The following is a 288,358-nucleotide window of genomic DNA, read 5'->3' as shown; positions in this document are numbered from 1 at the left end:
TTCCCCGCAATGTGAACCCAGGACATTTGGTGACTAAAGTGAGAGCATATGACGGAGATGTAGGATATAACGGCTGGTTGTTATTTTCACTGCAGGAAGTTAGTGACCACAGTCTCTTTTCTCTGGACCGCTACACAGGACAGATAAGGACATTTCGGTCCTTCACAGAGACAGACGAGGCTGAACATAAACTGGTCATACTGGTCAAAGACAATGGGAACGTTTCACTATCAGCAACAGCTACTGTGATCATCAACGCTGTGGAGCCCAAAGAGGCTTTTGCTGCTTCTGATGTTAAAAGCTCAGTCAGAGATGAGGAAGACAACAGTGTAACATTTTATTTGATCATCACTTTGGGATCAGTGTCCACTCTTTTCCTGGTCAGCATCATCATGTTGATTGTAATGCAGTGTTCCAAAAGCCCAGACTATTCTCCCAAGTATTTACAAGACACGAACTATGACGGGACACTTTGCCACAGCATCCAGTACAGATCCGGAGACAAACGGTACATGTTAGTTGGACCCAGAATGAGTATAGGTTCTACTATAGTCCCGGGCAGCAATGGGAATACTCTGGTGGTTCCCGATCACAGGAGGCGTGCGTCTGGAGAGGTAAGAGCTGAATTGCAAATTTGAAAGTATCTATTTTTGTTTCAATTCATGTTTGTCATTCCATCATTTTTTATTTAGGTTAAGTCCAATTCATCTATTGAACTGAATAAATCAATTCAATTTTACGCTTTATTGTGGACGTCAAGGGAGGGTATTTTGGACAGGAGCTGTCCACTCAATGGTGCTGAAATGAATGATTACCTCCATGTCTGCGTGTTTCCGCTTGGTCACAAGGGTATAATATTGCGGTCCCCATTCTTTATTCCAAGAATATTCAGCATTCTGTCTAACGAACTCAGAGTTTATTTTATTTTACTATCGCTTATATACTTGCCTTGTACCAGCTACCATGTTGCTTTTTAACGTGTTATGTAGTCTTAACCACATGGTGTCAGTGTTATGTTGCTGGTTCGTGTAAGCTAGGGTACATCATTAGCCCTGCCCCAAGAAGATATATTTTGTTTCACACAGACCGGGTCCACATTAGATACGGTCGTAGTACATTGGGCGGAATATTTGATCCAACCTTAAAACGGTTAAACGACAATAAGGACATAGTATGGGAGGACGTACCCACATAATATATACCTTTAAATTTCAAGCATTGTTGGATTAATATTGTGAACATGGGAGACGGAGGACAAAGACGCAGAAGGGAGTACTGTTGTGTCGCTCTACGTTTCTTTTTGCTGCTGTGCTTCGGAGAGCAGGTTTCGTCTCAGATCAGATATTCTATTCCTGAGGAGGTAAAAGTTGGTTCCGTTGTGGGAAATGTTGCCAAGGATTTGGGTCTGGACATCACTACCTTGACAGATAGACAATTTCGTATCGTGTCTGGATCAAATGACGATCTTTTCAAGGTAAACCAGAACAATGGCGTCTTGTATGTCCATAAGGAAATAGACAGGGAGGCTCTCTGTGATGGTCATGGAGCGTGCCTAATCAATTTGAAAATGGTGATTGAGCATCCTTTAGAAGTGCACTATGTTGGAGTTGAAATTACAGATGTAAACGATAATATGCCCAGTTTTACAGAAAAGGATAAACTATTGGACATTCCTGAATCTACTCCTCCAGGGAGGCGTTTCCAGTTGCCAGCCGCTCGAGATCCAGATGTTGGTATCAATACAGTTAGAGTCTATAAATTAAACCACAATGAACATTTTGACCTGCAAATAAGAGAAATAGGAGATGATAAAATTCCGTTCTTAGTTTTGCAGAAACCCTTGGACCGAGAAAAACAATTTGAGCATAGACTGTTATTAACGGCAATCGATGGGGGGAATCCATCAAGGTCAGGGAATTTAAACGTTACAATTACTGTTCTTGATTCAAATGACAACCACCCAGTATTTAGTCAAGAGTTGTACTCCGTAACACTACTTGAAAATGTGGAGGTTGGAACTGTTGTAGTAAAAGTTAACGCTACTGATTTGGACGAGGGTGTAAACGGTGAAGTTGAATATTCGTTTGGCGGTGAACTTGAACCAAAGGTATACGATGTGTTTAACTTGGATAAAGCTACAGGCATAATTCGAATGAAAGGGCAAGTTAATTTCGAGGACGTTGATGTATACAAACTAGACATCCATGCAACGGATAAGGGACAGCCACCGATGAGTACAGACTGTAGAATCCTAATCAAGATTCTAGACTTAAATGACAACAAACCAGAAATAGAGGTGACATCTCTCTCAAACATGTTGTCTGAAGATTCCAAACCTGGGACGGTTGTCTCGCTCATCAGTGTGTCAGATAAAGACTCGGGGATCAATGGAAAAGTTGTCTGTACTCTGTCTGGCGACGTGCCCTTTGAGTTAAAGCCATCATACCAAGATAATATGTTCTCTTTAGTGACCAAGCACAAATTGGATAGAGAGCTCGTGTCTTACTATGACATCACAATAACAGCCACTGACTGTGGTCAGCCTCCTCTGTCCTCGTTCAAAACTCTGAGCGTCCAGATATCAGATGTGAACGATAACAGACCAGAATTTTCTAAAAATCCTCTTGAACTTTATATGTTGGAAAACAACGCTCCTGGTGCGTCAATATTCTCTGTAAGCGCCTCTGATAAAGACACGAATGAAAATGCAGCAATCTACTATCACATAGTTAGAGGAGAGAGCAAGCCGAATGATATGGCATCTTTCCTCAATATCAATTCTGATAATGGCCACATTTCCGCGCTAAAAACCTTTGACTTTGAAACTCTGAAGACGTTCAAATTCCAAGTTGTAGCAACAGACTCTGGAACTCCATTGCTAAGCAGCAACGTCACCGTGAATGTGTTCATTCTGGATCAGAACGACAACGCTCCAGTGATCTTGTATCCAGTCAGCGCTAACGGTTCTGCTGAAGGTGTGGAGGAGATTCCCCGTAATGTGAACGCAGGACATTTGGTGACTAAAGTGAGAGCCTATGACGCAGATATAGGATATAACGGCTGGTTGTTGTTTTCACTGCAGGAAGTTAGTGACCACAGTCTCTTTTCTCTGGACCGCTACACAGGACAAATAAGGACACTTCGGTCCTTCACAGAGACAGACGAGGCTGAACATAAACTGGTCATACTGGTCAAAGACAATGGGAACGTTTCACTCTCAGCAACAGCTACTGTGATCATCAACGCAGTGGAGCCCAAAGAGGCTTTTGCTGCTTCTGATGTTAAAAGCTCAGTCAAAGAGGAAGATGAGAACAATGTTACATTCTATTTGATCATCACTTTGGGGTCGGTTTCCACTCTTTTCCTGGTCAGCATCATCGTGTTGATTGTAATGCAGTGTTCTAAAAGCCCAGACTATTCCTCCAAATATTTACAAGATGCGAACTATGACGGGACACTTTGCCACAGCATCCAGTACAGATCTGGAGACAAACGGTACATGTTAGTTGGACCCAGAATGAGTATAGGTTCTACTATAGTCCCAGGCAGCAATGGGAATACTCTGGTGGTTCCCGATCACAGGAGGCGTGCGTCTGGAGAGGTAAGAGCTGAATTGCATATTTGAAAGTATCTATTTTTGTGTATCCCTTGATGGGACCTGCCACTCCGAAATTTTATTTTATTAAAGTAAAATGTATGTATTGAGTAGTTGTCGAATAAATAAACGTAATTTCTTGCTTTCTTCGGGCTTCCAGGGAGCGTATTTTTGCACAGGAGCTGTCCATTGCATGGTGCTGAAATTAATCATCACTTCAATGTCTGCCTATTTCCCCTTGGTCACAAGGGTATAATATGTCAGTCCCCATTCTTTATTCCGACAAGATGTAGCATTCTAATGTCTAATGCACTACGAGTTTGTTTCACTGCCAATTGTAGTTCGTTAAAGTATTTGCTATGCATGTGTAATAGCATCCATGTTGCTTTCAACGTGTTATGTGCTCTTAACCACATGGTGTCAGTGTTATGTTGCTGGTTCGTGTAAAATAGTGTACATCATTAGCCCAGCCCCTAGAAGAGAGATTTTGTCTCACACAGACAGGCCTCGCTTTAGAAACGGTCGTTTCACATTGGGATGAATTTTCTATCTAACGTTTAGATGGTTGAACAACAATCAATTTCCCCAGTAGATCATAGTATGGGAGGACGTTCCCATTGGAATATATACCTTTACATTTCAAGCATTGTTGGATTAAGATCGTAAAGATGGGAGACGGAGGACAAAAGCGCAGACGGGAGTACTGGTGTGTCGCTCTACGTTTCATTTTGCTGCTGTGCTTCGGAGAGCAGGTTTCGGCTCAGATAAGATATTCTATTCCTGAGGAGGTAAAAGTTGGTTCTGTTGTGGGAAATGTTGCCAAGGATTTGGGTCTGGACATCACTACCTTGACAGATAGACAATTTCGTATTGTGTCTGGATCTAATGACGATCTTTTCAACGTAAACCAGAACAATGGCGCTTTGTATGTCCATGAAAATATAGACAGAGAGGTTCTCTGTGATGGTCATGGAGCGTGCTTAGTAAATTTGAAAATGGTATTAGAGAATCCTTTAGAGATACACTATGTTGGAGTTGAAATTTCAGATGTAAACGATAATTTACCCAGATTTGTAGAAAAAGAGAAAACATTTGAAATATACGAATCTACTCCACCAGGGAAGCGTTTTCAGTTACCAGCTGCGCTGGATCCCGATGTTGGTATTAATACTGTTAGAAGTTATAAAATTAACCACAACGAACATTTTGACATGCAAATGAGAGAAATTGGAAATGCTAAAATTCCTTTTCTAGTTTTGCAAAAACCCTTGGATAGAGAGAAACAACCTGAACACTGTTTCATTTTAACAGCTGTTGATGGGGGGAGTCCAGCAAGATCAGGGACTTTAAATATTACAATCACTGTTCTTGATTCAAATGACAACCCTCCTATATTTAACCAGGAGATGTACTCGGTAACATTACCTGAAAATGTGGAGGTAGGAACTGTTGTAGTAAAAGTTAAAGCTACTGATTTAGACGAGGGTGTAAACGGAGAAGTTGAATATTCTTTCGGTAGTGAACTTGATCATAAGGTATACGATGTGTTTAACTTGGATAAAGCTACAGGCATAATTCGAATGAAAGGGCAAGTTAATTTCGAGGACGTTGATGTATACAATCTAGACGTCCATGCAACGGATAAGGGACAGCCCCCGATGAGTACAGACTGTAGAATCCTAATCAGGATTCTAGACTTAAATGACAACAAACCAGAAATAGAGGTGACATCTCTCTCAAACATGTTATCTGAAGATTCGAAACCTGGGACGGTTGTCTCGCTCATCAGTGTGTCAGATAAAGACTCGGGGATCAATGGCAAAGTTGTCTGTACTCTGTCTGGCGACGTGCCCTTCGAGTTAAAGCCATCATACCAGGATAATATTTTCTCTTTAGTGACTAAACATAAACTGGATAGGGAGCTCGTGTCTTACTATGACATAACGATAACAGCCACTGACTGTGGTCAGCCTCCTCTGTCCTCGTTCAAAACTCTGAGCGTCCAGATATCAGATGTGAACGATAACAGACCAGAATTTTCTCAAAATCCTCTTGAACTTTATATGTTGGAAAACAATGCTCCTGGTGCGTCAATATTCTCTGTAAGCGCTTCTGATAAAGACATGAATGAAAACGCAGCAATCTCCTATCACATAGTTAGAGGAGAGAGCAAGCCGAATGATATGGCATCTTTCCTGAATGTAAATTCTGATAATGGACACATTTCCGCGCTTAAAAGTTTTGACTTTGAAACTTTGAAAACATTCCAATTCCAAGTTGTAGCAACAGACTCTGGAACTCCATTGCTAAGCAGCAACGTCACCGTGAATGTGTTCATTCTGGATCAGAACGACAACGCTCCAGTGATCTTGTATCCAGTCAGCGCTAACGGTTCTGCTGAAGGTGTGGAGGAGATTCCCCGTAATGTGAACGCAGGACATTTGGTGACTAAAGTGAGAGCCTATGACGCAGATATAGGATATAACGGCTGGTTGTTGTTTTCACTGCAGGAAGTTAGTGACCACAGTCTCTTTTCTCTGGACCGCTACACAGGACAAATAAGGACACTTCGGTCCTTCACAGAGACAGACGAGGCTGAACATAAACTGGTCATACTGGTCAAAGACAATGGGAACGTTTCACTCTCAGCTACAGCTACTGTGATCATCAACGCAGTGGAGCCCAAAGAGGCTTTTGCCGCCTCTGATGTTAAAAGCTCAGTCAAAGAAGATGATGAGAACAATGTTACATTCTATTTGATAATCACTTTGGGATCAGTGTCCACTCTTTTCCTGGTCAGCATCATCGTGTTGATTGTAATGCAGTGTTCTAAAACTCCAGACTATTCCCCCAAGTATTTACAAGACACGAACTATGACGGGACACTTTGCCACAGCATCCAGTACAGATCTGGAGACAAACGGTACATGTTAGTTGGACCCAGAATGAGTATAGGTTCTACTATAGTCCCGGGCAGCAATGGGAATACTCTGGTGGTCCCCGATCACAGGAGGCGTGCGTCTGGAGAGGTAAGAGCTGGTTAAGAATTTTGAAAATTGTGAAATATTTGCATGTCGTTATTAAAGGATACAATTCAGATTTCTGTTTATTTGTTACTTTCAATTGAAAGACCACTCCATCGACTGAACATGTTGAGTAGTTTTACTTGAAATAAGAACATTAAATGGTTATGCATGGTCACTTATTGAATGATCTCTTGCGTGTGTTCTGATATGCATATAGGAACAAGGTGTGTGATTGGTGTGATTGGGTGATAACCATATCCATGTCGTCGTGATAGCAGATCATGGGTTTCGGTTTGTTTTCCTCCCGAACCTCAGTTATAACGAACTCAATCTGATATAATTGAGCTGTTGAAAATTAATGTCTTCTATCACATCATCTGCTTATTTAAACCGCACATAGAAAACTGACAGGAACATGCGCTGTCCACTAATGCAGTGTTGAAATGCTTGTTCGTTTAAGTCGTGGATTCGCCTAGTATTTTCTTTTATACCTACCTGCACTTCCTGGCGCCTTTTGGAAATAGCTTGGTGGGAGTATTTTACATATTGCTTTCTATATTTTACCTCAACCAGTCATAGCAATCATAGTAGCTGGTTGCCTTTACTACAATTCGCCTAAATCTTACACAGACTATACGTTGCCTTTCAGCTCCGCTAGATGTGCTGTTATGCGTTTTGTGCCACAGGGTGTCAGTGTTATGTTGTTGAATTTCAAAGCCCTGCCCCTTGAAGAAAAGGTTTTGTGACATTCTAACGTTGCCGACTGTAGTCTAGGGTGGTGACATTTTTTGCGGAGGCATTCATCTGAGCCGTAAACGTATTTCTTCAAAACAACCATCTAATTAAAACTAGCATGGAAGGACAAATCCATTGGAACATTTTATTTTGATTTCAAAGCCTTGTTGGAATATAATTTTAAAAGGATGGGAGACGGAGGACAAAGGCGCAGACGGGAGTACTGGTGGGTCACTCTGCGTTTCTCTTTGCTACTGTGCTTCGGAGAGCAGATTTCAGCACAGATAAGATACTCTATTCCCGAGGAGGTTAAAGTTGGATCCGTCGTCGGAAATATTGCTAAAGACCTCGGTCTTGATGTCAGCGCATTGGCGAAAAGAAGATTTCGTATTGTGTCTGGATCAAATGACGGTCTGTTTAATGTGAACGAGAATAATGGAATACTGTTTGTCCATGAGAATATCGATAGAGAGGAGCTTTGCGACGCAGGTGGCGCTTGTGTGATAGATCTTAAAATAGTTGTTGAAAACCCACTTGAAGTCCATTATGTTAGCGTGGAGGTAATGGACGTAAATGACAATGCACCAATCTTTTTTGAGAAAAATATCTCTATTAATTTAGCAGAAAACAAACCACCGGGTGCACGTTTTGAACTGCAGGCAGCACGCGATTTAGACTATGGTACTAATTCTGTCCGAACGTATACATTAAATCAAAACGAACATTTTGACTTGGAGCTCCGAGATAGTGGAGAGGGAGATAAAACTCCTTTTTTGGTTTTACAGAAAGCATTGGACAGGGAGAAAAACAACACTCATTATTTATTGCTGACTGCTTTTGATGGGGGTAACCCACCAAAGTCAGGTACTCTTAACATTAAGGTGACTGTACTAGACGTAAACGATAATCAACCAGTTTGCAGCCAAGATGTTTACTCAGTTACATTACAAGAAAATATGGACATTGGGAAGGTTGTCGCAACGATAAAGGCGTCGGATCCAGATTTTGGAACAAATGGCGAAATTGAATATTCACTTGGTAGAAATTCAAAGAAAAGCGTAACTGAAATGTTTCTTTTGGATGAAAATACTGGGGTCATTCGAGTTAAAGGCCCAATAGATTTTGAGGAAGTTGACATTTTTAGGTTCAATATTCAAGCATCTGATAGAGGTCAACCTCCCCTATCTACTGATTGTAGAGTTATATTTAAAATTATTGACGTAAACGACAATAAACCAGAAATAGAGGTGACATCTTTATCGAATACAGTATCTGAACATTCCGAACCAGGTTCGGTTATTTCCCTAATCAGTGTGACGGATAAAGATTTTGGCATTAATGGGAAAGTGATTTCCACCATATCTGAAAACGTTCCATTTGAGTTAAAGCCATCATATAAGGAAAACGTTTATTCAATTGTCACAAAAGGGCATTTGGATCGTGAAATTGTATCACATTATGACATCACAATAACAGCCACTGACTGTGGTCAACCTCCTCTGTCCTCGTTCAAAACTCTGAGCATCCAGATATCAGATGTGAATGATAACAGACCAGAATTCTCTCAAAATCCTCTTGAACTTTATATGTTGGAAAACAACGCCCCTGGTGCGTCAATATTCTCTGTAAGCGCTTCTGATAAAGACATGAATGAAAATGCTGCTATCTCCTATAGTATCGTTAGAGGAGAGGGGAAACTAAATGATATGGCATCTTTCCTCAATATCAATTCTGATAATGGACACATTTCTGCGCTTAAAAGTTTTGACTTTGAAAGGTTGAAAACATTCCAGTTCCAAGTTGTAGCAACAGACTCTGGAACTCCGTCGCTAAGCAACAACGTCACAGTGAATGTGTTCATTCTGGATCAGAACGACAACACTCCAGTGATCTTGTATCCAGTCAGCGCTAACGGTTCTGCTGAAGGTGTGGAGGAGATTCCTCGCAATGTGAACGCAGGACATTTGGTGACTAAAGTGAGAGCCTATGACGCAGACATAGGATATAATGGCTGGTTGTTATTTTCGCTGCATGAAGTTAGTGACCACAGTCTCTTTTCTCTGGACCGCTACACAGGACAGATAAGGACACTTCGGTCCTTCACAGAGACAGACGAGGCTGAACATAAACTGGTCATACTGGTCAAAGACAATGGGAACGTTTCACTCTCAGCAACAGCTACTGTGATCATCAACGCTGTGGAGCCCAAAGAGGCTTTTGCTGCTTCTGATGTTAAAAGCTCCCTTAGAGATGAGGAAGACAACAGTGTAACATTTTATTTGATCATCACTTTGGGATCAGTATCCACTCTTTTCCTGGTCAGCATCATCGTGTTGATTGTAATGCAGTGTTCTAAAACTCCAGATTATTCCTCCAAGTATTTACAAGACACGAACTATGACGGGACACTTTGCCACAGCATCCAGTACAGATCCGGAGACAAACGGTACATGTTAGTTGGACCCAGAATGAGTATAGGTTCTACTATAGTTCCGGGCAGCAATGGGAATACTCTGGTGGTTCCCGATCACAGGAGGCGTGCGTCTGGAGAGGTAAGAGGTGGTTATGTGTTTTAACGATTATATGTTTTTGATTTGGTGATTTAGATTTTATACTCTATCTAACTCACTGGTTGAGTGCAGTTACTTAAACATTTGGAATGGAGACGTGTCTGTTGCTGTCCATACATGTGGTTTTGAAATTTAAGCAGCGTCAATGTATTATTACCTTTTTGTTTGCATCCCTTTTTATTTTACCATTGTAACCCTAACCCTCGACAGTTAATTTCCAGTTGGCCATACCCGTTTCTTGTTAATATATACACATTGAAATCTTAGTACATAACTCATGGAGCCCCAAACCTCCGGGTGTCAGTGTAACACAAGCAGACTGATTCTATAAAGAACAGGCCCTGCCCTCTTTTGGGGCTGATTCATTCTTCAAATCAAGCGGTGTGCACACAGCTATTTACCCTAATGTCTTTGGTGGAAAGGAATACCTGTTCTTACAGCTTGGATATATGAGATGTACTTTTTATCTGTCCTGGCGGGAACTGTAATTTGACAAAACATATATGTGTTTATTGGGACCCGAACATTTCCAGTAGACTAATGATGAGAGACGAAGGACAAAGGCGCAGACTGGAGTACTGGTGGGTCGCTCTGCGTTTCTCTTTGCTACTGTGCTTCGGAGAGCAGGTTGCGGCTCAGATAAGATATTCTATTCCCGAAGAGGTAAAAGAAGGTACTGTTGTTGGAAATGTTGCTAAGGATTTGGGTCTTGACATAAGTGCATTGACGGATAGGCGCTTTCGTATTGTTTCGGGATCTAATGATGCTCTTTTCCAGATAAACCAAGACAATGGCGCCTTGTATATTGATAGGAATATAGACAGAGAGAGCCTCTGTGAAGGCAATAATCCGTGCATGATGGACCTCAAAATCGTTGTTGAAAATCCCTTAGAAATACATTATGTAGGTGTGGAAATTACCGACGTGAACGATCATTCTCCAGTCTTCCCAGAAAAAGAGCAGCGGTTTGAAATCGCTGAGCACACTGTGCCTGGAACACGATTTCAACTTCATGCAGCCCTTGACCGAGATGTAGGGATGAATTCGGTCCATACATACAAACTAACATCAAACGAGCATTTTGAAATTGATGTTCGTCAAAGCGATGACGAAAAAATTCCATTTTTAGTGTTGAGAAAATCACTGGATAGAGAACAAAACCATGTACTTAAATTAGTAGTAACGGCGATAGATGGAGGGAAACCTAAAAAATCAGGTGCTCTTAATGTCACCATAATTGTTATTGATGTTAATGATAATCGGCCAGTTTTTAGTCAAGATACATATCAAACTAGAATACAGGAAAACGTACCAGTTGGCACAGCTGTGGTTCAAGTGAACGCAACAGATCTTGATGAGGGAAGCAATGGTGACATTGAATACAGCTTAGGTAAAACTTTACGGCGAAAGGTTTACGATATTTTTGAGCTTGATAGTTTAAGCGGTGAAATTCGAGTGAAAGGTGAAGTGGACTTTGAAGATACAGAGGTATATAAACTTGACGTGCAAGCTTCAGACAAAGGAACGCCTCCATTAACTGCTGAATGTAGAGTAATAATTAAGATTATTGACGTCAATGATAATAAGCCAGAGATAGACGTCACATCGCTCTTGAACACTGTGTCTGAAGAATCAAAACCGGGAACAGCCATTTCCCTCATTAGTGTAACTGATAAAGACTCGGGAATCAATGGCAAAGTAATATCGACAATATCAGAGAACGTACCCTTTGAGTTAAAGACATCATATAAAGAAAACGTTTATTCAATTGTCACAAAGGGGCAATTAGATAGAGAGCTCATATCATATTATGACATCACAATAACAGCCACTGACTGTGGTCAGCCTCCTCTGTCCTCCTTCAAAACTCTGAGCGTCCAGATATCAGATGTGAACGATAACAGACCAGAATTCTCTCAAAATCCTCTTGAACTTTATATGTTGGAAAACAACGCTCCTGGTGCGTCAATATTCTCTGTAAGCGCTGCTGATAAAGACATGAATGAAAATGCTGCTGTCTCCTATCACATTATTAGAGGCGAAGGGAAAATGAATGATATGGCATCTTTCCTGAATGTCAATCCTGACAATGGACACATTTCCGCGCTAAAAAGCTTTGACTTTGAATCTTTGAAAACGTTCCAATTCCAAGTTGTAGCAACTGACTCTGGAACTCCGTCACTAAGCAGCAACGTCACAGTGAATGTGTTCCTTCTGGATCGGAACGACAACGCTCCAGTTATCTTGTATCCAGTCAGCGCTAACGGTTCTGCTGAAGGCGTGGAGGAGATTCCCCGCAATGTGAACTCAGGACATTTGGTGACTAAAGTGAGAGCCTATGACGCAGATGTAGGATATAACGGATGGTTGCTGTTTTCAATGCAGGAAGTTAGTGACCACAGTCTCTTTTCTCTGGACCGCTACACAGGACAGATAAGGACACTTCGGTCCTTCACAGAGACAGACGAGGCTGAACATAAACTGGTCATACTGGTCAAAGACAATGGGAACGTTTCACTCTCAGCAACAGCTACTGTGATCATCAACGCTGTGGAGCCCAAAGAGGCTTTTGCTGCATCTGATGTTAAAAGCTCAGTCAAAGATGATGATGAGAACAATGTTACATTCTATTTGATCATCACTTTGGGGTCAGTTTCAACTCTTTTCCTGGTCAGCATCATCGTGTTGATTGTAATGCAGTGTTCTAAAACACCAGATTATTCATCCAAGTATTTACAAGAAACGAACTATGACGGGACACTGTGCCACAGCATCCAGTACAGATCTGGAGACAAACGGTACATGTTAGTTGGACCCAGAATGAGTATAGGTTCTACTATCGTCCCGGGAAGCAATGGGAATACTCTGGTGGTCCCCGATCACAGGAGTCGTGCGTCTGGAGAGGTAAGAGCTATTTGTATTGATCGTTTTTTAAGCATTCTTTTTTCTGTATCATAATTGCTTGCTCAACCCGAAAAAAGCTTACGATGTTTAACATTAGTACCGAGAGCGTTAACAGTTGGCACATCGCTTAGTGTGCTCTGTCCGTGGTGATGAAGTTAAAATATTGTCGTTTTTCCTTCCACTTTACGAATCGTTAATATTCTTTGAATAGATCGGAGTTTAGTTAGTCCAGCGTGTAGTCCTCATGGTGTCAGCATTCCACTACATAACGGTATCTAGTGGAAGCCCTGCCCATTTCTGTGCTGTTTGTATTACTGTAACTGATAGGAGAGCGCACAGTCGATGTATTGTCAAGATAGACAATACCTTCAGTAAAGCTGGAAGTAGACATGAAATATCAGCGTTCCAGGCGACTTTTTGTTTATTAGACCATTGGAGATATTGGTTTATCATATCGTGTTGGATTTTTATTCTGTTCTGACTATGCAAGACGGAGGACAAAGGCGCAGATGGGAGTACTGGTGGGTCGCTCTGCGTTTCTCTTTGCTTCTGTGCTTCGGAGAGCAGGTTTCGGCTCAGATAAGATACTCGGTTCCAGAGGAGGTTAAAGAGGGAACTGTTGTTGGGCATATTGCTAAAGATTTAGGCATCGACATCAGTACTTTGTCTGACAGGCGTTTTCGTATCGTTTCTGGATCTAAAGATGCTCTTTTCCAGGTAAATCAGAACAATGGCGTGTTGTTTGTCAATACGCACATCGACAGAGAGCAGCAATGTGATGGAAATACTGCCTGTTTGATCAATCTAAAAATCGCAGTTGAAAATCCTCTCGAAATTCACTATGTCGGTATAGAAATAACAGATGTTAATGACAACCCCCCTAGTTTTGCTGAAAAATATCTTATTTTGGAGATAGCAGAAAACACCCTTACGGGAACGCGCTTTGAACTCCAGACAGCACGAGATCTAGACGTTGGAATAAATAATGTGCGCATGTACGGGTTAACTAGCAATGCTCATTTTGAATTGGAAGTTATTGATAATGGAGACGAAGACAAAGTTCCTTTTCTGATTTTGAAGAAGTCCATTGACCGAGAACAAAATAGCAACCATTCACTAACGTTGACAGCTACAGATGGGGGGAATCCACCAAGATCAGGCACTCTAAACATAACAATAATAGTTCTCGATACAAATGATAACCGTCCTATTTGCGGTAAAGATGTTTACTCCGCAACAATTCAGGAGAATACACCAATTGGGACATCTGTAATAACCATTATTGCCAACGACACGGATTATGGTCATAATGGCGAAGTGGAATATTCAATGGGTAGAAACATGAAACGTAAAGTGCATGATACATTTCAGTTAGATAGTAAAACAGGGGCAATACAAGTAATAGGATTGGTTAACTTTGAAGAAAATGAGGTACACAAATTAACCATACAAGCTTCTGATAAAGGGAGCCCGCCATTATCAACTGATTGCAGAGTTGTTATTAAGATTACTGACATTAATGACAATAAACCAGAGATTGAGGTGACGTCACTCTTAAATATAATTCCCGAAGATTCAAAGCCTGGGACTGTAATTTCACTCATAAGTGTGACGGACAAAGACTCTGGTATGAACGGTAAAGTTATATTAACAATAGCACACAGCGTCCCCTTTGAATTAAAACCGTCATATCAAGAACATGTTTATTCGGTTGTTACTAAAGTTAACTTGGACCGAGAGGTTGTTTCCCATTACGACATCACAATAACAGCCACTGACTGTGGTCAGCCTCCTCTGTCCTCAATCAAAACTCTGAGCGTCCAGATATCAGATGTGAACGATAACAGACCAGAATTCTCTCAGAATCCTGTTGAGCTTTACTTACTTGAAAATAACGCTGCTGGTTCGTCAATATTCTCTGTAAGCGCGTCGGACAAAGACTTGCATGAAAATGCTGGAATATCCTATAACATCGTTAGAGGAGAGAGCAAACAGAATGATTTGGCGTCCTTCCTGAATGTCAATTCTGATAATGGACAGATTTCCGCACTAAAAACCTTTGACTTTGAAACTTTGAAAACGTTCCAATTCCAAGTTGTAGCAACAGACTCTGGAACTCCGTCGCTAAGCAGCAACGTCACAGTGAATGTGTTCCTTCTGGATCAGAATGACAACGCTCCAGTGATCTTGTATCCAGTCAGCACTAACGGTTCTGCTGAAGGTGTGGAGGAGATTCCACGCAATGTCAACGCAGGACATTTGGTAACTAAAGTGAGAGCCTATGACGCTGATATAGGATATAACGGCTGGTTGTTGTTTTCACTGCAGGAAGTTAGTGACCACAGTCTCTTTTCTCTGGACCGCTACACAGGACAGATAAGGACACTTAGGTCCTTCACAGAGACAGACGAGGCTGAACATAAACTGGTCATACTGGTCAAAGACAATGGGAACGTTTCACTCTCAGCAACAGCTACTGTGATCATCAACGCAGTGGAGCCCAAAGAGGCTTTTGCAGCTTCTGATGTTAAAAGTTCAGTCAAAGATGACGATGAGGACAATGTTACATTCTATTTGATCATCACTTTGGGATCAGTGTCCACTCTTTTCCTGGTCAGCATCATCGTGTTGATTGTAATGCAGTGTTCTAAAACTCCAGATTATTCCTCCAAGTATTTACAAGACACGAACTATGACGGGACACTGTGCCACAGCATCCAGTACAGATCCGGAGACAAACGGTACATGTTAGTTGGACCCAGAATGAGTATAGGTTCTACTATAGTCCCGGGCAGCAATGGGAATACTCTAGTGGTCCCCGATCACAGGAGGGGAGCATCTGGAGAGGTAAGTTTTATTTGTATTTATTTTCTTCGGCGAACCATGGCTGTGTTTGATGTTTGTGCATGTGTTTTTTTTTACGTTTTGTTTTACCATTAATTGTCAACATTTGTAATTTATTCAGCTTTGCGATACTGAAATGATTTCATGAAATCATGTTTCTTCTCGGACCAGGGCGTTTGCCGTATAGCTGCCATACACGTGTCGCTGTCCAGAGCCTAGGTGCTGAAATGGTTGTCTTAATTCTTGACTACCCAGAATTTTTAACTGTAGTCTGCGGTTTATATATCAAACAGGTTCATGCCATGTGTGGATATTTACTTTCATTTGTATTGCTTGTATTGAAGATTGTGAAACGTTGTCATGATTAGTAAAGTATGTCTGCCACTTCGAGTATATATAATTTTTGACGCCCTTGATATCCAATTGGTTTAGTTACTTCTTATTGCACCTTAAAGTTTGTAGGGAGGTATACCAAAATGAACATTAGAATAATGCAGTTTTTCCTAGAATCACAGGGTGTCAGTGCTTTACCGTAAAACGCTTCACATGTCCTCATCATTCTTGAGAGACAGCCCCCTTTTTTCGGGATCGGATTCAGTCACTAGAAGAGGGCAGTTGTGCGTTTCTGTTACCGGTGGAAGAAAAGAAATGCATGCTATGAGTCGTAACCATCAGACATACTAATAATCGTATTGTTGCGAGCAGAATGAATTAATGGATGTCTGAAAATTAGCTGTGGTGAATGTTTTCCGGATATACCTTCAAATCATGGAACAAAGAGGACGCCGAGAACAGAAGGGACGACGGCAATGGGTCGCATTTATGGTTGCTTTGGTTCTGTTGTGGAGTGAATCTTCGGCGCAGATACGATACTCAATTTCTGAGGAGCTGAAGGAAGGAACTGTCGTGGGGAATATAGCGAAAGATCTGGGATTAGATCTGACCACCTTGAAACAGAGAGGATTTCGAATCGTAGCTGGCTCGACAGAGCCTCTTTTCCAGGTGAATCAGAACGACGGAAAATTGTATGTGAAACGTATAGTAGACAGAGAGGATGTGTGTGAGCGGAGCAGTGACTGCTTAATCAACCTGAAAACAGTGCTAGAAAACCCACTGGAAATCCATTACGTTGCGGTGGAGGTGCTTGATGTGAACGATCACACGCCAAGCTTCCCTGAGAAAGAGAAACGTTTAGAGATTTCTGAATCAACCTTACCAGGTGCCCGGTTCCAGCTTCAAGCTGCCCGTGACTTAGATGTTGGAATGTATTCGGTTAAACAGTACAAACTCAGTCACAACGATCATTTTCGTCTGGAAGTTAAAGACCGAGGCGAGGATCGTAAAACACCAATTCTAATTTTACAGAAACCTCTGGATAGAGAGGCCATTAAAATACACGAATTACTTCTTACAGCCATTGATGGAGGTAAACCACCCTTGTCGGGTGAGATGCGAATTTCTGTAGAAGTATTAGATATAAACGACAACCCACCCATTTTCATAAAAGATGTTTACTCGGTTTTACTGAATGAAAACGCTCCCATAGGAACGACAGTCATGCAGGTAAATGCCACGGACTTGGACGAGGGGTCTAACAGTGAAGTAATCTATTCTTTCGGATCTGACGTAGACATAAAGGTGCGTGAAAGTTTTGATCTAAATTCGAAAACGGGTGAGATAATTGTAACAGGACAGATAGATTTCGAAGAAATTAGGAAATATGATATCGATATACAGGCATCAGACAAGGGGGCTGCTCCTATGACAACAGACAAAAGTATTATTATAAAAATTGTTGACGTAAACGATAACGCGCCTGAGATTGAGGTGACATCATTTTCCCGAGCAATCCCAGAGGATTCCAGGCCAGGCACTACAGTAGCTTTAATCAGTGTCAATGATTTGGATTCTGGTCTCAATGGGAAAATTATCTGTTCCATCAGTGAGGATGTCCCTTTCACGTTAACATCATCTTTACAGGATAACATGTACTCTGTAGTTACCAAGTCACCTCTGGATAGGGAGAAACAATCTCAGTATGATGTAACGATAGTCGCCAAAGACGCAGGACAACCATCTTTGTCATCTGTAAAGACTATCAGCGTCACGGTATCAGATGTGAATGATAACCGTCCAGAGTTTTCACTGAGCCCCTATACTTTCTATATCACAGAAAATAACGAGGCAGGTGTAAAGTTGTTTTCTGTTAGTGCATCTGATAGAGATGAGAATGAAAACGCACATGTTTCCTATCAAATAGTCAGAGATGGAGTGGAGAATACATTTGCATCGTTTCTCAATGTTAACTCTGAAAACGGAGAAATATTGGCACTAAAAAGTTTTGACTTTGAAACGATCAAAATATTCCAGTTTCAAGTTGTGGCCACAGACTCTGGAACTCCGTCGCTAAGCAGCAACGTCACAGTGAATGTGTTCCTTCTGGATCAGAACGACAACGCTCCAGTGATCTTGTATCCAGGCAGCGCTAACGGTTCTGCTGAAGGTGTGGAGGAGATTCCCCACAATGTGAACGCAGGACATTTGGTGACTAAAGTGAGAGCCTATGACGCAGATGTAGGATACAACGGCTGGTTGTTGTTTTCAATGCAGGAAGTTAGTGACCACAGTCTCTTTGCTCTGGACCGCTACACAGGACAGATAAGGACACTTCGATCCTTCACAGAGACAGACGAGGCTGAACATAAACTGGTCATACTGGTCAAAGACAATGGGAACGTTTCACTCTCAGCAACAGCTACTGTGATCATCAACGCAGTGGAGCCCAAAGAGGCTTTTGCTGCTTCTGATGTTAAAAGCTCAGTCAAAGATGACGATGAGGGCAATGTTACATTCTATTTGATCATCACATTGGGGTCAGTTTCAACTCTTTTCCTGGTCAGCATCATCGTGTTGATTGTAATGCAATGTTCTAAAACACCAGATTATTCATCCAAGTATTTACAAGATGCGAACTATGACGGGACACTTTGCCACAGCATCCAGTACAGATCCGGAGAAAAACGGTACATGTTAGTTGGACCTAGAATGAGTATAGGTTCTACTATAGTCCCGGGCAGCAATGGGAATACTCTGGTGGTCCCCGATCACAGGAGGCGTGCGTCTGGAGAGGTAAGCGTTGCTTTCTTAAAATGTTACCGTTATGTGGAATATGATCTGCATTTCATATGTACTATGACACTTCACCTTATCATGTTTTGAATTTGTTTAAAATGGTTGTTTTGGGTTAGAGGGACGTTGATTTTGAATGAAGTGTGGTGTGAAGTAGCCTATGGTTCTTGAATTCATTCTTTGGTGTTTCATTTAACACGTAGGAGGGCCTACTTAGATTTTGCATTCAGACAAGATCGTTGTTAATGCCTACATTTGCCAGAAGGAAAGGCCACTATGGCTGGATCAGACTGGGGTTAGGTCTTGTTTAGGGCTCACGGTGTGATGAAGAAAGTGTTTTGTCCGTCTCTTCATAAACGGAGTGACTAAGTTCAGTTGAGTCCTGGATTTTAATAAGTATTTATCAATCTGCAGATTGGGAGAGAAAACCAGTCTTCTGACCATAAATGACAACACAACACCAAGCTTAGGTCTCAACCAGGTCTCTCTCCGCTCCGAAAGCCGGAGGACCATCTTTTATAGGGCACAAGAATGTAAACATAGATTGTGACAGTCAGGCAGTAATGACGTTTCAACAGTCTCAGAGAAAAAGATTCACTGCTCCCAACACATGACAACTCTCAGACTAGAGAGTTCATAGTTGGAGCTCTCCTTGTAGTCATGACAAGGAACGTTTAGCCAGTACTTTCTCCTGACCCCGAACATCTATTAACCCTGACACATAGACACAATATACTCTTATTAATAGCAAGCTTACATGAGAACGTACTAACTAGTATCCAATGACTAGTTCTATAAATTAGTGAATAATGTAAGCACACAGGAAATCCCAATTTCTTCCACAGGTGTCGCTGCTCTACAGCGTGATATTCTATCTTTCATAGCTTAATCCATCCCCCTTTACGTGGCCATTCTTGGTGCCTATTGATATTCATGGAGTGGACACTGAATGTCACAGAGAAAAAATCTACGATGTTAATGGATGCTTGTTGGGATACGCTTTTGGAATACCTTTTTTGTCGCGCTTGGAAGCAGTCGACTGTGGTGACAGGAACATAGGCGTAGCCTTTTTGTTAAAATGTTTGACAGAAAGAGAACGGCGCTTTGTCTTGGAATTCTACGTTCTTGGCTTTTGTTGATCTTCTGCCGTGCGGCGTATTGTCAGATTCGCTATTCTGTTCCCGAGGAATCTAAACAAGGCACTCACGTCGGATACGTTGCAAAGGATTTGGGGTTTGCGTTGGATAAACTGGCAGAGCGAAAGTTTCGCATTGTGTCAGGTTCTAATGAAGGTATTTTGCGGATAAACCAAGACAATGGCGAGCTGTATGTGAACAGAAACATTGACAGGGAGGAGCTTTGTGATAAAAGCAGTGTGTGTTTAATAAACCTGAAAACGGTCGCAGAAAATCCACTTGAGATACATTATGTTGAGGTAGAAATCACGGACATCAACGACCATACTCCTGTTTTCCCAGGAACGACTAAACGTCTTGAAATTTCAGAGGGTCTTATGTTACAGGGAACGCGCTTTCCTCTTGACGCTGCGCGCGATACAGATGCTGGAGTGAACAGTCTCCGTAAGTACACTCTTAGTCAAAATGACCACTTTGAATTAGAAGTTAAAACTCGAGGAGATGAGAAAATTCCTTTTTTAATATTAAAAAAACCCTTGGATAGGGAGCAGAAACCTGAAATTGACTTAGTGTTGACTGCACACGATGGGGGTAAGCCCGCAAGATCTGGCTTTGTTAATATAACAATAACTGTCATTGATATCAATGATAACGTGCCCGTGTTCGATCAGCAGGTGTACACAGTAACGTTAGATGAAAATACCCCCACAGGCACCTCCGTTATACGGTTGCACGCAACCGATTTAGATGATGGGGCGAACGGCCAGGTTGTATACACATTTGACAAGAGCCTAAAAAACAAAGCATTTGATTTATTCGAAATAGATGGAGTAACAGGAGATATCAAAGTGAAAGGATTATTAGACTTTGAAGAGCAGAACGTTTACGAGATAGACGTACAAGCCTCAGATAAGGGTCAAGTGAGCTTGACTGGTCACTGCAGCGTAGTTATCAATGTCAATGATGTAAATGATAACGCTCCGGAGATGGACGTGACGTCACTGTCCAGTCAAGTTCCCGAGGACGCTCGCCCTGGGACAGCGGTAGCTCTCCTCAGTGTATCAGACTTGGATTCCACAGAAAATGGGTTAGTGATTTGCACACTATCAGACAGCGTCCCCTTCGAACTAAAACCATCATTCCAGAAAAATGTGTATTCTTTGATAACGAAAGCTCGATTGGACAGGGAGACAGAGCCCACGTATATAGTTGAATTAACTGCTACGGATAAAGGAGAACCGGCACTGTCCTCTCATAAATATATAACGGTTCATATATCAGACGTTAACGACAACAGTCCTGTATTTTCAGAGAGTCCATATGTTTTTTATGTCATGGAAAACAACGCTCCAGGTTCGGCGGTTTTCTCATTGACAGCATCAGACAAGGACCGGGATGATAACGCACGTATCTCTTACCATATTTGTAAAAGTGAACATATTGATGCCCCTATTGTGTCCTATCTAAATATCAATGCCGACAATGGACATATTTATGCACTTAAGATCTTTGACTTTGAAACAACCAAAACATTCCAGTTCCAAGTTGGAGCTACAGACTCTGGAACTCCATCATTAACCAGTAACGTCACAGTGACTGTTTTCATTCTGGATCAGAACGACAACGCTCCAGTGATCTTGTATCCAGTCAGCGCTAACGGTTCTGCTGAAGGTGTGGAGGAGATTCCACGCAATGTGAACGCAGGACATTTGGTGACTAAAGTGAGAGCCTATGACGCAGATATAGGATATAACGGCTGGTTGTTGTTTTCACTGCAGGAAGTTAGTGACCACAGTCTCTTTTCTCTGGACCGCTACACAGGACAGATAAGGACACTTCGGTCCTTTACAGAGACAGACGAGGCTGCGCTTAAACTGGTCATACTGGTCAAAGACAATGGGAACGTTTCACTCTCAGCAACAGCTACTGTGACCATCAACGCTGTGGAGCCCAAAGAGGCTTTTGCCGCCTCTGATGTTAAAAGCTCAGTCAAAGAGGAGGATGAGAACAATGTGACATTCTATTTGATAATCACTTTGGGATCAGTGTCCACTCTTTTCCTGGTCAGCATCATCGTGTTGATTGTAATGCAGTGTTCCAAAAGCCCAGACTATTCCCCCAAGTATTTACAAGACACGAACTATGACGGGACACTTTGCCACAGCATCCAGTACAGATCCGGAGACAAACGGTACATGTTAGTTGGACCCAGAATGAGTATAGGTTCTACTATAGTCCCGGGCAGCAATGGGAATACTCTGGTGGTCCCCGATCACAGGAGGCGTGCGTCTGGAGAGGTAAGATAGTAAAACGTAATAACCTTCTCGTGTCTGCAATCGACTTTTGTCTACTATAGATTTGTGTAATTTAAAACATCCATATAGTACAACACTAAAGGCAATCGTGTAACGCTTGCCTCACACCGTAGCTGCTTAAGTCACAGTTATTGTGAGCATTACAAGCTTTTAACTTCTATTTGCTATGTTTGACTGGTAGGCCTCATTAACCTGAACTCATTCAACTCGGGTTTGAGTAAAAAAGCATACTGTATGGTTTATTTTGACTGCAACAAATGCTCAGATGAAACATACTCCTGCATGCATGAACATGCATGTTGGGGTTCGGGGGAAGAAGTGTGTGTAACTGGTGAATGGGCATATCCTTGATTTCAATTTTATTTCGGCTACTAATTGTGGTCTCACCCATTCATTTCTAATGAGCTACCATTTTTGAAGGAAAACACAAGTGTAAAAAAGTCACGGAACCTTACGACAATCAGATCAAATGAATTGCATTTTTCAGAGAGACTTGTATATCGGCATTATTCTACAGGTCCACAACAGAGAAAGGCAATCGTCCAGAAATATCATGTAACATTGACACATTTGTGGCCAAAATATAGATTTCCCCCGAATTATACAATAACACTGCAATTTCATATGTAGTCTGCAGTAAATATATTAAAACATCGTGCCTTTGTAATTTATATCAATGAGATAAACCATTAGTTTAACTAAGTATGCTTTCTGACACTTCCACATTCACAGAGAAACGTATTTTTTATTTTTTTTTGTTAAACATTTCATTTCACGTATCATTGTTTCACTCTATAATCTTCTTAACGTGTTTTATGTAACAGTAACGTTCAATTTGTATTACCCAGTGTATGGTATAACACTGTAACACATTGCAATGTGTGCTGAAATCGCACGGTGTCAGTGCGTAACTGGAATAACGGGTTCAGAGAAAAGTCTCGTCATATTTCTGAGTCCATCCCCTTTTGCTCGCATTGTGCGGACTGCACACCAGTATCTGACGTAGAGGATACATTCGATCTAAATACCCTGTGTTAATGTGGATGAGCCTTGACCATATTTTATAATGTGATGCATAACGTGTACTTGGTCAGAATAGTGTTTTTTTCGTAGCCTGCGGTGGATTATTTGTCGTTTTACCAACCATGAAACAAAGAGGCAGCGGGGAACAGAGGGAGCGACGGCATTTGGCAACATTTATGCTTGCTTTGTTTCTGTTGTGGAGCGGGGCTTCGGCGCAGATAAGGTACTCCATCTCTGAGGAGTTGACGGAAGGAACTGTCGTGGGGAACATAGCGAAGGATTTGGGTCTAGATCTGAACTCCTTGAAACAGAGAGGATTTAGAATCGTTTCTGGATCGAATGAGCCTCTCTTTCAGGTAAATCAGAATAACGGCATATTGTACGTGAAACGTAAAATTGACCGAGAAGAGATGTGCGAGCAAAGCAACGTTTGTCTGATAAATCTGAAAACCGTGTTAGAAAATCCTCTTGAAATCCATTATGTGGCAGTGGAGGTGCTGGATGTGAACGACCACTCTCCCGGTTTCCCAGAGAAAGAAAAACTATTGGAGATTTTTGAGTCAGTTTTACCCGGCGTAAGATATCAGCTGAAAGCTGCACACGATTTAGACGGTGGCGTCTTTGCTGTTCAGCGCTATAAACTGAGTCACAATGATTATTTCCGTTTGGAAGTGAAAGACAAAGGTGAAGATGGAAAAAGTCCCATATTAGTTTTACAGAAGCCTTTAGACAGAGAGGCTATACAGAGCCATACATTGGTGCTGACAGCAATTGATGGGGGAAAACCACCCAAATCGGGGACCATGGAAATACAAGTAAAAGTATTAGATGTAAATGATAACCCTCCTATCTTCTCAAAGGATGTTTACTCGGTATTGCTTAATGAAAATGCAGATTTAGGTACAACAGTCATGCAGGTAAACGCAACTGACTTGGATGACGGTCTAAACGGAGATGTAATGTATTCGTTTGGAAATAGTGTCAACGACAGGTTATTCAAATTATTTAATATAAATGCCATAACAGGTGAAATAACTGTAAAAGGGCCAATAGATTTTGAAGTGAAAGACAGATATGAAATCGAAATACAAGCATCTGACAAAGGACTTGCACCTCTCTCAACAGACAAAAGCGTAATTATACAAATTGGTGATTTGAATGACAATGCACCGGAGATTGAGGTGACATCATTTTCAAGTGCAGTTCCCGAAGATTGCAAGATCGGAACTACAGTAGCTTTGATCAGTGTTAGTGATTTAGACTCTGGTCTCAATGGGAAAGTTGTCTGTTCCATCAATGAGGATGTCCCTTTCACGTTAACGCCATCTTTACAAGATAACATGTACTCTGTAGTTACCAAGTCACCTTTGGATAGGGAAAAACAATCTCAGTATGACGTAACAATAGTTGCTAAAGACGCAGGACAACCATCCTTGTCGTCTGTAAAGACTATCAGCGTTACTGTATCAGATGTGAATGATAACAGTCCAAAGTTTTTAATGAGCCCCTACACTTGTTATATTACTGAAAATAACGAGCCAGGTGCTAGAATGTTTACCGTTAGTGCATCTGATCTTGATGAGAAAGAAAATGCTCTTGTCTCCTATCATATTGTCAGAGATAGAGAAGACAACCAATTTGCATCTTTGCTAAATGTTAACTCTGAAAATGGAGACATTTTGGCACTAAAAAGTTTTGACTTTGAAACTTTGAAAACATTTAAATTCCAAGTTGTTGCAACAGACTCTGGAACTCCGGCGCTAAGCAGCAACGTCACAGTGAATGTGTTCCTTCTGGATCAGAACGACAACGCTCCAGTGATCTTGTATCCAGTCAGCGCTAACGGTTCTGCTGAAGGTGTGGAGGAGATTCCCCGCAATGTGAACGCAGGACATTTGGTGACTAAAGTGAGAGCCTATGACGCAGATATAGGATATAACGGCTGGTTGTTGTTTTCACTGCAGAAAGTTAGTGACCACACACTCTTTTCTCTGGACCGCTACACAGGACAGATAAGGACACTTCGGTCCTTCACAGAGACAGACGAGGCTGAACATAAACTGGTCATACTTGTCAAAGACAATGGAAACGTTTCCCTCTCAGCAACAGCTACTGTGATCATCAACGCTGTGGAGCCCAAAGAGGCTTTTGCAGCTTCTGATGTTAAAAGCTCAGTCAAAGAGGAAGATGAGAACAATGTTACATTCTATTTGATCATCACTTTGGGGTCGGTTTCAACTCTTTTCCTGGTCAGTATCATCGTGTTGTTTGTAATGCAGTGTTCTAAAACCCCAGATTATTCCTCCAATTATTTACAAGAGACGAACTATGACGGGACACTTTGCCACAGCATCCAGTACAGATCCGGAGAAAAACGGTACATGTTAGTTGGACCCAGAATGAGTATAGGTTCTACTATAGTCCCGGGCAGCAATGGGAATACTCTGGTGGTCCCCGATCACAGAAGGAGTGCGTCTGGAGAGGTAAGCTGACCGCAATATTTCAAAATGCTTGAAATTCCACTCAGCTTTTTGTTCAGCTACTTTAAAACGAAATGTTTTGATTAAGTTTGTTTTGATCAAAAAGTGAACATCTTATGTTGTTGACTCAATATTTTGTTGATATCCGTCGTGCTTTGATGCAAGAGGTTTCAGATATGGCAAACTGGAGAGAATGTCGTCTCCATTTGTTACCTTATATGCTAATTTTGTAATGTAGCAATATTGCTGATGGGTGTGCTAAGCTAATTAAAAACCGACACAAGACTTCATAGAGTAATCAGCAATGTCAGTATTTACATGTATACACGTTTTTAAAGGAAATGAGCTTTAATGATCATTCATACAAATATGTTCACTTTGTCATAATACTGTATGCTTTCATTTGTTCGTTTTCACAACCTTTGATTAGTGTTTAAATTATTTCAGGAAGCCAACCACTTTTAATTCAAAGGAATATCATCCTGCAATGTTAGATATAATCGCATGGTGTCACTGAAAACAGAATAACACATCAGAGAGAAGCGTTTTGTCATATTTAGAGTCCACCTCTTTGCCCGAATGATTTCGTCAGCATACGATCATTGTGGGCTTGTACCATACACCTAGAAGAACATGATGTAGGTGTTTCTGCGGATAACGTCTTTATCCTTTTTTGGAATGTAATGGATATTATTTCTCGTGTCATGCGTCCTTTATTTGCTTATACCATGTTGGATTATTGATAGTTTTTACAAACAAATATGGAACAAAGAGGATGCAGGGGACGGCGATGGAACGCCTTTATGGTTGCTTTGGTTCTGCTGTGGAGCAGCGCGTCAGCGCAAATAAGGTACTCAATTTCTGAAGAGCTGAAGGAAGGAACTGTAGTTGGGAATATAGCGAAGGACTTGGGACTAGATATGAGCACCTTGAAACAGAGAGGATTTAGAATTGTAGCGGGCTCGACTCAGCCTCTGTTTCAGGTAAATCAAAATGACGGTATATTGTACTTGAACCGAAAAATAGACAGGGAGGAGGTATGCGAGCACAGCAGCGTTTGTTTGATGAACCTAAAAACAGTGCTAGAAAACCCACTAGAAATCCATTATGTTGCTGTTGAGGTCTCAGACGAAAATGACCACTCTCCCAGTTTTCCTGGGAGAAAATTACGATTAGAGATTCCAGAATCTGCTTTACCCGGGGCAAGATACCAGCTGCAAGCTGCGCGCGACCCCGATGGTGGACCTTTCTCCATTCAACAGTATAAACTGAGCAACAATGAGCATTTTCGTTTAGAAATTAAAGATAGAGGTAGGGATGGGAAAATACCCATCCTTAATCTTCTTAGACCACTAGATAGAGAGGAAAAAAGTAATCATACATTACTAATCACAGCCATTGATGGAGGAAAGCCTCCTAGGTCGGGAACTACGGAAATAATTATTGATGTATTAGATATTAATGATAATATGCCTATTTTCACAAAAGATTCATATTCTGTATTTCTAAATGAAAACTCTCCCTCTGGCACAACAGTTATACAGGTAAATGCCACAGATTTGGACGAGGGTTCAAATGGCGAAGTGGTTTACTCATTCGGCAATTTGGTCACCGATAAATTACGCACACTTTTCGATGTAAACACAAATACAGGTGAAATAATTGTCAAAGGAAAGGTTGATTTTGAGGTACAGGATAGTTACGAGATTGATATACAGGCATCTGATAAAGGCACTGCTCCATTGACAACAGACAAAAGCGTTATAGTTAAAGTTGTTGATCTAAACGACAATGCACCTGAGATTGAATTGACGTCTTTCTCAAGTGCCGTTGCAGAGGACTCCAGACCAGGGACTACAGTGGCATTGATCAGTGTTAATGATTTAGACTCTGGTCTCAATGGGAAAGTTATCTGTTCTATCAGTGAGGATGTCCCATTCACGTTAACGCCATCTTTACAGAATAACATGTACTCTGTAGTTACAAAGTCACCTCTGGATAGGGAGAAACAATCTCAGTATGACGTAACAATAGTCGCCAAAGACGCAGGACATCCAGCTTTGTCGTCTGTAAAGACTATCAGCGTTACTGTATCAGATGTGAATGATAACCGTCCAGAGTTTTCACTGAGCCCCTATACTTTCTATATAACAGAAAATAACAATCCAGGAGACAAGCTGTTTACTGTGAGTGCTTCTGATCGTGATGAGAATGAAAATGCACAGGTTTCCTATCAAATAGTCAGAGATGGAGAGGATAATAAAATGACATCGTTTCTCAACGTGAACTCGGAAAACGGAGACATATTGGGGCTTAAAACTTTTGACTTTGAAACCTGCAAAACATTCCAGTTCCAAGTTGTGGCTACAGACTCTGGAACTCCGTCCCTAAGCAGCAACGTCACAGTGAATGTGTTCATTCTGGATCAGAACGACAACGCTCCAGTGATCTTGTATCCAGTCAGCGCCAACGGTTCTGCTGAAGGTGTGGAGGAGATTCCCCGTAATGTGAACGCAGGACATTTGGTGACTAAAGTGAGAGCCTATGACGCAGATATAGGATATAACGGCTGGTTGTTGTTTTCACTGCAGGAATTTAGTGACCACAGTCTCTTTTCTCTGGACCGCTACACAGGACAGATAAGGACACTTCGGTCCTTCACAGAGACAGACGAGGCTGATCATAAACTGGTCATACTGGTCAAAGACAATGGGAACGTTTCACTCTCAGCAACAGCTACTGTGATCATCAACGCTGTGGAGCCCAAAGAGGCTTTTGCAGCTTCTGATGTTAAGAGCTCAGTCAAAGACGAGGATGAGAACAATGTCACATTCTATTTGATCATCACCTTGGGGTCAGTTTCAACTCTTTTCCTGTTCAGCATCATCGTGTTGATTGTAATGCAGTGTTCTAAACGCCCAGACTATTCCCCCAGGTATTTACAAGACACAAACTATGACGGGACACTTTGCCACAGCATCCAGTACAGATCTGGAGACAAACGGTACATGTTAGTTGGACCCAGAATGAGTATAGGTTCTACTATAGTCCCGGGCAGCAATGGGAATACTCTGGTGGTCCCCGATCACAGGAGGCGTGCGTCTGGAGAGGTAAGATAACCTAACGTATACGGCCTATAACTTGCATTATTTGTATGTGGTTTTAGGTAAAGCTTTAGATAAATCAACAAAATGCAATTCGTTCATGTACAGGTAATACGTGTACGTAATCAATTCACTTATTGTGCTATATTTTTTTTGTTTGTTAGGGGCTTGAATCTCGTTGTTTAATTACAATGTAGACCTATACTCGATTGATGAGCTATGAACTGTTGCAAGAAGCGTTTTTTTCTCACTAACAATCATTTTCCCTCCGTTATGGTCATACGGGTTGCAAGAAATTATCGCTGTCCATTGTGCTGAAATTGAGCTCATTCGTAAATAGGTGTTCATTGAAATGTAGCATTTTATTTAGACGCAAGATAAATAGCACCATTTGTTTAGCTACATGAGTATTTTCTAAGTATGTAGGTGGTCCTTCTGGTTATTGTCTAGTAGGAAAGTATCTGGAGTAAAGCCCAGATTATTAAATATAGCAAACAGTTTTATCTGTGCTTTCTGAGACACATTATATACTTTGAGTTATTCTGTGTATTTGTTGTAATTTTTTTTCAAGGGAAAGTTAGTTCTGGTCAGTAGAATATTATGTTAGAAGGAACAGCTTCCTGCAATGTGGTTAGGGATCGCGTGGTGTCAGTGCATGAAAACAATGACGCTTTCAAGAAAAAATCTTTCGTCATGCATTTGAGTACAACCCTTAGCTAGCTTTTAGTCGTCTGTAGATGGTCAGTGAATCTGGAGGATATCACAATCGTATTTACAATTATTGCGGATAAGAATCAGTTGTCCTGTTTTAGATGATGGTGGATAAAGTGTCCATGGTCAAACCAGACGATATTTTATAGTAGCCTAAGGACTATTCCTATTTCTATCATTTAGACATGGAACAAAGAGGATGCGGTGAACGGAGGGAGCGACGGCAGTGGGTCGCCTTCATAGTTGCTTTGGTTCTGTTGTGGAGCGGGGCTTCGGCGCAAATACGATACTCCATTTCCGAGGAGCTGAAAGAAGGAACTGTCGTGGGGAATATAGCGAAGGATTTGGGACTAGATCTGAGCACCTTGAAACAGAGGGGATTTAGAATAGTTTATGGGTCAACAGAGCCCCTGTTTCAAGTGAATCAGAACGATGGCATGCTGCACGTGAATCGAAAAATAGACAGAGAAGAGGTTTGCAAGGAAAGCAACGTCTGTTTGCTTAACCTAAAAACTGTGCTTGAAAATCCACTGGAGATCCACTATGTTACTGTGGAGGTGCTTGATGTGAACGACCACTCGCCCAGCTTCCCTGAGAAGGAGAAACGTTTAGAGATTTCAGAGTCAGCTTCACCCGGAGCGCGGTTTCAGCTTCAAGCTGCGCGCGACGCAGACGGTGGCATTTATTCTATTCAACAATACAAACTCAGCCATAACGATCATTTTCGTTTAGAAGTTAAAGATCGAGGTGAGGATGGTAAAATTCCGTTTTTACTTTTACAGAAGCCACTAGATAAGGAAACCAGGAAAAGCCATAGGTTGCTGCTTACAGCCATTGATGGAGGAAAACCTGCACGGTCTGGGACAGCCAACATACTTGTGGACGTTTTAGACATAAATGATAACGTGCCTGTTTTCACTCAAGATTCCTATTCAGTTATGCTTAATGAAAATTCTCCAGTTGGCACAACAGTTATACAAGTAAATGCAACCGATTTAGACGATGGTGTAAATGGTGAGGTAATTTATTCTTTTGGCAGCGAGGTAAATGATAATCTACGTATGCTTTTTGATTTAGACGTCAACACAGGTGAAATTATTGTCAAAGGGCTAATAGACTTTGAGTTGAAAGATCGTTATGCAATAGATATCCAGGCATCTGACAAGGGATGGGCTCCATTGACTGCTGATAAAAGTGTCATTATAAAGATAGTTGATCTTAATGACAACGCACCTGAGATAGAGGTAACATCATTTTCAAGCATAGTTGCCGAGAATTCCCGTCCAGGAACTACAGTAGCTTTAATCAGTGTCAGTGATTTAGACTCTGGTCTCAATGGGAAAGTTATCTGTTCTATCATTGAGGATGTCCCTTTTACATTAACGCCATCTTTGCAGGATAACATGTACTCTGTAATTACAAAGTCACCTCTGGATAGGGAGAAACAATCTCAGTATGACGTAACAATAGTTGCTAAAGACGCAGGACAACCATCTTTGTCATCTGTAAAGACTATCACTGTTACTGTGTCAGATGTGAATGACAACAGGCCAGAGTTTTCTATGAGCCCCTATACTTTCTATATTACAGAAAATAACGAGCCAGCAGACAGGTTGTTTAGCGTGAGTGCCACTGACGGCGATGAGAATGAAAACGCACAGGTTTCCTATAATATAATCAGAGATGGAGAGGAGAACAAATTAGCATCATTTCTCAACGTGAACTCTGAAAACGGAGAAATATTGGCGTTAAAAAGTTTTGACTTTGAAACAATCAAAACATTCCAGTTCCAAGTTGTGGCTAGAGACTCTGGAACTCCGTCGCTAAACAGCAACGTCACAGTGAATGTGTTCCTTCTGGATCAGAACGATAACGCTCCAGTGATCTTGTATCCAGTCAGCGCTAACGGTTCTGCTGAAGGTGTGGAGGAGATTCCCCGCAATGTGAACGCAGGACATTTGGTGACTAAAGTGAGAGCCTATGACGCAGACGTAGGATATAACGGCTGGTTGTTGTTTTCACTGCAGGAAGTTAGTGACCATAGTCTCTTTTCTCTGGACCGCTACACAGGACAGATAAGGACACTTCGGTCGTTCACAGAGACAGACGAGGCTGAACATAAACTCGTCATACTGGTCAAAGATAATGGAAACGTTTCCCTTTCAGCAACAGCTACTGTGATCATCAACGCAGTGGAGCCAAAAGAGGCTTTTGCTGTTTCTGATGTTAAAAGCTCAGTCAAAGACGAGGATGAGAACAATGTTACATTCTATTTGATCATCACTTTGGGGTCAGTTTCAACTCTTTTCCTGTTCAGTATCATCGTGTTGGTTGTGATGCAGTGTTCTAAAACCCCAGACTATTCCCCCAAGTATTTACAAGACACGAACTATGACGGGACACTTTGCCATAGCATCCAGTACAGATCTGGAGACAAACGGTACATGTTAGTTGGACCCAGAATGAGTATAGGTTCTACTATAGTCCCGGGAAGCAATGGGAATACTCTGGTGGTCCCCGATCACAGGAGGCGTGCGTCTGGAGAGGTAAGCTGATACAACGTATACAGTCTATAACTCGCATTATTTTATGTTGGTTTAGATTATGCTTGATAAATAAACAAAATACCATACATTCATAATACATCTATATAAATGTAATCAATACACTTACTCTAGTTATTGTTATTAGGGTTTTGAAAGTCGTTGTTTAATTACAAGATAGACATACACTTTTTTGATGAGTTATGAACAGTAGGGTGAAGTGCCTTGCCCAAGGACACAACGTCATTTTGCACGGCCGGGAATCGAACCAGCGACCTTGGGATTACTAGCCCGGTTCTCTAACCGCTCAGCCACCTGACTCCTGACTATACAGTACGTAGGTGGTCGTTCTGTCTATTGTCTAGTAGGAAACACCTCAATTTCTGGAGTACAGCCCAGATTAATAAATATAGCCAACTACTTTGAGTTGTTTTGTTTTTGGATTTGTAACTTTCCTTCAAGGGAAAGTTAGTTCTGCTCAGTAGAATATTATGTTAGAAGGAACAGCTTCCTGCAATGTGGTTAGGAATCGCGTGGTGTCAGTGCATGAAAACAATAACGATTTAAGGGAAGAAATCTTTCGTCATACATGAGTCCAACCCTTCGCTAGCATCTAGTCGTCTGTAGATGGACAGTGAATCTGGAGGATATCACGATCGTATTTCACATTCCTGCGGATAAAAGTCAGTCGTCCTGTTTTAGATGATGCTGGATAAAGTGGCCATGGTAAAACCAGAAGATATTTTATAGTAGCATATGGACTATTCCTATTTCTATCATTTGACATGGAACAAAGAGGATGCGGTGAACGGAGGGAGCGACGGCAGTGGGTCGCCTTCATAGTTGCTTTGATTCTGTTGTGGAGCGGGGCTTCGGCGCAAATACGATACTCCATTTCTGAGGAGCTGAAAGAAGGAACTGTCGTGGGGAATATAGCGAAGGATTTGGGACTAGATCTGAGCACCTTGAAACAGAGGGGATTTAGAATAGTTTCTGGGTCGACAGAGCCCCTGTTTCAAGTGAATCAGAACGATGGAATTTTGCAAGTGAATCGAAAAATTGACAGAGAAGAGGTTTGCAAGGAAAGCAACGTCTGTTTGATTAACCTAAAAACCGTGCTTGAAAATCCACTGGAGATCCACTATGTTACTGTGGAGGTGCTTGATGTGAACGACCACTCACCCAGCTTCCCTGAGAAGGAGAAACGTTTAGAGATTTCAGAATCAGCTTCACCCGGAGCGCGGTTTCAGCTTCAAGCTGCGCGCGACCCAGACAGTGGCATGTATTCCATTCAACAGTACAAACTCAGCCATAACGATCATTTTCGTTTAGAAGTTAAAGATCGAGGTGAATACGGTAAAATTCCGTTTTTGCATTTACAGAAGCCACTAGATAAGGAAACCAAGAGAAGCCATAGGTTGCTTCTTACAGCCATTGATGGAGGAAAACCTGCACGGTCTGGGACAGCCAACATAATTGTGGAGGTTATAGACGTAAATGATAACATGCCTGTTTTCACTCAAGATTCATATTCGGTCATGCTTAATGAAAATTCTCCCATTGGCACAACAGTCATACGAGTAAATGCAACCGATTTAGACGATGGTGTAAATGGTGAGGTAATTTATTCTTTTGGCAGCGATGTAAATGATAATTTACGTAGGCTTTTTGATGTAGACGCCAACACAGGTGAAATAGTTGTCAAAGGGCTAATAGACTTTGAGTTGAAAGATCATTATGCAATAGATATACAGGCATCTGATAAAGGACCAGTTCCATTAAACGTTGAGAAAAGCGTTATCATAAAAGTAGTTGATCTCAACGATAATGCCCCTGAGATTGAAGTGACGTCATTTTCAAATACAGTGCCCGAAGATTCAAGACCCGGAACTACAGTAGCCTTAATTAGTGTCAATGATTTAGATTCTGGTCTCAACGGGAACATTATCTGTTCTATCAGTGAGGATGTCCCTTTCACGTTAACGCCATCTTTACAAGATAACATGTACTCTGTAGTTACCAAGTCACCTCTGGATAGGGAAAAACAATCTCAGTATGACGTAACAATAGTTGCAAAAGACGCAGGACAACCAGCCTTGTCATCTGTAAAGACTATCAGTGTCACTGTATCAGATGTGAATGATAACAGTCCAGTGTTTTCACTGAGCCCCTATACTTTCTATATTACAGAAAATAACGAGCCAGGTGTAAAGTTGTTTTCTGTTAGTGCATCTGATAGGGACGAGAATGAAAATGCACATGTTTCTTATCACATTCTGAGAGATGGTGGGGCAGATAACACAATAGCTTCTTTTCTGAACATCAACTCAGAAAACGGAGAAATATTGGCGTTAAAAAGTTTTGACTTTGAAACAATCAAAACATTCCAATTCCAAGTTGTAGTAACTGACTCTGGCACTCCGTCACTAAGTAGCAACGTCTCAGTGAATGTATTCCTGCTGGATCGGAACGACAACGCTCCAGTGATCTTGTATCCAGTCAGCGCTAACGGTTCTGCTGAAGGTATGGAGGAGATTCCCCGCAATGTAAACGCAGGACATTTGGTGACTAAAGTGAGAGCCTATGACGCAGATATAGGATATAACGGCTGGTTGTTATTTTCACTGCAGGAAGTTAGTGACCACAGTCTCTTTTCTTTGGACCGCTATACAGGACAGATAAGGACACTTCGGTCCTTCACAGAGACAGACGAGGCTGAACATAAACTGGTCATACTGGTCAAAGACAATGGGAACGTTTCACTCTCAGCAACAGCTACTGTGATCATCAACGCAGTGGAGCCAAAGGAGGCTTTTGCAGCTTCTGATGTTAAAAGCTCAGTCAGAGATGAAGATGAGAACAATGTTACATTTTATTTGATCATCACTTTGGGGTCGGTTTCCACACTTTTCCTGTTCAGCATCATCGTGTTGATTGTAATGCAGTGTTCTAAAACCCCAGCCTATTCCCCCAAGTATTTACAAGACACGAACTATGACGGGACACTTTGCCATAGCATCCAGTACAGATCTGGAGACAAACGGTACATGTTAGTTGGACCCAGAATGAGTATAGGTTCTACTATAGTCCCGGGCAGCAATGGGAATACTCTGGTGGTCCCCGATCATAGGAGGAGTGCGTCTGAAGAGGTAAGCTTGCTACTTTGAGATTTTTGACTGTTTCTTCAGGGATCAGAAATCCTTATTTTAGTGGATAGGATATTGAATATGCTTACACATTTAGTTTGTGTTGAACCGTGAAATTGGGTCTGTTCACATCGCTCTTTTCAACGGGGGCCTGTGTAACAGAAATGTTCCAGGAGTCGTCGCTGTCCAGCTCTGTGGTGCTGATTTTATAAAGGAATTTCTTATGAATTGTTAAGCTTTGAATTGGTTGGATGCAATAAGATCAAATTTTGCGTCACGATGACATTTTTGACAAATGAATATTGTAAGACACATTTTGCTTTCTGCAAGGATACCCATTGTTTCTATTAGAACATGTCAGTGTGTTGTACTCCAAATGAGGTTGTGTGATGTATTTTGGCCAGCTCATAAGACATATTTCAGTCCTCTAATGGGATATGCCACTCGAATGTAGCTGAACTCCTGCAATGTGAGAAGGGATCGCGTGGTGTCAGTGCACTAGTAAAACAACGCCTTCTTTGACCAGCTTTTCGTCAGCAGTATGACGGCACTTCATTGCTGGTGTGATACTCCAACACTGAAAGGATTCGTAGCGAGCATTGAAGAGCAATTTCTTCTGTAAACTAACAGCAAAAACAATTTTTGCGTCATGATTATTTCATATGTATTGGAATGTTATTAGTAAAGTGTCCTCGATTAAGGTATAGCCTGGACAACTTTCTGTGGATTATTCTTTTCCCCATCAAATATGGAACAAAGAGGATGCGTTTCATGGCGGGAGCGACGACAGTGGGTCCCATTCCTGGTAGCTCTGGTTCTGTCTTGGAGCGGCGCTTCGGCTCAGATAAGATACTCAATCTCTGAGGAGGTGAAGGAAGGAACTGTCGTGGGAAATATAGCGAAGGATTTGGGTCTAGATCTGAGCACCTTGCATCAGAGGGGATTTAGAATCGTAGCTGGATCGACTGAGCCCCTCTTCCAGGTTAATCAGAACGATGGCATTCTCTATGTAAACCAACAAATAGATCGAGAGGAGGTATGTGAGGAAATCAGCGTTTGTCTGATTAACCTTAAAACAGTGTTAGAAAACCCACTTGAGATCCATTATGTTTCTGTTGAAGTGCTTGACGTGAATGACCATTCTCCAAGATTCTCTGAAAAGGAGATACGGTTGGAAATTTCTGAATCTGCATTACCCGGAGCCGTGTTCCAGCTTCAAGCCGCGCGCGATCCTGACGGTGGCATTAATTCTATTCAACAGTACAAACTCAGTCATAATGACCATTTTCGTTTAGAGGTTCAGGATAGAGGTGAGAATGGTAAACTCCCTATCTTACGTTTACAAAAACCACTAGATAAAGAAACTAAGAAGACTCATAAATTACTGATCACAGCCATTGATGGCGGAAAACCGACTCGGTCAGGGACCGTCGACATAATAGTGGAGGTATTAGATGTGAATGATAACATGCCAGTGTTCACCCAGGATTCATATATAGTGACGCTCTATGAAAATGCTCATATTGGGACAACAGTCGTGCAAGTCAACGCCACTGATTTGGATGACGGTTCAAACGGCGAAGTCATATACTCATTTGGCAACAATGTGAATAGTAAGTTACGTCAACTTTTTGACATTAATACAAATACAGGAGAAATAGTTGTTAAAGGGCTGATAGATTTTGAAGTAAAAGATCGTTACGCAATAGATATCCAGGCATCCGACAAGGGATCAGCTCCATTGACTGCTGATAAAAGTGTCATTATAAAGATAGTTGATCTTAATGACAACGCACCTGAGATAGAGGTAACATCATTTTCCAGCATAGTTGCCGAGAATTCCCGACCAGGAACTACAGTAGCGTTAATCAGTGTTAACGATTTAGACTCTGGCCTCAATGGGAAAGTTATCTGTTCTATTAGTGAGAATGTCCCTTTTACGTTAACGCCATCTTTACAGGATAACATGTATTCTGTAGTTACCAAGTCACCTCTGGATAGGGAGAAACAATCCCAGTATGACGTAACAATAGTTGCGAAAGACGCAGGACAACCATCCTTGTCATCTGTAAAGACTATCAGTGTCACTGTATCAGATGTGAATGATAACAGTCCAAAGTTTTCAATGAGCCCCTATACTTTCTATATAACAGAAAATAACGAACCAGCAGCCAGGTTGTTTAGCGTGAGTGCCACTGACTGTGATGAGAATGAAAACGCACAGGTTTCCTATAATATAGTCAGAGGAGAGGAGAATAAATTAGCATCGTTTCTCAACGTAAACTCTGAAAACGGAGACATATTGGCGTTAAAAAGTTTTGATTTTGAAACAATGAAAACATTCCAGTTCCAAGTTGTGGCTAAAGACTCTGGAACTCCGTCTCTAAGCAGCAACGTCACAGTGAATGTGTTTCTTCTGGATCAGAACGACAACGCTCCAGTGATCTTGTATCCAGTCAGCGCTAACGGTTCTGCTGAAGGTGTGGAGGAGATTCCCCGCAATGTGAACGCAGGACATTTGGTGACTAAAGTGAGAGCCTATGACGCAGATATAGGATATAACGGCTGGTTGTTGTTTTCACTGCAGGAAGTTAGTGACCACAGTCTCTTTTCTCTGGACCGCTACACAGGACAGATAAGGACACTTCGGTCCTTCACAGAGACAGACGAGGCTGAACATAAACTGGTCATACTGGTCAAAGACAATGGCAACGTTTCACTCTCAGCAACAGCTACTGTGATCATCATCGCAGTTGAGCCCAAAGAGGCTTTTGCAGCTTCTGATGTTAAAAGCTCAGTCAAAGATGACGATGAGAACAATGTTACATTCTATTTGATCATCACTTTGGGGTCAGTTTCAACTCTTTTCCTGGTCAGCATCATCGTGTTGGTTGTGATGCAGTGTTCTAAAACCCCAGACTATTCCTCCAAGTATTTACAAGACACAAACTACGACGGGACACTTTGCCACAGCATCCAGTACAGATCCGGAGACAAACGGTACATGTTAGTTGGACCCAGAATGAGTATAGGTTCTACTATAGTCCCAGGCAGCAATGGGAATACTCTGGTGGTCCCCGATCATAGGAGGAGTGCGTCTGGAGAGGTAAGAAGGAGCTGAGCAGGGTGTAAAACTGTGAACAAAACATTGTTACTACCTGTTTAATCTATTTTCTATATTGTGGGATGAAATGTAATTACATTTACATTTAGTCATTTAGCAGACGCTCTTATCCTGAGCGACTTACAGTAAGTACAGGGACATTCCCCTGAGGCAAGTACAGTGCAGTGCCTTGCCCAAGGACACAACGTCATTTGACACTGCCGGGAATCGAACTGGAAACCTTCAGATTACTATCCCGATTCCCTAACCGCTCAGCCACCTGACTCTACTTCATTAAGTCTCTAATAAATCTGCTGCCAAAAGTTTTCTTGCCTGCTGTCTGAAGACCTTGCCCCATTAAACAGTGACAACATATTTAGGGATAATATTAGTGGCCTAGTACAAATGTTTGTCTCAATAAGCAACTCGTTGGCATGCAGAAGTTAAAATGGTGTGTTTTTATAACTCATGGGACAAGGATGAGGTGTTCCTGTTTGTCTCACTTGGTTGAGCCTGGCCTTTCAATCAAGTAATAGTAGTAGTTCAGTTTCAAAGGTGAATGCATATCTACTTAGAATTTCCTGGGCCAACATGAGTAGGCCTATGCTCTCACAGAAATACATTAGGACAAAACTTTATAATCCATTAGCATTTGCCTGAATCCTATTTGTTAAATTGGATATTTGAATCCCAAATATTCAGGTATTTCTTTCTCCCCAATAAAGCCCTGGCAGAATGTTAACTGGCATAGTTATTTCTGCTGATGTCTAAACCCAGTTGGTCTCATGCCATGGCTACCAGCGTTGAAATATTCAGGTTAGAGGACAAACAAGACATTGTAGGCCTGTAGTTGAGACTAGCATGCACAGGGATGGTGTGTGAATGGCAGGATGGAGGGTAGTAGTCTCTGTGTCTGATGGAGAGACCTACATGTATGTGATGGTGCAGGCCTGCATACGCTCCCACTTAAGTCCTGGAGAGAGAGGTGTTGGTGCATGGTGACTCACATCCCTTCGCTGTTGCTAGGGTTGGTGGGGTGCACATCTCGATTGCCATTCATTATTTACTATGAAGGGGTTGGGGACGCTACACTAGCGACGAAAATCAAGCATCTTTCACCAAACGATTGAGCGTTATGTAAACTAGTTTCCATTGATGAAATGGCGATTTTGGCAAACTGGTCTTTTATAAAATATCACCGAGTAGACTACCTTGTGTTTCACGCCCATTCCATGTATGACATGGTGCGGGACTGAGTCTCTAAGCGACGATGTGTTGCCCATAGCAACGCAGTAGCAGAATGGCTGCATCTCAACCGCATGTCGGTGAGCCTCGCGTGCTTGCATTGGTCTCAGTAACGGGGAGAGAGTGAAAGATGTAGACGGAAGGGAGGGGGAGGGGAGGGGACGTGCCTTTTTGTGGACTGCAATCTTTTAAACAGTATGTAAAGAAAACGGGTTTACCTTTTATAATCGAATACACATAGATAATGTCAGTAGCTCATTTTAATTCGTACAGCCGATCGTGTAAACACAGAAGGTGCAGGAAATGCCCTAAAATTATGAATTCGTAATTAGATAAGTCACATGAGAGAAATATGTATTTATTTACACAACTGGGTCACGTCACGTTGCTCTGCTACAGTACAGCATGCGTTTGCGACAGTTTACGAGCGTAAAATACGATATGGTGAAACAATTCTGCCTATAACTTCCTCATGAAAGGACGGCTGAAGGAGGAGGCGAGCACTCATAGGCAACCGAGAGAATGTGAACAAGTGTAAAGAAGGAAAGGGGGGTGGGGTCGCAGTCTTCAGCGGACTAAGAGGAAGGAATAGGCTACTGTCAAGTGTAGACTGTGGCAAATGTATTAGTGCAGTGGAATAATAAGATGGATGCCCTAAAATGGATTGAGCTGTGTTCGAAGATTGTGTAGAATTGGAGATACATTATACCCCACAGTTTTGTGTGTTTGTATGTGTGTGCATGTAAATGTGCGTGTTTGAGAGAGAGAGAGAGAGAGAGAGAGAGAGAGAGAGAGAGAGAGAGAGAGAGATGTGCTTGTACAGTTGCAGTAACATGCAGCAGATGCCTGTTAACTACTAGATTTGCTGCCCTGATTAAAAAGAGTGCGTCTCATTAAAAACAACAAGTGTTGTTTTTAAGTGTTGTGACTTCAGTGGGTCACAGTATTCCTATTGGCTCTTAGCTCTACTTGCACACACACAAACACACACACACACACACACTACACTTCATGTTGTGTATCAGCCTACGTGTGTGTGTGAGGTTCTTAATTTCAGTAGAGCCCATTTGCCTATTGGTGATGCTGGCCCACAGTCAGGACAGATGCTCCAGCAGCACCAAGCCATTTCTGGTTTCTGACAGTGTGATTACCTTTTCAGCCATGTGTGCATTACACCATAATTACCCTCCATTGTCATTGAAGTTATATGTCTGTTTCTATATCTGTTCTATGAGAGGGGTGGGCGGGAAGGGGGGGATGCAGAATACCTCTGCTTCAGTGGTTTTTGTCTGTGTGCTTTTTGTGTAATTGCGTTAGCATGCAGACTGTCTGCGTTCAGAACTGCTTCCACTGTAATGCACCTTCGGAGTGTGTGTATGAGTGTGTTGTTTATGGAAATGGAATGTGTTGGGTTGTCTTTTGTAATTTGGGAGAGTGTTTAAACAATGTTGTGTGTAGCAGAGACACTGTGATGTGGAAGGCTGGGAGTGTCATCGAAAGCCTCTAATGCTCTTTAGCAGCGTTGTATGTATGTACTGCCAGCAGGCTCAGACTGTTGGCCTTATTTTTACATGGCTGCACACAGATACTCGTACCCCAGCCACTGTCTTTTTCTATTTCTCTCTCTCTCTCTCTCTCTCTCTCTCTCTCTCTCTCTCTCTCTCTCTCTCTCTCTCTCTCTCTCTCTCTCTCTCTCTCTCTCTCTCTCTCTCTCCTCTCTCTCTCTCTCTCTCTCTCTCTCTCTCTCTCTCTCTCTCTCTCTCTCTCTCTCTCTCTCTCACACTCACTCACTCACTCACTCACTCACTCTCACACTCACTCTCTCTTGTATCTATTAATCTCCTTGTCTTTCTTGCAGACTCCCTTTGAACATCTCTATCTCTTACCTTATCTCTCTCTCATGCTATCTCTCTCCTGACTCTCTCCCTCTGTCTGGCTCTCTCTCTGTAAATGTCTACCCCTCTTCTCCCTCTCATTTATGTTCAGTTCAATTAGTACTCATCTCTACATGTCTTTCTTCTCTCTGCTTCCCTTCCTATACTACTGCTCACACCTTATCTTCATGCCTCCTTTTACTGGAAAATCCTTAGGTTTTCACTACAAGTCTTGATCTATTCTCTTTTCAGCCCTCATCTTCTTGCTGTAGTTTTCCTGCCTTTTACATCCTTCATATTGTTGCTGCTCTTTTTTCTGTCTCCTCCTCCTCCCCATCCCTTGCTCTCTTTCCACCCTTCCTCATACATGCCCCCTCATGCTTCTTTCCCCCCTCTCTCCCAGTCTTTCATTTCAGCCCCAGCGCTCTCTTTCCCCTCCCCCATCCGTATCCTCAGTTATTTCTCTGCTGCTTTCTCTCTTACTCTCCCCCTTCATTCTCTGCCACAACCCTACCTCTGTATTGATCTTTCTCATCCTTCCCCCTTCCGTCCCTCCCTCCCTCCGTCCCTCTGTCCCTCTGTCCCTCCCTTTATTCCTCTTCCTCTCTGTCTCTCTGTCTCTCTGTCTCACTCTGTCCCCCTCCCTCCTCCCTCTCTCTCTGCCATGCCTGTAGGGCTGTGGGGTTGTGGCCGGGGCTGCAGTGTGTACTGTAAGCTGTTGTGTGTCAGTGGGCCACACGCTCTATGCTGCCTCTGCTTTGTTAGGACACCCAGCGTCACTCACATCCAGGTCAGGTCTGTGATGCTAATCTAATTTACACAAACACACACACTCGCACACAGCAAAATACCACCGGCCTATGGTCACAGAAGGACACACACCAAACACACGCATGGAAATGCATGTACAATAGTTTGAGTAATCCAATTTATGGACAGCCTCTCACACCAAGCTCAAAGAGGAATGGATGGCACACACATACACACACACACAAACACACACACACACACACTCATCAGGGTCACTCTCTCAGCTGTTCACTAATTTCAGTGGCACCAGAAAACCCATCAAACTAATGACAGGGACTTTGAGATGACACACACACACACATACACACACACACACACTGGGAGACAGAGGGCATGTTACGCAACATGCTTCAGTGCCAAGCTAGCACACATTCAGAGCACAGAAACATGGACTCCCCCGAGCCTCCCCTCCTTCACCCTCTGGAAGGTTCTGGGAGGAGGTCTGGCCTCACTGTGCAGCTTCCCAGAACTGGAACTAGAATGCCTTTGTCCACTCTAACTCCCCTTACACTTGTCAGCACAGGTCTCCACAAGATGCTCATTCATCTCCTCTGCCGAGCATGGCAGCACTCTCCTTCCTCTCCCCTCACTGGCCAGACAGCCTCTACCAGCATCTACCGCTCTCTACCGCTCTCTGTCTCTCTCTGTCTCTCTCTCTCTTTCTATCTCTGTATTCCGATCTTAATACCATAGTGTAACACTGTAAATATCCCATGAGAAATGTGGTTATTAGTCAGCAGAGAAACTAACAGTTGCACACAAGCATATAACCACTAGTTGTCATTCACAGCTAATAAAGCGTTTTCTAACTAGTATTTAGCTAGTATTTGCATGCTGTTCTTTATACAACTGCTCATACCGAAGGTGTGGCTAGGCTGTGGGGTTTAGGCATTGTGTGTGTGTGTGAACGCTTGTGCATGTGGGTGTGTCAACAGACCTACGTACATTGTGGTTTCCTGGCGTGGGTCCAGAACCAGGGAACACACTGTACCGAATGTTTCTGCGAACAGTGTGAGTGTCAGCACTTAGCCAGTCTACCAGGTTATACTACTGTGGATCTCAGTGTGAGGAGGAACGGGGGGTTGTGACGACGTCAGCAGAACCGAACACTGCGGCAGACTCAAAGTGTCTGCCCGACTGACCCGTCCTGTGGTTCTCTGCTGTAGACACAGAGAGGGGGATGAGATGGCACAATCACAGTTATTATTCATGTTGTGGAGCAGACGTTAACTACTGACTGGAGAATACTAGAGAAGAGGGCCTCACAAACTCCAGCATCCATGACTTAAAGAGTCCAACAGTAGAGTTAATCTAGAGTAGTATTAGTGGAGCGCTCTATTAATCCCCCAGGGGAAATAACACAACTACAACTGCAGAAAGAACACCGTCCAGATAGATCAGAAAAGATACAATCTACAGAAAATGTAAGAACAGATCAGCTATGACCCAATTAGAAGAAAGAGTCGTCACGTCAGTTCTTTTCTTGGCCTGTTCCAGAAGGTCTGACCTGTAAAGTTGTCTATCTGCGGTTGGACCTATATATCTATGGCATCTATGGTATCTATCTATCTCTCCATCTCCCTCATTCCCATCTCGGAGTCTCAAAGTCGTCGTCCGTCCCCCCCGCGCTCCTCACTTCACCCCTCCACCCCTCTCTCGTTCTCTTACATAACCCACGGTTTGATTAGATCTCAGTCCAGCGAGTGCATGGTAAAGTGGTAGAGTTCTGTGCCCCCCCCCTCATAGTACAGCCCAGCAGAATTAGGGTCAGGCTCACAGTCACACTGGATCATTCTTCTCAGGACCTGGGTGTTCCATTCATGCACATAAATTATAGCCCAGCTGTACGCTAATGAATGTGCGTGAACACATCTCACATGTGCATAATGTACATGATGTTGTATGTGCAGTGTTGTACGGGTGCCTTGAACATTGTAGATGAACCTTTCTGTAATTAGGTGGTGTAAAGGACGTATTTTATTATATTCAAATGACTGACTTTCGCAAAACTTAACTCAACATCACAACACTTGATCAATGTATTTATTGGGGTAAGCTGTTGTGCATCCTTGCTTCTCTGAAATGGTAATGAGGCATGAAAAAAGCATAATGAGGAGGTCAGACCGTGTTGTCTTTAATGCTGAATCAACAGCCTACGCTGCAGAGCTCATGTGTGGCCGTGGATAGAAGACGTAGGCCGGCTCCCCTGACTGCGTGTCACTGTGTCCTGATGACACTGTTGGCACACACACACACTGGACTGAAGGTCTGGATGCATCTCACTGACCTTCCTAGTTATAGTGTGGGATAAAACAAATAGTCCTTTCAACATCATATTGTGTGTTATGTCATTACAGAATGGTTGTGCAATGTGACAAAATGTTGCGTTCCTGATCGTCACAACCGCAAAGCCAGTATTGTTAAGGTGATTGTTCACATCCTGTGAAATAAAAGACTGAACCACTGCTGCGGGCTTAGCCAACTGAGGCCAGTACTTGAATGGGACTGCAGTTGTTGCACACTTGACTGATCGTGTAGTAGAGAGCGGGAGGGGTTTGAGAGAGTCCCAGCTGCAGGCTTCGTATCCCCCCATGGCTGTTTGCCCCCTCCTGGTGTTCTCGCTCTGCATTCTGGGAAAACGCACAGCAAGTCTGTGGTCATTTGAGTTGCCTGTAGAACCTCCCAAGCGATGTAAATATTTTTGTATGAGATCAACATGAACACACACACACACCTACACACAGCTATATTTATATACCAAGGGAAACATACATGGCAGACGGGCTGCGTTTTTGCGTGTGAGTCATACATGGCAGATTGACCCCTGTTCTGTGAATACTTCCAGCTTCTCACATGGACGCTTGGTCCAGGTCTCTAAAAGTCAACTCTCAAAAACTCCTCTCCCCTACCACCACGCTACCCCCCCCCCCATCCCTTTCTCCTGCGTTGTACTCTCTGTTTATTCCCTTTAGAGTGCAATCTTTGTTTAGCAACATATATTAAAAAAAGAATCCCTTCCTAGAAGTATCTGTCTGCCCACGACTGGGGAGAGTTTTAGGCCGGGACAGGGAGGGAGTGAATGAGTGAGTCATTTAGCCCACGTGTGGCTGTGCTCTCTCCAGTATGGGCTATGGTTATTTTGGGGTGAACCATCTGCCGGAGAAAGGGAGGGAATTAGAGATTTTGTGCATTTTCATTAATACAGAGTATTACTGTAGCTTAACGTTAGTGAGACCATGAGCTTAAATAAGGGGAGCAGACCTGCTTCTCCAATCCAGTTGTCTCAGTCTTTATTGGTCTGTCTGTGTACATACATATTTCAATGTAGGATTTCTGTGCACGCGGGTGTGTGTGAGTGTATCTTTGTGCATGTGCCTGGATCATTTGCTCAGGTCTATGTTATCCTATCTTTCCCGCCATCTTATCTTGTGGGCATAGTGTGGGATTTAATCAACCAGATGTGGGTGTAGAGGATGAGTATTACGCTGAGAGACTGAATGAATCAGACAGCTCTTTCTTCCTTCTGTCCCCCTCTCCATCTCCCTCCATCTCCCTCCATCTCCCTCCATCTCCTCCCTCCCTCCATCTCCCTCCATCTCCCTCCATCTCCCTCCATCTCCTCCCTCCCTCCTCTCTGTCTGTTGCCTCTTGTTTTTTCATCCTTTTGCTTCCTCTTGCTTTCACCCCTGTGGCCACTCTTCCTCTCTTTCAATCAGCATTCCCTTCATTCTATCCTTCTGTCCCTGCCTTTCCGTTCACCAACCTCTCTCTCACACTCAAACAAAGGATCTCTTTCACTCTCCTCGCCTCCCACACGTTTCTGTTTATCTTATTGGTGAAGGTCTCTCTGATGCCCCCCTCTGTCTCGCTGGGCTACTGCACCCTGATATAAAATGGCTGACACCTTCCTACTGCCTGTGCCAGCTCAGCTGTACCAGCTAGCCCCTCTCATCCTCTAAAACTCCCTATTTCATTCTGTCCCTCATGGGTCCTCTCCTCTATTCTTATTTATTCTGTCCCTTCTCTTCCCTTCCCTTCTCCTCTCCTCTCCTCCTCACTCCTCTCCTCTCCTCTCCTCTCCACTCCCCTCCCCTCCCCTCCCCTCCCCTCCCCTCCCCTCCCCTCCCCTCCCCTCCTTTACTCTCCTCTCCTCCTCACTCCTCTCCTCTCCCCTCCTTTCCTCTCCTCTCCTCCTCACTCCTCTACTCTCCTCTCCACTCCACTCCACTCCCCTCCTTTCCTCTCCTCTCCTTTCCTTTCCTTTCATTTCCTCTCCTCTCCTCTCCTCTCCTCTCCTCTCCTCTCCTCTCCTTTCCTATATGCTATCCTACATCATATCCTCTGACTGCTACATAGGAACCATCCTCTCCTCTCTCTCTCTGTGGCCCAGGCCTGTCAGCAGTGTTGAATATTTCAGCGTGTCAGTCCTACTTACCTGAATCTGTGGGCGACTAGAACAGCAATAGTCTGTCTCTTTTCCCTTAGGGCCTGAAGCATTCACATCCATAGCAGTTGTCAGTGCACTCGGAATGTCAGACTGAACTAGACTTTTTGTATTAGGGGATAAGACATCAGGATTGAAACGCCATGTGGCTTTGTGAGTGGGTCATTTAGATTATGAGATACGGTTCACTGACAGGGCTGTTGTGGTGTTTCATGTGTGTCTTGTCAAGGTGTATTGATGACTACTTTGTTATTGACTGTGAGTGCAGATGACATTTACTCTGACATTCCCCTTCTTGTGGTGACAGTGTAGCTGTGAGAAAATGCATGCACGTGTGTGTGTGTGTCTGTTTGTACACATTTATGGCTAAAGGTCAACCCCCTGACCAAAGACAATATTCTTACATAGACAACAAAGCTGTGTCAAACACACAGGCTCATTGTCCATTTGCCTGTCTGTCCATCTGTATCTCTGCCCGTCTCTCTGTATGTCTGCCAACCTGTCTGTCTATTTGGGAAGACCCCTCAGAGGGCCTTCAAGACTCCAGGCACTGTGTCATCCGCTCTTCTAATGAGGTCCATTTGAGATCTCCAGTGTGTCACAGACCATAATGAGAACAAGGTTCTCTGTGTTTCTGCTTAGACCGTCCTATGCGTCATTCAAGACACTAAACACTAGGGCCTAGATAATGAGATTCATTAACCACTTCATGGTAGATAATGTTGTAGAAAAGAGATGGCTCTCTTCAGAAGGATTCTCAAAAATAGAGTCGGAGACAGAATATCTTTCAAAGTCAAGATGGCTTGGTGGTTTATTCAGCGAGGCAGATGTAGCATACACGGAAGGTTGAAAAGGCACTCACATTTCCTTGGACATCTTATTATATAGACAGATATGAGGATCAGACCCCCGCCCTGTCTCTCAATATTTCCCAATCCTAGAACCTTCTGGAAGGTTCTTTAACCCGTTCCTATCGACCCCAAAACTGTGTGCGCATCCCCTGGCTCTTAAAGTTTTGATCAACTTTTCTCTCTTCCAAAGCCCCCAGAAAGCCCCCACTCTCAATGCCCTCGTTTCATTTCAACTCCAGTTCACCCCAACTCTGTCTCCATCCTCTCATGCTGACTCACCCTGGCCCCCCTTTCTCCTTACTGTTCTAGGGGGCCTTGCCTGTCACTTTTGAGACATGACTTCCGCCAGTCCTTGCTTTATGACCCTTCACAGCTGTAAGCTATCTGGACCCCCTCCTCTCTCGGACAGGACCATCCTGTTGATTCGTCTAGCAACCCATTGTTATGTAAGTTCTTCTCATAACAGGCCATACTACTCAAGATATACACTCTTTTCCCATCCTAAGATTGTCAAACCAATTCCTCATCTTCCCTGTTCTGGTTTGATCCTGTTACTGAGTGTAATTCTTAACTGCGTAGGCCTCAGTCCGCCATCTTAGGCCCCAAAATCTGACCCCTGTCTCTCTCACCGGTTGCCACCCTGCCCAATAATCAATTTCCCACCACAATAATGAACTCAGCACAGAGGTCAAATAGGAGTTGCGTGCTGAAGACTTGTTAAGAAGAAACACACATGACGGGGGCAGGCCCCAGCTACCCCATCCTGTGTTTGGGTTTCTGTGACGAAACGCAACACTTTCTTGTTGTCGGTTAGTTAAGCCCCTGTTTACTGTGTCCTACTCTACTAGTCTAATCCCCCTTCACTTTCTTGTGTCCTCTGTTCAGTTCCTGAGGAGAGTGTTTGTGCCCCGTGTGTGCTCTGTGACCTTCTCAAATGTAACAAGACACGCACACACTGACACACACAAACAAGCAATCCTCCACATTCCTCCAGGTGTTTTGGTCCAACTAAATCCCAGACGTTGGGGGAATATTCCCATTCTGTGGATGTTGTCAGTATTCCCAGTTCTCCTGGATTAGGCTGCTAACCCGTTCACCGTGTGTAAGTAATAATTCCACTTTGGTGCTTCTTCTAATACGATTATAGGGGAATCATCTTAATGGTGCCATGAAGAGGAGCTTTTATACAAGTAGAGAGAGGGAGAGAGAGAGAGTAACTGGGACACTACTCAATCTTATCCTCATAGGAGCGTCTGGCTTCTTCATCTTCCTCCTCCTCCTCCTCTGCTTTTGATGCGCTCACTGTCAACATTTGGGCTATGGTTCTCTCTCCTTCTCTCTGTTTGTCAAGTCCAATTTTTGTTTTTCATAGTGCCCTTTCTTTCTGGCTGTCATGACTACTGATATCTCTCTCTCTCCCCTCCTCATCTTATTTCCCTCCTTCCATCCTCATAATGTTAAGGCTTAAATCCTTTATAGCTCATTATGTTTCACAATGACCAATATAAAGGTATGCAAGTTCATTTCAGCATCTGAACCACATGCATGCACACACATACACACACAGCACAGGCTCATGTAAGGTAGAGAGCTTGTCCTCGTGGGATCTTTTCCAAAAATGTGGCAGAACTCTGTCCATGTACATGATTAAGTTTTGATGCAGTGAGTGAAGTGTGTGTGTGGGTCGGGGGGCTTTTAGGACTTGAGCAGTAGAGCCTAGGGTTGGGGAGAGGCGAGGAAGTATTTCATGATTACTTTATTTTATGTCAAGGAAAGTGGAGCAGAGACTTAGAAACCCCTTTAGAACCTGCTTCCAAAGCCAGCCTCTCCGCAGACCGAGATTCTCCTCCATTATTCAGTCTCTTATCTAAGGAAGTGGGCCAAGGCCTCATGCACCCGTGGCTGGACCTGCACTGCATGCAGTACGCAGCATCATACACACTGCATACTGCATATGGCCCCTCAATTTGGGACCAAAATAGCTATGACACAATGCTCGAAGGTCTTTGCTGCCTTTTTAATGCAGCAAAGAGAGAGGCAAACATAGAGAGAAAGAGAGAGAGTGTGAGGGGGGAGAGAAAGAATGAAAGAAAATATATAAAATGAAAGAAAGAAATAAAGTGAGACAGAGAGAGATTTAGATAGCATTGATAAACTGAGAAGGATGCTGTGTACCAGAGCTAGATTGTGGGAGTCATGTTTCGAGTCTCTGTGTGTCGCAAGTGATTGTGCTGATGTGTATCTGGCAGTGAGAGAGGTTGCTGTTATTAGACAGGCTCACAGCTGTGCCGCCTCGCTTTATCTCCCATTTGTTCCAGCACCAGAGTTCGCTTTTTTAAATTTCCGCAGGGAAGACAAGCGATGCATGGCAGAGTCCCAGACACATGTAATGCTACCTGTAGCACCGATACTGTCTGCGGCTTGTCTGTGTGTGCGTATGTACTGTCGAGAGATGTATTCAAAAGGCACAGGGCTTGGTTGGCTGAAGAACAAAAGAACAAATGCTAAATCTCCCTCTCCTGGTCAAATAGAAGAACTACCTCCCACCTCACCAGCCCCCATTTACGCATGAGAGACTGCATCTGTGTCAAGCCGTTCAATTATTTACATTATTTCCCACTGTGTGAGTGTATACACGTTTGACAGGGATATTGACGGGTATCGTTAATGTGTTCCTGTGTGTGTATTGATCCAGATTTAGTGGGTCCTAACCCATATTCTCCTCACAACCAACACCGGTTTTCACTCTTTACTCCACCACTGATCCATTTGACAGATTATTTGACAAATCTAGGTTGGCTTAGTCATGCTCGCAATTCTAGATTTGTTTTTAATCTTTCAGCTAACAAGGTGGCAATATTCCAGACCACCGGTATACTATTTGGACTGTATGTGTGATGAGATATTGAAAAGTAATTCTGGTTTCTATGTGCGACAGTTTAGCATCACTATATATGTGTGTGGTTGTGTGTTTGCAAGTGTGTGTGTGTGTGTGTGTGTGTGTGAGAAAGAGAAAGACCTGATACATTTTCTGTCTGTCTCTATGAGTCCCCCTGCCCTTGGAACAGGCTATGTGTGCTCATCAGGAGAGGGTGTGTGGTTGTGTGTGACTGGGAGGGGCAGCAAGAGGTGGGGGCAGCACATGCGTCACCAGGGATGAAAGACAGGAGGACTGGAGGGGGGAGGGTGAGAGGGAGGAGAGGTAGTGAATACATGTTACAGTAATATGGAGCTCCTGCCCTTCTGGAGGTGGTCCCAAGGGGAGAGTCAATCTATTGGACAACGCCTTTGTCGCTAGGCACATTATGAAAGCCAATCAGAGCGTTGGTTGTAATCATATTCATTTCCTGTAACCTATCAGAGAGACTGTTGCTGCCTTTTGTTGTTGTTACCGTATTGAACAGCCAATTATAAACTGAGTTATGAGAGAATGGTTGGTATCCTGTAATGTGAGTCTGCTGCAGTTTTTTTAGCTATTGCCTTGACAATCCACTTACTGGATTAAAAGGGGCTCTCTATGCAATGACTCATAAACAACACCCTCTTATAGTTTTATTAGAAACACTTCATACACAAACACATACATTTCACCTTTTTCGAGCACTCCCCTTGTGTGTGTGAGAGTGAAAAACAGATTTTTGGAGGTTTGTTTGTGTGTCAAATCCTCTCTATGCCTTTTCCCTGCAGATAAACCACTAAACCAGACACTGGCATGCCGTATGACTTCTAATTATATTCACTAGCGAGGCCACTGAAGCACACTCCCCTCTGTTGACTTAAGTAATCATAGTATGCTTGATCTTTTTTGTTTGCTTAATGACAGTGTGCCTGCTTTCTCTATGTAGGCAACAAAGCTATACTTGTTTTCTTTTTGGCTTTGTAAGGTACAATATGATCTTATTGCATACTACATGTTTGCATTATGATTACATGCTTGTATGTGTACTTACAGATTAAGAGCTGTTCTTCTAATAATTTCGCTCACGAACACAGAATAAAAAATGCATTGATTGCCAGTTATCACCGCATTGCTTCACAAGGCAGTAGCTAAGTCTATGGTTTTTAGGCACTGTGGCCTTTTCCATGCGAGTGAGCGTTGGGTTGCAGCCATCTCTGGTGATATCTCTGGGGGGTGTTTGTGTGTTTGTTTGAGTGAGCTTTATTGCTGTGTCCTGGTTTTCGTCTTGTTCCTGTTCATCTGCCTCTGGTCCCGCCCCTGTCCTGCTTACTCCAGGAATGGGAGAGGCGAGGAATGGAGAGGGGCACAGATTTGGAAATAAATGATTAAGTGTTAGTTGGATTAAATACTACTGAGCGCTTCATCTCTCATAGATTATCTATGTGTGTGTGTGTGTGTGTGTGTGTGTGTTCATGTATGCTCATTTATGGAAATTGTCTTCAGAATGAAAGATACATTTGAGGAATATATAATCAGCTCACTAAATTTGTTAAAACTCTTGACTAAGCTTGCCTGATTTTGCATCATCCGAGCAGTTAATCAGATCACACTTTTCTTTGTGCTTGAATTTCAAACTTTTTTCTTCACTTCCACCATTCTTTTAACTTTTTCTTTCTTTCTACATTATACTGGTTCAGTTCCAAGCAGTTTGATCCAGGCTGCTTTAAATGGTTTATGTCGGACTTATGTGTAAACCTTCAACAGTCTCTAATGAAACTAAGTGCCTATTGGTTTACTGTGTATGAGCATGTACATTATTTCCCATAAATAAACAGTGAGTTGGTGGAGGGGTTGTACCTATCCTCAGGTTTTTCTAACATCCTTTTCCACACCTCTGAGCTCAAGCCTCTGGGTGTCTGTCTACAGTTCATGTCGGCCTCTTTGTAGTCCTTGCCAGGAGCGCTGAACTTCCTGGATTCAAAGAGTGTGGATTGAACAGTCCATGTGTCCTCTCCCCTTCCTCAAAATGATTCCCAACAGGGTCCACAACTACATGGAATACAACACCTCTGGCTTGTGTCTCGTAACCTTTTCCTCTGACTTAAAACCTCTAAATATCTTCAACAATCTGACAATATAAGTCATAGTAATAACTATAAATATTGAAATATATTTTTTCAATCTTTTGACGTGATTGTGTGTTTTGATAGATATAGAATAAAAAATAGGGATAAAAATCTCCATCTGTCTCCCTTGTTCTCCTCATGTGATCGTTAGCAGAATGCTGCGGAAGGGTGGGGTTCTATTTAGTCCTGCTTCTCTGTCCTGCCTGGTCTCTGTTAGAGAGCTGTAATGTGAACCAGAGTTGAACGGCTTATCTCTGGCCCAGTTAGGATGGGGATCGATCACACTATTCCTAAACTATTCCTGTTTTTTTGCGTGATGTGTTAGCTAGTCTCTTTTGGATTTGACATGTAACCTTCAAACTCCATTAAAGGTGTAGTCAGTAAAGGAGACTGGTTACTAGGTGTATTGTTGAGAAGGGACAGGTTGTGGCTCATGCACACGGTCTATGCTGCCCCCTCATGCTTTAAATAACACACCTCAATGCACTGCCAAGATGGGGTGTATCTGTATCAGTGTAGTTCCTCAAGTGGGGATGTGGTTTATGTTATTATAGAATGGTGGAAGAGGGGGGGGGGGGGGTCTCTAGGGCCCCTGCCCAGAGAAGATGCAAGGGGGGCTGGGCTGGCTGACTGGGAAGGTCAGCTTCTATGTGGGGGAGGAGCAGTGAAGAGAGCTGCTGCCACTAAAGTGGATCTGTCACAGAGAATATGCTGCTGTGGAGCTACATTACCAATGGATGAGGGGGCCAACTGCAGAATTTGGTGTGAGTGTGTGTGTGTGTGTTAAGGTTTGTGTTTTAATAGGGTGTGTGCATACATTCTGTATCTGTAAGGGTTTGTATAATCCAAATAATGTGTGTGTGTGTGTCGTTACAGTGTGACTGGCTGCTGCTACTACATGGCGAGGCTGCTTTGTGCGGTGGGATGACAGGGCAGCGTGAAGCAGAGCAGAGGCAGATAGGGATCACACTCTGAATCGAGAGACTAGAAGGGAGGAGTAAATCCAACAGGAATTGTGTTATCATTTATCCTTTCCTGCTGCCTAAAAAAAAAGGCCATGGTTCGTGTGTGTGTTGTGTGTGTGCATGCGTGCGCGCATGCACACGCGCATCCTCAGCCCCATTCCCTCATGATGAGATGTGGTTGCCATGGCGATGGGAGTACTGTGCAGAAGGATAGAGGAGTCAGGGATGGAAAGAACAGGAGGGAGGTAAGGAAGGAAGGAGGGGTGCGGGGACTCGCCTGTGAGCATGTTCCACCAACACCCTTCCCCCCACCTCCTTCATGCCATCATGCGGATGCACACTAACACACTAACATGATTACATAGACACACATACACAGACACACACACTTAGCATGTACAACAGTACACATCCTCACAACAAGGTACAAGTGAAATACAGACAGTGACTTAAAAAAAACCTGCCCCCACCCCCACCAACACGAGCACCACAGAACGCCCTCGCACACCTTGTGAACCTTTCAAATAAACGTAGCATTTCTTGCTACAATACCGGTTTCAGTGCTCTTTGTGTTCCTACGTGTCATGTGGATGTGTCTCCAAACATCGATATATGTGTGTTTGTGTGTCACTCTGTCTAAAGTTCAGTGTATTCGAATATTTAATAGTTCATTTGTGTAGTTTTGTGTGTATAGATCTCTGTCAGGGTTAAAGTAAGTATATTCATCTGTGTCAACTTTTTGTGTGTGTTTGTGCATACTGTTTGTATGTATGTATGTGTGTGTGTGTGTGTGTGTGTGTGTGTGTGTGTGTCATGGATTCATTGATCCCTCTGCAGATGCACTGTCCTGGTCCAGCACCGGGGGAAGTGATGCTGTTGTCCTTTGACATCAGCACATTTCACACCTCCCTGCTGGGATTGATTCCTTCACCATGTGGCCCTGTGAGCATGCTCAGTGTGAAGGCCTGACTCAGGATAGCGTACTGGGTGGGCTTGTCCCAGGGACCAAGAACATTAGAGTATGTGGGTCAACCAGCATTAAGTGAAGGCCTCCACAGTTGATCGATATATCACTTGTTGACTTGTTTCTCAGAAGTGTTGTCTTCTGATAAATACTTTTACTCACAGAATGCACCGTATAAAACCACCTGTGTGTATGGTTACAGAAATAATTTAAGTGAATCGTTAATTTGGATATTACTTAACCAGAGATAACAAAATCCTCCAAGTGAAGGGTGTACTCTTTGTGTGGATCAGATTATGGAGTATGAGCTAAGCGGTCCTCCTGTGCAATGTTTGTTTGTTTTGTGCTCCTCATCATCTCTGTGTGTGCAGCTCAGATTGAGCAGGTCAAGGGGTCAGGGTACTGGAAAGTAGACTGTTACCTACAAATAAGTCACAAATGAGTAAATCCACTGCTGTCTAGGTCTGGGACACCAGGTGTTGTTCTCTGTGTGTGTGCATTAGACTGTCTATGGATACATAGTTGTGTGTGTGTACGTGTGTGCTCTGAGGTGTGTGCATGTTTTTGCTAATATAATTCACCCACTGTATGTGTGTGAATGCTTTATTTCCGATTTGCGAGAGTGTTTGTATTCCCAGTTTGCTCCACCACTCATTGTGACCTAGAAATACTTGGCCCAGGTCAAAGCTTGATGGCAAGCTATTACTGTTATTGGTTGAGGCGGGGAAGATGATTATAGTTGTCAGTGTGATGATTATTAATATTTCAAATCATGTTACCCACTGAATAGAAATAGGACAGGAGCCCTTGCATCCAGGGTCTAATCCTGGGATTACAAATGATGGAACGTCCGTAAGCTCATAACTGCTGTCTCCGTGGAAATACAGGGAAACACAAAGGAAATATGCCAAAATACCCAGAACCGCATGGGAGAGTGCCACAGCCCAGCAACAAAACCTAGTCCAATAAGATCCAGTGATGCCCCTCAGTGGTGGATCTGTATCTGGGCTATACAGATATCTGTATAGCATCACAGTATACTTTGTGTGTGTGTGTTTGGGGGGTGGGGGGGGGGGGTGGGGGTAGAGTGATCACTTTTCCATCAGTGTTAGGCCCTTCTTTATCCCTAGACTGAAGAATCTGAATAGTCACAAAAGTCACTGTTAATATGGAATCAAGTCCAGTAATTAACTGACTGTGGTAGCGAAGATTTAGTTTTGACAGAGTAAGATAGAGAGACAGAGAGAAACGGGGAGGGAGAGAGACAGAGAGTGAAACAAAGAAATAGAGACAAATAGAAAAACAAAACAAGCCAAGTTTGTGCACATACATCCTGTTTTCAGAGAGAGACAGAGGGGAGGGGGGGGGGGTGAGCATGTAGAGTAGGGGTGGACAATCCTGGTCCTCGAGAGCCGCTGTCCTGCATGTTTTAGATGTTTTCCTGCTCCAGCACACCTGATTCAAAGCTTGATAACAACCCATTCATTTGAAACAGGTGCGCATGCAGGGTAACATCTAAAACATGCAGGACAGCGGCTCTTGAGGACCAGGATTGTCCACCCCTGATATAGAGAGAGACCCAGAGAGAGAGACACAGAGAGAGAGAGACAGAGAGAGAGACACAGAGAGAGAGACACAGAGAGAGAGAGACAGAGAGACAGAGAGAGATAGAGGTGGTGGGGAGCAGCAAATCAACATATTTTTTATATATTCAACTTGTAGTTAAAATTACAATCATTGCTAACCAATGCAACACCCTAAATGACAGAAACGGCATCAATTGACCAAGTAAAATTTTTATGTTGTTGCTGCGGTTTCCTTTGTATCTAACCTCATATGATGCTGTCCATGGTGCTGAAAAGGTTTCCTAAATCAGCAAATTCGATACAAAATCATGAGCATTGCCTTCACATATTATTATTTATTTTTTTACGACCTACTTAGCATATTCATAATTATGTGTTGATATGTTACATCGTGTGGTGTGCCTTGAATGAAGGAAGTTCATATAATTGCTTATATTTTCAGCAGTACATCCCTGATTTAGCCACGTGGAGCCACTGTTGACTTGATATACTGTAGTGAGTTGGACTATCTGTTGTATGTAGGCCCCTCCCGTTTTCAAAGGATGAAGATGCATCTTGGTGCTTTGTTAAAAAGAGACGAAGGACGACAGAGAGGGAGGAAGAGAGAGATAGTCTGGAAAACCGTCTCGAAATGGCGTTGAATTTGACAAATACCTGGAATAGTTGACGGAAATCTATAGATGTGGATCTATGCTGGATTCAGGTTGGATGGAATTATGTCTCTACTGCACAGAAGGAACCGTTTTGTGGCATATGTGGTGCTCGTGCTGCTGGAGTGTTACTGGGAAGCGGTGTGCGGACAGCTCTCCTACTCCGTCTCGGAGGAGGTAAACCCGGGGACTGCCGTTGGAAATATCGCTAAGGATTTAAATCTCAATGTTCAAGACTTGGAATCTCGTGGTTTTCAGATTGTTACCGGCTCCAAGAGAAAATATTTCGAGGTAAATCTAAAGACTGGTGTTCTTTATGTGAATGACATGATAGATAGGGAGGAACTCTGCGGAAAGACAACTAAATGCTTTGTTAGTGTGGAGGCCGTCATAAATGAGCCATTGAAACTTTACCGTGTAGAAATCAACATTTTAGATGTGAATGATAACGCTCCGTTTTTTAGTGAACAAGTACAGTCCCTTAACATTTCAGAAAGTACTCTGCCAGGAGTTAAATTCGCTCTATTAGAAGCATCTGACCTGGATTTGGGAAAAAATACTGTTCTTTCGTATAAGCTTAGTAACAGTGAACATTTTTCTTTAGCGGTACACAAAGGGCAAAGTGTGTCTGCTGAGTTAGTGCTGCAAAAAGCTTTAGACAGAGAGAAACAGCCGGTGATCCGGCTCACTCTCACAGCTGTAGACGGAGGAAGTCCACCAAAGTCTGGCACATCAGAAATAATAATACATGTGTTGGACATAAATGATAATACTCCAGTATTCAGTAGTTCTTTGTGTAAGACTAAAATATTTGAGAACCTGCCTATAGGAACGTCGGTAATAACTATCAATGCCACAGACGCGGATGACGGCATAAATAGTGCAATAGTATACTCTCTCAGAAGCAAAGGTCAGAATACAATATTAGACACTTTTCAAATTGATCCCAAAACAGGCACAATTACCATTAAAGGTAATGTTGACTTTGAGGAAAACCCAGCTTTTGAGATCCACGCTCAAGCGAGCGACAAAGGACAACCCCCGATGGCAGCGCATTGTAAAGTCCTGGTAGAAGTAGTGGATCTCAACGACAATGCCCCCGAGATCATTGTGACGTCACTATTAGACACAGTGAAGGAGGACGCCAAGTTAGGCAGTGCCATAGCGCTGGTGTCTGTCTTCGATAAAGATGGAGGCAAAAACGGTATAGTGCATTGTAATATTACCAATAAAGTTCCATTAAAACTGGAAACAAACTATAAGAACTATTATTCTTTAGTGGTAGACGGACGTCTGGACAGAGAGAGTGTTTCTCAGTATAACGTCATCATCACAGCTTCAGATGAAGGGAGCCCGCCTCTCTCCAGCACCAGCATTATTACTGTACAGGTTTCTGATGTCAATGACAACGCGCCACGCTTCTTAGAACCCGTTATCAATATATATGTAAAAGAGAACAGCCCTGTTGGCACGGTAATTAAAACAGTGTCGAGTATAGATGATGACGTTAATGAAAATGGACAGGTGAGCTATTCATTTGTGGACAATAAGAGCAGTTCGTTACCGTTGTCTACGATGGTGAATATAAACGCAGAGACTGGAGACATTGTCAGCCTGCAATCGTTTAATCATGAAGAGTTAAAAACGTTCCAGTTTAAAGTTCAGGCGACAGACTCTGGTGTCCCTCCGCTCAGCAGCAACGTCACTGTGAACGTTTATATCCTGGACGAAAATGACAACAGTCCCGGGATTCTCGCGCCCTACTCTGAGCACGGCTCTGTTAACTCTGAGAACATTCCCTACTCTGCTGAAGCGGGCTACTTTGTGGCCAAGATCAGGGCTGTAGACGCAGACTCTGGCTACAATGCATTGCTGTCTTATCACATCTCCGAACCCAAGGGAACCAATCTCTTCCGAATCGGAACAAGCACAGGAGAGATACGGACTAAGAGGAGAATGAGTGACAATGACCTGAAAACTCACCTGTTGGTGATGTTGGTTTCTGACAACGGAGAGCCCTCACTGTCAGCGACGGTGTCTATTGATGTAGTGGTGGTTGAAAGCACAGGTGAAATCAAGACTCAATTCAGACATGTGCCGTTAAAAGAGGAGAGCTTCTCTGATTTAAACCTGTATTTGCTGATCGCCATTGCCTCAGTATCAGTTGTCTTTCTATTGAGCCTCATCAGTCTAATAGCTGTAAAATGCCACAGGACGGAAGGCAGTTTCAATAGATACAGCCCCCCAATGATCACTACACACCCTGACGGGACCTGGTCGTACTCTAAATCTACTCAGCAGTATGACGTGTGTTTCAGTTCAGACACATTGAAGAGTGACGTAGTGGTGTTCCCTGCACCGCTTCCACCTGTAGATGCGGAGTTGATCAGTATTAACGGAGGAGACACATTTAACCGGACCCAAACATTACCCAACAAAGAAAAGGTAAGATTTATTGAGTTGTTAAAATGAGTTTTCCTCAGATACTTTATCATTAGTAATGATATACGCTTCCACGAACAATAATGTGTACTCTTTTATTTTAAACTTCTATTCATCATACTCCTTGTAGGACGATGTAGACTATGTATATGTATCAGCCCAGATAACAGCAAAAGTTGTCTTGCAACGTTGCTTCAATTTCATTTTCAACATTTGATGACGATCGCTGTCCATGGTACTGAAACACAACTGTAGGTCTAGTTGTTGAAATGATCAATGTCTTTCACACAGCATATTTACCTACATCATTTATGTGGCCTCTTGTACAGCCATATTGTATTGAAGTGCAACATAAAAACGGAAACATGTATTAAATTAAATTAGTTTGCTTGTTTGATCGGAAGTACGCCTCAATTAAAAAGCCTTGTTGTGCGTCTTACAACAGTCTGAATATTCTTTACTGTTTTTGGTATAGCAGACAAAAATCGTCTTGTTACTTTTTAAGTCAAATTATTTTTTTCTGTGTTGCATAATCAAATCCCCACAAGGTGACAGTGTTGACTGTAGCATTGAGATATTCGCACTAGGATCTCGAGGCCCCTCCCAGCTTTAGACGATGACGATGTGTTTCAGGGCTTTGTCACAGAGAAACGCAGGACGAAAGAGGGACAGTCGTACTCCGATCAGAAGTAATGTCGTAATTTGTTTTTGAATTGGACATATTTTTCTCCGCATATTTTTGTAAAGCCTATATGAGGACTAATTTTCTCACTGTATCTATGCGTTTTTCATATTGGATTGCATTATGTCTTTATTGGATAATAGGAGCTCTACTGTGACGTATTTTTTGCTCGTGCTGCTGGAGTGTTACTGGGAAACGGTGTGCGGACAGCTCTCCTACTCCGTCTTGGAGGAGGTAAACCCGGGGACTGCTGTTGGAAATATCGCTAAGGATTTAAACCTAAACGTTCAAGAATTGGAATCGCGTGGGTTTCAGATTATTACTAGGTCCAAGAGAAAATATTTCGAGGTTAATCTAAAGACTGGTGTTCTCTTTGTGAACGAGAGAATAGACAGAGAGGAGCTTTGTGCGAAGGCACCTACATGTGAAGTCAGTGTAGAGGCAGTTATTAATAACCCTTTAAAACTGTATCGTCTAGAAATAAATATTGTAGATGTAAACGATAATGCTCCGTCATTTAGTACACAATCACAATCTGTAGATATCCCAGAAAACACATTACCTTCAGCAAGATTTCCTTTACTGTTGGCTTATGACAAAGATGTAGGTAAAAATACGGTCAATGCATATAAACTTAGTCCGAATGATTTTTTCTCTCTCGATACACATAAAGGAAGAGACAGTGTATCCGCAGAGTTAGTGCTTAAAAAAGCTTTAGACCGAGAGAAACACCCGGTTATCAGTCTCACTTTATCGGCTGTAGATGGTGGAAGTCCTTCTAAGTCTGGTTCATCACAAATACAGATTAATGTTTTGGACAGCAACGATAACGCGCCTGTGTTCAGCTCAACTTTGTACAAGAGTCGACTTAATGAAAACGTGCCATTGGGTACCATCGTAATCACCCTTAATGCCACAGACGTTGACGAAGGCACAAACCATGAAATTGTGTTTTCTTTTAGTCAAAAGGACCAAGATCATGTATTAGACATATTTAATATAGATCCATCTACGGGTGATATTACAGTTATAGGTATAGTAGACTTTGAGGAAAACCCAGCTTTTGAGATCCGTGCTCAGGCCACTGACAAAGGCCAGCCCCCGATGGCAGCGCATTGTAAAGTCCTGATCGAAATAGTGGATCTCAACGACAATGCCCCCGAGATCACTGTGACGTCACTATTAGACACAGTGAAGGAAGACGCCAAGCTAGGCACTGCCATAGCACTCGTGTCTGTTCTCGATAAAGATGGAGGGGAAAACGGTATAGTGCATTGTCATATTGTCAATAACGTTCCATTTAAACTGGAAACAAACTACAAAAACTATTATTCTTTAGTGGTAGACGGACCTCTTGACAGGGAGAGTGTTTCTCAGTATAACGTCATCATCACAGTTACAGATAAAGGAACACCGCCTCTCTCCAGCACCAGCATTATTAATGTACATGTTTCTGATGTCAATGACAACGCGCCACGCTTCTTAGAACCCGTTATCAATATATATGTAAAAGAGAACAGCCCTATTGACACGGTAATTAAAACAGTGTCAAGTATAGATGATGACGTTAATGAAAATGGACAGGTGAGCTATTCATTTGTGGACAATAGGAGCAGCTCGTTACCGTTGTCTACGATGGTGAATATAAACTCAGAGACTGGAGACATTGTCAGCCTGCAATCGTTTAATTATGAAGAGTTAAAAACGTTCCAGTTTAAAGTTCAGGCCACAGACTCTGGTGTCCCTCCGCTCAGCAGCAACGTCACTGTGAACGTTTATATCCTGGATGAAAATGACAACAGTCCCGGGATTCTCGCGCCCTATTCCGAGCACGGCTCTGTTAACTCTGAGAACATTCCCTACTCTGCTGAAGCGGGCTACTTTGTGGCCAAGATCAGGGCTGTAGACGCAGACTCTGGCTACAATGCGCTACTTTCTTATCACATCTCTGAGCCCAAGGGAACCAACCTCTTCCGCATCGGAACCAGCACAGGAGAGATACGGACTAAGAGGAGAATGAGTGACAATGACCTGAAAACTCACCCGATGGTGGTGTTGGTTTCTGATAACGGAGAGCCTTCACTGTCAGCCACAGTGTCTATTGATGTAGTGGTGGTTGAATCCACAGGCGAAATCCAGACTCAATTCAGACATGTACCTCTAAAGGAGGAGAGCTTCTCTGATTTAAACCTGTATTTGCTGATCGCCATTGCCTCAGTATCAGTTGTCTTTCTACTGAGCCTCATCAGTCTAATAGCTGTAAAATGCCACAGGACAGAAGCCAGTTTCAACAGATACAGCCCCCCAATGATCACCACACACCCTGACGGGACCTGGTCGTACTCTAAATCTACTCAGCAGTATGACGTGTGTTTCAGTTCAGACACATTGAAGAGTGACGTAGTGGTGTTCCCTGCACCGCTTCCGCCCGTAGATGCAGAGTTGATCAGTATTAACGGAGGAGAGACATTTGACCGGACCCAGACATTACCCAACACAGAAAAGGTAAGACTGATTGTTAGGTTAAAATACTTTTTCTTCAAATATAGCTAACTTTGGTATTAGTAACGCTATACACTTCCACCACCCATAATCTTTCCTCTTTTATTTTACGCTTTAATATTTATATTCTTAGTAGGGTGATGTATTACAGTATATGAAACAGCTCAGATTTAGAGGCAAAGTTACTTGCAACGATGTTTCAATTTCACCGACACCAAACGATACCGGCGCGCTCGCTGTCCATGGTGCTGAAAAACATTAGACGCATTATTTGGAAAATTGTAAGCTTAAGTATAGTTGCTGACATGATCACTGTCTTCCACACAGCATATTAACCTACATCATTTATTTTGTCTCTTGTATGTGGGTCTATTGCATTAAAGTGCAAGGTCAAAACTAAAAAGTTCATGATTCATTTCGTTTACGTGTGGTATATATATTTGTTTTCTTTCTTACAGAGTAAGCCTTGTTGTGCACCCGTCAATTGGCTGACTACTTTTGACTGTTTCGGGTATAGGAGTCTAAAGTCGTGTTACTTTTTAAGTTAAATGCTTTTTTCCTGTGTCGTATGAGCAAATCACCAGAAGGCGACAGTGTTGACTGTAGTACTGAGATTTTCGCACTGTAATATAGAGGCCCCTCCCCGCTTCCCGCTGTGATTATGTGTCTCAGGGCTTTGTTACAAAGAAACGCAGGACGATACAGGGATGGCTGTTCTCCGATCAAAAGTATTGTCTAAAAATTAGATTGAACTGGACATATTTTATCCGCATTTTTGTATGTGGGCAATTTTTCTCAGTGTATCTATATGTGTTGTTCATACTGGATGGTATTATGTCTTTACTGGAAAAAAGGAGCTCTATTGTGACGTATATTTTGCTCGTGTTGCTGGTTTGTTACTGGGAAGCGGTGAGCGGACAGCTCTCCTACTCCGTCTCGGAGGAGGTAAATCCCGGGACTGCTGTTGGAAATATCGCTAAGGATTTGAATTTAAATGTGCAAGACTTGGAAACGCGCAGGTTTCAGATTGTCACCGGATCCAAGAGAAAATATTTCGAGGTAAATCTAAAGACCGGTGTTCTCTATGTGAACGAGAGAATAGACAGAGAGGAGCTTTGTGTAAACGCTCTTAAATGTGCTATAAGTGTCGAGGCCGTAATACAGGATCCTCTGAAACTATACCGTGTAGACATTTTTATTCTAGATGTAAATGACAACGCTCCGTCTTTTAATGATAAATCACAGTCTCTAGACGTGGCTGAAAGTACTTTACCTGGAGTTAAATTTGCTTTGTCAGAGGCATCTGATGCAGACGTCGGAAAGAACACAGTTAATACATATATGCTTAGTCCCAACGAATATTTTTCTCTCGCTGCACAAAAAGGGGGAGATAGCATCACTGCTGAATTGGTGCTACAGAAAGGTTTAGACCGAGAAAAACAGCATGTGATTCATATAATTCTAACTGCCATAGATGGTGGAAATCCGCCGAAGTCTGGCACTTCCATGATTCGTATAAATGTTTTGGATAATAACGACAACACTCCAGTATTTAGTAGTCCTTTATACAAGACAAGGCTTTTTGAAAATGTGCCTATAGGGACAACAGTGATAACTCTTAATGCGACTGATGTTGATGATGGACTGAATAGTGAAATTATTTATTCTCTTCGTAGTAAAGATCAGGACCATATATTAGACACATTTAAAATTGATCCAAATACTGGCATAATTACAGTGAAAGGGAACATTGACTTTGAGGAACACAAAGCGTTTGAGATCCGAGCGCAAGCCAGCGACAAAGGCCAGCCTCCGATGGCAGCCCATTGTAAAGTCCTGGTAGAAGTAGTGGATCTCAACGACAATGCCCCAGAGATCACTGTGACGTCACTATTAGACAGCGTGAAGGAGGATTCCAAGTTGGGCACGGCCATAGCGCTCGTGTCTGTCCTCGATAAAGACGGAGGGAAAAACGGTATAGTGAGGTGTGATGTAGCTAGTGTTGTTCCATTTAAACTGGAAACAAACTATAATAACTATTATTCTTTAGTGGTAGACGGACCTCTGGACAGAGAGAGTGTTTCTCAGTATAACGTCATCATCACAGCTTCAGATGAAGGGAGCCCGCCTCTCTCCAGCACCAGTATTATTACTGTACACGTTTCTGATGTCAATGACAACGTGCCACGCTTCTTAGAACCCGTAATCAACATATATGTAAAAGAGAACAGCCCTATTGGCACGATCATTAAAACAGTGTCAACAATAGATGATGACGTTAATGAAAATGGACACGTGAGCTATTCATTTATAGACAGTAACAGTAACTTGCTACCGTTGTCTACGATGGTAAATATCAACTCAGACACCGGAGAAATAGTCAACCTGCAGTCTTTTAACTATGAGGAGTTAAAAACATTCAAAATTAAAGTTCAGGCCACAGACGCTGGTGTTCCTCCACTCAGTAGCAACGTCACCGTGAACGTTTTTATCCTGGACGAAAATGACAACAATCCCGGGATTCTCGCGCCCTACTCTGAGCACGGCTCCGTTAACTCTGAGAACATTCCCTACTCTGCTGAAGCGGGCTACTTTGTGGCCAAGATCAGGGCTGTAGACGCAGACTCTGGCTACAATGCGTTGCTTTCTTATCACATCTCTGAGCCCAAGGGAACGAACCTCTTCCGCATCGGAACCAGCACAGGAGAGATACGGACTAAGAGGAGAATGAGTGACAATGACCTGAAAACTCACCCGATGGTGGTGTTGATTTCTGACAACGGAGAGCCTTCACTGTCAGCGACGGTGTCTATTGATGTAGTGGTGGTTGAAAACACAGGTGAAATCCAGACTCAATTCAGACACGTACCTCTAACGGAAGAGAGCTTCTCTGATTTAAACCTGTATTTGCTGATCGCCATTGCCTCGGTGTCAGTGATATTTCTACTGAGCCTCATCAGTCTAATAGCTGTAAAATGCCACAGGACAGAGGGCACTTTCAACAGATACAGTCCTCCAATGATCACCACACACCCTGACGGGACCTGGTCGTACTCTAAATCTACTCAGCAGTATGACGCGTGTTTCAGCTCAGACACACTCAAGAGTGACGTAGTCGTGTTCCCTGCACCGTTTCCACCTGTAGATGGGGAGTTGATCAGTATTAACGGAGGAGACACTTTTAACAGGACCCAGACATTACCCAATAAACAGAAGGTAAGCTTGATGGAGTGTTTGAATCTATTTTTTAAGTAAATAACAAACTTTTTCTTTCAGTCAAGCTCCCCCCCCCATCACTATATACCAGCTGTGTCTTCCTTATTCTCCTGTGTAAGTGTTTTGCTCATTCAGGGACTCGTGGCGTTATGTAATTTATCCAGAAACTCAGATTGTGACCAGCGGTCCTGCAAGATTGAAAGGATTTTACTGTCAAAAGTAGAAAACGACAATACGCTGTCTATGGTGCTGAAATGCAGACCCACCATTGACTGAAACTGTCGTTAAAGTTGGAAGTGGTTGGTTTGGAAAAGCAATCTCTTTAATTAGCGTTTTGATCAGAGAATACGTCCTTGCGTGTTGTTGCTCCACATTTGGCCAAAGAGTCACTGTGTTAGGTACAAAACGGAAGTCAGAACACTTCTTATCCAATGACTATGCTTGGTTTTCATACTGTTTGATCATTTCACCGCGAGGTGACAGTGTTGACCGTAGTATTGAGAAGTTCTATGTTGAAAGTCAAGGCTCCTCCCAGTTCTAGACGGTGATGATTTGTCTCGGGGCTTTGTTACAAACAGAGGCAGGACGAAGGAGGAGAGTAGGGCTCTGATCAAGACCGTATGTAATGTAGACATTTGATCAATCTGGACATACATCACTCTCATTCTTTTTAAGGCTTTTTGAGCATTCATTTTTCAGTGGATCCATGCTTTGTTCATGTTGGACGGAATGATGTCTTTACCGACGGGCCGAAGCTCTATTGTGACGTATTTTGTGCTCGTGCTGCTGGAGTGTTACTGGGAAGCGGTGTGCGGACAGCTCTCCTACTCCGTCTCGGAGGAGGTAAACCCGGGGACTGCTGTTGGAAATATCGCTAAGGATTTAAATCTCAATGTGCACGCCTTGGAATCCCGTGGTTTTCAGATTGTTACTGGGTCAAAGAAAAAATACTTTGACGTGAATCTAAAAAACGGTTTCCTCTACGTGAACGAGAGGATAGATCGAGAGGAGCTTTGTGCAAAGGTTCCCACATGTACAGTCAGTGTAGAGGCCGTTATCAACAACCCGTTAAAGCTTTACCGTTTGGAAGTTAACGTTTTAGATGTTAATGACCATAACCCGTCCTTTATTACTAAATCACAAAATATTGACATCGCTGAGAACACTTTACCTGGAATGAGATTCCCCCTGCTATCGGCCTACGACGCTGACGTAGGTAAGAATGGAATAAACACTTATACGCTCAGTTCAAATGAACATTTCTCCTTAGCTGTAAATAAAGGAGGAGATAGTGTTTCTGCTGACTTAGTGTTGCAGAAAACATTAGACCGAGAGAAACAGCCTGTATTAAAGCTAACTTTAACTGCTGAAGATGGAGGAACACCCCCTAAAAAGGGAACGTCAGAAATAATTATTAATGTTTTAGACAATAACGATAACTCACCAGTGTTTGACAAAGCCTTGTATAAGACTCACATTTTCGAAAATGTTCCGATTGGAACCACAGTCATGGTTCTGAATGCGAAAGACGCTGATGAAGGAACGAACAAAGAGATAGTGTACACTTTAAGTACAAAAGAGCAAGACCAAATCCTGGAAGCATTCGAAATAGACCCAGTAACAGGCATATTGATAGTAAAAGGCAATATTGACTTTGAGGAACATAAAGCGTTTGAGATCCGTGCTCAAGCCACTGACAAAGGCCAGCCCCCGATGGCAGCGCATTGCAAAGTCCTGGTAGAAGTAGTGGATCTCAACGACAATGCCCCAGAGATCACTGTGACGTCACTATTAGACACGGTGAAGGAGGACGCCAAGTTGGGCACTGCCATAGCGCTGGTGTCTGTCCTCGATAAAGATGGAGGCAAAAACGGCATGGTGACGTGTTTTGTAGGCAACAAAGTTCCATTTAAATTGGAGACAAACTATAAAAACTATTATTCTTTGGTCATAGACGGACCTCTGGACAGAGAGAGTGTTTCGCAGTATAACGTCACCATTACAGCTACAGATGAAGGGAGCCCGCCTCTCTCCAGCACCAGTATTATTACTGTACACGTTTCTGATGTCAATGACAACGTGCCACGCTTCTTAGAACCCGTTATCAATGTATATGTAAAAGAGAACAGCCCTGTTGGCACGGTAATTAAAACAGTGGCAACAATGGATGATGACTCTAATGAAAACGGACAGGTGAGCTATTCATTTGTGGACAATAAGAGGAGTTCGTTACCGTTATCTACGATGGTGAATATAAACGCAGAGACTGGAGAAATAGTCAGCCTGCAATCGTTTAATTATGAAGAGTTAAAAACGTTCCAGTTTAATGTTCAGGCCACAGACTCTGGTGTCCCTCCGCTCAGCAGCAACGTCACCGTGAACGTTTATATCCTGGATGAAAATGACAACAATCCTGGGATTCTCGCGCCCTACTCTGAGCACGGCTCTGTTAACTCTGAGAACATTCCCTACTCTGCTGAAGCGGGCTACTTTGTGGCCAAGATCAGGGCTGTAGACGCAGACTCTGGCTACAATGCGCTGCTTTCTTATCACATCTCTGAGCCCAAGGGAACCAACCTCTTCCGCATCGGAACCAGCACAGGAGAGATACGGACTAAGAGGAGAATGAGTGACAATGACCTGAAAACTCACCCGTTGATGGTGTTGGTTTCTGATAACGGAGAGCCCTCACTGTCAGCGACGGTTTCTATTGATGTTGTGGTGGTCGAAAGCACAGGTGAAATTCAGACGCAATTCAGAAATGTGCCACTAAAGGAGGAGAGCTTCTCTGATTTAAACCTGTATCTGCTGATCGCCACGGCCTCAGTGTCAGTGATATTTATACTGAGCCTCATCAGTTTAATAGCTGTAAAATGCCACAGGACAGAAGCCAGTTTCAACAGATACAGTACTCCAATGATCACCACACACCCTGACGGGAGCTGGTCGTACTCTAAATCTACTCAGCAGTATGACGTGTGTTTCAGCTCAGACACACTCAAGAGTGACGTAGTAGTGTTCCCTGCACCGCTTCCGCCTGTAGATGCCGAATTGATCAGTATTAACGGAGGAGACACTTTTAACCGGACTCAGACATTACCCAACAAAGAAAAGGTAAGAGTGAAACCTGTCTACTCACTTTAGTGCAGATGATTATATTGCATTGTAGGCCTATTAATTTTGATACTTTTGTCAAAGTATTTGACAACCGCACTATCCATTGTACTGAACGGAAACACGATATCAAACAGACGCAGTGTAAGATTTAATAGCACATGAACATGGGCGAATACACGTCAACTATGTTTTAATATGATGATTTAATAGTTCATAGTTTGTGCCCGGCCTCTTTTTTCATCGTATTTGGGTACAACCTCAGTCCGGTCTGAGGTTAGGTTATGCTTTAAAGGATCACCATGGAAATTAGTATGCATTTATAATATTTCATGTATCTGCACCAGTTATCCGTCTTGATTTTAATTTGTTTTATTATTATTATTTGGTATTGGGTGCAACTTCATCCGTTACGATTATTATTGGGGGAAAAATCTTTACAGCCATGCATTTATAATATTTATGTCACCAGAAGGTGACAGTGTTGACCGTAGGATTGAACATTTCTGTGAGGAAATTCTAGGCCCCTCCCAGTATCAGACGGTGATTGTGTATCTCAGGGCTTTGTTACAAAGAGAAGCAAGAAGAGGGAGGATGGTTGAGCCCCGATCAGAGTTCATGCTGTAGAAACACAACTGGTTTGGATGTAGCCTGTGTTCTTCAATTCATCGCACTTAGACGGAGGATATACAGTTTGGGTGTAAACTCGGCTAACGTTGGATGTTATTATGTCTTTACCGACTAGACGAAGCTCTATTGTAGCATATGTGGTGCTCGTGCTACTGGCGTGTTACTTGGAAGCGGTGTGCGGACAGCTCTCCTACTCCGTCTCAGAGGAGGTATACCCCGGGACTGCTGTTGGAAATATTGCCAAGGATCTGAACCTAAACGTTCAAGAATTGGAAGATCGTAGGTTTCATATTGTTACTGGGACCAAAAGAAAATATTTTGAGGTAAATCTAAAGACTGGTGTTGTCTTTGTGAACGAGAGAATGGACAGGGAAGAGCTGTGTGCGAAGGCTCCGACTTGCACTGTGAGTGTGGAGGCCGTTATAAACGATCCATTGAAGCTTTACCGCGTTGAAATAACTATTTTAGATGTAAATGACAATGGTCCGTCTTTTAGTGCAATATCTCAAGTCGTAGACATAACCGAGAACACTTTACCTGGAGCGAGATTCCCTCTTTCAGAGGCTAATGATGCGGACTATGGTAAGAATGGATTAAATACATATACACTGAGTAACAATGATTTTTTTTCTCTGGCAGTCCATAAGGGACGTGAGAGTGCGTCTGCTGAGTTAGTTCTACAGAAACCTTTAGACCGAGAGAAACAGTCTGTTATCCAGCTCACACTCACGGCTGTAGACGGAGGGAATCCTCCGAGGTCTGGCAAATCAAATATAATTATAAATGTTTTAGACATAAACGATAACGCTCCAGTCTTTAGCAATCCTTTGTACAAAACCAGTGTGTCTGAAAATGTTGCCATGGGCACGACAATAATCACGTTGAATGCAACAGACGCAGATGAAGGCATTAATGGTGAAATTACCTACTCCCTTAGACAAAAAGACCAAGATAGTCTTTTGAATCTTTTCCATGTAGACCCGATTACGGGCGTGTTAACGGTTAAAGGAATAATTGACCATGAAAAAAATAATGCTTTTGAGGTCCGTGTACAAGTACATGACGGAGCAACACCTCCGATGACCTCTCATTCAAAACTACTGATAGAAGTCTTGGATCAAAACGACAATGCCCCAGTAATTACTGTGACGTCACTTTTAGACAGAGTAAAGGAAGACGCCAAACTAGGCACTGCCATAGCACTGGTGTCTGTCCTCGACATAGATGGAGGCAAAAACGGGATTGTGAAGTGTGATATAACCAACAAAGTCCCCTTTAAATTGGAAACAAACTACAAAAACTATTATTCTTTAGTAGTAGACGGATTTCTTGACAGAGAGAGCGTCGCCAAATATAACGTCACCATCACAGCTACAGATGAAGGAACCCCTTCTCTCTCCAGCACCAGCGTAATTACTGTACACGTTTCTGATGTCAATGACAACATGCCACGCTTCTCAGAAGCCGCGATAAATGTTTACGTTAAAGAGAACAGTCCTGTTGGAAATGTCATTCAAACAGTGTCTGCTTTAGATTATGACGTCGGTGAAAATTGTCAGTTGAGCTACTCATTTACGGACATTAACTATTTACCGTTATCTACGATGGTGAAAATAAACTCAGAGACAGGAGAGATGGTGAGCCTGCAGTCTTTTAACTACGAGGAGTTAAAAACTTTCCAGTTTAAAGTTCAGGCCACAGACTCTGGTGTTCCTCCGCTCAGCAGCAACGTCACCGTGAACGTTTTTATCCTGGATGAAAATGACAACAGTCCCGGGATTCTCGCGCCCTACTCTGAGCACGGCTCTGTTAACTCTGAGAATATTCCCTACTCTGCTGAAGCAGGCTACTTTGTGGCCAAGATCAGGGCTGTAGACGCAGACTCTGGCTACAATGCGCTACTTTCTTATCACATCTCTGAGCCCAAGGGAACAAACCTCTTCCGAATCGGAACCAGCACAGGAGAGATACGGACTAAGAGGAGAATGAGTGACATTGACTTGAAAACTCACCCGTTGGTGGTGTTGGTTTCTGACAACGGAGAGCCCTCACTGTCAGCGACGGTGTCTATTGATGTAGTGGTGGTTGATTCAATAGGTGAAATCCAGACTCAATTCAGACATCCTCTAAAGGATGAGAGCTTCTCTGATTTAAACCTGTATTTGCTGATCGCCATTGCCTCAGTGTCAGTCATCCTTCTAATGAGCCTCATCAGTTTAATAGCTGTAAAATGCCACAAGACGGAAGAGAGTTTCAACAGATACAGCCCCCCAATGATCACCACACACCCTGACGGAAGCTGGTCGTACTCTAAATCTACTCAGCAGTATGACGTGTGTTTCAGTTCAGACACATTGAAGAGTGACGTAGTGGTGTTCCCTGCACCGTTTCCGCAAGTAGATGCGGAGTTGATCAGTATTAACGAAGGAGACACTTTTAACCGGACTCAGACATTACCCAACAAAGAAAAGGTAAGATAACATTGTTTTACAGGCCAACATGCTACTTGCATCGGTTCTTTGACTTATAAACTTGTCGGTTTCGTTTGGTCTTTCAGAAGTTAAAGAAGGCTGTTGGTTTACAGTATACCAACTTTACAGCTATACACACTGTGTATTGAAAAGCATTTTGCGCTGTCCAGGGTATTGATGTGGTGCTGTCCATGGTGCTGAATAGATGTTCTGTTTTCGCTTTTCAAGTCTACAGTTTGGCTTTTAAAAACGTCTTAAATTCAATACTTTTGTGACCTTTCTTTCAGACTCAAGTCTAGTAGCCTACTTTCACCATAGGTTTTAAGTAAATATACGTAAGATATAACTGACTTAACTGTTTACTCTTGTAATACACCATGTGTGTTGCCGTATCGACACAGAGGCCTACATATTTCTTGAAGTTTAACATGGCATACTTTTGAGTGAACCATCACACGATGTCGCTGAAGACCACAGGAATGAACGTGTTTGACGTTGTTTCATGACTCCTCCTTCCTGGAGGAGAAGAGAAAAGCATTATTCTGGTATGCGTCGTGTAGAGTAACACTCGTACGTTGGTTGAACGGAGATGAAGTCGCAGTTTGCAAAACTGGATCATTACATATTTTGTTCCTGAATGACACTTTTGGATACTAGCATTCATCAGGAGCAGTTATGGTTCGTCGAAGACAAAGGGAATGCATATGGATTCAGTGTGTCGCGTTGCTTTGTTTAGCTGACTGGTCTGCAGCGCAGATAACATACTCTGTATCAGAGGAGGTGGATAAAGGCACTTTTGTGGGGGATCTCACAAAGGATTTAAACCTTAACGTCCAGGAACTGGAGTCCAGGGGTCTTCGTACTGTTTCAGGATACAGCAAGGGCTATTTCGATGTAAATGTGAGAACGGGATTTCTCTATGTTGTCGAGCGGATAGACAGGGAGCAGCTTTGTCCGAATACGGTAAAGTGTTCTTTAAATATACAGGCCATATTGAGTAATCCTGTGCAGCTCCATCGTATTGAGGTAAACATTTTAGATGTAAATGATAATGCGCCGTCATTTGATGAAAAGTTGTACACGTTTAATATTTCTGAATCATCATCGCCTGGCCAGCGATATCTGCTACCGATAGCAATTGACGCAGACACGGGCAGTAACTCGGTAAAGAGCTACAAGCTGAGCCCTAATGAACATTTCTCCCTAGATGTGCAGAGTGGAGGAGAGCAGAGTGTATCTGCTGAGTTAGTGCTACAGAAAGCTTTAGACAGAGAGAAACAGTCAGTGATTAAGCTCATTTTGACCGCTGTAGATGGAGGAAAACCTCAGAGATCAGGCACATTACAGATCCATGTTAACGTAATGGATATAAATGATAATTCCCCCACATTTAGTAAACCACTGTATAAGGTCCGTGTTAATGAAAATATATCGTTTGGAACAACAGTTATTATATTGAATGCGACTGACTTGGACGAGGGAGAGAACGGTAAGATTGTATATTCCTTTATCAAACGTGGTAAAGTGAATCCCTCGGACATGTTCGATATTAATCCTGGCACTGGCGAAATTACTGTTAAAGGTAATTTGAATTATGAGGAAACTCCTGCATATGAAATTAGAGTGCAGGCGACAGACCAGGGAATCTCACCCCATAGTGCACATGGTAAAGTATTAGTAGAAATAATGGACGTCAATGACAACTCCCCAGAAATCTCAGTGACGTCATTAATTAACCAAGTGAAAGAAGATGCTGAGATAGGGACAGTGGTCGCTTTAATCACTGTTACAGACGCAGATGGAGGAAATAATGGCATAACTAACTGTAAACTTTTAGGATCTGTACCACTTAAGCTAAAATATAATTACAAAAATGATTATTCGTTAGTTATTGACGGGCCTCTTGACAGAGAGAGTGTTTCTCAGTATAACGTCACCATTACAGCTACAGATGAAGGGACTCCGCCTCTCTCCAGCACGAGCGTCATTACTGTATACATTTCTGATGTCAATGACAACGCGCCACGGTTCTTGGGTCCCGTGATTAATTGTTATGTTAAAGAAAACAGTCCAGTGGGGGCAGTTTTATACACAATGACAGCCTTAGATCCAGATATGGATAAAAATGCAAAAATAACGTATTCCTTAGTGAACACTTTCTCGAAAAGCATATCAGTAACGTCTGCTGTAAATGTGAACTCAGAGACCGGAGAAATAGTCAGCCTGCAGTCTTTTAACTATGAAGAGTTAAAAACGTTTCCGTTTAAAGTTCAGGCCACAGACTCTGGTGTCCCTCCGCTCAGCAGCAACGTCACCGTGAACGTTTATATCCTGGATGAAAATGACAACAGTCCCGGGATTCTCGCGCCCTACTCTGAGCACGGCTCTGTTAACTCTGAGAACATTCCCTACACTGCTGAAGCGGGCTACTTTGTGGCCAAGATCAGGGCTGTAGACGCAGACTCTGGCTACAATGCACTACTTTCTTATCACATCTCTGAGCCCAAGGGAACCAACCTCTTCCGCATCGGAACCAGCACAGGAGAGATACGGACTAAGAGGAGAATGAGTGACAATGACTTGAAAACTCACCCGTTGGTGGTGTTGGTTTCTGATAACGGAGAGCCCTCACTGTCAGCGACGGTGTCTATTGATGTAGTCGTGGTTGAAAGCACAGGAGAAATCAAGACTCAATTCAGACATGTACCTCTAAAAGAGGAGAGCTTCTCTGATTTAAACCTGTATTTGCTGATCGCCATTGCCTCAGTGTCAGTGATCTTTTTACTGAGTCTCATCAGTTTAATAGCTGTAAAATGCCACAGGACAGAGGTAAATTTCAACGGATACAGTCCTCCAATGATCACCACACACCCTGACGGGAGCTGGTCGTACTCTAAATCTACTCAGCAGTATGACGTGTGTTTCAGCTCAGACACACTCAAGAGTGACGTAGTGGTGTTCCCTGCACCGCTTCCGCCTGTAGATGCAGAGTTGATCAGTATTAACGGAGGAGACACATTTAACAGGACTCAGACATTACCCAACAAAGAAAAGGTAAGATAAAATTGTTTTACAGGCCAATATTAAAGTAAAGTACATGCTACTTGCATCGGTTTTTTGACTTATAAACTTGTAGTTTTCGTTTGGGCTGTCAGAAGTTAAAGAATGCTGTTGGTTTACAGTAGACCGACTGTACAGTTATACACACTGTGTATTGAAAAGCATTTTGCGCTGTCCAGGGTATTGTCTGTGGTGCTGTCCATGGTGCTGAATAGATGTTCTGTTTTCGCTTTTCAAGTCTACAGTTTGGCTTTTAAAAACGTCGTATATTCAATACTTTTGTGACCTTTCTTTCAGACTCAAGTGTAGTAGCCTACCTTCCTAATACGTTTTAAGCAAACATACGTAAAATATAACTGACTAACTGTTTACTCTTGTAATACACCATGTGTGTTGCCGTATCGACACCGAGGCCTACATATTTCTTGAAGTTTAACATATCATACTTGAGTGAACCATCACACGATGTCGCTGAAGACCACAAGAATGAACTTGTTTGACGCTGTTTCATGACTCCTCCTTCCTGGAGGAGAAGAGAAAAACATTATTCCGGTATGCTTCGTGTAGAGTAACACGTACGTTGGTTGAACGGAGATGAAGTCGCAGTTTGCAAAACTGGATAATAACACATTTTGTTCATGAATGACACTTTTGGATACTAGCATTCATCAGGAGCAGTTATGGTTCGTCGAAGACAAAGAGAATGCGTTTGGATTCAGTGTGTCGCGTTGCTTTGTTTAGCTGACTGGTCTGCAGCGCAGATATCTTACTCCGTATCAGAGGAGGTGGACAAAGGCACTTTTGTGGGGGATCTCACGAAGGATTTAAACCTCAACGTACATGAACTGGAGTCTAGGGGTCTTCGTACTGTTTCAGAATACAGCAAGAGCTATTTCGATGTAAATGTGAGAACGGGATTTCTCTATGTTGTCGAGCGGATAGACAGGGAGCAGCTTTGTCCGAATACGGTAAAGTGTTCTTTAAATATACAGGCCATATTGAGTAATCCTGTGCAGCTCCATCGCATAGAGGTAAACATTTTAGATGTAAATGATAATGCGCCATCATTTGATGAAAAGTTGTACACTTTTAATATTTCTGAATCATCAACGCCGGGCGAGCGATATCTGCTACCTATAGCAATTGACGCAGACACGGGCAGTAACTCGGTAAAGAGCTACAAGCTGAGCCCTAATGAACATTTCTCCCTAGATGTGCAGAGCGGAAGAGACCAGAGTGTGTCTGCTGAGTTAGTGCTGCAAAAACCCTTAGACAGAGAGAAACAGCCTGTTATAAGGCTAACTCTGACCGCGGTAGATGGAGGAAAACCTCCTAGATCAGGAACTTTACAGATTGTTGTTAACGTTTTAGATGTCAATGATAACACACCAACTTTTAGCAAAACACTTTATACTGTCCGTGTTAGTGAAAATATAGTATTTGGAACAACAGTTATTATATTGAATGCGACTGACTTAGACGACGGAGAGAACGGTAAGATTGTATATTCTTTTATCAAACGTGGTAAAGTGAATCCCTCTGACATGTTTGATATTAATTCTGACACTGGCGAAATTACTGTTAAAGGTAATTTGAATTATGAGGAAACTCCTGCATATGAAATTAGAGTTCAGGCGACGGACCAGGGAACCTCGCCCCGTAGTGCACATGGTAAACTGTTAGTAGAAATAATGGACGTCAATGACAACTCTCCAGAAATATCTGTGACGTCATTGATTAACCCAGTGAAAGAAGATGCTGATATAGGGACAGTGGTCGCTTTAATCACTGTTAAAGACGCAGATGGAGGAAAGAATGGCATTACTAACTGTAAACTTTTAGGATCTTTACCATTTAAGCTAAAATATAATTACAAAAATGATTATTCGATAGTTGTTGACGGGCCTCTTGACAGAGAGAGTGTTTCTCAGTATAACGTCACCATTACAGCTACAGATGAAGGGACTCCGCCTCTCTCCAGCACGAGCGTCATTACTGTATACATTTCTGATGTCAATGACAACGCTCCACGGTTCTTGGGTCCAGTGATTAATTGTTATGTTAAAGAAAACAGTCCAGTTGGAGCTGTTTTATACACAATGACAGCATTAGATCCAGATATGGATGACAATGCTAAAATAACTTATTCATTAGTTAACAGTTTATCGAAAAGCATCTCAATAACGTCTGCTGTAAATGTGAACTCAGAGACTGGAGAAATAGTCAGCCTGCAGTCTTTTAACTATGAAGAGTTAAAAACTTTCCAATTTGAAGTTCAGGCCACAGACTCTGGTGTTCCTCCGCTAAGCAACAACGTCACCGTGAACATTTATATCCTGGATGAAAATGACAACAATCCCGGGATTCTCGCGCCCTACTCTGAGCACGGCTCTGTTAACTCTGAGAACATTCCCTACTCTGCTGAAGCGGGCTACTTTGTGGCCAAGATCAGGGCTGTAGACGCAGACTCTGGCTACAATGCGCTGCTTTCTTATCACATCTCTGAGCCCAAGGGAACCAACCTCTTCCGAATCGGAACCAGCACAGGAGAGATACGGACTAAGAGGAGAATGAGTGACAATGACCTGAAAACTCACCCGATGGTGGTGTTGGTTTCTGACAACGGAGAGCCCTCACTGTCAGCGACGGTGTCTATTGATGTAGTGGTGGTTGAAAGCACAGGTGAAATCCAGACTGAATTCAAACATGTACCTCTGAAGGAGGAGAGCTTTTCTGATTTAAACCTGTATTTGCTGATCGCCATTGCCTTGGTGTCAGTGATCTTTGTTTTGAGTCTCATCAGTTTAATAGCAGTAAAATGCCACAGGACTGAGGGCAGTTTCAACAGATACAGCCCTCCAATGATCACCACACACCCTGACGGGACCTGGTCGTACTCTAAATCTACTCAGCAGTATGACGTGTGTTTCAGCTCAGACACACTGAAGAGTGACGTAGTCGTATTCCCTGCACCGTTTCCGCCTGTAGATGCGGAGTTGATCAGTATTAACGAAGGAGACCATTTTAACCGGACTCAGACATTACCCAACACAGATAAGGTAAGAATAAGTCGCTAAACTGAGTGCATGTTGCACTATCTGTAGTAGTGATGTTGGTGGTGTTTTTATATGTAAGCCTACTTTTTGGCCTATGACTAAATATTACAAATCAATTGTTGCATAATAGTGTTTACATCATTAAAGTTTCATATATATATATACACTATAACGTGATTTAAACATCTAAACTTTAGTTTTTTGTAGCCTTCTGTTTTGTGCTTTCAGCTTTGACCGTAGTTTTATTTGTATTATTATTATTTTTTAACTTGTGGGTAACAACTGTAGATTGTTCTTCCTGTCTCCTTAGGAGGTCTTCATTTTCTAATGCTGTTTCAATCTTTACAAATGTTTTCTAGAGCAAATGTTGTCTACTTGCATATGTGAAATGCCTTCTTCGGAAGGTTTCCATTATAGTGGCATTGCCTCAGTTTGGGGCCCTCAGTTCACGTGAGGAAAAAAAAAACGAAAAAAAAAACGGCCACCGTTTCATGCAACACAGAATTATAAAATAGAGCAATAAGAAAAGCATGAAAAATACAACACATGGTGTCGCAGCAGACCGCCTGAGTGAATGTGTTCACTGGTTTTCTGACTCCACCTCTTGGAAATATAAAACGTCACTGGTCACACTGCCTTTGTGACTAGGAGCCTTACAAAAAGGATAAGGAATGTCTGGTGTCTGAAAAAACGGAATGTTGTATACTGAATGGATAAATTATCCCAATCTGGATTCGTGTTGTTTTCAACAGCAATGGGTCGTCAAAGACAAAGAGCCATTGTGTTCATTCCTTGCGTCGCGCTGCTTTGTTTAGCTGACTGGTCTGCAGCGCAGATATCCTACTCCGTATCGGAGGAGGTGGACAAAGGGACATTCGTGGGGAAACTTGCAAAGGATTTAAATCTTAATTTACAGGAACTGGATTCTAGGAGTCTTAGGATCGTTTCTGGACAGGGTAAAAAATACTTTGATGCGGATTTAAAAACTGGAATAGTTTACGTCAACGAGAGGATAGACAGAGAGGAGATCTGTCCGAATACGGTAAAGTGCTCGTTAAACATTGAGGCAATATTAAACAATCCTATGCATCTCAGTCGCATTGAAGTTAATATTTTAGACATAAATGATAACACTCCATATTTCCTAGAAGAACTACACTTACTGAACATAACTGAAGCTGCATACCCTGGTGAAAGGTATCCTCTGCCGATAGCAAACGACGCAGATACTGGAACTAACGCAATAAAGAGCTACAATCTGAGCCCAAATGAACATTTCTCACTGGATATACAGAGCGGAGGAGAGCAAAGTCTGTCTGCCGAGTTAGTGTTACAGAAAGCTTTGGACAGAGAGAAACAGCCGGTGATTCAGCTCATTTTGACTGCTCTAGATGGAGGAAAACCTCCTAGAACAGGGACTTTACAGATCACTATATATGTAGAAGATGTTAATGACAATGCGCCTACGTTTAGCAAGCCGCTTTACAAGGTTAGTGTTCCTGAAAATGTTTCATTAGGAACAAAAATATTACGGCTGACCGCTACAGACCTTGACGAAGGTATAAATGGCGAGATTGTGTATTCTCTGGTAGGGCGAGGTGGTTCAAGAAATGCGGATGCATTTGCTATCCATCCAGAAACAGGCGTGATAACAGTTAAGGTTAATTTAGATCACGAAGACACGGCTGCTTATGAAATCAGAGCAGAGGCCATGGATCGCGGACATTCATCAAGGAAAACATATTGTAAAATTTTAGTTGATCTCGTTGATGTCAACGACAATGCCCCTGAAATCACGGTGACGTCACTCATGAGCCCAGTAAAAGAGGATTCTGAGATAGGCACAGTTGTCGCTTTGGTGACAGTGTCAGACAAGGACGCGAAACAGAATGGCCTCACCAAGTGTAGCTTAGTTGGGCCTGTACCTTTTAAATTGAAGTCCAATTATAAGAACTATTATTCTTTAGTTGTTGACGGGTCTCTGGACAGAGAAAGTGTCTCTCAGTATAGCGTCACAATCACAGCTACGGATGAAGGGACTCCACCTCTCTCCAGCACCAGCATTTTTACTGTACACGTGTCTGATGTCAATGACAACGCACCACGCTTCTCAGAAACGCTGATTAATGTTTATGTTAAAGAGAACAGTCCAGTTGGAGTTGTCATAAACACAATGACTGCTTTGGATCCAGATCTGCATGAAAATGCTAAAACGACATATTCATTATTGGACAGTTTTTCGAATATAATCTCAATAACGTCTGCTGTAAATGTGAACTCAGAGACTGGAGAAATAGTCACCCTGCAGTCTTTTAACTATGAGGAGTTAAAAACTTTCCAGTTTAAAGTTCAGGCCACAGACTCTGGTGTTCCTCCACTCAGCAGCAACGTCACCGTTAACGTTTTTATCCTGGATGAAAATGACAACAGTCCCGGGATTCTCGCGCCCTATTCTGAGCACGGCTCTGTTAACTCTGAGAACATTCCCTACTCTGCTGAAGCGGGCTACTTTGTGGCCAAGATCAGGGCTGTAGACGCAGACTCTGGCTATAATGCGCTGCTTTCTTATCACATATCTGAGCCCAAGGGAACCAACCTCTTCCGCATCGGAACCAGCACAGGAGAGATACGGACTAAGAGGAGAATGAGTGACAATGACCTGAAAACTCACCCGTTGGTGGTGTTGGTTTCTGACAACGGAGAGCCCTCACTGTCAGCGACGGTGTCTATTGATGTAGTGGTGGTTGAAAGCACAGGTGAAATCCAGACTCAATTCAGACATGTGCCAGTAAAGGATGAACGCTTCTCTGATTTAAACCTGTATTTGCTTATCGCCATTGCCTCGGTGTCAGTGATCTTTTTACTGAGTCTCGTCAGTTTAATAGCTGTAAAATGCCACAGGACAGAGGGCACTTTCAACAGATACAGTCCTCCAATGATCACCACACATCCTGACGGGACCTGGTCGTACTCTAAATCTACTCAGCAGTATGACGTGTGTTTCAACTCAGACACACTGAAGAGTGACGTAGCGGTGTTTCCTGCACCGTTTCCACCTGCAGATTCAGAGTTGATCAGTATTAACGAAGGAGACACTTTTAACCGGACCCAAACATTACCCAACAAGGAAAAGGTATGTAAAGCAGGCTATGTTAGCCAACATGATGTGTTCGAAGTCCTAGTGTCTTTAACATTGTGATTTATTGTTAGTTCATCAAGTAATATTGAACTCAGATGGCCTTTGTCTTTAACTGCGCGTGAAGCGGTGACGTGACGTTGTCCATGGTGCTGAAGCAGGCTGATAAGCGCTTCAGCACTGGTGTACGTTGTGATATAGCATATCTGGACCTCTGTTTCGGCTGCATATCTTTTTGTCTATGACTATTCGACTAATCTATCTCTGTTGGCCTGTATTATTTTAATATCAAACGCTACTTTGTGCACTCATCTCGAGAGTAGAAACCATGATAACGTTAACTCCTGCGTAAATGCAATGTCTTTATTTCTCTCAAAAAACGTTCTCTGACATTTTTACATGACATACTCTGAGGTCAGTCCTCCTTATGTAGGCTATTTCTTTAGCGACTGCATGTGAAATTCAAGTAGGCTTATGTGCAAACTCACGGTGTCGCTCCAGACCATGGGAAACAGTGTGGTCCCTCGCTGTTTTTCCCCCTCAGACTCCACCTCTCTGAATGAGAAACGTATTTCGTCACTGTTTTTCAATGCTGGTTTAAGACATAGGCTACTCTCGATTTTTTAGATGTAGAGAGCAGGCCACGATAAACATTCCTGTAAAATAGCATTACATACCATTTTCGAAATTCTGGCTTGATGGATCGTGGATTATATTGTCCATTATAAGCAGCGATGGCTTGTCGAAGACAAAGAAAATGCGTTTGGATTCAATGTTTCGCCGTTCTTTGTTTAGCTGACTGGTCTGCAGCGCAGATATCTTACTCCGTATCAGAGGAGGTGGACAAAGGCACGTTTGTGGGGAATCTCGCGAAGGATTTAAGGGCTTTTGACCCCGACCTCGATGAAAACGCAAAGATAATTTACTCAGTAGACAGTTCTTCTAAAAGCTTCGAAATCTCTTCAGCTGTCAACATAAACTCAGAGACCGGTGACATAGTCAGCCTGCAGTCTTTTAACTATGAAGAGTTAAAAACTTTCCAGTTTAAAGTTCAGGCCACAGACTCTGGTGTTCCTCCGCTCAGCAGCAACGTCACCGTGAACGTTTATATCCTGGATGAAAATGACAACAATCCTGGGATTCTGGCGCCCTACTCTGAGCACGGCTCTGTTAACTCTGAGAACATTCCCTACTCTGCTGAAGCGGGCTACTTTGTGGCCAAGATCAGGGCTGTAGACGCAGACTCTGGCTACAATGCGCTGCTTTCTTATCAAATATCTGAGCCCAAAGGAACCAACCTCTTCCGCATTGGAACAAGCACAGGGGAAATACGGACTAAGAGGAGAATGAGTGGCAATGATGTGAAAACTCACCCGTTGGTGGTGTTGGTTTCTGATAACGGAGAGCCCTCACTGTCAGCGACGGTGTCTATTGATGTAGTGGTGGTTGAAAGCACAGGAGAAATCCAGACTCAATTCAGGCATGTACCTCTAAAGGAGGACAGCTTCTCTGATTTAAACCTGTATTTGCTGTTCGCCATTGCCTCAGTATCAGTTATCTTTCTATTGAGCCTCATCAGTCTAATAGCTGTAAAATGCCACAGGACAGAGGGCACTTTCAACGGATACAGCCCCCCAATGATCACCACACACCCTGACGGGAGCTGGTCGTACTCTAAATCTACTCAGCAGTATGACGTGTGTTTCAGCTCAGACACACTCAAGAGTGACGTGGTAGTATTCCCTGCACCGTTTCCACCTGTAGATGGGGAGTTGATCAGTATTAATGGAGGAGACACTTTTAACCGGACCCAAACATTACCAAGTAAAGAGAAGGTAAGCTAGATCAAAAAAGGAACCGTTTGATGTCATTTCATGAAGACTTATTTTTTTAATACATGAATGTGTAGTTGTTTCTGTGTTTCTGTATGTTTGACATTATCGAGCAATTCGTCATCCTCTTCCTCACTTGTTGAAGACAATTTTGCCTCATGGTGTCGCTATTGACCCACCTTGTACGGTTTCTGACTGGCTTCGCAGCGCTCCGCCCAGTAGCGGAGCCGTGATCATAGGCAGTGCGGGCTTTGTTCATCTCCACAAGTAAATGTTCTCTGTTCAAACTTAAAGCCACGATGAGAGCGGTAACCGCCTTGATTCCCAAAATATCTGGTTAGCCGGTGATGGACAGAATGTATCGCCAAATGGATGTTAATTACCGTTGGAAATGTTTCCTCCTCCAGCTTGTTCACCTATGGAGTATCGCTTCCGCGCAGATTGTGTATTCCATCTCGGAGGAATCAAGTCCGGGCACCGTTGTGGGACCTTTGGCGAGGGATTTAAATTTGGATGTATCTGAATTAGAAAATCGCGGGTTTCAAATATCTGGGACAAATAAGAGGTTTTTCGATGTAAACGTGAAGACGGGCGTTTTATCGGTGAGGGAGAGAATAGATAGGGATGAGCTATGCTCCCGAAGTGTGAAGTGTTTTTTAGAACTGGAAGCCATTGTGAACTCGCCATTGAATCTATACCGCTTTGAGGTTAATGTTTTGGATATAAATGATAATGCACCCTCTTTTCGGACATCCAATACATATTTGAATGTATCAGAATCTGCGTTTTCAGGTGAGAGGTTTATGTTACCGAGTGCCTATGACGCAGATGTCGGTGCTAACGCAGTAAAGAGCTACAAGCTGAGCCCGAATGAACATTTCTCCCTAGATGTACAGAGCGGAGGAGACCAGAGTGTGTCTGCTGAGTTAGTGCTGCAAAAAGCCTTGGACAGAGAGAAACAGCCTGTTATCAAGCTAACTCTGACCGCGGTAGATGGAGGAAAGCCTCCGAGATCAGGAACATTACAGATAATTGTTAATGTCCAGGATGTTAATGACAATATTCCCATATTTAGCAAAACCCTTTATAAAACTAGAATACCCGAGAACACACTATACGATGCTTCTGTTATCACGGTTCAGGCTCATGATTCAGATGAAGGGCTGAACGGGGAAATTGTATACTCATTCATTAACCATGACAATGACAAAAGCTTTGACGGATTTTCCATAAATTCAGCCACCGGAGAGATCACAGTAAAAGGCCAGTTAGATCACGAACAAAACAATGCCATTGAAATTAGAGTCCAAGCTAAAGACAGAGGTCCGAACCAAAGAGCTTCTTATTGTAAAGTATTGGTAGAAATTACTGACGTTAATGACAATCCACCAGAGATATCAATAACATCTTTAGTTGACATGGTAAGAGAGAATGCATTGTTAGGGACAATGGTTGGTCTGATAACTGTCAAAGACAATGACGCTGATAAAAATGGCGCCATACAGCTGAACATAGTTGGATCTGTACCGTTTACAATTAAGAACTCTTATAAAAATCATTATTCATTAGTTGTAGACGGACCTCTTGACAGAGAGAGTGTTTCTCGGTATAATATCACCATTACAGCTACGGATGAAGGGACTCCGCCTCTCTCCAGCACCAGCATTTTTACTGTACACGTTTCTGATGTCAATGACAACGCACCACGCTTCTCAGAATCACTGATTAATATTTATGTTAAAGAGAACAGTCCAGTTGGAGATATAATTCATACCATAACTGCAATTGATCCAGATTCAGATGAAAATGCAAAGACAGTTTACACATTATTAGACGGTGGACCAAAAACAATTCCAATATCCTCAGCTATCAATATAAACTCAGAGACCGGTGATATAGTCAGCCTGCAGTCTTTTAACTATGAAGAGACAAAAACGTTTCAGTTCAAAGTTCAGGCCACAGACTCTGGTGTTCCTCCGCTCAGCAGCAACGTCACCGTGAACGTTTATATCCTGGATGAAAATGACAACAGTCCCGGGATTCTCCCACCCTACGCTGAGCACGGCTCTGTTAACTCTGAGAACATTCCCTACTCTGCTGAAGCGGGCTACTTTGTGGCCAAGATCAGGGCTGTAGACGCAGACTCTGGCTACAATGCGCTGCTTTCTTATCACATCTCTGAGCCCAAGGGAACCAACCTCTTCCGAATCGGAACCAGCACAGGAGAGATACGGACTAAGAGGAGAATGAGTGACAATGACCTGAAAACTCACCCGATGGTGGTATTGGTTTCTGATAACGGAGAGCCCTCACTGTCAGCCACGGTGTCTATTGATGTAGTGGTGGTCGAAAGCACAGGAGAAATCAAGACTCAATTCAGACATGTGCCCCTAAAGGAGGAGAGCTTTTCTGATTTAAACCTGTATTTGCTGATCGCCATTGCCTCAGTGTCAGTGATCTTTCTACTGAGCCTCATCAGTCTAATAGCTGTAAAATGCCACAGGACAGAGGATAGTTTCAACAGATACAGCCCTCCAATGATCACCACACACCCTGACGGGAGCTGGTCGTACTCTAAATCTACTCAGCAGTATGACGTGTGTTTCAGCTCAGACACATTGAAGAGTGACGTAGTGGTGTTCCCGGCACCATTTCCGCCTGTGGATGCGGAGTTGATCAGTATTAACGAAGGAGACACTTTTAACCGGACTCAGACATTACCCAACAAAGAAAAGGTATGAAAACTCGCTGCAACAGGCCTATGTCCTGGTATCATCTTAATGTAGTTAAGGCCTGCCTTTACGATATGGCTTCTACTTTATTAAGTTCAAGCCGTTCGTTATGTTACTGCTTTGAGTTGTGCGCCAGGCTTATAAAAGCGACTCGATGAAGTTGCTGTCCATGGTGCTGAACACGCGCCTATTTCAGTAGTTGTGTTGTGGTCACAATGCACATGCGCATGTTGTTACGTTCGAAACAACTATTGTGACGTGCTCTGTTGTTTTGATTCCAATAGGTAAAAAGTCAGTATTTTCAACAGTCAACTGTAAGCTACTGTTGTTATCTTATATTTTTACCTTAAGATATCTTGTGACTTTCTCACATATCTCGAAATATCATTGTGTCTCTTTTTGAATTATTGTTTTTATTTTGCGGTATCATCTACGTTAAGCTTTTATCTATTTCAAGCATCCTCATATTATATAGTCTGTTTTGTTTGTGTGTGATAATGTAGTGAATAGGAACATAGGTCTATTTGATTGTTACACTCAATTGAATGTATTGCTGCTTTCTATAATGTAGAGCTGTGATTCTATTACGTGGTGGTCTCAATCAGAGAGGATTTGTATTCATGAGTTAGCAGTAAAGAGCCTCAGCAGATGCCTCAGCTCTCAGGAGGTGCGTGTGTGTGTGTGTGCGTGTGTGTACAGTTATCAGTCTCTCTCAAACCTGTATTTTACATTTTCCTTCAAGTGGCTTAGTGTTGTATCACCCTTGGTCTCATTGCCAGGTGCACAAGTAATATTTATCTTTCTATTCTGTCTTACATTACATTCCCCTTCAATCCCTCTCTTTCCTTTCTCAGTCTTTTCCAGACCTCCATATTGATTGTGCTCTATCCTACTTCCTCTCTCCCTCACAGACTTGCTGTCTCTCTTTCCCATTCAACTATAATTAGACCTTCTCTCCCCATCCCCCTCTCTCTCTAACAACCTCCCACACACTCTCCTTCCCTCTCTGCCTGGCACTACCTTTAAAACGGAGACAGTCCTATCCCTCCATTCTCCTCTCCCTGTCTCCGTATTCCTCTGCATTCTTCCTTCCTACTATCTCTTTCTCTTCCCCTCCCCCCTTATGCCTCGCTCTCTGCCCGCCCTGCTCTCTCAGGAAGAGGGGAGCAGCTGAGGGAAAGGATTGGTGAATTAGAATTCGTCTCCGTGGACGTCGCGTGCGATCACCTAAGCATTCTGTAAACACCCTTCCACCCATTTTCATTAACACGCCAAACTTGCTTCAGGGCCACACCTGCATCCCTCTTTGTGTCTATGGTAAAAAGCAGATCTGATTGTCATGATAAGAAATAAGGTTTTTCATTCTAAAGATAACGTGCTGCTATGTGTCGTGATTCCACTTGTCAAATTAAAATGGTGGTTGGTTCAAGTGCAGCATTCAATTGGCTCTGAATGCTACATTCAATCAAGAGTAATTTTTCTTTGTTATTTGATGCTCTAGCGTCTCAGTGTTAGTCATCCAGATTTTCTGGATGACTAACTGGCCTTGTTTCAGGAGTCAACCGCTGTTGCTGTCATGGTCCCATGCTTGTTTTGCTCTGTGTCCATGACACAGACATGGTTGGGGTTCTCTGTGATCTCATTGGGGTATGAGTACACTGCAGCGACTGTGTCTGTGTGTAAGTGGGTCAGCAGTGTGTGTTTTAAAGATTGCAGGGCGCTCAAAGAACAGTCTGAATCCTAATGTGTTGAGTGTGAGTCTGTGTGTGAGATGGATTCTCTCTACATTGCCAAGCTCTCTCTCTACACTGCATTTCATTCAATATGGGTTCCTGAAACAATGCCTGGAGCTGTCCGCTATGTGTTTGAACGCATCAGTATGGGGTTTGTAAGCTACAGCTCTCCATGCTCTTGTGTGTGTGTGTGTGTGTGAGGGGGATAGAGAGAGTGACAGAGAGAGGGGAGGAGGGGGGAGGGGCTGGTAATTTTCCGCTCAACGCTGCAGCAGGGAGGCCCTGGGTGGTGGACAGAGTCTCGGGGATTTTAGCTCTGCAGCCTGGGCAGAGCTGGGGTGTTGGGGTGGGGCCGGGCAAAGGGGGGAAGGAGGGAGGAACTGGGGCTACACAGGCTACCCAGCTGTCAATCAAATGCTAAACCAATGGGGTGGGACAAAGGCTCGGGGAGGAATACGGTTGACGGGCTTAACTACAAGACTTGAGGTCACTGTGTCTGTGTTGGTGTGTGTTGTATGTGTGTGTTACTCACACAATATAAGTGGGTCTTCCTGGAATTGCATTATGTGTGTGTCTATACTATGATTGGATTGCATGTAATGTATGTGTGTAAATGTGTGAGATATCTAACAATGTGTGTTAGAGCTATTGTGCGTCAAGTCTGGGTTGGTTATAAAAGCCTGTTCCACTACTGCAACTCGCTGTTGCAAAATGCATTAAATTATTGATTCACTAAGTACATTATCCTAGGAGAGGTAACTGGCTAAGTGCTGCAATATCATTGTAACAGGATTTTGCCTCTACTGCCAAGACGGTGGCAACCACCTCAGCCTTTTAGGGTCAAGACACGCCCAGATGGGTTCAACAACTTTGACCCAAAAAACATGACCCAAAAACATTTCATCATTGTCAGCCCCAAGCTTTTTTGAAATGCATCATGGTTGATTTTACAGTGGACTGCCCACCTTAGAGTGGGGGTTCTGCGGTTGTCATTGCGCATGGTTGCTCTATTTAAAATGTCAGACATGCCACACCCCAACCTCATTACATTCAATATTTAATCACAAATGAATACACACACTAACCTACTATGAACCTGTGTGAATCTGTCATTTCCTGTTTTGCTCTGACAAGGGCGTGGCTCTGGGGAGATGCGAGAGCTCTTACAGCTGCTGTAACCATGGTGATGGTGCTCGACCATGGTAATGTCACTAGCAGCCTGTTTCTCTCTGAGAGCTGCAAGAGCACAGCCATCCCCCACCTCTTTCAGGCAGCCAATCATTATCATCTTCATCAGACAGCCTAGGATGAACAGAGAGTGAGAGATTAAGAGAACAAGACAGAGAGGAGTACAGGAAAAGAGAGAGAGATGGAGTGAAAGAGATAGAGAGGGGGATCCAGGTGTGCTAATGAGCCAGAGAGAGAAGGGGGGGCATGGTGGAAGGGTGGGGGGAGTGGTGAACAAACCCTGGGATGGGCAGCAGGAGACCGATGCAGGAAGGAAGTGCAAGCAGGGGGACACAGGGGTGTGCAAAGGAGAGAGAGTGAAACAGCAAAGCAGAGATGGAGTCTCTGATGGAGAGATGGAAGAGAAAACAAATTAAATATGTAACCAGAAACTGAGCGGAAATCTAAAGGAGCTGAGTAGAGATGGTCACAAGAGAACAGAATGTACCCCCCCCCCCCCCCCCCCGCGCAAAAATCCTCTTAGTGGTGTTAGGCTGTTATGACAGAGCTTTAGATAGAGCTTTGTCGTACTCAGGATCACAGAGTCCTTCCGCCTGATTCTAGCATGTGCAAACACAACTCGGCGTCCTTAGAGGGGCGGGATCGGGGGGCAGACGCCGCCTGCCTGCCTGTTCTCTCCGATAGCTTTGTCTACCGCCACGGCAGCTACAAATCTGTTTGATTTGTTGTTCAGGCAGCACGAGGGCAGCCCGTGTGTTGATTAACCTCTCCGAGGACCAGAGGAGGAGGGATTTGTGTCGTTTGCAGCACTGTCATGCCCTTTAGACTGAAAGGGAGGTACACAATGGGGGAAGGCAGAAGCGAAAGCATGCAGGGCAGGCTTTCTATCCCACTGCGTGCATCTAGGGGACAGGGATGAATGCAGTCAGGGAATGGAGATTTGATATGGAAAGGTTCTTAAATGTGAAGTCATTGTAATATGTATGTGTTTTTTTGCTTTTGGTGTTAGTTCTCTAGTAGTTAGGTCTGAACTCCAGTATCAGTATTTCAGTCTGTTATATTTGGTATGAAACGTGATGTTTGGCATTGTCTTTGCATGGTTTCGTTTTTTTACTTGGTCTGCCGTTTCTACTTCTCTCCTCTGGAGGGGGCCTCGATTCGTCCTTCACAGTCAGCTTTTCAGACGTTTGAGGAGAGGATGAACAGGAAGAGGGGTGTGACCTCAGGCATTCTCTCTCTCTCTCTCTCTCTCTCTCTCTCTCTCTCTCTCTCTTTCTCTCTCTCTCTCTCTCTTTCACTAATGCTTGAGATCAGGTTTCAGTGCTGACTGAGCGTACGGGGTGGAGCTGAGTTGAGTGGATTGTCTGGGACTAGATTTCAGCATCATTCTGTTCCCCTGCAGTAATTGCTTTACACCAATAGAGGGCCCAGTACATCTATATGTATCTCTTCCATACTCTCCTCTCACAGGAAACCATCTGCATTGTGCTTCTGGCAGTGAGATAGAACAACACCCACTCCCTCACCCTTCTCTCTCTCCTTTCCTGAACAACACCTTATTTTCTTAGTTATATTTACCCACTGGTTTTAACGTGACAATCTTGTGTCTAAGTTCATCGGTTTATTTGTTGATATGCAGATGTGTGGCTACCCAGAGGTCCTTTTAGAGTGTGATACATGTTCTGCTGTCTGTCATGATGGGATGTTTTCCCTCTGTCACTACTACATCTTTTTTGCTCTGCCCGTTTCTCCTGGCTGCACAGGCACTGCAATTAATGTCCTACTGAACAGCCCGAAGACATTTTTTGTGTGTGTGCGAGAGAGAGAGAGAGAGAGAGAGAGAGAGAGAGAGAGAGAGAGAGAGAGAGAGAGAGAGAGAGAGAGAGAGAGAGAGAGAGAGAGAGAGAGAGAGAGAGAGAGAGAGAGGGAGAGAGAGGGAGAGAGAATGTGTGACTGTGACAGATGGATACAGTAAGGGAAAGTATTTGGACTTGGAGAGCATCAGTGATGTCATCAGCCCTGTCCTTGAGCACACCAGACAAGATGGCAGCTCACAATTACTAAAAAAAGGCTGGTCTGGCCAGCACTCAAGCCTTAGAACGTGTGTGTGTCTGTGCGACTGACACACAGACAGACACCAGCTCTGGCCCATCTTTCCGTGGATCTCTGTGGGCCTGGACATGTGACTCACCAACAGGGGGGGACTCCACATGGCAAAGCACACGCTTAGGGGAGCAAACGAATGGCTTTTAAAGCGGCCCGATTACTGCCCATTAATGAGAGAGTGTTAGCAGAGAGCTTGTTCTTAATATGTCCGCCATCTTGCATAATGAATGGAGAGATTTTAATATTCTGGCAGTGTGTGGACCCTCTGGCGTGGAGAGGAGAGTGCTGAGAAAAATCAGACACCTACCTCTCTCCTTTACTTCCTGCTTCTTCTCTCTCTCTCCATTGTCCGTCTCTCTCATCATCTATCCTCTCTCTGCCTTTCATCTCTCTCTCTCCCCAGAGTAGGATAGCTATGGCATTAGGAGCCCCTCGGCTATCTCTCCCCAGCTGGAGCAACGGATGTCACACAGACACAGGGCACATCTGGAGAAAGAGGGAGCAGGTGGAAAGAGGAGGAGAGAGAGGGGGGTACATGAAGCATTTGATGCAGACAGTTTTTTTTTATATAAAGGTGTTATATCCATTGCAGTCACTGCTGGGGGTAAAGACCAAGAGTAGATCTGGGAGTAATTTAAGACTACAAGGACGTTTCTTTGGACGTGTCTCTGTTCTAGCGAGACAGACGTCTGTTTGTCTGTTTGGAGTAATGGAGATAACTTAATCAGTAGCCCCTTGAGTGAAAAATTAAATATTTCACAGCTCTGCGGCTCGCAATTAATGACAGAGCAGATGGGCACCATTCTAACAGGTCTAGAGAGAAAGAGAAAGACCAAAATGTTGGTTACCTGCCCCTAAGTTACATCGCTGTAGGGAGGAAGCAATTGAGAAGCTAAGGGAGGGAGGGGCAGACGGCGGGGTGAGGTGGAAATGCCAGGTGTAAATCCGGCGGCGTGTGTAATTGACGAGATAACAGTCGCCTCTTTTCATCTCTCTCAAATTGCCGTAAACACACAGAGCGCGCGTCCCACCGGGAAATCTGGTAAATGTCAGGGGTACAGCCGCGGCTCGATTGCCTACAAGACACATGAGTACGGATGGGCCGAACCCCCGTCGTTTCATCTCCAGAGTTAAATCGAGGGTGGGAAATTAGGGAAGAGGTGTACAGAAAGAAACAGTAAAAAGGTCAATCTGCATCCGTCAAAACCTGAAGAAAAAACAAAACAAACAACAACAAAAAACAGCCTTGTCCGGTAGTGTGAAGAGTCGCTCCATCCTCTCCGCAGCGTATGAGTGACTCATCGGCGTTCTCCCATCTCTCGGCCTGCCAACAACTGTCAACGCCGTGGGCGTATGGTCTATGGGGGACAGTTGGATCCGCATAGGGAGATTAACGGTTACAGCATGTATGCGGCTGGGCGGACACCGTGGCCGGGTGGCCTGGTGAATCAGGCTTCCTTTGAGGCATGGCTCCAGACGAACGCGACACTATGGGGAACATTTGCAGATTTTTACTAAATCTTTTTTTTATAACTGTTTCAACCGGATATGGTTGTTTGCCAGTTAACCTTTAAAAGAAACACACAAAAAATACAAACTTTCATGTTTTTAAGTGTTTAACACTTTCAAAACTTTCCAACACTTCCACAATATGGATGTTTGCTTTTGTGACCTCAGCTTTCTTGGACATCACCTATTCGGTCGCTTAGACTGTCCCATGGGGAAGGCTTTTCACTTCCCATTGTACAGTTAGACTCCATCAAATCAATTTAACTAGTTTGAAAGACGATTGTCTGGTTGCAGTATCCAACACGGGCCATTCCGCGCTAACAGAGATTGATATAATACCCCGGCCTTGATTCATTCTGAATGTGCCGCCACAGCTGTGTCGTCTAGAAAATAATGTGTCGAAAGATCCTCCCCATCACTTTGTTGTGCTGATCGCGTTATATGAGTAGGGGAGCCTTCCTAATTGAGTAGAATCCGATTTAAATTGGAATCTAATTGAGGTACATGGGTTCAGAATGTACTAATTAGGAGAAGGGTTTCAGCAATATGATTTGGGCATTTAACGCCACTGGCAGACCACCTGCTACCAGTCATGCGCAGTGCGTCCCCACCCAATGTGCATGTGCAGGCTTGAATGATTAAAATAGAGTAGGGAGCAGAAAAAACGGTATATCTATAGAAATCGAACGCCCTGTGGTGTCTGCTATATGAACTAAAAGGCTAGTCTATCACTGCATTTCAATAAATGGACACACGTCTCGACGATAGTGGCCGAGGTCCACTTTTTAATGGATCAATGCAGGTATATCAAACCGACAGGGGCCATGACTGTGTCTCTATTAATGTCTTTGTAGCTATTAAATTACCATTGACGACTGTGGTATTTTGTCCCAGAGAGAAATGTGAAAGTGAACAAGCCTCTCCTTATATCTCAGCTTCGGTCTAGAATAATCTTGCATGGCCTAAACAATCAAACTGCAGTCTCCAGCAAGAACACGTTGTCGATGTCCGTTTCCTAGACTACATCCTCAACATACACATGCATGAAGCAGGCCCCAACTATTTGAGCAATGTGGGTCTGACAGGACGATCCACGCTAGTGTGTTTGACAGATTTGGTGATGGGGCAAGTACCCGGCATCTAGGTGACCTGGTTTGCATCGGTCGGTCACCCCGAGTGAACGTCGTTCATATGGCAACGAACAGGAAGGATGATAACTATAGAGGACAGGAATGGGATATTAAATGAGCAGCCAAATATGCTTGTAGTTCCAGTAAATGACCACTGCAGCTGTCAGTCTCGGGGGCAAAAAAGAGAGGGGGTACTGGAGTCAATGATCTCCCGATAGCCTTTCAGCTCAGTGCTCGTGAACAGTGCCAGAGGGTGCACAGATCCTGCATTTATTTGAGAGCTAATTGTGAAAAATAAAAATAAAGACATTGAAAAATGCAACCTATATTCCTTTGATTATTTTGAAGATTTTACGTTGACGTTTTTTACCTCTTTTATCACCCATGTTTCTAATTATGTCTGGTTATTTTGAATTCGAAGGCTACTGTTTGTCATTGTTCTATCTTTTTGTGTATTTTTGAAACATGGTTATAATAATGCATTTCTGAAATGTGTGATTAGGAATCTTTATTCCTGCATAGGTGTGTTTATTAGCTATGTGTGTGTGTTTTATCGTGTATCATTTTTGTCATCTTAGCTACGTTTTGTTTGAGATTTGGTGTGATTGCAAGTTTAGATCAATAAGAACGGAGGAAAGAAATTGCCAGGGCGTACCGATAAATCCGTTAGGCACTGTATCCCAGCACACAATGAAAAGGGCGGTGGCACCCGCTCTCTCAGAAAAAAAAAAAAGAAAAAAAAAGAAAACAGTGCTCGAATGCATGTGTGTGCGCATTGAAAACCCGCGACTGACGGTTAAGAAAAAAAACCTTTATTCCTACCAATGTTGGAATAAAGGTTTATTTTATTTTTTTTGACTGTGTTAAATGGCTGAAAGGCAGCCAGCACCGCTCAAGCAAAAGGCTCCCCCTCCCCCGCAGCCCACAGACACCATCACATAGAGAGGGATAGAGAGAGGGAGGGGAAGGAAAAGGAGAGTAAGAGAGAGAGAGGCAGCACCCATGAGAGGGAAACAAGAGTCAGCCGCGCGCGGAGGACAGAGAGGAGAAAAAAAGCATCAGACAAACGAACAAAGAAAAACATGGGTGTACCGGAAAATTGTCTGTTAAAACAGGCACCTGTACCGGAGAGGATGCTTTGGTCGTCCTGCACATAGTAGGGGGTGAGTAACGGACTTCCCCCCCGGTTTTAATGTGGCGGGTGGGGACGCACAAGCTAAAAAGGCGGAAAGCTCTGTAATCCGTCTGCGGATCCTGCCTACTTGCAATGGCTGTGGCTGCGCGATGCTGTTACAGCATAAAGGAATATGTGCCTTTTTATTTTTGTTTAGTGATTTTTGTACTCAGTGGCCTTACAAATGCACAAATACGTTACACCATTCCCGAGGAGCTGGAGAACGGGGCTGTGGTCGGTGACATTGTTCGGGATTTGGGTTTGGACCTGCAAAAGCTCTCTGCCCGTCGCATCAGAATCACCTCGGACAGTGCACGGAGATATTTCAACATAAATCATAAAACAGGAAAGCTATCGGTGAGTGACCGCATAGACCGCGAGACGCTCTGTGAATTCAGTGGCACCTGTTTCCTCAATCTCGAGGTGGTTGTTGAGAACCCGCTCGAGGCGCACAACGTGGAGGTGGAGATTTTGGATGCCAATGATAATGTGCCACAGTTCCCCCGGGATGAATACCAGCTGGAGATATCAGAGTCCGCGGTCACTGGGTCCCGGTTCCCCATTGAGGGCGCGCAGGATGCGGACGACGGCTCCAACTCAGTTCGGCTCTACAGACTCAGCCCAAACGAACACCTCGCGCTGGATTCCAATAAGCCCACGGCCAATAGCAAGCACATTGAGCTCGTTCTCAAAAAGCCTTTTGACCGTGAGCAGACGCCGTCTCATCAGTTAATATTGACAGCTGTGGACGGAGGCACCCCTCCGCGCACTGGCACTGCTAAAATCAATGTGCTTGTCCAGGATTCCAACGACAACGTTCCCAAGTTCGACAGCTCTGTATATAAAGTGAAACTGTCGGAGAACTCGCCCAAAGGCGCCCTGGTGATAAAGCTAAATGCAACAGATCCAGATGAGGGCTCAAATGCGGAAGTTTCCTATTCTTTTAGTAGCTACACCCCAGAGAGGGTTAGACATATTTTCTCAATGGACACAGATACAGGAGAAATTCGTGTGAAGAACAACATTGATTTTGAAGAGACCAACTCCTATGAAATGTACATACAGGCTATGGACAGGGGCCCATCTCCAGTGGCAGTTCCCTGTAAAGTAGTGGTGGAAGTCCTAGACGTGAATGACAACATCCCTGAGATTGTTCTGTCGTCCCTCTCAAGTCCAGTCCGAGAGGACGCACGGGCCGATACCGTGGTTGCACTTATCAGCGTCAACGACCGCGACTCCGGCCAGAACAAACAGGTGACACTGGAGATCCTGCCCAACCTGCCCTTCAAGATCAAGTCCTTCCGAAACCATTACACCATTGTCACCTCAGCCTTCTTAGACAGAGAGACCATCTCCTCCTACAACGTAACGGTCATCGCAGTCGACGGCGGCACACCGGCCCTGTCGTCCCACATGACCTTCAAAGTGGACGTTGCGGACGTGAACGACAACCCGCCGCGGTTCGAGCAGACGTCCTACACAGTGTACGTGACGGAGAACAACGCCCCGGGGGCCTCGCTGTGCGTCGTGAAGGCATTGGACGCCGACGCCGGCGAGAACGCCCGCATCACCTACACGGTCCTCAACGACAACAACCACGGCATCCCCGTGGCCAGCTACGTCAGCGTGAAGCCCAACACGGGCGAAGCCTACGCCCTGCGAGCATTCGACTTTGAGAAGCTCAGAGAGTTCCACTTCCAGGTGAAAGCCCAGGATAACGGCGTGCCACCGCTCAGCCGCGTGGCCACCGTCTATGTTTACATCATGGACCAGAACGACCACATGCCCAGGATCGTGCACCCGCCGGCAAACGGCACGCGCACCACGGAGACGCTGATGAAGAACGCAGAGGCCGGGGTGCTGGTTACCAAGGTGCTGGCGTGGGATGGAGATGCGGGCCAAAACGCCTGGCTGGTTTACGCCCTAGAGCAGACCACCGCAGACTTGGACCTGTTCAAAGTACACGAGCACACAGGTGAAATCCGCACCACTCGCCGTGTCATCGAGGACAACTCCACCTCCTTCCTCCTGACGGTGCTGGTGAGCGACCACGGCCTGCCACCCCTTTCCTCCACTGCCACCATCACCGTGGCCGTCATGGAGCTGCCGCCTAAGCTGACCCCTGACCCTAAGCGCATCATCCGGCCACACAGTCCCCTTATGTTCTCGAACGTCACCCTCTACCTCATTATCGCTCTCAGTGCCACCACCTTCGTGTTCCTGGTCACGGTGGTTGTGCTCGCCATTGTCCGCTGCCATGCCTACTGCACCCAGCCGGGCTCCTGCTCCCCTTGCTGCGTCTCCCAGAAGAGCATGCCAGAGGGGGGCACCACAGCCATGGGAGGTGGGGGTGGAGGAGGTGGAGGGGGTGGAGGAGGAGGAGGAGGAGGAGGAGGTGGAGGCGGTGGAGGCGGAGGAGTACCCAATAACAATGTTGCGTTGCGACGGGACCTCAAAGTAGAGCCTCATTACATAGAGGTGCGAGGAAACGGGTCGTTGACCAAAACGTACTGCTATAAGACGTGTCTGACGGCTACCTCCGGGAGCGACACCTTCATGTTCTACAATACAGGCCGGCCTCACAGCGGCACCTGGGGCTCTGGATACGTCACCAGCCAGAGCGGCCAGAGCCAGATGTTTGTACGGCGACTCAGTATGCCAGATGCCACCTCTGCTATCCAGGTGTGTGTTTGTGTATCACAATGCTATGCGAATCGCCAGGTGTGTGTGCTTGTAGATGGATGGTGTTTGAGAGTCAGAGGGAATCTCTGGTTATAGAGGCTGCTCATTTCTGTTGGATCTGTTACATTTTAAACAAAGACTTTTGCCATGAAAACAGCTCATTGTTGTTGTAGATATTGGTGGAAGTATAAAAAGAGAACGTGTTCTCGTATTCAGTTTGCAAGAGTTATTTTTTAAACCAGAAATTGCAGTGCCACTCCTAGTTCTTCCTTTCATCCTTTGTTTTTGTCTGCTAGACAGGATTGGTAAACATGAACAAAATTCGGCAATTATTTCTGGAAAACTCTTGTTTGTGTATGTACACACTGAAAATACTTTAAGGGTACTCTATGTTCTCTACCTACCATATGGAGCCTTTAATGTAAAAAAAAAGGTTTCTTTGTCTGAGGTGTGTATTTGTTTGAGTGGGTGGTAGGTGCACCGTTCTCAAAGTGTGTGTGTGTGTGTGTGTGTGTGTGTGTGCTTAGGCTTGGTTCTTGCCAGAGAGCTGTTGTTTGTTTCTGATGATTCAGGTATCAGAGGTTTATGCACCTCTTCCCTCCATGGTCGTTTAGAGAGCTGTCATAAAAAAAATAATCAGCATTTGTATTCAGGGAAAGTATCTCTCTGTCTTTCTCTCTTTCCACACAAATACACACACACAGTTTCAGTGTGCTCAGTAGCAGCAGCCTCCACAGGAACCATCCAACGATTACATTGAGAGCTCTGCTTCTACAGCATGTACACTCTAGGCGTACTCTGTGAAAGCACCAAGTTACTGAGATTTAGAGTTCTCAAGGACTTGAGCAATTAGTCCACTAGGTCCCAACACGGCTTGCCACAATTGGACCACTGTGACGTTCCACATCCTTCTGGGCCAATGAGCACAGACGAACAGGCTACTATGCAGCCAGCTCTGGACAGGGAGACCGTCTCACCAGTTGAGTTACGCTCTCTTGGCTCAGAAAGCTGTGGGTCCCACCGCACGAAAACATCCCACCGGTCACGTGCGTTTGCGACACAGAACAATCACGCTTGGTGAGTCAGACACGGAGAGGCAGATCGAACCGAGATAGACATGCAGTTTTCATTCCCTTGCTCTTACAGAAGAGGAAAAGAAAATGGGTAGAAACATGGAAGCTTGCCTTTTGGACACGCAGCTTTTGTGCAGATTAAAATCCAAATGGGGTAAATATTTCGATTAGACTGTTTAAAAAAAACACCACACTTAAGAGAGACCATAAAACAGACCATATTTGGGAAAAATTGCACCCAAATATTGTCTTGACCCAAAATATGTATAGGCAGGCTGTTAATAGAAAATAAAAATGATTGAATAGAGAATAGAAGAGTCTGAGTAGGGGTGGGGGATGAAAAGAGATATTAAAGCAAAGGTTAGATAATAGCCCCTCTATCCCCCAGCATTTTCCTCATTAAATGCCAGTCATGTTTGTTCTCGCTGTGTAATTTAGTGGCAGGGACGTGTTTCATCCTCTCTACCTCCGGATTGGTCGGTTTGGTGCGGTTTGGGCGGGGGAAGAGAAGTGATTGGACAACGTGTTGACGGCGGAGGTGCGATCACTGTATCCATGCGAGGGGTGTCCACTTGGAGACAGAGGGAGGGAGAGTCAGAGAGAGAGAGAGAGAGAGAGGATGTGGAGGCCAAATCAAACCCAGGGCCTTGTTTAGCCATTTCTGTGCATCCTCACCGACTCAACAGAGACTAAGGACAAGTAAAAGCCATGGGCTGTTTTATTTCTCTCTTTGTCCTCTAACTTTATTCTTTCCAGATATAGAATCTGAATGCATCACTTCTCTATCATCACCATGAAACCCTTGTCTATTTGGAATGCACTGGGTGTGGCTGTAGATATAGCTCACCGATTTCCTTTGAGCCTATGCATTCCCGTGTGTCTGTATGTGTGTGTGCGTGTTATCATGGGATAGCAGGAGACTGCGGACGTGTTCAGCGTCCAGATGCTGGTCTAACCATTAGTGTATGTGTGTGTGTGTTAGCGTGTTCGTTCTCATTAAGCCAAACATCGCCATACGGTCTGGCAGACCACTCTCCCCCTCGGCCACTGTTGTACCAGCAGGGCAAACATTTACCAACGCCATTTAAAGACAATCTGCCTTCATTTGTAATGAAGTACATATATCTCATAACAGTTCAAATAATCCTGGGCTGTTGAATATATGTCTGGCGCTATAAATATGACAAGGACGGTGTAAAAATGGGCCTTTAATTGGTGTGACGTCGAATTTATTTTACATTTACATTTAGTCATTTAGCAGACGCTCTTATCCAGAGCGACTTACAGTAAATACAGGGACATTCCCCCGAGGCAAGTAGGGTGAAGTGCCTTGCTCGATTCTCTAACCGCTCAGCCACCTGACTCCCATTTTGAATTGATTGATATTTGACATCATGAGTCTTTTCTGTTTTGTTACAATTTCACCCAGTATGATATTGTAGCTGTACATGTGTTATTTTGGTTCCCCTTTGTTAGGTTATGTGGAGTGTGTGCATGTATTTGTGTCGTAGTGTAAATGACCCCCAGGAGATACTGTGGGCTTCTTATTAGGGGCAGCTACTAGATTCTAGGGTGATGGGTGTCCTTAATGGAGTTAAAAAGAGAGAGGTTGTTTCACCGTCGGTAGGAAGTGAACATCTGTCTTGCAGACAAAATATGGTCAGGTTGTTTTTAATCCAATTGTGTTTGATGGAAGGGTAATCTGACTCTGGGTCTGTGGTTAAAGGTCCATTTTCATAGGCAGGGCGGTACGAAGCTAAATCCAGACGTTAAATTGAACTACATGTCAGTGTCATCATGACGTACAACTATTAACATTTTAGTACAGAACACAAGATCACATACAACCTAAACAATATGGTTTTCAGCAGTTTTGGAAGCAAAACTGATTATTTCATAACTGCTAATGTGGATTGAGAAAAGTTTCAGCAAATGGTACTTCAGTATTCTCAAAACAGACACAACAGGCACACATCCATATGGAGCTTTTAAAAACCCATGCCTTGTATTCTGTGTTGGATGTGAAACTGTCTATTGTAGATTGGTAGCAGATGAAGTTAGAGGGATGCTAGGCTGTGTTTTGTGTCACTCGCTCCACCCGGAGCTCTCTAGTGATGTTGATTTCAGATGTCGTGTCCAGGTGCGAGCCTGCCAGGGTTAAATCTACATCACCTTAATGCTGCCCCCCCCCCCAACCTTCATCTCCTCCACCTGTGACCTTGACAGGGGAGAGATGCCGAGGCTGATGCGCGGTGTGAGAAGGGCTCCGTTGTGGTTGCCATGGTGAGGTCTGTTGGACCAACTCAAGCAAACAATGACACTTGTCATTTTGATAAGAGAATGGAGTAAAAGAAACCGTGACAGATCAAGGGGAATACAAATAGATTAAACCAAAAGAAGGAGGAGGGTAAATACTCAAGAAAACAGGAAAAGGTGTTCAGAGGCAAAAATCCATTATTCCTCTTCCAGAGAAACGTTTATCTGGTAATTTAGGGATGGGTACAGCTGATGGAGGGAGAAGGAGAGATGGAGGAAGGTGAAGAGGTGGACAGCTGCAGCCTCTAATGGAGTCCATCAACACATACAGCAATGTGAGAGTTCTGCTGGGTCTCTGTGGTAACGGAGCGTACCACCTTCAGACTCCATGGTTTGGCCCGGGGGTGTTTTGGCCTGTGGGCATGTGTCATAGAGGCAGGGTCAGTGGACCGCCTGGGCACCACTGTGAGAAAGAGCTGTATGTCTCAAAGTCATTCCTCTCTCAGAGGACAAGGGAGGGAGAAGGCAATATGGAAGGGAGGAGGAGAGGAGGGAAGCTGCTAGCTCCAACTCATCACTCATTTCTCTCCACAGGCAGAGGCAAGCTGTCACAGCTATGAAGAGTGTCTATGTGTGTGTATGTGTGTTCTTGTGTGTGTGTTCTGCTCATGCTAGCAGTTCACGGCATGACTTATTAATGAGAGGATATTGGGTTTTACCAGTGTGATCTCTTGCAGTACTTAAGACTCTCTCTTCTCCTTTCTTTCTGTCTTTCTTGCAGCCCAAGGCGCCTAATGCAGACTGGCGATACTCGGCCTCCTTACGAGCTGGGATGCAGAGGTAAGCAGTAAACACACCCTCTCATCCCATCATCCTTCATTAGTTGTTCATGTTGGGCCGAAGTTCATCACAATGTATTATTTGCTAGTGCTGCCAACATAATACATCCATTTTCTGTCTACTCAGTACTTCATCAACACCAGTACTGCAGTCTTCTCCAAGAACAAAGAATGTTTCACATGTTATATGCATGTGTGAATATACATCCTGTATGTATATTCACCTGCCATTCCTGTCTACCTTTGTGAGAGTGAGTGAAGTGTGTCTCTGCCTGACACAAATATGGCTGTGTCCCCCCTCCCCAAGCTCACACTCCTCACCGGCTATCAGAGAGCACATGTAGCGGCCTGGAGTGGTTGTGGGGGCGAGACTGGTGGAGGCGGTGGTGGGGGGCGGTGTAGGGGTTGACTTATGGTCAGTCGTAGACAGAGAGGCAACTACCCAGTCAGGTGGAAGCTTGTTCCTGGATGGGGCACCCTGATTGGGAGGGGGGGGGGGGGGGGGGGGGAGAGAATGTATGTAGCAGGGAAAGTTCATGGGTCATATTACCATGAACCACCAAGCCTCTAACTGTACCAGAACGGTTGGGGCCTTACCCAACCCAGAGTCAAGATCATGAAAATGAGAGAGAGACAAAGAAAGAGAGAGAGAGGTCTGGTTAATGAGCAAGGCTAGTCTTAATGAGCATGGGCCAGCCGAGCGAACCAGAGTACCCAGTGCAGCTAGATGATCTGATAGTATGCTACTAACCCTTACGAATTAAACGCTGGTACACACACACACAAACAAGCACACACAGACGCACACAGTTTCAATGCGGCAGAGCAATTTTGTGAACTGACAACGACTGGCCGACCAGTCCATCCATCGGAGAAACACAGAAGTAGGTCATTCTGCCTACGCCAACCCTCTCAGACACACACACACAAGACGCACATACAGACATAGAAGCGGGTCCCTCTGGCTGTGGCTGGAGTGATGAGGGACAGATGAGATGACAGAACGGACAACGCTTTCACAGCTCCCAGTAAACAGCGTCTGTCTGAGACACGGGTCATGAGGGGCACTGCGTGTGTTTGTGTGTGTGTGTGTGTGTGTTTGTGCATGTGTGTGAACATCCTGTCTCTGTGAGTTTCACTCTTTGTCCTGTTTTTCCAGTGGAAGTGAAACCATGCATACTTGTTTCATCGCTCACTTACTGCTCTTTGGTTTGTGTCTAAATCTATCAGTCTGTGATCGCAATGATGAATGTACATTCTGAACTGTGTATTTGTGCGTGTGTTTGTACGTGTATGTGTCAGATTAATATGCGTGTAGCATCTGAGTGTCATTACTGGTACACAGATCCTCTCATAATTACAGCAGGGTTTAATGAGAATTAATGATTCTAATGCATTCCATCACTCTCTTCAGTATACAGCAGAGCCTTTTAAAACATGAATCTGCTCTCCTCTGTGAGCACTTCATCCCTCTCTGTTCATACTAAACCTGGGATTACAGTATGGAATTTGAAGGTGATATAAAAAATAAAAGAAAGAAAAAAAAGATACCCCAAATACCACTGCTGGTTCTGACCCTTCCAGAATCTGGTGTACAGTTTGTCCCTGGCTTTAATGCAGTGAAGAGCAAACACACCCTGACCTACTGTCTAGCTGACAGAGAGACTGGCAGACTTGTTGAGTTGATAGAGAGATGGGCAGACAGGCGGGAAGGCAAAAAGACAGACAGGTGGGAAGTCAGACAGACTGGCAAACAGTGAGGCAGTTCGTCAGAATGACGGACATGAATCTGGTAGACAAGGACAGGCGTTCACAGAGACACAAGGAGAAAGTGAGACAATGGATGAGGGAAACTGAGACAGGCATTAGCAGATTGGCATGTTTTCGGTCCAGTGTACTCCTTTAATAATTTAGTAGCCCATCTTCATGACTATTGCCCTGAACACCACTTAAAATGGCCTCCCTCACCAAATTGCTCTTCACCTCCACACACCCACCACCACACAGACAGTTGGAACGTTCACATCCTTTTTTTTTACCACAAACACACACACACACACACCCTGGTGTCGGATGGGATAGAGATGACGGAGAGATGAAAAATGGCAAAGAAAGGAACAGAGAGGAGATGGGGGTGGGGAGAGATAGAAAGGGAGGAGGGCAGAGGAGGAATCAGATAAGACAGGATGGGGACCAAGCTGTGATGGCTTGACCTTGGACTCACACACACGCACACACACACACACACACACACGCACGCACATACACAGCCTGTGCGTGTCTAGAACAAAGAGGAGAATCTGAGCCAAAATGGTGGCTACCCGCCATACACTCTCCTCTACAATCTCATTTCAATTCAATTCATATTTGTGCTTGTTTCTTCATCCCTTTATTTTCATTAATCATTGTTTCCTGCTTGTTATACATGTCCATTTAAGATAGCATGGTATATGAACGTAAGAGACTGCCTCCACACATAAATATGGCCTGAGGTTTTTAATGAGTGAAATCACACCTGTTAAAACTGACATCAGAGAAAGAGAGAGATGGGGGTGAGGACGGAGGGAGCGAGAGAGAGAGAAGCAAGGGGAAAGAGAGATTTGTTCCAACAAACAGGGACAAATGGGGGGGGGGAAAGGAGGACATGTGAGGGATAGGAGGATTAAAAAAAAGCATGCCCACCGCCTTAAAAAACATATGGGCAGTTTAATATTTGTATCGAGGGATTTCCTGCATGCAGGGCACACACACACACAGCAGGTTCAAATAAGTGTGTAACTACTCCTTGTCCTCAATTCTTTCTCTTCAAACACAATGAAGGGAGTTGTAGATGTAGATATTTTATCCCAAACTAAACCGCAGATCTGCATTGCAGGATTGAGAGAGGGCCTCTCTAGGTAGATGGTACACAGGTACACTGAGCTCCTCACAGGGTGGCACTGATTCTTCCTGAACTGTAGCATGATCAAACATCCCAGTCATAATCAGAGCTTTATTAACAGGCCTTTGGGAGGAATCCGATATCCAATCCCTTCAAGTTATGGAACGTGTGCGTGTTTAGGTTCTTATATCCATGTATCTGATGTGGGTTTGCTTGTTTGTGTGTTAAAGAGAGATGCAATCTTATGAAGACAGATTATGTGCCTGTGTTTAATATACATGTGTGTGCATCTGTTGGTATGTGTGTGAGTATAGTTTTTGAGGTTTGCTTGTGTTTGCCAGCTACCCCTGAGCATTTGCTGGGTGGTGCTGAAATCCCTGGGTGTGAAAATGTAAGAGCACCCATCTTTAATCCTTAATCCAGAGAGTGGTGTAAATATGTAGGGTGACTAGTGTTTAATCCTAATCCCAGGAGCTGGTTTGGGCTGGCCTGCATTCCTGGGATGGGTCCTGGACCCCTGGATTCTGGCACACACATATTGTACACACACATGCTCTACACACACACACATACTGTACACACACATTCTCTACACACACACACACACACACATACTGTATACTCCCAAGCACACATCCTGTGGTGTGCTGCCATGGTTCAATTTAGTAATGCTGTGTATTATAGGCAGCATGTGGATCCAGAGAGGATTGAGTGTACTGAAGCTTATGTTGCTGCCATATAGTAATACCATAGAGTCCATACGCTGTCTATAAAATATGTGTGTGTGTGTGTTTGTGATTGACTGCATTAAATAGGCCATGTCTGAATAATGAGTATTGAATATGTTTCTTCTTTCCAGACAGTGTAGACTGCAACTACATCTGAAAAGTAATTCCAGGGTATAACAACTGTGTGTGTTTGCGTTCCAGCTCAGTGCACATGGAGGAGTCCTCGGTGATGCAGGGAGCCCAGGGGGTTCTGGTCCAGAACTGGCCAACCGTGTCCAGCGCTGCCGGTAAGTCTCGAGGTCATGACCTCTGAGAACTGACCCATTTTGACATTACACTGACCAGGACCAGCTACTTTCTTAGTCTACATCGGATATACTCTATTAACTCGAGAAACCAACACACTGCTAAACTAGAGTTACCAAAATGGTCACCAACAGACTTAATTCAATGAACTACAACAAATTGAACCACAATCCTTATGGTCTGACTGAGACCAACCTCAGGTCTTAGAAGACTCAAGAAACATCTAAAATACTACGCGTAGAGAGGGACAGAAGGAGAAAAAAGGGAAGTAGTGAGCGAACAAGATGAAAAAGAGAGATAGTGAGAAAGAGGAAGAGAAAAGAAGGGAGAGCAAAAGTGAGAAAGATCAAATGAAAGAGAGAAATCTGCTACTACATCTTAACCTGCTCCCTTGACTTCCTTTATCAACTCTGAGAGGAAATGACACTTGTAGTATGGGTGGAGATGGCTATCTGTAAGAATAAGCAAGACAGAGAGAGAGACAGAGAGAGAGAGAGAGAGAGAGAGAGAGAGAGAGAGAGAGAGAGAGAGAGAGAGAGAGAGAGAGAGAGAGAGAGAGAGAGAGAGAGAGAGAGAGAGAGAGAGAGAGACTACTGTAGATAACCTGATTACTGTCAGAATATTTACAGAGACAACACAATAACCCAACCCAACATAGGGATTCAATTACACAATTTCTTTAATTCTTTCTCTCTCTCTCTTTTCTGACTCTCGTTCTCTCTGTCTCTTCATATAAACACACACACAAAAACACCTGCAAAACAAACTGACCACTTTTTCTGAATCTACATTCATTCGTCCCCTGGTGTCTGGTAACTGTGGCAATTAATTTTGTTATGGGCAGGAGGCAGATCCAACAGTAATTAGCATCTTAATTATGACTGCGGATGCACCATGTCATGTCCGAGTGAAGGTCATAGTCTGACAAAACTGACCTGTGTTTGGATGGGGCGGAAGTCAACTGTAAAGTGTTCAAGGAGAGAGAGAGAGAAATGGAGACAGGAGAGATCAAATGTGGAGTAGAAGACAATCAATGGGGAGGAGAGGTAGGGAACATGAAAAGATTTGGACAGGAGGGTCTGAGCAAGAGGGAGCAGAGAGAGAAAAAGAGAGAGATTGAAGTGAACAAGGGCGGGGACGACAAAGTAATTATCTGGAAGATAAAAAGGTGATTTGTTGTAATTAAGGACTTGCAGAGATGACCTGGCTCTGTGTTCGCTATGGACAGGGAGTGTCAACCTCCCTGACTAACTGCCCATACACTCCCCCGCCTGTCTCTCTACCTCTCTCTCTCTCAAAATCATTAACACTCTCTCTCCCTCCCACACACACACACACACACAAAATATCAGCCGCCCCTGCTCTGCAATCGATTTCCTGCCTAGGCAGAGAAGTTACAGCCTGGGTCTTGAGGAGGGGGGTTATGGAAGGAGAGGTTTGGATGGAGGGGTATTGAGAGAGAGGCTTGGAGGGAGGGGGGATAAACTCATGGATGTGGAGAGTTTTATTTTCAAAGGATAAAGAGAAAGTGGTGCAAAGCAATGCCACCATCTTGCATTCACCAGATTTGAATTGATTCAGCATGTGGTGGTTTCAATAAACGGTATAATCTCATTGAGGTTTGGTCAGATATTGACTAAATGTGGTCTTCTGACAGTCTCAGAGTTCACTGAACGAGTCATCTGCTGATTCAGATAGTCTTTCTGATCTGAATCCTCAGGTTAAGAAACAAAGTATAAATACATACATATACTGTATATACACACACACACACCAAATTTAGTTTTGAGGATGCATCTTGTCGGTTGGTTTCATTCTAAGAGGTCGACGAACATAGTCGTTCGGTGTTGTTTTTGTCTCTGTTTGTTTTTTCCTGAGCAGAGGAGCCACAGCAGACTACGCCCCTGTTTCTTCTCTCTCCTGCGTATTAAAGAGGGTGGTTCAGTGCGGAGGCGTGTAAGTGTGTGAATCTGCGCGCGTATGCCTGTTCATAGGTGGTTGTGTGTGTGCGAGAGCTTGTGTGTGTTAGTGTGCGTGTACGTGTCTGTGTGTTTTGACTGTCTACGTTGTGCGCTGCTCCTGGTGTGACAGATGGAGAACAGCCTACGCCCAGATTAACAGACTCACATTAATGAAATCAGGACTGCATGCTGTCTCTCTCTCTCTCCCCCTTAATTTCATGGATCTGCCTCTCAACCAGGGGCCCACACAGGGATCCAGAGGGAATTGTGCAGAATCTGAACTATCCCCTGGAGTGAAGGAGTGAGGGAGAAAGAGAGAGAGGCAAGAAAGGATGTAACATAGATTTGGGGGGACTGGGGGGGGGGGCTGTGTGACAATGAGCTAGAAAAAAAGTGATAGACAGAGGCAGAGTGAAAAGGAGAGAGGGAGGGGGTGTGAGGCTGCTGTTGCTAGGGGAGAGTGGTTGGACTAGGCGAGAGAGAGAGAAAGAAAGCAAGGGAGGGAGGTAGGGAGCTTGCAGCATTATTCTCCATCAGCATCAGCACTGTCGCTGTGACGCCCAAGTCCAACCGCTTCATTGGAGGATGCAGTTTCCACGGCAACCATTCATGGCCCCGAACAGAATGGCGGGGGAGAGAGAGAGCGAAGGATGAGAGAGCAAAGAGACCATGTGGGAAGACAGAGATGGAGGGAGGAGGAAAGGAAGGAAAATGTGGTCGAGTGTAGGAGGAGAGGCAGAGAGGGCAGGTAAATGGAAAGAAAAAAAAGTTGTCTGTTAGGGTTAGCCACTACAGAACAGAAACACATTTTTAAGGAGAAACGAGAGGCGGATGTTTAGAGGGATGGAGGGAGAGATGTGTTGGCACAGAAGGAAAGCTTGTCCTAGTGAGAAGTATGTTGAGAGGGGCAACGAGATGGGAAGGAGGGTGAGAGTGATGCAAAGGAGGAAAGAAAGTGACCTACATTCACTAGGACTGTGCTGTACTGCAGAGTTGGGGGCAGGTTTAGGGCAGGTCTTTCTGCATCACAGCCTTATTGGATGACAGGAACACACACACAGCCTGCCTAATTCAATGAAGGGCACCACAAGTCAACAACATCTTGCACCTGTAGAGAGAACAGGAAGGGGATGAGGGGGAGAGAATGGAGGAGAGGGAGAGAGAAGGAAAAAGAAGGCAAGAAAGGGAGAGAAGTGGTTTCTGCCCTAACGTCTACCTCTGAAACACTTCTCCAGGTGTTGAATTCAGAGTCAAACCTCGGGAGTAGTCACCATGACACTTGATCATTCATTACTGACCGTGTCCAACCATGTCGTCCTCATACAACTCCACTCAGTCGACAGAGAGCCGGGTACTTTTCCACAGTGGTTGAGAGAGCGAGAGCGAGAGCGAGAGCGAGAGCGAGAGAGAGAGAGAGAGAGAGAGAGAGAGAGAGAGAGAGAGAGAGAGATGAGAGCTGTCTGGATCCTGCCCAGGGCCTGGAGCACACTCAGGAGAGGGGAAGACAGGAGGGAGGACCTAGGACAAGCTGTCCCTCTCCTCTCATCCAAAAATGCCTCCACGTTTGCCATTTAGTCCATTTATAACTCTGTTTTAGCTTCCATTTTGTCTCTTTTTAAATTTAAATCATTTTTGTCTTCCCTCTCTCTTTCTCTCTCTCTTTCTCCTTCTCTGGATCTGTCTCTTATGCACTCTTTTCCTCTCTCTCGCTATGCTCCACTGAGAATAAATCCGTTTCTAATAGCCTGCTATTTAGTCATGTCACTATTAATGACTATATTATCCTCATTAGAACCACTGCTCTGATTTAAATGAGCAAGACTTGGTGCACATACACGCATGCACACACCCGCACACACACGTTTGGCAGCTTAGTTCTTTGTGAGGCTGTTCAGGAGCGTCTCCTGGGACAGCTTGTCTTCACCATCTGTCACATGATCCATCTGGACGGAACACTTGAAGGTGTGCAGCTCCCACCCACCAGGCCTCACGTACACACACACACACACACACATACAAATGTAATTGATCATAAAAAAAATACAACAATCCAGCATGATTTGATTTTATCACACATACTCACACACTCCCTTCCCCTGTATTTGTGTTACCAGTTAGGGGGAAATATGGTAATTTATGCAGACACACACATATAGTCCTATCAGTAGCCAAGCACGAACAGGAAGGAAAACACAGATGCATGAATAAGAATTAGGTTTTGAAGAGAGAGCAGTATAGTAGTGTTTCTATCAAAACACAGGAGCACATACACAGACACACCGAACAGGCATGTGCATGTTTGGCATACCCAACCACGTGCAGATGTTTTCACATGGAAGGGTGTGGCCCTGAGAGAATGCTATCATAACAATCCCAGAATCCTCCAGCACTGCAGTGGTTCTCCTCTCCTCACCGCCCCCCAAAAATACAAAATCTGCACCTTCAGGTTTTTCATACTCCATATCAGGATTGCATTTCATACCCGCATCTTCGCACTCCATCGTCTCCTACTCCACCTCTCTCCACCTCTCTCCACCTCTCTCTCTCTCTCTCTCTCTCTCTCTCTCTCTCTCTCTCTCTCTCTCTCTCTCTCTCTCTCTCTCTCTCTCTCTCTCTCTCTCTCTCTCTCTCTCTCTCTCTCTCTCTCTCTCTCTCTCTCTCCCACCTCCCTACTCTCCTCCTCCCTCTATCTTTCCTACCTCCCTCCTGCTTGTTATGTAATACTGCACTGCGCTCCACTGCGCTTCTGCTCCAGCCGGCCCATGGCGGGCTCGAGACGGAGGGGATGAGTAAAGTCGACGTGGCAAAATGGAACTTCCTGGATGATTTAAGAGGCTGTGAAAACCTTGGGTCGAGGAGAGGAGGAAAGGGGAGACACACACACACACTGATAAGACTGTTTGTTGTTCCCTGTCTAGCTGTCCCAGGGATGATTTTTTTTTTAAAGACGTATAAAGTTTGTTTGTGTGCAAGTAATGGTGTGCACAGTGAGCGGATGAGGATGTTGTATCCGTTTCCTTTTTTTCTAAAAGTTCAGTTAAAGCAAGGGAGGGAGGAAGTGAAACACAGAAAAGAAAAACAAGGAAGGACGACAGAGAGAAAGAGAGATGTTAGCCAGCCAGTGGTCATCTGTATGTGTAAACTAATCGTTCTTCTATCTAATGTGCCTCCTAGCGAATGTTGACAAACAAGCACTGTAACTCACCCATCACAACGATGTTGCCATAACACTGATAGGCATAATTAACGCTGGGATCGATAACTGGAAGAAGGGACGGGTGTTGGCTGGCTGAGCTTTCATGCTTGATTAGATGAAAGGTCAGCCAGAAAGAGATAAAGGGGGAGAGAGGGAGGGAGAAAGGGAGAAAGGGAGGGAGGAAGAGATGGAAGAGAGAGTTTTGCTCTGCAACAGCCATCGACAAATCAGATAGGAGCAGTGGCTGTGTGTATCCGAGCTGGGCGAGGCATGTTCCTCTGTTGCTATTCTCAGAAAGATTGGGAAAGAGGAGGGGTAGAGAGCTCCGGGTGTAGAATAAAGATTGTGTGTGGCGGGGGGGAGAGGCGAGAGGGTTTAAGGAATGAGGGACAGAGTGGTTTTCAATATCTGCTCTGTAGGTGTGAATGGAGACTACAGTGATGGTGAGTGTCAGACTCTTGAATTCACGGTCTCAACATTGAGTGAGGGTTGAAAATACATAGGAAGAGATGTGAGAGGAACGATGAAGGGACAGAATAGAGGACATATATAGATATATATATATATCTATATTGATATATATAAAAATAAAAATCACTCTTTACAGTTTTTTACCCAGTGACTAACCTTTGGACGAGGTCGTGAAATCCCTAAGATGGGTCTAATTGTTTTTTTTAGCCAGCTGTTCAGTGTCTGACCCTCTGTCAGGCTACTGTCCTGTCTTGCCCTGTCTTGCTCCATCTGTCTGCTCTTTCAGCATGACTCATCCCTCTCTCTGGGGTCCTGTTTGTTTATGACTTGTTTATGATGTGTTTGCATGGGGGCCACGGGTGTCTCATCATCTGCCTGTGCTGTTGTAGACAGGGAAGAAGTCATCCCTGAGGGCATGAAGCGAGTTTACTGTAGAGTAATGTATACTTTCCCACTTTCTACGATCTCTCTCTCTCTCTCCCGTGCAGTAATTCTGTCCGGCGTTGCTCCTCTCTTCCTGTCATGTTTCACATTTAAGAAGCAGGAGTGAGGACCACGATGTCGTTGGGGAGTCAGATAAGGACTTAAGCTGGGTGTTACCACCAGGGCAGAGCAGAGGACGGGAGCATCTCTCTGGGCAGATTAGTTTGACTCTTTCTCACCATACATGTCAGATGGGGAGGGATTGAGGCAAAATAGGGATGACAAGAGAGGAAAAGAGAGATCACTTTTTTCTCTCCTCAGCTTCCCTCCTGAGATCTTCATTCCCTGTGCATGTGTCCAACTGAAGACTCAAGATCACACACAACTCATTCCAGTAATATAAGGTTTTCAGCAGTTGAGGCAGAACAGCAGTTGTAGTAAAAAGTTCACAGATATTTTGATATCAACATGTTCACAATGAAAGTTAGAATATACTAAATTCCTGAGCTTTTGCTGGCCATAAGGTTTGAACAGAGGATTTATTACTTGAACTTAGCTAAGAAAATGACCCAACCTGGTGAGATGGAAGCTTGTGTATACTGTAGGCAGAAAAGGCTGAACAGTTTTAAATGGTCATTAATTGTTGCAAATTTAGTTTGAGTTTTTCTCTTTTTGCTGCTGTTACACAGCACTTCTAAACATGCACTGGGTGCTGCTGTGACAGTTCCGTTTGAAATCAGAGAACAAACAAGGGAGGAGTGCTGCATTCTTATGTTCTAGTGTTTTCTGCTCTGTGATGGAACAGCACCATTATGTTCTTGGACTCTTTGGATTCTGTGTAACAATGCCTCCTTCTGGCCACTCCCATCACGACTGTTAACAGGCTCAGACTGCTTAGTGACAAGTCACTGAACTAGGCTATTAGCTTTGCACTTGGAAGACCAGGTCCTACATGACACACAATGAACAGCCAAACAAGACATTGGTAGAAATATGACTTTATCTGTATGAAGCAAATCTAATATGAAGGTTGTAGATGGTCTGATGGTGATTTAGATATGTGGTTGACCTGAGTAACACTCCCTCAGAGGGACACTTTGCAAAGGGGAGAGCACGGGCAGGGCATGGGGAGCCGTGCCTTTCTGCCCTGGGTATCACATGAGGACAGCTCCCTCTTTTCCAGACATGGTTCCTTCTGCCTGGGTGAACACTGCTTTGCTCAACACCCCTTTAGAAGGAACTTCGAAAGGAGGAGAGGGAGAAAAGGGAAAGGGAGAAAGTGCAGCAACTAGGTCATAGCTTTGAGGAAGGAGGCAAAGGGAAGTGATGGGGTTTGTGCGTGCATGTTTGTGAGTGTGTGTGCTTGGATTTGGGGACAGTTTGTGTCCATTTAGTGTCAGCTTTACACATATGTGCATTTGAATGTTTATAAAATACAGGGTGCATTGGTCAGTGTTAATGTTTGGGTCTTCAAGTAAGTCTGTGGAAGTCAGTTTTATAGTCCAAATGTAATAGAATACTGCAGAGTCACAAAGAGCCAGCCCTCTGACGAGCCGCCCCTTTAATGAACTGTTATTTATGTGTGAGCCTGCCCACGCCCTTTTAATGGTGTTATTTATGTGTGCGGAGGAGGGTTCTCAGACACCCTCTCTCTCTACAGGGATGGATTGATGGGTTATGTAGGAGAGCTGTGCCAAGTGTCGCTCTGCTGGGCTCTGCAGCAATGACTAAGACTCTGACCCTGTAGAGACACAGTGAGATGGAGGTGGTAGAGAGACAGTTTCACACCTGCCAGCCCAAGAGGAGTAAATAGCTCAGCCTTGTAACCAACTACTGGGGTGCTCAGGTTGACAGGGATGCAGCCCACTCTAGTAGGGGCTCTTTTCAGGGGCGGCAATGTGAAGAATTCACACACACACACACACACACACACACACACACACACACACACACACACACACACACATGCATACTCATGCCAACAACCACACACAGACACAGGCGGAGGAACCAGACACACAGCTGTGTAGTTACACCGGCACAATCCACGGCTCCCTTTAACAGTTTATCAAATGAGTGCTAAGCCATAATGGAAGTTTAACTGCAGTCATCTTCCCAAACGACCGCTCAGCGTGTAAACGGTCCTGTTTACTTTCCGTAAAAATGCCACAACCTTTCCCTGCCGCTCTCGCCGTCATGGAGCGTTTGATGTTTGATCCGATAGCAAAGCGCCTCGGCCGCGGCGAGATGGGGAACCCTTTGATTTGCTGATGCTTATCTGGAAAAGAGAAGGTGTTTGCAAGCTCCCTTTTTGAGTCACCGCCCCCTTCATTTTTTGTCGAACGGTTGTTCAACGGGACGTCCACGATTAGTGACTGACATTGTGACATCACAATGGGAGTCATGGTGATCAGAGAGCTCCTGTGGCTGTCGTATTAGTCAGGCTGACAGCATTCAGGAAACACATAAGCAATGAAAATCACACAGCCCGAGCCTGACACTATAGGGGTTTTGAAATCAAGATTGCTTCCATTCTCATGGAAGATGACACTGTTGACCCTTTGACAACAAAAATGATGCTGGTGGTCGTGATGATAAGGATGATAATGAGGATGATAAGGATGATAAGGATGTTGTAGATAAATTATTCTATTAATAACCCACCTGCTTTCTCTTTCTCTCTCTCTCTAGATGGTGAGGGTGGGGAGCTGTCTACCCCTATGGGAGCCGGTGTGGACAGCAACAGCTGGCACTACCGCTATGGCCCCGGGGGCCCAGGCGGGCCCCCCCAGCACCTGAAGCCTGGCGAGGTGCCCCCAGAAGCCTTCATCATCCCTGGTTCACCCGCCATCATTTCCATTCGACAGAACCAAGGCGGCGAGGACGACAAGAGCGACTTCATCACATTCGGAAAGAAGGAGGAGGCCAAGAAGAAGAAGAAGAAGAAGAAGGAGAAGAAGGAGAAGAAAGATAAGGGGAAGGATGACGGAGATGATTAGAGAGAGAGGAAGAAGATGAGGTAGAGGTGGCAATAGCACTGTTAAAACAGAGGTACCAACCAAGACCCACAGAGAAACAAAACAAACGTAAAATGTGATTCACAACATATTCAGTGTCATCCTCCCCTTAGTCACAGACAAGCAAAGTGATGCTGACAGCTACAGCTACCCGTCCATTTAACATAGATTCTGTTGGCCTAATCTCTGACTGTATGAATGAATCTGGCTTTACCAAGATTATTTTAGCGTTAACATATTCTCCAGTCCCTTACTGAGGTAATTGATTAATCTTGCCTTGTTGAGAATAAACGGATTGATCTAAAACCCAAATGGGGAACGTTGGCACCTCTGTCTTACGCCAACCCACCTTGCTGTGTAACCCTATTCTCTCTGAGAGGAAAAGAAAACCTGAAAACAAGAACAAATGAAAAGCTTCTGTGCCAGCCTTGGAAAACAAGACGAGAATAAAAGGAAAATGTAAAGGAAAAAAAAATGCTGAAGATGAAAAGAAAGTGTCCTCTACCATAAGACACAGGAGGAAGAGCTGGACACTTACACACCTGTAAATAGCATGGGAGTCGCTAAAGCTCAAGGCTAACGACACACTGCTGCAGCCTGCGGAAGTGTTTTCTGTCAGTGTTCCCTGAGACGTGGCGGTCTAAGACACCAACACACACCGACACCCACGCAAACACACACACACACGCAAACACAGCCACCCAGACAATGAGACCACCTGCGACCTAAAAGGCAAGACATTACAAGAAACGGAGACTAAAAAAAACAGTGTAGCTGATATAGAGAAAGCAAGCTTGCTTTCCCTGGCGCAGTCTCCCAGGTTGTACACCGTATCAATCTTTGCGTACACACACCTGCTCTCTCTCTCAGGATGGAAATATCATCACTGGGTAACGCCTGCTCTGCTCACCACTCTGCATAGGAACTAGAAGTACCACCTCTGTCGAACACGTAGAGACACAGGTGGTACACTTGTATAGGACAAGGAGGAAAAGAACAAGGAAGGGAAAGAAAAAGGAGGACAACCTCAGATTGTCTTGGAGAGAGAAGGACGAGCCCAGTCGGGTCAGCAGGTGATCCAGAGGGAACCCTGTAGATAACCAGGAACATCTCCAGCAGTTGGATCTCTGCTCCTAAACTTCCCATCCCAACCCTCGCGCCACTCAGCAAAAGCCCTGATGCTTTTTGCTCTGAATGTTTGGTAGCAACCACTCCTTACCTGAAGCTTCTTGACCCCCTCCTCCCCAGCGCTCCCCATCCCCCGTCTCCACCCCACTAAAAGCTGACCCCTCCCCAGTTGTCCCTGTCCGACCCAACCTCAACCCTCCTCCCCCTTCTTCAAACCACTGACTGCTTCTTCACATGATGACAAAGGTGACATTTGTGAAACTTTCTCTTTTTATTATGTTCTCGGAGAAGAGTCACATTTCCCTACTCTCTTTCTCTCCCGTTTCTGTTGCTTCCCTTTTTCCAGCTTTAACTGATGTGCCAGGTTTCTGCTTGTCAATCCCCCCCCCCCCCCCCCCTCTTCCCAGCTGCAGTCGCTCTCTTTTTTTGACTGTGGAATCCCCCCACTCTCCTACTCCCTCCCCGCATCTGACCACTCCCTGCTCTGACAGGTTCGGCCCTCTCTGAACATTGTGGTGTGCTGGCAACAGCATGGAGTAATGTGGACTAAGGCCGGCTGACGAAACCCAACCGCTTGGACCTGGGGAGGAGCAGGATGTGTCCATTCTGTGAAATGTGTCAGATTGTCTCTTTAAGTGCAAAACGGTTCAGTGCTTTTAACTTGTGAATATTACAGTACGCTGTTTGTTCATTTCCTATTTGTGGTCACTGATGAGAGGGGACGAGGTGGGATGGAGACTGGGAGAGGGGTGGCAAGGTCTGGGGCCGGGCTATGACACGAGGCGGCGTGGGCTGGTCCATCCACACACCAGGGTCTGCAGTTTAGTATCAATTGTTAAGTATTGATTGTTTGTGATTGGAGAATCAAAAGAGGAAGTCACATGATTTGGCTTTTATGTATGCAAAAATTGTAGTTAGGTAGGTAAATGTGCTTTTCATATATGACCTCTGCATTAGTCAATTTATCTTGCATTATTGTTATATCAAATGACTAGAGAAAAAACCATTAGGCATCCAGGGACTCCCCACCCACAGCTCTCTCCCACCAATCCTCTCTCAGGAGGTTTTGTAAAGGGGCGGAGACATGCCTCAGCCCTGCTTCTATTGGTTTCCCTCCCCTGCCTGTAACTTGTTGCCACGTTCCCAAAAGTTTTTTGCGGCTCAGTATGACGTCACTCCACTAAGTGGCTGCTGCATGTACTGCTCAAAGGAAACACAAACTATATAGAGAAATATATATATAAATAGATAGATGGCTATGATTTTATTCTTTTGTATTCTCATCTTACTACATGACTCGCACAGGAGATATTTGTATGTACTACTGTCTCTGCCAAGCATCTTCTACATATTACACCCTTCGCACTCCACCAACAATGGTGTCGTATGACGTTAACTAAACCTCTTAGATATTTGTAAATGCTATAGTGTGATGCCCTTTGAACGCAACTCTGTTCATTCATTTCTTTTTTTCCGACTTGTTATTTTGTTTTTGAGAACAAGCAATGAAAAAAAGAACAAAAAACGAGCAAAAAAAAAACACTTTTTGTGTCCGGCTTTGACTGACGATCTAGCTAACACTGTAATATTGTAACTGAAACATGTATGATCCTATGATGAGCTCTCTCTTTCCTTCCCCCCAACCTTTCAACAGAAAAAAAGAACAAAAGTAAAAAAAAAAAAATCTAATGTAAAAACTAATGGTATATGTAGTGTATGCTTGTGTTTAGTAAGCGTTCATGCTGTCATTCTTTCTCAGTGTATGGTGGTGACCTATGGTGGCGCTGTGCCGATCCAATATCCCGAGGGTTGGCACAGATCTGTTGTAAAACCTTTTTTGTACACCTGCTCATCAACTGTGATGGTGAAGTAGTGAATTTCATTTATTTTTTGGCTTTTTTAATTTCCCTAAATGGATAAAGTGGTAATGTGTTTTGTTTATAAATCACTAAATAAAGTTTTCTTTCATAAAAATGAAAAAAGAATATGGTAAAATGTGGTTTGGGGGGAAATTTGCAACCAGATTCAGAACATTCTCTCTCACCCTCCACACCTCTCTTTGTGAGAGAATATTTTAACAGAATATTTGCAATCAGGTTCCGCACCTCACAGTAGGGGCTTGTTGCTAGGGAAAGTGTACTGGTTGAAAGAGGGGGATGACATAGAGCGTCTCTCTGTCATCCAAGAGGGAGAGGTAGAACGACGGAGTTCTACTTCTAAGATGAGAGAAAGAGAGGGAGTACATGCCTCTGTACACATCAGAAGTGTAAAGACAGGCAGACAGACAGACAGACAGACAGACAGACAGACACACAGACACACAGACACACAGACACACAGACAGACAGACAGACACACACACACACACACACACACACACACAGCCAGCCTTTTTATTTTGGAGTCTTTTGGCCCTCAGCCTTATAACACAAACACATTGATTCAACTGTGTGTTGTGTCACACATTTATATCACACCCACCCACTCAGTCCCAGTGGAGATGAGAGAGACTGGGTGAGTGGCCTGGCTGGGATTGATCCCTGCTCTCTTCAAAAGCCTCCAGATGGTCCATAGGTCCCCTGTGATGTATGGGTCTAGATCCAGACACCATCTAATCTAACAGAGTACTAGAGAGAGGTTTGGTTTGGGCCCCAGTGGGCAAGTTGTTCCACAGCATGTCCTCATGCTGTAGAGCGACATTTGTCTTTTTCATTATGCTTATCAATTGCTCAAATGTTAATGCAGTGTCAATGCAGACCTCACCAAAGCCATATAATGAGATTGTTTCATTAATACAGGAGAGGCTTTGTCTAACAAATGGTGTTCAATAATTTCTAGGTCACATCTTTATATAATTTAGAAGGAGGAGCTATAGGTGATGCAATACTGACACAAACATACCATTAAATAACAGGAAGCTCACAAAATGTTTTAATGACAGAAAGAAACTGGTGTCCATCGCAAGGCCGTAGCCATGGAGTCAACATTGGGGGGGGGGGACGTTTCGGACAGCGTGCGTGGTTGCCTGTTGTAGCGTAGCACATTTATATTTTTATATCAATATATTGGGGGGGACATTTTGACCAGATTTGAATATTGGGGGGATGTGTCCCCCCCCAATATGTATTATGATTACGGCCTTGGTCCATCGTCAGATCAGCAAACAGTGCTCTCTTAACGTATAAACTGTAAATTCAGTTAAAACAATTATTCTCCTATAAAACATACAGTTGACGCTCCCACTGGCATCCTTAAGAGTCATTGCTAAGTATTTCATCCAGACACTGAAGCCAGACTGCCTGTGTGCTGATTACAGGGTTTGGTGTCAGCAGCACTTAGAGGGTTATTCATAGCTGGGGTGTCTAATGGATGTTTATTTAGCTGGAATGATCAGACAGCTCTCATGTCTCTCTCATGTCTCTTTCTCGGCTCTCTTCTCCATCCTTTTGAGCGGTGTTACAGTCTGTCTTTGTCTGTCTGTGTGTCCATTTGTCTCTGCCTGTCCTTGGCAGCGTTTAGAGCGCTCTTAGAACGCTCCTAAGAAGCTCTTAGCGTTAAGAGCTTCTTAACGAATCTGGGAAACGCGGCCCTTGTCTCTCTACCTGCCTGTCTGCTTGTCTACCTCTCTGCCTGTTGCTGTCTCTTTGCCTGTCTGCCTGTCACTGTCTCTTTGAATGTCTGCCTGTCTCTGTCTCTTTGCCTGTCTGCCTGTCACTGTCTCTTTGAATGTCTGCCTGTCGCTGTCTCTTTGCCTGTCTGCCTTTCGGCCTACATGTCTCTCCTTCTTTCATCTGAGCTTTGCAGAGGGGAGCCAGCGGTGAAGAGAGTTCAAGGGTTCATGATACATTTTACTTCTGTCTCTCTATTTCTTTCTCTCTCCCCAGAGATAGGTTTCTATGGTTACCATCAGTAGGGGGACAGGTCTCCGTAGCAACAGCCTCCTGATAGACTTAGTGGGCAGAGGTACTGTTGGGAAAACAGTGGGGGGTTGATGGGGCAGAGGGGGGGGATTATCTGACAGAACACTTCAAAGGGTGTTCAGGTCCACTAATTCAATGACACATGCACACACACACGCACACATGAACACATAAACACACGCACACCTCTCTTAAACAAGATATCTTCTCAACCTGGCTTTTCTTGATTATTATCTAAAGATGTGTTCCAGATACAGCAGCAGGCACTCAGACACACACACACACACACACAGAGATTCAAACACATCCTGATATTCTCTGGGACAGTTTATCCTTCCCCAGAGAATAAGCACTCTTGACCTTAGTAATTTTTCTATTTTGTCGCATTTTAATGCCCTCAGTAATACAAACAAAAGACAAAACAAATAAACAAACACATGAAGACGCCAGTAAAAGAATAAAGTACAGCATGGCCCTCGGCTCTTGGTTTTAAAAGTAATGAGTCACTCTGGCTAATGAATATGGATATGTATTGTGGCAGAGCTAACAGACCCAAAGCACTTCTAGCCCTGTTTGTCCCAGTCTCGTCCTGAGTGTGTGTTTATCTGTCTGTCTGCTTGTCTGTCTGCTTGTCTGTCTGCTTGTATGTCTGCTTGTCTGTCTGCTTGTCTGTCTGCTTGTCTGTCTGTCTGTCTTGCCTGCCAATACAATCCCAGCAGTTCCACTTTCACAATAGAAGCCCACCTGTATGACCTGTATGACATGAACAGTTAATGGTGAGGATGGTGATGAAGCAATGGAGAAGCCCACCTTTCCAACTTCCTGAAAGAGAGCATATAACCAGATGGAGAAGGACTGCAGGAAGGTGGATAGGGGTAGTTATGACGTGCAGCTTTTGATAGCTTAAACAATCTTAACAAATCAGTCCTGTGCACAGCTGAGGTATTTCTCAGGTAAGACTTAATACCAGAGGTGCCTGATGGTGGACATGATAGTCATGAGTTAATGATGATTTTGGTAATAAATGTTTGAGTATGTTGTGTGTGTATGTAAGTCTGTCTGTCGGTAAATATGCATGTGTGTTTTAGTGTGTGCATTTGTGTGTGTTATCAAATAGACTCAGCTCCCTTACCAGCCGCAGTGACTCAGCAAAACCAACTTCCTGCTGAGAGTAGCAAACAGGGCGTGTCTGGGACATAGTGACGATGCTGAGATTAATGTCTCTAATAAATGTGTGTGTGTGTGTGTGTGTGTGAGAGAGAGAGAGAGAGATAGAGCGAGAGAGTGAGTGAGTGCCTGGGGAAATGTGTATCAGAAAGAATGTGTGTGTGTGAGAGGCAAAGTGTGTCGGGAAGAGAAAACAGTTGTCAGAAACTGTGCGTGCGTGACAAAGTGTATGTATCCGAGCCAAAGTGTGTGAATCAGAGCAAAAATGTCTGGCAGTGACTAGTGTGTGTGTGTGTGAGTGAGTGAGTGAGTGAGTGAGTGAGTGAGTGAGTGAGTGAGTGAGTGAGTGAGAGAGAGAGAGAGAGAGAGAGAGAGAGAGAGAGAGAGAGAGAGAGAGAGAGAGAGAGAGAGAGAGAGAGAGAGAGAGAGAGAGAGAGCTTTAACTGAACTTTTAATGGAAACGGATACAACATCCTCATCCGCTCACTGTGCACACCATTACTTGCACACAAACAAACTTTATACATCTTTATTTTTTTTATTTTTTTTTATTCTCATCCCTGGGACAGCTAGACAGGGAACAACAAACAGTCTTATCAGTGTGTGTGTGTGTCTCCCCTTTCCTCCTCTCCTCGACCCAAGGTTTTCACAGCCTCTTAAATCATCCAGGAAGTTCCATTTTGCCACGTCGACTTTACTCATCCCCTCCGTCTCGAGCCCGCCATGGGCCGGCTGGAGCAGAAGCGCAGTGGAGCGCAGTGCAGTATTACATAACAAGCAGGAGGGAGGCAGGAAAGAAGAAGGGAGGAGGAGGAGAGTAGGGAGGTGAGAGAGAGAGAGAGAGAGAGAGAGAGAGAGAGAGAGAGAGAGAGAGAGAGAGAGAGAGAGAGAGAGAGAGAGAGAGAGAGAGGGGGGGAGGAAGATAAAGTGACTGGCGGTAAACCCCCGTCGGGTCCCCGAAGGAGGAGGCAAGGACAGAGGAGTGTGACTTTAGAGCCTTAAACAGTGAATGGAAGATCAAATTAGCCTAAAATTCCCCTCATCAATCAAATAACTCTGTGGGTTGTTTCTTCAACACCACTGAAACCAACAAACTATCACCAAAACACCTTATTGGTTGTATAAACACAATGCCAGTACATCTGGCACAATTGACAGTAATTCCCAATTATAATGTTTGTCATCCTCCAGGGTAGGGTTGGTTGGCAGACTTAGTTTTTGTCTTACTTTGTACTGTAGGAATACTTGCCCATTCCAGCTTCAGTAGTGGGCCAGGTAGTTTAATCTGGAAAACATACCTGTGTTAGTGGGCTGGCTAGACTCACACCCTGCCCCTGTAGTTTGTGTGTGTGTGTGTGTTTCTGTGTGTGTGTGTCCTGGGTCCTCTCCAGGTTGTGTGCCAGGGGGCCGGGCATGTTTGAAATTGGACAGTGATGAGAGCGAAGGGCATAAAAGGCTGGGCACAGGGGAGGTCTTCAAACAGATGACTGGACCAAACAAAATGGCTATTGATGCGTGACTGTCTGCAGTGGTCAAGGGAACAGAGATCTAATGAGGTGCCCATAGACAACAGGAAAACCACCTAACTACCTATCATTTCTCTCTCTGTTCATCGCTTTTCCTCTTTCTTTAAAAAACAAATCCTACACATACCCATTTTAATGCAAGTCTTATTTATACAAATCAGTGCTGACAAACCATTCAGAGGAACTAGCACAACCATCACATTATAAATATATGCCTATTGACAATATAATAGCTTCAGCTAAAAGTACACTATTATGTCATTTATAGATACAGATACGGCTAACACTAATGCAAACTGAGTACAAGTCCACTTAATAAAATATCCAGATTGTGTCAGGCGAAATGCACCTATTATCCAATGACCTGTTGTGTTACCTTCATTATTTTCACTGTAAAAAAATGCCGACTGGCGTAAAAATGTAGGCTAGTAGTGTATGGCACACATGACAGCTTTACGTGTGCTTTGTATAAGGGTTGAATCATATAAAGCAGTAAAGCCGCTCGTTCTGCTGAAATGGAAAGACAAGCTAAACTCTCCTCCTTATTGTAAATCAATGCTATAAGCGTGGAGCGCCCTCTGCTGGGAAAACACACATTGCACATTTGAGAGAGGCACAAAATAAATGTGGAAACCTTGCTCAAGAGGTACAATGAGTGGGTCAGGCACCAGATGCAGGGATTTATACACGTTGTCTACAACTACTTATTTTGGAGAAAGAAAGTAATTTTAGACGCAATTTACGACAGGGAGGAAGTATACAAAACCACTGCAACCAAAAGTTAGATAAACATTGTACTTCATAGAAAAGCCTGGTTTGACTAGTGCCCTGAGGCCTGTTACTCATAGTTTACAGAATATTCAAGGACTTGACATAAACCTGGCTTATTCTGTAAACTCGCTTTATGGAACAAGCCCCAGCTAACTAGCTAGCCACAGTCACAAACCTGCGTTTGTCTACAGTAGAACATCAGTTCAGTATCTCGTTCACTTCGTAAGGGACAATGCCTCCGCTTCTGACAGCTGCAGAAATGCCACAGGCACAGGCCATGGTAATAACATCTTATGTAGCTAGCTATGTTTCCAGGCTGTGATATCAACACCCTGTATTACCCTTCGTACTGGTTAGCTCTTGCAAACCCACATAGCACTGCTGTTGTTAGCTCATCTGTACAAGTTACTTACCGGTCCGGCGATCTGGTCTGAAGCTAGGAGCAAAGCGGAGCACAGCCGGCTTCTACAGGTTAGCAAAATGTTACATTATGCCTGCTATGTAGCTGATATGCAGTTTTCCAAAGCACCGGATGTTCCAGCTGGTGGTAGCCAGCTACAGTAGCTTAGCTACCAACCAGTTACATTACATTACATTTAGTTATTTTGCAGACGCTCTTATCCAGAGCGACTTACAGTAAGTACAGGGACATTCTCCCTGAGGCCAGTAGTGCCTTGCCCAAGGACACAACGTCATTTCCACTGCCGGGAATCGAACCGGCAACCTTATGATCAACAGCCCGACTCCCTAACCCCTCAGCCATCTACCAGGATAGCCGGTCTCGTGACCGCAATGACAGACAGAGACGTTACTGACACCGCTAGTTGGCCCATTTGAAAGGTGAGATGGTTGATATTAGTTTAAACAATAGTTTTGGAGGTGATACATAGGCCTACATGTTTTTTTTACTGCTGTCGGAGAAATTTTGAATGTAAGGTTATATTCTGAAAATACTGGTGCTAGCATTCCTTTGTCAGTAGAGAGCCCTCTCCCCACATGACCTATAGATGACACTAACGTTAACCGATTTTATAAAAATGCTAACTAGAAAAGAGATATCTTCTGCTAAATTCTGTTCCAGGTGAAGCAGTAAACCAAAGAGTGGAGAAGTCAAACGAGGAGATTGGGTATTGATTAAAGATATCAAAATAAAGAACTGGTCCAGCCCAAGGTGGGAAGGACCGTATCAGGTACTAATCACCACACCCACTGTAGTCAACTGCCCCATCTGCAACGGACGCAAGCACACATCACAATTTTCCATGAAATTGTACCCTCTCTAGTTTTGAAAAGATAAAAACATAGACCGCCAAACAGGAGAAATATTAGTTTGTAGCACTATTGTTTTCGAAACGGTTACATCGTTTGAAATGCGGATCTCATTATTCGAATTTTCTCTTATTTTCTCTTATATTCACTTTGGCAGCTTTTGCTCTTTAACCGATTATACTAACTTAAAGTATCTTCAAATATTTTGAGGTCTGGCATACTGTAATTTTCAACGTTGTCTATGGGTGACGCTCTTACATTGAGTCTGATGCTGGTGCTTCGTTACAGTCCCTATGTTAATGATGCAGGAATGGTGGGTTAATACCAGAGGCTTTTGTGCTCATTGTGCCTGTGTATGTGGGGCGGAAGAGCGTACAGTGTGCCTGTATGTGTGGGGGGCGGGAGAGGGAGATAGATAGAGGGAGAGACTGAAGCGGAGAGAGGGAAATCCAACCTGACACGAGTAGGCTCCACTGTTGGACTTGCTCTACTCAGCTCAAGAGTAGATAGGGAGTGGAGCTTTGCTCTGATATTCTATTTTCTTTTATATTTACTCTTTCAATTTCTCTCTGACGAATACAATTAAAGGATTATGATTATGGCGACAATAAACCGTTTTAAGAACAAATACTCCACCAGAAAGCTGTGCGTAAAACTAACATGGCTGCATATTTTGTTCTTCGTCCTGTTTGGCGTGTCATTTGGAGAGGTTCGCTACTCTGTACCAGAAGAGATGGCACGCGGCTCGGTCATTGGGAATGTCGCTCAAGATTTGGGTTTAAATGTGGCGGAGCTTAATGCTCGTCGAGTTCGCATCTTGGCGGAGAGCACTCGTCAGCTCTGCGAGCTTGACGCTGCGTCGGGCTCTTTGTTGGTCAGTGAGCGGATAGACCGAGAGGAGCTGTGCGCGCAGGCGGCAGTCTGCGTCCTGCAGTATCAGCTTCTTTTGGAGGATCCGCTCAAAGTGTACAGTCTTGTTTTGGATATTCAAGATGTGAATGACAACAGCCCTGCCTTTGCTACGGGAATAACTGAGCTTGAGCTGGTTGAGTCTACCGTTCTGGGGAGACGCTTCCCTCTGGAGAGCGCACACGACCCTGATTTGGGGACCAACACCGTTCGTGTATATAAACTGAGTCCAAATGAACATTTTGCACTTGAATTAAATACCCAGTTGAATGCAAACGCATACCCCGAACTGGTTCTGAGAAAAACATTAGACCGGGAGACTCAAGCCGAATACACTCTCACCATTAACGGTATTGATGGTGGCAACCCCGCTAGAACGGGCACCGCATCTATTCTCATTCGTGTTCTGGACGCTAACGACAATGTCCCCATTTTTAACCGGAGGGTTTACAAAACCTCTGTCCTCGAGAACTCTGCCACGGGTGCTTTAGTGGCGTCGCTCAATGCCACGGATTTAGATGATGGTGTATACGGGGATGTAACTTACTCTTTCAGTCGCATGTCAGATAAAAGTAGAGGAGTGTTTAAAATTGATCCCGTGAGCGGTGAGGTAAGGGTGGCAGGGCCTATCGATTATGAAGAGGCGAGTGCGCATGAACTAGACGTCCAGGCCAAAGATGGCGGGGGTCAGGCCTCTCACTGTAAACTCATAATCGAGGTTATTGACGTGAACGATAACGAGCCAGTTGTAACTGTGAAATCTGCCTCAGCCACCGTGGCCGAGGACTCAAAACCAGGAACCATGGTGGCTCTGCTCAACGTGTATGACTTGGACACTGGAAATAGCGGACGGGTCAATTGTGTAATCTCAGACGGTCTTCCCTTTAAGTTGATATCGGAGGTAAAAAGTTACTACATGCTAGTGACTGATGGGCTATTAGATCGGGAGATGTACCCTCAATATAATATAACAGTCACTGCCATTGATGCTGGCTCTCCTTCACTCTCCAGTAGGAAACTGGTCCATATTGTAATCAGTGACATTAATGACAACCCCCCCATGTTTACGCAGAAAGAGTATAGCGCTCAAGTTTGGGAAAACCAGCCTAGAGGGACATTTTTGACTAGGGTGATAGCAGAAGATCTGGATGCCGGATACAACTCTAAACTATTGTACACTTTATCGGAGGACACTGCCCCAGGAACGTCCTCGTTCCTCTCCATTAACTCAGAAACCGGGGACCTCTACACCTCTCGACCATTTGATTACGAACTGTCTGTTTATTACCAAGTGCACGTGACAGCACGAGACGGAGGCGATCCCCCTCTCTCAAGCACTTGCATTGTCAAGATTTTCATTGGGGATCAGAACGATAACGCGCCTGTGGTTCTTTATCCGGTCCAATCCACCAACTACATAGCGGATGATATGGTTCCGTTGGAGGCGCCAAAAGGTTACCTTGTGACTAAAGTTGTTGCTTTAGACGCCGACTCTGGGCATAACGCCTGGCTATCCTACCGTGTGATCAAAGCCACACAGCCTAATCTCTTCACTATCGGGCTGCATTGCGGGGAAATAAGAACCCTCAGACCTTTTTTAGAGGGGGACGAACAAAAACAAATGCTTGTGATCCTCGTAAAGGATAACGGGCCCGAATCCCTCTCTGCAACGGCTACAGTGAATGTGCTCATTGGCGACGGTCTGCCTGTTTTATCCGAACTGTTTGAGATTAGGGAGGAACAGCAGGTCAGCGAAAATTTCACACTGTACTTGATCCTTGCTCTAGTGACGGTTTCATCCCTCCTTCTCATTTTAATCAGCACGGTCACGTATTACAAGGTCTGTAGACGAGGCTACGTGTACCGAGCGGCAACCTCGAGCCTCCCCGTTTTCCCCTCGGCCTACTGTCCCCCAAGCTACACTGACGTCAGCCGCAGTGGAACACTTTTCAAAGATGACAGATACGACTCATTTTTGACTACTGGCTCATGGAAGGGCGATTTCCGTTTCGGCTCTAGTTTGGACACTGATACCTTAAAAAAGAGGAGTGCGGTCTATCAAAAAAACAACACACTCAGGCGCATGACCGCCGAAAGGGCAGCTGGTCTTAAGGTGAGCCAAGTGACAAATCCTACTGGGGCTCATGTTGAAATACTTTTTGAAGGCTCTTACATGAGCATCCCAACACGTTCTCACTCTGTCACTCACTCACAAACACACACCCTTAGCAGATTTGAATACATATGGAAAACCAGGCTGTGTGTGTGTACATGTGTGCATGAGACTGTCAACACCTCTCATCCTGTGCAGTTAATGCAGGACTAAGTGATGGATTACCAGTAGAAATGACAGACCAGGCATGAGGTTGCCAGTCTTATGTGACACTCTGATGTTGAGTTTACAAGGATGTGAAATACAGGCTTATGTTAGTTAATCTGAGTTGTTCTGACATACTTTCTATGTTTCTGAGATCTATAAATCTGCCCTCACTGCAATGTCTATGTGAAGGCCCACCCCTTTGTGTGATATGTGGCTTATCTCATGGTCATATTAGTAGTGGTATAGTTAGCTGTCTGTAGCTGTATGTTTTGAATAAAAAAGAAAAATGTATGAGGCAAAGAAATTGTTTTTATGTTTAGGCTGTTGTCTTCACTCTAGCTTTCTACTACTCCTATAAGGTACATTGTAGTTTGAGTCATGTAGGTCAACATTAGGGTCACACAAAGTCTGACATTGTGTCAATTAATTTTGTTCAGGGCAATGGTAACACTCACACACCTATATAATGGTGTCTGTATGTGTGTGTCTGTGTGTCTGTCATGTAGATGCCTGAGTGTGTATCTGACGGATGTGTCTGTGCCTGTTTGTGTACCCAGTGCACGTATGTGACAGACTCACACTAAGTTGACAGTACAGGGCTTGAGTAGTGAGCTTGTCTCATCGGACGGATTCCTGTGTGAACCCATGTGTGCTTCTGTTATGGCTGCAGGCTCACAAGTGGTCCACATTCCAGCCATGATGAAGAGGGGAGGAGAACAAACGATTTGAAAGGCAACATCTCAAAATACCTCCAGTTTATGTGCTGAGCAATGTTTACTGTGTCTCAGTCTAGATAATAACAAACTGCAGCACCTGAAAGCGCAAATGATGCAGAGATGTATTTGTTGTCTGCTGCTCCTATGGAATTTGCCTTGTCTGATGAGTGTATCTATTTACTGTATTTATTGTGTGTATCATTCCATTTTTAGCTTCAAGCTTTCACTGCCTTTTCACTGCCTTGAGTGTGGGTGTGTGTGAGTGAAAGAGAGAGGGACACAGGGAGGGAGAAAAGGGTGAAGGGAGGGAATGTGAAGAGAGAGAGAGAGAGAGAGAGAGAGAGAGAGAGAGAGAGAGAGAGAGAGAGAGAGAGAGAGAGAGAGAGAGAGAGAGAGAGAGAGAGAGAGAGAGAGAGAGAGATGGGGAGGGAAGGTGTGGGGGGGGGTTGGCTCATGGTTGATGTCATTATACTGTAGAGTTATTGTGATGTCACAAAAGCGTAACAAGGGGTGTTCTACTTTAATTAAACTTACCCATCTGACCATCACTCAAAATGTGGCATTTGATGGAAGCAGGATATAGTCAAATTGCATAATTGACACAATTTGAGTTGTCTGTCTTCTTTTTCCCCATTGTGCTCTTCCTCATGGACCTGCCTCTACACAATTGACAGGTAAGACATCTTCCATTCCCTTAAATGATGTCTCTTCATACATTGTCATAAATTACTGTTTCTCCACTCAGTGTCAACAGAAATCAACACATTCATACAGTGTGCTTTACACTTATAAGTCTGGTCTCTCTCCCTCTCCTTTATTCTATATCTCTCATTCACTTTGTCACACACACACTCACGATAGAAAACATTCATTAAATGAAATCTCACTGTGCCAATACATTGTGTACAGCCATGACCATTTTTTTAAATCAGACTCCCATGACATTTGCTTTTTATGTTGAGCAGGCAGCTGAATTTTCACAAACAGTGATGCCCAGTTCTGCCAGCAGCACCACTTATCCACTGTGAGGCTTCTGTACTTCTAGCCTAGTTTCCACCTCATACATATGTATACCCCTGCGTCCTGATGTGAAGCCATCATCTGAATAATGCACAGTCATAATGTGGCGAATGTTATGGTTTGCGGCAACACGCATGCTAATGTGATGGTTGCCTGTGTGTGTGTGTGTGTGTGTGTGTGTGTGTGAGTGTGTGTGTGCGCAGCTGCAGCTTGACTGGTGCCTGGTGTAGCAGTCAGCTGTTTCAGTGCTGACTGCTGGCAAAAGGCCCACATGTGACCCAGTAAAAATGCTAGCTTACCTGTGCTCAACCTGTCAGCCGAGTGGATACACACATCCCTGCTGGGGGCTCTGCAATGTGTTGGGATCATTGCTTTTATTTGCAGTGGGTTGTGTTGAGCAGTGATACTGCAGTGGGTGGTTCTCTACTGCATGGATTTTCCTCCTCATCTTCATCTCAGATCTAGGTCAGTGGACTTATAAGATTGGATCATGAAATCATATTGGGGATTCTTCAAGGGCTGGTGACTGGCCCACACATCGGTCTCTATGGCTCAGTGAGTGTGCGTTTGTAACTGTACACAATGGATTTTATACTCTGAGTGTGCATGGATTCCTGAGCAGGCAAGTTAGTGTTAGGCCCTCACTATGATGCTCACATGAGAGCTCATCCACACAATGACTCAGTGCCTGCAGTCGAAGGCCTGTTTGCTATTTAGTCATGTTGCCTGTTGAATGAATGTGAATTAATAATTTAGATTTTTGTTCATAATGATAATGATTTATAGACAGTATTTTCTGGTGGTGTATTGCCCTCTGGTGGAGCTAATTCAGGGAACTGAACTGTGTCATTACACAAGGATGGGAACATTCTAAGCAAGCATGGTCTCATTCATGATACTGATACGATTTTATCATCCATACTGTACGTGTTCAATTTAGAGTGTGCTACAGGGGAACCATTTACTTTGTTGCGTTCAACCTTCATTTTGAAATTGAAGTGATGTTGTTGCAATACAATTATTATTATTATGAATGTATCATGCATGTATGCTTTGTTTAATGAGGTATTGACATTGGACCACATTTTTCATCATGCAGTTATTTCGTTCTTGCTGTCAAAATGCATAGATATGGTTAAATCATGGTAGGGTTATAGTTTAGGTCTGGTCTGTGATAGGTCTGTCCTGTGATCAAGTCCCAGCACTTCAGTAGAGAATGTTACACGTCCTTCTATGCACTCACTCTGAGTGGTGCTGTTGTCCAAGGAAACCACTACTGCACGATCCAATATATACTGTCGCAGTTAAGTCTAACGCACTAGAACACAGTAGGCCTATGTGGTAACAGCACGCCTCATTGAGTCACACGACTAAAATACAGTTTTGATAAGGTTTCGGGGGTTCACGAATTTCGTCCCAGATTTTTTTTCATCCTATTCACGTTTTGGAAAACGCTATGGATTTATTGGGAAGCGCAGGGTGTGGTTTGCGATGGAAAGTATCAATTTTGCTGATGTTCTTTCTCCGTGCCGCGAGCGGACAAATCCGTTATTCTATACCAGAGGAGATGAGAAAGGGTCAATTTGTTGGAGACGTGGCGAAAGACTTGGGCCTGGATGTTAAAAGGTTGGTTTCCGGCCGTGCGCGGCTAGTTATAGACGGAAATAACCAATATGTAGAGCTGAACCAGAACAAAGGACAATTGGTTGTCAGTGACAGGATTGACAGGGAAAAACTGTGCGGTCAGAAATCTCCGTGTAGCTTTAGTTCAGAGATGATCCTTGAAAATCCCCTTGAGTTGTTTACGATTACCATCGAAATTCAAGATATAAACGACCATGCACCTGCATTTTCTAAAAAGGAAATACATTTGGAAATCAGTGAGTCAGCTCCAATCGGAGCTGTGTTCTTGCTTGATAGTGCGGTTGATCCAGACGCAGATGTGAATTCATTGCAAAGCTATTCACTGAAACCTACCGATCATTTCGTTCTTAAACAGCACAACAGAGCTGACGGAAGCAAGTATACAGAAATGGTGTTGCAATCTGTGTTAGATCATGAAAAACAAAGCGAACACTCTCTGATTTTAACAGCGGTCGATGGTGGGGACCCACAGAGATCTGGAACAGTTAAAATACACGTCACTGTTCTTGACGCAAATGACAATGCGCCTGTTTTTACCGAAGCTTTATACAAAGCCTCTCTTATTGAGAACGCTCCCTCTGGTACAATAATTATTAAAGTAAACGCAATAGATGCAGACCAAGGATACAATAGCAATGTTACTTATTATTTTACACATATGGAAGAAGGTACCCCTCCAGCGTTCAACATAGACCCCAATACGGGGGAGATCAAACTAAAAGGTGCAATGGATTATGAAACTGTTCAAAAATATGAAATTAACCTTCTTGCCAAAGATCCATGGGGTCTCACAGGTGCAAGTAAATTAATCATTGAAGTATTGGATGTAAATGATAACGGTCCTACAATTGGTCTTGCATCTTATTCGGGAAAAATTAAAGAGGATTCTCTTCCAGGCACAGTCTTAGCGTTAATTAGTGTCCAGGATATCGACTCGGGCAAAAACGGTCAGGTGCGATTAGAAATAGACGAAAATCTCCCATTTAAGATAAAGTCATCTCTCAGAAACTATTACACCTTAGTAACGGAAAATACTTTGGACCGAGAGAAAGTTTCTAGTTACAATGTCACACTTATTGCTACAGATGAAGGCTCGCCACCGTTGTCGTGCAAGAAAACGGTCGTCTTAGAAATCACTGATGTAAATGATAACGCACCAGCATTCAGTCAGAGTGTCTATAGCACACAAGTGATGGAAAACAATTCTCCCGGAGTATCGGTACTTACCATAAAAGCCACAGATCCAGACAATGGCCAAAACTCACGAATTGCTTATTATCTCATGGAAGGGGAGGTTAATGGGAATCCAGTGTCCACGTACTTCTCTATCAACTCAGAAAACGGGGTTATACATTCGGTGCGCTCACTTGACTACGAGCAAATCAGGGAGTTCAAAATACATGTTAAAGCTCATGACGGAGGATCGCCCCCTCTCAGTAGTAATACCACCGTTCTTATTAATGTTCAAGACCAGAACGACAACGCACCTCAGGTTCTGTACCCAGTCCAGACTGGCGGCTCTCTGGTCGCTGAAATGGTGCCTCGTTCAGCAGATGTGGGCTATCTGGTTACTAAAGTGGTGGCTGTTGATGTTGACTCTGGACAGAATGCCTGGCTCTCCTATAAACTGCAGAAAGCCACTGACAGGGCGCTGTTTGAAGTGGGCTTACAGAATGGGGAAATAAGAACTGTTCGCCAAGTGACTGATAAAGATGCAGTGAAACAAAGGCTCACTGTTGTGGTGGAGGACAACGGGCAGCCCTCTCGTTCAGCTACAGTCAATGTTAACGTGGCGGTGGCGGACAGCTTCCCTGAAGTGCTCTCGGAGTTCACTGACTTTACGCACGACAAGGAGTACAATGACAACCTGACTTTTTACTTAGTCTTGGCTTTGGCTGTAGTTTCATTTCTTTTCATTACGTGTTTGGTGGTTATTATATCCGTGAAAATATACAGATGGAGACAATCTCGTATCCTCTATCATTCCAATCTCCCGGTGATTCCGTACTATCCACCTCGTTACGCAGATACTTTGGGGACTGGAACTTTGCAGCACGTGTACAATTACGAAGTGTGCAGGACGACTGACTCCAGAAAGAGTGACTGTAAGTTCGACAGACCGGGTAGTCAGAACGTCCTGATAATGGACCCCAGCTTGACAGGAACCATGCAACGGATACAGAGTGAAAAGAACATCTTAGACGAACCAGACTCTCCACTAGAGGTGAGTTTTTTATTATTATATTGATTTGGTGTTATGTATTTTACAAAACCTTTGCCATTTTTCCATGTATGTCGCATTGACAAGGTTGTGCTTTATACGTCATAACTTGGCGTGTGAGCCATTTTGTATCGTTCTTTGACGTAGAATGATGTTCAAGTTTTAGACTGTAAGGGACGCTGTTGATCATGAAAACGTTGTCTGTGCAGTGCTGTCAGTCATTTTAGTCTCCACCTCTATGCATGCGCTCTGCAAAGAGGGAGAGGCTATGTTCTTACAACAACGCTGTGCGGAACGTAGACTAAGTTCTCTAGAAATACACGAATTGCCTTTAAACGTGTGTTGTTTGAGGTGGAATATAACTGGCGGACATATTAAATTTTTTGACCATGGCATTAGAGGAATTTGCTGAATCAGAAGGACGTTTGCGTTTGAGATTACGATGGCAACTGCTTGCATTTCTTTGTTTCAGTCACATTGTTTGTGGTCAAATTCGATATTCTGTTCCGGAGGAGATGAAGAAAGGATCGCTAATTGGTAACGTAGGACAAGATCTAGGAATTGATTTAAAAAGGCTCCGAGCGGGTCGGGCCCGTATCGTGACCGGAGAGAGCATTCAGTACACGGAGCTGAAGACAGACAAAGGGATTCTAGTCGTGGGTGAGAGAATAGATCGAGAGCAGCTCTGTGGCGACGTCACTCCGTGTAGCTTCAGCTTTGAAATAATATTAGAAAATCCTATGGAGCTCCATCGTGTAACAGTTGAGATTTTAGATGTTAACGACCATGCACCTGCTTTTCCAAATACAGTTGTAAACTTTGAAATCAGTGAGTCAGCTACAATTGGAGCACAATTTCCACTGGAGAGCGCAGAGGATGACGACGTAGGACTTAATGGTCTCCAGGACTATGTTTTAACCCCCAACGACAATTTCATTCTTAAACAACATGCGAATCCAGACGGTAGTAAATATGCTGAAATGGTGCTTCAGAAACCGTTAGACAGAGAGGACCATCCTCGTCTATCTTTAAAGCTGATCGCTGTAGACGGTGGAAATCCGCAGAGATCTGGCACCGTTAATATAGATATCACTGTACTAGATATAAATGATAATGCTCCCGTGTTTAACCAGTCCGTCTACAGAGCCACTGTGATGGAAAACGCCCAGAAGGGCACCTACATCATAACTGTTAATGCCACTGACGCAGACTCTGGAGCAAACGGACAAATGTCTTATAGTTTTTCGAAACTGAAGGGCGGCATAGCGGATATATTTATAATAAACAGAGATACTGGAGTTATATCTGTTTCTGGGCAAATAGATTACGAAAAAGATAAGAAATTCGAAGTTCGGATAGAAGCAAAGGATCAAGGTGGCCTAACAGGCACTAGTAAAGTTATAATTGAAGTTGCAGACGTTAATGACAACGCGCCTGTTATAAACGTCATGTCCTTCTCCAGCCCCGTGTCTGAAGACGCTCCTCCAGGTACCACGATTGCAATTATCAATGTTAAAGATGTTGACTCGGAGAGAAATGGTCAGATTACTTGCTCCATTGACACAAAACTCCCTTTTAAAATTATGTCGTCCTTAACCAACTACTATAATTTGATATCAGATGAAGCTTTTGACCGAGAATCAACTGCTGGATACAATATCACCATAACAGCAACCGATTCCGGTTCACCTCCCCTCTCTAACACCAGAACGTTACACCTGAGAATATCTGACGTCAATGACAATGCTCCTAATTTCGATAAAAGCACATATTCAGCATATATAACAGAGAATAATTCACCGGGAGTGTCCGTATTTACAGTCAAAGCTACTGATTCTGACTCTGATAAGAACTCGAGAATATCCTATTTTATTGATGATGCGCAGCTCGTTGGTAGCCCAATCTCTACTTACATATCAATTAACTCTGAGACTGGAGCCTTGCACGCTGTTCGCTCATTTGATTATGAACAACTAAAACAACTTACACTCGTGGTTAAAGCGCAAGATAGTGGCTCTCCTCCACTCAGTAGCAACGTGACTGTAAATATCTTCATCCAAGATCAGAACGACAACGCACCTCAAGTTCTTTACCCAGTCCAGACTGGCGGCTCTCTGGTGGCTGAAATGGTGCCTCGTTCAGCAGATGTGGGCTATCTGGTCACTAAAGTGGTGGCTGTTGATGTGGACTCTGGACAGAATGCCTGGCTCTCCTATAAACTGCAGAAAGCCACAGACAGGGCGCTGTTTGAAGTGGGCTTACAGAATGGGGAAATAAGAACTGTTCGCCAAGTGACTGATAAAGATGCAGTGAAACAAAGGCTCACTGTTGTAGTGGAGGACAACGGGCAGCCCTCTCGTTCAGCTACAGTCAATGTTAACGTGGCGGTGGCCGACAGCTTCCCTGAAGTGCTCTCGGAGTTCACTGACTTTACGCACGACAAGGAGTACAATGACAACCTGACTTTTTACTTAGTCTTGGCTTTGGCTGTAGTTTCATTTCTGTTCATCACGTGTCTTGTGGTTATTATATCTGTGAAAATATACAGATGGAGACAGTCTCGTATCCTCTATCATTCCAATCTCCCGGTGATTCCTTATTATCCACCGCGTTACGCAGACACTTTGGGGACTGGAACTTTGCAGCACGTGTACAATTACGAGGTGTGCAGGACGACTGACTCCAGAAAGAGTGACTGTAAGTTCACCAGACCCGGTAGTCAGAACGTCCTGATAATGGACCCCAACTTGACAGGAACCATGCAGAGGATACAGAGTGAAAAGAGCATCTTAGATGAACCAGACTCTCCACTGGAGGTGAGTTTCCTTAATGTTTTATATGGTCATATTTTACAAAATACTTTCTTGGGGAGGGGAAATATATATTTTAGTTGTAGTTTTCTGCTCTATTCTTGCAAGAGAAATTATTGCATCTAAATTATTGCATGTGTCATGCAAATGAGACGTGAAGCATTACACACCAGCGGTAGAAGATTAAAGATACTAACTATTGCTGTGAACTAATGTTTTGTTGGGCATCAACAAGAACCAGTTGATTTCAACATGACTTCTGCATAACAGCAGAGACAGACACACTGCCGTTTGTTAATTCGCTGTCCATGGTGCTGAAACTTTGTTCTAAAAAATTTTTTTCTGCAAATAAACTTTGTATTGTTTTGGGGAAAATGCAGACGATGGGATCCCATCTTCCACATACAAGTGGTATTGTTAAAGATCCTAACTGTGATATTTGAACGTATGGGTGAGCTTGAAAGTTACAATGGATATTTATGAAGCAGCAAAGGCATGTATTGCATTCTATGCTGGAAGCCGCGCCAAGCATGTGCATCTGGTCCAACAAGTGGACCGTAGTTGGTGAAGTTGCTTACACGCTCTATGTCTCACATCTTAGATACATCTGGTTGTGGGGGAGATGCAAGATCAAGTTTACTGTGGTGGGGTGAGGGAATACTGAAAAATGGGTTCAGTAAGTACAGGAACAATAGTATTGCACTGTGTTGCTTACGGAGATTTTAATTTGGTGTTATCAGCATTTCTGGGACGTATCCTAATTTTTTTGTCATGTTCTGTATTCACATAATACATACATAGTCATGCGTTGACGGGTGGTACATCAACTGTGAGTAATTGTGTATCGTTCTTTATGGCATAGAATGGTGTTCTGGTTTTAGACTGTAAGGGACGCTGTTGATCATGAAAACCTTGTCTGTGTCTGTCATTTTTAGTCTCCACCTCTATGCCTGCGCTCTGCGGAGGAGAGGGAGAGGCTGTGCGAGACGGAGAGTACATTATCTACAAGTACACGAAGGAAACGTTCAAACTAACACGCATTTGTTTATTTATAGAATTAGCCTTTAAACGTGTAGTGTTTACAGTGGAATACAACTCGGATATTTTCCACTGTTTGACCATGGCATTAGAAGAATTTGCTCAAGCAAAAGGACGTTTGCATTTGAGATTTCGATGGCAACTACTGGCTTTTCTCTGTTTCAGTCACGTTGTTTGTGGTCAAATTCGATATTCTATTCTGGAGGAGATGAAGAAAGGATCGTTAATTGGTAACGTAGCACAAGATCTAGGAATAGATTTGGAAAGGCTTCGAACAGGTCGGGCCCGGATCGTGACCGGAGAGAGCATTCAGTACACGGAGCTGAAGACAGACAAAGGGATTCTAGTCGTGAGTGAGAGAATAGACCGAGAGCAGCTCTGTGGCGACGTCACTCCGTGTAGCTTCAGCTTCGAAATAATATTAGAAAATCCTATGGAGCTCCATCGTGTAACTGTTGAGATTTTAGATGTTAATGACCATGCGCCTGCTTTTCCACATAAAGACATACAATTTGAAATCAGCGAATCTGCTACAGTTGGAGCACAATTTCCACTGAAGAATGCAGAAGATGACGACGTAGGACTTAATGGTCTCCAGGATTATGTTTTAACCCCCAACAATAATTTCATACTAAAAAAACATGAGAATCCAGACGGTAGTAAATATGCTGAAATGGTGCTTCAGAAACCCTTAGACAGAGAGGAGCATCCTCGTCTATCTTTAAAGCTGGTCGCTGTAGACGGTGGAAGTCCGCAGAGATCTGGAACAGTTAACATAGATATCACTGTCCTCGATGCAAATGATAATGCTCCGGTGTTTAATCAGACAGTGTATAGAGCGAGTGTGATGGAGAACGCCCTTAAGGGTACCTATATCACAACAGTAAATGCTAGCGATGCAGATAGTGGGTCGTATGGAGAAATAACATACAGCTTTTCGAAATTAAAAGGTAATATTGACGACATATTTATTATGGATGAGAATACTGGAACTATATTTGTATCAGGCCACATTGATTACGAAAAAGATAAGAAATACGAGGTCAGAGTGGAAGCAAAGGATCAAGGCGGCCTAACAGGAACTAGTAAAGTTATAATTGAAGTTTCAGACGTTAATGACAACGCGCCTGTTATAAACGTCATGTCCTTCTCCAGCCCCGTGTCTGAAGACGCTCCTCCAGGTACCACGATTGCAATTATCAATGTTAAAGATGTTGACTCCGAGAGAAATGGTCAGATTACTTGTTCCATAGACACAAAACTGCCCTTTAAAATTATGTCGTCCTTAACCAACTACTATAATTTGATATCAGATGAAGCTTTTGACCGAGAATCAACTGCTGGATACAATATCACCATAACAGCGACCGATTCAGGTTCACCTCCCCTCTCTAACACCAGAACGTTACACCTGAGAATATCTGACGTCAATGACAATGCTCCTAATTTCGATGAAAGCACATATTCAGCCTACATTACAGAAAATAATTCACCGGGAGTGTCCGTATTTACAGTCAAAGCGAGTGATTCTGACTCTGAAAAGAACTCGAGAATATCCTATTTTATTGATGATGCGCAGCTCGTTGGTAGCCCAATCTCTACTTACATATCAATTAACTCTGAGACTGGAGCCTTGCACGCTGTTCGCTCATTTGATTATGAACAAATAAAACAACTTACACTCGTGGTTAAAGCGCAAGATAGTGGCTCTCCTCCGCTCAGTAGCAACGTGACTGTAAATATCTTCATCCAAGATCAGAACGACAACGCACCTCAGGTTCTGTACCCAGTCCAGACTGGCGGCTCTCTGGTGGCTGAAATGGTGCCTCGTTCAGCAGATGTGGGCTATCTGGTCACTAAAGTGGTGGCTGTTGATGTGGACTCTGGACAGAATGCCTGGCTCTCGTATAAACTGCAGAAAGCCACAGACAGGGCGCTGTTTGAAGTGGGCTTACAGAATGGGGAAATAAGAACTGTTCGCCAAGTGACTGATAAAGATGCAGTGAAACAAAGGCTCACTGTTGTAGTGGAGGACAACGGGCAGCCCTCTCGTTCAGCTACAGTCAATGTTAACGTGGCGGTGGCGGACAGCTTCCCTGAAGTGCTCTCGGAGTTCACTGACTTTACGCACGACAAGGATTACAATGACAACCTGACTTTTTACTTGGTCTTGGCTTTGGCTGTAGTTTCATTTCTGTTCATCACGTGTTTAGTGGTTATTATATCAGTGAAAATATACAGATGGAGACAGTCTCGTATCCTCTTTCATTCCAATCTCCCGGTGATTCCTTATTATCCACCGCGTTACGCAGACACTTTGGGGACTGGAACTCTGCAGCACGTGTACAATTACGAGGTGTGCAGGACGACTGACTCCAGAAAGAGTGACTGTAAGTTCGCCAAACCCGGTAGTCAGAACGTCCTGATAATGGACCCCAGCTTGACAGGAACCATGCAGCGGATACAGAGTGAAAAGAACATCTTAGACGAACCAGATTCTCCACTGGAGGTAAGTTTACGGAATTTTGGGCCATTTATGTGCTTCGCAGAATTACTTTTAAATAATAATTCAAAACGTTCTGTGTTTTGATCAGCATTAATATAACAATGTGTACAGTAAACTTAGCACCAAAGAGAGGCAGCTGTGTTGCAGCACCAACGGTGTGGACAGCGCCTATAGGCCTAGCAATTCACGCATTTTTCTTTTTCTCCAAGCAATACGTTACTGAGTTATATAGGGTATTTATCAAAGATTTCTGAATAGTACATACTTATTTCGGCTGATGCTCTCATTATTTAAGATGAGGAATCACAATTAATATGGTTTTACCCTGTGCAACATTTTAAATGTATAATGTTGATGGGTATTGCAGGCAACAATGATTCGATAAATTAATATATTAGTTCATATTCTTACAGCTAATGTTAATATATTTTTAGTTATTTGATATCCCTACATATGACTACGAATAAGATTGCGTTCAATCGTTCACTTATCTTAAAGTTAAACGCATGAGATATTATTTTAACCCCTTGTCTGAATTTCATTGATACGTTTTTAATGTGTTCCTGGTGTGGACTGTAAGGGACGCTGTTGGTCAGTAGAATCATTTCTCTGTAGGGCTGTCAATCGTGCTGAATCCCCTCTTTTGCTGTGTTCTATCAAATGAACGGGAGAGATCCTGCCTCATATGAGGTGGAGCTCAACGGAGGCACTCTCTCTCTCTGCTATAAATACAGGCTATACCCTGGATTTATTACAATCTTCGACTCCTATCATTGCTTATTGTGTTTAGGAACTATTTAGGAAAATACTTTGTGGATTTCTCTTTTGATGACCATGGCATTTCAAGGATGTTGTTTTTGTCCAAGTCTTCAATGGAAAATAGGCCTACTATCTCTTCTATCTTTCAGCCATTTTGTTGGCGGACAAATTCGGTATTCTATTCCGGAGGAGATGAAGAAAGGCTCGCTTATTGGTAACGTTGCGCAGGATCTTGGGTTGGATTTGAAAAGGCTTCGCGCTGGTCGGGCACGTATCGTGACCGGAGAGAACATTCAATACACGGAGCTGAAGACAGACAAAGGGATTCTGGTTGTAAAGGAGAGAATAGATCGAGAGCAGCTTTGTGGCGACATCACCCCGTGTAGCTTCAGTTTTGAAATCATTCTAGAAAATCCAATTGAATTGCATCGCGTAACAGTTGAAATATTAGATGTAAATGACCATGCGCCCCTTTTTAAGAATAATCACATACAACTGGAAATTAGCGAATCAGCCACAACAGGCTCGCGCTTTGTTTTAGAAAGCGCAGAAGATCCCGATGTGGGGGTCAATGGCTTACAGAATTACGTTTTGACTTCAAACGATAATTTTGTTTTGAAGCAACATTCCAACCCTGATGGTAGTAAATTTGCTGAAATGATTTTACAGAAACCTTTAGACAGAGAGGAACATCCCCGTCTGTCTTTAAAGCTCATCGCTGTAGACGGTGGAGATCCGCAGAGGTCTGGCACAGTAAATATAGATATCACTGTCCTAGATGCTAATGATAATGCTCCCGTATTTAACCAGACGATTTACATGGCTACTGTCGTAGAGAACGCCCTTAAAGGGACTTACATTACAACCGTGAATGCCAGCGATGCAGACAGTGGATCAAATGCTTTACTGACCTATGCCTTTTCAAATTTGAAAGGCAACTTGGCGGATGTGTTTTCCATTGAAAAAACGACTGGTGTGATATCTGTTGCTGGACAAATAGATTTTGAAAAAGATAAGAAATATGAAATTAGGGTAGAGGCTAAAGATCAGGGTGGATTGTCAGACCTCGGTAAAGTGGTGATTGAAGTTATTGACGCTAACGATAATGAACCAGTTATAAACATAATGTCCTTCTCCAGCCCCGTGTCTGAAGATGCTCCACCAGGTACCACGATTGCAGTTATTAATGTTAAAGATGCGGACTCGGAGAGAAACGGTCAGATTACGTGTTCCATTGATTCTAAACTCCCTTTTAAAATAATGTCATCGTTGTCTACGTATTATAATTTGATTTCGGATGTGTCCTTTGATCGAGAAACAACACCAGAATATAATATTACAATAACTGCAACAGATTCTGGTTCACCTTCTCTGTCCAGCATCAGAATATTGCTACTAAGAATTTCTGACGTCAATGACAATGCTCCAATATTCAATAAACTCACATATTCCGCTTACGTCGCAGAAAATAACTCTCCAGGGATGTCCATATTTACAGTCAGTGCTCGTGATTCTGACTGGAATCAAAACGCCAGAATATCTTACCTTTTAGATGACAAACGGATAACTGGAACTCAAGTCTCTAACCTTTTATCTATCAACTCAGAAACAGGGGTATTGCACGCTGTGGTATCTTTTGACTATGAACAAATTAAACAAATGAATGTTATCATAATAGCACAAGATGGAGGCTCTCCTCCGCTCAATAGTAACGTGACTCTTAATATTTTCATTCAAGACCAAAACGACAACGCACCTCAGGTTCTGTACCCAGTCCAGACTGGCGGATCTCTGGTGGCTGAAATGGTGCCTCGTTCAGCAGATGTGGGCTATCTGGTCACTAAAGTGGTGGCTGTTGATGTGGACTCTGGACAGAATGCCTGGCTCTCCTATAAACTGCAGAAAGCCACTGACAGGGCGTTGTTTGAAGTGGGCTTACAGAATGGGGAAATAAGAACTGTTCGCCAAGTGACTGATAAAGATGCAGTGAAACAAAGGCTCACTGTTGTAGTGGAGGACAACGGGCAGCCCTCTCGTTCAGCTACAGTCAATATTAACGTGGCGGTGGCGGACAGCTTCCCTGATGTGCTCTCGGAGTTCTCTGACTTTACGCACGATAAGGATTACAATGACAACCTGACTTTTTACTTAGTCTTGGCTTTGGCTGTAGTTTCATTTCTGTTCATCACGTGTTTAGTGGTTATTATATCAGTGAAAATATACAGATGGAGACAGTCTCGCATCCTCTATCATTCCAACCTTCCGGTGATTCCGTATTATCCACCGCGTTACGCAGACACTTTGGGGACGGGAACTCTGCAGCACGTGTACAATTACGAGGTGTGCAGGACGACTGACTCCAGAAAGAGTGACTGTAAATTCGCCAGACCCGGTAGTCAGAACGTCCTGATAATGGACCCTAGCTTGACAGGAACCATGCAGCGGATACAGAGTGAAAAGAGCCTCCTGGATGAACCAGAGTCTCCACTTGAGGTGAGTTTCCTAGAATTTGAACTTAGTCACCTTATCAAAGTGTATAATTTTTCGGAAATGTACTTTCAATCTTAAGTTTCCTGCTTCAATGTTGTCAGTAACATTGTTGCACATTTAAAAATACTATTCTCAACAAAGTTGATCTGCGTCAGATGCATATTCGAATATCAACAAGGTTAAACATGGCTATGAATTAATGTTGCGTAGGACATCAACACAAAGGAGTTTTGAGACATGACTGATATGACTTCTGTTTTCCAACTCTAAGTCACTGCCTTTTGGGTTTTTCTCTCCACTTATCCTGTGCATTTACAGATTTGATCCACATAAACGTGCTAATGGCTATTTAAAGACCGTAACTTTGGCATAGTTGGACATTCCGCTAGACCTAACGAAGGAACGCCACACATGTTCTGTTACTTTTGTGGAAGCCACAGTCAGAGGCATGTGCCTGTAGTCCAGCAGGTGCACCGTTGCTTGCTAAAGTTTTGTTGCTAAAGTTGCCTAGAGGCTCTATGGCTCTATAACAGTACGCTTAGATGTGTGCATGGATAGAGGTCATTGTTGAAGCCGTCTATGTGTTCAGGTATGTTGGCTTGTAGTGAAGTTGCAGAATAGATTTCTGTGGAGGGCTAACAACATATTTTACGATGTGTTTTTCACGAAGATTAGTATTTGGAATTACATATTCGTATTTCTAGAAATCCTTTATCGTTTTTCGTTATTCATGTAGAATTGACATGGAAGTGCAGACGTTCAGATACAGTCGAAACTTCACGTTAGAAAATTAACTGTAATTCTGTATCTGTATCTTTCTGGCAATGTGGTCTATTTTCGGACAGTAAGGGACGCTGTTGATCAGTAAAATCTGGCCTCTGCAGGGCTGTCAGTCATTTTAGTCTCCACCTCTATCACTGCGCTTTGCAGATAAGAGGGACATGTTGAGGCTGGGCAAGACGGAGAAGTACATTTTCTAGAATTACACGAAGGAAAGTAAACTGGATTGGTCCATCGATTACATTTTAAACGTGCAATATAGTGGAACGTAACTGTCGGATATTCACATTTTTGGAGCATGGCATTGGAAGAATTTCCTCAACCAAAAGGACGTTTGTGTTTGAGATTAAGATGGCAACTGCTGGCTTTTCTCTGTTTCAGTCACATTGTTTGTGGTCAAATTCGATATTCTGTTCCGGAGGAGATGAAAAAAGGATCGCTAATAGGTAACGTAGCTCAAGATCTAGGGATAGATTTGAAAAGGCTCCGAGCGGGTCGGGCCCGGATCGTTACCGGAGAAAACATTCAGTACACGGAGCTGAATACAGACAAAGGGATTCTAGTCGTGAAGGAGAGAATAGATCGAGAGCATCTCTGTGGAGACGTCACACCGTGTAGCTTCAATTTCGAAATTATATTAGAAAATCCTATGGAGCTCCATCGTGTAACTGTTGAGATTTTAGATGTAAACGACCATGCACCTGCTTTTCCAAATAAAGATATACATTTTGAAATAGGCGAAAGTGCCTTAATAGGGGCACGATTTCCACTAGAGAGTGCAGAGGATCCGGATGTGGGTCTTAACGCTCTACAAAACTACATATTGACCCCAAACGATAATTTCATTCTCAAACAACATGCAAACCCAGATGGCAGCAAATTTGCTGAAATGGTCCTCCAAAAAGCTTTAGACAGAGAGGAGCGTCCCCTTCTATCTTTAAAGCTGATCGCTATGGACGGTGGAAATCCCCAGAGATCTGGTACAGTAAACATAGATATCACTGTACTAGATGCTAATGATAATGCTCCTGTATTTAACCAGTCAGTATACAGAGCTGCTGTGATAGAAAACGCCCCGAAAGGCTCCTATATCGCAACGATTAACGCAACTGATGCAGACAGTAGTTCATATGGACACATAACGTATAGCTTCTCTAAATTAAAAGGCGCTATTGCCGATCTTTTTATACTAGATGAATTAACTGGAATTATATCGGTTGCAGGAAATATAGATTATGAGAAAGATAAGAAATTTGAAGTAAGAGTTGAGGCGAAGGACCAGGGTGGCTTTACCGACACCAGTAAAGTAATCATCGAGATTGTTGACATAAATGATAACGCACCTGTAATAAACGTCATGTCATTCTCCAGCCCCGTGTCAGAAGATGCTCCTCCAGGTACAACCATTGCTATAATCAATGTCAAAGATGCTGATTCTGAGAAAAACGGGCGGATTATTTGCTCCGTTGATTCTAAACTCCCGTTTAAAATAACATCGTCATTATCTAACTATTATAATTTGATATCAGATGTACCATTCGATCGAGAATTGACTGAGGAATATAATATTACAATATCATCAACTGATTCAGGAACACCTCCTCTTTTTAGCACCAGAACATTACTCCTTAGAATATCTGACGTCAATGACAATGCTCCAGTATTCGAAAAAAGCGTTTATTATGCCTACGTCTCAGAGAATAACTCTCCAGGTATGTCCATATTTACAGTCAGTGCTCATGATTCTGACTGGAATCAAAACGCGAGAATATCCTACCTCCTAGAAGAAAAACATATAAGTGGAACTCCAATCTCCAGCCTTTTATCCATCAATTCGGCAACAGGAGTGTTGCACGCGGTGCGCTCATTTGATTATGAACAGATTAAACTACTGAAAGTAATTCTAAAGGCACAGGACGGAGGCTCTCCTCCACTCAGTACCAACGTGACTGTAAATATCTTCATCCAAGACCAGAACGACAACGCACCACAGGTACTGTACCCAGTCCAGACTGGCGGCTCTCTGGTGGCTGAAATGGTGCCTCGTTCAGCAGATGTGGGCTATCTGGTCACTAAAGTGGTGGCTGTTGATGTGGACTCTGGACAGAATGCCTGGCTCTCCTATAAACTGCAGAAAGCCACAGACAGGGCGCTGTTTGAAGTGGGCTTACAGAATGGGGAAATAAGAACTGTTCGCCAAGTGACTGATAAAGATGCAGTGAAACAAAGGCTCACTGTTGTAGTGGAGGACAACGGGCAGCCCTCTCGTTCAGCTACAGTCAGTGTTAACGTGGCGGTGGCGGACAGCTTCCCTGAAGTGCTCTCGGAGTTCACTGACTTTACGCACGATAAGGAGTACAATGACAACCTGACTTTTTACTTAGTCTTGGCTTTGGCTGTAGTTTCATTTCTGTTCATCACGTGTTTAGTGGTTATTATATCAGTGAAAATATACAGATGGAGACAGTCTCGTATCCTCTATAATTCCAATCTCCCGGTGATTCCGTATTATCCACCACGTTACGCAGACACTTTGGGAACGGGAACTTTACAGCACGTGTACAACTACGAGGTGTGCAGGACGACTGACTCCAGAAAGAGTGACTGTAAGTTCGCCAGACCGGGTAGTCAGAACGTCCTGATAATGGATCCCAGCTTGACAGGAACCATGCAGCGGATACAGAGTGAAAAGAGCATCTTAGACGATCCAGATTCTCCGTTAGAGGTGAGTTTCCTGAATAGGCCTAGTTGGCTAAATGCATTTCTTCACACAATTACTTTTGAACCCCATCAGACACAACACTTTAAATTTTTCTTTTAAACTGCATTTAAATTGTTGTTGTTTTTTTAATTGTAAATCATGGTTACGATTGATGCAACATTTGTTTGCTCGTCCGGGTAATTTCAGCACCAGAAATGTGGACAGCGCTATTGAAATCAACGCTTTTCTTCCAAGAAATACACTACTCTGCTCTGGAGTGCCTCTTTAACACAGCCTACTGTTCATGAAGAACTGTTCATTATTTCTGTAGCAGCTATTATTTAACATGTGAAATTGCGTTTAATCTGGTTTTATCCCATTACAATTTTGAATTGAACATTGAGCTTGTCAGTGCTGATTGTACATTTTATATCTTAAAGTTCAGTGATGTTAAAGTGATGATAGTTGATCAGATTGTGTTCAACGCATTAGAGATTAATTTAACCCCTGTCTGGCACAGTTTTTTGTGTTCCTGGTTTGGACAGTAAGGGACGCTGTTGGTCAGTAGAATTGCTTCTCTGCAGTGCTGTCAGGTCTGTTGAATCTTCTCTATGTCTGCGTTCTATGAACGGAACTGGAATTCCTCAAATGAGGTGGAGCTCAACGGAGTAACTCTGCTACATAAATCTGGAGATTATATGAACAAAATACTTTATATATATATATACAAAGTCTTGAATTTTCTCATTCCTGTTGTGTTTGGGAACCTTTAATGAATATATTTTGTGGATTTGTGTTTTGATAAGCATGGCATTTAAAAGCTGGTGTTTTTACCCAAGACTTCAAGGGCAAGTAGGCTTACTCTCTCTTCTGTTTTTCAGCCATTTTGTTGGCGGACAAATTCGGTATTCTATACCGGAGGAGATGAAGAAAGGCTCGCTTATTGGTAACGTAGCACAAGATCTTGGTTTGGATTTGAAAAGGCTCCGTGCGGGTCGGGCCCGTATCGTGACCGGAGATAGTATTCAGTACACGGAGCTGAAGACAGACAAAGGGATTCTGGTTGTGAAGGAGAGAATAGACCGAGAGCAGCTTTGTGGAGACGTCACACCGTGTAGCTTCAGTTTTGAAATCATTCTAGAAAATCCAATTGAACTGCATCGTGTAACTGTTGAAATATTAGATGTAAATGATCATGCGCCCACATTTAAGAAAAAATACATAAAATTGGAAATCAGTGAATCCGCAACAACGGGATCACGTTTTATTCTTGATAGTGGAAATGATCCAGATGTCGGAGTAAATGGTTTACAAAATTACATTTTAAACTCGAATGACAATTTTGTTTTAAAGCAACACGCAAACCCTGATGGAAGCAAATTTGCTGAAATGATTTTACAGAAACCGTTAGACAGAGAGGAGCATCCCCGTCTGTCTTTAAAGCTGATCGCTGTAGACGGTGGAGATCCGCAGAAATCTGGTACAGTAAACATAGATATCACTGTCCTAGATGTCAACGATAATGCACCTGTATTTAACCAGTCAGTATACAGAGCGGCTGTAATTGAAAACGCCCTGAAAGGTACCTACATAACAACCGTGAATGCAACTGATGCTGATAATGGTTCAAATGGTTTAGTCAATTACGGGTTTTCAAATTTAAAAGATGAGTTACAGGATGTATTTGCCATTGATAATATAACCGGAGTAATATCTGTTGCTGGTCAGATTGACTTTGAGAAGGACAAAAAATATGAGATCAGAGTAGAGGCGAAGGATCAGGGAGGTTTGACAGACCTCGGAAAATTGGTGATTGAAGTTATTGACGATAACGATAACGCACCAGTGATAAATGTAATGTCCTTCTCCACTCCTCTGTCAGAAGATGCTCCTCCAGGTACTACAGTTGCTGTTATCAACGTGAAAGATGCTGATTCTGAGAGGAACGGTCATATTTCATGTTCTGTAGATGCTGAACTGCCGTTTAAAATAACATCGTCTTTATCTTCATATTACAATTTGATCTCAAATATAGCTTTTGATCGAGAAACTACACCAGAATACAACATTACAATAATAGCAACTGATTCAGGATCACCTTCTCTCTCTAGTAGTAAAACTTTGCACCTTAGAATATCTGACGTCAATGACAATGCTCCGCTATTCGACGAAGTCACATATTTTGCCTACGTACAGGAAAATAACTCTCCTGGGATGATAATATTCACAGTAAGCGCGCGGGACTCAGATTGGAATCAAAACGCTAGAATTTCCTACCATGTCAAAGACACACAGATAGCTGGAACTCAAGTATCTAGCCTTTTATCTATCAACTCGGAAACCGGAGTATTGCACGCTGTGCGCTCTTTTGACTATGAACAAATTAAAGAACTGAAAGTAATTGTAAAGGCGCAGGACGGTGGCTCTCCTCCACTCAGTAGCAACGTGACTCTTACTATCTTCATCCAAGATCAGAACGACAACGCACCTCAGGTTCTGTACCCAGTCCAGACTGGCGGCTCTCTGGTGGCTGAAATGGTGCCTCGTTCAGCAGATGTGGGCTATCTGGTCACTAAAGTGGTGGCTGTTGATGTGGACTCTGGACAGAACGCCTGGCTCTCCTATAAACTGCAGAAAGCCACAGACAGGGCGCTGTTTGAAGTGGGCTTACAGAATGGGGAAATAAGAACTGTTCGCCAAGTGACTGATAAAGATGCAGTGAAACAAAGGCTCACTGTTGTAGTGGAGGACAACGGGCAGCCCTCTCGTTCAGCTACAGTCAATGTTAACGTGGCGGTGGCAGACAGCTTCCCTGAAGTGCTCTCGGACTTCACTGACTTTACGCACGACAAGGAGTACAATGACAACCTGACTTTTTACTTAGTCTTGGCTTTGGCTGTAGTTTCATTTCTGTTCATCACGTGTTTGGTGGTTATTATATCAGTGAAAATATACAGATGGAGACAGTCTCGCATCCTCTATCATTCCAATCTCCCGGTGATTCCGTATTATCCACCGCGTTACGCAGACACTTTGGGAACGGGAACTCTGCAGCACGTGTACAATTACGAGGTGTGCAGGACGACTGACTCCAGAAAGAGTGACTGTAAGTTCACCAGACCTGGTAGTCAGAACGTCCTGATAATGGACCCCAGCTTGACAGGAACCATGCAGCGGATACAGAGTGAAAAGAGCATCTTAGACGAACCAGATTCTCCACTTGAGGTGAGTGTGCTGTCCTCGAAGATTTAACAAAATATGATTGCTAATCGCCATACGTATACATCTTATTTTATAAGTGTCTTGCATTATTATTATTTATTATTATGATTATTATTTTGCATTATTCCTTTGGCTTGTATTTGTTGGTTTTGAGTGAGCAATGTGATGCAACAGGCATGTGGCATTCAATGTATTGAAGCTTATGCGCAATACGATGGTGTCCGTTGTATTTGGTAACTGGGGTACTGCAGTCTTTTACTATATTTTTGATGGAGAAATACGATCGCACATGCTCATGATGTTCATGTTTTGGACTGCAAGGGCCGCTGTTGATCAGTGTAAGGATTTATATACATGTTGATGGTCTGTTGAATCCCCTCCCCAATCATTGCGTTATGTAGAGAGCTCGTCTGAGCTGGTTCAAGACGGAGACATATTATTCAGAGTCGTGTAGAGACTATTTTATGCTAAGGACGTTGATAATAACCAGGATTGTATCGAATATCTGCAAACCTTTTGAATCAGATTTGGACGAAACGTTGTGACACTTCTTTTTGGGATTTGTATTGCTCTGAAATGGGAATGTTTAGATATCTCCGACCTCTAAAATGGCGCTTGTGGTGTGGATTTCGATTGAAATATATATTTTTTCTCCTGCTTTGTTTTCACACCGCTGTTGGTCAGATCCGTTATTCAATTCCTGAGGAGATGAAGAAAGGGTCTCTAATAGGTAATGTAGCACAGGATTTAGGTTTGGATTTGAAAAGGCTCCGTACTGGTCGGGCCCGAATTGTGACTGAAGAAAGCGTCCAGTACACGGAGCTGAAGACAGACAAAGGGATTCTAGTCGTGGGGGAGAGGATAGATCGAGAGCAGCTTTGTGGCGATGTCACGCCGTGTAGCTTCAGCTTTGAAATCATCATTGAAGGCCCGATAGAATTGCACCGTATTACAGTTGAAATATTAGATGTAAATGATCATGCACCTGTTTTTCCAAACAAAGACATTCGATTTGAAATCAGTGAATCTGCTATTCTCGGGTCAAGATTTCCTTTGGAAAGCGCAGAAGATGCCGATGTTGGCCTTAACAGCCTACAAAACTACGTTTTAAACTCGAATGACAATTTCATTCTAAAACAACATGCTAATCCGGATGGTAGTAAATTTGCTGAAATGGTGCTTCAGAAACCGTTAGACAGAGAGGAGCATCCCCGTCTGTCTTTAAAGCTCATCGCTGTAGACGGTGGAGATCCGCAGAGGTCTGGCACAGTAAATATAGATATCACTGTCTTAGATGCTAATGATAATGCTCCTGTATTCAACCAGTCTGAGTACAAAGGTGCAGTATTTGAAAATGCCCCCAAAGGCACCTATATTACAACCGTGAACGCTAGCGATGCAGACAGTGGTTCAAATGGACACATAACTTATTGTTTCTCAAAATTAAAAGGGGGTGTAGCAGGTATATTTGTTATTGATGAAGTCACTGGAATTATATCGGTTGCAGGACATATAGATTATGAGAAAGATAAGAAATATGAAGTCAGAGTTGAGGCGAAGGACCAGGGTGGCTTAACAGACACTAGTAAAGTTGTCATAGAGATCGTTGACATTAATGACAACGCACCTGTGATTAACGTAATGTCCTTTTCAAGTCCTGTGTCTGAAGATGCGCCTCTAGGTACCACTATTGCTGTCATTAATGTAAAAGATGCTGACTCAGAGAAAAACGGTCATATTACCTGTTATATAGATAATAATCTTCCATTCAAAATTATATCGTCGTTAAGTAGATACTACACATTAATATCAGATATGGCTTTTGACCGTGAACGTTTGTCAGAGTATAACATCACTATAACTGCGACAGACTCAGGTTCACCATCCCTTTCTAGTGCCACAACATTGCACCTGCGAATCTCTGACGTCAATGACAATGCCCCATTATTCGATAGCAGTACATACTCAGCCTTCGTCACGGAGAATAACTCCCCTGGAATGTCTATATTTACAGTCAGTGCTCGTGATTTGGACTGGAATCAAAACGCGAGAATATCTTACTTTCTCGATGAAACACAGATAAACGGGACTCCGGTCTCGAGTTTATTATCCATTAACTCTGAAACAGGAGTACTACACGCGGTGCGTTCTTTAGATTATGAACAAATTAAACAAATTACACTACTGATCAAGGCGCAGGACGGTGGCTCTCCTCCACTCAGTAGCAATGTGACTGTTAATATCTTCATCCAAGACCAGAACGACAACGCACCTCAGGTTCTGTACCCAGTCCAGACTGGCGGCTCTCTGGTGGCTGAAATGGTGCCTCGTTCAGCAGATGTGGGCTATCTGGTCACTAAAGTGGTGGCTGTTGATGTGGACTCTGGACAGAATGCCTGGCTCTCCTATAAACTGCAGAAAGCCACAGACAGGGCGCTGTTTGAAATGGGTTTACAGAATGGGGAAATAAGAACTGTTCGCCAAGTGACTGATAAAGATGCAGTGAAACAAAGACTCACTGTTGTAGTGGAGGACAACGGGCAGCCCTCTCGTTCAGCTACAGTCAATGTTAACGTGGCGGTGGCGGACAGCTTCCCTGAAGTGCTCTCGGAGTTCACTGACTTTACGCACGACAAGGATTACAATGACAACCTGACTTTTTACTTAGTCTTGGCCTTGGCTGTAGTTTCATTTCTGTTCATCACGTGTTTGGTGGTTATTATATCAGTGAAAATATACAGATGGAGACAGTCTCGCATCCTCTATCATTCCAATCTTCCGGTGATTCCGTATTATCCACCGCGTTACGCAGACACTTTGGGGAATGGAACTTTGCAGCACGTGTACAATTACGAGGTGTGCAGGACGACTGACTCCAGAAAAAGTGACTGTAAGTTCGCCAGACCGGGTAGTCAGAACGTCCTAATAATGGACCCCAACTTGACAGGAACCATGCAGCGGATACAGAGTGAAAAGAGTCTCTTAGACGAACCAGATTCGCCATTGGAGGTAAGTGTAATGGCATTTACAACTAAAAGAAAAAGTTTTCTACGTAGTGAATAGTTGTGTGCCAGCACCACTAAATATGGGCAGCTCCTCTTTTATCACGCTCAACGGATAGCTCAACCCTAAGAAGTACATAAATAGATATGTAACTGCTTTGCCCTAGCAATTCAAAAGCAGCGCGACTACTTCGGCACGCAGTTGCTAGGCAATCGCAGTTACACTGGAAACGACTGGAACTTCCGGTGCAACACGTCAATCACGCAGGTGGTGTGTCTTTGGCGCCTTTTGTGGCTATGCACATCTTGTTAAATTAATTAAATTTAGTCATTTTTTAGTCATTTAGCAATAAATATTAAATAACAAACAAGCACCCTGGCATTCTGCTGGTGTGTTTGTGTATTTGTCTACTGAAAGGCAGTTTATTTTCACATCTTATCACCCCTTAATATTGTGACTCTTGTGTTGTCTTGCGATGGGGTAGGCCCTACGGTCATTCTCCGGTCTACTGCTTATAAAAATGTTATACCCATCTTTCCTTTTCCAGGAAAGGTCGCTTCATTAATATTTCTAGCATAGTCCATTCAGCACCACTGAGAATATGGACAGCTCCTTAATACACACACTGAACGTGAACATGTAAACAGGGCCTCTGTGATTCCTTTTTTTCAATCTCATTTTATGCAACCATTCAGCTTGATACCTCCTATGGGCCTGTCCTAGTCACTCAATGTTCACCGGTTGTGTGGACCCGCAACACTGGAGTTATAAAACAAAAAACAGCCATGACGATTTACGTAAACATACTTAACATACCTCATCTCAATTATAAGCAATACAGAAGGGATTTTGTGTATAAATATGTAAAAGTTTGTTTGTAATGACGGTGGGTAAATATAGGCTTTTTATTTCTGCTGTTTTTGCCACTGCACACCAACTTGCTTGTGTGAACATGAGTTTGGTGTTCATGTTTTGGACTCTAAGAGACGCTGTTGATCAGCAGAAGAATTTATCTGCAATACGGTCAGCATTCCCCTCCCCTATCATTTGCTGTAGAGAAAGAGATACGCTGTACTGCTGCTTTGGAGGTGCGGTTTGACAATTGATTTAAATTATGCTCATTTAGAGTATAGCCTTCAAAAGGAGCACTGGTGGAAGTTTGAATAGATCGTTGTATTGTCTTGGATTTCCACGGATGTAATAGGCAGATTTTTTTCTGTTTTGATTTGTGCATTTTTGGATATGGCATACAAATGCTGTTTTCGATCCCTCTGCTTAAAATGGCGTTTGGGTTTTGGACTTCGATGGCAAGTGCTCGTTTTTATACTCTATTTCAGTCACATTGGAGCCGGACAAATTCGGTATTCTATTCCGGAAGAGATGAAGAAAGGGTCGCTAATTGGTAATGTAGCTCAGGATCTGGGAATAGATTTAAAAAGGCTCCGTGCGGGTCGGGCCCGTATCGTGACCGGAGAGGGCATTCAGTACACGGAGCTGAAGACAGACAAAGGGATTCTAGTCGTAAGTGAGAGAATAGATAGAGAGCAGCTTTGTGGCGACGTCACACCGTGTAGCTTCAGCTTTGAAATGATATTAGAAAATCCCATGGAGTTGCATCACATTACAATAGAAGTGCTAGATGTAAATGACCATCCGCCTAAATTTAAGAAAACAGATGTTCAACTGGAAATAAGTGAGTCAGCTAATCTTGGTGCGCGATTTGTGCTCGAAAATGCGGACGATCCTGATGTTGGAATCAATAGTCTACAAAATTACATATTGACTCCAAACGATAATTTTATACTAAAACAAAATGCCAATCCGGATGGCAGCAAATACGCGGAAATGGTTCTTCAGAAACCATTAGACAGAGAGGGGCATCCCCGTCTGTCATTAAAGCTCATCGCTGTTGACGGTGGAAATCCACCGAGGTCTGGCACAGTAAATATAGATATCACTGTCCTAGATGTAAACGATAATTCTCCCGTGTTTAACCAGTCTGTGTACAGGGCTAATGTGATGGAAAACGCACCCATAGGCACCTATATCACAACAGTAAACGCGACTGATGCAGACATTGGTTCCAACGGATTTATAACATATTCATTATCTAACATGAAAGGAAATGTAGCAGATCTATTGGTTATGAATCAAAACACTGGGGTATTAACAGTATCAGGGCTAATTGATTTTGAAAAAGATAAGAGATTTGAAATTAGAATTGAGGCTAAAGATCAAGGTGGTTTAACAGACTCCAGCAAAGTGGTGATTGAGGTAATTGATGTAAACGACAATGTTCCTGTTATAAGCGTCATGTCGTTTACTAGTCCAATTTCTGAAGACTCTCCAAAAGGGACAACTGTTGGCATTATTAACGTTAAAGACGTGGATTCCGGGGAAAATGGGCAGGTGAGCTGCAGTATAGACAAAAACCTTCCTTTTAAGATAAATTCGAATTTGAGAAATTACTATACGTTAGTAACTGACGCAATCTTAAATCGTGAGAGTGTTTCTGATTATAACATCACTGTAGTGGTCACTGACGCAGGCTCACCACCTCTCTCAAGTGAAAGGACGTTTCATATGAAGGTATCTGACGTCAACGACAATGCCCCAATATTTCCACAAGGCGTTTACAACTGTTATGTTGCAGAGAATACCTCTCCTGGCGTGTCTGTAATAACTGTTAGAGCTAAAGACACTGACGCGAATCAGAATGCCCGTATATCTTATATTCTAGAAGATTCGGACGTTAGTGGGACTCCAGTGTCTGGCTATGTTTCCGTTAACGCAGAGAGTGGGGTAATAAACGCGGTGCGCTCTTTTGACTATGAACACATTAAACAACTGAAAGTCGTTATAAAGGCGCAAGATGGAGGTTCTCCTCCTCTTAGTAGCAACGTCACTGTTAATATCTTCATCCAAGATCAGAACGACAACGCACCTCAAGTTCTGTACCCAGTCCAGACTGGCGGCTCTCTGGTGGCTGAAATGGTGCCTCGTTCAGCAGATGTGGGCTATCTGGTCACTAAAGTGGTGGCTGTTGATGTGGACTCTGGACAGAACGCCTGGCTCTCCTATAAACTGCAGAAAGCCACAGACAGGGCGCTGTTTGAAGTGGGCTTACAGAATGGGGAAATAAGAACTGTTCGCCAAGTGACTGATAAAGATGTAGTGAAACAAAGGCTCACTGTTGTAGTGGAGGACAACGGGCAGCCCTCTCGTTCAGCTACAGTCAATGTTAACGTGGCGGTGGCGGACAGCTTCCCTGAAGTGCTCTCAGAGTTCACTGACTTTACGCACGACAAGGATTACAATGACAACCTGACTTTTTACTTAGTCTTGGCTTTGGCTGTAGTTTCATTTCTTTTCATCACGTGTTTGGTGGTTATTATATCAGTGAAAATATACAGATGGAGACAATCTCGCATGCTCTATCATTCCAATCTCCCGGTGATTCCTTATTATCCACCGCGTTACGCAGACACTTTGGAAACGGGAACTCTTCAGCACGTGTACAATTACGAGGTGTGCAGGACGACTGACTCCAGAAAAAGTGACTGTAAGTTCGCCAGACCGGGTAGTCAGAATGTCCTGATAATGGACCCCAGCTTGACAGGGACCATGCAGAGGATACACAGTGAAAAGAACATCTTAGACGAACCAGATTCTCCTCTTGAGGTGAGTTGTGATCTAATTGTATCTGAATAATTTACCAGAAGAAAAACGTCTTCACCTTTGTTACACTACTGCTCAATTTCAGCACCACACACGTATGGACAGCGCTTCTTTAGCATTTATTAGTGTTCCTCAAAACACATAGCCTGAAACTAAATCATTTGAGGGAAGTTTCAAATGTCTCATTTGGCAAGTAGTATATTTCCAATTTCTATATAGTATTTCGCCGTTGTTGTTTGTTAGGTTTAACCTTTGAAGGCATATCTATTGTAACTAAGGAACGTATTTAACTTCCCTACTGGAGATGCTTCATAAAAAATATAAATAAATAAAAAACACAAAATAACAACAAAAAAGATTCTTGGAGTTCTAGCCTAGACGTTCTGTTGTGTTCATGTTTTGGACTGTAAGGGCCGCTGTTGATCAGCGTAAGGATTTTTGTCCATGTTGTCATTAAAGTCTCCTCCCCTAATGCTGCTTTTCACTATAACTGAGAGGTAGATAGCCTCCATTCGAGGTGAAGCACGAAGGAGAAGCATCGCTGTGGTATCTAATAGAGGAAACGTATATTCATCAAATATTACAAACATCGACGGATCTTTTCTCATTATATTATGTTACAAGGTTTTTTTTCGTTTCGATTTTTTTGTTTGTTCTGCTATGGCATCTAAAGGTTCTTATCATCCAAAATGTGGAAGCGGGCGTTACTGTTGTGGACTGCTGTGGCAAGTTATTATAATTATCTTGTATTTCGGTCACATTGCTGAGGGGCAAATACGGTATTCAATTCCAGAGGAGATGAAGAAAGGCTCGCTAATCGGTAACGTAGCTCAAGATCTAGGAATAGATTTGAAAAGGCTTCGTGCTGGACGGGCCCGTATCGTTACCGGAGAGAACATTCAGTACACTGAATTGAAGACAGACAAAGGGATTCTAGTGGTGAGTGAGAGAATAGACCGAGAGCAGCTTTGCGGCTCCGTTACACCATGCAGCTTCAGCTTCGAAATTATATTAGAAACTCCCATGGAGTTACATCATATTACAATAGAAATTATTGACGTAAACGATAATTTACCCACGTTTCAAAACCGTCATTTGCAGTTTGAAATCAGCGAGTCAGCAACGCTTGGTGCTCGTTTTGTTTTAGAGAGTGCGGAGGACTCTGACGTGGGAGTTAATAGTCTACAAAATTACATTTTGACTCCAAATGACAATTTTATTCTCAAACAACATGCTAATCCTGACGGTAGTAAATTTGCTGAAATGGTGCTACAGAAACCTTTAGACAGAGAGGAGCATCCTCGTCTGTCTTTAAAGCTCATCGCTGTAGATGGTGGAGATCCGCAGAGGTCTGGCACAGTAAATATAGATATCACTGTCCTAGATGCTAATGATAATGCTCCCGTGTTTAACCAGACTATGTATAGGGGCAACGTGATGGAAAACGCACCCAAGGGCACCTTTATTACCACCGTTAATGCGAGTGATGCAGACAGTGGTTCTAATGGGGAGATAACTTACTATTTCTCTAAGGCCAAGGCCAACGCTGCAGACTTGTTCAATATCGATGCGATTACTGGAATTATGACTGTGTCAGGTCAAATCGATTTTGAAAAAGATAAGAGATTTGAAATTAGAATTGAGGCTAAAGATCAAGGTGGTTTGACAGACTCCAGCAAAGTTGTAGTCGAAGTAATCGACGTAAACGACAATGCTCCTGTTATAAGTGTCATGTCATTCACTAGCCCAATATCTGAAGATTCTCCACCAGGTACAACTATTGGCATAATTAACGTTAAAGACCTGGATTCAGGTGACAACGGACAGGTGAGTTGTGGCATAGACCAAACCCTTCCTTTTAAGATCAATTCGAATCTGAGAAATTACTATACGCTAGTGACTGACGCCAAACTAAATCGTGAGACCGTGTCAGAATATAACATTACCGTAGTGGCCACAGATGCAGGCTCACCACCACTCTTCAGTGAGAGAACATTTCACATGAAAGTCTCTGATGTCAACGACAATGCCCCGGTGTTTTCACGGGGCATTTACAACTCTTATATAGTCGAGAATAACTCTCCTGGCGTGTCTATCCTCACTGTTAGCGCTAAAGACCCTGACGCGAATCAAAATGCCCGTATATCTTATATTCTAGAAGATTCGGACGTAAGTGGGTCTCCAGTCTCTGGCTATGTTTCCGTTAACGCAGAGAGTGGGGTAGTTCACGCGGTGCGCTCTTTTGACTATGAACAAATTAAACAACTGGAAGTGGTTATAAAGGCGCAAGATGGAGGCTCTCCTCCGCTTAGTAGCAACGTCACTGTTAATATCTTCATCCAAGACCAGAACGACAACGCACCTCAGGTTCTGTACCCAGTCCAGACTGGCGGCTCTCTGGTGGCTGAAATGGTGCCTCGTTCAGCAGATGTGGGCTATCTGGTCACTAAAGTGGTGGCTGTTGATGTGGACTCTGGACAGAATGCCTGGCTCTCCTATAAACTGCAGAAAGCCACAGACAGGGCGCTGTTTGAAGTGGGCTTACAGAATGGGGAAATAAGAACTGTTCGCCAAGTGACTGATAAAGATGCAGTGAAACAAAGGCTCACTGTTGTAGTGGAGGACAACGGGCAGCCCTCTCGTTCAGCTACAGTCAATGTTAACGTGGCGGTGGCGGACAGCTTCCCTGAAGTGCTCTCGGAGTTCACTGACTTTACGCACGACAAGGATTACAATGACAACCTGACATTTTACTTAGTCTTGGCTTTGGCTGTAGTTTCATTTCTGTTCATCACGTGTTTAGTGGTTATTATATCAGTGAAAATATACAGATGGAGACAGTCTCGCATCCTCTATCATTCCAATCTCCCGGTGATTCCTTATTATCCACCACGTTACGCAGACACTTTGGGGACGGGAACTCTACAGCACGTGTACAATTACGAGGTGTGCAGGACGACTGACTCCAGAAAGAGTGACTGTAAGTTCGCCAGACCCGGTAGTCAGAACGTCCTGATAATGGACCCCAGCTTGACAGGAACCATGCAGCGGATACAGAGTGAAAAGAGCATCTTAGACGAACCAGATTCGCCACTTGAGGTGAGTTTTGAACAAATTGTACTTGAATACTTTACCAAAAGAGAAACGTCTTGTTACACTACTGCTCCATTTCAGTACCACAAACGTATGGACAGCGCTTATTTAGCATCTGATTAGTATTCCTCAAAACACATAGCCTGCAACTTAATCATTTGGAGTATGTTTCAAATCTCTCATTGGGCAAGTAGTATATTTCAATTTTCTAAATAATTGTGCCGTTGATGTTATTCAGATTTAACTTGTGAATGCATAGGCTATTTATTGAAACTAAGGAACGTATTTAACTTCCCTATTGGAGTTGCTTTATAAAAATAATGAAAAAAAAACACAAAATAAGAACAACAACAAAAACGTTTTTTGGAGTTCTAGCCTAGACGTTCTGTTGTGTTCATGTTTTGGACTGTAAGGGCCGCTGTTGATCAGCGTAAGGATTTGTATCCATGTTGGCAGTCATTAAAGTCTCCTCCCCTAATGCTGCTTTTTACTATAACGGAGAGGTAGATAGCCTCCATTCGAGGTGAAGCACGAAGGAGAAGCATCGCTGTGGTATCTAATAGAGGAAAACTCATCAAATATTACAAACATCGACGGATCTTTTCTCCTTATATTACGTTAGAAGGCTTTTTTTCGTTTCAATTTTATTTGTTTGTTCTGCTATGGCATCTAAAGGTTCTTATCATCCAACATGTGGAAGCGGGCGTTACTGTTGTGGACTGCTGTGGCAAGTTATTATAATTATCTTGTATTTCGGTCACATTGCTGAGGGGCAAATACGGTATTCAATTCCAGAGGAGATGAAGAAAGGCTCGCTAATCGGTAACGTAGCTCAAGATCTAGGAATAGATTTGAAAAGGCTTCGTGCTGGTCGGGCCCGTATCGTTACCGGAGAGAACATTCAGTACACGGAGCTGAAGACAGACAAAGGGATTCTAGTCGTGAAGGAGAGAATAGACCGAGAGCAGCTTTGTGGCGACGTCATACCGTGTAGCTTCAGCTTTGAAATTATATTAGAAAATCCTATAGTATTGCATCGGATTACCATTGAAATTTTGGACATAAATGACCACGCACCTGTTTTTCCAAACCGAGATATTCAATTTGAAATCAGTGAATCTGCTGTTCTCAGTTCAAGATTTCTGTTGGAGAGTGCTGAGGATCCCGACGTCGGTCTTAATGCCTTACAAAACTACGTTTTAACCCCAAACGATAATTTTATTCTAAAACAACATGCAAATCCAGACGGTAGTAAATATGCTGAAATGGTGCTTCAGAAACCTTTAGACAGAGAGGAGCATCCACATCTGTCTTTAAAGCTGATCGCTATAGACGGTGGAGATCCGCAGAGATCTGGGACAGTAAACATAGATATCACTGTATTAGATGCCAATGATAATGCTCCCGTGTTTAACCAGACTGTGTACAGGGCTTCTGTAATGGAAAATTCCGCTAAGGGCGCATATATTACAACTGTGAATGCTACAGACGCAGACAGTGGGTCGAATGGAATGATAATATATAGTTTTTCAAAACTGAAAGGCAGTATTGCGGACATATTTGTCATCGATGACCTAACTGGAATCATATCCGTCACTGGACAAATAGACTACGAGAAAGATAAAAAATATGAGGTGAGAGTAGAAGTTAAAGATCAGGGTGGTTTCACAGACTCTAGTAAAGTTATAATTGATGTTGTTGACGTCAACGATAATGCACCATCGATAAACGTTATGTCCTTCTCCAGCACAGTGTCTGAAGATGCCCCCTCAGGTACGACAATTGCTGTTATTAATGTTAAAGATGCTGACTCAGAGAGAAACGGACAGATTACTTGTTCAATAGATACAAAACTCCCGTTCAAAATTACGTCATCATTATCTTCATATTATAATTTGATCTCTGAAATAGCTTTTGATCGAGAAACGACACCAGAATACAACATAACTGTCTGGGCGACAGATTTGGGGTCTCCTCCGCTGTCTAGTTCCAAGACCTTACAACTCAGATTATCTGACGTCAATGACAATGCCCCGTTATTCGATAAAAGTACATACTCTGCGTACGTCACTGAAAATAACTCCCCTGGGATGTCTATATTTACAGTCAGCGCCCGGGACTCTGACTGGAATCAAAACGCGAGAATATCTTACCTCCTAGAAGACACACTAATAAGTGGGACTCCAGTCTCGAGCCTTTTATCCATCAACTCTGAAAAAGGAACATTGCATGTTGTGCGATCTTTTGATTATGAACAAATTAAACAACTTAAAGTCGTTGTGAAGGCTCAAGATGGTGGCTCTCCTCCACTCAGTAGCAATGTGACTGTAAATATCTACATCCAAGACCAGAACGACAACGCTCCTCAGGTTCTGTACCCAGTCCAGACTGGCGGCTCTCTGGTGGCTGAAATGGTGCCTCGTTCAGCAGATGTGGGCTATCTGGTCACTAAAGTGGTGGCTGTTGATGTGGACTCTGGACAGAATGCCTGGCTCTCCTATAAACTGCAGAAAGCCACAGACAGGGCGCTGTTTGAAGTGGGCTTACAGAATGGGGAAATAAGAACTGTTCGCCAAGTGACTGATAAAGATGCAGTGAAACAAAGGCTCACTGTTGTAGTGGAGGACAACGGGCAGCCCTCTCGTTCAGCTACAGTCAATGTTAACGTGGCGGTGGCCGACAGCTTCCCTGAAGTGCTCTCGGAGTTCACTGACTTTACGCACGACAAGGAGTACAATGACAACCTGACTTTTTACTTAGTCTTGGCTTTGGCTGTAGTTTCATTTCTTTTCATCACGTGTTTGGTGGTTATTATATCAGTGAAAATATACAGATGGAGACAGTCTCGTATCTTCTATCATTCCAATCTCCCGGTGATTCCTTATTATCCACCGCGTTACGCAGACACTTTGGGAACGGGAACTCTGCAGCACGTGTACAATTACGAGGTGTGCAGGACGACTGACTCCAGGAAGAGTGATTGCAAGTTTGCCAGACCTGGTAGTCAGAACGTCCTGATAATGGACCCCAGCTTGACAGGAACCATGCAGCGGATACAGAGTGACAACTGCATCTTAGACGAACCAGATTCTTTGTTAGAGGTAAGTTTCCATTTACAGGCTAGATAATGAAGAAACAACTTAACTAAACATGTATGTTTGAATTTGTTCAGCTCTGCAGTCTATGGTACTGACAGTTATGTTGGAGGAGGATTCAGAGACAACACTAGTTCCATAAATGTATATAGTCTAAAAACATAAACATGAAATCGTCTTCGAACTACAGGATCTCTCCTTTTGTCTATGTGGGTTTATGTTTCTTCAAACACTTTCCCTAAGCATGTGGTGTTCAGTGTTTGTGTGTTTCCTCCTCTGCACTTCATGCATTGTCAGCACCACATGATTTGGACAGCTCCTCTTCAGTGTGGACTGTGGGCAGAAGCTACATTGTAGGACTTAGCTTCCATGTGCTGTATGATTCACTTCATTCTAGTTGTTTTCACTTTTGCTAAGACTTTTGAGAAATGACAACGGCTGATAGACTGTAATTAATACTAGCAATACGAATGTTAACGTTGGTTCTCATTTACGTGGATGCTGCAATTGCTGCTGGAATATATGTTTGCCGTAGCTCATGTTCATATTTTGAGCTGTAAGGGCCGCTGTTGATCAGGGTAAGAATTGTTTTCGCAATGTCGGTCAGGATAGTTCCCTCCTCTCTCATTGCGCTTTACCACAAGATACACTGGGTGGGTCTACACTATTTGTGGTGGGGCTTGTCGTAGTAATATTGTACTGGTAGCTAAAAGTGTTGCTTTAAAATCAGAATTCGAGCTAACAGCAACAAAGCCATTACACCTTTTGCAATTTTTCATTGTCAGTTTTCAACGAAAGGATTAATTTGGGGATTGATTTTGAAATCGCTATGCCTTTGGAAGGTTCTCCACTTTCATACGTCATGAAATGGCGTTTATGTGGTGGACTAGTGTTTATTTTTCTCGGATATTGCAGTAACATTGTCTCTGGGCATATCCGGTATTCAATACCGGAGGAGATGAGGAAAGGATCGCTTATCGGTAACGTAGCTCAAGACCTTGGAATAGATTTGAAAAGGCTTCGTGCGGGTCGGGCCCGTATTGTGACCGGAGAGAACATTCAATACACGGAGCTGAAGACAGACAAAGGGATTCTAGTCGTGAGTGAGAAAATAGATCGAGAGCAGCTTTGTGGCGACGTCACACCATGTAGCTTCAGTTTTGAGATCATACTAGAAAACCCGATTGAATTGCATCGTATTACAGTTGAAATTGTGGATGTAAATGACCATGCACCAGTTTTTCCAATCAAAGATATACATTTTGAAGTGAGCGAGTCGGCCTCTATTGGAGCACAATTTCCACTACAGCACGCCGAGGATCCCGATGTTGGACTTAACGCCCTGCAGAATTATGTTTTAACTCCCAATGATAACTTCATTCTAAAACAACATGCAAACCCAGACGGTAGTAAGTATGCTGAAATGATTTTACAGAAACCATTAGACCGAGAAGAGCACCCTCTTCTCTCCCTAAAGCTGATCGCAGTAGATGGAGGCAATCCGCAGAGATCTGGAACAGTAGACATAAAGATTACTGTCCTAGATGTGAATGATAATGCCCCCGTATTCAACCAGTCAGTATACAGGGCAGTTGTCAAAGAAAACTCCCCAAAGACAAAATATATTACAACTGTGAACGCCAGTGACGCAGACAGTGGATCAAACGGTCAAATAACGTACAGCTTTTCCAAGCAGAAAGGTAGCATTGAGGAAATATTCAGCATTGACGAGAATACAGGAACTATATCTGTTTCAGGCAAAATTGATTATGAGAAGGATAAGAAATACGAAGTGAGAGTAGAAGCCAAGGACAATGGCGGCTTAACAGGCACCAGTAAAGTTATTATTGAAGTAGTTGACGTAAATGACAACGCACCAGTGATAAACGTAATGTCCTTTTCCAGTCCTGTGTCGGAAGATTCTCCTCCAGGTACCACGATTGCTGTTATAAATGTTAAAGATGCTGACTCTGAGAGAAATGGACACATTTCCTGCTCAATTGATAGTAAACTTCCGTTTAAAATCACGTCTTCGTTATCCACCTACTATAATTTGATCTCAGATGTAGCGTTCGATCGAGAATTGACGGAAGAGTACAATATTACCATAACAGCAACTGATTCAGGTTCACCTCCCCTGTTCAGCCTCAGAACATTGCTTCTAAGAATCTCTGACGTGAATGACAATGCTCCGGTATTCGATAAAAGCAAATATTCAGCCTACATAGAAGAAAATAACTCCCCTGGTATGTCAATATTTACAGTACAAGCGCATGATTCTGACTCAAATCAGAACGCAAGGATATCCTATCTTATCGACGACGCCCAGCTCGGTGGTAGTCCAATCTCTACCTGTATATCCATCAACTCTGAGACTGGAGTGTTACATGCTGTTAGGTCATTTGATTATGAACAAATCAAAAGCGTAGAACTAGTTGTCAAGGCGCAAGATGGTGGCTCTCCTCAGCTCAGTAGCAATGTGACAGTGAACATTCTCATCCGAGACCAGAACGACAACGCACCTCAGGTTCTGTACCCAGTCCAGACTGGCGGCTCTCTGGTGGCTGAAATGGTGCCTCGTTCAGCAGATGTGGGCTATCTGGTCACTAAAGTGGTGGCTGTTGATGTGGACTCTGGACAGAATGCCTGGCTCTCGTATAAACTGCAGAAAGCCACAGACAGGGCGCTGTTTGAAGTGGGCTTACAGAATGGGGAAATAAGAACTGTTCGCAAAGTGACTGATAAAGATACAGTGAAACAAAGGCTCACTGTTGTAGTGGAGGACAACGGGCAGCCCTCTCGTTCAGCTACAGTCAATGTTAACGTGGCGGTGGCGGACAGCTTCCCTGAAGTGCTCTCGGAGTTCACTGACTTTACGCACGACAAGGATTACAATGACAACCTGACTTTTTACTTAGTCTTGGCCTTGGCTGTAGTTTCATTTCTGTTCATCACGTGTTTGGTGGTTATTATATCAGTGAAAATATACAGATGGAGACAGTCTCGCATCCTCTATCATTCCAATCTCCCGGTGATTCCGTATTATCCACCGCGTTACGCAGACACTTTGGGAACGGGAACTCTGCAGCACGTGTACAATTACGAGGTGTGCAGGACGACTGACTCCAGGAAGAGTGACTGTAAGTTCGCCAGACCCGGTAGTCAGAACGTCCTGATTATGGACCCCAACTTGACAGGAACCATGCAGAGGATACAGAGTGAAAAGAACATCTTAGACGAACCAGACTCTCCACTGGAGGTTAGTGTGCTGTAATTCATTGTTGATAGTTTAGCAATAGTTTAGCAAAAAACGTTTTATTCTACTTCGTCTATGCACCCTCAACCTTTGGAATGTGACGAAGTTATATTCAATATTTCTGATTATACATTTCAACACCCTTGAATGTGGACAGCAACATTTTCGGTGATCTGAGCAGCATACATATTTATTTGTATTTGTTATTGTTAGTTTCGCACATTCATCAAAAACGTACTTGTTTAACATCTGAGGATCACTGTTTACACTGGGTTAAACACATTAAATACAAATTAAGTAGACCTAACTATAGCAAAGCTGTTCAATGGCTTTTTAATGGCTGTTGAATAGTTACTTTAGGGACAACCTCAACTTAGGTCAATTGGCTTATTATTTCCCTACGAGCACTTAGATTAATTATTATTATGATTATTAATTCATGTAAGGTTTTACTGAACATTGAGCTATTTTTGAATAAACTGATAGACCTCTGAAGCTGCATTCCACATGACTATTGAAGCTTTCTAATTTTTTGCAGTGTTTCCTTGTTAAATAAGTGCAGTTCAGTAACGCCAACTGTGAGAGACGCTGTTGACCAGTGTGTTGCAGGGCAGGTTGGCAACAGTACCTCCCCCATCTCCGTAATACAGAGAGAAATAACTAAGCAGGTCATACAGTCCGGGTAGCAGAGAAAACACACCACAGCCTCTTAGCAGCGACTTTTTTGTTAAATATTTCAGTTTTTTTTTTGGACATATTTCTCTTTTATTTGTGGCATTGGATACTGATGGACTTTAGACTTCATAGCGGATTATAAAGCGTTTGTTTAATCGAACAGAAGAAATGTCGGACAGAACAATGGCACGGCAAATACTGTTGTTCATCTTGGTCCTCTCTCTTGATTCAATGCACGGGCAGGTCAGTTACTCTATTCCCGAGGAAATGTTGAAAGGCTCTTTAGTCGGAAACATAGCTCAGGATTTAGGTCTGGATGTAAATAGACTAAAGTCAGGTAAAGCTCGTATTTATACTGGAGACAGCACAGAATACATCGAGCTGAATAAAGAAAGGGGAGTCCTCCTCATCAAAGAGAGAATAGACCGCGAAGCGCTCTGCGGGCAGACGACGCCTTGCGCTCTGCATCTTCAAATAACTCTAGAAGATCCCATTGAATTTTTCAGTGTTACCATAGAGATCAACGATATAAACGATAATGCACCTACTTTTAAGAAAGATGAAATGATATTTAAGATCAGTGAGTCGGCAGTGGTCGGAGCTAAATTTGTATTGGAGAGAGCAATGGATTTAGATAATGGGGTGAACGGTATCCAAAGTTATATTTTAATACCCAAAGATAACTTCATTTTAAAATTGCTAAATCAACCAGACGGTGGGAAAAAGGTGGAGATGGTTTTGCAAAAATCTCTAGACCGAGAGAGTCAGGAGTATCTCTCTTTAACTCTCACTGCTATAGATGGAGGCGAGCCGAAATTGTCGGGGACTATGCAGATAAAGATAACTGTCTTAGACGCCAATGACAACGCACCTGTATTTACACAGGAAATATACAAAGCTTTAACAAAAGAGAATGCACCAAGGGGCACAGTTCTAAGTACCGTAAGCGCCACTGATGCTGACCAAGGGTCTAATGGTCGGATGTCATATTCAATAACTAATACTCTGGATGATGTCTCAGATATGTTTGAGATAAATGAAGAAAGTGGTGTGGTTTCACTATCTGGAAACATAGATTATGAAAGGGCTCGACAATATGAAATACATGTACAAGCTAGTGATGATGGTGGGCTGACAGATTCGTGTAAGATTTTAGTTGAAGTAGTGGATATGAATGATAATAGCCCTACTATTAATATTATGTCGAAAACAAATTCAGTATCAGAAAATGCAAAATCCGGTACAGTTGTGACCATTATCAATGTACAAGATCCAGACTCTGGTGAAAATGGAAAGGTTATTTGCGCTATTGATGACGACATTCCCTTTATGATGAAATCCTCCTCCAATCATTTCTTTAGCTTGGTAACCGACAATGAATTGGATCGAGAGAGAGCATCTGAGTACAACATCAGTGTCACGTGTTCTGATGAGGGAGTGCCCTCGCTCTCCAGCAGCGTCACTCTCACCTTACAGATTTCAGATGTTAATGACAACGCTCCTGTCTTTGAGAAGAGCTCATATCAGGCGTACATTATAGAAAACAACACACCGGGCCTCTCTATATTCACAGTGAAAGCCAGAGACGCTGACTGGAACCAGAATGCTCGTGTTTCTTACATACTGGAGGACTCCTCGGTTAACGGAGTTTCCGTCTCCTCATATGTGTCCGTTAGTGCTGATAGTGGAGTCGTCCATGCAGTGCGCTCTTTTGACTACGAGCAGATCAAGGATTTCCAGTTCCGCGTAAAAGCGCAGGATGGAGGCTCTCCTCCACACTGTAGCAATGTGACTGTGAAAATAATGATCCAAGACCAGAACGACAACGCACCACAGGTTCTGTACCCAGTCCAGACTGGCGGCTCTCTGGTGGCTGAAATGGTGCCTCGTTCAGCAGATGTGGGCTATCTGGTCACTAAAGTGGTGGCTGTTGATGTGGACTCTGGACAGAATGCCTGGCTGTCCTATAAACTGCAGAAAGCCACAGACAGGGCGCTGTTTGAAGTTGGCTTACAGAATGGGGAAATAAGAACTGTTCGCCAAGTGACTGATAAAGATGCAGTGAAACAAAGGCTCACTGTTGTAGTGGAGGACAACGGGCAGCCCTCTCGTTCAGCTACAGTCAATGTTAACGTGGCGGTGGCGGACAGCTTCCCTGAAGTGCTCTCGGAGTTCACTGACTTTACGTACGACAAGGAGTACAATGACAACCTGACTTTTTACTTAGTCTTGGCTTTGGCTGTAGTTTCATTTCTGTTCATCACGTGTTTAGTGGTTATTATATCAGTGAAAATATACAGATGGAGACAGTCTCGTATCCTCTATCATTCCAATCTCCCGGTTATTCCTTATTATCCACCGCGTTACGCAGACACTTTGGGGACGGGAACTCTGCAGCACGTGTACAATTACGAGGTGTGCAGGACGACTGACTCCAGAAAGAGTGACTGTAAGTTCGCCATACCGGGTAGTCAGAACGTCCTGATAATGGACCCCAGCTTGACAGGAACCATGCAGCGGATACAGAGTGAAAAAAACCTCCTAGATGAACCAGACTCTCCACTGGAGGTTAGTGTGCTGTAACTGCTCATGCCAATATTTTCTTATACCCTTTTTGCAAATATATCAGCCTCAAACCTATACCTTTCGGTTTCCATTTCAGCACTAGGGACTATGAACAGCGACATAGTTAGCTGAAGCCATTTGTTGCTTAGCCTGCACCCTGTGAGCTTTACCCTATCACTTTGTGTGTTCCTATTATCTAATGAATTAGAATATTTTTTTGAAGTAACACATTAATGTGTATTATGGAAATTTGATGAATAGTTGTACACTTTCACTTAACTTTCACGTTAAAAATTGGGTTTGCCTATCAACTCTGTCTTGTCATTTGAGAAGGGGTTTAAAAGTGTTTCGACGTCATATTTTCCTGAATTAGTTCATACTTGCTGGTATGGATACCAGAATCAGAATCAGAATTCGGTTTATTCGCCATGTATGTTATACAAACACGGAATTTACTGTGGCAGGGAGGTGCAAAACACTAAACATATACAGATCTTAAATTAAGTAAAAGTACAAAAGTTTAACTATTCTAAGAACTAAACAATCTAAGAATACAACAATTTAAATATAAAATAAAATATATATAAAAATAAGAATAATGAGCAGCGTGAATGGTCAACATAGTGCAATCAGATACTGAGATAAAGTGGCTTATGCATACTGAATTGCCATTAGATGGACTTATAATAGTTAAATAAGTGAATGAATGTCAATGGGAGTCCTTGGCCTTGTTGAAGAGGCCAGTAGCAGATGGAAAGAAACTGTTCTTATGGCGTGAGATTTTGGTCCTGATGGACCGCAGCCTTCTGCCAGAGGGGAGTAGCTGGAACAGGGAGTGACCAGGGTGGGAGGGGTCGGCCACAATCTTCCTCGCACGCCTCAGGGTCCCCGACGTGTGCAGGTCCTCGAGGGTAGGCAGATAGCAGCCGATCACCTTCTCAGCAGTGCGGATGATACGCTGCAGTCTGCTCTTGTCCTTGGCAGTGGCAGCAGAGTACCAGATGGTGATGGAAGAGGTGAGGATGGACTCAATGATGGCTGTGTAGAAGTGCACCATCATTGTCTTTGGCATGTTGAATTTCTTCAGCTGTCGTAAGAAGTACATCCTCTGTTGTGCTTTTTTGGTGAGGGAGCTAATGTTCAGTTCCCACTTGAGGTCCTGGGAGAGGATGGTGCCCAGGAAGCGGAAGGACTCCTCAGTGTTGATTGGGGAGTCGCACAGAGTGATGGGGGTGAGTGGGGCTGTATTCTTCCTGAAGTCCACAACCATCTCCACTGTCTTAAGAGCATTGAGCTCCAAAAACACAATACGATTGTGTTTTTCATGTCAAATTATTACAGATTAATTGCTTGGATAATTCATGTCATATCTGAGGAGCTGAATTTGTCTTTGAATGATGTGTAGTTCAGTCAATTGAACTCATAGTGCCGCTGTTGGCCAGTGTGTTGCGTTTGCAGAGCAGATTTGCAGCAGTACCTCCCCCACCAAGTTGATATATTAGAGAGAGAAGGAGCAGACACGCACATTCCGCTTTACGTAGAGAACAAAAACACGGTTCTGCAATTCTTTTGTTAAAATATTTCATTTAAGAACCTATTTCTTGTCGATGATCGACACTGGAAAATACTGGATTATACTCGATTTTGTTGTGGATCCCTATATCTTTATTTTAAACATAGGACATTACGGACGGAACAATGGAGCGGCAAGTACTGTTGTCCATATTGGTCCTTTCTCTCGGCTTAGTGCACGGGCAGGTCAGCTATTCTATTCCAGAAGAAATGCTGAAAGGCTCTCTAGTAGGTAACATAGCGCAGGATTTAGGTTTAGATATAAAGAGACTGAAATCAGGTAAAGCTCGTATTTATACTGGAGACAGCGCAGAATACATCGAGCTGAATAAAGAAAGGGGAGTCCTCCTCATCAAAGAGAGAATAGACCGTGAAGCGCTCTGCGGTGAGACGACGCCTTGCGCTCTACATTTTCAGATGATCCTGGAAAACCCAATGGAAATGTTTCGGGTAACAGTGGAGATCACAGACATAAACGATAATGATCCTAGTTTTATAAACAGCGAAAAACGTTTTGAAATCAGTGAGTCAGCTGTGATCGGAGCTAAATTCGTGCTGGAGGAAGCGGGGGATCCTGACATTGGTATAAATGGTCTCCAGAGCTACTCGCTCAACCCAACAACTCATTTCGTTTTGAAATTTGAAAATCAGGCGGACGGAAGCAAAAAGGTGGAGATGGTTTTGCAGAAGTCATTAGACAGAGAGAAACAGGTGCAGATATCGCTTTTGCTGACAGCAGTGGATGGTGGTGAGCCGCAGAGGTCTGGAACAATGCAAATATATGTAACCGTGTTGGATGTTAACGACAATGCGCCTGTATTTACCATGCCTGTTTATAAGACAACGGTGACAGAGAATTCCCCAAAAGGAACTAGTTTGGTTACAGTGAGTGCTTCCGATATGGACAGAGGCTCTAATGGAGACGTTTCATATGTAATTTCGAGCAATAAACGTCGTTTAAAGGAAATATTTCAGATAGATAGAACAAATGGGGAGGTGACATTGATTGGTCAAATTGATTATGAAAAGGCCAAACACTATCAAATAGACATAGAAGCGATTGACAATGGTGGGCTTTCGGATTCTTGTAAGATCATTGTCGATGTGCTTGACGTAAATGATAACAGTCCTCATATTAATATTATTTCAAAATCAGATTCGATACTAGAGGACTCCCCTTCGAACACAGTGATCGCCATGTTGAGTGTAAACGACCCAGATTCCGAGTCTAATGGCCAACTACAGTGCAGGCTTAACGATAACATTCCTTTTACAATCCAATCCACAGTCAACGGGTTCTATAGTTTAGTGACAGAAAATGAATTAGACCGAGAGAGAGCATCTGAGTATAACATCAGTGTCACGTGTTCTGATGAGGGCGTGCCCTCGCTCTCCAGCAGCGTCACTCTCACCTTACAGATATCAGATGTGAATGACAACGCTCCTGTCTTTGAGAAGAGCTCATATGAAGCCTACATTATAGAAAACAACACACCGGCCATCTCTATATTCACAGTGAAAGCCAGAGACGCTGACTGGAACCAGAATGCTCGTGTTTCTTACATACTGGAGGACTCCTCGGTTAACGGAGTTTCCGTCTCCTCATATGTGTCCGTTAGTGCTGATAGTGGAGTCGTCAATGCAGTGCGCTCTTTTGACTTCGAGCAAATCAAGGATTTACAGTTCCGCGTAAAAGCGCAGGATGGAGGCTCCCCTCCACTCAGTAGCAATGCGACTGTGAAAATAATGATTCAAGACCAGAACGACAACGCACCACAGGTTCTGTACCCAGTCCAGACTGGCGGCTCTCTGGTGGCTGAAATGGTGCCTCGTTCAGCAGATGTGGGCTATCTGGTCACTAAAGTGGTGGCTGTTGATGTGGACTCTGGACAGAACGCCTGGCTCTCCTATAAACTGCAGAAAGCCACAAACAGGGCGCTGTTTGAAGTGGGCTTACAGAATGGGGAAATAAGAACTGTTCGCCAAGTGACTGATAAAGATGCAGTGAAACAAAAGCTCACTGTTGTAGTGGAGGACAACGGGCAGCCCTCTCGTTCAGCTACAGTCAATGTTAACGTGGCGGTGGCGGACAGCTTCCCTGAAGTGCTCTCGGAGTTCACTGACTTTACGCACGACAAGGAGTACAACGACAACTTGACTTTTTACTTGGTCTTGGCTTTGGCTGTAGTTTCATTTCTGTTCATCACGTGTTTAGTGGTTATTATATCAGTGAAAATATACAGATGGAGACAGTCTCGTATCCTCTATCATTCCAATCTCCCGGTTATTCCGTATTATCCACCGCGTTACGCAGACACTTTGGGGACGGGAACTCTGCAGCACGTGTACAATTACGAGGTGTGCAGGACGACTGACTCCAGAAAGAGTGACTGTAAGTTCGCCAGACCGGGTAGTAAGAACGTCCTGATAATGGACCCCAGCTTGACAGGAACCATGCAGCGGATACAGAGTGAAAAGAGCATCTTAGACGAACCAGATTCGCCACTTGAGGTGAGTTTTGAACAAATTGTATTTGAATACTTTAACAAAAGAGAAACGTCTTGTTACACTACTGCTCAATTTCAGCAGCACAAACGGATGGACAGCGCTTCTTCAGCATTTGATTAGTATTCCTCAAAACACATAGCCTGCAACTTAATCATTTGGAGTATGTTTCAAATCTCTCATTGGGCAAGTAGTATATTTCAATTTTCTATATAATTGTGCCGGTGATGTTATTCAGGTTTAACCTGTGAATGCATAGGCTATTTATTGAAACTAAGGAACGTATTTCACTTCCCTACTGGAGTTGCTTCATAAAAATAATGAAAAAAAAAACACAAAATAAGAACAACAACAAAAAAGTTTCTTGGAGTTCTACCCTAGACGTTCTGTTGTGTTCATGTTTTGGACTGTAAGGGCCGCTGTTGATCAGCGTAAGGATTTGTATCCATGTTGGCAGTCATTAAAGTCTCCTCCCCTAATGCTGCTTTTCACCATCTGAGAGGTAGATAGCCTCCATTCGAGGTGAAGCACAAAGGAGAAGCATCGCTGTGATATCTAATAGAGGAAAACTCATCAAATATTACAAACATCGACGGATCTTTTATCACTTTACTACGTTACAAGGCTTTTTTTCGTTTCGATTTTTTTTCTTGTTCTGCTATGGCATCTAAAGGTTCTTATTATCCAAAATGTGGAAGCGGGCGTTACTGTTGTGGACTGCTGTCGCAAGTTCTTATAATTATCTTGTATTTCGGTCACATTGCTGAGGGGCAAATACGGTATTCAATTCCAGAGGAGATGAAGAAAGACTCGCTTATCGGTAACGTAGCTCAAGATCTTGGAATAGATTTGAAAAGGCTTCGTGCTGGACGGGCCCGTATCGTGACCGGAGAGAACATTCAGTACACGGAGCTGAAGACAGACAAAGGGATTCTAGTAGTCAAGGAGAGAATAGACCGAGAGCAGCTCTGTGGCGACGTCATACCGTGTAGCTTCAGCTTTGAAATTATATTAGAAAATCCTGTAGTATTGCATCGGATTACCATTGAAATTTTGGACATAAATGACCACGCACCTGTTTTTCCAAACCGAGATATTAAATTTGAAATCAGTGAATCTGCTGCTCTCAGTTCAAGATTTCTGTTGGAGAGTGCTGAGGATCCCGACGTGGGTCTTAATGCCTTACAAAACTACGTTTTAACCCCAAACGATAATTTTATTCTAAAACAACATACAAATCCAGATGGTAGTAAATATGCTGAGATGGTGCTTCAGAAACCTTTAGACAGAGAGGAGCATCCACATCTGTCTTTAAAGCTGATCGCTATAGACGGTGGAGATCCGCAGAGATCTGGCACAGTAAACATGGATATCACTGTCCTAGATGTGAACGATAATGCGCCTACATTCAACCAGACAGTGTACAGAGCTTCTGTTATGGAAAACGCCCCTAAGGGTGCATATATTACAACTGTGAATGCGACAGATGCAGACAGTGGGTCGAATGGAATGATTATATATAGTTTTTCAAAACTGAAAGGCAGTATTGCGGACATATTTGTCATCGATGACCTAACTGGAATCATATCCGTAACTGGACAAATAGACTACGAGAAATATAAAAAATATGAGGTGAGAGTAGAAGCTAAAGATCAGGGTGGTTTGACGGACTCTAGTAAAGTTATAATTGATGTTGTTGACGTCAACGATAATGCACCATTGATAAACGTCATGTCCTTCTCCAGCCCCGTGTCTGAAGATGCTCCCTCAGGTACGACACTTGCTGTTATTAATGTTAAAGATGCTGACTCAGAGAGAAACGGACAGATTACTTGTTCAATAGATACAAAACTCCCGTTCCAAATCACGTCATCATTATCTTCATATTATAATTTGATCTCTGAAATAGCTTTTGATCGAGAAACGACACCAGAATACAACATAACCGTCTGGGCGACAGATTTGGGGTCTCCTCCGCTGTCTAGTTCCAAGACATTACACCTCAGATTATCTGACGTCAATGACAATGCCCCATTATTCGATAAAAGTACATACTCTGCGTATGTCACTGAAAATAACTCCCCTGGGATGTCTATATTTACAGTCAGTGCCCGGGACTCTGACTGGAATCAAAACGCGAAAATATCTTACCTCCTAGAAGACACACTAATAAGTGGGACTCCAGTCTCGAGCCTTTTATCCATCAACTCTGAAAAAGGAACATTGCATGTTGTGCGATCTTTTGATTATGAACAAATTAAACAACTGGAAGTCGTTATAAAGGCGCAAGATGGAGGCTCTCCTCCGCTTAGTAGCAACGTCACTGTTAATATCTTCATCCAAGACCAGAACGACAACGCACCACAGGTACTGTACCCAGTCCAGACTGGCGGCTCTCTGGTGGCTGAAATGGTGCCTCGTTCAGCAGATGTGGGCTATCTGGTCACTAAAGTGGTGGCTGTTGATGTGGACTCTGGACAGAATGCCTGGCTCTCCTATAAACTGCAGAAAGCCACAGACAGGGCGCTGTTTGAAGTGGGCTTACAAAATGGGGAAATAAGAACAGTTCGCCAAGTGACTGATAAAGATGCAGTGAAACAAAGGCTCACTGTTGTAGTGGAGGACAACGGGCAGCCCTCTCGTTCGGCTACAGTCAATGTTAACGTAGCGCTGGCGGACAGCTTCCCTGAAGTGCTCTCGGAGTTCACTGACTTTACGCACGACAAGGAGTACAATGACAACCTGACTTTTTACTTAGTCTTGGCTTTGGCTGTAGTTTCATTTCTTTTCATCACGTGTTTGGTGGTTATTATATCAGTGAAAATATACAGATGGAGACAGTCTCGCATCCTCTATCATTCCAATCTCCCGGTGATTCCTTATTATCCACCGCGTTACGCAGACACTTTGGGAACGGGAACTCTGCAGCACGTGTACAATTACGAGGTGTGCAGGACGACTGACTCCAGAAAGAGTGACTGTAAATTTGCCAGACCCGGTAGTCAGAATGTCCTGATAATGGACCCCAACTTGACAGGAACCATGCAGAGGATCCAAAGTGACAACTGCATGTTAGACGAACCAGATTCGTTGTTAGAGGTAAGTTTCAATTTACAGGCTAGATAATGATGAAAAAACTAAACTGAACATGTCTGTTTGAATTTGTTCAGCTCTGCAGTTTATGGTACTGCCATTTATGTTGGAAGAGTATTCAGAGACAACCCTAGTTCCATATAGTCTAAAAAAACACACATACAATAATCTTCGAACTACAGGATCTCTCCTTTGGTCTTGTCTGGGTGGTTTTATGTTTCTTCAAACACTTTCAGTGTTTGTGTGTTTCTTTCTCTGCACTTTCTCTGATGCATTGTCAGCACCACATGATCTGGACAGCTCCTCTTCAGTGTCGACTATGGGCAGAAGCTACATTGTAGGACTTAGCTCCCATGTGCTCTATGATTCACTTCATTCTAGTTGTTTTCACTTTTGCTAAGACTGTTGAGAAATAACAACGGCTGATAGACTAGCAATACGAATGTTAACGTTGGTTCTCATTTACGTGGACGCTGCAATTGCTGCTGGAATATTTGTTTCCGTAGCTCATGTTCATATTTTGAGCTGTAAGGGCCGCTGTTGATCAGGGTAAGAATTGTTTTCGCAATGTCGGTCAGGATAGTTCCCTCCTCTCTCATTGCGCTTTTCCAGAAGATAAACTGGGAGGGTCTACACTATTTCTGGTGGGGCTTGTCGTAGTAATATTGTACTGGTAGCTAACAGTGTATGTTACTTTAAAATAATCTGAATTAGAGCTAACAGCAACATAGCCATTACTCCTTTGCTATTTTTCATTGTCAGTTTTCGACCTAAGGATTAATTTGTGAATTGATTTTGAAATCGCTATGCCTTTGGAAGGTTCTCCGCTTTCATACGGCATAAAATGGCGTTTATGTGGTGGACTAGTGTTTATTTTTCTCGGATATTGCAGTAACATTGTATCTGGGCATATCCGGTATTCAATACCGGAGGAAATGAGGAAAGGATCGCTTATCGGTAACGTAGCTCAAGACCTTGGAATAGATTTGAAAAGGCTTCGTGCGGGTCGGGCCCGTATTGTGACCGGAGAGAACATTCAATACACGGAGATGAAGACAGACAAAGGGATTCTAGTCGTGAGTGAGAAAATAGATCGAGAGCAGCTTTGTGGCGACGTCACACCATGTAGCTTCAGTTTTGAGATCATACTAGAAAACCCGATTGAATTGCATCGTATTACGGTTGAAATTTTGGATGTAAATGACCATGCACCGGTTTTTCCAATCAAAGATATACATTTTGAAGTGAGCGAGTCGGCCTCTATTGGAGCACAATTTCCACTACAGCACGCGGAGGATCCCGATGTTGGACTTAACGCCCTGCAGAATTATGTTTTAACTCCCAACGATAACTTCATTCTAAAACAACATACAAACCCAGATGGTAGTAAGTATGCTGAAATGATATTACAGAAACCATTAGACCGAGAAGAGCACCCTTTTCTCTCCCTAAAGCTGATCGCTGTAGATGGAGGCAATCCGCAGAGATCTGGAACAGTAGACATAAATATTACTGTCCTAGATGCAAATGATAATGCCCCCATATTCAACCAGTCAGTATACAGGGCAGTTGTCGAAGAAAACTCCCCAAAGACAAAATATATTACAAGTGTGAACGCCAGTGACGCAGACAGTGGATCAAACGGTCAAATAACGTACAGTTTTTCCAAGCAGAAAGGTAGCATTGAGGAAATATTCAACATTGACGAGAATACAGGAACTATATCTGTTTCAGGCAAAATTGATTATGAGAAGGATAAGAAATACGAAGTGAGAGTAGAAGCCAAGGACAATGGCGGCTTAACAGGCACCAGTAAAGTTGTCATTGAAGTAGTTGACGTAAATGACAACGCACCGGTGATAAACGTCATGTCCTTTTCCAGTCTTGTGTCTGAAGATTCTCCTCCAGGTACCACGATTGCTGTTATAAATGTTAAAGATGCTGACTCTGAGAGAAACGGACACATTTCTTGCTCAATTGATAGTAAACTTCCGTTTAAAATCACGTCTTCATTATCCACCTACTATAATTTGATCTCAGATGTAGCGTTCGATCGAGAATTGACGGAAGAGTACAATATTACCATAACAGCAACTGATTCAGGTTCACCTCCCCTGTTCAGCATCAGAACATTGCTTCTAAGAATCTCTGATGTGAATGACAATGCACCAGTATTCGATAAAAGCAAATATTCAGCCTACATAGAAGAAAATAACTCCCCTGGAATGTCAATATTTACAGTACAAGCGCATGATTCTGACTCAAATCAGAACGCAAGGATATCCTATCTTATCGACGACGCCCAGCTCGGTGGTAGTCCAATCTCTACCTGTATATCCATCAACTCTGAGAGTGGAGTGGTACATGCTGTTAGGTCATTTGATTATGAACAAATCAAAAGCGTAGAACTAGTTGTCAAGGCGCAAGATGGTGGCTCTCCTCAGCTCAGTAGCAATGTGACAGTGAACATTCTCATCCGAGACCAGAACGACAACGCACCTCAGGTTCTGTACCCAGTCCAGACTGGCGGCTCTCTGGTGGCTGAAATGGTGCCTCGTTCAGCAGATGTGGGATATCTGGTCACTAAAGTGGTGGCTGTTGATGTGGACTCTGGACAGAATGCCTGGCTCTCCTATAAACTGCAGAAAGCCACAGACAGGGCATTGTTTGAAGTGGGATTACAGAATGGGGAAATAAGAACTGTTCGCCAAGTGACTGATAAAGATGCAGTGAAACAAAGGCTCACTGTTGTAGTGGAGGACAACGGGCAGCCCTCTCGTTCAGCTACAGTCAATGTTAACGTGGCGGTGGCGGACAGCTTCCCTGAAGTGCTCTCGGAGTTCACTGACTTTACGCACGACAAGGAGTACAATGACAACTTGACATTTTACTTGGTCTTGGCTTTGGCTGTAGTTTCATTTCTGTTCATCACGTGTTTGGTGGTTATTATATCAGTGAAAATATACAGATGGAGACAGTCTCGCATCCTCTATCATTCCAATCTCCCGGTGATTCCTTATTATCCACCGCGTTACGCAGACACTTTGGGGACGGGAACTCTACAGCACGTGTACAATTACGAGGTGTGCAGGACGACTGACTCCAGAAAGAGTGACTGTAAGTTCGCCAGACCGGGTAGTCAGAACGTCCTGATAATGGACCCCAGTTTGACAGGAACCATGCAGCGGATACAGAGTGAAAAGAGCATCTTAGACGAACCAGATTCTCCGTTAGAGGTGAGTTGAACCATATGGTATGGTGAACCATAGAGGCAACTAATATTGTTCTACATATAGTATGCTTTAGTGCTTCAATCTCGTCTCGTATTTCGTTTGCATGTGTATATTTTAAATGTTATTATTAAGATCAATTGTTCGGCATTTTCTGCTTTAATGGGTAAAGATAGTTGGACAGGAAGGCAGAGGTGAAAGAAGGAATACATTCAGCAGATTGTCCAGTCTGGAATCGAACTCAGGCATGTGATACCTGCGGACGGTGAGCTTGCAGGTTGCCCCCGCGTTTCTTGACTTTCCAATAACTATTTGAATCACTCATATTGAGTAATGGGCCTTTCAGCACCACATTATGTGGACAGCGCCTCTACACTCATCACAAAGAAAGGGTTCCTTCTACTTTGATCGTGCTAATTTGTCTTTTAATGCGTTTCATCCAATTAATGTCTTACATGTGTGACTGTAATCTATAATATCTGTAATTTTTTAATATGGCGCTGTCTTAACTTTTTTTCTCATTCTTTTAAAATATTGAATTCAGCTCACATTCAACACCACACATACAGTTGCTGACAAACAATAAGACCTGAAATAGGCATACGAAACGTTATGATGTCTTTGCGTAGTTGACATGAAAGTATGTCAATCTGAACAGCAGCTGACTTGGAACAAAGTTAACATTTTCCTATAATGTGTGTAGTATATTTTTGGATTGGTTTTCATGGTTTGGACTCTAAGGGACGCTGTTGGTCAGTAGAAAGAAAATCTGCAGTGCTGTCAGTCGTGTTGAGCTGTCCCTCCCTTATTACTGCGTTTTACCAGATAGAGAGACGGCGAGTTGTGTGTTTGATGGCAAGTAGTTGGTCTCAGCAGCCTGCAATATAAATATATTGGAATACTCTCTAAACTATAACTAGTTATTTTTTCGAACCTGTTTTAGGGACACAACCAACAATTTTAGTATTGGATTTACTTTGTTTTGTACATGGCGATTAACGAGTTTCCTCAACCCAGCGAGATATGGCGTTTGAACCGTGGATTTCGATTGCAATTGCTGTTCTTTCTCCTGTATTTCAGTCACTTTGCAGCAGGACAAATCCGTTACTCTATTCCAGAGGATATGAACAAAGGGTCGCTGATTGGTAACGTAGCTCGAGATCTAGGAATAGATTTGAAAAGGCTCCGTGCGGGTCGGGCCCGGATCGTGACCGGAGAGAGCATTCAGTACACGGAGCTGAAGACAGACAAAGGGATTCTAGTTGTGAAGGAGAGAATAGACCGAGAGCAGCTTTGTGGCGACGTCACACCGTGCAGCTTCAGCTTCGAAATTATATTAGAAAATCCAATAGAGCTGCATCGTGTGACTGTGGAAATAACAGATATTAATGATAATGCACCGGTGTTTCAAAAAAATGAGGTTAAAATCGAGATTAGTGAATCGGCAACACTCGGATCTCGCTTCATGTTAGCGAGTGCCGAAGATGCAGATGTAGGCGATAATGGTCTACAGAAATACATATTATCTTCAAATGATCATTTTGTTCTGAAACAACACTCAAATCCGGATGGAAGAAAATATGTGGAAATGATTCTACAAAAAACGTTAGATAGAGAGAGTCAACCTAGTTTTCAGCTAAAGCTCATCGCTGTAGACGGTGGAAATCCGCAGAGGTCTGGCACAGTAAATATAGATATCACAGTCCTAGATGCTAATGACAATGCTCCTGTATTTAACCAGACAGTTTACCGGGCTACTGTTATGGAAAACGCCCCTAAAGGCAACTATGTTACAACGGTATATGCGAGTGATGCAGACAGTGGTTCAAACGGACACATAACATATTGGCTATCTAATTTAAAACAGGAGCTTGTTGACATATTTCACATGGACAAGAATAGTGGCAAGATGACACTTGTAGGACAAATTGATTATGAAAAAGCTAAGAAATATGAATTTACAGTTGAAGCAACCGACCAAGGAGGATTAACGGACTCCAGTAAAGTAACTATTGACATTGTGGATGTTAACGACAACGCACCAGTGATAAACGTCATGTCCTTCTCAAGCCCTGTGTCTGAAGATGCTCCTCTGGGGACCACAATTGCTGTTATTTATGTAAAAGATGCCGACTCAGAAAATAATGGCCAGGTGACATGTCATATAGACACCAAACTTCCATTTAAGATAAAATCCTCATTAACAAACTATTACAATTTGTTAACAGACTCAACATTTGACCGTGAATCCGTGCCAGAATATAATCTAATCATAACAGCCTCTGACTCGGGTTCGCCACCACTCTCGAGCACAACAACACTTCACCTTAGAATCTCAGACGTAAATGACAATGTCCCATTGTTTGATAAAGTAACCTATTCCGCATACGTCATAGAGAATAATTCCCCTGGAATGTCGATTTTCACAGTTAGCGCGCGGGACTCTGATTGGAATCAAAACGCAAGAGTATCTTACCTCCTCGAGGATACGCAGATAAATGGAAGCCCAGTGTCTAGTTATATATCAATTAATTCTGAAACGGGAGTTATACATGCTGTTCGATCTTTGGATTATGAGCAGAATAAGCAACTGAAGTTTGTGGTGAAAGCTCAGGACGGAGGCTCGCCTAGTTTGAGCAGCAATGTTTCTTTAACTGTTTTTGTACTCGACCAAAACGACAACGCACCACAGGTTCTGTACCCAGTCCAGACTGGCGGCTCTCTGGTGGCTGAAATGGTGCCTCGTTCAGCAGACGTGGGCTATCTGGTCACTAAAGTGGTGGCTGTTGATGTGGACTCTGGACAGAATGCCTGGCTCTCCTATAAACTGCAGAAAGCCACAGACAGGGCGCTGTTTGAAGTGGGCTTACAGAATGGGGAAATAAGAACTGTTCGCCAAGTGACTGATAAAGATGCAGTGAAACAAAGGCTCACTGTTGTAGTGGAGGACAACGGGCAGCCCTCTCGTTCAGCTACAGTCAATGTTAACGTGGCGGTGGCGGACAGCTTCCCTGAAGTGCTCTCGGAGTTCACTGACTTTACGCACGACAAGGAGTACAATGACAACCTGACGTTTTACTTAGTCTTGGCTTTAGCTGTAGTTTCATTTCTGTTCATCACGTGTGTAGTGGTTATTATATCAGTGAAAATATACAGATGGAGACAGTCTCGTATCCTCTATCATTCCAATCTACCGGTGATTCCTTATTATCCACCGCGTTACGCTGACACTTTGGGAACGGGAACGCTGCAGCACGTGTACAATTACGAGGTGTGCAGGACGACTGACTCCAGAAAGAGTGACTGTAAGTTTGCCAGACCCGGTAGTCAGAACGTCCTGATAATGGACCCCAGCTTGACAGGAACGATGCAGCGGATACAGAGTGAAAAGAACCTCCTGGATGAACCAGACTCTCCACTGGAGGTTAGTGTGCTGTAACACACGGTAGTTAGTTTAGATACATGAGTAACTTACTCTTCCTACCCTGACTTATGTTGGTTTTCATTGTAATATGTTTGTATTTTTTCTGAATATACCTTTCAGCACCTGTGGTTGTGGACAGCAACATTTTAAGTGCTCTGAGTAGCAGAAATCATGTTTGTGATTTTTTTACATCCGAATATTGCATACACTTTTTACGATATTTTTGTTGTCATCCACACAATCTGTTCTATATGTATTTATTGGTTATAAGATCATTCAATGACATCTTCAATGTAGGTGAAGTGGCTTGTCATTTACTCACGAGCACTTAATATTATTATTTAAAGGTTGGATGCTGAACAGATAATGATAATCAACTGATGGACCTCTGGAGTCGCATTCCACATGACTATAGTTTTCAATCTATGTGTTTGCGCGTTAAATATGTGTAGTTCAGTAAACTCAACTCAGAGAGACGCTGTTGGCCAGTGTGTTGCAGTGGCAGCACTGGTTGGCAGCTGTACCTCCCCCATATCGGTATATAGAGGGAAAGAGCAGTAAGCAGTACACACAGTCCGGATAACAGAGAACACACACCACGAAGACTCAGAACAGCGACTATTTTGTTCAACATTTCAATATTGTGGACATATTTCCCTTCCATCTGTGACAATGGATACTGCTGGACTATTCTAGACTTCACAGCGGATTAAAAAGCTTTAGTTTAATCGAACAGAGCAAATGTCGAACAGAACAATGGCACGACAAGGAGGTCTACTGCTGTTCATCTTAGTCCTCTCTCTCGGTTCAGTGTACGGGCAGGTCAGTTATTCCATTCCCGAAGAAATGGTGAAAGGCTCTATAGTCGGTAACATAGCTCAGGATTTAGGATTGGACATAAAGAGACTGAAATCAGGTAAAGCTCGTATTTATACTGGAGACAGCACACAATACATCGATCTGAATAAAGAAAGGGGAGTCCTCCTCATCAAAGAGAAAATAGACCGTGAAGCCTTGTGCGGTGAGACGACGCCTTGTGCTCTACATTTTCAAATGATTCTGGAGAACCCAATGGAAATGTTCCGGGTAACAGTGGAGATCACAGACATAAACGATAATGCTCCCAGTTTTACGAACAGCGGAAAACATTTTGAGATTAGTGAGTCAGCTGTACTCGGAGCTAAATTTGTATTAGAGAAAGCTATGGATGCTGATATAGAATTGAATGGCCTCCAGAGCTACTCACTTAAACCCACAGATAACTTTGTTTTAAAATTTGAAAATCAAGTCGATGGGAGTAGAAAGGTTGAGATGGTCTTACAGAAACCTCTAGATAGAGAAAAACAGGAGAATATATCTTTGTTATTGACAGCGTTCGATGGAGGAGAGCCACAAATGTTTGGAACAATGCAGATATCTGTTACCGTATTGGATGCAAATGACAACGCACCTATTTTTACCAAACCAATTTACAAAGCTACTGTAACTGAGAATTCTCAAACAGAAACGCACATAACAACTGTAAGTGCATCCGATTTAGACAAAGACACACATGCAGTTGTTTCTTACATTATTTCTAATGGCAAACATCATTTATCGGAAATATTTAAATTGGATAGAAAAAGTGGTGAGGTGACTTTGATTGGACAAATTGATTATGAAAAATACAAACACTATCAAATAGACATAGAAGCTATTGACAATGGTGGTCTATCAGATTCCAGTAAGATCATCGTTGATGTGATTGATGTGAATGATAACACTCCAAATATTAATATAATTTCTAAATCGGATTCCATACGAGAGGACTCCACTCCGAACACAGTGATCGTCATGCTGAGTGTAAACGATCCAGACTCTGAGATTAATGGTAACCTACAATGCAAGCTTAACGACGACATACCATTTACAATACAATCGACCGTAAACGGATTCTATAGTTTAGTGACAGACAGTGAATTAGACCGAGAGAGAGCGTCTGCGTATAACATCAGTGTCACGTGTTCTGATGAGGGAGTGCCCTCACTCTCCAGCAGCGTCACTCTCACATTACAGATATCAGATGTTAATGACAACGCGCCTGTCTTTGAGAGGAGCTCATATGAGGCCTACATTATAGAAAACAACACACCGGGCCTCTCTATATTCACAGTGAAAGCCAGAGATGCTGACTGGAACCAGAATGCTCGTGTTTCTTACATACTGGAAGACTCCACGGTTAACGGAGTGCCCGTCTCCTCTTATGTGTCCGTTAGTGCTGATAGTGGAGTCGTCCATGCAGTGCGCTCTTTTGACTACGAGCAGATCAAGGATTTCCAGTTCCGTGTAAAAGCGCAGGATGGAGGCTCCCCTCCACTCAGTAGCAATGTGACTGTGAAAATAATGATCCAGGATCAGAACGACAACGCACCTCAGGTTCTTTACCCAGTCCAGACTGGCGGCTCTCTGGTGGCTGAAATGGTGCCTCGTTCAGCAGATGTGGGCTATCTGGTCACTAAAGTGGTGGCTGTTGATGTGGACTCTGGACAGAATGCCTGGCTGTCCTATAAACTGCAGAAAGCCACAGACAGGGCGCTGTTTGAAGTGGGCTTACAGAATGGGGAAATAAGAACTGTTCGCCAGGTGACTGATAAAGATGCAGTGAAACAAAGACTCACTGTTGTAGTGGAGGACAACGGGCAGCCCTCTCGTTCAGCTACAGTCAATGTTAACGTGGCGGTGGCCGACAGCTTCCCTGAAGTGCTCTCGGAGTTCACTGACTTTACGCACGACAAGGAGTACAATGACAACCTGACTTTTTACTTAGTCTTGGCTTTGGCTGTAGTTTCATTTCTGTTCATCACGTGTTTAGTGGTTATTATATCAGTGAAAATATACAGATGGAGACAGTCTCGTATCCTCTATCATTCCAATCTCCCGGTTATTCCGTATTATCCACCGCGTTACGCAGACACTTTGGGGACGGGAACTCTGCAGCACGTGTACAATTACGAGGTGTGCAGGACGACTGACTCCAGAAAGAGTGACTGTAAGTTCGCCAGACCCGGTAGTCAGAACGTCCTGATAATGGACCCCAGCTTGACAGGAACCATGCAGCGGATACAGAGTGAAAAAAACCTCCTAGATGAACCAGACTCTCCACTGGAGGTTAGTGTGCTGTAACTGCTCATGCCAATATTTTCTTGTACCCTTTTTGCAAATATATCAGCCTCAAACCTTAGTTTTCGGTTTCCATTTCAGCACTAGGGACTACGAACAGCGACATTGTTAGCTGCAACTAAGTGTTGCTTAGCCTGCACCCTATGAGCTTTACCATGTCACTCTATCGTACATGTGTTCCTGTTATCTAAAGAATTAGTTTATTTTTGGATGTAACCCTTTAATGTGTATTATGGAAATGTGATGAATAGTTGTACACTTTCACTTAACTTTCACGTTAAATATTGGGTTAGTTTGCCTATCAACTCTTACTTCTCATTTGAGAAGGGGGTTAAAAGTGTTTCGACGTCGTATTTGCCTGAATTAGTTCATACTTGCTGGTTTAGTTATGTTTGTGTTTTGTATGTCAAATTATTACAGATTAAGCAAATGTTGAATTGCTTGGTTAATTCGTGTCATATCTGAGGAGCTGAATTTGTCTTTGACTGATGTGTAATTCAGTAAATTGAACTCATAGTGCCGCTGTTGGCCAGTGTGTTGCGTTTGCAGAGCAGATTTGCAGCAGTACCTCCCCCACCAAGTTGATATATTAGAGAGAGAAGGAGCAGAAACGCACATTCCGCATTACGTAGAGAACAAAAACACGGTTCTGCAATTCTTTTTTTTAATTAAATATTTCATTTTAGAAGCTATTTCTCGTCGATGATCGACACTGGAAAATATTGGATTATACTCAATTTTCTTGTGGATCCTTATATCTTTATTTTAAACATAGGACATTACGGACTGAACAATGGAACGGCAAGTACTGTTGTCCATATTGGTCCTCTCTCTCGGCTTAGTGCACGGGCAAGTCAGCTATTCTATTCCAGAAGAAATGGTGAAAGGCTCTCTAGTAGGTAACATAGCGCAGGATTTAGGTTTAGATATAAAGAGACTGAAATCAGGCAGAGCTCGATTACATGTAGGAAACAACGCAGACTACATAGAGCTGAATAAAGAAAGGGGAGTCCTCCTCATTAAAGAAGAAATAGACCGTGAAGTGCTCTGTGAACAGACAACGCCTTGCGCTCTACATTTCCAAATAATTCTAGAGAATCCAATCGAATTTTACCGTGTGACAATTGAGATCACGGATATAAATGACAATGCCCCTTTTTTCCAGAAAGATAAGATGAAATTCGAAATAAGTGAGTCGGCAACGACAGGAGCTAAATTTATATTAGAGAGAGCGTTCGATTTAGATATTGGAGTAAATGGACTCCAAAGTTACTCTCTTAACCCAACGGATAATTTTGTATTGAAATTACAAGGCCAGGCAGATGGAAGTAAAAAGGTCGAGATGGTCTTACAGAAGCCTCTAGACCGTGAGAAGCAGGAGCAGATACTTCTGTTGTTAACCGCGTCTGACGGTGGTGAGCCGCAGATGTCTGGAACTGTCCAGATACTCGTCACCGTGCTTGACGTCAACGACAATGCTCCGGTTTTTACGCAGGCAATATATAAGGCTAGATTGGTTGAAAACTCCCCTACTGGAACGGTCTTAACTACAGTTAGTGCATCAGACATAGATAATGGATCTAATGGCTTAGTGACGTATTTAATATCGAGTAGCACCGTTGGTATATTGAATCATTTTGAAATTAATGAGCGTAACGGCGAAGTTCGGTTGAAAGGCGAGGTTGATTATGAAAAATCTAAACACTATCAGATAGATATAGAAGCTAAGGATCAGGGTGGCCTTTCAGATTCGAGCAAGTTAATGGTCGAAATCATAGATGTGAATGATAATATGCCTATGATTGACTTAATGTCAACGTCACGGTCAGTTCCAGAGGACTCACCCTCTCAGACAGTTATAGCTGTGATGAGTGTTCACGATCCCGACTCTGATAATAACGGAGTGGTTGGTTGTGTTTTGAGTGAAAATTTACCGTTTGCAATAAAGTCTACCTCAAACGGATTCTATAGCTTAGTAACAGACAGTGAATTAGACCGAGAGAGAGAGTCAAAGTATAACATCAGTGTCACGTGTTCTGATGAGGGCGTGCCCTCGCTCTCCAGCATCGTCACTCTCACCTTACAGATATCAGATGTAAATGACAACGCGCCTGTCTTTGAGAAGAGCTCATATGACGCCTACATTATAGAAAACAACACACCGGGCATCTCTATATTCACAGTGAAAGCCAGAGACGCTGACTGGAACCAGAATGCTCGTGTTTCTTACATACTGGAGGACTCCTCGGTTAACGGAGTGCCCGTCTCCTCATATGTGTCCATTAGTGCTGATAGTGGAGTCGTCCATGCAGTGCGCTCTTTTGACTACGAGCAGATCAAGGATTTCCAGTTCCGCGTAAAAGCGCAGGATGGAGGCTCCCCTCCACTCAGTAGCAATGTGACTGTGAAGGTATTGATCCAAGACCAGAACGACAACGCACCTCAGGTTTTGTACCCAGTCCAGACTGGCGGCTCTCTGGTGGCTGAAATGGTGCCTCGTTCAGCAGATGTGGGCTATCTGGTCACTAAAGTGGTGGCTGTTGATGTGGACTCTGGACAGAACGCCTGGCTCTCCTATAAACTGCAGAAAGCCACAGACAGGGCGCTGTTTGAAGTGGGATTACAGAATGGGGAAATAAGAACTGTTCGCCAAGTGACTGATAAAGATGCAGTGAAACAAAGGCTGACTGTTGTAGTGGAGGACAACGGGCAGCCCTCTCGTTCAGCTACAGTCAATGTTAACGTGGCGGTGGCGGACAGCTTCCCTGAAGTGCTCTCGGAGTTCACTGACTTTACGCACGACAAGGAGTACAATGACAACCTGACATTTTACTTAGTCTTGGCTTTGGCTGTAGTATCATTTTTGTTCATCACGTGTTTGGTGGTTATTATATCAGTGAAAATATACAGATGGAGACAGTCTCGTATCCTCTATCATTCCAATCTCCCGGTGATTCCGTATTATCCACCACGTTACGCAGACACTTTGGGAGCGGGAACTCTGCAGCACGTGTACAATTACGAGGTGTGCAGGACGACTGACTCCAGAAAGAGTGACTGTACGTTCGCCAGACCCGGTAGTCAGAACGTCCTGATAATGGACCATAATTTATCAGGAACCATGCAGCGGATACAGAGTGAAAGGAGTATTTTAGACGAACCCGACTCACCACTGGAGGTTAGTGAATTTAATTAAGCCTTAGCCTATATGTGTGACCATCCAAGGCCATTTAATCATGCTTCGCACTCAGGCAAATAACCCATTTGAACTCAACACAACTTTCAGCACTGTATTAATAAACAGCGACACGGTTATTCATTCCATAACAATACATAGAACAGTGCTCTCGCTTTCTTTCTTTCTCTATCTCTCTCTCCCACTCTTTTTTAATTTATTTTATTTTAAGTATGGATTCATGTTTTCTTCTATTCCTAGCCATTTTGATAGCCATTCCTGTTTCGACCTTTTTGGGTGTTTTTGACCTACCGATTATCTTTTGACCTAGTCCTTGCCTTTACTTTCGCTCTGGGTTTTAAAATATACCTGCCTTGATAGGTAGCTTGATCATGACTGATTTTTTGCTTTGTCCTTTGTGTACTTTTTCCTTGGCTTTCCTGCTACCGAAATAAATCACTCGCACTGCGTAAAGAACGCAACGATACCCGTGTCATTACAGAAGAGGATGACTTATTGGCCACCGTTACGTCTAATGTGCCTTCAACACAGTTGTATTCTAATACAGACAAAAATATTTAGACATGTAATTATTGATAACGGACTCTATGGGCCGCTGTTGGCCAGTGTTTTGCAGTCATATAGAAGATTTGCAGCAGGACCACCCCCATCACATCGACATAATAGAGAGACAGAGAAGGATCCAGAGTTTTTAGACCGGGTAACAGACATCAGTAACGACGGAGAAACCTAGGTGCGATTCTATTGATATAAATGGTCTATCTTGGAGTTGTTCTACTTTGATGTTGGCACGGAAAACAAACGGAATATTGCATAACGCTTTGCGGATAATCGCCCTTTTGTTACATTGATATTTAACGAGAAAATATCGGACAAAACAATGACACGGCAAGTACTGTTGTTCTTATCGGTCCTTTCTCTCGGTTCAGTGCACGGACAGGTCAGCTATTCCATTCCAGAAGAAATGGTGAAAGGCTCTTTAGTAGGTAACATAGCCCAGGATTTAGGTTTAGATACAAAGAGACTGAAATCAGGTCAATCTCGAATTTATACTCGAGATAGCGCAGAATACATCGAGCTGAATAAAGAAAGGGGAGTCCTCCTCATCAAAGAGAGAATAGACCGTGAAGCGCTTTGCGGACAGACGACGCCTTGCGCTCTACATTTTCAAATTATTCTTGAAAATCCAATGGAATTTTACAGTATTACACTTGAAATCACGGATATGAATGATAATCCTCCGTCGTTTGAGAAAAGTGAAATTAAATTCAAGATAAGTGAGTCTGCAGTAATTGGAGCAAAATTTGTGTTGGAGAGAGCGTTGGATCAGGATGTAGGTGTCAATGGCCTTCAAAGCTATTTTTTACAACCAACTGATCATTTTTCTTTAAAATTGCATAATCACGCTGATGGTAACAGACATGTTGAGATGGTCTTACAGAAACCTTTGGATCGAGAGAAGCAGGATCAGTTATTGTTAGTGCTGACAGCCATAGATGGAGGCGAGCCGCAGATGTCTGGAACAATGCAGATTCTCATCACCGTATTAGACGCCAATGACAATGCGCCTGTTTTTACTCAGCCTGTGTATGAAGCTACAGTGACAGAGAATGCCCAAAAAGGAACAGTTGTGACTGTAATAAGTGCAACAGATGTTGATCATGGTGCTAACGGTAAAATAACTTATTCGATTACTAATACCTTAGATGATATCAGAGAAACGTTTGAGGTTAATGTGGAAAGTGGCGAGATCAAATTAATAGGTAATATTGATTATGAAAAAACACACAATTTCCAAATTAATTTACGTGCTAGTGATGATGGAGGGCTAACTGATTCATGTAAAGTAATTGTCGACGTCGTTGACGTTAATGATAACAAACCGGATATAAACATAATGTCTAAGTCGAACGTAATAGCCGAAGATGCCAAACATGGTACTGTGGTAACAATGATTAACATTCAAGATTTAGATTCGGGAGATAATGGTAAAGTACAGTGTTCCATCAATGAAAACATTCCTTTTGTTATGAAATCAACATCTAATGACTTCTTCAGCTTAGTCACAGATAGTGAATTGGACCGAGAGAGAGCGTCTGAGTACAACATCAGTGTCACGTGTTCTGATGAGGGAGTGCCCTCGTTCTCCAGCAGCGTCACTCTCACCTTACAGATATCAGATGTGAATGACAACGCGCCTTTATTTGAGAGGAGCTCATATGAGGCCTACATTATAGAAAACAACACACCAGGCCTCTCTATATTCAAAGTGAAAGCCAGAGACGATGACTGGAACCAGAATGCTCGTGTTTCTTACATACTGGAGGACTACTCGGTTAACGGAGTTCCAGTCTCCTCATATGTGTCCGTTAGTGCTGATAGTGGAGTCCTCCATGCAGTGCGCTCTTTTGACTACGAGCAGATCAAGGATTTCCATTTCCGCGTAAAAGCGCAGGATGGAGGCTCCCCTCCACTCAGTAGCAATGTGACTGTGAAAATAATGATCCAGGACCAGAACGACAACGCACCTCAGGTTCTGTACCCAGTCCAGACTGGCGGCTCTCTGGTGGCTGAAATGGTGCCTCGTTCAGCAGATGTGGGCTATCTGGTCACTAAAGTGGTGGCTGTTGATGTGGACTCTGGACAGAATGCCTGGCTCTCCTATAAACTGCAGAAAGCCACAGACAGGGCGCTGTTTGAAGTGGGCTTACAGAATGGGGAAATAAGAACTGTTCGCCAGGTGACTGATAAAGATGCAGTGAAACAAAGACTCACTGTTGTAGTGGAGGATAACGGGCAGCCCTCTCGTTCAGCTACAGTCAATGTTAACGTGGCGGTGGCGGACAGCTTCCCTGAAGTGCTCTCGGAGTTCACTGACTTTACGCACGATAAGGAGTACAATGACAACCTGACTTTTTACTTAGTCTTGGCTTTGGCTGTAGTTTCATTTCTTTTCATCACGTGTTTGGTGGTTATTATATCAGTGAAAATATACAGATGGAGACAGTCTCGCATCCTATATCATTCCAATCTCCCGGTGATTCCTTATTATCCACCGCGTTACGCAGACACTTTGGGAACGGGAACTCTCCAGCACGTGTACAATTACGAGGTGTGCAGGACGACTGACTCCAGAAAGAGTGACTGCAAGTTCGCCAGACCGGGTAGTCAAAACGTCCTGATAATGGACCCCAGCTTGACAGGAACCATGCAGCGGATACAGAGTGAAAAGAGCATCTTAGACGAACCAGATTCACCCCTTGAGGTTAGTAAATTTAATTCAGTGTTTGCTCATAGGTATGATCGTTCAGAAGAACTTAATAAGCTTCCCATACCCTTAAATTTCTCTCTTTCGCGCAAAACGTGTTAGCAATGTGTTTATGGTGAGTGACACGTTGATTTAGTCCTGACAATACTGAGAAGAGACTCTTTCTCTCTCTTTTTTCTCTGCCTCTGGCTCTTTTTCATTCAAACATTGATTACACTTTATTCATGTATTGTCCAATAATTTAAATAAATATCCTGAATTTTCCAACATGAATTTAAGACATTGCTTCCCATAATTTGAAGGCATTGTCTTATTTCACCATGCAAAATGGAGGCTCTTTGAAAGATGAAAACGTGGCTACCGTGCCCTCACAATGTGCCTTCAACTCTTTGTTTTTAATTCTGATACTTCACTAAATTATTTAGACACGAATGTAGTTCTTGACAATGAACTCTATGGGCCGCTGTCGGCCAGTGTGTGGTAGTGTTATGGGTTGGTAGATTTGCAACAGTACCTCCTCCATTACTTCGACATATTAGAGAGAAAGAGCAGTATGCAGAACGCACAGTCCGGGTAACAGACATCAGCAACGACGGAGAAATGGAGGTTCTAGGCTTTTGTTAGAGAATTTTCTATCTTGGAGTAGTTCTACTTGGATTTTTGCACGGTAAACGAATGGAATATAGCCCAACGATTAGACGACAATCACAGGTTTGTTGCGTTTATATTTGAGGTGAAAACATATCGGACGTAACAATGACACCGCAAGTACTTTTGTTCTTCTCGGTCCTCTCTCTCGGTTCAGTGCACGGTCAGGTCAGTTACTCAATTGCCGAGGAAATGGTGAAAGGTTCTTTAGTCGGTAACATAGCGCAGGATTTAGGATTAGATATAAAGAGGTTGAAATCAGGCAAAGCTCGTATTTATACTGGAGAAAGTGGAGAATACATCGAGCTTAATAGAGAAAGGGGAATCCTCCTCATCAAAGAGAGAATAGACCGTGAAGCGCTCTGCGGTCAGACGACGCCTTGCGCTCTACATTTTCAAATCATTTTGGAGAATCCTATGGAGTTGTACAGTATTACGGTTGAGATCACCGACGTTAATGATAACCCTCCCTCATTTGGTAAAAGCGAAGTGAAATTCAAAATTAGCGAGTCTGCAGTCAGTGGGGCAAAATTTGTGTTGGAAAGGGCTATGGATCTTGATGTTGGTAATAATGGTCTTCAAAGCTATTTGCTCAATCCAACTGATCATTTTGCTCTTAAATTGCATAACCAAGCAGATGGCAATAAGAATGTTGAAATGGTTTTACATAAACCCTTAGATCGAGAGAAACAGGAGCAGGTGTCGTTAGTACTGACAGCCATAGATGGAGGCGAGCCGCAGATGTCTGGAACAATGCAGATACTCATCACCGTATTAGACGCCAATGACAATGCGCCTGTTTTTATTCAGCCTGTGTATAAAGCTACAGTCACAGAAAATGCCCCAAAAGGTACAGTTGTTACTACAGTTAGCGCTTCAGATGCTGACCAAGGTTCAAACGGTAAAATAACTTATTCAATCACAAACATGTTAGATGATGTCCTAAAAGCCTTTCAAGTAAATGAGGACAGTGGCGAGCTGACAATAATAGGAAACATTGATTATGAAAAATCTAAACATTTCCAAATCAATTTACGCGCAAGCGATGATGGTGGACTGACTGATTCATGCAAAGTAATAGTCGATATTGTTGATATTAACGACAATAAACCTATTATAAATATCATATCTAGATCAAATATTATAGCTGAAGATGCCAAAACAGATACAGTCGTAACAATGATTAATATACAAGACCCAGACTCGAGTGAAAATGGTAAAGTTAAGTGTTCGATTAACGAAAACATTCCTTTTCTGATGAAAGCAACTTCAAGTAACTTTTTTAGCTTAGTAACAGACAGTGAATTAGACCGAGAGAGAGCGTCTGAGTATAACATCAGTGTCACGTGTACTGATGAGGGAGTGCCCTCGCTCTCCAGCAGCGTCACTCTCACCTTACAGATATCAGATGTGAATGACAACTCGCCTGTCTTTGAGAAGAGCTCATATGACGCCTACGTCATAGAAAACAACACACCAGGCCTCTCTATATTCACAGTGAAAGCCAGAGACGCTGACTGGAACCAGAATGCTCGTGTTTCTTACATACTGGAGGACTCCTCGATTAACGGAGTTCCAGTCTCCTCATATGTGTCCGTTAGTGCTGATAGTGGAGTCGTCCATGCAGTGCGCTCTTTTGACTACGAGCAGATCAAGGATTTCCATTTCCGCGTAAAAGCGCAGGATGGAGGCTCCCCTCCACTCAGTAGCAATGTGACTGTGAAAATAATGATCCAGGACCAGAACGACAACGCACCTCAGGTTCTTTACCCAGTCCAGACTGGCGGCTCTCTGGTGGCTGAAATGGTGCCTCGTTCAGCAGATGTGGGCTATCTGGTCACTAAAGTGGTGGCTGTTGATGTGGACTCTGGACAGAATGCCTGGCTCTCCTATAAACTGCAGAAAGCCGCAGACAGGGCGCTGTTTGAAGTGGGCTTACAGAATGGGGAAATAAGAACTGTTCGCCAGGTGACTGATAAAGATGCAGTGAAACAAAGGCTCACTGTTGTAGTGGAGGACAACGGGCAGCCCTCTCGTTCAGCTACAGTCAATGTTAACGTGGCGGTGGCGGACAGCTTCCCTGAAGTGCTCTCGGAGTTCACTGACTTTACGCACGACAAGGAGTACAATGACAACCTGACTTTTTACTTAGTCTTGGCTTTGACTGTAGTTTCATTTCTGTTCATCACGTGTTTAGTGGTTATTATATCAGTGAAAATATACAGATGGAGACAGTCTCGTATCCTCTATCATTCCAATCTCCCGGTTATTCCGTATTATCCACCGCGTTACGCAGACACTTTGGGAACGGGAACTCTGCAGCACGTGTACAATTACGAAGTGTGCAGGACGACTGACTCCAGAAAGAGTGACTGTAAGTTTGCCAGACCCGGTAGTCAGAACGTCCTGATAATGGACCCCAACTTGACAGGAACCATGCAGCGGATACAGAGTGAAAAGAGCATCTTAGACGAACCAGATTCTCCTTTAGAGGTGAGTGTGACTATTTTGGTTGCATATTTAAATATTGTAATATGACGCACAGCATTTATATATTCGAAGCCTATCTTAAATTAATTTCAGCACTACAACTATTGGACAGCACTCGTTCCGTGACAGATCGTTTATAAGAATGTAACTCCACTGCCTCCATGTTTAATTCCACTCGGAGAAAAATATATTTTGGAATCATACTAAATCAATTATATTTTAACAAGCCTAAAATCCGGTTGTTTGCACAAGCCTGTGGCATCTTCTTGTGTAATTCAGTGCAATAGACTCCGAGGGCCGCTGTTGGCCAGTGATTTCCAGAGTAGGTTGTATTGTGCAGTACCTCCCCCATCTTTTCAATGTATTATGAGATACAGAATGGACTGCTCGCAGATACCAAAGTCCGGGTTGCAGAGATGGAGTACAGAGACACCGAACTGTGATTTTTGTGTTCCATCGGTTTGGCCTGTTCCTTTGTTGTTCAGTACATGGATTTTTAGCTCTCAGGGTTAATCGCAACATCACCGAATTATTTTACGGAATAAGACGCCTTTGTTGATTCGTACATCCAATATGATGTCGAAGAGAACACTGACACGGCAAGTACTGTTGTTCATCTCGATCCTCTCTCTCGGTTCAGTGCACTCGCAGGTCAGTTATTCTATTCCTGAAGAAATGGTGAAAGGTTCTTTAGTCGGTAACGTAGCGCAAGATATAGGTTTAGATATAAAGAGACTGAAATCAGGTAAAGCTCGTATTTATACTGGAGACAGCGGAGAATACATCGAGCTGAATAAAGAAAGGGGAGTCCTCCTCATCAAAGAGAGAATAGACCGTGAAGCGCTCTGCGGACAGACGACGCCTTGTGCAATACATTTTCAGATAATTCTAGAGAATCCAATGGAGCTATTCCGTGTAACTGTGGAAATCACAGATATAAATGATAACGCTCCTGTTTTTAAAAAGAATGAGAAAATGTTTGAAATAAGTGAATCTGCTGTAACTGGGGCCACGTTCATGCTAGAGAGAGCAATGGACCCAGACGTTGGTGTTAACGGCTTACAGAGCTACGCCCTAAAACCTACTGATAAGTTTCAGTTGAAATTAAAAAATCAACCAGATGGAAGTAAAAAGGTAGAAATGGTTTTACAGAAATCCTTAGATCGCGAGAAACAGGAGACAATATCGTTGTTGTTAACAGCAGTAGACGGTGGTGAGCCTCAACTGTCTGGGACATTGCAGATACTTATTACTGTCTTAGACGCAAATGATAATGCACCCGTTTTTACTCAGGAGATTTACAAAGCGACCGTTGTTGAAAACTCTCCTAAGGGTGCAGTGCTGGCAAAAGTCAGTGCATCAGATGCGGATAAAGGTTTGAATAGTGTTGTTAGCTACTCATTGTCTGGGGGTACTGAAGATCAGTCTGATGCGTTTGAGATAGACAGCAAGACAGGTGAACTGAGATTAACCGGCCAAATAGATTACGAAAAGGCCAAACACTATCAAATGTTTATCGAAGCTATGGATGAAGGAGGATTATCAGACTCCAGTAAAATAATCATTGACGTTATTGATGTCAATGACAACAGCCCCTTTATAAATGTGATGACAAAGTCGGGTTCAATAGCCGAAAATGCAATGCCGAGTACAGTGATAGCTATGATAAGCATTAACGACCCGGACTCTGATAGTAATGGCCATCTGAGCTGTGATATAAACGAAAATATTCCGTTCACGATTAAAACTACATCTAATGGTTTCTATAGCGTAGTAACAGAAAGTGAATTGGACCGAGAGAGAGCGTCTGAGTATAACATCAGTGTCACGTGTTCTGATGAGGGCGTGCCCTCGCTCTCCAGCAGCGTCACTCTCACCTTACAGATATCAGATGTGAATGACAACGCGCCTGTCTTTGAGAGGAGCTCATATGAGGCCTACATTATAGAAAACAACACACCGGGCCTCTCTATATTCACAGTGAAAGCCAGAGATGATGACTGGAACCAGAATGCTCGTGTTTCTTACATACTGGAGGACTCCTCGGTTAACGGAGTGCCCGTCTCCTCATATGTGTCCATTAGTGCTGACAGTGGAGTCGTCCATGCAGTGCGTTCTTTTGACTTCGAGCAAATCAAGGATTTCCAGTTCCGCGTCAAAGCGCAGGATGGAGGCTCCCCTCCACTCAGTAGCAATGTGACTGTGAAAATAATGATCCAGGACCAGAACGACAACGCACCTCAGGTTCTGTACCCAGTCCAGACTGGCGGCTCTCTGGTGGCTGAAATGGTGCCTCGTTCAGCAGATGTGGGCTATCTGGTCACTAAAGTGGTGGCTGTTGATGTGGACTCTGGACAGAATTCCTGGCTGTCCTATAAACTGCAGAAAGCCGCAGACAGGGCGCTGTTTGAAGTGGGCTTACAGAATGGGGAAATAAGAACTGTTCGCCAAGTGACTGATAAAGATGCAGTGAAACAAAGGCTCACTGTTGTAGTGGAGGACAACGGGCAGCCCTCTCGTTCAGCTACAGTCAATGTTAACGTGGCGGTGGCGGACAGCTTCCCTGAAGTGCTCTCGGAGTTCACTGACTTTACGCACGACAAGGAGTACAATGACAACCTTACTTTTTACTTAGTCTTGGCTTTGGCTGTAGTTTCATTTCTGTTCATCACGTGTTTAGTGGTTATTATATCAGTGAAAATATACAGATGGAGACAGTCTCGTATCCTCTATCATTCTAATCTCCCGGTGATTCCGTATTATCCACCGCGTTACGCAGACACTTTGGGGACGGGAACTTTACAGCACGTGTACAATTACGAGGTGTGCAGGACGACTGACTCCAGAAAGAGTGACTGTAAGTTCGCCAGACCGGGTAGTCAGAACGTCCTGACAATGGACCCCAATTTGACAGGAACCATGCAGCGGATACAGAGTGAAATGAGTATCTTAGACGAACAGGACTCGCAACTGGAGGTTAGTCAATTTAATTCAGATTTTTCCCATTTGTATGATCACTCAAAACAACTTAATCAGAGTTCGCACACTGGTAAATAGGTCATTTTATGCAGAACAACGTTCAGCACTGTGGACAGCGATATTCATTTCTGGAAACACTGACAATGAGCTATTACACCACACTCTCTTGCATTGTTTCTCTATCTCTCTTTTTTCTTTTAAGCATTCATTTATATATTTTCGTGTCAACCAAGTTGTGTGATGTAATCTTCTCAATATTCAACATGAATTTCATACGTTGCTTTTTGTGATTTGTTGACAGTGAACTCGTCTTTATCAACATTGCATGTAGAGGCTTTATTTAAGGACGACTTCATGAATACATTGACGTAAAACCTTTCCTTCAACTCACAGTTTTTCATTCGTTTAAATTATCTAGACATGTAATTGTTGATAACGAACTCTGTGGGCCGCTGTTGGCCAGTGTGTTGTAGTGTTAGGAGATTTGCTACAGTACCTCCTCCATTACTTCGACATATTAGAGAGAAAGAGCAGGACGCAGAGCGGACAGACCGGGTAACAAACATCAGTACGACGGAGAAATGGAGGTTCTAGTCTTTTGTTAGACACTTTTCTATTGGATTTTTCTACTTAGACTTTGGAATTGAAAACGAATGGAACATAGCATAACGGTTTGCTGATTATAATAGCACGTTTGTTGGATTTAAATGTTTTGGGAAAATATCGGATAGCTACAACAATGACACGGCAAGTACTGTTGTTCGTCTTGGTCCTCTCTCTCGGTTCAGTGCACGGGCAGATCAGTTACTCAATTTCCGAGGAAATGGTGAAAGGTTCTTTAGTCGGTAACATAGCTCAGGATTTAGGTTTAGATATAAAGAGGTTGAAATCAGGTAAAGCTCGTGTTTATACTGGAGACAGCACAGAATACATCGATCTGAATAAAGAAAGGGGAGTCCTCCTCATCAAAGAGAGAATAGACCGTGAAGCGCTCTGCGGACAGTCTACGCCTTGCGCTCTACATTTTCAAATTATTTTAGAGAATCCAATGGAGTTGTACAGTATTACGGTTGAGATAACCGATGTTAATGATAACCCTCCAACCTTTGATAAAAGCGAAGTGAAATTCAAAATTAGTGAGTCTGCAGTCAGTGGGGCTAAATTTGTATTGGAAAGGGCTATGGATCTTGATGTAGGAAATAATGGTCTTCAGAACTATTTGCTCAATCCAACGGATCATTTTGTTCTAAAATTGCATAGCCAAGCAGATGGAAATAAGAATGTTGAAATGGTTTTACATAAACCGTTAGATCGAGAGACACAGGAGCAGGTATCGTTAGTACTGACAGCCATAGATGGAGGCGAGCCGCAGATGTCTGGAACAATGCAGATACTCATCACCGTATTAGACGTCAATGACAATGCGCCTGTTTTTACTCAGCCTGTGTATAAAGCTACAGTTACAGAAAATGCACACAAAGGTACAGTTGTAGCGACAGTTAATGCGTTAGATGCGGACCATGGTTCAAACGGTAAAATCACGTATTCAATTACAAACACGTTGGATGATGTCCGTAATACGTTTGTTGTAAACGAGGACAGTGGTGAACTTACAGTGATAGGAAGCGTTGATTATGAAAAGTCAAGACATTTCCAAATCAATTTACGCGCAAGCGATGATGGTGGACTGACTGATTCATGCAAAGTAATTATCGACGTTGCTGATATAAATGACAATACACCTAGTATCAATATAATATCAAAATCAAATGTTATATCCGAAGATGCCAAAACAGATACAGTCGTAACGATGATCAATATACAAGACCCAGACTCGGGTGACAATGGCAAAGTCCAGTGTTCCATAAACGAAAACATTCCTTTTCTAATTAAATCAACCTCAATTAACTTTTTTAGCTTAGTCACAGATAGTGAATTGGACCGAGAGAGAGCGGCTGAGTATAACATCAGTGTCACGTGTTCTGATGAGGGAGTGCCCTCGCTCTCCAGCAGCGTCACTCTCACCTTACAGATATCAGATGTGAATGACAACGCTCCTGTCTTTGAGAAGAGCTCATATGAGGCCTACATTATAGAAAACAACACACCGGGCCTCTCTATATTCACAGTGAAAGCCAGAGATGATGACTGGAACCAGAATGCTCGTGTTTCTTACATACTAGAGGACTCCTCGGTCAACGGAGTGCCCGTCTCCTCATATGTGTCCGTTAGTGCTGATAGTGGAGTCGTCCATGCAGTGCGTTCTTTTGACTACGAGCATATCAAGGACTTCCATTTTCGCGTCAAAGCGCAGGATGGAGGCTCCCCTCCACTCAGTAGCAATGTGACTGTGAAAATAATGATCCAAGATCAGAACGACAACGCACCTCAGGTTTTGTACCCAGTCCAAACTGGCGGCTCTCTGGTGGCTGAAATGGTGCCTCGTTCAGCAGATGTGGGCTATCTGGTCACTAAAGTGGTGGCTGTTGATGTGGACTCTGGACAGAATGCCTGGCTCTCCTATAAACTGCAGAAAGCCACAGACAGGGCGCTGTTTGAAGTGGGCTTACAGAATGGGGAAATAAGAACTGTTCGCCAAGTGACTGATAAAGATGCAGTGAAACAAAGGCTCACTGTTGTAGTGGAGGACAACGGGCAGCCCTCTCGTTCAGCTACAGTCAATGTTAACGTGGCGGTGGCGGACAGCTTCCCTGAAGTGCTCTCGGAGTTCACTGACTTTACGCACGACAAGGATTACAATGACAACCTGACTTTTTACTTAGTCTTGGCTTTGGCTGTAGTTTCATTTCTTTTCATCACGTGTTTGGTGGTTATTATATCAGTGAAAATATACAGATGGAGACAGTCTCGCATCCTCTATCATTCCAATCTCCCGGTGATTCCATATTATCCACCGCGTTACGCAGACACTTTGGGAACGGGAACTCTGCAGCACGTGTACAATTACGAGGTGTGCAGGACGACTGACTCCAGAAAGAGTGACTGTAAGTTCGCCAGACCCGGTAGTCAGAACGTCCTGATAATGGACCCTAATTTAACAGGGACCATGCAGCGGATAAAGAGTGAAAAGAGCATCTTAGACGAACCAGACTCTCCACTGGAGGTTAGTAAATGTAATTCAGCGTTAACCCATTCACAACTATTTAATCAGCCTTCGCACACCGGAAAACGACACTGTTTTGTGCAAAACATCTTACAGCATTGTTTCAGCAAATCTCTTTCTTTCTTTAATCTCTCTCTCTCTCTCTTTTTCCTCTCTCTCTCTCTCTCTCTCTTCTATGCGTGGGGTTTCTATTTTAATCAAGCATGGATTCCACTTGTTATACTGTTATATTAACGAAGCTGTGTAAGTCAATCTGACGATTTTTCAACTTGAATTTCACAGAATGCTCTGCATGATTTGGAGACAGTGACGTTGTTTTAATACACTGCGAAATAGATGCTTTATTTATGGCCCGCTCCATGGCTACGGTAACGTCACAATTTACCTTCAACTCATTGTTTTTTTTCCCATTCTGATACTTTACTAAACTTATTAGACATAAATTGTAGTTCATGATAACGAACTCTATGGGCCGCTGTCGACCAGTGTGTTGCAGCAGATTTGAAACAGTACCACCCCCATTACCTCAAATTATTAGAGAGAAAGAGCAGGACGCAGAGCGTACAGTCCGGGTAACAGACATAAGTATAACGACCGAGAAACCGAGGTGCGATTCTTTTGTTCCATAATTGTCTATATTGGAGTTGTTCTACTTTGACTTTGGCACTGAAAACGAATGGAATGTTGCAGAACTGTTTCCGTATATTCACACTTTTTGGATTAATAGTTTAGGGGAAAATATATCGGACAGAACAATGATACGGCAAGTACTGTTGTTCATCTTGATCCTCTCTCTCGGTTCAGTGCACGGACAGGTCAGTTATTCCATCCCCGAGGAAATGGTGAAAGGCTCACTAGTAGGTAACATAGCGCAGGATTTAGGTTTAGATATAAAGAGACTGAAATCAGGTAAAGCTCGTATTTATACTGGAGACAGCACAGAATACATCGAGCTGAATAAAGAAAGTGGAGTCCTCCTCATCAAAGAGAGAATAGATCGTGAAGCTCTCTGCGGACAGACGACGCCTTGCGCTTTACATTTTCAGATTATTCTAGAAACCCCGATGGAATTTTACAGTATCACAATCGAGATTACAGACATTAATGATAATCCTCCTATTTTTGAAAAAAGCGAAGTAAAATTCAAAATCAGTGAATCTGCTGTTAGCGGAGCTAAATTTGATTTAGAGAGGGCAACAGACCTTGATGTTACCATCAACGGCCTCCAAAGCTATGTGCTTAAACCTACGGATAATTTTATACTTAAATCGCACAACCAAGCTGATGGTAGCAAGAGCATTGAAATGATCTTACAGAAACCCCTAGATCGAGAGAAACAGGAGCAGTTAGCATTGGTACTGACAGCCATAGATGGAGGCGAGCCGCAGATGTCTGGAACAATGCAAATACTTATCACCGTATTAGACGTTAATGACAATGCGCCTGTTTTTACTCAGCCTGTGTATAAAGCTACAGTGACAGAGAACGCTCCAAAAGGTTCACTGATTCGCGTGGTCAGTGCAGTAGATGCAGACCATGGATCGAATAGTAAGATAATATTTTCAATCAGAAACATTCAAGAACATACTCGTGGAATGTTTGAGGTGAACGAGGAGACGGGCGAGGTTAGGTTGATTGGTAACGTTGATTATGAAAAGGTCCGAAATTTTCAGATAAATTTACGTGCAAGCGATGAAGGAGGACTCACAGATTCGTGTAAACTAATTGTTGATGTTTTTGATATGAATGATAATAAGCCTACGATCAATATAATGTCGAAATCGAACGTGATATCCGAAGATGCCAAACCAGAAACTGTCGTAACAATGATTAACATTCAAGACCCTGACTCAGGTCAGAATGGCAAAGTTCAATGTTTCATAAACGACAATATTCCATTCATAATGAGGTCTACGTCAAATCATTTCTACAGTTTAATAACAGAGAGTGAATTGGACCGAGAGAGAGAGTTTGAGTATAACATCAGTGTCACGTGTTCTGATGAGGGTGTGCCCTCGCTCTCCAGCAGCGTCACTCTCACCTTACAGATATCAGATGTGAATGACAACGCTCCTGTCTTTGAGAAGAGCTCATATGAGGCCTACATCATAGAAAACAACACACCGGGCCTCTCTATATTGACAGTGAAAGCCAGAGACGCTGACTGGAACCAGAATGCTCGTGTTTCTTACATACTGGAGGACTCCTCGGTTAACGGAGTGCCCGTCTCCTCATATGTGTCCGTTAGTGCTGATAGTGGAATCGTCCATGCAGTGCGCTCTTTTGACTACGAGCAGATCAAGGACTTCCATTTTCGCGTCAAAGCGCAGGATGGAGGCTCCCCTCCACTCAGTAGCAATGTGACTGTGAAAATAATGATCCAGGACCAGAACGACAACGCACCGCAGGTTCTGTACCCAGTCCAGACTGGCGGCTCTCTGGTGGCTGAAATGGTGCCTCGTTCAGCAGATGTGGGCTATCTGGTCACTAAAGTGGTGGCTGTTGATGTGGACTCTGGACAGAATGCCTGGCTCTCCTATAAACTGCAGAAAGCCACAGAAAGGGCGCTGTTTGAAGTGGGCTTACAGAATGGGGAAATAAGAACTGTTCGCCAAGTGACTGATAAAGATGCAGTGAAACAAAGACTCACTGTTGTAGTGGAGGACAACGGGCAGCCCTCTCGTTCAGCTACAGTCAATGTTAACGTGGCGGTGGCGGACAGCTTCCCTGAAGTGCTCTCGGAGTTCACTGACTTTACGCACGACAAGGAGTACAATGACAACCTGACTTTTTATTTAGTTTTGGCTTTGGCTGTAGTTTCATTTCTTTTCATCACGTGTTTGGTGGTTATTATATCCGTGAAAATATACAGATGGAGACAGTCTCGTATCCTCTTCCATTCAAACCTCCCAGTTATTCCGTATTATCCACCGCGTTATGCAGACACTTTGGGAACGGGAACGCTGCAGCACGTGTACAATTACGAGGTGTGCAGGACGACTGACTCCAGAAAGAGTGACTGTAAGTTCGCCAGACCCGGTAGTCAGAACGTTCTGATAATGGACCCCAGCTTGACAGGAACCATGCAGCGGATACAGAGTGAAAAGAACCTCCTGGATGAACCAGACTCTCCTCTGGAGGTTAGTCAGATGCATTAAATTGCATTAAATCACAAAAATGCTAAGAGTCCACCGTTTTAAAGTGATTTTGTTTTCCTTTCGTTTGTATATGACTTATTAATTGGATTTCATTTTACAGTACTTCATGATAATCTGTAGCTTTTGATTAAATATGACATTTCAACAGAGCACTGCCATTTCAGCACTACGAGTTTGGACAGCGATTCTGTAGCCGGAAACAGTGTGGGTAGTTTAGTATCTCATATTTATGGGGGTGGAATATAAAGCTTTTTGTTGCTGTAGCATATTGTTCAATGTATAACGTTTTGGGAGCAGTGAACAAGGCACTGTAGGCTACTTGGAAATATTGTGTACGTCTTTAACAGTCCTTACTAAACATGTAGCCAAATTCTGATAGTAAATGCTAAGCAACTGTCACAGTATTATTTAGTAACATTATGATTGTTACAAGTCTATATTTCTGTAGATTTGAAGGGGGTCGGTGAAAACCATGTATGTAGTTCCATGCATTGGTCTCGGTGGGACGCTGTTGGTCAGTGTGTTACAGTTGTCAAAGAGGTTGGTAGCAGCACCCCAACCAACCTCCCCTTTTTGTTCGTCATCTATATTAGAGAAAAAGCCACACAAGAACATACACTCAGTCTGTGTTACACTGAACAGTAGATACAGACACAGGGAGAAAGAAACAAATTATTCGGTTTTTCCTTAATTCGTTTGCGTTGAATATTTACCAGGAAAGGCTGGTGGGATATTACAAATTGGTTTACGGATTATAATTATTTTTATTTTTATATTGTTGTTTTGAAATTTTATTTTTATGGTGCACGAGAAAATGTCGACTAAAACAATGACACGGCAAGTACTGTTGTTTATCTCGATCCTCTCTTTCGGTACAGTGCACGGGCAGGTCAGTTATTCAGTCCCCGAGGAAATGGTGAAAGGTTCTTTAGTCGGTAACATAGCGCAAGATTTAGGATTAGATATAAAGAGGATTCAATCAGGTAAAGCTCGTATTTTTTCTGGAGACAGCGCTGAATACATCGAGCTGAATAAAGAAAGGGGAGTCCTCCTCATTAAAGAGAGAATAGACCGTGAATCGCTCTGCGGTCAAACGACGCCTTGCGCTCTTCATTTTCAGATGATTCTAGAAAATCCAATGGAATTATACAGTATCACAATTGAGATAACAGACATTAATGATAACCCTCCAACCTTTGATAAAAGCAAAGTCAAGTTCAAAATTAGTGAATCTGCAGTAAGTGGGGCAAAATTCGCATTAGAGAAGGCTACCGATCTTGATGTTGGTATTAATGGTCTTCAAAGCTATTTGCTTCAACCTACGGATCATTTTGCTCTTAAATTAAATAATCAAGCAGGTGGCAGTAATAATGTTGAAATGGTTTTAAAGAAACCCCTAGATCGAGAGAAACAGGAGCAGGTGTCGTTATTACTGACAGCCATAGATGGAGGCGAGCCGCAGATGTCTGGAACAATGGAAATACTCATCACGGTTTTAGACGTCAATGACAATGCGCCTGTTTTTACTCAGCCTGTATATAAAGCTACAGTCACAGAAAATGCCCCAAAAGGTACAGTTGTTACTGCAGTCAGTGCATCGGATGCCGACCATGGTTCAAACGGTAAAATCACGTATTCAATTACGAATATTCAAGAAAATGGCCGGGGGTTGTTTGAGGTTAATGATGAAAGTGGCGAGATCAGAGTAATTGGGACAATTGATTATGAAAAAGCACATCATTTTCAAATCGATTTACGCGGAAGTGATGACGGAGGACTGACAGATTCGTGTAAATTAATTGTTGACGTGGTTGACACGAATGATAACAAACCTACTATCAATATATTATCAAAATCAAATGTTATATCCGAAAATGCCAAACTTGATACTGTTGTAACAATGATTAATATACAAGACCCAGACTCGAGTGAAAATGGAAAAGTAAAGTGTTCCATATACGAAAACATTCCTTTTCTAATGAAATCAACTTCCATTAACTTCTTTATCTTAGTGACAGACAGTGAATTGGACCGAGAGAGAGCATCGGAGTACAACATCACTGTCACGTGTTCTGATGAGGGAGTGCCCTCGCTGTCCAGCAGCGTCACTCTCACCTTACATATATCAGATGTGAATGACAACGATCCTGTCTTTGAGAGGAGCTCATATGAGGCCTACATTATAGAAAACAACACACCGGGCCTCTCTATATTCACAGTGAAAGCAAGAGACGCTGACTGGAACCAGAATGCTCGTGTTTCTTACATACTGGAGGACTCCTCAGTTAACGGAGTGCCCGTCTCCTCATATGTGTCCGTTAGTGCTGATCGTGGAGTCGTCCATGCAGTGCGTTCTTTTGACTACGAGCAGATCAAGGACTTCCAGTTCCGTGTAAAAGCGCAGGATGGAGGCTCCCCTCCACTCAGTAGCAATGTGACTGTGAAAATAATGATCCAAGATCAGAACGACAACGCACCTCAGGTTCTTTACCCAGTTCAGACTGGTGGCTCTCTGGTGGCTGAAATGGTGCCTCGTTCAGCAGATGTGGGCTATCTGGTCACTAAAGTGGTGGCTGTTGATGTGGACTCTGGACAGAATGCCTGGCTCTCCTATAAACTGCAGAAAGCCACAGACAGGGCGCTGTTTGAAGTGGGCTTACAGAATGGGGAAATAAGAACTGTTCGCCAAGTGACTGATAAAGATGCAGTGAAACAAAGGCTCACTGTTGTAGTGGAGGACAACGGGCAGCCCTCTCGTTCAGCTACAGTCAATGTTAACGTGGCGGTGGCCGACAGCTTCCCTGAAGTGCTCTCGGAGTTCACTGACTTTACGCACGACAAGGAGTACAATGACAACCTGACTTTTTACTTAGTCTTGGCTTTGGCTGTAGTTTCATTTCTGTTCATCACGTGTTTAGTGGTTATTATATCAGTGAAAATATACAGATGGAGACAGTCTCGCATCCTTTATCATTCCAATCTCCCGGTGATTCCGTATTATCCACCGCGTTACGCAGACACTTTGGGGACGGGAACTCTGCAGCACGTGTACAATTACGAGGTGTGCAGGACGACTGACTCCAGAAAGAGTGACTGTAAGTTCGCCAGACCGGGTAGTCAGAACGTCCTGATAATGGACCCCAGCTTGACAGGAACCATGCAGAGGATACAGAGTGAAAGGAGTATCTTAGATGAACCAGATTCACCACTTGAGGTTAGTAAATGTATGTCATTGTTCTAGCCCATTGGTTTAATAATTCAAAACTATTTAATCAGCCTTCGCACACCGGATAATAGCCCTATTTCGCGCAAAACATTACAGCACTGTTTCAGCACATAACATGTTCATGGACATCGACTCGATTTTACTTCCTGTTAATGCAGTCAACACAAATTACACCTTCCTTTGTTTCCTTATTTCTCTCCCTCACTCTCTCTCTTTCTCTTTCTGCGTATTGTTGTATTTTTTCAATCAAGCACGGACTCCACTTTCATTTTATATTAACTGAGCCATGTAAGTCAACCATCCTGAATGTTCTACTTGAAATGTAGACAATGTTTTGCATGATTTGGAGACAGTGACGTTGCTTTATTACACATTGCGAAATAGAGACTTTATTTATAGTAATCTCCATGGCTACCGTAAAAGTCACATTTCAACCCATTGTTTTCCTTTGTGATACTTCACTTACAATGTCATTCTTGATAACGAACTCTATGGGCCGCTGTTGGCCAGTGTGTGGTAGTGTCGTACCAGATTTGGTACAGTACCTCCCCCATTACCTCGATATATTAGAGAAAAAGAACAGGACTCTGAGTCCACAGACCGGGTACTAGACGTCAGTAACGACGGAGAAATCGAGGTGCAATTCCTTTGTTAGACAATTGTCTATATTGAAGTTGTTCTACTTGTATTTTGTCATTCAAAACTAATGGAATATTGGAGAACTGTTTGCGGATAATCACGCTTTTGTTGGATTCATATTTTAGGGGAACATATCGGATAGAACAATGACACGGCAAGTACTGTTGCTAATCTCGGTCCTCTCTCTCTGTTCAGTGCACGGGCAGGTCAGTTATTCCATTCCAGAGGAAATGGTGAAAGGCTCTCTAGTAGGTAACATAGCGCAGGATTTAGGATTGGATATAAAGAGACTGAAATCAGGTAAAGCTCGTATATACACTGGAGACAGCGCAGAATACATCGAGCTGAATAAAGAAAGGGGAGTCCTCCTCATCAAAGAGAGAATAGACCGTGAAGCTCTATGCGGACAGACGACGCCTTGTGCTCTACATTTTCAGATTATTTTAGAGAACCCGATGGAATTTTATAGCATCACTATTGAAATAACTGACATAAACGACAATGCCCCTGTTTTTAAAAATAATGAAATTAAATTCAGAATCAGCGAATCTGCAGTTTCAGGAGCAAAATTCCTTTTAGAGAGGGCAATGGATCTTGATGTTGGCATTAATGGCCTACAGAGCTATTCACTGAAACCATCTGATCCTTTTATCTTGAAATTACAAAATCAGCCTGATGGAGGGAAAATAGTCGAAATGGTCCTACAGAAACCATTAGATCGAGAAAGCCAAGAGCATTTATCTTTAGTTTTGACTGCTATAGATGGCGGTGAGCCGCAACTGTCTGGTATCGTACAGATTCACGTAACTGTACTAGATGCTAATGACAATGCCCCTGTTTTTACGCAAGCCGTTTATAAAGCTACCCTAAAAGAAAATTCGATAAAAGGCACAGTTCTCATTACAGTTAGTGCGATTGATTCTGATGAAGGCTCAAATGGTAGGATAGCCTATACCATGTCTAATTCTCTAGATGACGTGTCAGAATTGTTTGAAATGAACAGGGACAGTGGCGAAGTGACATTAATAGGAAATGTTGATTATGAAAAGTCACGGCAATATCAAATACACGTGCAGGCCAGTGATGATGGAGGACTAACCGATTCTTGTAAAATATTGTTGGAAGTTATTGACACAAATGACAACACACCGGCAATAAATGTTATGTCAAAATCAAGTGTAATATCTGAAGATATTAAAACAGGAACGGTTGTGACTATGATAAATATTCAAGACTCAGACTCCAATGAAAATGGAAAAGTGCAATGCTCAATAAACGAAAATATTCCATTTATGATTAGATCCACATCAAATAACTTCTTTAGCTTAGTGACAGATAGTGAATTGGACCGAGAGAGAGCGGCTGAGTATAACATCAGTGTCACGTGTTCTGACGAGGGAGTGCCCTCGCTCTCCAGCAGCGTCACTCTCACCTTACAGATATCAGATGTGAATGACAACGCGCCTGCCTTTGAGAGGAGCTCATATGAGGCCTACATTATAGAAAACAACACACCGGGCCTCTCTATATTCACAGTGAAAGCCAGAGACGCTGACTGGAACCAGAATGCTCGTGTTTCTTACATACTGGAGGACTCCTCGGTTAACGGAGTTTCCGTCTCCTCATATGTGTCCGTTAGTGCTGATAGTGGAATTGTCCAAGCAGTGCGCTCTTTTGACTACGAGCAGATCAAGGACTTCCAGTTCCACGTCAAAGCGCAGGATGGAGGCTCCCCTCCACTCAGTAGCAATGTGACTGTGAAAATAATGATCCAGGACCAGAACGACAACGCACCTCAGGTTCTTTACCCAGTCCAGACTGGCAGCTCTCTGGTGGCTGAAATGGTGCCTCGTTCAGCAGATGTGGGATATCTGGTCACTAAAGTGGTGGCTGTTGATGTGGACTCTGGACAGAATGCCTGGCTCTCCTATAAACTGCAGAAAGCCACAGACAGGGCGCTGTTTGAAGTGGGCTTACAGAATGGGGAAATAAGAACTGTTCGCCAAGTGACTGATAAAGATGCAGTGAAACAAAGGCTCACTGTTGTAGTGAAGGACAACGGGCAGCCCTCTCGTTCAGCTACAGTCAATGTTAACGTGGCGGTGGCCGACAGCTTCCCTGAAGTGCTCTCGGAGTTCACTGACTTTACGCACGACAAGGAGTACAATGACAACCTGACTTTTTACTTAGTCTTGGCTTTGGCTGTAGTTTCATTTCTGTTCATCACGTGTTTAGTGGTTATTATATCAGTGAAAATATACAGATGGAGACAGTCTCGCATCCTCTATCATTCCAATCTCCCGGTGATTCCGTATTATCCACCGCGTTACGCAGACACTTTGGGGACTGGAACTCTGCAGCACGTGTACAATTACGAGGTGTGCAGGACGACTGACTCCAGAAAGAGTGACTGTAAGTTCGCCAGACCGGGTAGTCAGAACGTCCTGATAATGGACCCCAGCTTGACGGGAACCATGCAGCGGATACAGAGTGAAAAGAATATCTTAGACGAACCAGATTCACCACTTGAGGTTAGTCAACTCAAATCAACAGAATTATAATGGGAGGATCTAGATAGGTGTTTGAAGCTTCTATTTTTAACTGTTTTGGTATTTCGAACGTCATAATTGTAATTTGATTATGTGTTGTAACTTGATGATTTGCCTGAAATGAAATAGGTGTCCACCGTTCAATTCAGTTTTATTCCGTTAGAAACAGGAGTGTAGTTCAGTAAATTGGACTCAGTGGGACGCTGTTGATCAGTGTTGCACAGTTCGGCCTGGTCGCTAGCAGTACCTCCCCCAGCACCCATATTGGAGAAAGAAACGCACCAGAGCGCACAGTCCGGTTTACAGAGAACACTAGATACTGAGGCTGGAAAGAAACGATCTGGTTGTGAATTAGGCAACCTGAAGTCGTTTGTTTTTAATATTTGCCACTGTATGCTACTGGGATATTACACGTTGTTTTAAGGATAATGACACGTTTTGGTTTCATGGCGCACGAGAAAATATCGGATAGTACAATGACACGGAAGATACTGTTGTTCATCTCGGTCCTCTCTCTCGGCTCCGTGCACGCGCAGGTCAGTTATTCTATTCCCGAGGAAATGTTGAAAGGCTCTTTAGTTGGTAACATAGTACAGGATTTAGGTTTAGATATAAAGAGACTGAAATCAGGTAAAGCTCGTATTTATACTGGAGACAGCACAGAATACATCGAGTTGCATAAAGAAAGGGGAGTCCTCCTCATCAAAGAGAGAATAGACCGTGAAGCTTTGTGCGGTGAGACGACGCCTTGCGCTCTACATTTTCAGATTATTCTAGAAAACCCGATGGAATTTTATAGTATCACAGTTGAAATTACAGACATTAATGATAACACTCCATTTTTTGTAAAAAAAGAAGTCAAGTTCAAAATTAGTGAATCTGCAGTAAGTGGGGCAAAATTCGCATTAGAGAAGGCTACCGATCTTGATGTTGGTATTAATGGTCTTCAAAGCTATTTGCTTCAACCTACGGATCATTTTGCTCTTAAATTAAATAATCAAGCAGGTGGTAGTAAGAATGTTGAAATGGTTTTAAAGAGACCCCTAGATCGAGAGAAACAGGAGCAGGTATCGTTAGTACTGACTGCCATAGATGGAGGCGAGCCGCAGATGTCTGGAACAATGCAGATACTCATCACCGTATTAGACGTCAATGACAATGCGCCTGTTTTTACTCAGCCTGTGTATAAAGCTACAGTCACAGAAAATGCCCCGAAAGGTACAGTTGTGACTACAGTTAGCGCTTCAGATGCCGACCATGGTTCAAACGGTAAAATTACGTATTCAATTACGAATATTCAAGAAAATGCTCGGGGGTTGTTTGAGATTAATGATGAAAGTGGCGAGATCAGAGTAATTGGGACAATTGATTATGAAAAGGCACGTCATTTTCAAATCGATTTACGTGGAAGTGATGATGGAGGACTGACAGATTCATGTAAATTAACGATCGATGTAGTTGACATGAATGATAACATGCCCAACATCAATATAATGTCCAAGTCAAATATTATATCTGAGGATGCCAAACTTGGTACTGTAGTAACAATGATTAACATTCAAGACCAAGACTCTGGGGAGAATGGTAAAGTCCAGTGCTCAATTAACGATAATATTCCTTTTGAAATGAAGTCAGCATTGAATGGTTTCTTTAGTTTAGTGACTGATAGTGAATTGGACCGAGAGAGAGCGTCTGAGTATAACATCAGTGTCACGTGTTCTGACGAGGGAGTGCCCTCGCTCTCCAGCAGCGTCACCCTCACCTTACAGATATCAGATGTGAATGACAACGCACCTGTCTTTGAGAGGAGCTCATATGAGGCCTACATTATAGAAAACAACACACCGGGCCTCTCTATATTCACAGTGAAAGCCAGAGACGCTGACTGGAACCAGAATGCTCGTGTTTCTTACATACTGGAGGACTCCTCGATTAACGGAGTGCCCGTCTCCTCATATGTGTCCGTTAGTGCTGATAGTGGAGTCGTCCATGCAGTGCGCTCTTTTGACTACGAGCAGATCAAGGACTTCCAGTTCCACGTAAAAGCGCAGGATGGAGGCTCCCCTCCACTCAGTAGCAATGTGACTGTGAAAATAATGATCCAGGACCAGAACGACAACGCACCACAAGTTCTGTACCCAGTCCAGACTGGCGGCTCTCTGGTGGCTGAAATGGTGCCTCGTTCAGCAGATGTGGGCTATCTGGTCACTAAAGTGGTGGCTGTTGATGTGGACTCTGGACAGAATGCCTGGCTCTCCTATAAACTGCAGAAAGCCACAGACAGGGCGCTGTTTGAAGTGGGCTTACAGAATGGGGAAATAAGAACTGTTCGCCAAGTGAATGATAAAGATGCAGTGAAACAAAGGCTCACTGTTGTAGTGGAGGACAACGGGCAGCCCTCTCGTTCAGCTACAGTCAATGTTAACGTGGCGGTGGCCGACAGCTTCCCTGAAGTGCTCTCGGAGTTCACTGACTTTACGCACGACAAGGAGTACAATGACAACCTGACTTTTTACTTAGTCTTGGCTTTGGCTGTAGTTTCATTTCTGTTCATCACATGTTTGGTGGTTATTATATCAGTGAAAATATACAGATGGAGACAGTCTCGCATCCTCTATCATTCCAATCTCCCGGTGATTCCTTATTATCCACCGCGTTACGCAGACACTTTGGGGACTGGAACTCTGCAGCACGTGTACAATTACGAGGTGTGCAGGACGACTGACTCCAGAAAGAGTGACTGTAAGTTCGCCAGACCGGGTAGTCAGAACGTCCTGATAATGGACCCCAGCTTGACAGGAACCATGCAGCGGATACAGAGTGAAAAGAGCATCTTAGACGAACCAGATTCTCCTCTTGAGGTTAGTCAACTTAAATCAACAGAATTATAATGGGAGGATCTAGATAGGTGTTTGAAGCTTCTATTTTTAACTGTTTTGGTATGTCGAAGGTCATAATTGCAATTTGGTTATGTGTTGTAACTTGATGATTTGCCTGAAATGAAATAGGTGTCCACCGTTCAATTCAGTTTTATTCCGTTAGAAACAGGAGTGTAGTTCAGTAAATTGGACTCAGTGGGACGCTGTTGATCAGTGTTGCACAGTTCGGCCTGGTCGCTAGCAGTACCTCCCCCAGCACCCATATTGGAGAAAGAAACGCACCAGAGCGCACAGTCCGGTTTACAGAGAACACTAGATACTGAGGCTGGAAAGAAACGATCTGGTTGTGAATTAGGCAACCTGAAGTCGTTTGTTTTTAATATTTGCCACTGTATGCTACTGGGATATTACACGTTGTTTTAAGGATAATGACACGTTTTGGTTTCATGGCGCACGAGAAAATATCGGATAGTACAATGACACGGAAGGTGCTGTTGTTCATCTCGGTCCTCTCTCTCGGCTCCGTGCACGCGCAGGTCAGTTATTCTATTCCCGAGGAAATGTTGAAAGGCTCTTTAGTTGGTAACATAGTACAGGATTTAGGTTTAGATATAAAGAGACTGAAATCAGGGAACGCTCGTATTTATACTGGAGACAGCACAGAATACATCGAGTTGAATAAAGAAAGGGGAGTCCTCCTCATCAAAGAGAGAATAGACCGTGAAGCTTTGTGCGGTGAGACGACGCCTTGCGCTCTACATTTTCAGATTATTCTAGAAAACCCGATGGAATTTTATAGTATCACAGTTGAAATTACAGACATTAATGATAACACTCCAATTTTTGATAAAAAAGAAGTCAAGTTCAAAATTAGTGAATCTGCAGTAAGTGGGGCAAAATTCGCATTAGAGAAGGCTACCGATCTTGATGTTGGTATTAATGGTCTTCAAAGCTATTTGCTTCAACCTACGGATCATTTTGCTCTTAAATTAAATAATCAAGCAGGTGGCAGTAAGAATGTTGAAATGGTTTTAAAGAAACCCCTAGATCGAGAGAAACAGGAGCAGGTGTCTTTAGTACTGACAGCCATAGATGGAGGCGAGCCGCAGATGTCTGGAACAATGCAAATACTCATCACCGTATTAGATGCCAATGACAATGCGCCTGTTTTTACTCAGCCTGTGTATAAAGCTACAGTAACAGAAAATGCCCCAAAAGGTACAGTTGTGACTACAGTTAGCGCTTCAGATGCCGACCATGGTTCAAACGGTAAAATTACGTATTCAATTACGAATACTCAAAAAAATGCCCGGGGATTGTTTGAGGTTAACGATGAGAGCGGCGAAATCAAGGTGATAGGTACAATTGATTATGAAAAGGCCCACCATTTCCAAATCGATTTACGTGGAAGTGATGATGGAGGACTGACAGATTCATGTAAATTAACTATCGATGTAGTTGACATGAATGATAACATGCCCAACATCAATATAATGTCCAAGTCCAATGTAATATCTGAGGATGCTAAACTTGGTACTGTAGTAACAATGATTAACATTCAAGACCAAGACTCTGGGGAGAATGGTAAAGTACAGTGCTCAATTAACGATAATATTCCGTTTGAAATGAAGTCAGCGTTAAATGGTTTCTTTAGTTTAGTAACAGAAAGTGAATTGGACCGAGAGAGAGCGTCTGAGTATAACATCAGTGTCATGTGTTCTGACGAGGGAGTGCCCTCGCTCTCTAGCAGCGTCACTCTCACCTTACAGATATCAGATGTGAATGACAACGCACCTGTCTTTGAGAAGAGCTCATATGAGGCCTATATTATAGAAAACAACACACCGGGTCTCTCGATATTTACAGTGAAAGCCAGAGACATTGACTGGAACCAGAATGCTCGTGTTTCTTACATACTGGAGGACTCCTCGGTTAACGGAGTTTCCGTCTCCTCATATGTGTCCGTTAGTGCTGATAGTGGAGTCGTCCATGCAGTGCGCTCTTTTGACTACGAGCAGATCAAGGACTTCCAGTTCCACGTAAAAGCGCAGGATGGAGGCTCCCCTCCACTCAATAGCAATGTGACTGTGAAAATAATGATCCAGGACCAGAACGACAACGCACCACAAGTTCTGTACCCAGTCCAGACTGGCGGCTCTCTGGTGGCTGAAATGGTGCCTCGTTCAGCAGATGTGGGCTATCTGGTCACTAAAGTGGTGGCTGTTGATGTGGACTCTGGACAGAATGCCTGGCTCTCCTATAAACTGCAGAAAACCACAGACAGGGCGCTGTTTGAAGTGGGCTTACAGAATGGGGAAATAAGAACTGTTCGCCAAGTGACTGATAAAGATGCAGTGAAACAAAGGCTCACTGTTGTAGTGGAGGACAACGGGCAGCCCTGTCGTTCAGCTACAGTCAATGTTAACGTGGCGGTGGCGGACAGCTTCCCTGAAGTGCTCTCGGAGTTCACCGACTTTACGCACGACAAGGAGTACAATGACAACCTGACTTTTTACTTAGTCTTGGCTTTGGCTGTAGTTTCATTTCTGTTCATCACGTGTTTAGTGGTTATTATATCAGTGAAAATATACAGATGGAGACAGTCTCGCATCCTCTATCATTCCAATCTCCCGGTGATTCCGTATTATCCACCGCGTTACGCAGACACTTTGGGGACTGGAACTTTACAGCACGTGTACAATTACGAGGTGTGCAGGACGACTGACTCCAGAAAGAGTGACTGTAAGTTCGCCAGACCGGGTAGTCAGAACGTCCTGATAATGGACCCCAGCTTGACAGGAACCATGCAGCGGATACAGAGTGAAAAGAGCATCTTAGATGAACCAGACTCTCCACTGGAGGTTAGTAAATGTATTTCAATGTTAGGCTATTGGTTCAGTCATTCAAAACTATGTAATCAGTCTTCGCACACCGAATGTATTTCAAATCAAACGTCAATCTTCCAGTCATTCCGTAATACCTGCCCCTTTACGCTGACATAGGAAGGACATGTACTCTCAGACTTATTTAAATATGACGTATGTGGGACGATTGACTCTCAGACTAGTGACATTAAATACGTCAGACCTTGGCTTCCAGTCAGAGTATCATTAGTCTGGTACACAGTGGTACACAGACTCTCCCTCACACGCAAAGAGACAAGCTGACTAAAGATGATGGTACCCAGGTGAGAAAAGAGAGAGGGCTACACTGATCTGACACAGGTCAATTCCTTACAGTTAATGATTATTTTAGTTTTTTTTAATTTTATTCTCGTTTCGCGATCTTCAAAACTACTACTACATTTCTGCAGTATTTATTTAGGACTGTAAGTGCCGCTGTTGGTTAGTACGAGGATAATAGCTCATCTCAATGCCCTTCCTCTCCTCCCCTCTTCACAAAAGCGCAGCGCTTTTCTTCCTCAATACCTTCTTGAGATAGCCTACCAAACCATAGCGCAATTCTTTGGTTGGGGACTCTACTAGAATTATTTTTAATCCATTGTGGAGATATTCGTTTTTTCGTTGACACCCACCATTGGCAGAGAGAAATGTGTTTTCGTTATCGTGGCTCAAGGAGCATCGCCTCCCAGATCTGGATATGGCCGGGACAGCTGCTGTTTCTCTTCTTTGTTACTAAGATAGCTTTTGGACAGATTCGTTATTCCATTCCCGAGGAAATGGCGAAGGGTTCGCTCGTGGGGAATATTGTGCAGGACGTAGGTTTGGATGTTAAGAGGCTGAAATCTGGCCGAGCTCGGATATTTACCGAGGACAGCAGTGAGTACATCGGTCTGAATACAGATAAAGGGACGTTGGTAGTAAAAGAAAGGATAGACAGAGAGGAGCTCTGCGGCCAATTATCTCCCTGTTCTCTGCATTTCCAAATCATACTAGAAAACCCGATGGAGTTGCATCGAATTGACGTGGAAATATTGGATATTAATGATAATGCTCCTCTATTTGCGAAGAAGGAAATACAGTTTGAAATCAGTGAATCTGCAGCCCCCGGTGCTAGATTCTCATTAGACAGTGCTAAAGATCCAGATGTTGCTTTGAATACACTCCAAACATACACCCTGATGCCGAGTGATCATTTTAAATTAAATACACTATCTCGTCCTGATGGTACAAAATATGTTGAAATGGTGCTTCAAACAGCCCTTGACAGGGAAAAGGTTGAGGAGCACATGCTAACATTAACTGCATATGACGGCGGTAGCCCTCATAAATCTGGATCGGTGAAAATTAACGTTATTGTCTTAGATGCAAACGACAACGCGCCTGCATTTAGTCAGTCTGTTTACAGTGTAACATTACCTGAAAATACGTCTAAGGGAACCATAGTCATAGGCGTAAGTGCAACTGACGCAGATCAAGGATTAAATGGTGAACTAACCTATTCGTTTTCTCAAAGTACCGATAGCGCATCCGATTTGTTTAACATTGACGCATTTTCAGGGGAAATTACCGTTAATGGTAAACTTGACTTTGAGAAATGGAAACAGTATGAACTAAATATCGAGGCGAAAGACAAAGGGGGTTTGACAGACACCAGTAAGGTGCTCATTGAAATGACTGACGTCAACGACAACGTCCCCCTTATTAGCATAATTTCCTTCTCTAACCCCATCCCCGAAGACTCGCCACCAGAAACTGTTATAGCGATGTTTAACATCAAAGATTTAGATTCCGGGAAAAACGGACAAGTTAAATGTTCTATCAGTCGAGATTTACCCTTTCGGATAAAGTCTTCATCTTCAAATTTCTATAGCTTAGTGTCTGATGAAGTTTTAGACCGCGAAACAGTTCCTGAGTATACCATAACAATCACGGCCACAGATGAGGGGTCTCCCTCTTTTTCCACGAACAAGACACTGACACTGAGAATATCAGATGTCAATGACAACGCCCCACTGTATCCCAAGCAATCTTACACATCTTACATTAGTGAAAATAACTCTCCTGGTACGTCGATATTGTATGTTAAAGCCAGCGACAGAGACACCAACAACAATGCGCTCATTTCTTATTTTCTCGAGGATAATCAAGTGAATGGAGTTTCAGCCTCATCTTATATTTCAGTGAATGCAGAGAGCGGAGAGATTCTAGCTGTGCGTTCTTTTGATTATGAGCAAATAAAGGAGTTCCAAATTCGCGTCAAAGCGCAGGATGGAGGCTCCCCTCCACTCAGTAGCAATGTGACTGTGAAAATAATGATCCAAGATCAGAACGACAACGCACCTCAGGTTCTGTACCCAGTCCAGACTGGCGGCTCTCTGGTGGCTGAAATGGTGCCTCGTTCAGCAGATGTGGGCTATCTGGTCACTAAAGTGGTGGCTGTTGATGTGGACTCTGGACAGAATGCCTGGCTCTCCTATAAACTGCAGAAAGCCACTGACAGGGCGCTGTTTGAAGTGGGCTTACAGAATGGGGAAATAAGAACAGTTCGCCAAGTGACTGATAAAGATGCAGTGAAACAAAGACTCACTGTTGTAGTGGAGGACAACGGGCAGCCCTCTCGTTCAGCTACAGTCAATGTTAACGTGGCGGTGGCGGACAACTTCCCTGAAGTGCTCTCAGAGTTCACTGACTTTACGCACGACAAGGAGTACAACGACAACCTGACTTTTTACTTGGTCTTGGCTTTGGCTGTTGTTTCATTTCTGTTCATCATGTCTATCATAGCCATCCTGTCAGTGAAATGCTACAGGTGGAGACGTGAGCGCATGTTCTATAAATCCAACGGGAACCTTCCGGTCATTCCGTACTACCCGCCCCTTTACGCTGACGTAGGAGGGACAGGTACATTGAAGCATGTGTTTAATTACGAAGTGTGTGGGACGACTGATTCGACAAAGAGTGACATTAAATACGTCAGGCCTTTCAGCCAGAGCACGTTGAGCGTTGACATAAATGGCACCATGACGGTGCCAAGGCCAAGCAAGGGCACGGAGGATGTGATGTCAGAGGTGAGCCACGGTCGGCATTTGCTCTTTCACAATAACTATGATTTGACCAACCATATTGTAACTATCGAATCAGGTGGGCTAACTTTTAGCTTATTGTAATTTAGTGCTAGTGCTTAAGTTAGAATACACTTAATTTAATATCATAAACCCATAACCATCATAATATGCTCTTGTATTTTTTAGTTTCTTGTCTTTCACGGCTTTGGTCCATGTTTTAATCAACCAACAACATTAGGCAGTTACATATGTATTTTACTGCAGCTTATATCAGAGACGTTCATTCATTGCATGTAAGATGTGTAGAACAGTAAGATTTATGCTTTTCCCAATTCTTCTGTTGAATACTGGCAATAGTACTGATAGAGTTGACTGTGATATCATTATCTTTAACCTGTCCTTTTATGCATAGTTTAAGGTACATATCAGGAGTCGGGCTATAAATCAGAAGGTTGTTGGTTCGATTCCCGGCCTTGCAAAATGACGCTGTGTCCTTGGGCAAGGCACTTCACCCTACTTGCCTCGGGGGGAAATGTCCCTGTACTTACTGTAAGTCGCACTGGACAAGAGCATCTGCTAAATGACTAAATGTAAATGTAAATATCATGTAAGCAATGCTATGCATCTATAGAAATAGATGCCATTACAGAGAGGTAGAGAATGCCATATGAGAAGGATAATTGCACATAGAAACGACTGTGTTGATAACAGGTCTGGAACATGTAGGAGAAACAGGGCTGGACTGCTGCAGTAGAAAAGCATCACTGCAGTCTTTTTTTCTTCCTCATCCCTTGCTCCATCTCTCCTACACACACAGTGCACTATTTCTCACTGACCTAGTTCCCTCCCTCACATGCTGCTGTGATATTCCTGGCGCTGAGCTGTACGCTTACAAAGAAAGATGGAGTAAAGGATGGTCAGATATGCTATAGGAGAGAGAAAGATGGGGAATAATAAAAAAGGAAGAAGGAGAGGGGAAAGGGGGATGGGAAGAATGGATAACGTGTGAGGAGAGGAAGGGACTGCTGCTTGCAGGGAGTCTGAGAATTAGAGAGAGAGAGAGAGAGAGAGAGAGGGGGGGGGGGGGAGGGAGGAGGAAGACTTGTGGTAGCTGGCCTTCTCTCCACACCATCCATGTGCTGCTCCCCGGCTGTGTTAGTGATGCATGGCAGCCATTTTGAACCACAGCCTCTCTTTGTTGTCAGAGGAGCGTTCCGGCATGGCGAGGAGGGTTATGTAAACAACATCAGTGCTTGACTGGGGAGCAGAATGTGGTGTGTGAGACCTGGATGACAGACAGAGAGATGAGACAAGTCTAAATGACAATATATGAAACATCATGGGGATTTTAATGTATACATGTAATGTAATACAGTCAGTAATGTATGTATTATGTATCATTAACGTATGTAGAATGGATGTATTGCAGTGAATCAGGATAGTGGGATTGACACAGAGAGAAAGAGGGAAAGAGAAACAACCCGTCTGATAGAGGAAGAAAAGGATGAAAATAATGTGGAAAAATACTGCCATATGGCTGTGTGGTCCAACAAAAGAGACTGCTGATTCCCCAGTTTTTCCTTGATACTCTTCTCCCTCCATCTTTACAACTGGCTGCCCATTAAAGAGAGGTCATTACCATGCCTATCCCCCCGTAATGTGACCCCCAGGTCTTTATATTTACCATGGGGGGGAGGGGTGGGGGGTTAGGTCACCTCATAAATTGTGAGTGAGGAAAGAGTAACTGTCCTTATGTCTAGAGAGACTCCACATGGATGTTGAGACTGTTTGGCCAGCTTAGGCTCTCGGTGGACATACTGAAGATAGTCATTTAGTAGTGAATTCTTTGTCAGTTTCAGTGAGTTATGAGTAAATATATTTGCTTTGTGAGTGGCAGAGCTTACAAAAATATAGGCCTACTTGTTTTACAATCGTCTTTGTGCTTTTGGTGTGCAGAGACTGGTATACACCTCTCATTAACACCACTCACAACCTTAGGTTTTACAGTGTCAATCTGGTAAACTCTGGAAGCAGTCTATAATCATTAATGTCCCACATCTGTGTCCGCTTTACCTGTGAAGGCTGTGGTTTAATCATCAAGGAACGTTCTCAGGCTTGTTAGCGAGGAAAGCTTTTACAGGAGGTAGTAAATCCTGGCCCCTGCAGTGTCTCTGCGGGGGTCAGAGACCCCAGACATCCGAAGCACCCCTCCTTCTGCCCTTGGTTGGTTTGGTCCAGTAGATACTTTTGTGTGTTTAGATTTGGTCATTTCTAACAGCTCCCAGCAATTTTACTTAACTTTCCCACTATTCTACAATGTTCAAAGTACAATGCAATGTTCTACTTCTTATAAAGTGAGTCAGTCGTTTATTTTGGGAAACCTGAACATGAAAACCTGTTATTATCTTTTCCTGCTTTGAAGCTGTTAGCTGTTATTTGCTGCCATTTTGGATCTAGCATCAAGCAACATACCTGTAGTTTCCCAAACATGTGTGTTTCCACAGTGCTATCATTTGAATCTGCTCCCCCACATCCCCTAGGCCATTGTTTATGTACTGTACTTCCTTCCTGGTCGGCCTAGCCGTCTGGAGAGCAGCTGTCAGTGTATTAGTGTGTGTCTTCAGAACAGCATGTTAGACTGCTTAGTAGTGTCATCACTGTGTGTGTGTGGTGAACTGGATAGAGTCTAAGATGTTTGTTTGAGAGTATGTGGTCCCCTGCGTAGTATAAAGTAGTGTGGTTAGAAGTTCTAATCCTCAAAAATCTGCTTGAGTACATCAGATATTTGATTAGATCCTATGGATGTTGTCGGATTATCTGAGTGTGTCCCAGTATCTGCACTCAAAACCCATGTACTATATGTGCCCATACTGTAAGCACTTCATTGTAGTGAAAGTGGTTTGTGGTTAGCATACCAATATACTTGTGCTCTGGGCAGTCACTTGCTTGATGAGTCACATGATGCTTCCCGTTTAGCTTTAGTAACTAGGACAGGCAACTGTAACTCACCCACATACCAAGACACAGGAAATGAAGCATTCCAATGGGCACTGTTCTATACAATATTAGTTCCAGTAGTAAAGCCCTGTGAGTCTGAACATACTGATCCCCTGAAAGGGATTACACCAGGGATTATTTAGGGCAGAGTGACAGTGGGGCAAGTCCAGACTTGGGTTACGTACAAACACACACACTTATACACTCACATGTAAACAAATACACATACGTACTCATACATACACAAAATACCACACGTAGAAACAAGAACAGGAATACACATTCAAATAGAAACACTTCCTTGTTGGATGTTGGATGTGTTGTCTTTGCTGTCTCTGATCCAGTTGACTGCTTAGTCCCATCACGGTCATTTTGTGGTGATCTGAAACGAGGTCAAGTGACTCATTGAGTCAAGGCCTGGGGCTGAACCCCACCACACACTGGAGGAAAAATACTTGGTACTACAGTTGTGTTCAGTGTGACTTTCGGGGTTAGCACCATGATGAATGTCAATGTGATTGGTGTGATTACTTTATAAAGAAGAGATTTGATAATGAGGATGTGTGTGCGTGTGTCAAAGGCCTTTCAGTGGTTGTACTTTCTCCACCATCCCACACTAAAGATGTAGCCTGTCCTTGTCTCTTTCTTCCTGATCTCGTTCCTTCTCTGCCTCCCCCCCCTTCCCCTCTCTCCAGCTGCACCATTCTGCTGCAGATGAGAGAGAGAGAGAGAGAGAGAGAGAGAGAGAGAGAGAGAGAGAGAGAGAGAGAGAGAGAGAGAGAGAGAGAGAAAGAGAGAGCGAGAGAGAGAGAGAGAGAGAGACTGATCTGAACATTTTGTCCTTTTTGTGTGCCATGCTACATATTTGGGTCCATAATTAAACCTGCGTACGTCTCTCTGTGTTTGTCACAGCTAAACTGTATCTCTAGATGAACATCAGACAGGACATCAGTATGTTTCTGCAGTTAGATAACATTGTGTTGCTCCTTTCTGAATGACATTCATTGCTACATTACTGTTATTGTCAGTGGCAAGAAAATATGTATTATGAAATGATAAGGTTTGCGTGAGATATATCTCTTGTACGCATCCGGCACCAACACCTCATCTCCTTTTCTTTCCCTCGTTCATTCCTTTCTTTCTTCCCCTCTGCTGTTTTCAATCGAGGTCTTTTTTTCATCACAGCCAGCTCCCTGGAAGAGAGGTGGGATGTGTTGCCACAGCAACAAGCTGACTCACTGGCAGGACTGTACCATTATTGGTTGAGCCACAGGGGGGCAGCAGCAGATACAAGCGGTTGTGGCTACTGGGAGGGTAGGGAGACACCCCTGTTTGGGTGCACTGTTCTCAGCCTCCAGGTCTGATAGGTGGGTGAAGAGGGAGAGTGTTGGGGTGTGGGGGTGGGGATTTTTACCTCTCTGTGTCAGATGGATACTGCCCTTCCTGCTTGTTTTCACAGATTAGGAAATGGCTGAAAAGACGATCTTGTTATAGACTAGGTTGTATTAAAAATAATAAACTGGCAGCTTCAATTTTGTTCCATATATTTTGCTTTATTACTGTGTATTTAAAGCAATATCATCATACTGTATCCATATAATTACCAAACACACAAACACATACACTGTGTCTTGCAGGTCCTCATCTATTATTCTGGTCTGTTCTGCAGCTTTTGCTTTGTTCTGCCTTGCTCAATCCACAGTCCCACACAGAGCTCATTAATAAAGCATATCCTATCCATGGGCATCGCCTCGAGTCCCCCTGCTGTTGCTTTATGGGGTTTGCAGGCTGCAGGGGAGTGTTCTGCCGAATTCTAGTGTTCTGTGTTCTGTTTCTGATGGTCTGGGTTCTGCAGATCTGGGTTCTGCAGATCTGGGTTCTGCAAGGCTCGGTTTTGCAGCTCAGGCTTTTTATTGCAAATGTTTCTCTAAGTCAGTGGTGGGATTGTATTTCTCTTTCACACTTTTTAAAATTCACCATACTTCTCTTGTACCCTGTGTTTCCTCTATATCCTGGTCATTCTCTTTATCATTCACTCTCTGAATCCCTCACACGCTACACAAAGACCCTTTGTACATTTCATTGATTCAACAAATTATTGCTTTTTTTGCTTTCATACTTTACTCTGAAGTACCACAACACATACAGTACCAGTCAAAAGTTTGGACACATTTTCCCATAAACTTTTGACTGGTACTGTACATGCACACAAGACACTCACACAAACAAACACAGCACAGCGTCCTAAAGTTACATTTACTTTCACATGTCAGTTAATAAACATGACCGCCAGCTAATGTTGAAACTGTAAGCGCATAATCATGGTGGCTTGGACGGTAAGTATCAGGTCTGAGTGTCTCCAGAGTCAGACTGGGCATGTGGACCACCACACTAACCGACATGTCTTCTTCTCTCTTTCTTCTCCTCCATGTCCTCCCTCCTCTGCTCCTGCCACTCCTGTTCTCCTTCCTCCAATCAAGGTAAGAGATACTCTCTTGTATCATGACTACACTGTCAAGAACATGTACAGGACACATGTTCATTATTATAAGAGTTGTGACTGACTGAATGGTTGTCTGGCCAGCTGACAGTCTGGCTGACTTATACACGGGTTGACTGACTGACTGACTGACTGACTGATTGACTGACTGGCTGTGGCTGACTGATTTACATGACAACCAGACAGGTTAAGAGACACGGATGGATAACTGGCATAAGCGAGCGACATGGTCCTTCAGTATACAGTATGTCCAGGGATACTTACTGACTGACAAGACAACATGAGAACACATAGACCACATGCATATATGTAGTGAAACGCTGCATCTATACAAGGGGGCTGAAACCAAAAACACAACTGCATGTGACCTCAATGTGTGTGAGTCTCTGTGTCATGTAGGCCTATGAAGATACTGTAGATGACCACATTGCCATTTAATTGTGCATCCCTCTGACTTCTCTGTACATAGTGTGTTTGCACAGGGCATGATGAAGTGTTCCTTCAGTTAGGACTACTGAACAACAAAACGTTCCTCATGTATTATGAAAAATTTTGGAACACAAATGCACAAAAAAAACATTACAGGTTATTTGTATGTACTTGATGTCAAAGTCAGGTCTGCATATGTCTTTATATGCATTTAGAGCGAGTGAAGGAGTGAGATGGTGCGTTGTTTTGTTGGGGCCACGCGGCTGCTCTTTTTGTTTTCAAACATGCAGCAGCATGAGCTAGCCGCCTGTGTGGCGCTGTTCACCCGTGTGGTGCTGAAATCTGAATCCAGAGCACTATGGCGGCGCGCTCCTCTCTCTCTCTCTCTCTCTCTCTCTCTCTCTCTCTCTCTCTCTCTCTCTCTCTCTCTGCCATTTGAATCGCTCAGTTCCACTAATTTGATATGATCTATATTATCTACAATCACTGCTCTTATAATCATATAATTGTACAGTGGTTTGGTTCTTTTTAGAATCAATGCTTCGATGTTTCAGAAAATCTGACTGGTGTGGCTTTGTTGCTAGGCAGATATAGTATTCTGACATAATCATGCACCCCTATAGATTGACTTTGATTGGTGGCTCGTACCCGTACGTCACAGTATTTCACAGCAACGCAGGGCTGTTCAACTGTCAGGTTGTAATCGAATCGCGTGATGGAATCATTTGTGTGTGCACGTCTCTCTCACCTCCCGACTTTGTGTGTTTGCAACTGTGCGGATGAGAGAGAAGTAGAGGTAATGCATGAGAGGGAGAGAGGGAGAGAGGGAGAGGAGGAGGCGGAGTACATAGAGAATGCGCTTCCCTCTCTTTACACTTGCTCTACAGACCTCCATACGGGTATTTTTACGCCGACTCGTGCTGAAAGCATTACTATGATCCACGTGGGGCGCTTTGGTGACGTGTGTACACTGCACTTGCTGTGTCTTACCACTGGACGGCAACGAAGAGCCTCTCTCCGTCACACCTGTATCACAGACCAGTAACACTGTAGAGTACATGTCTTTATTGAATATGGATCTCTAAAACAGACTATCTTTTGTCGTGGTGAAACTCCTAATTTAATTAGAAATTTTGTTCGTGTTGTTGATGATAAAAAGTTGATATGACTTGGTTAGACATGACTTTCATGTAGATGAAGATAATTGTAATTGTTGTTATGGTGACTTCAATGATGCTTGGCAGGTTAAGAAAATGACAATGTCAGCTGCAATAATAGTCATTATGAAATAATATTTAAGTTGATACATTTGAACTATAGCCTAATATGGCACTGAACTATAGAGGAGCCCGCTATCGTGTGGCTGTGTCTTTAAACGTTTTCCAAGCTCTTATTGGTGGAATACAATTGCCACTGTGCACCAATAGTATGCAAAACTGTACAACGAGATCTACTCCCTCCCCTCAGCCACAGCACCGTAACCCTACAATGCACAGTTAGAGGAGGAAGATAGATGCGCATGAAGCGTCTCCATCACTCCATCATAAAAAAATGAAAGGTGCTAATATTGGATATCTGTTATCGCGAAGGGACATATTTTTCATGCATGAATTGTAACGGTTTTGGTTTTCTTGTCGTGTAAGGATGTGGAACAGGCTTCCTGAATGCCAGGTGCTGCTTTGGTGGCATATTTTCTTTCTCTTGTGGAGTACAATTGACGGACAGACTCGCTATACCATCCCGGAGGAACTGAAACAGGGCTCTGTTGTAGGAAATCTAGCCAAAGATCTGGGCTTGGGACTGTCTGAGATTTTTGACCGTAAATTGCGCGTCGCCTCCGAGGCTGGGAAGCAGTATTTCAGAGTGGATGCGGGGAAGGGCGAGCTGGTCGTCAATGAGAGGATAGACAGAGAGACTTTATGTGGACAAAGCGCGAGCTGCATATTACCGCTGCAGGTTGTCATTGAGAACCCCTTACAGTTACATCGTATTGAGGTGGAAGTACGAGACATAAATGACAATTCACCTACTTTCACCAGCAATGACATTACGTTAGAAATAGCAGAATCAACCGTTGTCGGTGTGCGTTTCCATTTGGAAAGCGCAGAAGACGCTGATGTTGGCAGTAGTGCACTAAAATCGTACACTCTCAGCAAAGACGAATGTTTCAGTTTAAAAGTAAAAGAAATTGAGGATGGGAGGAGGGTTCCTGAGTTGGTTTTAGAGAAGCCTCTGGACAGAGAGAAAAAAGCTACCCATAAACTATTATTGACAGCGCTAGACGGAGGAAACCCCGTCAAATCCGGGACTTCACAAATTACTATAACCGTTCTGGACAATAATGATAACATGCCTGTATTTGAAAAGACAGTGTATAAAGTTAAGATTCGAGAAAATAGCTCTAAAAGTACATCTGTTTTGAAACTGAAAGCAACAGACGCAGACGAAGGTCCAAATGGAGACATACTGTATTCTTTTGGAAAGCGCACACCTGATTCTGTGCTATCGATGTTTGAAATTGATGCGTTGACTGGTGAAATGTTTTTGAACGGTGAACTCGATTACGAGAAGGATTCCTCATATCGTATTGATATTCGTGCGAAAGATAAAGGAACGCCTGAAATGGAAGGACATTGTCGCGTGCAGGTAGATGTGATAGACGTTAATGATAATGCCCCAGAAATTGTCCTTACCTCTCAACCGAGCCCTGTGCGCGAGGATGCACCAAGTGGCACGGTGGTTGCTTTATTAAGCGTGCGGGACCTTGACTCTGGGGATAACGGTAAAATGACGTTACAACTCCCAAAGGGTTACCCTTTTACTCTGAAATCGTCATTTTCTAATAATTACGCACTGGTCACAAGTGAAGCTCTGGACCGAGAGAGTTTCTCACAGTATAATATTGAAATAACAGCCACTGATTCTGGCTCTCCTCCCCTCACCACGAAAAAAACAATACCTGTCAGTATCACTGATGTAAACGATAATCCCCCTAAATTTAGCCATCCCTCCTATAATGTGCATTTGAAAGAGAATGGTTTCCCAGGCTCCATACTCTACTCGATATCCGCAACTGACCTGGATTTAGGAGACAATGCCAAGATCTCTTACTCCATCCTGGACTCCAAGGTGCAGGACGTGTCTGTGTCCTCCTATGTATACATGAACTCTGATAACGGCAGCATCTACAGCATGCACTCGTTCGACTATGAGAAACTCAAGGTGTTTCAGATTCAGGTACAGGCAAAGGACCACGGCTCTCCATCTTTGAGCAGCAACGCTACTGTCCATGTTTTTATCCTGGACCAGAATGACAATGCCCCCGCTGTCATTTACCCCTCCGCTGCCCTGGGCTCGCTCTCTCATCAGAAGATGCCCCGCTCTGCTAAAGCAGGCCACCTGGTTACCAAGGTGACGGCCGTGGACGCAGACTCGGGCCACAACGCCTGGATCTCCTATAAACTGGCGGAGGCCACAGATGCGTCTCTGTTCAGTGTCAATATTTACACGGGGGAGGTGAGGACTAAACGCGCTGTGTCTGAGCAGGATGACTCCTCTCAGAGGCTGCTAATAGAGATAAAAGACGACGGGGAGCCGGTCCAGTCAACCACAGTCACGGTGGCCATACTGATAGAGGACGGGCTACACGAACCCATCTTAGACCTCCGACAGAAAGCGCCTGAGCCCAGTAAGAAAAACGGTAGAATCACCCTCTATCTGATCCTCTCTCTGGCCTCGGTGTCCGTTCTTTCTGTGCTGACTTTTGTTATCTTAACTGTGAGGTGCGTTAAAAACAGCAGCGGTAGTTGCTGCATGAGACGGGCCGACTATGACGGTTACACGAACCCCAACAGAAACCTGCAGATCCAGCTCAACAGTGACGGGCCTATTAAGTACGTGGAGGTCCTGGGAGGGGACATGTTGTCTCAGAGTCAGTCTTTCAGGTCCTGCCTCTCTCCCATGTCAGAGTTCAGTGATTTCACCTTCGTTAAGCCCAGCAGCACCACTGACTTTAAGGAGATGATCAGCGTTCTAGACGCGTCTTTACCCGACAGCGCCTGGACCTTTGAGAGCCAGCAGGTGAGGAGAAAAAATATTTATTGTGATGCTGACCATTTTGGCTTTACTTCGTTTAATTTTCATCGCATTTACTGAAGGTTTCATAATGACATGGTACTGATGATGATACCGACACATGATTAAGTTATAATTGAACACTCCGTCTTTAAAAAAATATTCGTACTCGTATCTGTGTGATGGAAACTGTCGTCTGTAACTGTGACGTTACAATGGGACAATGTTTTGACATTCGGCTCAGTTTCCATCATTCAATCAACATTTTATACATTGCTTTTTGTTGTTTTAGGTGGTTTTTCATTTGTTTAAGTTGTTCTCTTTCCAGCCCGCACTTCTAAAACAAAATTCAGCACCATACGTGTGCTGCGACTATAGACTGGTGTGGTCAGGGATATTTTATTTGTTATAGATGTTCTGATGTGTTTTGTAGTTAGTATTTGATCTGCTAATTCCAGTTGCAAAGTAGACTCAGCTTTGTGGGGTTTATCTTTTCAGAACCATCAATGTGGACAGCGACTTTGTGTTAGACACACAGAGAGGATAATACATGACTGTTCCTTCAGCCTAGCATTTACAGACCCTGGATGGAGCTCCATCCCAACTGCTACATACATCAATACTTTGAGCAATCATATTGTAGTTGGGATAATTACATTTTTTAAACAATATCCTTCCATTTAGAAGTGTATAATTGCATTGAAACGGTGTGTTTCTCGATCTAGTCTCTCTGTGCCAGTTGATGATAATTTACAGGTAGCTGTGGCTTTAAGAGCACCCTTTTCTCTACCCCTTATTGGGTGTTACAGATGGGAGCTGTGCACCAATAGGATGTAGAACTGTACAAAGAGATCTACTCCCTCCCCCCAGCCACAGCACCGTAACCCTATGCTCAGAGCTGGAGGAGAGAGAGATGCATACACGATGATGGAATATCAAATGGCAGTTACAGCCTTCATTCTAGCAAATACTTTTCGAAAATGACTAATTAAATATGTTATTTTTTGTCTTGAAATTTGATATGAACTCCTGTTTGGAGGAAAATATATGTGGGCGAATTGTGTTGTAACGGATAAGGGATGACAAAGAGAATGGGATACCGAGACTGGAGGTGGCTGGCTCTTTGGTGGCATATTTTCTTTCTCTTGTGGAGTACAATTGACGGACAGACGCGCTATACCATCTCTGAGGAACTGAAACAGGGTTCTGTTGTAGGGAACCTAGCTAAAGATCTGGGCTTGGGACTATCTGACATTTTTGATCGTAAACTGCGCGTCGCCTCCGAGGCTGGTAAGCAGTATTTCAGAGTGGATACGGGAAAGGGCGAGCTGGTCGTCGAGGAGAGAATAGACAGAGAGACTTTATGTGGACAAAGCGCGAGCTGTGTGTTGCCTTTGCAAGTAATAATCGACGAGCCGTTACAGTTGTTTCGTGTAGAAGTGGAAATACAGGATATCAATGATAATGGACCAGTCTTTGCCAAGTTCGAGAATGTTTTGAATTTAGCAGAATCCACTGCTGTTGGAAGACGGTTTACATTAAAAGGCGCAGCAGATCCCGATGTAGGCACAAATGCATTGAAATCGTACAAATTGAATCAGAACGAGCACTTAGCTTTGAATGTAAAAACCAACAAAGATGGAATAAAAATACCAGAGTTGGTGTTACAAAAACAGTTGGACAGAGAAAAGCAGCCAGCTCATAAACTAATACTGACTGCTTTAGACGGAGGCAACCCTGTCCGATCAGGAACAACAGAGATTACAATTAATGTTCTGGACAATAATGATAACCCCCCTCAATTTCAAAAGGCTCTGTATGAAATTCCTGTTAGAGAAGATGCGCAGAAAGGAACAGTTATTTTGACGGTTAAAGCTGTCGATCTTGACGAAGGAGAGAACGGTGAAGTATCTTATTCGTTTGCTGAGGATACATCCGAAACTGTCTTAAAAATATTTTATATTAACCCTGAGACTGGTGACATATTGGTTAATAATGTACTGGACTTTGAACAATGTAGTAAATATGATTTTGACATCAGAGCGAGTGATAAAGGAACACCTGCGATGGACGGACAATGTACTGTACAGGTGCAGATTCAAGACGTAAATGACAACTCTCCTGAGATTATTCTCACTTCTCTATCAAGTCCTGTAAAAGAGAACTCTCCCGTAGGTAGCGTGGTCGCTTTAATTAATGCGAAAGACATGGATTCAGGCAACAATGGTAAAACTAGTTTAAGTTTGCCAACAGATTGTCCCTTTAAATTAAAGCAGTCATTTTCTGACCATTATGCACTAGTGACAGACTCTAAACTAGACAGAGAAGTGAATCCCCAGTACATAATTAAGATAATTGCCTCTGATGCGGGTTCACCATCGCTGACAGCAGTCAAGGAAATCATTGTAGACATTTCAGACGTAAATGATCACCCACCAATGTTTTCTCAACCCACTTACACAGTCTATGTGAAAGAGAATTATCCACCTGGTAAAATATTATGTTCAGTGTCAGCTATGGATCCAGATTTGGGAGACAATGCCAAGATATCTTACTCCATCCTGGACTCAAAGGTGCAGGACGTGTCTGTGTCCTCCTATGTATACATGAACTCTGATAACGGCAGCATCTACAGCATGCACTCGTTCGACTATGAGAAACTCAAGGTGTTTCAGATTCAGGTACAGGCAAAGGACCATGGCTCTCCATCTTTGAGCAGCAACGCCACTGTCCATGTTTTTATCCTGGACCAGAATGACAATGCCCCCGCTGTTATTTACCCCTCCGCTGCACTGGGCTCGCTCTCTAATCAGAAGATGCCCCGCTCCGCTAAAGCAGGCCACCTGGTTACCAAGGTGACGGCCGTGGACGCAGACTCTGGCCACAACGCCTGGATCTCCTATAAACTGGCGGAGGCCACAGATGCGTCTCTGTTCAGTGTCAATATTTACACGGGGGAGGTGAGGACTAAACGCGCTGTGTCTGAGCAGGATGACTCCTCTCAGAGGCTGCTTATAGAGATAAAAGACGACGGGGAGCCGGTCCAGTCAACCACAGTCACGGTGGCCATACTGATAGAGGACGGGCTACACGAACCCATCTTAGACCTCCGACAGAAAGCGCCTGAGCCCAGTAAGAAAAACGGTAGAATCACCCTCTATCTCATCCTCTCTCTGGCCTCGGTGTCCATTCTTTCTGTGCTGACTTTTGTTATCTTAACTGTGAGGTGCGTTAAAAACAGCAGCGGTAGTTGTTGCATGAGACGGGCAGACTATGATGGCTACACGAACCCCAACAGAAACCTGCAGATCCAGCTCAACACTGACGGGCCTATTAAGTACGTGGAGGTCCTGGGAGGGGACATGTTGTCTCAGAGTCAGTCGTTCAGGTCCTGCCTCTCTCCCATGTCAGAGTTCAGTGATTTCACCTTCGTTAAGCCCAGCAGCACCACTGACTTTAAGGAGATGATCAACGTTCTAGACGCGTCTTTACCCGACAGCGCCTGGACCTTTGAGAGCCAGCAGGTGAGAAGAAATAAAAAAGTGGGAATCTGAACATTCTGGGGTTTATCTTAACCTTCATCACATTCATTGAATGTGTCACATCCCATGTTTTGATTATTATACTGACATATCATGAAAGAAATGTAGACCTACCTGCACTCATTTATTTTGTATTTTATTTTTTACACTCAAACTCTAAATGTTGTGACTGTCATCTGTGACAAGTGGGACAATATTTTGATGTTTAACTAATTTTCCATCAATCAGTCATTAACACACGCCAGCCTTTTTGGTTTCGTTGTTGTAGGTCACTTTTAAGTTCATAGTTTATTTGTTTTTTTTTTGCTGAATGGTGATTTGTTCAAGTTAATCTCATTCCAGCTCACAGCTTTATTACAGGATAATGTGTGCTGTTTGACCTGCGTAATGCCAGTTGTAAAGTCTAGGCTCAGCTTTGTGGGGGTTTATCTTTTCAGCACCATCGATGTGGACAGAAACTCTGTGTGAGACCACAGTGGGGTTTGTAAAAGACCGTTCCTTTAGTGCCTAATATGTAAACAAACTCTGGATAGAGCTTCATCCCATTGTTATTTGCTACACTGCTTTGAGCAAACGTATTGTAGTTTGTCAAAAAATAAAATAAATATACTTACCTTAGGAATTAATGTTGACTGATTACACTGCAAATGGTTGTTTGTCTATCCAACATCTCTTGTGTCACATGATGAGAGCTTACCGGCAGCTGTGGCTTTAAGAGCACCGTTCTCTCTACCCCTTATTGGGTGTTACAGATGGGAGCTGTGCACCAATAGGATGCAGAACTGTACAAAGAGATCTACTCCCTCCCCCCAGCCACAGCACCGTAACCCTACGATGCTCAGAGCTGGAGGAGAGAGAGATGCTCGTATACAGAAGATGATGGAATATCAAATGGCAGTTACATCCTTTATTCAAGTAAACATATTGGAAAATGACTAAAGAAACATGTTTTTTGGTCTTGGAATTTGATTTGAATTTCTGTTTGGAGGAAAATACATCTGGGCAATTTGTGTTGTAACGGATAAGGGATGACAAAGAGAATGGGATACCGAGACTGGAGGTGGTTGGCTCTTTGGTGGCATCTTTTCTTTCTCTTGTGGAGTACAATTGACGGACAGACTCGCTATACTATCCCGGAGGAAGTGAAACAGGGTTCTGTTGTAGGGAACCTAGCTAAAGATCTGGGCTTGGGACTGTCTGAGATTTTTGATCGTAAACTGCGCGTCGCCTCCGAGGCTGGTAAGCAGTATTTCAGAGTGGATACGGGAAAGGGCGAGCTGGTCGTCGAGGAGAGAATAGACAGAGAGACTTTATGTGGACAAAGCGCGAGCTGTGTTTTGCCTTTGCAAGTAATAATCGACAAGCCGTTACAGTTGTTCCGTGTGGAAGTAGAAATACAGGATATCAATGATAATGGACCAGTCTTTGCCAAGACTGAGCATATTTTAGATATTGCTGAATCCACTGTTTCTGGGACGCGGTTTCCCCTGAAAGGTGCCTCGGATCCCGATGTAGGCACAAATGCGTTAAAATCCTACAAACTAAGTCAAAATGAACATTTTGCATTAAACGTAAAAAACAGCAAAGATGGAATGAAAGTTCCAGAGCTGGTGTTACAGAAACAGTTAGACAGAGAGAAACTGCTAGAGCATAAGCTATTTCTCACTGCCACAGATGGAGGGAATCCAGTCCGTTCAGGAACGACAGAGATCACTATTAATGTTCTAGACAATAACGATAATGCTCCACAGTTTGAGAAATTGCTTTACGAAGTCCCTCTCAGAGAAGACATGGAAAAAGGGACCGTAATTTTAAAGGTTAAAGCTGTTGATATTGACGACGGGGAGAACGGCGAGGTCGTATACTCATTTGCTGAGGATACATCAGAAAGTGTCCTCAAAACATTTCATATTCATACGGAAAGCGGTGCAATATCTGTTAATGGTGTAGTGGACTACGAACTGTGTAGTAAATATGATTTTGACGTTAGGGCGTCTGACAAGGGAACACCTAAGATGCAAGGCCATTGTACTGTGCAGGTGCAGATTCAAGACGTGAATGACAATTCTCCTGCGATAATCCTCACTTCTCTATCAACTCCAATAAGAGAGGACTCTCCCATAGGCAGCGTGGTCGCTTTAATTAATGCGAAAGACATAGATTCAGGCAACAATGGCAAAACAAGTTTAAGTTTGCCGACAGATTGCCCCTTTAAATTGAAGCCGTCTTTTTCTGATCATTATGCGCTAGTGACTGATTCCAAACTCGATAGGGAGAAAAATCCCCAATACAGAATTAAGATAATGGCCTCTGATGCGGGTTCACCACCACTGACAGCAGTCAAGGAAATTATCGTTGACATTTCAGACGTAAATGATTTTCCACCAGTGTTTTCTCAACGATCCTACACAGTCAACGTGAAAGAGAATTATCCGCCTGGTAAAATATTATGTTCAGTGTCAGCTATGGATCCAGATTTGGGAGACAATGCCAAGATCTCGTACTCCATCCTGGACTCCAAGGTGCAGGACGTGTCTGTGTCCTCCTATGTATACATGAACTCTGATAACGGCAGCATCTACAGCATGCACTCGTTCGACTATGAGAAACTCAAGGTGTTTCAGATTCAGGTGCAGGCAAAGGACCACGGCTCTCCATCCTTGAGCAGCAACGCCACTGTCCATTTCTTTATCCTGGACCATAATGACAATGCCCCCGCTGTCATTTACCCCTCCGCTGCCCTGGGCTCGCTCTCTCATCAGAAGATGCCCCGCTCCGCTAAAGCAGGCCACCTGGTTACCAAGGTGACGGCCGTGGACGCAGACTCTGGCCACAACGCCTGGATCTCCTATAAACTGGCGGAGGCCACAGATGCGTCTCTGTTCAGTGTCAATATTTACACGGGGGAGGTGAGGACTAAACGCGCTGTGTCTGAGCAGGATGACTCCTCTCAGAGGCTGCTAATAGAGATAAAAGACGACGGGGAGCCGGTCCAGTCAACCACAGTCACGGTGGCAATACTGATAGAGGACGGGCTACACGAGCCCATCTTAGACCTCCGACAGAAAGCGCCTGAGCCCAGTAACAAAAACGGTAGAATCACCCTCTATCTCATCCTCTCTCTGGCCTCAGTATCCGTTCTTTCTGTGCTGACTTTTGTTATCTTAACTGTGAGGTGCGTTAAAAACAGCAGCGGTAGTTGTTGCATGAGACGGGCCGACTATGACGGCTACACGAACCCCAACAGAAACCTGCAGATCCAGCTCAACAGTGACGGGCCTATTAAGTACGTGGAGGTCCTGGGAGGGGACATGTTGTCTCAGAGTCAATCGTTCAGGTCCTGCCTCTCTCCCATGTCAGAGTTCAGTGATTTCACTTTCGTTAAGCCCAGCAGCACCACTGACTTTAAGGAGATGATCAACGTTCTAGACGCGTCTTTACCCGACAGCGCCTGGACCTTTGAGAGCCAGCAGGTGAGAAGAAAAACATATTCATGACGCTGAACATTGTGGGTTTACTTTTATCGTATTTAGCCTATCGAAAGTGTCACATTATATGACATATGATTACATTAATTTAATTGTGCACTTTTTATTTCTCAACCACTAGAACTCTAAACTGTGTGACGTAAACTATCTGTGACAAGTGGGGACAATTTATCACTTTCCATCAATCAGTCAACAACACGTCTTTTCGTTTTCGTTGCTGTAGCTCGTTTTTAAATTCATATTCTATTCCTTTTCTGCTTTGTGGTGGTGTGTTTAAATTAATCTATTTTCAGCTCGTAGCTCTATTACAGCACAATGTGCACTGTTTGACCTGCGCAATGCCAGTTGAAAGTTAGGCTCAGCTATGTGGGGGTTATCTTTTCAGCACCATCGATGTGGACAGCGACTCTGCATGAAACCACAGTGGGGTTTATGAATGATTCTTTAGCCGAGCATTCCGACAGACCCTGAATAGAGCTCCATCCCAATTGCTTTATTTACAACAATACTTGGAGAAATCATATTGTAGTCTGGCATAAGTGTACATACAAAAATATTCTTGCTTTTGAAAGTATAGCTCAATGACTACACTGCAAATAGTTGTTTCTCTGCCTACCCTGTGCAAGTTCATGAAAGCTTACGGGCTGCTATGACTTTAAGAGCACCGTTTTCTCTACCCCCTATTGGGTGTTACAGATGGGAGCAGTGCACCAATAGGATGCAGAACTGTACAAAGAGATCTACTCCCTCCCCCTAGCCACAGCACCGTAACCCTACGATGCTCAGAGCTGGGGGAGAGAGAGATGCTCGTATACAGAAGATGATGGAATATCAAATGGCAGTTACAGGCTTTATTTTAGCAAATACTTTTGGAAAATGACTGAGGAAATGTATTTTTTCATTTTTTCATTTTTGTCTTGGAATTTGATATGAACATCTATTTGGAGGAAATTTTGTGTTGTAACGGATAAGGGATGACAAAGAGAATGGGATACCGAGACTGGAGGTGGCTGGCTCTTTGGTGGCATCTTTTCTTTCTCTTGTGGAGTACAATTGACGGACAGACTCGCTATACCATCTCTGAGGAACTGAAACAGGGCTCTGTTGTAGGACATTTAGCCAAAGATCTGGGCTTGGGACTATCTGAGATTTTTGATCGTAAACTGCGCGTCGCCTCCGAGGCTGGTAAGCAGTACTTCCGAGTGGATGCGGGGAAGGGCGAGCTGGTCGTCAATGAGAGGATAGACAGAGAGACTTTATGTGGACAAAGCGCGAGCTGTGTATTACCGCTGCAGGTTGTCATTGAGAACCCCTTACAGTTACATCGTATTGAGGTGGAAATACGAGACATTAATGATAATTCCCCTAGTTTCTTAACCAAGGAATTACGTTTGAAAATAGTGGAATTAGCTGCTGCGGGAACGCGATTTCCTTTGGAGAGTGCTGAAGATCCTGATGTGGGAAGTAATTCTCTCAAATCATATACTCTGAGTAAAAATGAATGTTTCACTTTGAAAATGAAAGAAATTGACGATGGTAAAAATGTCCCCGAGCTCGTGTTAGAGAAGCAGCTAGACAGAGAGAAGAAAGCTGTCCATCAGCTTCTATTGACAGCGTTAGACGGGGGCAACCCAGTCAGATCAGGGACAACCCAGATAACTATTACCGTTTTGGACATAAATGATAATTTTCCAGTGTTTGATAAGAACGTGTACAAAGTCTCATTAAGAGAAGATAGCGTAAAAGGAATTTCTATAATCAAGCCCAAGGCCACCGATGCTGATGACGGACTTAATGGTAAAATCGAATTCTTTTTTGGACCACGAACATCAGAAAATATTTTATCAACGTTTGAAATTGATCGTTCAACGGGAGAAATTGTTTTGAAGGGCGAATTAAATTACGAGAGTGTTGCATCCTACCATATCGATATAACTGCAAAAGACAAAGGCCTACCTGAAATGGAGGGACATTGTCGCGTGCAGGTAGATGTTATAGACTTTAATGACAACCATCCCGAAATAGTTCTCACCTCTCAGCCAAGCCCAGTGCGCGAGGATGCACCAAGTGGCACGGTAGTTGCCTTGTTGAGCGCTCGGGACCTTGACTCTGGGGATAACGGTAAAGTGATGTTACAACTCCCCAAGGGTTACCCTTTCACTCTAAAACCGTCATTTTCTAATAATTACGCACTGGTCACAAGTGAAACTCTGGACCGAGAGAGTTTCTCACAGTATAATATTGAGATAACAGCCACTGACTCTGGCTCTCCTCCCCTCACCACGAAAAAAACAATACCTGTTAGTATCACTGATGTAAACGACAACCCTCCTAAATTTAGCCATCCCTCCTATAATGTGTATTTGAAAGAGAATGGATTACCAGGCTCCATACTCTACTCGATATCCGCAACTGACCTGGATTTAGGAGACAATGCCAAGATCTCTTACTCCATCCTGGATTCCAAGGTGCAGGACGTGTCTGTGTCCTCCTATGTATACATGAACTCTGATAACGGCAGCATCTACAGCATGCACTCGTTCGACTATGAGAAACTCAAGGTGTTTCAGATTCAGGTGCAGGCAAAGGACCACGGCTCTCCATCTTTGAGCAGCAACGCCACTGTCCATGTTTTTATCCTGGACCAGAACGACAATGCCCCCGCTGTTATTTACCCCTCCGCTGCCCTGGGCTCGCTCTCTCATCAGAAGATGCCCCGCTCCGCTAAAGCAGGCCACCTGGTTACCAAGGTGACGGCCGTGGACGCAGACTCTGGCCACAACGCCTGGATCTCCTATAAACTGGCGGAGGCCACAGATGCGTCTCTGTTCAGTGTCAATATTTACACGGGGGAGGTGAGGACTAAACGCGCTGTGTCTGAGCAGGATGACTCCTCTCAGAGGCTGCTTATAGAGATAAAAGACGACGGGGAGCCGGTCCAGTCAACCACAGTCACGGTGGCAATACTGATAGAGGACGGGCTACACGAACCCATCTTAGACCTCCGACAGAAAGCGCCTGAGCCCAGTAACAAAAACGGTAGAATCACCCTCTATCTCATCCTCTCTCTGGCCTCAGTATCCGTTCTTTCTGTGCTGACTTTTGTTATCTTAACTGTGAGGTGCGTTAAAAACAGCAGCGGTAGTTGTTGCATGAGACGGGCAGACTATGACGGCTACACGAACCCCAACAGAAACCTGCAGATCCAGCTCAACAGTGACGGGCCTATTAAGTACGTGGAGGTCCTGGGAGGGGACATGTTGTCTCAGAGTCAGTCGTTCAGGTCCTGCCTCTCTCCCATGTCAGAGTTCAGTGATTTCACCTTCGTTAAGCCCAGCAGCACCACTGACTTTAAGGAGATGATCAACGTCCTAGACGCGTCTTTACCCGACAGCGCCTGGACCTTTGAGAGCCAGCAGGTGAGGAGAAAATCCAACTTTGTTATGGCGCGCAACAGTCGTTTCACTTTGTGTGCGTCAGTTACGTGACGTCATGGTGGTTAGAATCATAGATATATATAAACAACGTTTATATATATCTATGGTTAGAATCACTGGCCTTTGCAACTTCAAATTCAATTCCGTCAGTGTAGGCCAACCAAAGGCACAGCCTTCTTTTCTGTTCTTTTTTTAAACGCTTACTTTTAGTCTATGTCCATAACTTCATCTGTTGAAAAGCTCATTACTTTGCGTTTCATTTGCACACACATTTCTTTTTCATAGCTTATTCAGTCTGATAGGCCTACACTTTTGTGAAATAACCGTACAGGAAATCATTTCAATATCACGCTGATACCAATGTTTTATCATTCACATTATTGTATTATAGGAATAAGATATTCATTGACACAAAAATCATTGAACGGTCTCCTCCCTTTTTCCATGTCTTGCTATGGGTTAGTATGGGTCCATGATGTAGTAGTACATTGCTGAATAGGCAGGATGAAGGGCAGACATGTGGCACACATCAGTATGTCACTTCAGTCAGGCTAATGGCTGCATCCTCTCCAAAATCTGCTCTGCATTCTTAGACATGTCTGTCGGTAGAGGGGTTGGGGGGATGGGGGTCTGGATTACTTAGGAAACTATGCCGCCTTGCGGGTAGCTTCATCATAACAGTTGGACAAAATACCTTGCTATTTTCTATATAAATAAATTGCCAACAAAGGCATCTGTTCCTGACACAAAACAAGAAGTTGGTACAATGTTCTATCATGCTTTCAATTCTATCCGCTCTCTGAAAGAACACGTAATGTTTAACAATAGGCAATATACAATCTATATTTAGCCTACTTACTACTTTGATTGCAGTTCCAATATTCCCTAGCTCTTTCCAAGTTTAAAAAAAAGCCTGTATGTATACATGTCTAGCTTTCTTGACAGTGAGATGTGAGTCTGTAAAGTTTCATTCAGTGCTCAGCGAGTCTGTTGCATGGGGGAACTCTTCTCGGAATTCTGCGCCAATAGGAGACGAGCCTTTGTGGTCTGACCCCGCCCATGTGGGGAGGGGAGTGGAGGAGCCAGAGTTGAGAGTTTTAGCAGAGGCACCGGAGTCGAACTTTTTTCTCCTATATTTTCCACATAGAACTAGGACGTCATGATTACTTCTAAACTTCCCATCGCTCTTTTTCTCAAACGGAAGTGTTTACCGATGGCCTGGTAACGTCGTTTTAATGAGAATATGGATGGGTTATGGTAAAAGAAGGACGTAAAACTTTTCCATCGCCCGTCCCGGGGCATCACTCTCACAATGGAACGCAGACAGGGGAAGCGCTCCGGAGGGTGGCCCGTGCTGAGGCTGTGTTTTTCCCTGGCGTGCCTCTCGAGTGCGTCCGCCCAGCTCAGTTATTCCATTTCGGAGGAACTGAAACCGGACTCCGTCGTCGGGAACATCGCTAAGGATTTGGGTCTGACCATTCAAAGGATAATTCAAAGAAAATTACGCGTCGTTTCGGAATCTAACGCACAGTACTTTGAGGTAAACCAGGCGACCGGTGATTTGGTCATTAGGCAGACTATTGACAGAGAACACATGTGCGAACTTAGCCTAACATGTTCGTTACATCTTGAGATTGTACTTGAGGCTCCTTTACAAATGTATAGTGTTTTGGTGGAAATCGTAGACGTGAATGACAATGCTCCGCAGTTCTCAAACAAGAACATTTCCTTGGAAATATCTGAAGCAGCAGCACCGGGAACCCGCTTCCGATTGGAGAGCGCGCACGACCCCGACGTGGGTATCAACTCTTTGCGCACTTATCACCTTGCACCGAACGACTGTTTTGTGTTGAATGTGGAAACGAAAAGTGACGGTAGTAAATTTCCAGAGTTAGTTTTGGAGAAAGCGCTGGATAGGGAAAAGCAGGCCTCGTTTCGCCTGTTGCTTACTGCCGTAGACGGGGGACAGCCGGAGAAATCAGGCTCGACCTTTCTGCTCATAAAAATTCTAGACGTAAATGACAATGCACCTGTCTTTGACGAGCCGGTGACGAGAGTCAACCTGTTGGAGAATGTAGCACCGGGCACTTTAGTAACGAAATTGAATGCGACGGACGCTGATAACGGCCTGAATGGAGAGATATCGTTCCTTTTTAGTAAATACACGCCGGATCGCGTACTCAAGCTTTTCAGTGTGAATCCTAAAACCGGGGAGATCAGTGTGAACGGTGACGTGGATTACGAGGCAGCTAATGATTATCACATCACAGTGCAGGCCAGGGATGGAGGAACCCCCGCCATGGAGGGATCTTGTAACGTTATAGTGGACATCACTGATGTCAATGACAACACCCCGGAGGTGACATTGACATCAGTGACCAGTCCCATCAGAGAGGATGCAGCTCCAGGCACGGTCATCGCTCTCATTAGCGCCCGGGACCTAGACTCCGGTAAGAATGGTGAAGTAACGTTAAAGGTACAACAAGGGCTGCCATTTAAACTAAACTCCGCCTTCGGGGAGCACTACAACCTCATCACCGACGGCAACCTGGACCGTGAGAACGTCCCGGAGTACACAGTGGTCATCATGGCGTTGGATGGCGGCTCCCCGCCCCTGTCGTCGCAGACAACCTTCGTGGTTAAGCTGTCGGACGTCAACGACAACGCTCCTTCTTTTTCCCAGCCCTCCTACTCGGTGGACGTACCTGAAAACAACGTCCCCAGCACCCCCATTGCCGTGGTGACGGCCTCGGACCCGGACGTGGGGGACAACGCTCGCATCTCCTACTCCATCCTCCCCAGCCTGGTGCAGGGATCTTCAGTGTCCTCCTACGTGTACATCAACCCTGACAGTGGACAGATCTACAGCATGCGCTCCCTGGACCACGAACAGCTCAACGCCTTCCGCATCGAGGTGCAGGCACGGGACGCCGGCGCCCCTCACCGGACCGCCAACGTCACCGTGCACGTGTTCGTGGTGGACCAGAACGATAACGCCCCCATCATGGTCCACCCCCCCTTCCTCAAGGACACAGGACTGCAGTTCAGCGTGCCCCAGTCAGCAGAGCCTGGATATCTTATTAACAAGCTGGTGGGGGTGGACCCAGACAGTGGCCATAACGCATGGCTCTTCTACTCCATCACCCCAGGCCCTAATGCCGGGCTGTTCCGCATCACCCCCCACACTGGCGAGCTCCGCACGGCGCGCAAGCTGGCCGAGGAGGAGGCGGGCTTGGCTTACGACATCACCGTGGTCATCCAGGACAACGGCGAGCCTCCACTCTCCACCACGGTGGACATCAAGGTGACGGTGGAGGAGAAGGGGGCGGGCGGAGGCGAGAAGGCCTCCGACTCGCGCAAGACGTCGATCATCTCGCGGCGCGGCGGCATGACGGACATCACGCTGTACCTCATCATCTCCCTGGCGTCCGTGTCCTTCGTGTCCTTCGTCACCTGCGTCATCCTCCTGGTACGCTGCCTCCGGCGCCGCGAGCCCGGGGAAGGCTCCTGCTGCTGCTACGGGCGCCATCGCCCCCACCGAGCCTACCACCAGAGACCCAGCAAGGACCTCCACCTCCAGCTCAACACGGACGGGCCCATCCGCTACATGGAGGTGGTGGGGGGCTCTCAGGAGCCCAACACGCGCACCTACAGACCCTGCTACTCCACCCTCTCCAGTCGGAGCGACTTTGTGTTCGTCAAGACGCCCATGCTGAGTCACAATAACACGCTCAGCATGACTCTCAACAGGAAGCACCTTATGAACTCAGCCAATGAGGTGAGGGCTGGGGGGCAGGGGCTGGCAGGGTCTTTTGGGGGTTACTCCGCCATGATCAAAAAAGGTGTTTTTGGACCAGTGAGGTTTGTTGGCAGTGCAACTTAGCTATCGAATCTAGAAAAACCTCAGCCGTTGGTATAAGTATGGAAAAAAAAGGTTCTTACATGGCAACTTAATGATCAGAACATAGTTACAGAACTGTATTGACATGCCAACGCGTGCAGCTACATTCTGACCCAGATTGTCTGAGTCACGTATCTGTGCAGCATTTTTCCTAAGCGTAATTCCTCTCTTTAGAATGCGTGTGGTGAGTTAGCACTTAAAACTGTGTCGTCTCCACTGCAGAGAGGAAATGAAGAACGGTTTAATATTTAATCTGACCCAAGGCTACTGGATGTAGTCGCTCTCTCTGGCTTCCAGAATCAGGGAATGAGTGTTCTACAAATAGATAGATGGATGGAGAGAGAGAGATTGAGATAAGGAGATTTGGTGTTTGAGTGTAATGGAGAAGGCGGGGGAATGGGTGGTTGAGTGGGATAGATGGAAAAGAGTAAGGGGAGTATTGGGGTTGGTTTGACAGATGGAGAGGACAGACAGATGAAAATAGATCCTGGTGAATAGGAAGTGGAGGAGAACAGGATGAGGGAAGGAGGAGAGGGGGAGGGAGAAGACACATGGCTGGAAAAGAGGATGGGTGTGAGGGAGAGGAAGAGGGTAAAGGAAGGAAAAGAAGAGAAGGGGGGGAGAAGGAGTAAAAGAATAAAGCAGTGGCTGAAAAACAGGAATTCCAGGGTTCACGTCCTAACCTCTGACTTCCTGTTGCGACCTCTGACTTCCTGTTGTCCCCCCAACCCTGCTAGGTCACATGACCGACTGTGACCTCGCCCTGTGTGTGTTCTTTAAGCCGCAGCCTCGCTCAGGCATTCCCAAAACATTTGTTAGGAATACCATTCTACTCTGTGCTGTAGGGGTGTGGATAGAATCTGAATGTGTCTATGTTTACAGAAAGATAGAGGGAGAGAGACAGAGAGAGAGAGAAAGCCAGAGAGAAGGAGAAAGAGTAGTGTTCTCCACTTGCTGTCTGTGAGAGACTTATCAGGTTTCAAGATGGAAGACTAGTGCTCCAGCATGATTCATGTGAGGAGAATGTACATGCCCTCCTCCTTCTCTCCACTCTTTTTATGTTAATCTCTCTATAAAGTCAGGGATTGTGCCTCTACTCTTCCAGTTTCTTACTCTTAAAGGAATCTGAAAAGCAGGACTTATTTGGTGGCATGGCTAACATGATATTTTCTCAATCATTTTTGTGTAGGTCTCTGTTTCATGTCATGACTTGGTTTTATCATGTCCGTAGCTCCTCTCTCTTTCTCTTTCATCTCTCTCCTCCTTCTTTGAATTGTGTTGTCCCTGGGGTTGACAGGGTACCATCTGTCTCCCTGCTCCAGTGACACGTGTGGATCGGGGACAACGGAGAGAGGGAGAGAGGGAGGGAGATAGAGAGTGATGGAGAGGGAGATGGAGTTGAGGAAAAGGCTTAACGCACGTGCGCCGCAGCGACATAAGGACCGTCCACTACTGGGCCGGAGCCCCAGAAAGATTGCAATCAGTCTCTGTGTGTGTGTGTGTGTGTACACAACAGGGAGCTGTCAGGCGCTCAGAGCCTTCCAGCAGTGTGTAATCTTAGCAGGGCCTCGGGGTCCAACTGTCCCTTTGTAAGTCTGATGGCCCAGTGTCCTCCAGTCACACTCCTTATTCACAAGGGCCTAGCAACACTGCACCTAAGGATCTAGAACACTGTAATACTTGTGTCAAAATCGCTGATTGGCTAAGAAATAAAAATCATGCCCAGGGTATTAGCTCACTGGTGAGTAAGTGTGTGTTTTCGTAAAAGGCCATGCGGGTGTGATGGCACGGTCCATTAGACACAGTGAAGTGTTTAGTAGTTTGTGAATTGTAGTGTTTACACACAATAAATAGGCACGTGTATTCTATGGTTCAGTGAGACTGTGTCGGAATTTTCTGTAGGTAATGTCAACATCTACAGGCAGGTCTTCTCAGTTCTTAGTGGATTTATATTCTACTAGTGTGTCATGGAGTTTGTTGAAACTGTCAAAAGTGAAGTTAGAGGAATTAGATTTTACCCTAGAGTAATCATCGACACAGTTGAAAGTAAAGTTGATTGGGAGAGCACTGGATGGAAGTCTGTGTGTGCATGTGTGTGTGAGGCTGTTGAAAGACCAAGATAGGAACGACTTCCTCTTTTCAGAAAAGAGCACCAGGTGCACTCTATCCATGGTTCTGTCTAGACCAATAGTAGCTCTGTGTGTGTGATTTGGGGGAAGGGACACAGGATATTGACTGTGTGGGTGTGCTTGTGTGTGTGTGTGTGTGTGTGTGTGTGTGTGTGAGAGAGACTTCCTCAAATTTACCAGATTATCAGAGTCCAGCTGGTGTGAATACAATGTCTGTGTGTGTGTGTGTGTGTGTGTGTGTGTGTGTGTGTGGTGCTTTGGTGGAAAGCGGTTATTGAAACACCCCTCATTCACATTTCCTTGGTGGGGATAGAAGGGTTAACCGCCCATTGATCCACTGAACCAGATGTGCTTTCCCTCTTCCCTCACACACACACACACACACACACACACACACACACAGTTCCCGATGGGGCCCACATGTAGGTCTGAGGCGATTAGCAGCTTCTCCTTTCTGAGGACCAAGACTCACACACACACACTGTTTTCACTCTCATTGGTTAAACCCTCAATCCCAGTGACTGTGTGTGATGGCTGTTGGCCTGTCCATGGCCTTTTGCCACATTGTAATTTCCAGGGTTATTCAAGCTATGAGCTCCAATCTCCTTCTCTGTGATCATGGTAAGCGTATTAGAAGCTGGTAGGTTGGTAAGACTCTCTGGGTTGGAACCTCTGAGCTCAGTACAGAAGGTCTAGGAAGGAGTCTAGAGTCTAATCGGCTCTGGTTTGGTTTCAGATGAACTGGTTCCAGAGGAGTTCTTCCAGCCCTGCTTAGTGTCTGTTACACTAGGATCTCTCCCAGTGGTCCTTCTTTACTGAGTTGGTCTGTTGATAGTGTAAAATAGGGTTCTTGTGAACGATCCATTATCTTTTTGGGGTGTGAACACACCACAGTGTAGGTAGAGGGGGCGTTTTCCCAGATGTCCCGGCATGGAGCATCAGTGTCAATACAGTGTCTGTTTCCCTTTATCCCACATGCCTGTGGCGTGAATTGACCTTGGGACTGACCTCTAGAAATGTGTGTGTGTGTGTGTCTGGTCAGAGCGTCACATAGCTGGAATGCTGGGCCTCTCCATGGACACTTTCTAAGAAGAAAAATCCCTTTTTCTCTTTCTCCTCTCCCCCTTCTCACAGACACACACTTTCACCATTCCCACTGCCCGCCAAAACACACAGAGTATCCGTCAGTAAGGTAGTCTGCCTACTTGAAACAAATTGACCCCTGCGTCATGGAGCAAATTAGATTTCCTGTCCGCCCACTTCTCTCCACATCTTCAAGTCATGATTCTCATATTTAGAGAGGATAATAATAGTTGAAAAAGAGAGCAGTTATTTTGTTTGTCTGTGTTTAGTAGAGACATTTAGAGGGGGATGTAATAAGTCAACCATTGAAATCTGTTTTTACCTGAAAATGCCTGGATAGCTCTGACGGGGAAGAGAATTAGCATACATAGATTGAGGTGCTGTCTTATTGTGTTTGAGGGAGTACTGAATGAGAGATCCCCGGGGCTGGGCTGAAATTTAACCTTGTCGGCCTCCTTTGGTCAGGTGCGATGTGAACTGCAGGCAGACACCGTGGGTGTGTTGTTGTAACAGGATAGCTTTGGGTTTCTATCGGCCTCCCTCTTTCCCTCCCGCCCTTCCACTCTCTCTTCCTTCTCTCTCTTTCTTGTCTCCCTCCCCTCCCTCTCTCCCCTCTCTCCCTTCTCACCCTCCGCCATGTCTCAGTGGTCGAACAGAGCTTTTAATAATGCAGCATGTTGGCCTGCTGTTGTATCTCTGGGGAGCTCCAGTGTCGATTAGGAGGCAGTCTGGGGCCTGGAACCAGGCCAGGGCTCCATTCACTGAACCACTTCATTACACAGGGAGGGAGAAAAGGGTGAAGGGAGGGAATGTGAAGAGCGAGAGAGAGAGAGAGAGAGAGAGAGAGCGAGAGAGAGAGAGAGAGAGAGAGAGAGAGAGAGAGAGAGAGAGAGAGAGAGAGAGAGAGAGAGAGAGAGAAAGAGAGAGAGAGAGAGAGAGAGAGAGAGAGAGAGAGAGAGAGAGAGAGAGAGAGAGAGCGAGAGAGAGAGAGAGGAAGTCAGAGAGTGAGGAAAGGAAGAATGACTGAGTGGGAAGAAAAAAAATGGTATCTCTCCCTAAAACACTCATCTCAGTCTCTGAAGGCTTTTTCTGTTTGAGGATGTACTGGTAAAACAACAAACAGTAGCTATATTCAGACTGGATTGATTTCTCACAGTCTACTCCAGCTTCTCCAAGATAAACACAATCAGGTCTTTATGAGAGTGATGTGAATTATACAGTCACTCAATTAGCCCAGATGCTAAAAGCCCTATCTCCCCCAACAATAGCTGATTGTGCACAAAGACCTTGGGCAAGTCTCTAATGATTGTATTGATTCTGCTAGCGTAACTTATCTGTAGTAACTTATCTGTAGTAACTTATCTGTAGTGATCAGCGAGTGTGTGTAAGTGTCATTTAATTTTTATACACAGAGCATGTCCATAAAATGTTTCTGTCTGCATCAGAAAAACAAAGGCGGCCATTTTGCGGATGCTCTCTGTTGTCTGTAGTATCTGGGGAATCATTAGAGGAGGTTCTGTCCAACCAGGGTACACATCCTTCTCTTGTACTGTACAGGCTCATTCAGTTAGTTTGATTTAGTTTGGCTTGAACTGTTTTGTTGTTGTTGTTTTCTCTTCCTAATTAGAAGTGGTTATTCAGTGATGCGCAGTGCTAGCATGCATTCGCGCGTGTGTTTGGCTGATTTGGTGTGTGTATCTGTGCGCTTCAAGTGACCTTTCATGCTCTGAGGATTTCAGAACAAAATGTCTGCCCAGAGCTCCCAGACAGTTGTCATCATGTGTATCCTTGGTTTCAGTCTCCTTGGTAGTCTGGAGTCCATACACACACACACACACAGTGAGGGACGCTTCCACACATGACCCTAGAGAAACGGACTCACATCATAAACGTTATACCGATCCCTGCACAGAGAAGGCAGACTTGCGGAAGAAGAGATTGAACATTGTTTTTTCTTTCTCTTTTTACAGCAAAAGCCTCCCAACAATGACTGGCGTTTCAACCAGGGACAGAGACCCGGACCTAGTGGGTGAGTAGACACACACACATACACACACTCATACACACACACCATAAACATACCACCCACTGAGGAGTGTGCTCATGACCAAAGACCTATCTTTATACTACTAAGTATTTCAGAGAGAGTGGGGGAGGGACATGAAGATAGAGAAAAAGAGAGAGAGAGAGAGAGAGAGAGACCAAAGGATTGAGAGAGGACAGATGTCAGGGGATGAAGGAGCTTGCCGTAAGAATACACAGACCTCTCCGCTTGCTGGCTCAGATTGTTCCATGGTAATCAAATCAGCTCTCCTCTACAGCTGAAGGGCATTCATAAGAATTAGTCAGGACACAATTCTTACTTAGAATCTGAATCAGTGTCTCTGAGTCATATTTTCATATTTTGTATTTCAAATTGGATTGAAAAATTGATGTTTTGCCTGTTTCAAGGCTGTTCCGTACTCCACAAAATGGCGGATGCTCTTTACACACCTCTCCTCCTGGCCTCATCCCTCCCTCCACATCTTTCCCTGCGCCTGTGTACCATCACTCAGTACTGGTGAAGACTGGGGGAGGGGAGAGTCTAGAAGCACATAGGGACCAGCTACCTCTGTCTCTCTTACACTCCCCCCCTCCTCTCTCTCTCTCTCTCTCTCTCTCTCTCTCTCTCTCTCTCTCTCTCTCTCTCTCTCTCTCTCTCTCTCTCTCACCGAAATCTGGTTGATTGAATACATGAAATGTATTGTTATGATACAATTGGCAGTTTTATTTGGATGGAGAGGGTATGTGTGTGTGTGTGTCCAGTTCACAGATCATTTGGTCTGTATCCTATGCTGAACTGAGTTGTTTCCATAACACATTACACAAAACATTCCGTGAGCCAAAGACTGGGCCACTCTGGAGGAGGAAAAATTCTGCTCCCCTCTGTTTCTCTTACCCATGGGGCTTTTAGGCTCATGCACACACACACATATTTCTGACAGTGAACAAAAACACTAGAGTAGGTCATGTTGTAATACCACCAAGGCTATGGATACATTGGCCATAATTCATTTGCGAAGAAAAGAAAAGTGATTTTAGCTTCCCTTCAGAATGTCTGATTGAAGTCCCAGACTCCTTGTTATTTTTCCACAGAAAATGGAGGTGCTGAGTTCTTCAGCTGTAGACATGAGGGGTGTGACTAGATGCTAACATGCTAAGATGCTTAGGCCATTTTAACCCATCTATCTTTCCAGCCCCTTCAAGCATGCCACACACATACGATGGACGCCCAACCAGGGGAGAAGGTATCACCTTGTGTGTTTAGAGACACTGTGGTTACGCTGTGCCTTTAAAGACTGGTTGGGGATCAGTTTTGACAAGTCTCTTGTCAATGCTTACACTATCTGTATTGTTGTAAGATCTGATCTGAGGCCAGTGATTGAAGGCAAAGTGTAGCCATGGCTAGTATAGGTAGTGCACAGTGTTGTGTTTAGATGTGCTTGTTTCTGTAGCTCAGACTTACTAGCTAATACAAAGCCATGCTATTGGTCCCCCTGACCTAGTAACTGCTTGACGGGGGAATACGATTGGCTCCCCTATGTGCACTCAACTTGCCATGGTGTGCTAAGTCGTCTTTTAGTCAATTTAGTTTAGTTTTTCTCAAATTAGTTGTTGTCTTAATCTGCATTGTGTGACGGACTTAAGCATGGTCACAAGTCTTTGAACAATAATTCCTCTGTGTGTAAATGCTTGGTTCCTGTGAGGGGGGATCCCTTGATGTGTGTTTGTCAGAGAGAGCGATGCAGGGAGTCTTCTGAGCTCATGACATCATGGGGTGTCTCTGTGTGATCTCTGTTTGGCCCTGCCGGGCAGCAGACACAGGGAGACCTTCTCCATGACTCTGGTGAGGGACGGGAGCCATCTGACTGCATAGAGAAGACAGCAGGCCTTGGTTTGCAAGATCTTGATAGAGATATAGGATGTAGAGCTAGTATGACTGAGAACAGAAAAAAACGATATCATGGAGAAAAGAAAAACAAGGAGACAGAGTTTAAACCCTGTCAGGAACAGAAAATCTGAAGAGGTGAATGTTATGAAGACATTTTGTAAAAAAGACTAAACACAAAGTAGCCCAGATTGCATACAGAGCCTAACCAGACAGTTATATGATAAGGGTTGAAGATATAGTTAATTTTAGGTCTAAAAGACAAGGAGGACAGTTACTCTAGCACAACACTGTAGTGACACAACCAAAGTAAAAACACTTGAGTGTTTCCACAGAGAGCTACAGTATAGGCCTGAAGGACACTGTCTGGGAGTGCTGAACAGTGGTGTCCACAAAAGGTGGGGTTCCTCCCACATGAGATGTGTATTTCATGCTCGGCTGGCAACCAAGACAGCCCTCCAGCCCACAGGAAGTGATAATCCTGACCACAGGAAGTGCTTAGCACAACCACAGGATGTGATAAGTGCAGGCTGCCGCTAATTAGGGACAAACGAGGCATCCCCTTATCTGTAAGGGAAGACACAAGATGGCCGACCAGGCTCCACTGATCTACCCGTAACCCAGCAGTCTGGTTCTCATTTAGACACTGGTCACGTTTTTTATTAATTGTATTCTGGCACATTTATAAAAGCCACTTTGGATTTTGGCAGAATGATTATGCAATCTTCACCTAGTCTGCCCCCCCCTCTCTCCCTCGCATTATCTTTCTCGGTCTTTCTCTCTCTCCTGGTCACTGTCCCGATCTAGATGACCATGCCTGGAGGTTTTTAATTGGTTCCAAAAAGAGACCAAAGAAGGAGCATTCCCTTCTCTTTTACTGCTGCCATCTTACACACACACTCGCGCACACACACATATGTCCATCTAGTTCTTTTTACTGCAGCTCGTTTAATTCAGGAAGTGGGACCTAAGACCCTGGCGTCCCTTTAACCCCTCATGTGCCAATCTCCCCCCCCACCCCCCAAGGTTTAGTAAAGGGGCCAAACCTTTTACCCACAACCGCTTGGGGCTAAAAGTCCCCTGATTTAGGTGGTTGGGGGTGCTACTGAAATGGTTATAACCACACACACACATTCACTCACACATACACACACATTCATTTACTTGAGGTCGTTTGGAATTCCAGTGTCAGTATCCACTCCAGTTACCCAGGTGTGTGTATGTGTTCGCGTGTGTTTTCATAGTTGGATTCTAGAACAGTTACATTCCAGTGTCCAGCTGTCTGCTATGGTTGTGTGATTGATCCTATCGAGCTCTTATTACAGTCAATCAGCACTAACTGTGGAACAGAAAACTGGATAAGTCAGGCAAACAAACACTTATAACACCAGAATTGTATATAGTCAAGTCTGGTGCCTCTGGAAAAGTGTTCCAGAAGAGGCCCAGCAAAAATAATTTAACCTAAATGTTGTGTGTGTGTGCGTGTGTGTTTAGGTGAGCATAATAGAGAGCAGGTCTGTTTTCCCCTTTGTTCTCCTCATGTAAATGGGAGCCTTTAAACAAACAAGTCTTTGAACATGAATTCTGCCCAGATGGAAATGCTCAACTCCCTCATTTGTGTGCTTGTGGCTGTGTGTGTGTGTGTGTGTGTGTGTGTGTGTGTGTGTGTGTGTGTGTGTGTGTGTGTGTGTGTGTGTGTGTGTGTGTGTGTGTGTGTGTGTGTGTGTGTGTGTGTGTGTGTGTGTGTGTGTGTGTGTGTGTGTGCGTGTGTATTTGAGAATGCGTGTGTGAATAGCATACAGACAGCTGTTCCCTTTAATGTGGTGCCATTAATGTTTTATCAGATACAACATGGTGTGGATGTAGTAATCATACCACGGTTTAGGTGTATACAACAATATGCGTGTGTTTATGTGTGTTGTTTGCCTGGGAGTACATGTACATAGTACACATCCTGCTCTGTCCTGCCAGTTATAGGCTCTGAGCAGGTCACATGACTTCACATCATAAAGCACCAACCGTCTCCTCAGGAGCCGGTTAACAACAGGCATTACAACCCCTTATTTCAAAATGGCTACCGGTCGTTGACGGTTTATCTCTCTTTCTCCCCCCTTCCTTTCCCATAGGGCCGTCGGTGGACCTGAGGTTGCCATGGGAACCGGACCCTGGCCCAACCCCCCTACCGAGGCAGAGCAGCTCCAAGCCCTGATGGCCGCAGCCAACGGTGAGTCCAACACCTCCACGTCCCTCCATCCCTCCCCTCCCCTCCCCTCCCCTCCCCTCCCCTCCCCTCCCTCCCTCCCTCCCTCCCTCCCTCCCTCTCCACCAATCCTATCTTTGAGGTTCAATGCCTCGCTCCTTCCCTCCCAATCCATTTATCTTCTATTAATGTAGTCTTTCAAATCAATAGTTTTTTCATAGCATTATCTGACTGAATATTTGACTTTACTGTTGATTTCATATGTCGACACCCGAAATCAAACCTACAAACTTTAGGGAAGACAATCACAAGCTCTGTTCTCTTTACCACTCTTAATCATCCACCCCAGTCTTGAAGTCCCTCCCTTCCTCCATCCATCCTTCCTTTAATGGTTGGGCTGCATGATGGAGGGAAGGGTAAAAGAGTTGGTGGGAGGGGTGGAAAGGTCAGGGTATCTTCCTGTTTGGTTTGAGGGCATGTGGCCAGACTCATTGATAAAGCCCTCTCTGTCCTCATTGATGTTTCCATGGCTCTTTGTATTGGGCCTGTAAATGCACGCACGCAAACACACACACACACACACACACACACACACATACAGTGGGAAAAATCCACCCGCAGTCTCCAGGATTGAACAATTCCACTCAGAATGTGTTTAATGCAATAACATGACAGAAGGTTAGTGTTTGCATTGTACACAGTTCAGAACGCTGTGAGCCTGCTGTAAAAGCTAGAGGGCACACACTTACACTGACACACACAGACACACACGCCTTATCCGCCCCCCCTCCCAGACACATACACACCCACACACACACACAGAACAGATGATTAAGTAGCCTGTGATATCACAGATTCCCTTGCTGCAGTTCCTACACACACACACACACACACACACACACACACACACACACACACACGCACACAGTGACTCATATTTGGGCTGTTACTGTGGATTGTGTGAATTGCCTAAATAATTGTTCTAACATAGATATTCACTCATCAAGTTGCCCTTGAGAGCAAGGTCTCCCTACCTAAACAAAGAACCAGCACTCTCTCTCTCACACACACACATGCACACACGCACACAGTCCGGGAAGACTCAATGAGATTTGTTGCCACATCCACTCAAGTCATTGTTTCCATTGTTATTTCCACCAATGACACATTGCTACTTTCCTCCCTCCCTCTCTCTCACTCTCTTGCTCTCTTTCTCTGTTTCTCTCTCTCTCCGCACACACACATTAACAGCCCTCCTCCCACCAGGACACGTCAATACACACACACACACAAAATGAAATGTTTTCCGTGTAGGGCTGAGCTGAGATCCTAAGAAGGAAGGACAGGGGTTTGTATCACACCCAATAACCCATGGATTCAACATCTAGTTACAAACCAGAAGCATAGATTGTTCCAGTTGATTTCTAGGGTAGGATATGTACCTATGGGATTGCCTATGAGACAATGCATGTCTGCGTGTTCTACACGTCTCCAGCATGTTTGTGTATGCTGTGTGTATACAGCTGCATGTATGAGGAGCAGAGTGTAGGGGCGGGGGAGGGGAGAGTACGTGGGGGAGTGTGTGTGTGTGCTAGTAGGGCTGCAATGCAGGGGCTGGGAGAGAATTATATGAGCTAGGCAGCTACGTCATTTGCACACAGTCAGAATACACATTTGGGTACACACACACACACACACACGGATTCAGAAATAAATGCAGTCACTGGCAAAGCACAAAGGACTAGGATATGTCAACCTTTACAAAATGTCGGTGCATATTCACCATTGTAGAACACCCCCCACCCCTTCTCTCTGTTTCATTCTTTTCTCACTCCCTCTCGCTGCCACACTCAATTCACCTCAATGGAATTAACATTATATAACGATAATATCATGTAAAAAACTTTAAATCCTGTTAGTCTTTTCAATTTTTCATGTTTGCATATTGGCTCATGTAGCATGTCATTAGAATATCTTTGTCCTGTACTGACAAAACATTGATGGCCCTTCACCGCCATGCCTCACTAACGCGTTCCACGCCCATCTCCTCCCCCTCCCCCGCTCTCTCCCTCTTCCCCCCAGAAGTGAGCGAGGCGACCGCCACCCTGGGACCGGGCACCATGGGCCTGAGCACCCGCTACAGCCCCCAGTTCACCCTCCAGCATGTGCCCGACTACCGGCAGAACGTGTACATCCCGGGCAGCACGGCCACGCTGACCTCCAACCCCCAGCAGCAGCAGCAGCAGCTCCTCCAGCAGCAGCTGCTCCAGCAGCAGCAGCAGCTGCAGCAGGCCGCGGCCCAGCAGGCCCTGCCCCCGCCCCAGGCCCAGGCCCAGGTGGAGCCCCCCAAGGCTGCCCAGACCCCGGCCTCCAAGAAGAAGTCCACCAAGAAGGAGAAGAAGTAGGATGGCCCGGGCGCACGGACGGACGGAGGGGTAGATTGATTGACCCCCCCCACCCAGCCCTGATCGGGACTCAAATTCAACCCCCCCTCAAACTCCCTATGCCTCTTCTACTATTAACTGTTTCATCCTAATCAGGGTGATTTACTGGTCAGTTATCCTTGGTAATAAGATGTGGATTTTGTGAAGTTTGTCTCGAGGGCCATTAAGAATCTGAAGGTGCTGAAGGTGGAAGAGCAAACAGCAAATAGTTTATGGTTTTCATTATGGAGGCTAATCAGAAACCGTTGGACAAGATAACATGTTTTACTCGTGCAGACGTATTGCCACTCAGTTGGTCAGTAAAAAGTGGCTAGGGCTATGGGGGGTTGTATTTGGGTGAATCAGTGCTTTGAGATTCACATAATACCAGAGTCAGACTAAGAAGAGACCTTGCTGGGAAAACAAGGCGGATCCTGGTGATGTATTCATAAATGTGTCATATGTAGGATTTACAATTCCCTATTTTCCCTAAGTTGGAAAAAAATAGATTGTTGTTGATGTATTCTAAAATGCCATTGTCAGGCTCCTGAAGGATCCGCCCTATAATGCTCCTTAGCTCAGAGAAACGTGACGAGGCTATAACACAGGTATCACACACACTCTTGCATGTTCCTCATAGGTAAAAAAAAAAAAAACACAGATACCGTATAGATTAAAACTATGCATTGATGTTTGTTTTGCTAGGAGGAACCCTAACCTTTACTTCCTTACCCATAAATACCACACCGGCTAATGCACTAGTAGTATTAACCTGACACAATAGTGTGGGTAAAACCCCTATTTTTGTGCAAGCATATTTTACTATATTCATTGATAATCTCCAGTGATTTTCTATGACCTGAGCATGAACTCCTTGAGGGGGGAGGTATATGGGGTGGGGTGAGGGGGGTTGGGGCAGCATGTTATCCCATCAACAGTCTGTCGTCTGTGCAGGTGGCAAATAGTGCGGGCACTGCCCCTTCTGAAGTGCCACAGATGGGCACAGACTCCATCTCCCCACATCCCGACTCCTCCAGACCAGCTTGTGTGCCCCTCCCCCCTCACTCATTATCCCACTCAGAGAGCCAAACAATAAGATGCACTGTTGTTATTCAGAAGATGACATGATTTAAGTGGTTAATCACTTGGGATTAGAAGTAGGGAACTTGTAGATCATTAATGGACTAAGTTGAGCTAGGAGTTAGGACACATCTTAGGCCCCTAGGGGTATTTCCCCGTAAGCCGTCCTAAAGTGCTGATTATATTTCTTGAAGTGAGAAGATATAAAAAAAATTCCTTTGTTTTCGATGACTTCGTAGGATAGAGGAGTTGTTCAAGATATGAAAGTGTTTCCCTTTTTCTGCCGTCCGTGTCCATCAGGACTCCACTGCATGAAGAGGCAGCTTGCAGGCTGGGTTTAGGGGGGACAGAGAGGGCAGGGCGATGGGTACACCGTCTGGGTTGGCATCATAATCATTCACAACATGGGGGGAGGGGGAAACAACCGTGGCTCTACCCATTGAATGTACAGAGGCCCCATTGTAGACCCATCCATCCCCAGACCTTAACTTCCTCTAATGCACTGACCCAAGTTAGAGGTTGACAGAGCCAAGCACACCTGTCTATGTCAGAGTTGGATATACCACTTCACACAGAGAGAGGGGAGGGGGGGCATCAGCTCCCCTCACTAACCCTCAGTTGAAATCCAGTCTCTGAATGCTAACCTCCGACTGTACCCTTCACTCCAACACTCTGCTCCCTGGTCCTGTGAAGGCTCTTCCCCACTGTAAATAAACACAAAGTAAAAGTCCTGTCGATGGTACAGTATGAGCCAGTTGTTTGTATAGTATGGACCACACCACCATTTACAAAAGAAAAGTCCCCCTTCCAAAAGGCGTGGCTTACTACTGGAATGTGTTGCATTTGTTTTTCAAGAAAAAAATGAGAAAACCACTTCGAAAAAAATGTAAATGCAAATATCTGAAATGTTCTTCAACAGTTTGTGTTGCAATGTAGTACCTAAGCACCATGAAAGCCAACTAACTCTTACTCAGTGTAAATAAGAAAATTAAGACAATAACTTTAGATGATAAGTAAAAGAGTGACACGCGTAGACTAGTTAACCTGTGATATGTGTTGCGCATATTTTTGTGTTTATTATTTCTCTATCTCTTTCTCTCCATTTTATCACCCTGTAATGAAATGAAACAAAAAGATATACTGAAAATCTTTCTATCCTTCTGTAATCTGAATTATGTTATTTTTTCTGTGAAGTGCATTTGTGAAAGAATGCCTCTCTCTTTCTCTCTGTCCGTATGAACAAATTATTATGAATATTATATATGTCCATCCGGCAAACGCTGGGCTAATATTCTATCCTGCTGTAATATCTTTCTTATGAAACGCTTAGACCCCACGCAACCCCCCTCCTGTGTTATTCTCTTATTTTTATGCTAATATTTATATTGCTGTTTTATTTTCTCTTGAACACTGACATTTCAAATAAAAAGTTCTGAAATCATTCAAAATCCAGTGTCTGCCTTGTCATTCACTGATGTGATTTTATATTCCAAGACATTCTTTTGAGGTCTATTAAACCATCATAATCCTACTTTTCACTAACATTACAGTAAATACAAACTCTTTCAAATCCTTACATCACCATTTCTAACAAGAATAAATCCACAGTTTAAATTACTATCTGAGCTTCCCTGTTTAAACGTTCGAGCCAATGCAGTTTTTCTTGTTTGAGTCAGCGGTGTAGTGCTAGTTACAGGATGTAATCATGTTTGAGTCAGCTGTGTAGTGCTAGTTACAGGATGTAATCTTGTTTGAGTCAGCGGTGTAGTGCTAGTTACAGGATGTAGGGATGTTCAGAGTGTTTCATCTGGTTGACCCACATTCACCCACCAGCCTTCATCAGTGCCACTGTCCCAGGTCCCCACGCTTCCCTCCCACGCCCGTTTGAAGCGTTCTCTCTGGCTGGGAGACAGAGGAGGGATGGGTGCAGGGGGGGCAGCGATGAAAGGAAACGTTGAGACGAGAGGGAGAGTGTCAGTGTTTCCTCTTCTTCAGTAGGAATATATATGTCAACTTCCTGCAAAATACTTCAAAGACAATTTGAACACTCGTTATGCAACGCATACCCAAATGATTATCAACATTGCGCATATTAAATTATTTAAACTTAGATCGAAATAGATGAGGTAGATAAAGTTAATTCCATGGACATTACTAAGCACTTTATCTCCTGGCTGCCAGAATAGTAGTCAGGTTGGTCCCACAGGAAAACAGAGTTTTTAGAAAAACTTTATTACACAGCACCAGAGGAAACAATAAACACTCTCAATACTCAATACTATTAAATATTAACTGGGGACACTGGGAACAGAATGGAGAAGTTCCTCTTTTAGTCCTTGTTTGAAACATCTCTTCTTTTACCAAGAACTCTTTCCTCCCACGCCACCCCCCCCTCCCCTTCACCTCTCTGCAGGACTGTGTGTTTTCTCTTCAGTGCTCCAGATTTGCAGGAGGCCCACAGGCCCAGGTTCCACAGCATTACACAAGAGATTCTACATCAACAGAAACATGGGGCTATAAATAGCCCCTGACAAAACAAAACAAATGGAATCAGCCGTGACGCAACAGAGCGATGGGGTTATGGAAGTACGGACATGGGGGATGTAATGAATCAGGGGTTGAGTTACCGGTATTTGTGAGGATAACTCACATCTGCTCTAATAATGGCTACACCCTGGAGATTCACACATTTCGTTGTGCAATGGAATCAGCACAATTGCAGCAAAACTTTAAAAAATCTACCTTCCAATGTAATAGCACAAAAACTAAAATCCAGAGTTATAGTATATTGTGAAATAAACCAGCTGCTACTCAAGGATCTTGCATAGGATTCTGTCATCATTGTAGATTGCCTGCAATTCAGGGCTCATGAACCCAAAATGGCCACCTCTTTTCCCTCTTTTCTCTGTAATGTGTTGTTGCCAGGGCAACGTTGGCCCCGTTGTTCCGAGTGTTCTTTGGGCTATAGGGTGTGTGTGTAATCAACATTATTAGCTCAGCCCACCAGCTTGCTGGGTAAAACGTGCAGTAGAATACCAACATACAGTATACTGCTGTTAGTCAAACCTGGCAATTATTATAGTAAAATACAGTGGTGAATAGATTTTAGCACATGGTTCGAAATATGTTACCATCCAAACACCCTTTTTTCTAACATCATTCTTCTCGTGGTCACCACATGGCATGAACTTCCTGCTTCCTGTGCCATGTGACAGGAAGTAAGGCACCGCCAGAGGGGAGATAAAGCAGAACGGGAGGATTGTTCTTTTACAACCCCCTCTTCCCATCTCCCCATCTCGCTTAATTAAGCACATTCCCCACCAATCAGATACACACACAAAGAGATGCAGACAACACACTCACTCACCATATCAGACCACATACACACACAGACACACACTGGCATGTGCAGCCATTTGGAAGACTAATTGGGAAAACCCGGGCTTGGTTAGACAGTAGCCTTGACAACAGACTGTCTTTGTGTGGTAACATTAGTCAGACATTGTGAGTAATGGATATCACACAGACACTGTCACATGCTGAGGATACACTCACCAGTCTCATGCACACCATGATGCCATAGTCTTTAAACTTGAATACAGTATGTTTTGTAAATGGGTTTTCAGTGTAGAGATTAACTTAAATGCCAGTTTAGTTTCAAGGTCTTTCTGGTTAAATGATGGTTATTCAATGTTATTTTTGAGTGATGACGGACACAGTACAAATGTTGTCCTCTGGCAGCTGAAGGAAGAGGAGGTGAGGATCATATTTCAGGGGGCGGCCATCATATCCCATTAGTGAGGAACAGGATATTATGTCATATATTGCATGTGGCGGGACAGGAAGTCAGTTTTCCGCGCCTTCTGAAGCTCTTTATTCCGCTGTTAGAGCTTTGGCAGTCCAGGAGGTTGAGCGTTGGGGGAGGAACACCCCCTTCTCCCCCCCACACACCCCTTCACCCTCCTTCTCTTCCTGCAGCTGTTCTGCTGATGCAGGATAGAGCAGAGCACTGTAATATGGGTCACACCAGCCACAACTCCAGACAGAAACGTGACATAAGAACGGGACAAAGTCTAGGATATGGATACATGGCTGGTTTCTGGATAATAGTCTATGTTATGACTATGTCTGGGATTCCAGTTGGTCTATACAATGCCTCCAATGGACAAATTTACAAAGGAACACCTGTGTAAAAAGGTGGAAATGGCTCCCAGGCTTGATCCTGCAGGTAGAGAAAGATAACAAATAATCCAACATTACTTTAAAAGTCGAGCTTTAGAAATAATGGATCGGTTAATCTCTGCACTCTGGGCCATTAGATAAGCAAGCCTGGCAGTGGAGAGAGAAAGGGGGCCGTGAGAGAGAGAGAAAGAGAAAAAGCTGGCTTTTGGATGATTTATGAAAAATTAAGAGGTAAATTGGAGCATCTGTTTCTCATGTTCACATTCAGGCACAAATACAGAAGAGCAGTTTGGAGACAAAGTGTTCCAAAACACATACTGAACCTCCAAACAATCACACGCCTGCCCTCACATGCACAAGCGACACAAACTATTCCAACACACTATATTTACACTCAAAAAGAGGCTACACTGATTAACGGGTTGAAGTTTTGTGGACTTCTTTCACTCAATCAATCACGACCATGAGTCATCCGGAATGAAAGTGAGTACATGTTTCTTGAGTCCCTTGAGAAGAGGGCAAAGGGGAAAACAAGATGGCCGACGCTGAACTCCACACACAGAGTGGTTGTCCTCTTACGGACGAGTGGAAGATATTCAATGAGAGGCATTGGCCCCATAGCCACAGCATAGCTGGGCCAACTATGCCAGGTTCAAGAGCCATCCCATAATACCCTGGCCTAACTCAGCTGAGGCAGAGAGATGTAGCATGGCCCAATGGAGAGAGTTCACACAATGCCCTCTTTCACTGCAGCAAATTCTCTTTTCTTTCCCATCTGAAAAGCCCCTCTCCTCGTCTCCGCTGCCAAGAGCCCACAGCACCCCGAGCCGGCTTTCTCAGCTGGGAGGATGGGAAGCTGTTGGAAAGCAGGAGAGGAGGTTACCATGCTCACATTTAGATGGGTTCAAGTCAAAAGAGGTCTATTTTACAAAGGTGAGTGTGTCCTCCATTGACCCAGAGGTCAAACATGTCACCCACCCCTTCTCTTCCAGCTCTTCCAACGGTATCTCTTTCTATCTCTGTTTCTCTGTCTCTCTGTCTCTCTTTTTCTCTCTATCTTTGTCTCTCACTCTCTCTCAAATGCCCCCACGCCCGCAACACACATACATACACACACACGCACACACTTACATCTACACACACATACACCAAAACCATTTCCTCTGGCTGTTGAGCATCAGCCACACCATCAGAAGTCAGAACAGGAGCAGCAAATCCATTTCCTCCACCTCTGCCGTTGCCATGGAAATGCCCACATTCCGCCCTTCTCCCCATTGGGGGGAAAAGAGGCAAAGCAGGGGAGAAGGAACGAGAGAGAGAGAGAGAGAGAGAGAGAGAGAGAGAGAGAGCGAGAGAGAGAGAGAGAGAGAGAGAGAGAGAGAGAGAGAGAGAGAGAGAGAGAGAGAGAGAGAATGACAAAGGAAAAGAACAACAAAGGAAGCAATCAGTCCTGCAGGATTAGGGACACAGACCATAGTCCCTCAGTGATGTGCTTTCAACAGAGAGGATATCCTTAATCAGGGATCACACACACGTAGGACCTACTGCCTGCCTGCCACACACACACACACACACTCACATACACAGAACAGGGGACGAGCAGGTTGTGTCTGTATTGTTGTGTGTTATATGAAGTTGTAAAGGGATTGATGTTGACATCGACAATCATGTTCTCTACTCTGTGAATTTAAGTTAGAGAGTGTGGGGGGAAACAATGTGAGGCTGCGAGTGTGTGTGTTTTGTGGGCAGTTCTCACAGCCTCGCGGCCTGTGAATGCAGAGCGCTTTAGACACGCAGACTTTGACACAGAGGCATGTCGACGTCTCCGCACCATGGCGACAGGTGTTGCCGAGGAAATGGTGCAGCTGTTGCATGGATATTTGAGGGTAATAAGCGTTTGCTATCAACCTCTCTTCCCCTCCCCCTTTCCTCCCTTAAACCAAAGCACCCCTCAACCAAATATCAGAGATTTGAATGCACTTAAGCAATTCTAACCATACATCTGAGAAAAGCTAAATGGGCTAAAGCTATGTAGCTCGTTCTTAGTAGTACAAACTAGATGGCAAATGCTACATAAGCTACTGTAGCTAATGCTATGTAGCTAATGTTTTCTAAAGCTTGAATAGATGCAGTAGAGCTATGAAGCAGCCAAACCTATACTGGATGTATCTATTGCTAAGTAGCTTCACAGGCTAGCCAAATAGCCAGGTTGTCTGACACATTGGAACAGAGTGGAAACATATCAAATATAAAACGGACTTTAAAAATCTAATTTCATGCTAAATTAGACCATGACAGAGCTTTAGACATCAAAGTTTGTGGTAACAGTCTCAGAGACAACACCGTATCTGAACAGCACAATTATGTGAGCTCACACACTCAAAAACACAACACAAACACACACACCCCTTCTCAGATCTCACCCCAACACAACAGCTGGCATATATGCATGTTCTCATGGAATTTCAGGGGAACTTCAAACTTCAAGCATTAAACCAACCTTTAAAAACCCTTCAAATCCTGTCAGAAGGGAGCTGTCACCTGAGGTGGGGTGAATGTTACTTGGCTGCAGGGCTGAACCAGGAACGTGGCCATGGGTGGAAGCTCAGGGACAGGTGTTAAAACCAACATAAGGGAGTGATATTCCAACTGGCAGGATTCCGGAGTTGTGGGAAGTACCTACCCAGACAAAGGATCCGACTGACTCAGCAAACTCCACAAACACGGAGACAGGAATGACAAACTTTCTGTTTACAGCTAGCTGTAGAGAGACAGAAGGTGGGACGTGATTTTATAACGTGACTTTGACGCATTGCAGTCAGATGCTACCGTCTAAATGTGCAGGATTAACTTATCTCTCAGTTCACTGGCCCATTTCGAGATCTGCCTGAATCATGGGCAGCCATCCTGTTTTTATGCCTCTTTTGTTTGTTTTTTGTGTATGCATGTGTTTGTGTGTGTAGTAAAAATAGAGAGAGTGAGTGTGAGAAAGTGAAAGCAAGCGAGCAAGAGTGAAAGGGGATTGTATGTGTGTGTGAGAGAGAGGATGAAAGATACACAGACACACAGAGAGAGAGAGAGAGAGAGAGAGAGAGAGAGAGAGAGAGAGAGAGAGAGAGAGAGAGAGAGAGAGAGAGAGAGAGAGAGAGGGAGAGAGTATGTGTTCCATCCTCAAGTCAGAGGAGAAAACAGACATCCAGCTGGGAGGATTAATTAGAAGATGCTGCAGAATCTTCCACGAAAAGTAGGGAAGAAAAGAAGGGAAGAAAGTCAATACTGAGCAAAAGAACGGAAGAAAGCTCTGCACAGTCAAGACAGCACCACTGCCCTAGTTTACTGCACTCGAAAGCTTGACGTCACCCTCGCTGGCTCTTTCTATCACCCCTCCTCTCTCTGCCTCCTGCACTCCATCCATCTTTCCCTGTCTCTTCTCTCTCTATGCTGCTCCTTCTCCTCTCATTTGTGTTAGAAGCCAATCCACATTCCTCAACAACAACAAAAACATTTCTTTCTTTTTTCCTTCTCTTTTTTCTCCAATGAAATGATGGAAAGATGTAGACATTGTATTTGTCATCTCTGCTGTGATCCGTCTTTCCTCCCCATCTTTACCCATGTTTTCTATGTTTTATCCTCAGCTGAAGCAACAGTGTGTGAATCTGTGTGTCCGTGGTGTCTGTCGGTGTCCATAAAGCTCAAATATTCATGTGTCTGCACCCTGCTGTACAGACACCGATGATGTTGTCCACTGAGAGCCGTTGCCTCAGTTTCCATGGCTACCACCGTCATCCGTTTCCCCCAGCCTCCTTGCCCGCCTTTCAATACTGTAGAGAAAGAGAGAGACAGACAGACACCACCCGGGGGGAATGATCACACAGGACCAGCACCTGTCTGTCAGCTTTGATACAACCAACAGAGAGAGAGAGATGGTGAGAGAGACATACACAGTCCCAATGGTAGTTGAGAGTGTGTGGAAATATGAGGCAGAAACAAGGTGAGTGTGAAAGTGGAAGCAGGCCTCTGTGTCCCCAGGTCTGGCCTCTCTGTCCCCAGGCCTGTGCTCTCTGTCCCCAGGCCTCTCTCTGTCCCCAGGCCTGTGCTCTCTGTCCCCAGGCCTCTCTCTGTTCCCAGGTCTGTCCTCTCTGTCCCCAGGCCTCTCTCTGTCCCCAGGCCTGTCCTCTCTGTCCCCAGGCCTCTCTCTGTCCCCAGGCCTGTCCTCTCTGTCCCCAGGCCTCTCTCTGTCCCCAGGCCTGTGCTCTCTGTCCCCAGGCCTCTCTCTGTTCCCAGGTCTGTCCTCTCTGTTCCCAGGTCTGTCCTCTCTGTTCCCAGGTCTGTCCTCTCTGTCCCCAGGCCTCTCTCTGTTCCCAGGTCTGTCCTCTCTGTCCCCAGGTCTGTCCTCTCTGTCCCCAGGCCTCTCTCTGTTCCCAGGTCTGTCCTCTCTGTCCCCAGGCCTCTCTCTGTTCCCAGGTCTGTCCTCTCTGTCCCCAGGCCTCTCTCTGTGTCCCGAGGTCTCTCCTCTCTGTCCCCAGGTCTGTGCCTCAGTAGACACTGGAAGCTGCTTCCACTGTCCTGCAGCTGCTGAATGCTCTAATGCAGCACTTTAGCTCCTGCTGTCTCTCTACACCCCCCTCCCCCCCACACACATACTGTGTTAAATACCCATTTTCCTCTTGCTGTGATCCCCAGACTCTGCTCCATTCTCCTCTCATTGATCCCTATTCATATTCATATTTATAGTCCCATTCTAGTTTAATAGCTCCCTTCTAGCCTACCCCCCTCGTTCATTTCTGATCCATGTCACAACCACACACACACACACACACAACATTATATCCTGCACTCCCCCTCTGTCCTTCTTTATTTTTTACTGCATTTTCCTGTCTCTATGTCATCCATACATCCACACACAATTATCTACATGAACCTTAAAACACAAGTACCTAGGCTTCTGATGATTCCTGTCTTTCAGTCCCTGTTCCTTTCTATCTCTCTCTTAGTCTCTTTCTCTATACTGTATATCTATATACACATAATGTATATATCACTTTCTGTCTACCCCTTTCTTTCTGGTCTCTCTCCACTCCTCTTTGATTTGGCTCCAGCCTCGGAAAAGGTCAGGACTGACCTGCTGGCATTTCCCTGTCTCCGCGTCCTGTCTTCCTCCCTCTGTGTTTCCTCTGCTCCAGAACATTCTGTCTGCTTTGTTTATACAGAGACAAAGAGACAAGAAGAGAAAAGAGGTGAGGAGGAAAAAAGACAAAAAAAGAAAGATATGGAAGAGGAGGTGAGAGAGGAAGGAGAAAGGTGGAGAAACTGAGACAGTGAGAGGGAAAGGTGATAAAAGAGAAAGAACGAGGGTGCTGATGTTCGCTTGCGTGAGACATTTGTAGCCATGGTTACAGACCCAAAGTGGTGATGTCATTCCTGTTAATAGGCCCTTGACGGTATGGGTGTATTTTGGGGCTTGGTGTGTGAAAATGCCTCTGCCCTTAGCTCCTCTAATCATATCTCAAAGGGAAAGCAAACTATGAATTAACACATTTTCCAAACATGACATTAGTGCAGTACGTTATACAGTGTATAATGTGAAATTCAGTTTATTTCCAGGATTCCTAATCTTGACTGCCACCCCTGAGAGACCCTTCACTGTCCTTTAAATCCTCGACATCCTCCATTACTCCCTGCCTTTTAATACTGACACATTCTTTCCTCTCGTCATCCCTTCTTCCCTCTCTCCTCTTTCATCCCACTCTCAGCAGCCCTGAGGAGGCTAAGCGCTTCGGCTTGAGCTTGCCAGAATGCTAATTTGGAGAGTGAACAGGGATGTGAGGGCCAGTGTGTGTGTGTGTGTGCGTGTGTGTGTGTGTGTGTGTGTGTGTGTGTGTGTGTGTGTGTAAGAGAGAGAGAGAGAGAGAGAAAAAACTTGGATGAGTCTAAGAAACAGCTAGAGGACACTTAGCGTACTAATACTAAATAATTCAGCCAGAATTTAACACAGTACTCCTCAACACACACCCACACACAACACTGAGAACCAATGTAGGATCTCCAAATGGCAGCTTCTTATCTTTTGTGATTGGAGAAATAGCGTCCAACCTGCCTCTGTGAGTAAGCCTCAACACCTATTAACCCCTAAATGTCACAGTGGATATGCAGCTAGTGACATAGCCCCCCATATCCTCACATAGCCTTGGGACTTGTACACCCCACATACATACTCTGAACCCTCTCTCTGCATCACACACACACACACTTGCCTCATTGCTGGTGGAATGTATTACCCCCAGAGGAAATCACTCAGCTGCAGACTCAGCTAATGTGGGTCAATCGCCTGATGACTCCTTCACCTCCATCACGTAGACTGGACAGATAGAGGGCAGGAGTAAGGGTCTCTCTTACACTTGCTATCTAACACACAGACAGACATACACACAAATACATGTTAAACACACTCACACCCCCTTGCTCTCTCACATATACACATATAGAGACACACTCACACACACACACATTCACAGACCATGGTGAGATCCTGGGTTATATGGGTCAGGGTCTGCGGGGCCTTGTGACTGGAGGCCTGACTAGAGTAGACGTAACAACCCTGGGGCCTCACACACGGACATCACCACAGCTCAGCCATGCTCTAACATCCTCTTCATCTTCATCATGATCATCACAGATATCAGCCATTGTCTGATACAACACCATGAGTGTCATCATCATTGTCAAAAGTTTTCTTGAGATAATCACAAAACGAAAATGATAAGAAAAGCAATCAACCAAAATCAATCAATACATTTGAATGAAATAAGAATGAGATTTCCTTGTGTTACTGCTGGCACTGTGTTACAGTGTGCGTGTGTGTGTGTGGATCAAGCCTCCATGTGTGGGTGACAGCTCTGTGTGGCTGTGTGACCCTCGGGCCTTATTGATATTCTGGTGGCATGTGTGCTCAGCTCAGCCCTGAAGCAGAGGGCCAGCCCCCCTCCTCTCCCCTCCTCTCCTCCTCTCCCCTCTCCTCTCTCCCCTCCCCTCCCCTCCTCTCTTCTCTTCTCTTCTCTTCTCCTCTCCCAGACACAGTCCCAGCAGACAAAAACACGGACACACTGGCATTCACAGCCCAGAGAGATACTGACACAGCTGGCACTAGAAGGAAAAACATCTGAATAAATGATCCTTGGGGATGAGCTGTGACAGTACAGATTAGGAGGAATGCAAATGTGTAAATGGGCTTGTTCAGCTGAAGAGTGGAGGGGATTTAAAGAGGAGGGTTGGATGAGGGTGGTTGGTGATTCACAGTTGTATGGTGGAGAGGACGTGTTTGCATTTTAGACTGGAAATACCTAGGAATCACTCATATTCAAGATACCACACCCCCTAATATTAGTGTAGTCTTTTAGTCTACTAGTCATTCATAGGAAGTTCTTTTAAAACGTCATGTGTCATGAAGTCATGTGTTTTTACATTCCACTTTCACAGATCTGGAATACTGCACTGCAGTAGAATAAATAGCATTAAATACTTGAAGTCTTTATACAGACTGAGTCGATTCTCTTAAGTCCGTGGTCAGATGTCAGATGTACGCCATGCTGACTTTGTTCCTGCGTGTCCCTGGGGGAGAGGCCCAGGAGAACAGCTTTTATATAATTGGCGGCTTTTCTCTTCAGCACCTGAGGTCTAAATCACAGAGGCCGCTTCAGTCAAAAAGGATATGCATTCAAGTGAATGCGTCCCGTTCTTGTTCCCAAAATGTAGCTGAAATGTTTCCTTTTCATGTCTCTGAGAGATGGCTCAGATGAAATCACTTTAGAAATCAGTTGAAGCGAACACTGAGATTTTGGTGTCTTCTTGTGACAGTAGAATATATATTTCTATAGCAAGCAGGATATACATTTAATGTATGGCTGGTTCCTGTTTTGTGGACTGATTTGCCCTGTCTAGGCAGGTGAGTAACAGGGAGTGGAGAATGTGTGCCAGGGTGTAGATGGAGATGTCATTCTGTACGGTGGTAGCTAGCGGAGCCGATCTGTTCACTCTGTGGCCCGTGCTAATTATGTGTTAATTGTGTGTAACGTGGAACCTGTTGAACAAGCAACTGGATAATCTAATCAGAGGGATATCATGAAGATATGACATGCACACAGATTCAGACAGACAGAGTGGGAGAGAGAGAGATCCAAGATATTTTTCATCAGTCAGCACATAGCCTACCCTTTTTCTTTTGAACCGGAATGGTGTCCTGGAGTGAGTATTTGTAAAACACTGGTGCCAAAAGAGAGTGTTCCCGCAGGGTGAAAGGGGAAAGTGAGGAGTAGACATTTTAAACAAACTCAGGCTTTATTTTCAAGTTCTCAGAAATCTAGTGAGGAAAAGAGAAAGAGGGGAATCAAAGAAGAAAGAAAGCAAGCAAGCAAGAAAGAGATCTACAGAGATGGGGAGGAAGGAGAGATATTTGGGGTTGTTCTAAGCACTGCAGCCAGAAGAAAGACTAATGTGTGATTCAGACTGGGTGCTGGCAATTCTGCAGATCCTAGCAGCCAAACTCTCTCACAGCCGTGCAGGAGCACAGATAGGAATGGAAGGAGAGAATGAGATAAATAGGAGTGAGAGAGAGGTGTTAAACACAGATAGATTAGGTAGAGTGTGGGTGAAGAACATGCTATCTGCATCTCTCAATGTGTGAGGTCACATTCTCTGCTACCCGGAGACCAGCGTCTCCCTCCTGGGAGCCAATCAGCTGCCCTGAGAAAGGGGTATCTGCTTTTTGATTGGCCACATGCTCCTAGGAGCTCATTACAGTATCAATGCAGCTGTCATTGTGTTGTCTGGCGGAGGTTGAGCCAATTATACGCCCCCTGCCGCTTTGTCCTCGACCTCCTTTCTATGTTGTACACATACACAACCCCTCACCCTGTCCCACCCACGTGCAGACACATATACACATTCTCCCCACTCCACAAACCACTTCTTAATGAGAGAGTTGAGGGACTGAGGAGAACAAGGCTGGAGAAAGAGTCTTAGCTTCTACTAATGAGACACAGACCATCTGGATAATTACTTGAGTTGAATAGGGGTTCGGGTTTGTATGTTTAAAACAATTCAACATAACTTCAATAACTGGAGTCAGCACAGACTGAACATGAACCTTTTATGGATACACAATAGAATAGACGCATATTGGCACACACTCATTGGAACAAAACAGCCACTCACAAACAGAATGTATTCATAGTGACACAATAAATATATCTACTTAAGAACATACTTGATTGCAGGCACACAAAGAAACACACACACACACACACACACACACACACACACACACACACACACACACACACACACACACACACACACACACTGCTCTCACAGTGTGGTGAAGCTGAACAAAGTAACTATCCAGTCTCTTTTAACTCTTTAATTAATACTTAAATCTCCTCTTTGTCAGACAGCTAATCACTTCATTATGCTTTCTCCCACAGGCTGTTTCCCAATCATATCTCTTTCTCTCTCTCTGTCCATGCTCATCCTGTTATGCCACACCCTGCAGGTTTTCTCCCAGTGACACACCTTGTTCCTTTCATTTACAAGAATCATGGCACACATATACACAGATTCATGGCAACTTTGTAAGAGAGGAAATGAATCATCTGGGTTGAGCAGCGATAGCAGGAGAAAACGAGGGATTGAGGGATGGTGAAAGAGGGCTGCCGGTTTATAGACTTCCGGGCTCAAAGGTCATGGAGGGGCAGACGCTCAAATTACTCCACTTGAAGGGGGCGTGTGTCTACCAGTCTAAGAGGAGCTTATAGTCCAATTATCGATCAAAGTAATGCTTTGTAAAAGATGAAAAAATAAATAAGTTAATCTATTTATCTATCCCTCCTGTATCAGTGGTTGGAGATAATGTAGTATCGTATGGGAGATAGCTTTCATCCCTAACTGCCTAGCCTAAGTTAGTGAGGGGTGCTTCTGAGTAATGCAACATTCCATCCGTCACCACACACCAATCCCTAACCTCACCAACACAAACATGCCAAGACTGACCACTCCCAGCATGGCACACACACACACGCTCACATGCACTTAGTTTAGGAAGGAGCTAGAACACACAAACACACAAAAACAATGACACATGTAGACACACACACACACCAGCCAGTCCAACTGTGGGTTGCGTTTAAATCAATTCAGATGCTGAGCGTATGACTGGATGGTTATTTCAGTCTTCAAAGGATAGAGGATGAATGACACACACACAGTCTTTTGTGGTCCATCCAGCAGTACTTGCTGGCCTCTGGCTTCATACTGCTCGCTCATGTGTGTCTGGTCATGGCAGCCCTAGTTAAGTACGGATGAAAGGGGAACAGAGCTCTGTGGTCAAATCCACACCAGCATTAACAAGGGGGACATGTGGAGGTAGTGAGGATTTAGGTGAGAGGTAGAAGACGGAAGGAGGAGGGAGAGTTGGATGAGGGCAGTATATGTTCAGGGTCAATAGAGAGAAAGAGAAGAGGGGAGTTTTATGGTGTCTATAAATCTCGATCAAGAGCTGATCCTTCCAAACGCCTGCTGTCCCTCATGCTTCCTGTATCTTTAGACCAACGAGCATGAGGAAAGGATGGAAAGAAGGAGATGAAACAAGAGGGAGATGAAACAAGAAGGCGAGGAAGTCAATTCAAAGCATTTAGATGCACCCAGTAAGTGGGAGGTATCCATGTCTGATTACTGGACAACGATAATTTGAACCTGATTCCGTCTGGTCTGTGCTTTGTCTCAATTCCGTAATTACTAGGTCTTCACTCATCATGGGAGAAGAGGGACTGAGGAAGATAGAGGAAAAATGAGCAGTAAAGATGGAGGGTTGAGACAAAAAATTAAAAACACTTACAGTTAGGTCCATAAATATTTGGACATTGACACAATTTTCATCATTTTGGCTCTGTATACCACCACAATGGATTTGAAATGAAACAATCAAGATATGCTTTAAGTGCAGACTTTCAGCTTTAATTTCAGGGTATTTACATCCAAATCAGGTGAACGGTGTAGGAATTACAACACATTTGATATGTGGCCCCCCCCTTTTTAAGGGACCAAAAGTAATTGGACAATTGGCTGCTCAGCTGTTCCATGGCCAGGTGTATGTTATTCCTTCATGGGAGTTCATTATTTCATTGACAAGGAGCAGATAAAAGGTCTAGAGTTCATTTCAAGTATGGTATTTGTGTTTGGAATCTGTTGCTGTCAACTCTCAATATGAAGTCCAAAGAGCTGTCACTATCAGTGAAGCAAGCCATCGTTAGGCTGTAAAATCAAAACAAACCTATCAGAGAGATAGCAAAAACATTAGGTGTGGCCAAATCAACTGTTTGGTACATTCTTAAAAAGAAAGAACGCACTGGTGAGCTCAGCAACATCAAAAGACCCGGAAGACCACGGAAAACAACTGTGGTGGATGACAGAAGAATTATTTCCCTGGTGAAGAAAAACCCCTTCACAACAGTTGGCCAGATCAAGAACACTCTCCAGGAGGTAGGCGTATCTGTGTCAAAGTCAACAATTAAGAGAAGACTTCACCAGAGTAAATACAGAGGGTTCACCACAAGATGTAAACCATTGGTGAGTCTCAAAAACAGGAAGACCAGATTAGAGTTTGCCAAAAAACATCTAAAAGAGCCTGTACAGTTCTGGAACAACATCCTATGGACAGATGAGACCAAGATCAACTTGTACCAGAATGATGGGAAGAGAAGAGTATGGAGAAGGGAAGGAACTGCTCATGATCCAAAGCATACCACCTCATCAGTGAAGCATGGTGGAGGTAGTGTTATGGCGTGGGCATGTATGGCTGCCAATGGAACTGGTTCCCTTGTATTTATCGATGATGTGACTGCTGACAAAAGCAGTAGGATGAATTCTGAAGTGTTTCGGGCAATATTATCTGCTCAGATTCAGCCAAATGCTTCAGAACTCATAGGACAGCGCTTCACAGTGCAGATGGACAATGACCCGAAGCATACTGCGAAAGCAACCAAAGAGTTTTTTAAGGCAAAGAAGTGGAACGTTCTGCAATGGCCAAGTCAATCACCTGACCTAAATCCAATTGAGCATGCATTTCACTTGCTAAAGACAAAACTGAAGGGAAAATGCCCCAAGAACAAGCAGGAACTGAAGACAGTTGCAGTAGAGGCCTGGCAGAGCATCACCAGGGACGAAACCCAGCGTCTGGTGATGTCTATGGGTTCCAGACTTCAGGCTGTCATTGACTGCAAAGGATTTGCAACCAAGTATTAAAGGTGACAATTAGATTTATGATTATGTTAGTTTGTCCAATTATTTTTGGTCCCTTAAAAAGGGGGGGGGGCACATATAAAATGTGTTGTAATTCCTACACCGTTCACCTGATTTGGATGTAAATACCCTGAAATTAAAGCTGAAAGTCTGCACTTAAAGCACATCTTGATTGTTTCATTTCAAATCCATTGTGGTGGTATACAGAGCCAAAATGATGAAAATTGTGTCAATGTCCAAATATTTATGGACCTAACTGTATGTAAACTATTTTTCTCTCACACACATTCCTTCTGTCTTCCACACACACACACACACACACGGTCTGGGGCTCCTCCAGTCCCTGTCCCAGAGACACTCTGTGGAACGTTGGCTGGACTCGCTGGAAAACTCTCCAGCAGGCAGGGGAATGAGGACAGCTGCTACCTCACCACATCCGGATGAGAAAGAATATGTTGAAAACGTTGAGGGTGAGATGCAAGTATGTTTTATCCTAAATGCAGCTGCGTCTGGATTGACACCCATCTGGACAGTATTCATGTATATGTAGCGTATGTGTGTTTGTGAAGGAGACGCGATCGAGAACTTACCTTGTCCAATCTCTGTAACCCCAGGAGATAGGATGGAATTTCCTCTGGCACAGAACCTGAATATGAGGTCTGGGTTTGACATCTCTCACACACAGACAGAATCTGCCATAACAATCATAATTTAAGAGGTGAATGAACATGTAGTATAGCTGAAGTATATAAGATGTCCAAGAACACAGTTACATAAGGGGCATATGGTGAACAACAAAATTACTCAAGGACAAGAAGCTAATTGAAGACATTTTAATGGTTTTACATCACTAGTGAACCCATTGAACAACAACATAATTATTCAATATACACAATCTGGCCAGTGATATCTCTCCAACAAAATTAGACTTACGCTTACGTTAAAATAACCAAGAGTAAAAATCCACGTAGAAAATACGTTCTTAAAAAATTTAATCAACAAAATAAATGGTCCAGAAAAAGGTATTTTACAGTGATGTTTCCTCTCAACCTCAACTCTACATGTTTGAAAAGACAACTTAAATAATAGGGTCATGTGACCCAGCCTCCCCACAGAAAATGTTGTCTGAAGGTTGACACAATGTTGCAGTTGGGGATAGGACACAACCTCCAAAGAATAAAAAATAATTACTATAAATGCATTTTAGTAAATAACATTCTATTCCAATAGCCCTTTACCGACTTTTTAGGTGACCATGTGTAAATCAAACTTACGATAAGTCATTCAAATTACATAGTTGCAAAGTCAAGTCTGATGTGTTACCATGGCAAATATCCTTATCAAAACATTCCAGCAATGACAAGACATTGCTGCTTGGATCTTCACAGTGTAAACTGATGTGGGATCAGGGTTATTATAGGAAATGGGACTGACTTGAGATCATGGGTTAGGTTTGACAGTATCTTGTTTGCATAGATCAGCATTGCAGGAGTAACTGACAGGACATCCTATTGTTCTTGTTGTATAGTGATGTTGTGGCAACATTTGCTGACGGCTACTGAATATAAAAGAGCAAGGCCAGACAGTCTACAACCAATGTTGCAGTCCAGAGGGGAGACTGCACACACACTCACAGAGACACGTCCACACACACACACACACACACTCACAGACACACACACACAGAGACACGTCAACAGACACACTCTCTTATCTCAGCAGTTTTGGGGCCGTTTTCCAGCGTGCAGGAGCCTTAGCAAAAAGACCACAGCTCTGTTTATGAAATATAACATTTATGACAGGAGCATTACCAAACAGTAATTTTAGATGGCAGTGCAAATACACACACACACACCGTTGCCAGGCTGAGGTTGCTGTGGAGACACCCTTCCAGTGGTGCTGTTCTAATGACAGATCCCAGAACTTCTTGGCGCCTGGCTACTTGCTGGGGTTCTGACCAGTGAGGCGAAGAGAGAACCCTCATGTGACACACCCGCACACTCAACATGTGATCACCACACACCCTTTAGAAAACACAAACTCACACACAGCTGTGAGAACATCAGAACCATTTATGATTGACGGCTTTTGATTAGTCAACACCAGCCTGGCAACAGATTACTGTTGGATAAAGCAGAGTTCAGTACAGTCTAGAATTGCATTGGCACTTGTTGATTGATCAGACATGCAGTATAAGCGAAACATAAAAATGTACATACAGAATATAACCTACAGTAGCTAATGTTGTATAGGGTTTTTAACCAATCCCAAAGGACTGAGAGGGAGAGAAAAGGGAGAGTGTGATCTGGAATGTTCCATGAGTCCCACGCTGGCACAGCAGGGTATTCCCAAGACAGGGCTTGGGAAGTCCAGGTCTGTGTGGAATGATGTGGGATCCCTCCAGAGTTCTAGTCTTTGGAATCTCTTAAAACGTGGATAGGACAAGACAGACAGCAACAGAGACATAAAGATGGAGAGAGAGAGAGAGAGGAAACAAAGAAAGCCAGAGCGCTGTGGATGAGTGGTGATGCTGAAGCAGGACTGGGGAGGTTCATATGGCAGCGGAGGGTTAGGGGACAGAAGCCAGTGCAGGACACATCGGAGGTGGAGTCAACAGAGAGAGCCCCGCCCTCACATATCGGTCCACACCCCCAAGATCCAGTTGGTCCAATCCAGTGGTCCCATTGAGGAGAAGGGGCGGAGCATCACAGAGGCCTCCGTCGACGGAGCCGATGACAGACAGGAGTCGCACTTGAATCACTGATCTCAGACCAGTTCTATTCCCGCCCTCCAGGTTTGTGGGTGGCGCAGATCAGCTGGGCTGGTCTTGGATCTGTGCTTAAGAAACAACACACTGTCTTAGTGAGAACGAGACGGGCCGTCCTCCAACAGGTCCTCCAGAGACTCCGCCCCCTCCGTGGGGGACTGCTCCTTCTGCTCAGCCTGTTTGCTTTTATTATTGGGCGGCTTGGACGAGGGGGGAGTGTCCTCTTGCATCAACTCTTTGGCCAGGATAGCCGTCACGGCATTTCCAGCTCTCCGATTGGCTGGGAGGGAGAGGTAGAGGAGGGGGAGAGGAGGAAAAAAAGAGAGAGAGAGACAAAAGAAAGTTTAGTGCTCAGATACGGGGTGGATGTTGGATGATGCCATGCAGTCTGAGAAGCCTGTATGAGTGGACAGGAACATGCGTCAGACAGACGTGTAGGGACAGCTCAGTTAGACGTCGGGGGGCGTGGCCTTGGAGATCCCCTCACTGCACACCTCAACAGAAGAGCAGGTGATGCCTCATACCCACATCTGTATGAACTCATAGGCTGCTGGTTACACACGCACACACATAAACCAGCGTTCAACAGAACACACACATGCACGGGCATGTATTTAGAAAGGGCGTTTCTCTCTGGCTTTCTCACACACAGGCAGACAGACGTGAACACGCACACACACACATGTGCGTGAAGATTAGTGTGGGATGTAGAGCCCAGTGGATGGTACGTGGAATTTTTCTGTCTACTCTGCTGGGATTCTGACAGACAGGGAGGAAGGGATGGAAGGAGGGAGGAATAGAGCGGTAGGGGGGGGAAGCACGGAGGTATAGAAGGAAGTAAAGGGCGAGGTCGGAGAAGATGTGATGCTGAAATGAGGGAGATGATTCATGCAGCGGGAGGATGGATGAAAGAGAGAGAGATGGAAGCACATGGATGACGTGATTGGGTGGGGGAAAAGAGGTACAGAATAGAGGATGTGACAGAGAGAAGCACACGATGGAAAGAGGGAGAGAGAGATACATACAGACAAGGGGAGAGAGAGACAGAGATACATACAGACAAGGGGAGAGAGAGAGAGATACATACAGACAAGGGGAGAGAGAGAGAGAGAGAGAGAGAGAGAGAGAGAGAGAGAGAGAGAGAGAGAGAGAGAGAGAGAGAGAGAGAGAGAGAGAGAGAGAGAGAGGGATATAGTGTGACAGATTGTACCCTGAGGACAGCGGTTCTTATCGTTCTACCTTCTTAGTTCGCAGCCTCCTCTACGCCCACACACACTTCAGTGAACCTCTCTCCCTCTTCCTCTCTCCCTCCTCTTTACTCTAATGTGTGGGCGAACAGCTGTGGCGCTGCGTCCATTATGAATTATATAGGTCAGTGGGAGATTGTGTGTGCTTGTGTATACTTTTTTTTACATTCTCCAACATTCACACACAGGCAGAGATGAGGTCATGTATGCTGGGCTGAAAGAGAGAGGTTAGAAGAACACCAATGCTGTTCTCAGATGCAAACAGGCATGATCAACGCATGCAAACTAACCTTAGATGCAAAACCAGCTGACACATAGCTCAATACAGCATGGTAAAAGTAACACACACACACACACACACAGGTTACCGAGCAGGTTTCCAGTACTAGCTCTGACAGTGAGAGCACCGAGTCTGGAGATGAGGGAGGAAGAGGAGGAGGGAGGAAGAGGAGAGAGGAAGAGGAGAAGGTTATAGGTCATATAAACTTGGCTCATGTTCATTTCACTGACTCAGACATGCAGCTGTAGAGCTGTACTCACACACACAGAGCGGTGATGTTATTAGTACCTCTATATAACTCCCTCCAGGGTGTGTTCCATACAGAGAGCGCTCTGTCTGTCTAACCCCCACCACCAAACACACAGTTAATTAGACGTTATGTAAATGACCCTGATAAAGAGGTCGAGCCGAACAAGGTCGAACCCAGAAACCCAGCAGGAAACAAGAGGCTCCAGAGGAAGCTGTCACCTCAACAGCTCCTCAGCCCTGCTCTCCTCCCTTCACCCTCCATCTCTCCTCAGCCCTGCTCTCCTCCCTTCTCCCTCCATCTCTCCTCAGCCCTGCTCTCCTCCCTTCACCCTCCATCTCTCCTCAGCCCTGCTCTCCTCCCTTCTCCCTCCATCTCTCCTCAGCCCTGCTCTCCTCCCTTCTCCCTCCATCTCTCCTCAGCCCTGCTCTCCTCCCTTCTCCCTCCATCTCTCCTCAGCCCTGCTCTCCTCCCTTCTCCCTCCATCTCTCCTCAGCCCTGCTCTCCTCCCTTCTCCCTCCATCTCTCCTCAGCCCTGCTCTCCTCCCTTCTCCCTCCATCTCTCCTCAGCCCTGCTCTCCTCCCTTCTCCCTCCATCTCTCCTCAGCCCTGCTCTCCTCCCTTCACCCTCCATCTCTCCTCAGCCCTGCTCTCCTCCCTTCACCCTCCATCTCTCCTCAGCCCTGCTCTCCTCCCTTCACCCTCCATCTCTCCTCAGCCCTGCTCTCCTCCCTTCTCCCTCCATCTCTCCTCAGCCCTGCTCTCCTCCCTTCACCCTCCATCTCTCCTCAGCCCTGCTCTCCTCCCTTCACCCTCCATCTCTCCTCAGCCCTGCTCTCCTCCCTTCACCCTCCATCTCTCCTCAGCCCTGCTCTCCTCCCTTCTCCCTCCATCTCTCCTCAGCCCTGCTCTCCTCCCTTCTCCCTCCATCTCTCCTCAGCCCTGCTCTCCTCCCTTCACCCTCCATCTCTCCTCAGCCCTGCTCTCCTCCCTTCACCCTCCATCTCTCCTCAGCCCTGCTCTCCTCCCTTCTCCCTCCATCTCTCCTCAGCCCTGCTCTCCTCCCTTCTCCCTCCATCTGCAGATCAACTCTCCTGGCACACTGAGAATCTCGGCCACGCTCCCCCTGCTGGACACTAGGAGGAACTTCTACTGATAATGAGGACTAGGATGCTAGTTAGCTTTATGTAAGATGTAATTTAAAAGGCTGAGTGACAAGGTCAGAGGACCAGGAAGTATTGATTGACCAAAACCAATCATGTCACTGCTGTGCCCCTCGGGTCAACAGCGTCCCTGCCCTCTACAGGAAGAACAGTGCCACTGAAGGACCAATCAGGGCTTAGAGGTAAGCCAGGCAGGGAATTTTGGCAGAACTCCCAACCAGGAAATAAGTTGTCTAGACCAGAGCCTCTAAACACTCCTGCCTGTGTTTGGCTCTGTTTACAAGTGTGTGTGTGCTTGTGTGTGTGCGTGCGTGTACACTATACACACTCTTAGAAGGACACAAACAGAGTTGGTGGGAGTGTCATCTGGTACACATTACACCACTGGATACTCCATAACTACTGCCTGATGAAGAAAATGACAGTGCCTTTAAGCCTGTGTGTGTGTGAGAACACGAGACAGAGAGGCAGGGTAATTTGTATCTAGTTGGCCCAGTAATGCCAGTAATGGGTGGTGGAGGATGTTGACTGTGGTGTTTCCAGAGAGCCACACACAGGCCATTGGGCTTCGTGAGGCCTCACAGCGCCCTCCTCAGGTCACAGGGCGCAGTGCATGGCTCACCACAGAAGAAGAACGAGCCCTGACGTCATCCCAGACGTCTCAGAGAGCAAGCCAGTGGGGAGTGTGTGTGTGTGTGTGAGAATGGTGGGGAGTGGTCTAGTCAAGATGAGGGGTTAGATAAAAACAGCTCATATGGAGAATGCTTGAGTGGTGCATGTGTGTTTGTATTGATACGGAGTGTGTGTGTGTGTGTGTGGGGAAGGCCAACTGTGAGGGGCATGTCTGGGGTGCAAGCGTGTGTCTCCATTGTCACTGGCTGCTTTTTGTGCCTCTCTCTATTGTGATTGGCCCTTTGTGTTTCCCCTGTATTGTTATTGGCTCTGTGGGGTGGGGTCGTGGCCTAGCAGATGGTTCTTTAGTGGTCGTTTAAACAATAGCACGCAGCACTGGTGGAATGTGTACTAGTGAGGACGATACTAAGTAGTGTTCATATTGGTAAAAAAGTGTGTTGCTACTTTGACTTAGGACACTGTGTGTATTGGTAGGTGAGTTCTTTAACAAGCCAATGCCTGTCAGCACTGCTGAAAGTGTGTATGAGTAAAGGCATGGACAGAGATGTGTCTATGTATTGCTATGCAGGCATATGTGCCCATGTTTGGTATGCAGGCATCTTGTGCAGACAGGACAGGGGCAGCTGCCCCCCCCCCCCCCCTTACACACCCTCCCCAAAGAGGGGCTAGACTGAAAACCTCAGAGGTCAGAGGTCTCAAGCACCCTCCTCCCACACACCCCCTCCTTCTCCCCTCCAAGACCCGTGGCTCTCTATTCAATTAGAGGACCGGGACACAACAATTGCTACACTATTACAGCCCTAAACTGAGTGTGTGCATGTGTAAGTGGGAGAGAGAGACAGAGAGACGGATACAGCCAGATATAGTTGTGTCTGTACTGTATGAGGACGTGTGTTTGTGGTAAACACCAAATCTCTGCCCAGTCCTTTGGATCCCAGCCCAGTATGTTGGTCATTTCACAAGGCCACGGCAGAAAGAGGGAGAAGACAGGAAGCAGAGATGTTGTTCACCCACATATCATTTTCTTCTCTTTTGCACGCACAACACGTGCACGCTCTTCCTGTTAGGAGTGTGAAACCAAGTAGAAGGGTTCAGGGTGACTGATTCTGGCTGTGGTGGGCCTCTCTCTCTCTTTCTCTCTCTCTCTCTGATTCCTCAAAACTCCTCTTTCCTACCCTTCCTTCCCCTCTCTCTGCCCCCTCACTTCCTCTCTCCATCCGTCCATGGCATGTGAGTCGGCTTCAGCCTGTTTAGCGCTGACGAGCTGGGCAGGGTCTTTGGTCCACCGCAGATGAGGGGGTTCTAGGTGTCCCTGGAGAACGCCTGTGTCAGGAGTTACAGGACCCCAGAGAGAAGATGCACACCTCCTCACTGACCCTGGGTTTACAGCCCAGCCAGGCCACTGAGCTACACACACACAGGCCCAGTAAGCACACGTACAAACACACCCAAAGGAGAAACAGAGGGAGTGTGTGGATGGAGAAAGATAAAAGGGAAAGGCACGAGATAAAAAAAGAAATGAGCGAGAGAGGGAGACAGAAAGAGAGAGATAGAGAGAGAGAGAGAGGACACATAGAAAAGAAAAAGGAGAGGAAACAGGACAAAGAAAGAGAGCGGCGTCTCCAGGCTGGCACCGAATTATTCCAAATATCCCCTCCAGTACACCTCTCCACATCTGGCTTCCATTGGGAGAGGGGTTGGGTTACACACACTCTCCTACAGCTCCTCTTATGTGTGAATACTGCACTACGCACGCACGCACGCACGCACACACGCACACACGCACACACACACACACATAAATTCATAAATATCCCACTCTTTCCCGCTCACACACCCTCCCTCCCACCCACCCACAATACAGACCCAGTCAAGTTTCTATCCCTCTGTACAAGCAACAGTCACTATTGAACGTGCTGAATTGCATATGGGTTACATGTACAAGTGTGTGTGTGTGTGTGTGTGTAAGAGACAGAGAGACTGCAGCTGAAGTGAGTGTAACTCAATAGGCCAGTAGGCCAGTGAGGCAGAGTGAAGTGCTAACCAGATTATGTGGGTGTTCCAATGGACTTAGTCTGGAGAACAGGTCTGAGTGAAAATCGATAAAAACACAGTACACAATCCACCACAGTACACAAACCCCCCACACACGGTCTAAAGCAACAGCTCCAGAACCTCATGAAAAATGATCTACACACAAGCTCTGTGATATCCCCCCCTCTCCCCCTGTGCTGTAGGGGAGACAGCCCCCTGGACGTCTGCCCACTGGTGCCACCCTGGTGCCCACCCTGGTGCCCACGCTGGTGCCACCCTGGTGCCCACGCTGGTGCCCACGCTGGTGCCCATGCTGGTGCCCACGCTGGTGCCCACGCTGGTGCCACCCTGGTGCCCACCCTGGTGCCCACGCTGGTGCCACCCTGGTGCCCACCCTGGTGCCCACGCTGGTGCCACCCTGGTGCCCACCCTGGTGTCCACCCTGGTGCCACCCTGGTGCCACCCTGGTGCCACCCTGGTGCCACGATGGTGCCACCCTGGTGCCACCCTGGTGCCACCCTGGTGTCCACCCTGGTGTCCACCCTGGTGTCCACCCTGGTGCCACCCTGGTGCCACCCTGGTGCCACGCCTGTGTGGCCTGGCAGATGGCACACCAGTCAGAGGGGAAAAGTGTGTGTGAAGGACTGTGTTTGGTGAAAAAACTTGAGAAAAAGAGGAAGAGTTATATCTGTGCGTGTGAGAATTGGCTCGACAATGTCACATCAAGGTGTAAATGAATGAGTGTGTGTGTGTCTTGTACCTGCTTGTCGCGGTCCCCTCTTCCTCCTGAAGGCAGCTCCAGACTGTAGCGCCTCCAACAGGCCGTCCATGATACCAGTCTCATCGCCCTCTGCAGACACACACAACACAGTCAGTACCCTACATACCATGACATGACCAATCACAGAGGAGTATTAGCTGGCCACATTGTGCCTCCTACCGACAACACACACACACACTCACTCCGACACACACGCTCCAAAAACACAGACACACACACACACACACACACAGGGAGGAAGTCACCAGTCACATGACCCTACATTAGCCTGGATGGGGAGCAAGACATAGAGGAACATCTACTATGTAATATGTTATAGAAGGACACACACATACGAGCAACTAGCAGTTATGCTTTTGTTAAGGATACTCTGCTTGTGTGAATCCATTTGTTGCGCCCTTGTAAACATGTTTCATCATGGCCCGAGTGTGTGTGTTTCTGTGTAATACCAAACATGGGCTCAGAGTGTGTGTGTGTTTGTCCATCTCCACCCACACAAACACAGTGTCTGGGTGTGGAAGTGTGGAACAGAGACAGGGGGTCTTCAGTAGCAGCTTGTGTGTGTTTGTTGGGGGACGGGGCGACTCACTGGCGTCCTGCTCATGCAGATGGCTTTAATTATATCCACTTTGAACCAGGAAAGGAGCAGGCATGGGAGGGGGGAGGGAGGGAGGAGGGGGGTTAAAGGTTTATGTCTTCACCTCCTCCTTAGAGCCCCCCCCCCCCCCCCCCCCTCCCACTCACACACTCTCATTCACTCACAGGCTAATCCCACTATAAGTCCAGTGGCAGATGGCCCTGGTCTCGCCTGTCACGTCAGAGAAAGTCTGACACACACACACACACACAAAGCCTCAGCACGGCTCACACACACCCCTCACTGGTGTCCACATGGAACTGCACGCACGCACGCGCGCGCACACACACACACACACACACACGCACACACACACACGCACACACACACACGCAACAGTCATGTGGAGGATTTTCTCCTCGTAAGGAAAATCCATCTAGCCCATGGCCACTCAAGTGAAGGAAACTATTCTTAGAATGATGGTTGGAGGCAGCAGTGGGACAAATGGCTCTTTCTGAAGCATGCCTCCTCTTGTCCCAGTGACCAGGGGGGTAAAGGAACATCAGTGTGTGTGTGTGTGTGTGTGTGTGAAGCCTGCTGATGATGTGTGTACAGAGCTATACTGGTCTACCCTTGCTTTAGGGTACAACGGCTGATGAATAAACATTCACTCTCCAATGTAATCATTGATATTGCTACTACTTCTATGAGTAGTGTGTTTAATGTCAGGGTTCAGTTAGACCATTGGAGCCGGGGAAGAACAGCATGGATCATTGTGGATCATCAGTGAGCGTTGATTCTCTCAACTGTTGCTTTCTATGATCAATAGCAGATCAATAATGCACTGTGAATTTAGCCACGGTCAAGGTTGTAGTCATGTGCTCTCTTTAGCATGTTGGATATGAGGAGATGGCACACACACACACACACACACACACACACACACACACACACACACACACACACACACACACACACACACACACACACACACACACACACACACACACACACACACACACGATATAGCATGGCCAACTGAGTTAAGACCTTAAACTAGGTTAATCAGTGTAACAACCTTAGTGGGTGCTCTTAAAGATGTCCCTAAAAAACCTTCTGACTGACACACACACACCCACACACACCAAATGTCAGTCTTCATCCACGGTGCAAGAGCACCCCTGTTGGCCAAACAGAAACAAACACTGTGAGCAGTGCTCCAGCAGTCTGATCTGCACATGGACTCACTAGCAAGCCAAGAGCAATCCTAGTGGTTGAGAGCAGTCAGGCCTAGTGTGTGCTGGTGGCATCACCGAGCTACCTGCTCCAGTTCCTGTACACACACAGCCACGGCCCTGCTACTGGTCCTTCTCCTTCTCCTCTCCTCATACCCGCCCTCACACACACACACCTCCCCCTCCCCCTCCCCCCCCCCCTCTCCCCCTCCCTCCCGTCCTCGCCCTCCCCTCCCTCACACACTCCAGAGGCTGCCATGGTGGAGCCACAGCACCTCTGGTGGCCGTATGCCTACACAACATCCAAACAAGTTCCCCCTCCCACATTGACACCCTGAATACCCTGACTCTCTCTTCACCCAGTAGTGACACCTAGAGGCAGAACCAGGGTACTAGTCTGACCGGAGGTGAGAGCTTCAAGTGTTGCGTGTGGAACAGATTATATCATAAAGTGCACAAATAAACTGTGTGATGACTTGAAACCTAAGGTGCAATGCAACGATACTAGCAATGTTATACATTCCACAGTGTGTGTGTGTGTGTGTGTGTGTGTGTGGGGGGGGGGGGGGGAATACAGAGTCTGCCTGTTGGCTGTGTGTGGAAATGACAAGGCCATGCTTTCCAAACACACTGTGACCTTGTGAAGTTCAACTAAGTCTGTGAGAGAATGTGAGTGTGAGAGAGTGAGACAGAAAGACAAAAAGAGAGAGAGAGGGACTGAAAAACAGGAAGAGCGAGAGAATGTGTGAATGTGAGAAGCAGCTGCTCTTTAAGGTGTGCATGTGTCTGTGTGCTTGAGTGTGTGACAGAGAAACAACCTTTTGAAGAGAGCGGTTTGGTTTTTATGATCAAATCCCCTTATGTGTCTGTTTACACAGACCAGGTGTGTGTGCAGGGGTTTGCCGGAGGAGAGTCTGTTCTTGTGTATTTGAATAGGGTGTGTTAAATACCTCCAAGCTATGAGTGCAGTCAAATCCACCACCTGTATGTAAAAAGACCCTTACCTAAAGCCCCTTCTCCCCCCCTCTTCTCCTCCCACGCACGCACGCACGCACACACACACACACACACGCAACCCTTCAAGAGCATATCATGTCTCTATAGTAGTTGACCATGAAACTTGACTACCTCACTTTCTAGTCTCCATACTTTCTAAAGAGGACAGCATACTGTTACACACACATGTCCATGTGATCCCAGTGTGCCCCCTCCTCTACTTCCATAAGCACCATGGAAACAGGAGAACAAGGGGGATGGGAGGAATGAGAGAAGGATGAACAGAACGGAGAGAGGAGAGCAGAGCCAGCTGGAACACCAGTCATGAGTTTCTGTACTGAGCAGTGAGAGACTGGCTGAGACACACACACGCGCACACACAGATTAATTGTGATGACTGTGTAACTGTGGAGTCCCAGGAGAACACTATTTTGGAGCCAGAAAGAGGAGGAATGTGCTGAAAGTAGGTCAGACAGAGAAAGAAAAGAGTATGAGGCAATAATAAATTGTAAGTATCTGTATTTGCGTGACTGTACTGTGTGTTGACAAAAAGTTTGAGTGTGTGTGTTTGTGTGTGTAAAACGGGATGAGATGGTACAACTCCAGTCGTTTCACAACAGCAGATAGAGCAGTTTTAGACGGGGAGAGGAGAGCATGTTTGTGAAGAGATTTTCTCTGCTCTCCTTTTGGAGCCGCACATCCCCCTTTTAGAGAGGACAGAACAGAACAGAGAGGTAGAGCTCCTCATCTCTCTTTCTGTCAATATGTATCTGTCTGTGTAGAGGCCAGGCAATGTCCATGTACTTCAGACTGCGAGGGAGATGGGTTACTGGGAAGCAGACACACACACACACACACACACACACGTGCTGAGCGATACGCTGACCTGAGTTGATGTCCAGCAGCTGGTTCTTCTTGAGTTTCTCCTCCTTGTCCTTCTCGGCCTTCTCCTTGGCCAGCTTGGCCCTCTTCATCTTCTCCTCAGTCTCCCTTCTCTTCTGGTTCTCCTTCACCGCTTGCTGAGCAGCACACACACACACACACACACACAGTCACATGGTGTTTGTATATGTGTGTACGAGTCTTAACGATATTTGTGTGTGTGTGTGTGCGTGTGTGTGTGTGCTGGTGCATATCTGCTTGCATAACTGTGCAAACCCAGATGGCTATGTCAAGATAACACGTTTAGTAAGAGAGAGAGAGAGAAGGAGAGAGAGAGATACTGAGAGGGCATATCATATAGCTTCAGGGCAAACAAGATTGTGAACACCTGGAGATTCTTGACCAAACCTCACTGCATCCAAAAGCATCCTAACGCTCGCGCACACACAGACCGTTTACCCAGAGGGCAGCGTCAACACTGAAGACCGTTGGAGAGGCTTTTCTACACTCAAGGGCACGTGCGTGTCTGTGCACACATCACGTTCCCCCTCTTTCCTTGCAGGGGAGAGATGAGGACAGGCCTGTGGAGGGGGCCGGCCCGCTCTGAACACCTGACACACAACTAACTGGGACGGACAGGTGAACATCCCCGCTTTTATTGGTGTGTGTGTGTGTGTGTGTGTGGGGGGCAGAAAGAAATAAAAGAAGGTGAGCGTGTTCCCTGCCCCTTCCCCCCCCTCCCTCACCTGGAACATGTTCCTGAAGTTGTTGAGGTCTCCGAACACCTCCTCCACGGACAGCTTGCGCGGGTCGAACACGAGGAAGTCTCCCAGGTCGTTGTACTGCTTCTCCATGTTGGCGTGCATCAGCTGCAGCTTCTCATACTGCTCCCTGGCTCCCACCACAAAACTGTGAGGACGGGTTAAGGAGGCTACACACACACACACACACACCCACAATCTATCCTGTCTAAACCCACTTTTCAACCAAAAACATCCAAACGGTCAACACACATGAAATGGGTGAAGAAAGAAAAATAAAGTCATGGCGTGTTTGTGATTGCACGGTTGTTGTTGAGGAGGATATGGACATCTTCTCCTTGAAGAGGTCCCGCTCACTCTGAGGAGGAGGGAAGGTCTCCAGCTCCTTGTCCAGGTTCTTCAGCTGCTTGCCCATCTGCTCCAGGCTCTTGTGCAGCATCTCCGCCGACACTGCGGGGGCGAGGGGTCAGGGGGCGAGGGGTCAGGACAGGGCTGTACGGGGGGGTACGTACTGGAACCAGCTCAGGAGGGACAAAGCTGATAGGAACTTTGCCATGTACTGGACAAGGCAGCACGGTTGCCACGGTTACCTCGGCTGGCCTTCTCCACGTGTATGAGATCGTCGGGGAAGGTCATGACCTGGGGGTACTGCTCCTGGCACACGTCGGCCAGGAAGTGCAGCAGCGTCTGCTTCTGGTCAGCTGACTTGGTGTCCCGCAGCTGATTGGATAATGGGGGGGAGTCAGAGGAAGGCACCAGCCAAAAGTGTGTGTGCGTGTGCATATGTGCATTTACTGGGTATGTACATGTCTTATCGTGACGATGTAATGGTAAGGGTGAATGTGTGTGTGTGTGTGTGGACAGGCAGTGATGGTACTTAACCTCTGGTAAGTCAAGAAAGGAATTTAGGGATGGGTGTGTGTGTGTGTGTGTTGCACAGTGTCCCACAACCCCCTTACCTCACCTTGCCCCGGTGTGTGTTCTACAGATCCATGTGTGTGTGTGTGTCCCCACCTTGCAGAGGTAGCTGATGCTGAATCCGAAGGCCTTGGCGTTGCGGGAGCCTGCGTTCATGTAGTTCCCCACCAGCAGGATGATCTCCAGCAGCTGGGTGAAGGTCTGGCTCTGACGCAGCTCCTCGCAGGCCGCCGTCACAGACACCACGTCTGGCTTGATGTTGTTCAGCTGCTCCTCAAACTGCAGCCGGAACAGGATGGCCGTGAGGCGGGGCTTCAGACGCTTCACGCTGCTCATCTGGGGAGGAGGGGGGGTGGGGGTTACACCAGTCTGTGTAATGTCAAAACATATACAAATGTGTGTGTGTGTGTGTGTGTTCTCACCACTACTCCGAATTGTTC

General features: G+C 44.2%; 23 protein-coding genes and 1 pseudogene across 82 annotated transcripts in view; 23 read left to right on the top strand and 1 right to left on the bottom strand.

The window, feature by feature from the left end:
* Positions 1–114,840, top strand: part of LOC134032246 (protocadherin alpha-C2-like) — a 116,674-nt gene extending 1,834 nt beyond the window's left edge. The window contains exons 1-4 of one of the 13 annotated variants that reach the window (XM_062476151.1): positions 1–614; positions 101,284–101,342; positions 105,152–105,237; positions 113,999–114,840. The exon at positions 1–614 is cut by the window's left edge and continues 1,834 nt beyond it. In XM_062476151.1, the coding sequence (XP_062332135.1) occupies positions 1–614; positions 101,284–101,342; positions 105,152–105,237; positions 113,999–114,306 (1,067 nt within the window). In that variant the 3' untranslated portion in view covers positions 114,307–114,840. Of the gene's footprint in view, positions 615–7,474; positions 9,909–13,216; positions 15,678–26,518; positions 28,868–29,609; positions 32,119–32,776; positions 35,265–35,873; positions 38,368–60,025; positions 62,408–66,325; positions 68,735–72,428; positions 74,890–78,681; positions 81,085–83,179; positions 85,655–94,246; positions 97,174–101,283; positions 101,343–105,151; positions 105,238–113,998 lie in introns of those variants that run through there. The other 12 variants (XM_062476145.1, XM_062476147.1, XM_062476150.1 and 9 more) reach the window with 12 other exon arrangements.
* On the top strand, positions 1,103–3,625 carry LOC134032825 (protocadherin alpha-13). The gene has a single exon (XM_062476887.1). It carries the CDS (start codon positions 1,241–1,243, stop codon positions 3,623–3,625), a length of 2,385 nt encoding a protein of 794 aa, XP_062332871.1. The 5' UTR covers positions 1,103–1,240.
* On the top strand, positions 4,110–6,639 carry LOC134032824 (protocadherin alpha-8-like). The gene has a single exon (XM_062476886.1). The coding sequence runs from the start codon at positions 4,264–4,266 to the stop codon at positions 6,637–6,639; it is 2,376 nt and encodes a 791-aa protein (XP_062332870.1). The 5' UTR covers positions 4,110–4,263.
* Positions 10,323–12,884, top strand: LOC134032823 (protocadherin alpha-3-like). Its single transcript, XM_062476885.1, has one exon. It carries the CDS (start codon positions 10,467–10,469, stop codon positions 12,882–12,884), a length of 2,418 nt encoding a protein of 805 aa, XP_062332869.1. The 5' UTR covers positions 10,323–10,466.
* Positions 16,288–18,893, top strand: LOC134032822 (protocadherin alpha-3-like). Its single transcript, XM_062476884.1, has one exon. It carries the CDS (start codon positions 16,443–16,445, stop codon positions 18,891–18,893), a length of 2,451 nt encoding a protein of 816 aa, XP_062332868.1. The 5' UTR covers positions 16,288–16,442.
* On the top strand, positions 19,080–22,245 carry LOC134032821 (protocadherin alpha-4-like; annotated as a pseudogene).
* Positions 23,400–25,769, top strand: LOC134032249 (protocadherin alpha-3-like). Its single transcript, XM_062476153.1, has one exon. It carries the CDS (start codon positions 23,400–23,402, stop codon positions 25,767–25,769), a length of 2,370 nt encoding a protein of 789 aa, XP_062332137.1.
* LOC134032819 (protocadherin alpha-3-like) lies at positions 56,716–59,250 on the top strand. The gene has a single exon (XM_062476883.1). The coding sequence runs from the start codon at positions 56,809–56,811 to the stop codon at positions 59,248–59,250; it is 2,442 nt and encodes an 813-aa protein (XP_062332867.1). The 5' UTR covers positions 56,716–56,808.
* LOC134032818 (protocadherin alpha-3-like) lies at positions 63,190–65,659 on the top strand. Its single transcript, XM_062476882.1, has one exon. The coding sequence runs from the start codon at positions 63,239–63,241 to the stop codon at positions 65,657–65,659; it is 2,421 nt and encodes an 806-aa protein (XP_062332866.1). The 5' UTR covers positions 63,190–63,238.
* Positions 69,317–71,844, top strand: LOC134032248 (protocadherin alpha-3-like). The gene has a single exon (XM_062476152.1). The coding sequence runs from the start codon at positions 69,463–69,465 to the stop codon at positions 71,842–71,844; it is 2,382 nt and encodes a 793-aa protein (XP_062332136.1). The 5' UTR covers positions 69,317–69,462.
* Positions 75,459–77,972, top strand: LOC134032817 (protocadherin alpha-8-like). Its single transcript, XM_062476881.1, has one exon. The coding sequence runs from the start codon at positions 75,576–75,578 to the stop codon at positions 77,970–77,972; it is 2,397 nt and encodes a 798-aa protein (XP_062332865.1). The 5' UTR covers positions 75,459–75,575.
* Positions 114,841–124,838: 9,998 nt separating the features above from the next.
* Positions 124,839–127,340, top strand: LOC134032862 (protocadherin gamma-A6). Its single transcript, XM_062476919.1, has 2 exons — positions 124,839–127,127; positions 127,326–127,340. Exons 1-2 carry the CDS (start codon positions 124,839–124,841, stop codon positions 127,338–127,340), a joined length of 2,304 nt encoding a protein of 767 aa, XP_062332903.1.
* Positions 127,341–130,407: 3,067 nt separating this feature from the next.
* On the top strand, positions 130,408–258,372 carry LOC134033077 (protocadherin gamma-A11-like). Of its 48 annotated transcripts, none has more exons than XM_062477219.1 (5): positions 130,408–132,938; positions 249,264–249,322; positions 250,530–250,580; positions 253,348–253,445; positions 255,504–258,372. In XM_062477219.1, the coding sequence occupies exons 1-5, from the start codon at positions 130,527–130,529 to the stop codon at positions 255,824–255,826; spliced, it is 2,943 nt and encodes a 980-aa protein (XP_062333203.1). In that variant the 5' UTR covers positions 130,408–130,526; the 3' UTR covers positions 255,827–258,372. The 48 variants fall into 48 exon arrangements, with proteins under 48 accessions (XP_062333203.1, XP_062333226.1, XP_062333198.1 ...); XM_062477214.1 differs by lacking the exon at positions 130,408–132,938 and adding an exon at positions 136,711–139,292; XM_062477213.1 differs by lacking the exon at positions 130,408–132,938 and adding an exon at positions 143,487–146,043.
* Positions 133,264–136,779, top strand: LOC134032816 (protocadherin gamma-C3-like). The gene is made up of 3 exons (XM_062476880.1): positions 133,264–133,688; positions 134,976–135,751; positions 136,681–136,779. Exons 1-3 carry the CDS (start codon positions 133,325–133,327, stop codon positions 136,777–136,779), a joined length of 1,239 nt encoding a protein of 412 aa, XP_062332864.1. The 5' UTR covers positions 133,264–133,324.
* Positions 139,991–142,862, top strand: LOC134032815 (protocadherin gamma-A6-like). The gene is made up of 3 exons (XM_062476879.1): positions 139,991–140,478; positions 141,766–142,541; positions 142,857–142,862. Exons 1-3 carry the CDS (start codon positions 140,118–140,120, stop codon positions 142,860–142,862), a joined length of 1,143 nt encoding a protein of 380 aa, XP_062332863.1. The 5' UTR covers positions 139,991–140,117.
* LOC134032814 (protocadherin gamma-A8-like) lies at positions 153,312–156,171 on the top strand. Its single transcript, XM_062476878.1, has 3 exons — positions 153,312–153,862; positions 155,150–155,925; positions 156,166–156,171. Exons 1-3 carry the CDS (start codon positions 153,487–153,489, stop codon positions 156,169–156,171), a joined length of 1,158 nt encoding a protein of 385 aa, XP_062332862.1. The 5' UTR covers positions 153,312–153,486.
* Positions 156,583–159,138, top strand: LOC134032813 (protocadherin gamma-A10-like). The gene has a single exon (XM_062476877.1). The coding sequence runs from the start codon at positions 156,583–156,585 to the stop codon at positions 159,136–159,138; it is 2,556 nt and encodes an 851-aa protein (XP_062332861.1).
* Positions 162,761–165,384, top strand: LOC134033084 (protocadherin gamma-A11-like). The gene has a single exon (XM_062477251.1). The coding sequence runs from the start codon at positions 162,940–162,942 to the stop codon at positions 165,382–165,384; it is 2,445 nt and encodes an 814-aa protein (XP_062333235.1). The 5' UTR covers positions 162,761–162,939.
* On the top strand, positions 166,057–168,624 carry LOC134033085 (protocadherin beta-16). Its single transcript, XM_062477252.1, has one exon. It carries the CDS (start codon positions 166,210–166,212, stop codon positions 168,622–168,624), a length of 2,415 nt encoding a protein of 804 aa, XP_062333236.1. The 5' UTR covers positions 166,057–166,209.
* Positions 195,595–198,248, top strand: LOC134032811 (protocadherin beta-16-like). The gene has a single exon (XM_062476876.1). The coding sequence runs from the start codon at positions 195,765–195,767 to the stop codon at positions 198,246–198,248; it is 2,484 nt and encodes an 827-aa protein (XP_062332860.1). The 5' UTR covers positions 195,595–195,764.
* LOC134032810 (protocadherin gamma-C5-like) lies at positions 227,150–229,794 on the top strand. The gene has a single exon (XM_062476875.1). The coding sequence runs from the start codon at positions 227,284–227,286 to the stop codon at positions 229,792–229,794; it is 2,511 nt and encodes an 836-aa protein (XP_062332859.1). The 5' UTR covers positions 227,150–227,283.
* Positions 230,623–233,267, top strand: LOC134032808 (protocadherin gamma-C5-like). Its single transcript, XM_062476872.1, has one exon. The coding sequence runs from the start codon at positions 230,793–230,795 to the stop codon at positions 233,265–233,267; it is 2,475 nt and encodes an 824-aa protein (XP_062332856.1). The 5' UTR covers positions 230,623–230,792.
* Positions 258,373–274,215: 15,843 nt separating the features above from the next.
* LOC134032073 (protein diaphanous homolog 1) overlaps positions 274,216–288,358 on the bottom strand; it is a 14,626-nt gene continuing 483 nt past the window's right edge. Inside the window, exons 3-10 of the mRNA XM_062475876.1 lie at positions 288,341–288,358; positions 288,015–288,254; positions 287,591–287,720; positions 287,327–287,450; positions 286,986–287,151; positions 286,244–286,376; positions 282,529–282,618; positions 274,216–276,444 (exon numbers count right to left, since the gene is read on the bottom strand). The exon at positions 288,341–288,358 is cut by the window's right edge and continues 84 nt beyond it. Of these exons, the coding sequence (XP_062331860.1) occupies positions 276,257–276,444; positions 282,529–282,618; positions 286,244–286,376; positions 286,986–287,151; positions 287,327–287,450; positions 287,591–287,720; positions 288,015–288,254; positions 288,341–288,358 (1,089 nt within the window). The 3' untranslated portion in view covers positions 274,216–276,256. The remainder of the gene's footprint in view (positions 276,445–282,528; positions 282,619–286,243; positions 286,377–286,985; positions 287,152–287,326; positions 287,451–287,590; positions 287,721–288,014; positions 288,255–288,340) is intronic.
* Positions 278,067–288,358, top strand: part of hdx (highly divergent homeobox) — a 350,307-nt gene continuing 340,015 nt past the window's right edge. Inside the window, exon 1 of the mRNA XM_062475869.1 lies at positions 278,067–278,071. The gene's annotated coding sequence lies outside the window, so the exon portion shown is untranslated. The remainder of the gene's footprint in view (positions 278,072–288,358) is intronic.

This window comes from Osmerus eperlanus, chromosome 13 (assembly GCF_963692335.1).
Source record: "Osmerus eperlanus chromosome 13, fOsmEpe2.1, whole genome shotgun sequence".
NCBI lineage: Eukaryota > Metazoa > Chordata > Actinopteri > Osmeriformes > Osmeridae > Osmerus > Osmerus eperlanus.
This window is presented reverse-complemented; position numbering and strand designations above follow the sequence as displayed.

What these genes read in the sequence shown, in the direction of transcription:
- LOC134032825 (XM_062476887.1), top strand. Translation starts at nt 1,241, where the DNA reads ATGGGAGACGGAGGACAAAGACGCAGAAGGGAGTACTGTTGTGTCGCT.
- LOC134032824 (XM_062476886.1), top strand. Translation starts at nt 4,264, where the DNA reads ATGGGAGACGGAGGACAAAAGCGCAGACGGGAGTACTGGTGTGTCGCT.
- LOC134032823 (XM_062476885.1), top strand. Translation starts at nt 10,467, where the DNA reads ATGATGAGAGACGAAGGACAAAGGCGCAGACTGGAGTACTGGTGGGTC.
- LOC134032822 (XM_062476884.1), top strand. Translation starts at nt 16,443, where the DNA reads ATGGAACAAAGAGGACGCCGAGAACAGAAGGGACGACGGCAATGGGTC.
- LOC134032249 (XM_062476153.1), top strand. Translation starts at nt 23,400, where the DNA reads ATGAAACAAAGAGGCAGCGGGGAACAGAGGGAGCGACGGCATTTGGCA.
- LOC134032819 (XM_062476883.1), top strand. Translation starts at nt 56,809, where the DNA reads ATGTGGATCTATGCTGGATTCAGGTTGGATGGAATTATGTCTCTACTG.
- LOC134032818 (XM_062476882.1), top strand. Translation starts at nt 63,239, where the DNA reads ATGTCTTTACTGGAAAAAAGGAGCTCTATTGTGACGTATATTTTGCTC.
- LOC134032248 (XM_062476152.1), top strand. Translation starts at nt 69,463, where the DNA reads ATGTCTTTACCGACTAGACGAAGCTCTATTGTAGCATATGTGGTGCTC.
- LOC134032817 (XM_062476881.1), top strand. Translation starts at nt 75,576, where the DNA reads ATGGTTCGTCGAAGACAAAGAGAATGCGTTTGGATTCAGTGTGTCGCG.
- LOC134032862 (XM_062476919.1), top strand. Translation starts at nt 124,839, where the DNA reads ATGGCACGCGGCTCGGTCATTGGGAATGTCGCTCAAGATTTGGGTTTA.
- LOC134032816 (XM_062476880.1), top strand. Translation starts at nt 133,325, where the DNA reads ATGGCATTAGAGGAATTTGCTGAATCAGAAGGACGTTTGCGTTTGAGA. An exon ending in AAATCCTATGGAGCTCCATC is followed by an intron (nt 133,689 to 134,975) that starts GTGTAACAGTTG and finishes GTAGCAACGTGA; the next exon opens with CTGTAAATATCTTCATCCAA. An exon ending in AACCAGACTCTCCACTGGAG is followed by an intron (nt 135,752 to 136,680) that starts GTGAGTTTCCTT and finishes TGTCATTTTTAG; the next exon opens with TCTCCACCTCTATGCCTGCG.
- LOC134032815 (XM_062476879.1), top strand. Translation starts at nt 140,118, where the DNA reads ATGACCATGGCATTTCAAGGATGTTGTTTTTGTCCAAGTCTTCAATGG. An exon ending in AAATCCAATTGAATTGCATC is followed by an intron (nt 140,479 to 141,765) that starts GCGTAACAGTTG and finishes ATAGTAACGTGA; the next exon opens with CTCTTAATATTTTCATTCAA.
- LOC134032814 (XM_062476878.1), top strand. Translation starts at nt 153,487, where the DNA reads ATGGCATACAAATGCTGTTTTCGATCCCTCTGCTTAAAATGGCGTTTG. An exon ending in AAATCCCATGGAGTTGCATC is followed by an intron (nt 153,863 to 155,149) that starts ACATTACAATAG and finishes GTAGCAACGTCA; the next exon opens with CTGTTAATATCTTCATCCAA.
- LOC134032813 (XM_062476877.1), top strand. Translation starts at nt 156,583, where the DNA reads ATGGCATCTAAAGGTTCTTATCATCCAAAATGTGGAAGCGGGCGTTAC.
- LOC134033084 (XM_062477251.1), top strand. Translation starts at nt 162,940, where the DNA reads ATGCCTTTGGAAGGTTCTCCACTTTCATACGTCATGAAATGGCGTTTA.
- LOC134033085 (XM_062477252.1), top strand. Translation starts at nt 166,210, where the DNA reads ATGTCGGACAGAACAATGGCACGGCAAATACTGTTGTTCATCTTGGTC.
- LOC134032811 (XM_062476876.1), top strand. Translation starts at nt 195,765, where the DNA reads ATGATGTCGAAGAGAACACTGACACGGCAAGTACTGTTGTTCATCTCG.
- LOC134032810 (XM_062476875.1), top strand. Translation starts at nt 227,284, where the DNA reads ATGTGGAACAGGCTTCCTGAATGCCAGGTGCTGCTTTGGTGGCATATT.
- LOC134032808 (XM_062476872.1), top strand. Translation starts at nt 230,793, where the DNA reads ATGACAAAGAGAATGGGATACCGAGACTGGAGGTGGCTGGCTCTTTGG.
- LOC134033077 (XM_062477203.1), top strand. Translation starts at nt 241,493, where the DNA reads ATGGAACGCAGACAGGGGAAGCGCTCCGGAGGGTGGCCCGTGCTGAGG. An exon ending in CAGAGACCCGGACCTAGTGG is followed by an intron (nt 249,323 to 250,529) that starts GTGAGTAGACAC and finishes CTATCTTTCCAG; the next exon opens with CCCCTTCAAGCATGCCACAC. An exon ending in ACGCCCAACCAGGGGAGAAG is followed by an intron (nt 250,581 to 253,347) that starts GTATCACCTTGT and finishes CCTTTCCCATAG; the next exon opens with GGCCGTCGGTGGACCTGAGG.